At 38.0% G+C, this 271,582-nt stretch overlaps 1 protein-coding gene and 1 long non-coding RNA gene across 7 annotated transcripts; one reads left to right on the top strand and one right to left on the bottom strand.

Moving 5' to 3' along the window:
* Positions 1–44,825: 44,825 nt before the first annotated feature.
* PTCHD4 (patched domain containing 4) lies at positions 44,826–229,683 on the bottom strand. 4 transcript variants are annotated; one of them, XM_036109319.2, is made up of 4 exons: positions 229,518–229,683; positions 228,637–229,222; positions 177,933–178,413; positions 44,826–49,086 (listed from the first exon to the last, which is right to left on the bottom strand). In XM_036109319.2, the coding sequence occupies exons 1-4, from the start codon at positions 229,520–229,522 to the stop codon at positions 47,453–47,455; spliced, it is 2,706 nt and encodes a 901-aa protein (XP_035965212.1). In that variant the 5' UTR covers positions 229,523–229,683; the 3' UTR covers positions 44,826–47,452. The 4 variants fall into 4 exon arrangements, with proteins under 4 accessions (XP_035965212.1, XP_035965280.1, XP_035965133.1 ...); XM_036109387.2 differs by lacking the exon at positions 229,518–229,683 and adding an exon at positions 229,376–229,451; XM_036109240.2 differs by lacking the exon at positions 229,518–229,683 and having other exon boundaries at positions 228,637–229,236.
* On the top strand, positions 229,125–252,809 carry LOC118546666 (uncharacterized). 3 transcript variants are annotated; one of them, XR_013441247.1, is made up of 6 exons: positions 229,125–229,245; positions 231,864–232,015; positions 234,362–234,542; positions 238,709–239,432; positions 251,467–251,565; positions 251,957–252,809. It is a non-coding gene; the product is annotated as an uncharacterized LOC118546666 (long non-coding RNA). The 3 variants fall into 3 exon arrangements; XR_013441246.1 differs by having other exon boundaries at positions 251,467–251,589; XR_004922729.2 differs by lacking the exons at positions 251,467–251,565; positions 251,957–252,809 and adding exons at positions 239,507–239,665; positions 240,109–244,351.
* The last annotated feature ends 18,773 nt before the right edge of the window (positions 252,810–271,582 follow it).

Here is a 271,582-nt window from a genome sequence, read left to right as displayed (position 1 = left end):
AACCCTGTCATGTTTCCAGCAAAGCCCCCAAGCAACATGCTTATTAGAAAGAACATTGCTAAGGGAGTTTCCAGAACTGGGGTCTGCTTCTGGTTAATTGTGTGACCTTGGTCCAGCACAAGCCTGGGTAGTGATGTTGAATAACATATGAATTCAACCCTCAAGGAGCTTATTTTCTAACAGGAAAAGCAGAATCAGGGGATGGATAGACAGTTTGGCTTCAAGTAGGAAGTAGAGTTTGAGCATAAACTTAGAGGTTAAATTACTTGTTCAGACCCAAGATGAGATGGAGGGGCTGGTCCCTGCAGAGGCATGCCTGGAAGATAGAGAACAGTTTGTATTAGTTGGATCAAAGAGTGTGTAGGAGAAAATAAGTTTGTGCAGATGATTAGGGAGCACATCCTAGAGGGCCTTCTGGGTTAGTCTTGGGAGGTTGCATTTCATTCTAGGTGATGTGTAGGAGTAGAATGCAAAGAAATGAGTTGGGAGACTATGGAGGTGGATGGATAAGAAAAAGGGCCCGAACTAAAATAGAATGCCCAGGAAGGGAACAGGATGATAGCCACCCAGAAAGCTCAAATCTCCAGTACTAATTGCATCTGGGAAGAAGGAGAATGGAATTCACTGAGTAGCTGTCCTTGATGACAATCCCCAATCCCTGTCCTGGTGTGTGTATGTGAGAGGGGGGATGGGTATCATTAGGGTCTGAATTTAGTTTTGGAATCTGTCCACTTACCAGTGGTATGCTTCTCTCTGAAACTCAATTTTTTTCTTCTCTACAAGAGAATGACCCACTTTTAGATATGAAGAATGCATCTAACGTGCTCCCAAAAGGTCTGGCACATACAGAGAAGTTAGCCTACAAATGTTACTTCTCTGGCCTCCCAATCCCACCCTTTTTACCTTGTCAGGAGAAAGGAATTAACAAGGAATACCCAAATAACGATGCACCCTACAAATATTAAAGTCAAATATGTTAGCTGAATGATCCCATTCTACGGCAGAGTTACCAACTACAGAGTGCTGGAAACTTGTGCTTCCAACATCCTCTGATGCACATGTCAGTCTAGGCTGTAAGGGACTCATTTCCTACTGAACTGGAGCTTGGGAAAGCTGGTCTGGATATGGTGCATATTAGAGGAGGTCTGTCTGAATCCCTACCTGGGACAGCTTCACTCCACATCTGTAATTTGATGTGTTCTCTTACAGATGAGGTGCCAGGCAGAGGCAAGTGTGGACTGGTGAAAAAACATCTTTATAACTGAAAAAGCAATGCAGAGGGTCTTCTGCTGATAGGAAGGGTCACCAGATTAGGGAGGCAGGGTGTGGTCCTGATGCTTTACCACAGTATCCGATCACCTCTCTGGGGTTTTGGACCAACTCCATTTTCAGGAGAATAGCGTGGGCCTCCTATGCTCATAATGTGCCCACTCATTATAGTTTCTGTGTAGGTTAGTGCCCTGTCCCAGCGGCAGTTTTCCAGATGTGGATCCCATGTAGGCAAAAATGGTCTGATTCTTACAACTGAATTACTTCCTCCTCTTTTTCTTCCTGCTGAAGGATCTTGGGAATGCGTCTTATTAGAACTCTTTGGAGGATAAGAAATGAAACCAGGGTAACCTGAATCAATTTTTTTGTAAAGAGCAATGGGGACCCATTACTCCTATAAGTCAATAGGATAGCTTTTGTTTTTCCTTTCTTTTCTTCCTCTCTCTCTCTCTCTGGTCTGTGCAATAGAAACAAAATAAGAACAGTTAACCTTAAGTTAAAAGTAACCTTAGGCAAGGAGGAAAGTCATTAAGCCTGACCAGAGGAAAGAGGAAATTTAGAGGATGGAAACAAATTTAGGTGCCTTATAAATTTTGAGTGGATTGTAAACACAGAAGAGATGAATAAAAAGGCCTGCCAGGAGACTGTGAAATGGTCTAGTTAGAAAATGACTAATGCATGAACACAAATCTTGGTGACAGGGGGGTCAGCTATCTGTGGACTTTCTAAAGGTTAAATAAACAATAATAGGATTTTGTTAATGCCCCAAAGTGAGTTTAAACATTAACTGCATCATGCAAATATGAAGTACCTTTAATTGGGCATGACTAAAAATAATGAGGTAGGTTTAAAATAATGACATTTAAAACAAGAGAGCAATTAGGGAAAATTTGTCTAAAAAGCCAAAAAAGTGATAGTTGCTTGGTGGTTTCATTGTTATCAGTAGAGATAATTCTCTTTTTTTTCTTTTCAAGATTTTTATTTATTTATTTAACAGAGATAGAGAGAGAACACAAGTACGCAGAGCGGCAGGCAGAGGGAGAGGGAGAAGCAGGCTCTCTGCCGAGCAGGGAGCCTGATGCAGGGCTTGATCCCAGGACCCTGGGATCATGACCTGAGCCGAAGGCAGCTGCTTAATCAACTGAGCCACCCAGGCACCCCAGCAGAGATAATTCTCTTAATATAATAAACTGAGCACCTTGGCAAGTGAAACAGGTGCTAGGCCAAATGTAAGTCCCTCAGAATTCCCTGGCAGCTAGAAACCTTGGTATTCCCAAAAGACAGCTTTTGTTAAAATGAGAGATGCTTATGAGTCTGTAAGTCAAGCCTATGAATTATTGCACCAGTTCAATTGAATGACATATTCAATTCTCTGTCAACTGGGGGCTGATTCTGTTTTTCCTCCTGCCAAACCTTTGGTTTGACTATAATAGCACATCTGGTAGCCATATGAGAGTAAAAATTAAGCTAGCTGGATTCTCCTTGTCTACTGTCCACAGGTTACCTCTTCAGGTTGTATCAGGTACATGAAGAGCTTCATCTCCAAGTAAGTGAGAGAAGCAAATAACTTACATTTGCTTGAGTGAATCTGTGAACCTTATGAGATTAGCCATTCCTCTTAGACTTTGTATATGTATATACATATTTTTTTCTGGTTTGATTAAGAGTTTTTCAAAAATTTTATGGAATTTTTCATATATAGATGAAAGAGAAAGAATAGTATTGATGAACTATGTATCCATCTCCCCCAGTTTCGATAATGATCAGTACATAGCTCATCTTGTATCATGTATACCCATATCCACTTCCTTCCCTCTCCTCTCTGCTTGGAGCAAATAACATCCTGGGATTTCACCACAATTTTATGAGTATCTGATTTGTGAGAACAAACTTTCCCAAGGTATGATCCACAAAACTCTGTCCTGCAAAGCTACTGCAGAAATAAAGGGTTCTAATCTTCAAATACTTTGGGGAAATGCTAGACAGCATTTCTCCTTTTTGAAAGTCTACCCTATACATTAACACATTAATGGTTCTAAGAAGTTTGCATGTTAGAACTCATTTAAACCAGTATCTTCCAAACTTGATTGAGTCTGGAGCTCTTTATTTCCAGCAGGTCCTATTTACATCATATGGAAGAAATGTTAAGAGATAATATTTATAACATTTCCTAGGCACTTGCTATGTGTCAAGTTTCTGTAAAATACTTTTTATATGCATTCCCTTATTTAATCTTTATAATAATCCTTTGAGATAAGATTTACAGCTGAATATATTACCCCATTTTTCAGATAAAGAAATTAAAGCTCAGAAATATGAAATAACTTGACAGTGGTTACACAGTAGGGAAGAGACAGGGGCAGGATTTACTCCTAGATCTGTGTGACCCCTGGAACCTGAGCTCTCAACCCCTGTGCTATATATACATTTGGAGAGGAGGTGTTAGTTACAACTGATGATGGGAGCATCCTCTAGTGTTATTGATATACTCCTGTTTTCTTGTAGTGACAAGGGAAACAAAAGTATAGCAAAACGCATTTGGTCAGAATCACTAGGCTAAGAATGTTGTGCTTTGTGCTTTTAGATTATGTGTACATTTCTTGTCCTATATAAACTTCCCAATGCCTTGCAAAAAGGGTAGTATTAGTGTTATTCCTATTCAGCCAATAAAGCACAGAGAAGGTTCACGTCTGTTGCAGATTCATTACGGAGTTGGAATTAGAACTTAGATATCATGTCCAGGACATTTTATTTTGACTGCACCATGAATATTGCATTGACACTGGGGATATGTATGACCCTGACTCCTGGGTTGTTCTAGTTGATGTGAAGTGTGGAGGCAAAGGAACGGGGTGTTTGGGGAGACTTCCTTAATCCAGAATTACGTGAAGGAGATGAGAGAACTAGTGTTAATGCTCTTTTCAAAATATTCTACAGGCAAGGTCTGGTGCTTCCCTTAGTATCTAGATCATAGTTTTCATGTTTTAGGGTAGGAAAGGAGGATCTAAAGATTTAATTTTCATAGGACAACCTATGACTATCATATCCCTTTGCTCCTTTAGAACACGGAGCACTCTCTTAGTGCTCCTCACTCCCCTGACCCCAGCCTGTTTTGGAAGCTCTGGCCCATGTCTTGTCAGTGATGGGAGAGGCTCTTTAGAACCATAGTGGTTCCTTCACAGAGCTGTCCATGATATAGCTGGGAAGAGCAGCTATTTATCATTGATCTCACGTTCCTCATCAAGGTCAAAGTATTGCCTTCTGGAGTACATGTTTGGTATATTCTTCCCTGAGTACAAAATTATGCAGAGAAATTTAAAAATTATGTGATTGTTTTCAAATGTATCATGGGAAGAAGACAGTTGTGTAATAGCTACACAGAATTAAGCACAAACATTATTTGAGCTTTACTGAGATAAACTAAAACACCTCTGATACTGGCTAAGACATACCTACATGGAGATAGGGAACATTTGGATGGGTGGCTGCTAATATTGAATAGTATCACTTCATTAAAGTAGGTCGAGCAAATGTGATAGGTTTTTCTCCCATGCTGTAATTACCAAGGGCAATTCAGTACATTTTGTCCTGTTTATACTAGACCACAAAATTATATAACAAATAGTCATTCATTGCAGGTGATTAAAATACATGTCTCTGGACAGATTAAAAGGGGAGAGATACAGAGTAAAGCACCATGATCTCATTATCTATTATATTCCCTCTCATAATTAAGGAAGGTGTAAATTTAAAACTTATTAAAATATGGAGACACCATGGAATAAGAAAAAGAGCATTGGTCACTGGATTAGACAACCAGCGTTAAGGAATCAGTTCTTATACTTTGACAATATGGCTTTGGGAAAATCATTTCATTTGTTTGAGCCCTGGTTGCTTATTTGAAAATGGAGATAATAATAAACTCTTAACATGTTTTTCTGGGGATCAACTACTATGATATCCAGACCTACAAATTCCAAAACAAATTATTAATAATAATAATGGTTAAAAAAATGGAGCAATAAAGCCAGAAGAGAAAGGCAGCAGAAAATGACAACAGAGCCCCCTGTAAAAGGCGTATTATCTGGAGGTATGTAAGCAGGAGACCCAGTCTTCTGAAACAGGTGTCCATTGGGATGCCTCCAATTTCATCAATGAGAGGAAGGTCAGCTAGTCCAAAAGCAATAAGCCAGAGAATAATGGAAGAGCCAATCACATAGTATCAACCTACGAGATGTAGTAAGTACTGACTTTGGGATCTGTGATACTAGGAAGGAAGAAAGCTACTTTTTTTTTCTGGCCTGTCTACCTGGTTCCTGGTTCCAAGTATACATAATAGTAGTCAGTGGTTATTGTGATGTGAGAGTGTAAATCTTATTTATTTTCTGGTTGGTTTAATTAGGTTGCAATAATCCAGAATGAAAACTCTCCACTCTGTGCTCCTAGGGAGTTCCCTGCTAACACCAAACTTTCAAATCAATGAATGTTTAAAGCACTCAGTTGCCCTCAAAGTCAGCCAGCCATCCATGTTTCACTCCTGGAGCTGTTGAGACTCAGAGAGCCCCAGAAATTTCCTCAAAGGCACAGAAAGCTCATGATAGAGCTAGAAAAGCCTTCATGAATCGGGGCTCTTCCACCTGCTTTACCCATTGGAAGTTAAATGTGTGTTTTGTAAAATATCCTGAGCATGGCAGTTACTTCAAAAAATAATATTGTTAAGAAAAAGAGACCTTAAAACGTCACAAGCATGTGTATAAGTGTCTGGGATATGCTGAGGGTAACTTTCAGAGGGATTTGTGGAGCTCTGGTAAAAGAAATGAGAAAATCTGCAGGAACCGAATCCTAGGTAAGAAGGTAGTGTATAACATCTTTCCAAATTAAAAAGGAGTGGCGTCTCATTGGAAGTCCCAGGGGGCATGTGGGGTTAGCATTAGAAGAGTGCATCTTATCATCTGGTAGGGAGGAGAAAAGAGTGAGTCAGCTGGCACGATGGGGAATTTCATCTCAGGTTAGGGTGGAGGGAAGACAGTGTGTAGGAGGCCTTTCTATTGCCAGTAACTGTCCATTTGTTGTGATCACACTATTCAGGTAAATTTGCCATTTGAGGTTCTCCATGCTGAAGCCCCAAAGGGAAGATTTCCAGTTATTTTTCAGAGCAAGCATGTGTAAGTTACAAATATTCTGAGTGGCGACATGAGGGATGATTATTTCCTGTGTAATTAAGTTTGTTTCTTATATTACTAATGTTAAAATGAGAGAATGTAGACAGATTTCAGTTCATTCCAAAGAGACTATAAAAAATACAAAGAATCATTTTTTAAAGTTTTTTATTTGATATTTTGAAATTAAAATAGTAATACAATCTCATTGAAACAATCCGAACATTATTGCACAAAGATGTATAAAAGCAAAGAGAATTGATCACCTGTCCTCCAATGCTATCTCAGTGATAACTGTGATATGCATCATTATTCACCCATATAAGAAAAAAAATGGGCAAAATCTTAGACAAAACCAGAGAATCCTAAAGTGGTTGAGACTTTTGAGCAAGATTAAAGACAACCAGAATTACCTTTTTTTGGATTGAATCTTAATATAGAAGGATCTGGATTGAAGGCTTTGGGGTTAGAGCCAGGCAGAGGTCACAAAAGGGCACCAAGAGAAGCAGACCTAGAGGAATTTATTTCTAGAAAATTAGCCTTGAGCAGAATTTTTGATGCTAAACAATCAGACTTTTCTCAATCCTTTTTTCTTAACCAATCATAATTTTCTTAACCAAGCTTCACAGAAAGAGGCATATGGTGACATGGCAATCAGTGATGGTCATATACCCTTAGGATGGCTCTTATTACCACAGTGTATTTAATATGCCTTTCTTGTGGGCATGGTTATATGGTGGGAACATTCGGAAATCAAGCTAAAGAAACATGATCATCACTTTCAGAGCTCTGAAAGAGAAATCAGGGACCAAGGAGCAGATGAACAAGTAAAAAATTAGCAGAACGAAGCAAGGACTTAATAGTGGTGTGTGTGGAATGGTGAGGGAGGAGGATCTGACGCAGGTGCATATTTGGACAAGATGGGCCTGGAGAGGAATGGCTGCCTCAATTCCAGACACGCAGCTACCTCTGCCTAGTGATTTGACATAGGGAAGTGCTGGAATGAAAACTAATTTCTCATGCAGAGATAAATTTCAGTCTGAATCCAATGGAGTATAATTCCATTATGCCTGAGTTATTTGGGGCTTTTGACTTGCAGTGTGCTATCCAAATTGTGAGATGACAAATACCATTAAAGCTACAAAATGTATCTGTCTACTCCATGGGAGAATTTGAGGAAACAACCTTTTTTCTTTCTTTCTTTCTTTCTTTCTTTCTTTCTTTCTTTCTTTCTTTCTTTCTTTCTTTCTTTCTTTCTTTCTTTCTTTCTTTTCTTTCTTTCTTTCTTTCTTTCTTTCTTTCTTTCTTTCTTTCTTTCTTTCTTTCATTTCTTATTCCTTCCTTCCTTCCTTCCTTCCTTCCTTCCTTCTTTCCATCATCTATCTATTCATCCATCTATTCATCTATTTATATAATCCTATGTATGTATATACATCTTTATATATATATATATGTACACCTGCATCCAATAAGCCTATCTCTCATCCAAAAATTTTTGTAAAGAGATTGTGGTGAGTAATAATTGCATTATTTCTGGATTTCTTTGAAATGGGAAATTCGCATATTTCTTACTCTTGTGACAATTGGTTTTATTTACAGAAAGTTTAACAGTCATTTCTTAGCTTAGAACTTTTACACATTTCTTAGTGGGACACAATACAATAGGCTATTCTGGCTATAAATTCAACTGGGTTCAGAAATTACCCTTGGAGATTCCTCTCTCCTATTGGGGTTTCATCCTCAGGATCTACCTAAAGTTACCTAAGGTAAGCATTAAATGTGTGGCTTTGTAAAATATCAAACAACTGTCCATTTTTACCCCAATGTTCATTGTTGAGATGTGTGTAAATAAATAGATAAATGAGAATCTGGCTTCAGAAAGTATGGCTTGGGGACTATGGCATCCATATTGTTCTGTCCTCTGTGAATAGATATGAAAATCTGTTGAATAGATGATAAAATCAATGGATTCATTGCACCTCAAAAATGTTGTCATTTTTTATGGAGCAGGTACAAATTTACTGGTACTCGTGATCTTGAGGGAGGGAGTTGTGGTAATAATGGTGACTGTGACAAGAAATAGGAAGCTATGTTCTGAAGCCAAGTAGCTCTACACCTGTTCACCAGAGTTTCAGAAAAATATCAAGTTCTGATATATTTTTTTGAAATTCTAAAAAAATATTTAGTGTGTTATTTGTATTTATTTTTTAAGCTTGAGATAATACATGGCCAATGCCATTTGAAATGTTGTTACTGAAGTTGAATCATCAGTATGTACCATATATTGTTAAGTGCTCATTCTTCAGTATCCAGAGATGACTAAAAAAATAATGCCCAAGAGGGAAAGGACATTCTAAGCAATGGGAGGGCAATGGGTAACCTAAGCTTTTCATTCCTTGTGACAGCAGTTGAGCTTCTTGATGCATCTATTATTGTAAAAATTTCCTTGAAACCACCAATTATTTCTTCCTTTAGATGGTTAGAATTCTGAAATTATCTGGAAAACTTCTAGAAGCATAATCTGTCAAGTCAACTTGTACAAAGTATTTGTAAGTACTCTCTGTGAGAATATTCAGAAGATGTTTTAGTTTCTCATTCATTATCTCTAACCCAGTTGTATGTTGAACTGAAGGGCACATTTGGCTCCTGCACTGGGAAAAAAATGGATTAGTTCCTCTCATCTCTGTCAGTTTCTCTTTATCCACACACTTAATATAATGTCTCTCTCTTTTCTTTTTAAGCCACAGCTGTGTTAGTCAAGTGTATGTTTTTCAATAAAGAAAATATACTGCACTGACACTCTGAATTATTTTGGTTTTGTTGGTATTGTTTATTTTAAATCTAAAGATTCAGCAGCACAGTGGGTAATAAATGAAAGGCTTTGACAGAACTGAAATAAAGTTACCTTACATTAAAGGGACCAGCCGAATTGTACTACTTAGTAAATTTCTACGTGCCCATTATGGTGATTTGTGTGGATTTTTCTTTTTTTAAAAATTTTTTTAATTGACATATAATGTATTATTTGTTTTAGGGGTACAGGTCTGTGATTCATCAGTCTTACATAATTCACAGCACTCACCATAGCACATACCCTCCCAAGTGTCCATCACCCAGCCACCCCATCCCTCCCACCCCCCTCCACTCCAGCAACCTTCAGTTTGTTTCCTGAGATTAAGAGTCTCTCATTGTTTGTCTCCCTCTCTGGTTTCATCTTGTTTCATTTTCCCTTCCCTTCCCCTATGATCCTCTGTCTTGTTTCTCAAATTCCTCATATCAGTGAGATCATATGATACTTGTCTTTCTCTGATTGACTTATTTCACTTAACATAATACCCTCTAGTTCCATCCACATTATTGCAAATGGCAAGATTTCATTTTTTGATGGCTGCATAATATTCCATTGTATATATACACCACAATTTCTTTACCCATTCATCTGTTGATGGACATCTAGGCTCTTTCCATAGTTTGGCTATTGTGGACATTGCTGCTATAAACATTGGGGTGCATGTGCCCCTTCGGATCACTACATTTGTATCTTTGGGGTAAATACCCAGTAGTGCAATTGCTGGGTCATAGGGTAGCTCTATTTTCATCTTTTTGAGGAACCTCCATACTATTTTCCAGAGTGGTTGCTTGTGTGGGCTTTTCTAAAACTACAAAATTTAAGTAAAAATGCTCACTGGTTAAGAATTTTTCTAAACATTTGATAGCACTGGTAGTTATCTAAGCAACTTAGAATATCTGTGGGAATTATGTCAGTGATTTCCTCACCTAAACAAAAGCAAATCCCCCAAGATCACCCTCTTAAAATTGGAACGATGAATAAATACACTATTGTAACTTTTCTGCCTTCATCTTGGGAGGCAGCATTGTCTAGTTTAAAAAAGCTGGTTCTCCTACTGACTAGAAGTAGAGAGATGATTGCATATTGCAACAGGGGTCCCTGAAGTTTAGAAAGACACACTATCCAATAAACCCAACACTATAACAAACATCTCAATCCTATGTTATGGCTATTTAAGAAAGAAACAAAAAAACATGGGAAAGAATATCGAAGAAAAGGAAAAAAAAAGCAGATGCATGTGAGAGATAAAGAGTGTGTAAGTGTTTGGGGGACAGAAAGAGACATGTGCACAAATAAGAGGGATTAACACAGACAGACATTAATCAGATCTTATGTCATGAGAGCCCCATTTTAAAACCCTTGAAAGTATTGCTGCTAAGTTTTATTAAAACAAAGGCTATGCTATGCCATAGTAATGACACACATGAACAAACAAACCCAAACAAAGCAAAAAACCCTCATACACCCCCCATCTCAGTAATTTAACATAATATGTATTTATTTCATGGCACAACTCAGGGCCAATGGGCAGAGGGATCCTGCTCCATGCAGTCTTTCAGAGTTAGACTCCTTCCATTTGGTGACATCTCCATCTTCAATGGTAGTCTCCAAGGTCACTGCAAAAGGAGGAAGTGAGAGTGGAAACTCAGGGGGTGAGATGTTATGGGTCATGCCAGGAAATGTTATGCATCATTTCTGCCCACTTTCCATTGACCAAAATGGACTCAGTGGTTTCAGAGGGCTCCAACCAGTTCAGTACGGACAGCCAGTTTGAAGTGAGTTAGCAGTTGCCATTTCTAGGAATGTTTGAATTCTCATCAGTGTTTATGTCTTTTTAAAAACCTCTTGTTTGTTAAAATAGAAAAGCACATCATCTCTTGGATTCATACTGCGTTCCAAAGTAGTTTGTGTCATTTAAGCCTACCCCTACTCTTCACTACCCCCCCACCCAATCCAGGAGACAAGGCAGTTTCCTCTCCCAACCTGATTTTGGGCTTCATTCCTAAAAATCCTTATCAGATAGGGAACTATAGTGCACTCCCTTCTCTGAAAGGAGGAAGCTGTCTCAGTTCCAGGACTGATGGTCATTAGTCACAGATCCTAGAGCAAAGGTCCTCCATTGTGTGTATATGTGTGTGTGTGGCGGGTGGAGGGGGGGAGTTTTGTGGGGGGATTTGTGTATTTTGAACAATGTCACCAACACAGTTTCTGACACACTGTTCTAACACTGCCTGGTTTAAACATGGTAGATTTTGAAAGAGCTTCCAGGGTGCATCTGATGTCTATTCTTCAATTCCAAGGTGTCAATCCAACACACACACACACACACACACACACACATACACACAGACAGACACTATATATAAAACAGTTTGAAGCATTGGCCCAGACTAAGGAGGTTGCTAAACGTTTCTATGTGATGGAAACTCAAGCCAAGATGAAAATTTGTTAGAAGTCTATATTAGGTTCCTGTTGCTTCTGTAACTAATTACCACAAACTTAGTGCCTTAAAACAACACAAAGTTATTATCTTATAATTCCAGAGGTCGACAGTCTGAAATGGGTCTTGTCAGGCTACAACCAGGATGTCACATAGGCTGCACTCCTTTCTATAGGCTGCAGGGGAAAATTTATTTTCTTGCCTTTTCCAGCTTCTAATGCTGACCGCAGTCCTTGGCTCTTGGACCTTGCCCTCCATCTTCAAAGCCAGCAATGGATGGTTGAGTATTTCTCATGATGCCATCTCTCTAGTTCTGACCTTCTTGTCTCCCTCTTCCCCATTTAATCCCCCTGTTATTATATTAGGGTCATATGGATAATTCAGGATAATTTTCTTAAGGTCAGCCGATTCACAAGCTTAATTCCATCTGTAATGTTAATTCCCCCTAGCTGTATAACATAACATATGCATAGGTTGCAGAGATTAAGACATGGACATCTTTGGGGGCCATTATTCTGCCTGTCACAGATACCAAGAGATGGGGAGAGAAACCAGCAGGGGATAGAATTTTAGGTTAAGTATTAGATAATGAAGTTATTTAGTTCATTCACATGTTTATTTATTTAGGAAATATATATTGTGTGCCTGCTGTGTATTTGGGATTGAGCCAGCCTCCAAGGATAAAAGTCTGGAAAACCAACCAATCAACCAACCAACCAACCAACCAAACAAACAAAAACAACCCTGTTTCCTTTCCTCATGGGCCTTAGATTCTAAAAGATGATCAGAAACATTTGGCTCTCCACAGAGGGAGTTTTGATAGAGTTTGGCAAATCTCAAATGGAAATACTAGTTAAAAAAATTTACAACTGTCTGTGATCAATAAAATTGCCACCTTCTTGTTTTTTTTATTATAAAATGTAGGTAATATGGATTTATGTAATTTGAAGAATCAGTTGAAGGTGAAATATAATAGCAAGCTTCCCTTATAAAAAGATCTGAGCCTTTTCTCTTTTTCCTCCTATGTCCAATCTAAAGATTCAGTGATGGGGAAATTACTTCATCTCACTAGGCGAAGTGACAGGGGATGTCTTATGAAAATCTATTTACAGTAGTACATCTTCAGCCCCATAACAGTAAAGCAGCAGTGCACCTCTGGAGAATTTTACACTTTAGTAATTCATTATGTCACAGGTTCCTCTTGGTGTGAAATTATTCTGATTAAGAAGAGCTGACAGAGGCAGGAGAATGAAGTGATTCTCTTCTCCTCCCCTCTAAACAAGTCATACTTAATATTTCTTCAAGGTCAAGTTCAATTGAAAATAGGACAGGGTGATAGCTCCTTAGATTTGTACTAATAACTGGGTGTTCTCAGCAGAAGCATTTTGGCAGGAGAGCAAAGTTAACTTATCAAAATGCTTAAGAAAGCAAAATTGCCTGCCAGGTAGGAGATCCAAAAGTTTCAGGGACCGTCATAGCTAGATTTCTTTTTCTTTCCCACTAATAAGAATGAGCCTGATGCACGAATAGTAATGCCTTGGAAGGTATGATCTCAGATGCAGAGCAAAAATGTTCTTCCTAGGATTTTGTAATTTTTTTTAGGCATTACTTTCCAAATGGCTTTAGATTATATTAGAAAAATTGAGAGAGGCCAGTGCTCTTCAGCTTGATGGCAGTTGTTTGAGTGACACCTTGCAGCATATATTCAAAAGACCAAGTGGCTCCTCCATCAACTTTCCTCAACCAACCCTTCAGTCATCCTAGTCACCGGTTGTGACCTGTTAGTCACAGCCTGGAAGATCTGGAAAATTGATCTGGGCTGCCTGTAGTTTCCAGAGCATGTTCATATATTCACTTTAACTCACAGGTGTCAGGCAAGGACTCACATTTTCACAACTGGTACTGATTCTCAAATAGTACAGCATGGTTAAGAGAATAGGCTTGGGCATCAGCTCTGGATTCAAGACTCAGCTCCAACCTTTCCCAGCTGTGTGATCTTGGGAAAGTTACCTAACCTCTACGAACCTCAATTTCTCAACCAGGAAAATGAGGGTAAGAGTGGTATTTACTTGGTGGCATGTTTGTGAAGATTAAATGAGATGAGATGTGGAAAGCATTTCACCCAGTGGCTGGCACGCAGTGAAATAGAAACAGGGAGCCAGTTATTTTAATTTAATCATGAGCTCCAGAGAGAGCGAGATAAAAAGAGACGCTCAGGTTTTGAAAGAAATATTTGAAGATTTTCTTCTGCATCTATAGCCTCTGATTGTTTTAGAATTTGAAACCAAGTGTTCGTCTGTAATAAGGACAGCACCAAACCCTATTAATGCATTAATAGAAAATGTATATCTAAAAAGAAATAAATGAAAAGAGGGGTTATGGATTAAAAAAAAAGATGTATGAGAAAGAACTTTCCTGGTAGATGTTCGGATGTTCAAAGAGAGCACAGAGAAAAGCCTTTTTGGCTTTGAAGTGCTGAACTAATTAGATCTGCAGATCAGATGCAGAGAGAAAGTGGAAATCCTAAAAGAGAGCATCATTCCAAGGCACTCAGAGGAAAGAACCACATGTCAGAGGGCTCAAAAGTTTAGCATTAGTCTTCAAAAAGTGAGTTGCAAAGAGAATAAAGAAATTTGCAGATTAGTTTACATGGAGTGTTCTTTCTTCTCTCTCTCTCTGTACTAATCCCTCCCTGTTTTCTGGCCCCGGGTCAGTTTCTACCTCATGTGGGAATTTTCACATAGGAGACAACAAAGCTCTTCTTGCCTGCTCTTCCCTCTGAAGGTCCATAGCCCTTGGACATTGTCATTGAATTTGAAACTTGATTCTTTCTATCTTAACATTGGTCTCATATTGTTTTGCTTTGGGTGATTGGGGTGCCCGTATTTGCTCCCATACTACCCCTCATGGTGCTTTCATTTAATTTTCACATCTCCATGTGTAATGGAGTGCGTATATACCTTCCACTTTCCAGAAGTAATTCAGGCTCAGGGAGTTTAAGTGGTCTGGGGAGGTCATGCCCTCATGCCTTCTTGGTCATCAGTTATTTACCGGATGCTCATCTCCTGCTATTCTGTTCAGCCTCCTCTCTTCACTGGTCTGTGACTTGCTGATTTCTCTTATCTTTGAATGGTTCTCTGAATGCTCCCGCTACATCCCTGCCTTTTCTCTAACCTGGCTTCTCTGTGATGACAAAGTTTCTCCTGTGGCACTCTCAAATACTCTAGTTCTCTCTCACATCATACCTCAAGACCAGAAAATCGTGTAGGTGTATCCCTGACTGCTGCTTCCAAGCCATCTCTCTTCTTTCTTTCCTCAGAAGAAACAAACAACACCCCCACCCCAAACCAAAAACCCAGTTCCTTTGAAATTGAGTGCATTCAATATTCTATCTCCTATCTTATCCTCGCTGCTGACTTCTCTTCCCATGGAACCTTCAATTCTTCATTTTTATCTTGTCCAACAATTATGATTACAGGAGATCTATATAAATGAACCAGTCACATCCTGAGCTATTGGTTCTGCAGTGTCCACACACCAAATGATCATTTCCTCCATCCCACCTCCCAATCCTTGGCATCAACACTCTTAAAATCCTCACTTCCAGCAGCAGAATAATCCGATGCTTCACAGTGGGAGAAAGTTAGCTAAAGATGATCTGGCCATGAAAGAGCTTTGTAGCTAGAGGTCTGGGACAATGTTACAGTGATTTGTGTGAACTCAACACTTAAAAACAAATAGGAATAGAGACATCTTATTTATTTATTTATTTATTTATTATTATGTTATGTTAATTGGAATAGAGACATCTTGGTGGATGCCAGGATGGTTTCCATAACTACTGGGTCATACCCCTCATGTCCCCTCACTATTTAAATCCCAGCCCATCTGAGAAATCAAATGTAAGCATCAGGAAAAGAGTAAGAACCAGAACTAATAATAAGGTCCCTTCACCTAGTGGAGTGGGGGCCTAGGGTAGAGATTAAATTCCATTGTAGAAGATTATAGGAAGTTGCATTTCCTATACAACAATGCTGTGAGATGAGATTTGTACCCGCTTTATTTACTTTTCCAATTTTTAAAATGACTGCTTCATACTTTCTTCTCCTCAAACTTTCCATGTCTCCTTCCATCTCTTTCTGCACAATCTTCACTGAGGAAATATAAACCAAAAGAGAAACTTCCTTATATTTCAAGCCAGGTCTACACTTACATATTTCTGTGCACATATTCTTAATTGTTCCGTCCCTTTTACAATGTGTGAAATGCCTCTGTGTCTATTTTCTTCTTAATAATATGTCATTGGAGTTGTACTCACTCTTCTTGAGCATCATCACCTTCTCCCTCTCTACTGGAAATTCCCCATCAGCATAACATTTGGTATTTATATGTCCTCCTTCCCAGATTCCATTCCACCTGGAGCTACCACCTCATTTCTCTGCTTTTTGTCACAGTGGAAGATTTTGAAAGGCTTGTCTCCCTTGATTGTTGCCACTTCCTTACTTCCCAGTCACTGGTCAAGCCCACTGCCATCTGGCTGCTTCCCCCCACTCCACTCAAGGGGCTATTTTCATATTTTCCAGTGACTTCCTGTTGCCAAATCCTGCAATAAACATGGTTCTGTCTCCATTCTGTTCAAGATTTTTAAACTGCATTATACCCAAACAGAAATCCTCTTTCTTCTCTTGGCTTTGTCCTTGGGCACCTTGCTTTTCTCGCTTTCCACACATTTCACTGGCTATCCCTTTTCATTTTTCCTTTTCTGGCCACTTGTCCTTTACCCAGTTATTTAATATTTAAAAAAAAGAGTATGTTAACCATCAACATAGAACTCTTTGGTGGATTTCCACCATATTTAGAATAATACCCATATTCTTTAAGGTATTTTCTTCCCCAACATTCCTGATACCACTTTTCTTCTCCTCACTGTGTTCCAGCAATGCTGGTATCTTCTCTGGCATTTTCCTCCCCCACAGCCTTTGCCTCTGCCATACTCTTTGGCTGCAACCCTCTTCCCTGATATTCTGTGGGACTGGCTCCCTCAGGGGCCAGACCAATTATCATCCTCACAAAAGGGAATTTCCCAGTTCCTTTCTAAGTTCCTCTCTCACACCACTCAATTTCCATTATGATGATTATGATGATTAATTTTTTTAAAATACATTTCCTCACTTATTGTCTCTCTCTCTTTGAGTCTGAGCTTGAGCGGGAGGGACTTCATCTTTCTTTTCACTGTATCCCAAGTGTCTAGCACAGTTCCTGACACATAGTAGGTACTTATTAAATATTTACTGAGCAAATGAATGAATAAGTAGGTGGTAGCAGAGCTGACATTAAAACTAGCTTTAGGGCTTCCAGCCTCCATGCTTGCTTTGAAATACAAAACTATAATAATTTTAATAATGTAATTCTTGGATCAGAGACTTTTTCTGATCTACAGGAGAAACTACCATTTTCTGGAGTAGGGGTAGTCAAAATAATTAGATTAAAGGTCTCAAACTTGGTGTTTTTGCTTTCCAGTCCTACTGCTTTCCTACCAATTTGTGGAAGATGGGTCAGTGTCTGTGTGAGAGCTACAGAGTTGGGGATTAATGAGCAGCTCCCATCTATGCAGAACAATCTATCATTGGATGCAGTAGAAGTTTGATAAATCATTTTACCAAATGATTCAAGCTAATATTTTGAAACACTACAAAATCAAAAGCCTGGGATTGTGTCTTGTACATCTAACTTATTCCTTTTTTTTTTTTTTCCCCACACCAGAGGACAGTGTCAGGTAGGTCTTGGGAGCGTGTCCCACAAGAATATTCCACCCTTCCCTCTTTCTGTGCTCTTCCCAGTCCTCATGGCTTCCCTACAGTTCTTTCTTTTATCCCTGTTCCCACCTTCCCAACTGTTCCTACCTCCCATAGCCTTCTTTCCCACAAGACCCTCAAACCAGCCTGGAGTCCTGCAGACTCAGGTCTTACTGGTTTCAGCTCCAGCTGACCCCATGCTGGGAGAAGGAAGTACTGGGCTACTGGAGAATGACTGGGTGTAGATGACTAACTCAACTCTCATCTTCAGATCCACTTACACCACCAGCTTGCATTATCCACTCCTTCAATCCTTAAACTGTCTAGAGTACTGTAGCAAAAATCAATGTGATTCCTCTTAGTGGTCTTCCTTACAGTCTTGGTTTCCCATCTTATTTTGTCTCCTAAATCAGCTATCAAACTTCCATTTGTTTTTAAGCTTCCAAAATTTTGTTGACATTCTTATCTGCTGTTGTTACCTGTCTGGTCCTATTTGCCCTTATGGATATACGCTTTCTTTATACCTTAAATGTCTTCTTTCTTTGTTTTTAGGTTTCATGAGGAATAATTAATAAACCAGTATGATAAACATGCCTTGCTTAATCTGAAGTGTGATCTTTCATTGTCTCTGGTCTTTTCTTTCTTTCTTTCTTTCTTTTTAGAGAGAGAGAGAGAGTGCATGTGTGTGCATACGCATGAGGGGATGGGAAGAAGGGACAGAGGGAGGGGGAGAGAGAGGATCTTAAGCAAGCTCCATGCCTAGGGTGGAGACTGAGGCAGGGCTCGATCTCTCAATCTCTTGACCTTAAGACCATGATCTGTGCTGAAATCAAAAGTCAGATGCTTAACTGACTGAGCCACTCAGGCCATCTCTGATCTTCTTCATGAATTCGTACCACACTGTAAAGCAGAATACATTGACTCAGTAAGTCAGTCTTTTCTGATTGATACAGCCTATTGGGGTAAAATGTCTAGTAATTTAAATATAACTCCTTATCAGTGTTGGTTTGAATAATCTCTTTGGGATTATTTGGTTTCTTTTGGTTAAATGTTCAGTGTTTGAGGTGTTTCTCTTTACTTCCTGGCAATGTGGTCTCGGAGTGTATGATGGGAGAGAAGACTATGGATTCATACAGCATCCTTGGATTTTCTTGAATCCTTGCTAGGGAGCAGTTGGTCTGGTTTGGCTCATGGACTAGTGACTGCTGTGGTGTAAATTGTCCCATCTGATACCAACTGCTGAAGGCTGTGGTCCTGGCCGTTTGCTACCGATAGTGAATTCTCTATGTCATTTGGGCTTAATTTCCAGGTTCCGTTAGACCACTGGCTCTCTCAATGTCTCCTTACTCCATCCTCAAGATAATCAGGGGCTTCACTGTCTCCACATGCCCTGTCCAGGCTGTGGGGAACAAGAAATTTATTTCTCTAGTCATTTCCCTGAGCTGCTCTGTTGTGTTATAGTACCTCATATTGGCTTTGAATCAATCATCCCAGCAAACTCTTCCCAAGGTTTCAAAGTAGAACAGAAAAAAATTCCTTTGCTTTCAGTTTTCCCTAAGCCTATATAAAATGCTTTCAGCCTTTGTTTTGCATCAAGCCTTTGTAGAGGCATTGTGTACCCCAAGCAGTGGGAATGGCACCACGAAGCTCCTTCCCCAGGAACTACACTCAGCATCTCAGCAACAAGGCACCATAGCTTTGAACTGTGTCTGGGAGCATCTATGCTTTATCTCCACTTATTTTGTGCAGCCTTTAGCAAGGTGTGTCCTAAAGCATCAGAGAAGCTCAAGAGATATTATTTTTGGGGTCTGAGAACGCTAAAAAAATTTTCTATACGTATTAATGGTAATTGCTTCTTTATGCCATTTTGGCTTCTGAAAGCTTTCAAAGGGATGTTCTACTTCCAGATAGCAGAGGAAACCTGTTTTTCAAATTCCAAACTTCATACATGTAATCACTAAGCTATGCCTCAGAGTGACATACTGCAGTGGTGTAAGAGGATAAATATTGGAAATATGGAAATGAGAAATGCTGAAAAAAGAAACTTCTGTCAGGCAAATTTTCAGTGTTATTCAGTAGCATACGATAAAGTAAACACATTTCTCATGAATGTTATTTATAAACATCCAATTGCCTTCTAAGATGGGTAGGCCCAGGTAGCCAGAATGTTCTTCATGTGTCCGTGCTTGAGTCAGAGCAGGTGAATTTGGAGGACATGGCATAGAGATAAATCATTGCTCTCTAAGAAAAAAGAAGCAAAGGATTGAAAAGGCCTGAGAGAAGACCACAATTTAGGGTGGGGCCCCTTGGAGAATGGCTGAGAAAAAAACTCCAGGTGAGCAGCACTAATATTGCTCAGAGCACCACAGAGTTACGTGCTATGGTGGTTTGAATGTAAAAAAAAATCTTCATCCCCTTTCTAAATCTCCCCTCGATCATACTACTTACTAATGTTTTGGATGTGAACAGATTTTGTTTCTTCTGAGGAACGATGTGCGAGTCCTACTTGAAACTTAGTCTGAGAGAGAACAAGTGATACATGCAGGGGCAGCTGACATCCAGGAAATACTCTGCTCTGCTTTGAGTGGCAGATGATGGCCAACTAGATTTTGTCATAGCCTGAGGGAAATATCCCTCAGACCACACAATTTCCTTACCTTTGAATCCAAGCTTACCAAAGAAAGCTTTTTTCTGAAGGTATCGCTCTCTGCCGGAGTGTAAGGTGGTGAGGGTTGAGAGTGGGATCAGTGTTAGTGGCTACACAAGGGTTATCCTAACTAGACCCTGACTGTAGACAATTTCCCAGATTCTCCCTGTGACAAAAGTCGCAAACTCCATGTCTTCTGGTAAGTCTCTGTTTCTCTTTCCTTATAACTTTGCCTGGAACTGTAGAAAAATTCTATGTCTCAATCTCCTTTGGCACCTGAACCTTCTGCTAGGCTTCGGGGAGAACAACAGAAATCAGGACAAATAGTCTCTCTCTCCTCAGAATACATGGTCTAGTCCAGAAACATTTTCTATAAAGTCTTTTTCACTCCCCACCTCCAATCAGGTAGAATCAAATTTTTTTTCCTTAGTACTCTTCCATACTTTTGTGCAGACTTCAACCAAATAATATATTATTCCTTTTAGCACTTTTGAAAAGAAAGCACGTCAGACGCCTCCTGCTGACATATATGTTACTTAGGGCAGAGTGTTCATATCTCCAGTGCTTATCCCAGAGCCTATGATGAAGCAGGTGCTCAATTAATGATTGATGAGTGTAAATGGCTGGATAAACATTTCATTGTAGTAGCTCCACGGACCAGGGGAAGATGGAGCAGTTCTGCAAGCTGGCCTCCTCGTGGTTGTAGTGTTTTCCCACATCCTACAGCCCAGCCGTGGCCAGGAGAAGCTGCAGTGGGGCTGTGATGGGAATGTTTGAAACTGCAATACAGTGTCTTTAGACGACGAAGCCTGTAATGACATATGTACATCACCTGGTTAAACTTCACTGAGAAAGAAAATTCTCGGCAGCAGAAAGGAAGAAAGAAGTCAAAGAATACTGAGTTCTAGGTATGTAATTATTAAAAACCTATTTTTATTTGTGAAGTAAAAGAAATTCAGAGAGATTAGGCAACTTGCCAACTATCCCATGACTTACAAATTATAGAGTCAGGATGTTCCCCGAGGTTTGGGGGAATCAGAAGGCCAACTTGCCTTCCAGAAAGCTGACACCATTATGGACAAGGTCTGTAATGAGGAGATTTTCACATATGAGATAGGAGATGACTTCTTTCAGTATCTCAGAACAAATACTTCAGAACCTACCTTTTATGTTTTAGATGCAGCAGGCATGATATGTAATGACTATTCCCATGAACAAGATAGCAAGGGGAGCACATAATAGTGCTTTACAGAGAACTGGTTGGACGTACTCTGATTTTGTAAACATATAATAGAAATAGAAGGTGGGATTTTTCTAGTGCTCATTTTCTTCTATACAGCCATTATGAAAGTATTTGTTCAAATCAGGAATTAACACCCCAAATATGGAAGGTGGGTAGGGATGTCCAATAAATGTTGGCTGCCTGAATAAATGAGTGACTCACTCCTGATAGAGCTGTGGGCACTGCAACTGCTCTCAGCTCAGTATCTGAAGGACCTTACGTAGGCTCTGAGTCAGGGGAGCTGGCAGGGAATAGCTTCTCTCCTGTGGTTGGTGTTGGCTTCTCAAGAAATTAGGAGCTCACCACAGCATGGCCACCCAGGGCTTTCCCTGTCCCATTTCCTATCAGTAAATCACAGAGGAATGGGTTCCCAGAGTCTAACTAGTAAGAGGGTCACTGAGGAGCTTTGAGAAGTAATAGTGCTCTGCTCGTGTGACAACGTGCCATGCTTGGGCCAGTGGTGTGGTGTGGCTGCTGAGGCAGCTAATATAACCTTAGGCTGCATGCACAACGTAATCAATGGCCCCTCTTACTGTGTAATAAATGGTCCCTCACTGCAGCTGAATTCTGTGTCCAGTTACAGATGAGCAAGAACATGTTCAAATAGGGATGCCGCCATGTGGCAAATCATGTCATGTGAGCAGTACCTGAAAGGGCTGGGTATTTCATCTTATTTTTCTGGAAGGTGAGAGTCCTCAGGGGGAATAAGGAAGATCTCTCCAAGTATTTGAGGATCTGTTATGTGAAAGATTGGCTAGATTTATTCTGATTGGGCCAAAAGGTGGACACAGATATCACATCAATGTAAAGAGAAGCTTTCTAATAATCATCTAAAGATAGAAAGTGTTGGCTCATAAGGGAGCCATTATAAGAAGTGTGTGAGCAGAGGCTAGATGTTTGTAGAAAGGATTGCGAGTTTGGGTAGGAAGTCAGGCAATAGAGTGTAGAGTGGATAGTGCGGAGTGCAGATTGAAGAAGGAGCTCTCTGTTTTTGGCATAGTTCAGTCAGTAAGAGTTAAGGTAGAATATGATGGTTTTCATTTGCCAAATGTGCAGAGGACGTACCTGTAGGGACCCAAAATGGAAGGCACCTTAGATATCATTAATGTAATGCACTCCTTTTATAGACAAGGCTAACTGTTGTTATTCGATCACATGAGGCAGAACTAAAGGAGAGTCTGTGTTTTCATCTACCCATGGCTTTCAAATTTTTCCAGGGGACTTGAGGGCTTGGAAACAGAGTGGAATGTGTGACATGCTCCTGGCTTCAGAGCGGCTCTACTCATCTGCTTTAGGAATGTGGTGTTTGCACTGATCTTGGAAGAGAGGATTCCACAACTAAAAATTCAGAAACCTTCGTTGATGCCAAATAGTGTCTTCTTCTTTCTCCCCCAGTTCTCATAGTAGAGATAATAAAACTCACTCTCAGCCTCTAGAAACACCATCAGTTGCTTTTTCAAGCAACTCTTACTATGAGAACTGCCCAAGAGTGAACAAGTGGGACATATTTTGGGCTTACTGGCTCAGATCTATTATCTTCCTCCCAATTTCCATCACCACTGTGTGTCACTGCTGTATTTTTCCCAAGCCACAGCTTATTTCTGTAAGTGTTCATCTAATTGCTTCCAATCTTTCCTCTCATTACTTATCCTTCCAATTGGTCCTAAACTTTTTTGGGATTGAAAATGGTCAATCCTCCCATTTCAGTGGTATATAAAAACTATTTTCATTTCTCAATTTCATACTGCATGTCACCTGAAATAGCACTGGCTTATTTATTTTTTATAAATACTACACCTGTAGTCTCAGTTTGCTTTCTCAGACCTGTGTTGATTCATCTCTCTGTTGGTTTATCTCTCTCTCTTTTTTTTTTTATGTTTCTCCCAACCCCACCTCCAAGTCCAAATTTCTGGTAAATTTCCCTGTGTGTTTCTCAACAAAATTCATTTGAGTTCTTTAATGTTTGTATCTTCAACATCTTTATGCCTATATTTCTTGACTTCCTTCCCTCATGAGATTCAGGAACAGTGACTCCTTTATCATCAGTGGCAGATTTGGTTTATCAGTTATTCTGAATCAATAATGAAGATGTAAAACAATGCTTGACTCTAGGGGCTGCAGATGATACCTCCCTTCAGCAAGATTCATTTCTGTTTATTTGTTGGTGCTGTCAGGCTTCCAACCACGGGAATGTGCTGAGCCCAAGCAATTTGCAAGTAAGATTTGGGGATTATTATCTAAAATGTTTTCTGCAAGTCTGCTATAGGGGCATATTGCTTATACATTCATTTTCTCTTTCATCCTGACTTTAATCATTTCTATCAATGTGTGGTCTCCATAGCTCACCATTTTATTATTAATTAATTAATATTGAAGTGTAGTTGACACACAGTGTTACATTACCTTCAGGTGCACAACATAATGATTTGACAAGTCTATGCGTTTTGCTATGCTCACAAGTGTAGCTCCCATCAGTCACCATACAATGCTATTACAATACCATTGACTATATTCCCCATGCTGTGCCTTTTATCCCCATGACTTATGCATTCCATACTGGAAGTCTGTGCTGCTCACTCTCCCTCACCCATTTTGCCCATCCCCCGACCTGCCATGGCTCTTTTTTTGAGATGGCTTAGATATTTATTAATTTTCTCTTTACTACTAGATTTATATTTCACCAAGCTTTAATAGCTGCTTTACCAAATAGCAATTACCAAGATCTTTTTGACGAATAGGCCATTTTTTTTCCCCCTGTGCTACCAGCTCTCCAAGGAAGAATTCCACTGGTCCTGAGTAGTAGGTTACAGTGAGCCCAGTTTAGCCTAGCTAAGCACTCACTGTTGGTGGTGCACGGGCTATTTAGTGTATAAGGGATGATGTACAGACCTAGAGGTTATAAACTGAGAGTAGAAGCCCAGAAGAACATCTCAGTTTTTATGTAACGTGGGTAATAGTGGCTAATATCTTGAGTAGTGTTTTCTATATTAAAATAGTTACCTTGCAGACCATTGTGGCATATAATCAAGCAGATCTGGTTATTTGAGACAGATAACTTGTGTTGAAAATACAATTAATTGGGATGCCTCGGTGGCTCAGTTGGTTAAGCATCTGCCTTCAGCTCAGGTCATAATCTCAGGGTCCTGAAATCGAGCCCCTCATCGGGCTCCCTGCTCAGCGGGGAGTCTGCTTCTCCCTCTCCCTCGGCCTGTCTCCCCCACGCTTGTGTACTCTCTCTCTCTGAAATAAATAAAATCTTAAAAAAAAAAGAAAATAAAATTAATTGACTTAAAAAAAAAGGAATTCTGGACTTTGGTAAACAAAGGAGGGGGGTAAAATGTAACTCTCCCTAAGCTTTCCTTTTCTTCCAGTTAGAACTGTAACACATCATCCCTCAGATATTTAAAAAAAAAAAAAAAAAAGGAACTCTCACTTTTGCTGACCCCTGCTAAGGTGCTAATGAGTAGCGGAATAACCAAGCTGTTAAGGTTTACCACTACTGATCTACAATATCACCTTCTCCAGAGACTTTTGCATGGGGAACTCCTAAGTGGTAAGTTTTCAAGATCAAAGGTCAAAGGCATGAAATTACAATGATACCTGGTCCCGAAATTGATAATTTTGGAGATGGTTTCCTTGGTTGCCTGCCCTATGATTCATCTCATACAATTTGCTCCCAATGACTCAGTAAGGCAGACTCCTAGGAGAAGAAAAGTTTCGACTGAAAGCTCTATCTGATAATATTTTTCTTTTTAGTTATCTGTTTCACGGGAAATTTGGCAATGGCAATGCTGATGAGTGCGATGTCGTGCTTGTCTGTTCTTACAGTTTAGTTGCTCTTATTATTTCTTGGACTAGTTGGAATTTGAGATGCAGTGATTATATTTCCGATAACAGTAAATTTCTTCATTTGGGGTTGGGAATGGAATAATTAAGGCTTACAAATGTAGAGGTTTGCCCATTTTGTTTGAGGGAAGGATGATAAAGTTTAAGATAACATGTTAGCCCTTTCCCCAAGCTGGGAGTATATAGGAAAAGTAACTTGTAAGTTAATGTGGTCAGCCTTGGATAGGATCGCCTTTGAATTGCACAGTTTTAGCTTTTTTTGATGGTATTCAGATATGCATAAGAGTATTTTGGTTTGTTGTTCCCTGTAATGGGAATTTAAAATAGCCCTAAACCGGGTATGTTGGCTGCATACAGCTTCATCTGCATACACATAGCAGAGGAGAGAAACCTGGACAATATTTTTGGCATTTTAATAACATGCCTCCAAGGAAGGAAAGAGCCATACAATTCATTTTCTTTGACAAAACTTTAATTAGAAAACCAGACTCCTCTGATTATAAAAATTACACAAGCTGATAAATCTTGGTAAGTTATAGAGAGAATAATTTTATGAACATTTTATACCTAATAAAAAAGTTAAAATAATTAACAGCATTCATCTGATTAATTTTATTTCACACGGTTTTCTAATATAAAAAAGCATATAGTCATCAACCTTTATATAAATCCATACATGTTTGTAATAGTTTTTTCATAACGAGAAGGGACAATATTCGTATTTAAATAATGATCTTAGTAATCAGTAATGAATCAAAACTGCCAAAAGCTGAAGCATGACAAAATTTATGATCAAAGTTGCTTATGGAACTTTTGAGTCTTCTGGATCCAGCAAAAATGACCTTGTGGAGAAAACCTAGACACAAGAATTCGTATGATTGTAGTATTACCCCACTTGAAAAAAAATCCTGTATGATCGGTGTTGCTTCATATGTTTCCAGAACAATGACTTCTTCTTTTCTTTCAATAGTTTTGTACCACAGTGGTGCTAACCATGTGCTGGTGTATTGTACTGCCTACAGGAAATGGAGTTTGATTAACAGGAAACTGTAAATCTTTTTTCTCCGCAGACTAGTAAGAACAGACACACATTGACAATACAAAGTTTCATCTGAATATGAAGTTCCTGTGAGGGCTAACCTGTGTCCTGCAATACTACATCATTTAAAAATATCTTACTTCTTAAAACTTTTGTCCTGGAGCAAGGCAGCATCACATTGACTTCTGATTGCCTTTCGGCAAGATAAAAGATTAGTTCTCGTGTCCAAACAATAAATGAGGAGTCTGGATAGCATGAAGTAGTCACATGTAATATCTACATTTCTTTATTGCCTTCTGATTTTTTCAATATTGCATGGCAATGCTGACCCAATTTCATACCATCATCAAACCACGTTAGCCATGTGTCAGCAAAAAGTGCCTCTGTGTCTCTGCAATAGTGTCCAAATATAAGAGCTGTAAACTGTTAGCTAATGACTTAGTTTCATTTGGAGAATGGCAATGAAAGCGTTATGAAGTAAATCCTCTAGGAAAGACGGCACTGTGTTAAGCACACAGATATTAAACACGCTAATAGTTGCCATTAAGTATTCTTTTACAAGCTGGTACTTTAACACATCCCAAAGTTAATTTAATTATACTAGTTTTGCAGCAAACTGTAATTAGAAACAATTCGGTATCAGTCCCTTGAGGACCGAGGATGATACCTTTAAGAATGCCATTTGTTTCACATCTCATACTCAGATTCAAGCATGGAGATTTCTGAAACATTTTAGGTCATCTAGCTCGTGAGCTAAAGAGAGGCAGAACCAGACTGTCTATGGACATTTAAACTTGAGTGTTGTCCATGCAGTCTCTTGTTGTTACCCTAGAAGATGTTTTGCTGGAAGTTATAGTGAGAGCCCTGAATGAATGCCCCAGAAATTATAGGAGAGGAAAGATTCTCAGATAGAAATAGACTCGATTTTGTGGCAGGCACCCCCAATTTTGGATTGAGAGGCAGACATAAGAAGAAAACCTGATTTTAGTTTATAATATTCATAACCTTCTTCATAAATAATTTCCTTCTGGAGGACAAAGTAATGTGTCTGAAATCAAATTGGGTATATTCAGCTTACCTCAACTTCAAGTTCAAGTGGATAAGAATATAAGTAGCAAGTTCAGCTGAGAACAAGGCAGAGATGAAAACATTAATGGAAATAAAAGAGCTATCACATCTAGCAAGCAGCGATCATTTACAGAACTTAAAGAAAACTTTGAAGACTCTGAAACCTATGTGGTATAATTAATAAAGCATTTTCTGGGTGGTAAGAACAGCAAGTGCAGGAGGACAAAGGGGATTGTGGGAGGAAAGGAGATAAGAGAGAAGGATACAAAGGGACAGATTTGCTAGGGTTTCCCCTTATCACACATCTTCCACCAGAGGTAATGGTTGTAGAGAGCTGGATCCTTCACTTGAACAGATCCAATGCATTCTTCAAGGACGACGTGAAGTTGCATGTCCTTCCTGCAGTGTTCCCCTGATACCCAGTTTTTCTTAACTCTGCGGTATGAACCATGCAAATTATCATCAGAAATTTTCTGCATTTTATCACTTATGATTGTTTCCTCTGTTAGCTTCTTCAAATAGATCCCAAGCAACTTAAGGGAAGAAACCATGTAATACATTTTCTCCATCCCTTACAGTACATAAGACTGAGCTCACGGTAATTAAATAAAAGAAATAGATACAATTATGTTAATTAAGAAAAAAACAAAGAAATCCACAACTCAAAAATAAATTCAAGGAATTTTGAGAATGTTGCCATGAAAACAGAAACAAAAACAGTGTATAATACACATTATCTTCTGATTTGTCTGATGATTTATGTCATTGTCCATCTTAATTTAGAGATTATCTCTGTGTATTTGTAGACTCCTTCTTCCTGCCCTGCAGAAAATGGGGGCTCCATCTATGCAGCTTTCTTTTCAATATTTTTACAATAGTACTACTACCCATTCCCCTTCATGTCTGCCTTCATTCATGAGATTTCTCTCTGAATTTATATCTCCATTTTCCCAGCATATTGTTACCTAGCAGGGTCAAGGCTCTCAGTGGAGTGGTGGATTATAAATATATATCAGAGACATAAACTACAGGGTAAAAATCCATTAGGCCATTAGTTTATTTGAACCATTTATTTGAGGTCACCTAGTTAAGAAATGGTCATGGATGGACAGTAGTGATAGAACACTTTCATAAAAATTCTCTCTCCTGGGGTAAGATCTTTATAATTTTTAGACTAGAAATAATCTTTACACATTGTTTATCAGTCTCTACAGAAGACAGTATAGTTCAGCTAAAGAAGAAATGTTGACGTGCTCCATGCTAAACTGAACAAACAAGAACAGAAGATACCACTTGATGCCTGTCAAATTGTTATTTTAGTGAAACATATCAATCTCAGGCCATTGGGTGGGATCTCACAATTCCTACAGTGCTAAATTTCAAACTGGACGGACAAAACCTTGGGAACCTAATGTTAAGAAGGAGCAAGTTTGTATTCTTCCATCCACAGATGACTCTTTTTCTTTCCCAAATTAGTCATGATTTTTCCTTCATTAAAGCCATCCTTTTGAATATGCCTTAGTCATTGCTATGCTAAATAAAATGAGTGGAGGTGGCAACATGGCAGGAAATGACTCCTTATTAGCCTTCTTTTCTGATGTTCTTTCATAAAATGATTTTTCCTTTTTTCCCCCCCCCAATCTGTCTCAATTCTAGCCTGAGTGGTCTATTTATCAGTATTTCTTCCCTTGGGTCAAATGATGAGTTTGGCACTTGTTTATACTTGTAGTCACTAACTTGTTTTAGTGTATTAATATCAAGCAAGATTATTTCTGCCCTTAAGATTTTATCTTCTGCATTATTAGTAACACTAATCAATCGATCACCTGCCCTTGCCTTCCTACCTTACCATTTTGTTCAAAACACATCTAGCACTCACTGGTACCCATTTCCAACAAACAAAAAAATTAATAGAGTAACTGCTATTTATTATGGCAAACAAATATTAATTAAAAATTTTGAACAGTTTTTAGATTAGGTTAATAGCAGGCAAATAATAACCCTAGTCTTGCCAATGTTTCGTAACACAATTGTTTCAGTTAAAGCAAATAATTACTTCCATCTTTTTATACAGCATTAAGATGTTCCTCTGAATTATTTGAACGTTGCTGTGTCCCAAGTACAGGACTTGGTCCATTACTTGGCACATTATAAGTGCTAAATAAATGTTTGAGTGATGGATTAGTGAAGGAATGATATGGCTGGCTCGTTATGTCATTTTACCTTCCTAGTTCCTAGGTAACTGCCCATATTTCTAGTTGTTGAAAAATTTCACCCAATCAAAATTATTCTCTACCATTGTCAACCTTTAGTTGGGGCTTCCTATTACTGAAAATAACTGGGTGCTCTAAGTATTTAGATACAATGCATAAAGAAAAACTATTGGAATATTTGGTAAGAGATCTGTGACCCCTAGAGGCATTTTATGTGTGACTCTAATATAAGTTTCAGTAATTCCTTATTCTACCTGGATGGCCAATGTGGCCTTTTGGGGGTCTGCTGGTAGTGGTGAATTTTATTTTAACAAATTATGGGTTCATCAACCATTGCTTTTGCTAGACTATGGCTTTTTTTTTTTAAACAGTGCCTTCAGTCTGGCGTACATCACAGTATAATAGCTGTGATATTGAGAACAGAGATTGCTTACAACCATTTTCAACACCCACTACACCTTTTTTTTTGGTTGATAAATTTTCCCTTTTTTTACTTTATAAAGTTCTGAAGAAATAACTTTTGTGTTTTATTCACAACCCAAATTTCCCGGTTATGCTAGAATCCTATTGCATTTTTCAAAAGGCTGAAAAATAAAATAACCCATTCTTCTAGGCCATTTTGGTAATGTTTTTCCTTCATATTTCCCTCGTTTTGGTCTTTTTCAACTTGGTTTCCATATATTTACTTTGACTTCTCTGAATTCCTACTAAAACCAAAGGGCAAAACAGTTCTATATTGTTTTAACTAAAACCCAGACTCTGAATACATTACCCATGTAGATGAGTCATTTTTCCATAAGTATTCTACTCTTCTGTGAGGACATAAATTACTTGATTATCTAGAAAACAGTAATACTATTTAGGAAATAAGAACTGGTTTCTATACAGGCCTATTAATTCTGCTTCTTTTAGAATTTTAATAAGTATTCATCTGCACACTGCTAACAAAGATGAACTTCTCTAACAGGATATTTTCCAAAGTTTGCTCCATGGAACGTAAGTTTTTATGGTGCTCCATGAGCATAGGGTCCCATGGCCAAATATATTTGGGAAATGTAATATTCTCTCTACCCCACTGGGAAATTTGTTGCACACATCTAGGGTAAGTTGAGAAGTAGGCTTCATGTTTGCCAGCATTGAAGCCATTTGGACTTTGACTAGCGCCTTTTGAAGAGATGGGAACAAAAAGATCTTCAAATAGTCTGGACTTTGATTGTAGTTGGTATTTTCACCTTAGAATTAATATTTACCACCATCCTTCTGTTTTATTTGATACTTGTTATAGTCTCACATGCAGAGGCAGATCAATATTTTGTGGGGCCTGAAGTGTATACAATTTTGGAGTCCTTTGTAAGAAAAAGAATAGAAAATTATCCTACTTTTACAAACTTTATATAAACCTATGACAATATGAACACACTGCTGGGGACTGTCCCAGGGCCTTGGAAAGACTCATTCAAGCAAAGGGCCCTGAAATTCAAGCTTCATTTGTTATGTGCTAAATCGGCCTCATTCTGTCTAGTCCTTCTGCCCACCTGACACACATCCTACATTCTCAGAGTTGACAGATTTAACTATGGGATGCCCAGTTATATTTGAATTTCAGGTAAACTATAAATTTTTTAAGTATAAGTATATCTCAGATGTTGCATGGGACATACTTATACTAAAAAAATTGTTCATTGTTTATCTGAAGTTCAAACTTAACTGATATCCTGTATTTTACCTGGCAACCTATGCCTTCTAGTCAAAACATTCTACACCAGGACTTTTCTGAAAATGATATAGTCTTTCATACTCTATGACTTGGTTCAATGTTTCTTAAAGTTTCTTCATGAAAAGGCCCTCATGGGGTACCTGTTACAAACATAGATTCCTAAGCCCTATCCCTAATGAGTTTAATAAGCTTTCCAGGTGAGTCTCATCAACAGTCAAATTTGGCACTGTTAATGAGACTCATCTGGAAAGCTTATTAAACTCATTAGGGATAGGGCTTAGGAATTTGTTATACGCAAATAATGAATCATGGAACACTACATCAAAAACTAATGATGTAACGTATGGTGATTAACATAACATAATAATAAAAAAATGAAACACACACACACACACACACACATGCAAAAGAAAATATTAGTGCTAAGTAAATGGGACCAGTAACTTCAAGAAAATATGGATAGTAAAGAAAATGTCAGCATTGTTCATTATTTAGCTGGTTGAACAATATGACATGGTCAAAATTATTGAAACATTGATTACCTGTGTACCCCCAAACAGTAACTTCATTCCACTGGGAAGATGGTTGGGTGGAAGGGACGGAGTTGAGGGGTGGTGGTGAAAAACGAATTTCTCATCTAAAATGACAGGAAGTCAAAAAATAATATCTAAACTCAATAAATTAAAAAAGCTGTATTTGTATTTGGAAACATTAAGGTAATTATAAGAAAAAATAGCTAAAGGAGGAGTAGAAAGTGGTTATAGCTGAAGAACAGGACTGGGGAATGGGGCGTGGTGGGGAGACCACCATTTTTTCTTGTATGCCCTTATGTACAGTTTCACTTTTAAAATGATGACTACTTTGATTAAAAAAATTAGAAACAAACAAACAAAAAACCAGTCAAACTTGGCAAACATGGCCTTAATTCAGGTACTTTCGTTTCCTCAGCCTGGAATGTTCTTGCCCACTCTAATCCAGATTTTCAGCCCTAGTGATAAGATGCTGTCCCTCATCATCACCCCCTTCCCTGGGCAGATTTAATCCAGCTACTCTCAGAATGCCTACTGTTGTTCACAGACTTCTGTAGCATTTTTCAAAATGAAACCGTGGTTCCCCACACCAGAAGCATCAGCATCACCTGGGAACTTGTAAGAAACAAACTTTCAGGCCTCATTCCAGACCTATCAAATCAGCAAACACAATCAGTATTTTAACAAGCCTTCCAAGTGATTTTGATGCACCCTTAAGTTTGAGAATAATTACTCTGTGTTAACACCCACCACTTTTGTTATAGTTAAATACAGCTGTCTTACCTCTAGTATGCTGGGCTAAATTCCTTAATGGGTAGCAGCTGTTTGGATTTCTCTTTGTATTCATTCTCAGTGCCTGGCACGTGGAGAGTATTTAAAATTTTTGTTGAATGAAAGATTTGGTGAGTAAATGAGTCAATGGATAATTATGGGTTTTTTTTTCTCTCCTCTTCTCCTCTCCTCTCCTCGCCCCTCCCCTCCCCTCCTCTCTTCTCCTCTTTTTTCTTTCTTTTCTTCCTCCCTCCCTCCTTTCTTTCTTTTTTCTTTCTTTCTTCTTTCTTTCTTTCTTTCTGTTTCTCTTTCTTTCTTTCTCTGTTTCTCTTCCTTTCTTTCTCTTTCTTTCTCTTTCTCTTTCTTTCTTTCTTTCTCTTTCTTTCTTTCTTTTTCTTTCTTTCTTTCTTTCTTTCTTCTTTCTTTCTTTCTTTCTTTCTTTCTTTTTCTTTCTTTCTTTCTTTCTTTCTTTCTTTCTTTCTTTCTTTCTTTCTTTCTTTCTTTCTTTCTTTCTTTCTTTCTTTCTTTCTTTCTTTCTTTCTTTCTTTCTTTCTTTCTTTCTTTCTTTCTTTCTTTCTTTCTTTCTTTCTTTCTTTCTTTCTTTCTTTCTTTCTTTCTTTCTTTCTTTCTTTCTTCTTTCTTTCTTGTTTCCAAAGCACCAGCAAATGGTAAGCTGTCTAATACAAGCCATAACCCACAGTGTACACTATAAAGCAAGGTGGATGGTCAAACTTCTCTGGGATCATATTGTGTGGCATTGTGGCTACAAGATCCAGCTGTTTTTACATTTTCTCAAGTTACCACTTGCTCCTTTGTCCTTTACTCATCAGTTGTTCTATAAATTGTGGAAGAATACAAAGAGTTCATATGAATTACCATCTCTGGTCGTTTTATAGATATATGCTAATGTTAAGAAGCATATATCTATAAATGTGAAATGTTTGATGGTTCAGTTATTCCACAGAAAAAGTATTGAATTAGAGATAGGCCAAAAGTATTGAATTAGAGATAGAGTATTGAATTAGAGATTGAATTATATAACTGCTATGTGTAAGAATATGTTGTGAAAATTTTATCTTATGTACACATCCAACATTAATAAATGCTGATCTTTAAAAATGACAATACCTATCCTTATGATGAAATAAAGGTATGTCCTTACACAAAACTATCTGAACAGATGACTGAAGACTGGCTCTCTAATTGTGGGAGGAACAGTGATCTTGTTTCTATGCACAAATCACCGAAAATGTTAAATTCCCTGAAGTACAAATTTAAAGAATTATTTGTTAATTAAATTGATGTTTCCATCTGTATGCTGATCCAGATATTGTTGTGGATTCTTTAGGTATGATGCATACATATCGATAAATGTCATATACTTGAACATCCAGCAATCTAACATAGAGAAAAGCACAAAAGATCAGATATACCTATTTATTTTCCTAAAATTTTTGTTTCTTCTTTTGACACATCTTTTATTTACTGTACTTAAATTATGTGAATAAGGTGAACCAATTATATTTTTTTCACAGGCTAGAAATGTGGAGAACCAAATTGGCCATTCTGTAAAGAGCAATTTCCTGCTAATTAACGACTGCTAATTCTGTATATAAAAACCACAGGAATATGATTATTAAAATATGAATTAGAATATTAGAATGAATAGATCATGCAATGAATGAATGACTGGTTAACTGCAACATTCTCTCAAACCCACTAACATATTCAGTTACAGGTACCATTTGCTGGTGCTTTGGAAACTCAAAAGTTTCTTGGGTGTCCAGACTACACTATGGATTCAGATTTGTGTGCCACAGAATTAATTGAATTCATTTCTTCCTTTTTTATCTTCAGTGCTATTTCATGTCATTATTACCTTTATCCTTGGTGACTATATCATCCTCCTAACACTTCCTTTGGTCCAGGTCTCTCATCTCCAATCTATCCTATACTTATATCATTGCAGACTAATATTTCTAAATCTTGACTCTAATAATAATAAAAAGAGTAATTCAAAAGTACATCAAATGAAATATGAATTCTCCAGTATGACATTCGTGAGTTCCTCTACTAAACTTTCTGCTTGTACAAATTCAAGTCCTCTGCTGGAAATGTGCACTCAAGCTAAATGAATTCATTGATCCAGGAACACAGTCTGTGCTTTTGTTTTTTAATGGCTTTGCTTAGGCTGTTCATACCACATGGATGCTCAGGCCAAAAATCTAACCACACCGTAAGTGCTGCCTTAAATAGAATGTATTTCTACCAGGTTTGGCTCTACTAAAAATAATCCCTCTGCCCTCTAGGTACTCCCTGTAGGACTCTGTACAAGTTCTTGCTTGTATCCTGGTTATGGGTGTCATGGATGCCTTTGTCTTGGGACTTTTATATCTTCACTCAGTGTATCAGCATTTATTTGATTAAATTTGTTGACTTGGTGGTCTAAGCTACTGTCTTTCAAATTTAGCTACACACTGAAATCACTGGGGTTTGTACAGAAATACTGAGATCTAAGTCCCACTGGTGGAGATACTGATTTAATTTGGCAAACGGTCTGGGCATTGAAATTAAAAAAAAAAAAATCTCTAGGTCACTCTGATATGCAGCAAATTTGAGTACCATTGGCTCTGCTAATCCTGGGATTACCCAAAATGTCTTTTGGAATGTGTATGTTGGCCACAGTTTCCTATGGCTACTTGGATGGTAGATTTATGTCCATCTTAACTCTGTGAGCAGATGAGCTCTTCAATCAGCTCCAAAATGTGGCTTCCCAGACCAACTCCAACCTTATCTTTAACTCTAGGCAACATTATTAGGAAATGCTTATTTCAGGTTTAAAAGTTAAAATATATTTCTCCAAACTTCCTTATAATCCCACTTGCTAATTTTTTGGGAGCACCAATCATTATTATAATTAAGACACTAATTATATAAAAAAAGAAAAGGCTGGTATATAAATTGATCAGTTTAAAACTATGTATACATATTACACTTTACTGTGATCTCCAAAGTAGAAGGTGAATCTTAAGCGTATGACTTAAAAATAGTTTTAAGCATGTTAACCAAAACATTTTCTTAAATTTTGCATTTAGGAAAGGGCATATGGGGGAGAAAAATTTATGCAGCTGTTCTCATCACATAGAGTTTGCACTTGTACAACTCTGTTCAGGCACTTTTTTATGCCTGATTTAGGATGAAAAGATGATACATTGTACCAGGGGGACATAGTACTTGTTTACAATGTTTTCTTTCTCAAAATAATCTATAAAGCAGGGATAATAATACCTACCCTATTAGGCAGCTATTTGAATTGTTACTAAAACTAATAATTTTGACGGAGATGGTTAGTTTGAGTGCATTAATTTGAATTGTTTTTCTGGAAGGTTTGGATTCCAGCTGATCCATGTCCTTCTCTCACTCTTGCACATTGAAGGATACCAGGTGTTTCTGAGGTAACCAAGTGGCCACAGGCATCTATGACAGAATATGGTGGTGTTCCACCATCAGGAGAATCAAACTCACACCCTAAACTGGCTCTTGCACACTATATTCTAAACAACAAAGATTAGAAATGTGCATGTTGATGCTGAATTTTTGGATCCTTGACTTCAACAGGTAAAACACAGAAAAGGGGACTATGGTGTTCATACTGTGTAAACCTTTCACTGCATTCAAACCTGAGAATATATCTCAAGACAAGGTTTCTCTTCATGACCCCCCTTCCAAATGCAATCCTGGTGATCCTTATTTTCTAATAGCCAGCCATTAGATAGAGTAACCACTCTCCTCTGGGTTCCAATGCTCTCATCTACAGTAGTCTTCACCCAGACAACCTGCTTTTCCCAGACTCTCTGTCTCTATCTGTTAGAATCTTATCCAAGCATCAGTGTGGATTTTTGCATGATGCCTTCCTTGAACATCCCAGGCGAAAGTTTCTTCCATAGATTATAGGCACCTCAAAGGCAGGGGTATGGACATTGGTATTTTTCTCTGAGCCTAGCACAGAGACTGAGATAGGTGCTCCTAAGTATTTGCTGAATAAATGAATAATAATCCCAGGCAATCTAGAGGTGCTCCAGAAACCTAGCCACAGTAAATCTTGATCCTAAAATATAAATGACTTCTGGTTCTATTTCTTTAAGGGTTAACAGCCAACAAACTTTTGGAGATTTAGCTATGTCAACATTTTTCTGACCCCTTTCAATGTGTTTATTATAAAAAAAATACAAAATAACTTGAAAAACTAACAAAAAACCAATAAAACAAAAAACTTTTAGTTCAGTTGTTGATTTTCTTCTTCCAAAGTTTTGCATTTGGGGGCGCCTGGGTGGCTCAGTTGGTTAAGCATCTAACTCTTGATTTCAGATCAGGTCATGATCTCAGGGTTGTGAGATAGAGCCTCATGTCAGGCTCTGTACTCAGTGGGGTATCTGCTTGAGGATTCTCTCTCCCTCTGCCCCTCCCCCCATTCATGCATTCATTGTTTCTCTCTCTAAAAAAGAAAATCCTTAAAAAAAAGTTTCGTATTTTTTGTTTTGTTTTTCTTACTGACCTCTTTTTTTTTTTTTTTAATCATCCTTATCCTTTGGTATTTTTTCCATATCAAATCACATTCCTTTTTATTTCACTGTCAAGATGTATATAGTTCTAGGTTCTAGCATTTCAGCTTATTGGAAAGGACATTAACTTCAACATAGCTGAATTTTTTTCTGTATATGGGGTCTTATTCCTATGTAACTGGTTATAAAAAAGAATTCCAGAAAATAAAATAAAATAAAGCAATGATAAAAACATCCAAATATAGGTCTCACTGATTGAGATTGTGAAATAACTCATTTTTCATTAGGTCACATTCAGACAAGTCAGAGGCAGGAGGATTCTTTAATTTATTTCATTGAATAGCCACTTGTGAGTGTCTGCTCAGAAAAAGAACCTATACTATATGCTGTTTGCCACGTCAACTGCCATTATTAAAAGCAAATTCCAGCTTGTTGCCCATGTAAATAACAATGAGTAATACTTTCCCCAAATTTCAGTGCTTGTAAATATGTTCACCTGTCCAGCTTAATTTTGCCAGGTATTATTTCACCCCTTCCTAGCCATGCTCATTCTTACCTAAAGGAAAAATATGTTCTAGTTACTCTAAAAAGTTATTTTAAAAATGAGGAAGAGTGAACATATTTAAGCAAGGAATAAAGCAAAATAAATTAATGACTCTAAAGTTAAATTTAGGCAGGAAAATGGCTCTTGAGTGAACTCAAACATTTCTATACAAAATTCTGGGCACTTTTCTTTTAAAAAATATAAAAAAAGTATATATAATAAGATGTATTAGACAGAGTTCTTTATTTAGTCATGTAAATAATGTCAATAATGAAGTGGGTCTGAAATGACAGGTTTCTAAAGTAGATTGTGGATTATTAAACTGTTTCAGTATAATTTTGGCATCAGGTGCACTTAAATCCTGTGACTGTTGGTTATCTATGTATTTCTTATAATCACGCCACATTATTCATCAGAATACACAGTGAACTTAGGTATTCAAAGATCTAACATTCTTGGTTTTAATGACTTAGAAGTGGTCCTGACAGCTCATGAATAATTTTGCTCGGACTTGGAACTGTATCACGTGCATACAGGGTAAGGGATGTGCTTTGTGAGTGAGCCTGTGGACTGCTTGAGAGCCACTAACCTATTTTTTACTGTCTTCATCCCTGTAGCTCTCACATAATTAAAAAAATTTGTTGGTTCAAGCACCTTTACTATGTTTTTACAGTCATACAATGTAATGCAGTGAGAAGTCTCAAGCAGAAATTTTTTTGAACTGATTATAAATTGCCTTAGACATGAGTTAATACAATTATTAGGGGTCTTAAAGGGCCATCTACATATTTCAGTAACAATAATTTATATGTTATAGATATTTGTGAACTTAGAGATTCAAAAAAATATGTCTTAGAAATGCCAAGGTATTTTGTATTTGCTTCAGAATGTCCTATCTTAACCACATAGAAATAGTTGATATATATTATCATGGTATTCTTAAAATGCATGTATTCATAAATTTTTAAAGGATAAAATTAATAATTTTTAGGACTTGTGATTCAATAAAGGACTGAAGAAATATAGGTTGTTATGTTACGTTGTGATGTCGTGAGATATTAGAATTAAGAAGTTTAATTGTAGCCTAGAAGAATCTTTCCCTAAATCATAAGAAGACCAACGATCCTACTGACATTAGATGAAGAAGTCATGTATTACGATATTCTGTGGGGCATTTAATATTAGTAGAAAACTACCATAAAACTATGAATAACCTAGATTGCAGCATTTAGGACTGCAATCTAGAAAGAACTAGCAGTCAACTGACCCTAGGAACTAAAGAGTAACCACCAGTGTCACCTATCACTATTTAAATATGCTAACTATTGCTTATTATGACTAATGGACATAGATTTTTGTTGTTGTTGTTAAAATAAAAGGTCAACATAGCCAGAAATACTGTAAGTAATTTTGCCTACTGGCATTATAGTAAATATAACTGAGATGACATTTTTGCAAACAGCTAAAACTTTATTGTTATTTTTCTTAATTTAGACTTTAGATCATAGATTTCTTAAACAATGTAATCCTGAGGAATTTAACTAAAATTATTATATCTCCATGTATCCAAAGTATGAAAAGAATAATGAAATTAAAAAGGAACTATTTGTAATGTAATTTTCCTTGACTAGGTTATGAGATTAATTGAAAATGTATGTTTACATGTATAAATCTATGGGAAATAATTTATGTCTTTATTTTTATTATAGTTAGAAAAGCCTAGTTTATATATTTTTTTCACTTACAGAGAAGAGAGACAAATTTTGATAATGCTCCAGATTCAGGTAATTTGGAAATTTCTGAAGGACTCATATAAGAACATTTGCTTCTTAGTAAGATCTAAAAGAGCACTCAGGCAGCTCCCTCCTTTGAAGATATTTTGGGATGAAAATATAACTTAGGTAAATTTTTTTTTTTGATATTGACATTTTTGTTCAAAATTCTTTTTCAAGTGTTCCTCAGTAAGTAGCTTTAGTGTTAGAGTGCAAGGTACCGAATCACAGAGCAGAGCTTTACATGGTATATTAGTGTATTTGCACTATTTTACGAGGGAGAAATGAGGCTCTTTTCGTGAATGAGATGTGGTAAGAAACTATATATCATAGAACATTATTATTTTTTTTTTTTAAAGATTTTATTTATTTATTTGACACAGAGAAAGAGATAGCGAGAGCAGGGACACAAGCAGGGGGAGTGGGAGAGGGAGAAGCAGGCTTCCTGCGGAGCAGGGAGCCCGATGTGGGACTCGATCCCAGGACCCTGGGATCATGACCTGAGCCGAAGGCAGACGCTTAACGACTGAGCCACCCAGGCGCCCCCTATCATAGAACATTAGAAAAAAAGAATGTTCTTATAGGGAAAGCCATCTGAAAGTGGTGGTTTGCTATGAGATTTGTATTGATAAGACGCTGGTCTCATAATATCATACTTTTCATCATTCCTCTTTGTTATAGAAATTAGCATTCTGCTTAGCCAGGAGAGTAAGTGTTTTAGGAAAGAAAAGGAAATAAAGTGCTCAGTTTCTATTTTCATTTCTCCAGCTTGTCTATGCATGGGCAAAGATTCTTTCTTCCCAGTAGTTTTCTCCTCACTGATTCTAACATTTCCAAAAGTGACCTGTGTTTTAGAATCCTAATTTAGACAAAAATATTAGTGATGGTATCCAGTGGAAAAGAAGACCTAAGTAAAATGCCAAACACTAGTAACTTTGTCTCTTTCTGTTTGCTTAGGGTAAATGAGCAAACAAACAAATTGAATTTTCCTTCCATGGATAAGAAGTGCACTTGAACTGAGTTACTCACAGATTATTTGATTGTGCACCTCCCTAGGTAGACCACTGCCTCAAAGTCAATGTCAGGGTATTCTCTTTCTGAACCAAGTTCCATGTTCTGGGATGTCTGTAGAGAGACAACCAAACAACAGCCCGGAGAGATTTCACATTAAGGAACATTGTATTAACCAGAATGCACAAGTAGGACTGCACATGGGGGTATTCCCTTTACATTTAGATGGTCTAAACTTAGAAAGTGAAAGAGCATCAGGGAGATGTGATAAGTAATATTGCTTTGTGGCTTTAATATATTGCCGTTTAATCAAAGATTGCATGCCATTTTGTCTTTAAATACCCTTATGAGGTAGCTTGGAGAGATCTCTGCCCTTTTCAAGCTGTGATAGATTTCCTATTTAAGAGCAAGAAAGTCTATTGCTGAAAAATATGCATAATTAACATGAAAGTATAATAAAGTTGTTGATTAAACTCTAAAACTTTGGGATAATTGCATTGGTGAGGTTAAGGTCTAATTTATCAGTACCTAGCACTTGTATGTTTGAGAAGAAAAGGTACCAGAATTTCCTAATTCCACCTCAAAATAGGTGCTGCACACTGTACCAGGGCATGGGGGAATAGGACAGTTTGGTCTTTTTCTTTTTCTTTTTTTTTTTTATTATGTTATGTTAGTCACCATACAATACATCATTAGTTTTTGATGTGGGGATCCACGATTCATTGTTTTCATATAACACCCAGTGCTCCATGCAGTATGTGCCCTCCTTAATACCCATCACAAGCTCTCTCACGTGGCTACAAAATAACCAGTGAATTAATCAAATAGAATGATGGAAGGCATTTCAGTTTCCAGGTGGAGATACCATCTCACGTTAGATAACTTAAATGATCCCCACAACATAGTATAGGCTGCCTTTGCCCAAATCCAAGTGAATAAATCTGTACAAGACTGGAAAGCAACACACTCATAATAAACTCCTCTTGTCTTTTATCCATGGCAGTCTCTCCTAGTTACTCGTAGAGTTCTTATTTCTTTTCTGGTTTGACAGAGCCCTGTGGGTAATGTGGTTGCTCTTATAAATATGGAAACAGAGGGAAAGAAACCCATACCATTCTTCTATCTGGCCATGCGGGAAACATGTGACACAGTGACAAATAACTTCTAAAAACCCCAGTTTGGATCAGTACAAACATGTGACATGGAGCAGGAATCCCACATACCTGGTAGATGTTCTTACTCCTCTGTTTCTAAAGTTTCTTTCCGATTTTTAAGACTTCATAATTAGCATGACCTGTGAACACTTTCTTAAGGAAAACATCAACTGGGAAAAATAGTAGGGACTGACTTTCTATAATTTATAAAAGTGCAAAATTAGCAATGATTTTTAAATAAATATTATATTAAAAAATATCTACCTTATAGAGGTTCTCAGTTTAAGGTATAAGCCCATTTAATTTTGATAACATTTTTAGAGGTGCAGAAGAGATATGATTATCGACTAGTCATCTGTACTATTCTAGTATATGATTTTTGACCTTATATATTTCTCTCTTTGAATAGTTTTCTATTTTATAAGAAAAGCAAGTGACTTCTTTGTTAATAACAGAGAGGTCCTCATTAAGTACAGAGAAAACATCAAAAAATTATCTGATGTCTCAAAAATGCACAAAACAAAAGAATGCCAGCAGCCATCTCTGGAAATGAATAATGCTTATCTGGGTGCTTACTTGAAGCTTCTTTTCAAGGAGTCTCCCTAGTATCCCACTTTTATCCACAAAATGATCTATGGCTCTGGTTCATGCATGGAAATTCAAGAGCACAAGATCAGGTTATGAATTTGACAAATGAGAAGACAATCTTCAAGTGAAATATATTTACATATGATCAATTTTGCTAGAGTTTAAGAATCTGTAGTTTTGGGGCACCATGCAGTTCTCTGTGCTGTACCGTAAACTCTAAAATATGTGGAATTTTCCCACGTAGTCTATCATGCCTACTTATAGACAGCTTGATTTCTAAGCATGTGGGCTCACTTCTCAGGATTCCTTCAAACTTATTTCAAATGTTACCTGAGCCAATTACACAAAGCTTTAAACACAGAACACCACCACTTCCCCTTCTAACTAAAACATGATGGTGGGTCAACCCTTGGCCATTTAGTTTAGAAATCAAAGAAATTTACTGCTATTAAACCTACAGATAGTTCTTTCCATGGTGGACCTGATGCACAGAGTCTTTCTTTGTTGTTTCATTTGTGATTTTGCAGGTTTCACTTGGATAAATACATTTGCAGTCATGATTTTGAAGACAACACAGTAAGAAAAAAATTAGCTCATTTCCCCTATACAATATATTGGCATATCATTGCTTAAAAGGGTTGGTGTAAATGCCTGCACCACAGTGATGATGTTGAGTTTTATTTTCAGTTCAAGAAGGGGAGATTCCAGGGGCATACCAATTCAACTATAGTCAGGTTTTGAGTCAATGTCATAAAATTTGTCACAAAATTATTTTGTAACACAGAAAGAGCAAGAATATTTTTTGTTTGTTTTGTTTTTAAAGGGAATAAAAGTGTTTCTAAGTCTCTTTTGGAAAAAAAATGACACTTTTTTAGGTTCACATTTGAAAGGATTATCAATACCATTGGCAAACACCAACAGAACAGAGCGATCCCTCTAGAAAGAGGTTGAGCAAATCATTAAGTTCTCCAATTTACAGGAGACAAGATCTAAATTCCAGTCTCAAGGTATTATATTCTCTTGTTCACCGTGAGATCAGCAAACATAAGACATTAAAGTATGAGTGATTACTGACTAACACAGAATCTGCTATGTCATTTACCTGGAAATCAGATTTAGCCTCTAGGATTTTCCAGAGGACATTCTAGAAGACGTTGCTGCCATTGACACCCAGGGAAGGCAATTTTTAAATTGTTCCCTTGAGATGGAAGTTTCTGTGGACTTTAGGCCTTTGGGACCAAAACCTACAAGGCATTTATGAATAGCTGATATGAGAATTTTAATAAAAGTTACAATAATGATGAAAATAGTGTTTTAAAAAATCCATGTACTATTAGTAACAATGCATGCAGAGTGCCAGGCATTCATAACTATTTGGTTATAAAAATATGTGACTGTAATTATGGTATTTACAGTCAACTTATAAAAATACATGTAATTCTGAATGGCAATAGTTATCCCTAGCTCTAACCACAAGCCTGGAAGGATTAGAGGATTATTATGGGAAAGTGCATGGGTAATTACAAAATGGACAAAGCTCTCACCCTCTTAAATTCAACATTCAAGAATGGCTATTCTAGCATCATAGGAGCTTCATTTGTCAGAATTCTTCTAACCTCGCAAGGTAAAACCCAAATTCTGTGAAAATAAATAGGGATCAAATGGGAAAGGAACATTCACAGGATACAACCTTAGTGAAGAATAATTCTTTCATAGAATATTCATGCACAACTGTCAGAGAGGTTCACTATCCCTGGAAGAATTCATGGGATGACATTTAAGCACAACTTTCATTAAAAAAAGTTAGGCATGGTCTGGATTAACCAAATCTTTCCATAGTTTAGGTGAGTACCTCTTTGGAGCTTATTAACCATCATGGAGAGTGGAGTTCTTATGGCACTTTCTACTTCAAATTTGTATTCTGATGGAAGAAAATAAATTCACATTGCAGTTTAAATTCAGAAAAGGTTTTTTTTTTTTTTTTTTTTTTTACAAACATTTGAAATCTCTCTCTTTAAGGGAAAAACACATTTCAGCAAAATACAATATTCTACATAGATGAGATACTTCCCACAGGTTCTTTTCTTCCAGGAGTTGATCGGTCATCTTCTAGCAGTAGGTAGGTTCCCAATTTGAACATCATCAGTCTTTCACAAATGGACAAAATGATGGCAGTAAACTCGAAAAACTAGGGAGAGTTGCACATAAGCTACCAAAAAAGGCAGAGGTTGGGCGTTACCTGCAAATCATGATCTCATATGTTAAGATGTATCTTGGCATTTAGTAATTGGATTTTTGGAAATGCAAATATCTGAGTTTGGGAGGTCAGATGATGCTTAGTTAGATTCTTTCCAGGTTTAAATTACTTCCTAGGACTGAGTTGGGGCATTTTGGGTGGTAAATGAACTCTTCCAGAATAAGAAATTCCATTTCAAGAAATTATTGCTACAGTTCACTAAAGAGTACCATGGTGTCCTGGAAAAGATAATGTCCCTTACAAAATTCCACTCCTCTAGTCACTTGAACAATGGGAAATTCACATTTATTTTACTCACTTTGGTCCTTGAAGTCAGAACCTAACAAAGAACTGTTTTCCCTCATCCAAAAAGAGACTGTCTAGATGGAAGTATGGTATTGGAACTGCCCTGGTGGCTTGGCAGTCTATGCCACCATCCTCATATGTATTTGGCAACTGGCATGCTTGATTCTTTCTTTATAAATCAGCCTGCCAATCTTCTTTGTATGTGGAATTGTCTAAAGTAATCAAGAAAAAAAAATGACCCAAATAGGCAAGCTTTTTCAAACTTGATAAATGAATGGAGAATGGCATACCTCAGAAAGAAATGGAGTAATAGTTAATGGAACTTCTCAGCTGATTACCGCCATCTTTTGAAAGGGATGTAAAACAAATCTTCACAAATGGTGAGTAAACTATGAAAGAAGAATCCTCCTCCCTTTCCCCAAAACCCAACTCTTTAGAAACTTCTACTTCAGATATGAGATCATGATCTGTAGGTCTACTAGTGTCAAATACCATTTCATTCTAGCAGAGTCATCCAGGTTAGGGTTATCTGTGACATGAATTTAACAAATAATGTGAGAACAATAACTATATGTTTATCGCAATTATTTTCCATACTTGATCAATTGATACTCTGCCCATACGAACATAGTTGCGAAGACATGAATCATTTCTAATAGAAACTCAGTAACCTCAAGGTAGGACAAAACAAACTTCATTTGATAAAATAAAATTTGGTTAAACGATTTTCATTTTAGAGAGACCGTTCTTTCCCTTAATATCCTGGTAAACTCTTTATTTGGAAAAGTACACTAGTTTTGTTGTTTTGTCATTTCTTAATCTATCAACTTCATTTCCAAAGACTGCAACCAGAATGGTATGGTTTGTATCTCTTTTCTGAACTTAACAGAGTCCAAGAGGTTTTTTCGTTTTCCCAGATTTTAATATTTTAAATTCAATTAAAATATACAACCAAAGTTGGTGGGAAATAGTAGCTCTCTTCCAGGTAAAAGAGCTTACTAAAAGATTTTAGAATCACTGGACATTTGTTCAGTTCTACCTGAAAATTAACTTATTTTACTGCTTGGCATGGGAAAAGGCATTTTCTAGTAATTTTCTGTGACAGGAAACACAGCATTAATCCAAGTAAGCACCCAACAGACTAAGTCTATCTGCTGGGGAGCAGTTTTAAACGTTAACTCAATGAAAACATTTACCTCAGTACTTTTTCTGAGAGAGCATTCAGCAGCAGTTACAGTTAATATGTCACCTGTGGACAGCTACAGACACCCTAGGTGGTGGGCCAACTGAGGAGCACTTTCCAGGTAACAAGAACGATGATATTGCAAGAAGCTACAAAACAATATTGCAGTAGTTAGAGTGACCACTACTATAGTGATCGTGGCCTGGGTCAATGTGCCAAATATTAATGCAAGGAGCACACTAGACTTTATAGAATTAGAATATTTTCCTTACACTAAGAACCAGTTGATGGCGCGTGATGAATGGTGATGATCCATTTATTGTTTCGTTCTACAAACGCTTCCTAGTTAGATCTCCTTTCTCCTATGTTAATTATATTCCATGGCAGTATATTTTCATCATCTAAAATGAGAGCACTATAACTATGGTATACCCCAACTCTCTCTCTCTCTCACACACACACACGTGCACACACACACACGTGTACCCTTATACACACATGTATTGGACAATATGTATAAAATGCTCATTTGCAGTGGGTAAGCTCTCTGAAAGTAGCCAAATCAGCCTTCCCAAATATAGAGAACCATTCAATGCCAATGAAAAGCCTTATCAACTGTTAAGCTCCAACATGAAATTTTAACCCTTGTCCATGTGATAATTGGTTTAAATGCATTTTGTGTTTTTTGCTAGGTCATCTAAAGCAAGAATCTCAAAGACTGACATTATATGTAGAATCTAATGGACTCACATCTCTGTTTATTTTGCTTCTCACACATCTCTTGATGCTGAAACATGAGTTGATTTTGAATTGCCGTTAACGCATCTATATTTAGCTAAGGCTGATTTGGCTTTCTAGAGAAAGGTCAGCCCATCTGCAAATGGACACTGTCTTCCACACAAACATCAGTGTACACTAAAGACAAATCTAAGTATATGTATATTTGGCATATATACATATATATGTACACATAAAATGGATTGGGAAGTCCTTTGGTTTAGACGGGATTAAATATGTACTTCCCAAGTGCATAGGTTTCCTTTGACCAACCTTTTCGAAACACAGATAAGAAAAGTGTCATGGCAATTTTGACATTTCCTCTCACTTTCCCTATGTAGAGGCCCCCTTTCCTTTCCTCTCCCTCTTTCTTAAGCATTTTATTTTTGAAAGTGGTTAGATCTTTTGGCTTTCAACACTCCATTGATTCGTCCATTCCTTGGAAGAGCTCTAAGATCACATCGACAAACTTATCTTTAGTGGAGAACAAGGTTGCAAATAACATTTCCCTCTTCTTTGATTCTCTCTCCCCCCCCAAGAAGCAGACACCTTGATGTGTCATGAACAATTCACTCTTGATCTGACTTTCCTTGTTATCCCTGGCCAGCCCAAGCAGCTGAGGTCTGAGCTTTACTCTCCCTGCATCGTTGTGCAATACTGGAAAAGAAAAATAATCCATTTGTCTACACCCTTCAGACTGTGGTGACATGATCAGGGTTCTCTTGGATTTCTATGCATTCAATTTCCTCTCTCTCCTTTCGTTTGGCACGTTTCTTTTTCTTGTGGTGCTTTTTGGAAGGGGGGAAGAAGGTTAGGAACACAGGTAAGATAACAAAACAGTGCAGAAGTGTGCAACCCCCAGTGAGCAGCAAGCATTTGAACAGTGTGAAGGTCAGGTTCGAAGGCACAAATAGGAGGGGGACCAACCCAATAAGAAAAGAAGTAACATTTTGCAAAATGGCTGTCCCATGCTCTTGTAGGGAGCTTTTTATACATTGTGTTCGGGTGTGCTCAGTTGCTAATACAAATGTGTAAAGCAGTGGTGCACAGTGGTCAATGGCAAAATTTAAAGTGTAGATAAGGCACAAGATAGAAATGCAATCCATGTCGACGTTCCATAATGTCATTAAGCCCAGAACGCCCAGCTCAATTGAGGTGACACTAAGAATTAGCCAGAAGTTTCCCAGAGGGTGGATCACTAGGAAAAAAGTCAGGATTAACACCAGGAGAACACCAAAGCCTGCAATCAGAACAGGCACCGTGACAGACAAGCCATAATGATCCATGAACACAAAGGAGGGGTTGAACACGATAAATCGGATGCTCTTTGATAGGGACAGGGGCCTCAATTTTTCCAACACTTCTATGACTTCCTTCTGCTTGTCTCTGCTAGTCCTGGCCACCAGATACAAGCGAGAAGCAATAATGTTGTTTTCATCCCCTGCCTTGGAGAAGATGATATCGTTTCGAAAATGCTGGAATTCTGGCTTTTTTAAAAATGAACTTTGTAGGACACTGATAAAGTCACTCTTGTTATTGGCACTGATGTTGCTAACTTTCAGGAACTGGTAATACTGCTCCACCCAGGACACTGCAGTGAACCCACTGCAGAGTCTCCGTAGATCCTCCTGGACGCTGCTGTTCCAGTACTCCAGGGGCTCGTAGATGTAGAATCCTATCACTGGGCTGTAGTTGCTGAAATATTTCTGCTGAACCATGGCATAGGAAATGCTTGGAGAGTCACTGGCTAGTAGATTGATGATGTTGGCTCTGTCACTGATCTGCAAGCACCCCATGAAGGAGAAGGAGGCATAGATGAGATAGAGGATGACAACAAATGGCTTCACGTAGATATTGGTAATCCATTCATTGTAATGTTCACGGAGGAAGTGCTGAATAAAATGGTGCTGGTAGGGGTTCGTCTCGTGATGGGATGTCTGTTGATGCCCATCACTCATCACGGTCTGGAACCACACAGGTTTGCGGTCCAGGTATTCCGCAGAGGGGATCTTACAGCAGAAGATGCTGTGGTAGCGGTTTTGCTCCAGTTGGCCCGCGAAGACCAGACAGGAGCCAAAGAATGAGAAAACGTAGAAGTAGTTCAACAGAATGGAGACACACATGTTCTGACAGAAGACCTTCACAGCCTCTATGTTTGTGAATGGGCTGGCACCCATGCCAAACGTAATGAAGTACAAGGAGCTGGTCATGGTATAGGTGACCATCACATCAGAATAGGCATCTGCTACCCTGTCTTTGAAGGGCAAATTCTCTCTTGTTCTTCGCCATCCAGACAGAAGCTCAAACACTCCTTTAGTTCCATGACCTAGTTTTTTAAAAAAAGAGAGAGAATAATCGTTTTATTATCTATTATCTATGCTAAGCAGTGCTTTAGACTCCAATCTGCAAAATGCTATGATCCTCCTATCAGGGTCTCAAAATTTGAGTTACACAATGGGATATATTTAGTCCGTGTGTCCACTTTAGCAAAGTCCAAATTAATTGGTCTTCTGGGTAAAACGAAATCTGTGTTGTCTGTCTTATTAATTCGACAAGTCATAAATAAAATTGACATTGTGTGATTTTTTTTCTCCCCCTGCACACGTTGTCTCCCTAAGCGGGTCATAAGTTGTAAATGGTAGGGGCTGTTATTCATGCATTTTCAAATGCCCCTCAACACCAGTTGAGTGCTTGATCAACTGAGGCATTGACTGATAGTCCCGAACCTCCATTTTAAGCTGACTTACATGCTGATTTAGAAAATCATAAGATGATTTTAAACACTTAAAAATCACTTTACATTGATTTTAGAAGGTTAATAATCCACTTGGTAGCCAAGTGGCTTAGAAACCAATTCCTATAGATATGATTAATTAACATTGGATGTGAGTTGAAAAAAATCCGCCAGGTCACATAAAAGACCGGGCAAAACCTTCAGGGTGAGAGATCACAGCAAGCATTTTCTTTGGGCTCCTCACAGAGCTTTTATTCACACAGTACGGATGCTGACTAACATTTGCATCATAAAAGTGGATGGGGAATGGTTCTTTTTAATCAACTTCTGTGCACTCTTTAATAAGGGTAAATAAGCAAAAGCTTCATTCAACAAATATTACTTGAGCACCTGCTATGTACCAGATACAGTTAGATACTGAACCTTTCCCCCTGCCCCAGGAACTTAACAGCTTTTAAGATACTACCACTTGCTTCCTTATCAGCAAAAGCAGAAAGCAGCTGGGAAAGTAAAGGTATTATTCCATTATCTTCAATTTCCCTCTTTTCACTTCCCTGAATTAGCTCTGTCAATTACCATCCACAATGTATCAATTGGTAACTTTCTAACTGAGTGAAAATCTTCATAGATCACTCTTGCCCTTGTAGGCAAAGCAATACTACACACAAACCTTTTCTATGAATGGATACAAGCTGTTTGGGCTCTTCTCCAAGAAACCCATTAGAAAAAAATGTAGCTTAAAGGCACAAAATGACCTAGTTCAAGAAAACTTGGAAAATGGACTTCGTGTGGCACCTAGATATTGGAGCAATTCACTCAGTAATGCTTTAACAAACACATTATAATGGCTGGGGTCTTATTATAATCACTGATTTTGTGATGTTGATAGGGTTGCTAATTGACCTACATAATTTTCCCCCTTCTTTGTTACTTTTATTTGGGACTGCAATGGGCACAATTAAAAACTATTTCTCAGCCTACCTTTCAACTAGAGGTGGCTCATGTGACATATTTCTGGGTAATGTAACTGATAGTCACCTAAGGATGCTTATTTGAAAACCAGAAGGAACTTTGCCCTAAATGGCATCATGGAGCCACCAATAAGAGCCACGGTCTATCATCCTCTCTAAGTCTCTTTAAAGAGAGCCAAATCTCCATTTGTCTAAGCCACTGTAAGTAAGGTTATTACATGCAGCTGAACCTATTCCTAACCAACAAAGTTTTGTAGGTGAGTTAACATTACTGAAACCTTTTTTTATGAAGTTTAAATATATATAATGCTAATATTTGACTTCAAAGATACATGGGTTCATCTATCATGGGAATTTTTATTAATTATTAATTGTTACTGTATTGGAGTTCTTCTTATCCTAAATATAAAGCCTATTGAGTCTCCAAAGTTCTCTCTTCTGAGTCCCCAGTCAGAAAAGATGTTTATCCTAGCAAGTAGAAAAGGTTAGGCAAATTGCATTTAAGTATAAGGTAAGTTTTTTTGTGTGTGTGTGTGTGTGTGTGTGTGTGTTTTGGAGGCAATGATCTATTACTTCTTGCATTTAATTACTAGCTCAACATATATGTGTATTAAGTCTAATGATTATTTTTTTGAGTCTAATGATTCTTAACATTAATTCTTCATTTTTATCTTCTGCAAGACTCCTTGACCAAACAGAATACTTGTTCTTTCATTCCCTTGACAAAAACATATTAGGATATTAGCTGAAGTAATTAAAATAATTCTTTAATTAGAGCACTTCTCTTCTGAAATGAGGACTCTTGCTGTCTTTGTAGTCATAAGGAGGGAAAAGGCTATGTGGGGCTGCAGCTAAATTTGGCTTTCCTTTGCTAATGGTCACTTTTATGGAATAGTAGGTACACTATGTAGGCCAGATTGTTGCTTTATATAGTACAAAGGTCTGTGTGGGAAGTTGATGCTAAACTGTATGAGGTTAAATAACCACTCTAAGTGTGATGAAGACTGAACACATAATTTCCAAACTTTGGAGAGGGCATATTTTATCCCATTCATAGGTTTAGATATTTTACAGTCCATTCCTACAGATACTCACTCATTTGATTCTCACCATAATCTAGCTAATTCCTAGCAGTTCAGATCTATTACCTGCTGCATCAACGGTGGTCTTTCCTCTCCCCATGAACCTGCCCATGATCAGTGTTATCTTCTTAGTTTTATTCACGCTATTTTCTCTGCCTTACAATACCTTCTTCTCATTGCTGGTCACATGGAAATTCTGTCCATCCGTGTGTTAAGCGTCAGCTCAATTCTCTAATTTGCCGGGAAGCCATCTCTGACAATTCCAGACATATTGATTTTTTTTTCTGTTCCTAAGGTCTTACTGCACTAATTAGTTACTCATTTTGGCACACAACCATGTGCTCTTTTGCTCTGGAACAAAATGGTTTTCTTAGGATATGTTCTATTTCTTTGGTTAGATTGCAAATTCTTCAAGGTCAGGGAATACATTTTATGTTACTCTTATACTCTGCAGAACATCTGGCAAAGTGCTAGATGCCCAGAAGATGCCCACTAATCTCTAATTGAATTCAATCAATTCTTGATTCTAGATGGGTTGAAAAAATGTATCTTTTAATTACTTTTTCTAAAATTTATTATGCATTTTTATATCTCCAGAAGTTATACACTTTTAATTCAACACAAATATGTATTTTGATTTGTTATACACAAGGACCCATACTAGTCAACATAAAAAACATAAAGGTAAACAAGAAACACAATATTTTCCAATATCTGTCAGACCAGAAGGGCATTTTTACTTGGGTAATTCTGAGACAGAGATTATAGCTTCTAATACATACGAATTTTAGAAGCAGTCCCATAGGGTGTTCACAAGTGTTCCTGTCTTCTACTAACTGGATGCCAGTAGCACGCTCCACAGTTGTGACTACCAAATATGTATGTCTCCAGACATTGCCAAATGCTGACTGTGGGATAAATTGCCCCCAGTTGAGAATTACTGGTGTAGTCAAAAGAAAAAAAGATAGCATGCATGTGCACACATACACACATATTTGAATCACCTTTTTCTGGCTATACCAACAGGACATATTTACATCAAAAATTTTGGAAAGATGGAAAAAATAATGGTGAAAAATTATTTCATAGTCCTACAACACAGATAATTGCTGTTAACAATTTTGTGTTTTTCTTTCAATTTTGTATGTATGTATTAAACTTATCCATCCATCCATCCATCCACCCATCCATCCATCCATCCATCCAGATTGGTAACTACTTAATTATTTCATGAAACAGAGCTCCTGTAAGGAGATATTAGAATTTGGGATTTCTCTTGCGGCTGGTCAGTTGGCTCTCATCAACCACGGAGAACCTGCTTTCTAACCTCTGCAGTATTTTCTCTCTAGGTTTCTTGCTTTTTACTTTGGCTTCCATTCTGAGGCTGATACCATGTTTTTAATATCTGCTCACTTGAAAAAAGCCCTAACTCTCTACCATACCTTTTTAGAAGGGTATATGCACTCTTTTTCACCATTACTGAGGGTCCTATTCCAATTCAGACAAGACACCTGAAATCAAGACATTGGTATTCACCCAAAAGGAAGTGACCCACCATCTTAGAGGATGATTATAGAACACGTATGAGTGTGACTTGTCCCACTCAACAATGACCTGAACTGATTCCATTATATTCTCTCCTTGGTCCTGACAGTTCTTTGCTTCTGTCCCATTTCTACCAAAATCCTTAATCCTTACCTAAGGCCTCAGTTTGTCTTATGAACAACTCTGTTCAAATTGCTGACTGGTGAGACACATATATGTCAGCAGTTAACTGATATATAAAGAATAATTGCATTCTTTCTAAGTAGAGATGAATGGTACGGACTGTGAAAAGACACCTAGTTCTTTCTGAGGGATCAGGGAAAGTGCTACAAGTTTCCTATACGCAGGGGATGATGCAGTCTAGACTGATGGAATAACATGAATTAAGGCATAAATTTATCTGTAAATTAAGAGGAGGTAGTTGTGGCTTTCATATTTATAATTGATATTTTTTCTCTGAGCAGAGATTAGCTTGTTTGGTGTAGCAGGTTAGGCCATTGTTGGAAATATGCATTTATTTATTTATTTATTTATTCCCATTTATTTTATTTATTTATTTATTTATTTTTTGTTTTTTAAATTTTTTATTGTTATGTTAATCCCCATACATTACATCATTAGTTTTAGATATAGTGTTCCATGATTCATTGTTTGTGCATAACACCCAGTGCTCCATGCAGAACGTGCCCTCCTCAATATCCATCACCAGGCTAACCCATCCTCCCACCCCCCTCCCCTCTAGAACCCTCAGTTTGTTTTTCAGAGTCCATCGTCTCTCATGGTTCTTCTCCCACTCCGATTTCCCCCCCTTCATTCTTCCCCTCCTGCTACATTCTTCTTCTTGGAAATATGCATTTAATATTCCAGAAGATGACTGCCAAACTTTGATCATGATTTCCTTCCATTATATTAATATATATTTGCAAACTATATTAGAATGCCATAATAAATGGCTCAACTGGGACATTATTGGATAACTAATCTTTCTCGAAGTTTCATGAAGGAATAGAAAGGGAACTCTTAGGAGTAAAATGCTTTGGACAGAGTTGGAACTGGGAGAAAAATTCAATGTGGGAATGGAATCAAAATTAAAAGATTTGTGTGGGTATGTGTGTGTACTGAATATTCTAAAAGTCTTCAGGGATGTTGGGAGACCTTTTTCCAAATGAAAGCAAATGGAAGCACTGTTCAATAACAAGCAAAACTTATGTGACATCTGGCTAATATATTCTATTTAACAATAATTTAACAAGTGCTATTATTTACAATGGATAAATATGGAAAAAATGAAGATTATATGGATTCTTCTTTTGGTCATGGCATTGCAGGTCAACCAGTGGGAAAATCTTAAATGGTTAAAATTTAAAAGCATGTATTTTTGTTATCAAACAAAACTGATTTCTGTCCTAAATGAGCTGAATAATATTCAGAACTGGTTATAATTCCATTTGATTCTGAAGCAATCACTTTACAACAACTAAAGAGGACTTCTAAAGTAAGATAGATCTCTGAGAACAGATTCCTTCCCACACTTAACATTTCTCTAAAGTCCTGTATTCCAGTGTGAACTTCACACTGTGATTGCACCTACGGTGCTGTAGGAAAATTCTGGTGACATGGTTAGGCCTAGAGTGACTTCCTTCAAAGTGATGTTGTTCATCTGTGAATGGAATATAAATTTTACAGTTGCCATTTTAATCCAAAACCCAATCTCTCCCAAACCAGAATTCAAAAAAAAAAAAAAAAAATACATTTAACAAGGATTAAATCAAATCAGACCTAATTGTTACTGATTCAATTAGTACTCCCTACTGGGCTTCTCTTGATATATTGCTCTAATAAACACCATCTGTGGGCTTCTAATTCTTTCTAATCAGCTGAATTAGAATTCTCTTCATTTGCCTTGAGAAGATGTACTAGTGAACCTCCCTTTATACTTGAATATGTCAAGACTTCAGCAGATCATGAAAGCTTGACATCTCCTGTTTCAGTGACATAAGAAATAAAGGTAAAAATAATATTCCTTCTTACGACCTGCTCTGGAGAAATCTTTTTACTTTCTCTGAGCATTTATTTCCGCTTTGGTTAGCTATGCTTTCATTAATTGTGTTTGTGGAAATCACCCTTGAGCTCAGGTGGAAGAGTATTTTGATTTTCTATCGGGCTCTTAGGCTATGTGACTTACCCATACCAATCAAATGAATGAAGAACGAATAAAAAAATAAAATTCAGTCAACTGAACCAGTAAAGCAGCTACCAACAACAACAACAACAACAACAACAAAATCTGGATATTGAATCAACATTTTGAGTTACCGTTCACTTGTTCAGCATTATACGGGATCCTTATCCATTGTTCCTTCTGTTTAGTTGGCTGTTCCTGCTTCTATTTTAAAGATACCACTCCAAGATGATCTCATCTCTAATACCTTCTGCTTGCCCTCTTCATCCCTAACTCAGCTGCTTAGAAGCCTCTCTGTGTTCCAACACATATGGTAGCGCTTACTACTACCCACTACTAAAATTATCCATTGGTGTGATGTTTTTTATGTAAGTCTGTAAGGTCCTCACTGTCTAGGGTAGGCACTGTCATTTCCATTTTTGTATTTCAATTATTTGACACTTATTGGTGCTCAATAAATGTTTGTGAAATTGAATTGGTTGTGATCTGTGTCTAGTCTTAAAGGTATTTTTAGGTGTTCTTGCAATGATTATTACTAACAGCTCTATATTCAGCATTAAGAGTCTGTGACATAGAATTTGCCTCATTTTACTGAGAAGGGCATTTCCTGAGTGTTACCCAGTGATTCTATGGCAGAGCTGGTGATAGATATCAGTGATGTTCAATTGTAAAATTAGCATATAATTAATTAATTTGGCTGGTTCAGCATTATAAATGTCTGTGAGGAATGGAATATGAAATTAAAAAGCTTGTTCTAAATTGTTATTTGGCAGGATAGAAATGAATCTACAGGGTACCCCTTCTACCCAAGAGATAGATTTTTTAAATTTTTTATTGTTATGTTAATCCCCATACATTACATCATTAGTTTTTGATGTAGTGTTCCATGATTCATTGTTTGTGCATAACACCCAGTGCTCCATGCAGAACGTGCCCTCTTTAATACCCATCCCCATGGTGTCTCACCTAGAGGTGGTGATCAGTGTGTATTTGTAGACTAACTACTTTTAATCAACTCTCATCTAGAATAAATAGGTGATTATCAAGCTCTATTCATAAAAATGGCCAAGGCTTTTGCCTTTTGATACCCATAGAGCTTCAAAGACATAGGGTAGGTAGTTATTCAACAGGAATTTCTAAGCCACTATTGCCAGAGGCATGTTGGATGGTTTTACCTGAAACTGTGATGGTATTGTGCAATGAGGGGAGGGTCTAGCTTCATATCACCCTTAAGCAGGAAGGGACTTCTCTTGAAACTTTCCCATCCCAGTACAGAATGAAGGAGGCTCAACCACAGGGTAAAGAGGCGGCATATTGCAATGAAAAGAGGAATTCAGAATGAATCTGAACAGACACTCATCTCTCAGCACTTAGCAGGAGGTTAGAGGATTTCATTAAGTCCCTAAGAAGAAAAAAATGGAATTTAGTATCAGATTCTCATTGTATGGTTTTCAGTGACGTTGTGTATTTTATACATATCTTAATGTATAGAAAATGGCAGATAGTTTCACTCCAGAGTTGTATTCCATCATTTTTGCTAATTTATTTTGTAGTTCTGCATGAAGTTAAATTAAAAAATCTAGTATGTATGTGTGTTTCCTCATATACACATGTATGTTCTAAAACCTGGTGACTATTGCAGCTAAGGCTTTAATACTCAAAGTGGGCAAAACTAGGTAAGTAACATGATTTGATATTGTGGTTAGTAGCACATCCCCAGAGCCAGATTGCTTGAGTTTATTTGTTTATTTCTTTAAAGATTTATATATTTATTTGAGAAAAAGAGAGAGTGAGAGTGAGTGCGGGGGAGCGGGTGGAGGGGCAGAGGGACAGAGAGAATCCCGAAGCAGACTCTCCACTGAACGGCTAAGCACAGAGCCTGACATGGGGCTCAAATCCAGGACCCTGAGATCATGACCTGAGCCAAAATCAAGAGTCAGATGTTTAACCAACTGAGCCACCCAGGCGCCCCCAGATTGCTTGAGTTTAAATCCCAGGTTTCTTTCTTCCTAGCTCTGTGACCTTGAGAAGATTATTTTTTTTAAACATTCCACCTTTCAGTTTCCTCATCTATGCAATGAGATGACAATGGGGCCTACCTTATAGGATTGTTATGAGTTTTAGATAACTTAACATATGTGTTTGGCACACAGTAGGTGCTATATTGAATGGAAAAATTCAGTGCTGGGCAACTGCAGGATGTTTGCATCCAGAACATTCCAAATCATTTGACTTGGAATGCCACCTTCTAAACGCAGGTTGTTTACCGCTATCTTTACTGCCACAGCTGAGTTGACTTTTGAGGGGGATCCCCAGTGCTCTCTTTTTAGATTTCCTTGCTGCGGAGCCTCAGTGCTGCCAAAAGATGAAACATCCCTGCAGGGCCAGCACACATATGGTGGCCTGCTTTCCTGTCCTCTCCCTTTCTCTGGTATTCCCATTCAGGGGAAAAAAATACTATGAGCAAGCTATTTGTTTTTTTCTCAATGCTTTTCACGTCTTTCAGGTTCTCTGAAATGAATAAACATTGTTTTTAGAAAAGCAGCCCTGACAGTTGGGTGCTGTCAGGTTGGCCTCGGGTATTGCCAGGAGCTGGTCTGGCACCCACAGCTGGGCTTAGTGCTATCCTGTTGACCCCAGGCAGTCTGGCAGAACTCATCATGGAAGACCAGTCTGTGACCGGGATGTATTGAGACAAAAGAAGACCATTCCATAATTATGACTGAATATAAGTGAAACACAACAAAACATAAAATGAACCAAACATTCTCTGATATCAAGAACGGTAGGAGTGATTGCCATTTCTTTACCAATCACAGTTTAGTCTTGATCTCCTGGTCTTAAGTCTGGTGTTCTGGCCTTCTAGGTATAAAAATTATTAAGATAACTGATCATTGAATTATCCTCTCTTCTTGACAGTAACCAGCCATGCTGCTTTGAACTCTCTTGCAAACCACCTAACACTTGCAAAAATCATATAAATCCATTCTAATACCTTAGTCCTATATTGCTCCATGGTCCCCAATGGTGTGTGTTCTTCCTCAATGTAATGAGTCAATTAACCCAAATTTGTTCAACTATAGTAGTATTCCTGGTGGTCTTTGGCTGGAGGGCAGTGGCATTTTAATATAAATAAGTATTTTTGGAAAACAAAAGAAATTAAAACTTTTGTTGTTATAGGAGTTAGAGCGGGAGCACTGAGTCAGACTTAAGCCCCGCAGACTTGCATTTCCAAACAAAGGGATGGCCTCCAGGTGGAAGAAATATCTTGGTTGCTTTATCAGTGGAAAAAGAGAAAAGGTGCCAGTTGGCCATATGAGAAGTGGGAAGATGTTCTGAGAGGAAGATAACATAGATATTAACATAGGGAAAGTGAGGAGGAGCCATGTGGAATGAAGAAGTCATTTTTTGAAGCAAAAAAGAGCAATTAATGGAAGAATGGGTGATCAGGCTGAAAATCTTAAAATTGATGCAAGAAGTGGATTTGCAGTTTATAAACTAAGCACGAGCTTATGCTTAAAAAAATCAAGACCTAGAATAAGGGATCATATAAAAGAAGAAAATAATAAATAACAAAAATTTGTAGGAATGAATGAAAATTAAGATACGGTGTTTATTGAGGTAAAGACATTTAAAGAACAAGAATTAGAAGAATTAATTCATTTGAAGGACATTTCCCAAGTGCCTCCCATTAGGAAAATATGGTGGAATGTCATCCTTCTGAAGTTTGATAATTCCCATTTGTCGCACTTGAAAACTACATCACGTCCACATGCCTGAATTTAGCAGTTCATTAATTACAAGCTTTGGGGATCTTCTATCCTATAAAGAGTAAAAGTAATGATAAATTAAGATTTCTGTAACACCGAGATCTGGAGAATACTTTTAAAATGTCTGATTCAATCACTGGGAAACACGTGTGAAATGGAAGTAATCTTACTTAGCAAAGTTAAATTTTGCATAGTTTTAGTTTCCTAATAAATATTGTTCAAAAGAAATCTTCAAAGTTGTAGCATGAATGCTTGATAATGCTTCAGAGGGTAAGTTTTCTGGGAGCATCCTTGAGTGTTTTGCTGCCTTTTTACCAATGAAGATGAAATAAAAACATCCCATGGGCTGGAATTTCTCTCTGAACAGAATGGCCTAAAGCCAGTGGAAACTCAATTAACCAGAAAGCTCAGGAATTAAATCATTTGAATAGTCATTAAATTAATCAACCAGAACTTCCTTTCTGAATCAACTTTTATTGGTTGATTAACTTTATTGGAGATCTTTCTAAAATGCATTAGACTTATATTCCTCTTCTGTGTCCTGTCCGGAAGGAAGAAAAGAAGAAAGGAAGAAGGGAAGAAGAAAAAGCAAAAAGTGTAGCAATTAAAAGGATGTACTCTGGTGGCACCTGGGTGGCTCAGTCGTTGAACATCTGCCTTCGGCTCAGGTCATGATCCCAGGGTCCTGGGATTGAGCCCCACATCGGGCTCCCTGCTCCGCGGGAAACCTGCTTCTCCCTCTCCCACTTGCCCTGCTTATGTTCCCTCTCTCGCTATGTCTCTCTCTCTGTCAAATAAATAAACAAAATCTTTAAAAATAAATAAATAAATAAAAGGATGTACTCTGGAGTAACACATTTTGGTTCTTGTTCTGGCTCTATAACTGTGTGATGTGTGATGTGGAGAAAATGAATTATTTTAACCACTATGTGCCTCACTTTCCTAAAAAATGGGGGTAAAAATGGTACCTATTTTAAGGGGTTAATGTGAATATTAAATGAGATAATAGTTACAATGTGCCTACAGCAGTGCCTGGCATACAGGAAGCACTCAATGAATGAGCTATTATTATTTATTGAATAATATTCTTCTGAGTCATCGTTATATTATGCACAGAAAATCAGGAGGCAATATGGCATATTGGTTAAGTTTTGCATTCTGTGGGCTTACGCTTCCTCACTACCATCAATTAAGTGTATGACCTTGAGCAAATGAACTCCGTGGCTGGATTTGGCAATCTGTAAAATAGGGAGAATAACAGTATTTGCTTCAAAGGATTGCCATGTTAAAGGAAAAACAGACACATGGATCCCTTAGTACAAATATCTGGCGCACAGTGAGTGCTCCCGCAAATGCTAGCTATTATTGAATAGTATTATATAGTTGTAGAAGTGTGGGAGTTTGGATGAATGTATACCAGGCCTAGAGAAATGTTTACAAGTTTTCTTCTCTGATTCTTATTTTGAAATTTGCCTTTTTTTTTGGTCCTTAGAAGTTAATTGTGGAAAAATCCTGATTAATAAAGGGTTTTAGTTAACTGGATTCAACTAATTGTGACTTTCCTTACGTGAGTGTTCTTATTCAGAATAAGCTAATAGAGTTGCTCTCCTTTAGCAGGAGGGAAACTCAAAGGGAGCTTTCCAGCCCCTGTGTGTTTCTGTGACTCACAGAGGAAACCACAATCACCTCCAGGAGAACACGGCAGAGATGCTGGGATGGCTCAGTTCCATCAGTCCGGAGGGCAAGAAGACCATTTCCAGAAGGTCCTCGAAGTGACAGGACTGGTGTTATTTTAGTATCCCTGATGAATACAGACTTCCTTTTCAGTTGAGAAGGCCTGCTTCTCACCATATTTGCTAGTCCCTTTTCCACTTTTAGTGGTCCACAGTTTAGCTCAGCTTTATCATAGCATACATTTATAAACAAGAGTTATATCTTTTCTGATTCTTGTCATAACATTTTCTTGTTAAGGTGTTAATTCACAAAGGCAGGGGATAGAGGACAGTGGGTGGTGTGGATAGTAGCCTGGTAGAGGGCCTCCTGAGTACAGGTTCTTGTCTTCATGCCCAGGTTCAAACTTCAGTTGTATTACTCCCTAAGTGGATCCCTTCATGGATACTCTCCATGTTGGTTTCCTCACATGCAGAACAGAGAATGCAAGCACTTGCCTGGCAGTGTTGCTAAAATAATAAATTAAATAACCCACATAAAATGTTTACCATAGTCCTTGGCACATATTAAACACTTGGTAAATATTAGCCAGCATTTTTCATGTATGGGTGAACGTTCATTTGGGGCTTAGGCTATGTGTTCGTATACTACAGCACATGGCTCTGTTTCATTCTTGAAGTTATAAATAGAAATGACAATGAATCATGACAACATGCCAGGCCACTAAATACAGCTTCAGTGATTGAAAATTGTAGGAAACTCTTATTGACCTCTTGTGATAAATCTTACTCCTTTCCATCATCATAATCCCTATGGACTTTGTCCTGCCCATTTCCATTAGGCAAAGATTCATCAAGAAACAATAAGAAACAAATGAAACCCTCCCAGATTGCTATGACTATAAAACAACCAACTGGACTCTAGGGAAGGATGATTTTTGGTTCTGTGACCATTAGAAAGTTCAGGGAGACAATTTGAAGGTTTTTAGCACATGGAGATGTATGAAAACTCGAAGGCTATTTTAGCAATTATAAAAATAAAAAAAACCCCACCCAAATCCACATTATTGTTTCCAGAATACTTTCACTTATAAATAACTGACAATAATTCAGGGCCCAGAAATATTAAGTAAAGAGCTGATGACAGAATGTCAGCGGGTTGTAAAATTTATTATCTCTTTGATGCCTTCTGAGATTTCTCAAGAGGTAGATTCTATTAACACTGGTATGGAATCTTCAATAAAAGAGCACAAGTCTCAAACAAAATGATCAACTAATCAGTAGATATTAATGACAGACTTACCTACCATATGCTACATGAGAGCCCACTCAGCTTTCCCCCCGATGTGTGTTCTCTTTCTACAAGCCCAACAAGTGAATACCTGCCCAGATACTTTCTGAAATTTGGAAAGTTCTTCCATATTTAGAGTTGAAACCAGTCACCCTGAAATTTCCAAAATCTGCTCCTAATTGTATCCTTTGAAATATGTGCCATCAAAGAATTGGGTGACCACGTAACCAACCTGTGCAAGATGGGGGCTCCCGAATCTGGCATGGCAGAATATCTCTGTGACAAGCACACCTTGGGAAACAGTGATAGTGAGAGCTAAGCCTTAGGCTGTCTTCCCATAGCCTGGTCACCAAGGCAGTGCATGCATGTTGGGGTTACCTTTACCTTTTCTATAAGTGGTACCAAAACATATACTTAACTTCTTTCATTTGTACCATTCTTCAAATAAAGTAATTTTGTACCCCCCCCAAAAAAGAAATATGTGCCAGTTATTCTGCCACACACCCATACTTCAAATATTTAAGACAATAGCACAGTACTTTCAGTCTTCTCCAGGCCAATCATCTCATTACTTTGTTTCTCTGATGACATCTGCCTAGGACTCAATCTGAAGTACTATATAGCAGTAAAAGTGCCTTGAAATCAATGAGCATGTCTTCATTTTTGTTTGTTTGTCCGTCGGTACCTAGCAGTGTCATGGTTGCTGTGAGTGCTAAAAGAATATTTTTTGAGTTTTATGTTGTTAAAATTTTTGTAGCTAAACTTGCTAAGCTCAAAGGCAGGTTGAGACATTACAGGGAGTGGCAGATGATAAGTCCTGTGATTATCTCTAATTATAATTAGGGAACACAGCAGAGGGGTTGAATTTACACGTTGTTAATTGTGACACTCATTCTATCTTCTGTACTGTAGTGGGTGATGACATTCTAGTAAGGTGATGGTGGAGGTGATTTTTGTGACAGTGTGGTCAAGTCAGTATTGCACAAAGCCTGTCTTCACCAACCATGGAGGCACTCAAAGGTAAGATCTATTTTTGTCTTATGAGGCAGCGTATCCTAGGAATGCTTCTTGGATAGGTTTACAAAGTCTGTGAATAAACTAATGTGAAAACAAAACAAAAACAAAAAAGACATAGATTTCCATACTGGCTCTCCATGCAACACGGCTGGCCTGATTTGTCAGTGGAGTTGCCTGACACTTCAGATTTATACTAGGAGAAGAAAGTTAAACTATATGAAAATCTACAAGTGAAAATTATTTCAGTATTTAACTTGAGGAGTTAGTCTTCCATGAAAATAGAAATACTTCTGGGAAGATCCACCTTGTAACCATAGTGGTTCTTCTTTCTTTTCGCTGAATGAGTTTGTCATATCCTTTCCTAAAACAGATGTGTATTGACAAAATAGGCTGGGTACAAAGGAAGGAGTCACTGATGAGCAGATGTGCACAAAGGGGATCCTGAGGAATATCACTGTGTATGAATCTCATGCACCCCTCAGGAGGCATGCATATTACTTTTCCACCCTCATTTAATAGTTAAGAAATGGAGTCTCAGAAGAATCCATGACATATAGCATTTATAGAGTTCTTTTGGTGGTCAGGACCAGAATCCAAATCTTTAGCCTCTTACCCTAGTGTTGAGTAGACTGTGATCTTGAGAGCAGTGAGTGTGTCCTGCTTTGATTCTTATATAACCATTTCCTAAGGCAATGCTTGGCACTTAGTAAATAGTTATTATAAAACTGAGGAGTGAATGGGTACTGCTGAGCTTCCAAGATTTGTGGTGTTCTAGTATGTTGTGGAGGGGATACTTACTTCTCATGTTTCCAAGAAGAGTTGGCTTCCATCCATTCTCATTTGGATAGTACCAGAGAGTCTACTTGTATTAATGAGTGAGTAAGGGAGGGTCAGGTCTTGCCCTCAGCTTTCTCATTCTCTATTTCTCAGTTTCCATGAATAGGTGGCTTTCATCTACTGTCATTCGGATAGTGCTGCCGAGTATACTTCCATTTCTTTGTCTTCCTCTTTAAACACTCTTCCAAGTACTGGGAATAGCTGATCTGGTGGTTGGAGCTTGGCTGCTATTCCTCTAAAACAAGAAATAAGCTGAACCCCATTTCTCAATCCTGTACTACTTATATTAATGATGAGTAAGGAGGGTCAGGGCTTACCCTCAGCTTTCTCATTCCATGCAGAAGCACCCTTGGCCCTTTTGTTCTAAAGGGGAGGCAAGTTATCCATCTCTCATTGTTGGTCTCCAGCACACTCTCTTCTGACAGCAACTGGATTTGTGAGGAAAATCACAGTCTTACATGAAATTGGCTGCTAAAGAAATCTTAAGGGGGATGCCTTAAAGACCTAACTCTCCTTATAGGCAAGAGAGGGAAAATCTAGATTTAGGATTTGTTAGGTAGAGCTCCCCACATTAGCCTCTGGTACCATATAAGGTCTCCATTCCAGCTTTACCAGGAACTTTGGCAAATACTGTCCCTCCACATATAAGGATGAAAATATGACTTTCATTTAGATCCTTGGGTATATATTCTCCACTGCACAGAACCCAGCAAGGAGGAGGGCTGATTGATTGAGATGACTGATTTCCACACATTACCTATGAAATGATCAGTGAAAGAATATATCTTTAATTTAATAGTCTGGTACTAGTTATAGAGTAGGCATATCATAAATACTCATATCAAAGCTACAGTTTTCTTTTTTATTTGTTATTATTTCACCTTCCAAAATAGCATTTTATATTTCTAAATTGCATTTTAAACCATCATAACCCCATATCTAAAATTTTAGGTCATTTACCAAATCTTTTTGGCTAATATTAATTTTTAAATATCTGTGTAAAGAGTGCCATTCCAATAATTTGACCTGACCCTGTGCTTTTCAATTATTTCCCCTATGCAGTAATTAGGCAAAAATGCTAAAACATATACTGTTGTCTAAGGAATTTTCCTCATTGAATAAGAATGGAAGCATGGGATTAGTAAAAGAACTTCTCAACAGCAGTGCTGGAGATTTAGGGTCAGTTTAATGTGCACATGTTACCACTCACATTTCTTTTCAAGGGTTATTTTAAAAAGGGGGAACACGAAGACCAGAGGAAAGTAGCAATGAATTCATCAGCTTGCTTATGTGAAACTGAATGAGAGGATACCAGAGGCTTCTACCTTTCAATACAATGGAGACGTCCTTCCAGTTAAAAGCAAAGTCACTTCAGGAAGACATGCATCCCTTTCAAGAGGAGGAAGGTCATGCCACTGCAGGGAAATAAAGAGGGAATGAGGGAAGGAAAGAAGAGAAGAAGGAGGGAAAAGAGAAACAAGTTTGCTTTTTAGGTTAGATCCCTACTGATCTTGGGGCCATTGGATGTCAGATTCTCCCTATTTCTCCAATCAAAGAGGTCACTCTTCTCCCTGGAGAACAATCCAGTAAAGGGTTTGCATGAATAAATGGAAGGATTTACTCTTAGATATTTTTTTCTTCAGGGAGAAGAATAGAAGTATCCATAAGTGGAAGAGTATTTGCTCCTACAAGAGACAAGAGATTAAATACTAAAACAAAACATCAGATACAGGTCTAGGAACACCTCTCCCCTTTATAGCCGGGTTATATGACACTATATATGACACAAATCCTGGGATTCTCGCAAGAATTTCTCCCATGTAATGCACATAGTTAAATAAATACTTTTATTGCTCCTCTATTGTTCTTATGAATTTACATATTTTGCCAACTTCTGAAACCGTATCAGATGTCTCTTGGCTTCTAAGCACCGAGCTCTCACTGTACAATGATCATTATAGATGCTTAGGAAATATTTTTGACAAATTTAATAAATTAGTTTTCCTGACTGCCACCAAATGGGATGGTATTTATGAAATGGCTGTGGAACCAGTAATAATTTGTCATGCTTCTTAAATGTAACACAGGCAAAATAGTGTACAGCTACTAAAGATTTCTGACTTCAAATTCATCTTATTGGGTATAGAAAATGAGTTCGGAGATCAAACATATGCTGAAATAACTTCGCATGGTATCTTAATGGGGTTTGCAAATTAAATAGAAAAAAAGAAAAAGAAATGGAAGGTGATCCCTTCCTTTTGTTTTGAACAACCTTACTGAGATACATGACATACAATTCACCCATTTAATGTATGCAATTTAATGATTTCTTAATGTATTAAAGAGTTGAGCAACCATCACCACAATCAATTTTAGAAGTTTCATCACCCCAAAACAAACCCCATACCCATTAGTAGTCACTCCTCATTCCCCATCTCCATCCCCTAAGCCCCCAGTCCTAGGCAACCACTAATTCACTTTCTGTCTCTATAGATTGGTCTATTTCATGTAAATGAAATCATACGATAAGTAGTCTTTTGCAACTGGCTTCTTTCCTTTAGCATAATGTTTTCAAGGTTCATTCATATTATAGTATGTATCAGTACTTCATTCCTTTTTATGGCCAAATCTTATCACACTGTATGGCTATGCCACATTTATTTATCATCAGCATCAGCTGATGAACATTTGGGTTGTTTCTACTTTTTGGCTATTATGAGTAATGCTGCTATGAACATTTGTGTACAGTTTTTGTGTGGACATTTGTTTTCATTTTTCTTGATTGTGTACCTATGAGTAGAATTGCTGGGTCATATCATAACTCTACATTTAGCATTTTCAGGATTTATCAGACTGTTTTCCAAAGCAGATGCACCATTTTACGTTTCCACTAGCAATGTATGAATAGTTTTGATCTTTTACAACCTCAGCAACATTTGTTATTTTGTTATTTGTTATTGTCCAACTTTTTAATTTAGCCATCTTAATACATATGATGTGCTCATTGTAGCTTTGATTTGCATTTCTCTAAGGACTAATGAGGTTGAGCATCTTTCAAGCTTTTTGGCCATTTGTTTATCTTCTTGGGATAAATATCCAAATCTTCTGCTCAAGTTTTAACTGGGTTGTCTTTTTATTATTAAGTTATAATATTTCTTTTCCCCCCCAAGATTTTATTTATTTATTTGAGAGAGAGAAAGAGAGCATAAGCAGTGGGAGTGGCAGAGGGAGAGGGAGAAGCAGACTCCCCACTGAGCTGGGATCTTGACGTGGGGCTTGATCCCAGGACCCTGGGATCATGACCTGAGCTGAAGACAGATGCTTAACTGACTGAGTCACCTAGGCACCCCTAAGTTATAATATTTCTTTGCATGTTCTGGATATAAGTCAGATTAGATATGTGATTTGCAAATATTTTCTCCTGCTCTGTCAGTTGTCTTTTCACTTTCTTCATGGTATCTTTTGAAACACAGAAGTTTTTAATTTGGGGTAAGTTCAATTTATCTTTTCTTTTTGTTGCTTTTGGTATCATTTCTGAAAAGGCTTTGCTTCAAGACCATCGGAAGTTATTCCTATGTTTTCTCCTAAGAGATTTACAGTTTTAGCTCTTTCATTTAGGTCTATGATCTATTTGAGTTAAATTTTACTTATGGTGTAAGGAAGAAGTCCAATTTCTCTCTTTTTCATGTGGATATCCAAGTGTCCTGGTATCATTGATTGAAAAGACCATTCTTGCCCCACTGAATTATCAGGCACTTCTGTTAAAAGTCAACCCACCATAAACATAAGAATTATTTCTGGAGTTTCAATTCTATTCCACTGATTAATATATTTATCCTTGTGCCAGTCCCTCTGTGTCTTCATTACTGCAGCATTATAGACATTCTTCTGATCTATGAACATGGAATGTCTTTCTATTTACTGAGGTCTTTTAAAACTTGTATTCAACAGTGTTGTGTAGTTTTCAGAGTACGATTTTATACTTCTTTTGGTAAATTTATTCCTAATGATTTTATTCTTTTTAATGTTATTATAAATGGTATTATTTTCTTAATTCCATTTTTAGATTGTTTATTGCTAGTGTATAGAAATATAATTGATTTTTATATATTAATCTTGTGTCCTGCAATCTTGCTGAACTCATCTATTAGTCCCAACCATTTTCTGGTGGATTCTTTAGAATTCTCTATGATGAGATCATGTCATCTCCAAATAGAGATAGTTTTGCTTCATCCTTTCAATATGAATGCCTTTTATTTCATTCTCTTGCCAAATTGTCCTGGTTGTTTTTAGTACAATGTTGAATAGAAGTAGTGAGGGCAGACATCCTTGTCTTGTTCCTGATCTTAGGGACAAAGTATTCACAGTTAAATATGCTGTTAGCTTTGGGTTTTTCATAAATGCCCCCCCCCTTTTTTTTTACCTTAAGGAAGTTTCTTTCTATTCTTAGTTTGTTGAATATTTTTATGGTAAAAGGGTGTTGGAGTTTAATGCCTTTTCTGTGTATATTGAGATGATCATGTAGTTTTTGACTCTTATTCTATTGATACTGTGTTTTACATTAATTGGTTTTTAGATGTTAAACCACCCTTGCATTTATGGGATAAATTCCATTTGGTCATGGTTTATAATCCTTTTTTTTGAGGAAAAGAGTACACATGCGAGTGGTCAGGTGCTGGGGGCAGAGGGAGAGGAGAGAGAGAATCTCACGCAAACTCCATGCTCATCATGGAGCCTGACATGGGGCTCAATCTCACGACCCTGAAATCATGACCTGAGCTGAAATCAAGAGTCAGATGCTTAACCGACTGAGCCACCCAGGCACCCCTACAATCCTTTTTATATGTTATTGGGTCTGACTTGCTAATATTTTGTTGAGAATTTTTGTGTTTATATTCATAGGAGATACTGGTCTGTAGTTTTCGTTCCTTGTGATGTCTTTATCTGGTTTTGGAATCAGGGTATTACTGGCCTCATTGAATGATTTGGGAAATGGGTCCTTCTCTTCCCTTTCAATTTCTTAAATGCAAAAGTTGTTCCTACCTCTCATATCTTGCCAGGTTAACCTCCTTCATTTTGTTTATAAATTATAGCATCTCTAAATTTCCTCATCAGTCAGTATGTAGGGAAGTAACTATGTGATTTGAACCAATTTATTCTAATCACCAAACAGTATTTATAATGCTCCCACATGATTTAAACCAATTTAGTTTTCCCATGAGAGAAGTCAGGTGGGAGAGAGAGAGGTGCTGTGTATTGCAGATGTGTAGCCTTAAGCACAGGGAGGGAAGAAATGTGCGGAGGATACTTACCCTGTAAAGAGCAGAGAGCCAGGTTCTTAGACAAGAATAAAATCTCAGTATTTCACAGATCACTCTGCTTATGATTAACATTATATTGTTTCCTACCTTTTAGACTCTATGAAAGGAATCTTCATGTTTAATCTTTGAAATTGTGCTTTTATTTTCCTCCTTTCCAGCAGAGGTATGCCCCCTTCCTTCCCTTGTTCCTTTCCTTCCTTCCTGTCTTTTTTTAGAACTAAATTTCTAAACTCATGTAAACTCAGTGAGATAACTCACTGATGCCTTACAAATAATACGAGCAGGTCAGTACAGTTAGAGTAAGTGTTATTTTCTTATGTTATTTCTTAGCTCAGCTCATATTTCTGACTTAATTATTGTGAAAACACTGGGGAATTAGAGATTTTAACAACAACAACAACAACACCAGTAACAACACAACCACAGGTCTGATTCTTGATGAATTAACATCTTCTGCCTCTCCTCATGACAGTAGGTTTTACTGAAACGCTTAATTTTAAATGCTATAAAATTATTATCCTTTAATTCCTAAATATCTGCTGCACATCAAAGTTTTAGTTTTTTAAAAGATTTTATTTATTTATTTGAGAGAGAGAGAGCACAACTGGGAGGAGAGGCAGAGGAAAAGGGAGAGGCAGAGGGAAAGGGAGAAGCAGACTGCCTGCTGAGCGGGGAGCCTGACACAGGACTCATTCCCAGGACCCCAAGATCATGACCTGAGTTGAAGGCAGATGCTTAACCGACTGAGCCATCTAGGCATCCCTTAATGTTTCTTTCTAACAAGTTGAGTTTCACAAGTATTTAGTGATATGAAATGTTGGGGTCTGGGAGTGAACGGTTAAGAAAGAACTCTTGAGTCACCTTCGGTACAAAACGGGTGGTTTTATTAAAGCATGGGAACAGGACCCGTGGTCAGAAAGAGCTGCAATGGGGTCATGAGGAGTGGCCCATTATATAGTTTCGAGTTGGGAGGGGGTTAGGGATAGCATAAGTCTCTTATCTATTTATTTATTTTATTTATTTTTATTATGTTATGTTAATCACCATACCTTACATCATTAGTTTTTGATGTAGTGTTTCATGATTCATTGTTTGCGTATAACACCCAGTGCTCCATTCAATACGTGCCCTCTTTAATACCCATCACCAGGCTAACTCATCCCCCCACCCCCTCCCCTCTAGAACCCTCAGTTTCTTTCTCAGAGTCCATAGTCTCATTGGGGAGGGTATGTGCTATGGTGAGTGCTGTAAATTGTGTAAGACTGTTGAATCACAGAGTACCTCTGAAACAAATAATATATTATAGTTAAAAAAAAACAAAAGAAGATGACGAACCATGAAGCATAAGTCTCTAAGGAATTTGGAAGCAAGGTTTCCAGGACCTTGAGGGGCTAGCTGTTGTTACGAAAAGGTCATTTACTATTGTCTGGTAAAACCGTAGTCATGAGACCTTTCAGATGTATATCCGTGGGCCATATGCTTGGAGGATGATTGCCAACATATATCTTAGGGGGTAGAGATAAAGGAAGTTTCCAAAGGGATTTTTTTTTTTTAAAGATTTTATTTTATTTATTTGACAGAGAGAGAGAGACAACAAGAGAGGGAATACAAGCAGGGGAAGTGGTATAGGGAGAAGCAGGCTTCCGGAGAGCAGGGAGCCTGATGAGGGGCTGGATCCCAGGAACCTGGGATCATGACCTGAGTGGAAGGCAGTTGGCTTAACGACTGAGCCACCCAGGGATATTTTACAGGATCCCAGAGGTTGGGCTAATGTCATGCTAAGGTTGTCTCTTGCCTCTAGCAAACTATTAACATGGAGAGAGCTAAGCTCCTTGAGGAAGGTCACTCTGCCTGTCTCAGGTACTTGTCAATGGGCGGCAAGTTATAAGGAAGTTTAATTTTTCCTCTATATTTCTTTCACCTTAGTTCTCCACATCATTTAGTAACTAGTATGTTCTGGGTATTGAGTGATTAGAGAAGAAAGTAGGTTCAGATACCTTTTTATTTTGAGGGGTTTACAGTCTCATTGAGAGAAGGCATATATTTAAGAAATACTTGCATAAGAATTCAAGATGCTAGGGAAATAGGCATTTGTTATTTACCTATTGTGTTCAAGGCACTGCACACCATTTAGAGGTGAAACTAAAGGAGCTCAGGGAAACAAATACATGGGAAAATGGAAATGAAGGAAATGATTTCAGAACTCAGAAAATTATGAGAATATTGACTGACAAAGAAATGGGAGACATTCCTGACGATTTGAGCCTGAGTATTAATTAGCAATCGTTTTCCCTTCCATTTCAAACAAAGTGGCCAATTTAAAAAATGCCAACTACTTTGATTTCCTTTTAATCACATATAAATAAATCCAAATTCTAATCTTTCTTCATCTCTTTTGATGGAGTAATTGTCAAATATGTCTTAACTTGAGCCAATTTCATATGCTCATAAGTAACCCACACACACTTTTGAATCTTAAAAAACTCGGTATTTTCCTTTGTTCCAAAGTACAAAAGAAACATATATTCACATAGAGCAAAAATGAATTGTTTTTCTTGGAGCTCTCTAAGAAGAGTTTTTCTGACATTTTCATGACCCATGAGAAGAGTTTGGTCAGCACATTCACAAATACCCACAGAATTGAAGCAAAACTTCTCAATAACCAATAACCAATTTCCATGCATTGAGGAAAAAACATACATCTGCTTTTTGAGTTTTGCAACTTAATTTCCCTCCCTCTAGTTTCATCCTGTCAGTGGAGAAGGACAGTTCAGAAGAAAAGAAGTGGCTAAAATGAGACAATTAAGCATCCTTAATTTGAGTGCAGATGAACACAATATATACAAATTTTTCAGCTAGAAATTTGACACGTTTTCTTAAAAACATTCAAAAGGGAAAGAAAAAATTACTCATGATGGCTTCTTGGTTTAGCGCAATAGTATCTATAAGGAAAGAGAGCTTCTTTATTCATTCATTCTTTCATTCAATATATATTTACTGAGTGTGTACTATGTACTAAGCACTATTATAGGCATTAAGGATACAGCGGTGATCAAGGCAGAGGAAATCCCTGCTCTCATGGGGCTTATATTCTGGGGAAGAAGACAAATAGTAAATAAGATAAATAAGCATGAGGGTGCCTGGGTGGCTCAGTCCTTAAACGTCTGCCTTCAGCTCAGATCATGATCTCAGGGTCCTGGGATCGAGTCCCACATCGGGCTCCCTGCTTGGCAGGAAGCCTGCTTCTCCCACTCCCCCTGCTTGTGTTCCTGCTCTCGCTATCTCTCTCTCTGTCAAATAAATAAATAAAATCTTTAAAAAAAAAAGATAAATAAGCATGATAGATAATATATTATATATTGGTGAATTAGGAAAAACTTAAGCAGAAAAGAGGGGTTATAGGTGTTTGGGGTGGAAGATTTTAGATAGGGTGGCTAAGAAAGACCTTACCATAAAGATGACTTTTGAAAGATATTCAGAAAGAAGTGAAGAAGCTGGATGTGTTATCTTCAGAAGAGTATTCTAGGCAGAGGAAATCTTGAGCGCAAAGGCACGGAGGCAGGAACCTGCCTGACTTGTTCAAGGAATAGCCCAAGGCCAGTGTGGCTGCAGTGGATTGAAAGGAGGAAGGATTGATTATCGATAAGCTCAGAGAGATCATGGTGAGGGACAGACAGAGCCTTGTAGATCACAGTGTGAACATTGGCTTTTATGTGGAGCAAGATGTGGGAGGGTGGAGGGCATTGACAAGATCACCTTGGTTGCTAGGATGAGAATAGAAGGCTAGGGTACAAGTGAGAAAGGATCAGTACCAGTTTGGAGGTTTTTGCAATGATCCAGGTGATCTAGATGTGTTATCTAGAGCTGTGACTCTGGTCATTTAGCACAGGGGTTGGCAAGCGACAGCCTGCGGACCCAAATCAGTTTGCTGCCTGTTTTGGAAATATATGTTATTGGAACACAGTCACATTCATTTATTTACATATTGCCTATGGAGTGTTGCACAGTGGAGTGGTTGCAACAGAGACCAAATGGCTAGCAAAGTTAAAAATATTTTGTATTTGGCCTTTTACAGAAAGTTGGTCTATCTCTGACTTAGAACCTCCTGGGAGGAGGATTATGGCAGTGGAGCTGCCTTCTGGATATGCAAAAGAGCATAGGCCAGAAACATTTTTTTTTAAAAGATTTTAAAAAATTTATTTATTAAAGAGAGAGAGAGAGCACGCACAAGCAGGGGGAAAGGGCAGAGGGAGAGGCTGAAGCAGACTCCCCGCTGAACAGGGAACCCGATGTGGGGTCGGGGTCTCTATCTTACAACCCATGAGATCATGACTTGAGCTGAAGGCAGATGCTTAACGGACTGAGCCACCCAGGCAGCCCTTGGTTGTGCCTTTGATAGCAATGAGGAAGGAGTCATGGAGTGTGGTTGGAGATAAAGAATGGGTTGGAAAATCCAAGGCTTTGTGGATCATGTGAAGGAGGTTTGATTTTATTGTAAGTCCACTGAAGGATGTAAGGCAAAAAAGTCATGTTAGTTTTACCTTTTACGTAGAACTCTGGCCCCATGAGGAATATGAATTGAAGGGGCCAAGAATTCAAGTTCAGCAACCAGTTAGGAGCTGGCTTGCAAGTGACTCAGGAGAGAGATGATGATGTGGATCACCTGAAGTTGGTGTCTATAGTTTAATTCAATAAATATTTATTATATTTTTACTATGAACAAAATATTATTTTTGGTTCTATGTTGGGGGAGTAAAGATAAATGGTAGACTGTCTTTGCCTTCAATAAACCTATAGCCCTGAAGAGTAGGAAACATACACAAATACTTGTTATATGTAGTTGACTATGATAGATTCTAAGTTCTGTATGGCGACTCCAAAGAGTACTACTGGAGCCTGAAGGAGGGAAAATTTCTACTGGCTTGATTGGTGAAAGAATCTGAGTCACCACCGCATCCCCAGTGCTACTCACCATATCTCAGTACCTCACACATGACAGAGGCTTGGGGCATGTTGAAAGAATGACCTAAATCACGTCTCTGGACTCTTGTCTTGTTCATTTTTTGCTATCACACTAATTTCAGTGACTGGATGTGCCCATCTCAGCTCCTTCTATATTGCTCTGTTGCTACCAGTCTGCCTCCTCCTTGACACAGAAGTTCCTTATGCCATGATCAGACAGCCTGCCAAACAACGGTGCTTCTCCCTGTGCTAGCAGCTTGCTTGCCTTTATTCGGACCATTGCCAGTTGTTGTGTTTGGCCTTACAGTGTGAAAGGGAGCCAAGAATAAGAGGCAAATATGCCAAATTAAGTTAAAATACTCTATAGAAGTCTAGGAACTGACAAGCTTATGATCAAGAGCTAGTTGATTCAGCTGGGATCTATAAATGAGCGTTGTGGGGTCCTACTCTTCCAAGAGTGCCTTGCACACACTAGGTGTTTAATAATTGTTAATTGCATCAAAAATACAAAGGAAGCTGTGATGAAGTTTCAGTTAAGCTAGTTCACAGCAGTCATTTCACACAATGAAGAATATTCCAGGGTCTTTTTCTGCTGCTAGGTCTGCCAAGGCCCATGCTTTCCCTCAACCTCCAAGCTGGAATCACTTTCACTTGTGGGATCAGTCTCACTCAGGATGAGCCAACTCAGAGAATATATTATAAACTTTAATCTCACCAAAACATGCAGCCTGAATTAGGGCTCAGACGATGGTTCTCTGAGGGAGAGGATAGAGTACTGATTAAAGCCAAGTACTTGGAGACTAGATTCTCTCATTCTCTCTCTTTACACTGCCATATTCAGGCTGTTTGACTTTGGGCAAATTTTTTAACTTCCCTGAATCCTACTTTCTTCATTTAGAAGGAAAATAATGAAATCTTCCACTGAATATAAAGCCCTTCGTGTAAATCTCAATGTGAGATCAGCATCAGGTAAGTGATAGCTGTGGTGAAATCTCTGGGCTGATGTGGCTCATTTTGCAAATTTTGAAGACGGGGAGATCGGCAGTTTCTCATAGTAGGCTCACCCTTGTCATTTCATTAACTTTGTAATAGTGTGACCTTGACTTTTGTGGACTTCACTTAGAGAATTATGGTGGGTTTTACTGTGTTATTATCTATTAAGCTATAATATTATTCATGCAGAAACCTGATATTAATCATACGTCAGTCTCAGAAAGAGACAGAAATTTTCCATTCTGATGTATTTCCTCCCATCTTTGTTTTCCAAAGCAGGACCACGTTGCATGGCATACATCCTTATAATGCTCATATTTTGTTCTTTCTATGTAGAACACCCTTTGGAACAAACATGCCTCCAAATCTTGGATGCAGTTCAGGTCTCTAGCGGCCAAGTGGAACTGGTGGGAAGGAATTTTGGAGATGACTGTACTTTGGAATTGAGAAAACTTTTCGCAGAAGACTGTTTGCTTCCCCATGGAGCCAATAACATCCCTAAGATCCTACCAGCCAAATGGTCTTGGTCTTAATTTACATTACCTCAGGTTCCCAGGAGTACAGCCACAGGCAAGAATCAGTTTTGTTAATGATTATAACAACTAATGTTGTTATTGAACTGAGACTACTGGTTTTGGCAAGATGGAGACGACTCATTTCTTGCTGTATCTCCTGTTAAATATTATTACAATAACCTTGGACATAATACAACAAACATAAAAAGACTCTGAAAGGTAGAATGAAGAGGGCATACTAACTAGGAACCTTGGGACTTTAACAATATGGGATGAGTTCCCTATACTTTCTTTTTTTCTCCCATACATCCCAGGCCAGATGCTGGAGAAACCCTTGATTTGGAAGTCCCAGACCAAAAAAAAAAAAAAAGATCCCCCAAAAGTCTGCTCTCTAGCTAAAGGGCCAGAAAATTAGTGGTCCAGCAGGATGGCAATATTTTTGACAATAACCACCCTGCTACAGCCAAACATCATAGAAAAAAAACCTATCCCCTGTGGTGCTGGCAGAGACTGAGTGGAGAGCCTGCATTTCCAAATCCCCCTGTGAAGAGGACCTGGCAGAGGGTGGTGTCAGCAGAGACTGTGGGGAAACCTGACCTCCTTGACTCCTAACCCAACCTGCTCTCCTCCTCCTGCCAATTTATAGAGAGTGGGGTGGATTTTGGACAGGAAGGAGCTGGAGAAAGGATTTCTTCACCTTTATATGGGCAGATCCCTAGTAACCCCAACATGAAACTGATTAGAATTAATAGTGCCAAAGGTTTGAGATAGAAATACAGTGTAGAATACAGGCCTCTGAACAGTCCACAAACAAAGCAGACTAGAATAGCACTGCGTTGGCTGTGAAAAAGTAAGTTGTCATTGGAACTACATCCCACAAAAGTAGGCCAGGACCTGCATGATGAGCCTAAAGAGGAACTCTGCTAAAAAAAATGATTATGATCCAGAGCATTATCACGTGATGCCTCCAGTGTCCACTTACTGTTACTGGAGTGAGCTCCGGACACTCTGATGGCCATCAATCAATTCCCAGCATTGCCCCCACTCTTCAGCTCTTGCTCATTTGATATGATCCACGAGTTGCAATTTTGTCTTCCTTTTCCTGCCTAGATCTCAGAGCCCTGATTCTAACCCTAGCCTCTGGGACATTGACTGACATTTCCAGGAGAGGTAGCTGATTCTGTTCCACATGTTCCCAGCAATAAATAGACTCCTGTGAATGGATCAACTGAATAGAAATATAATGCTGCCCTGCCCTGTTTTTATGGAGGGGAGTGGCTTTTAGACATAATATCCCAAATTGCCCTTCAGCTCAATCAGTTTCCCTGATACCACTCTTTGCCATGGTTTTAGACAATATTCTCCTAAAGAAATACCATGTCTTCTATCAGAAATGAGAATTTAACTCACCAAATATTTTATTCATATCTAACTATGCCATGATTCTATAAATTTAGCCACTTAGGACCCACAACTTTCCTACTAACTTCAATTTATAAAATATCCATTTTAATAAACTTTTTCCCTGAGAGCAAATGTAAAACTGTAGGTGGCTAATGATCCATTTGAGGAGATTACAATATGTGCATAATGAAATAATAACAATGATGTAAATAGAAAAGACATAATGGTTCCCTTATTTTAAAAACCCCTCTCTTTCAGGAATGCTACATGAACTGAATGCCGAACTAGCAGGGCGCCTGGCATACAGTGGGTGCTAATATATATTTACTGAAATTAACACCATAAGTTATGTTTTGAAGATTTTTTTCACACTAATGGATAGTCCAAATGCTACTCTAGTCATGCCAGTCAAAAGAAATCTAGACGTGAGCTCTAATTCTGAGATAGAAATTATCATTGTAGTTTGAGGCAGTGATCTTGTGAGGAAGTAATTTAGATATCAAAAGGGATGCATATCAGACACCTTCAGACCACAGATTTTGCAAAGCTCTCCCAGGTCTGTAATCTCGGGGAGACATTTACTTAGTTTGTTCATATCATCTGAAGCGGATTGGTAATAAGTATTGCTTACCTAATGGGGAGATTGAAAGGGTGTGCTCACATAATACCATTGTAAGTCACTAAGAATTCATCATGCATTTCTTTAGTGTATGTACATTAAAGACAAAAAACATATGCTCAAAATATTATTAATATTAAATAAAATTTTAGACTTTAAGATTTTCTAGTGTTAAAATGCAGTATTCTTTTGTTTGGAGGTCAGGGCTTTAAAACTAAGAAAGCAGTTATGATAAGCCAAGTTACAAATATTTTTGTTGTCCTTGATTGTATAATAATGATTTATTAGCTTATAGCTCAAAGTCAATTACTATGACATTCTCACTCTTCATTATTTCATCTCTAGGACTCTTTGAAGCGAGTCAGTAATATTATTCCCCCTTTTTACAGATGAATAAACAAGTACCAACAATTAACTGATTGGGCCAAGAGGTTAACAATGGAGATGTAGATGAGTAATTGGACTCTGTAACTCATACCCCTGCTGGGTTCTCACTTCTGCTGCCTTGCGGCACTGCAAGCCTAGCATGGGTCACACCAGAACACAAAACAGAAACTGTTCCTTGGAACATTAGGGGTGCACTGTCTCTCCACATGGGAGACATGGCTACTGCAGTGGGAGGATCTGGTTCAGCATCGTCCTCAACTGGGAAAAATTGCACTACCTCCTTCTGGTCACATGGGATGGAAGCAGTCACTTCACTTTTTTGACCTTCGATTTTCACATCTAGAATTGTGCACTACATGGTTTGTAAGATCTCATCTGGTATTAAATTCTCTGAAATAGCACCAGAAGACAATGGCTTCCTTTGTTCTGAGGGTCTCTTCCTTTGAATGGGGAGACCTATTGAGAGCTTGGCAGTGTGGCTAGAAGAGTGGCTGAGATGTCAAGTTGCGGTCTAGTGCACTGCACAGGCAAGGATGCACACACACAGGCATGCACGCACATGTACACACACACACACACACTCATTCCAGATTTGATCAGGTGCTTGGAATTTGGCTGGGAGCCAGAGATATATGTTCTGTTTATTTAAAGAAGTTTGCTTTGCCTTTTATGTTAATCAGGTTTTTATTTATTTGTCAACCGCCTCTATTTTTCCATCAAAGCATGTCTTTGGTTTGACATTAGGTCCTGGAAGTGGAATAAAACAAAGGAAACTGAACAATACCTGGCTTTCTGATCCTAAACATTTGTGACATCTTTCTGTTCAGGGTGAGCTGTTCCAAGATCGTCTCAGAAAACACCACCACCACCAACCAACAAACAAAAACAGAGACTGAGGACTCATTCCTGGCATCTGTGGATTAGAAACAACTTTGAGCTGTCAGTGACAAGCTCATTCTGCCATGTAGGATCATCCATAGTCACTGTGTTTAAAGATTCAGCGGAAGAGGAACAACTGTAGCCACTCTATCCCCCACACCATCAACCGATGGCAGGTGGAACTCAGACACTGCAATTTTTTTTTTCTTTCTTTTCCCAATTTTATTTTTTCTTGACTTCAACTCCTTTTCAGATTTTCTTTTTTTTAAATTTTTTTTTTAATATTTTATTTATTTGACAGAGAGAGACACAGCGAGAGCAGGAACACAAGCAGGGGGAGTGGGAGAGGGAGAAGCAGGCTTCCCGGCTGAGCAGGGAGCCCGATGTGGGGCTCGATCCCAGGACCCTGGGATCATGACCTGAGCCGAAGGCAGACGCTTAACGACTGAGCCACCCAGGCACCCCTTTTTCAGATTTTCTTGGGCAAAGTTTTTCTCCTTTCTTCCTCCCTTCCTTCTATCTCTTCTAATTCACGACATTAGGATTTACATGTTGTGATCATTATTATGTGTCAACTTCACTGGGCTAAGGGATGCCCAGGTAGCTGGTAAAAACATCATTTCTAGGTGTGTGTCTGGAAGAGATTAGCATTTGAAGTGGTAGACTGAGTAAAGAAGATTGCCTTCACCAATACGTGTGGCATTATCTAATCCACTGAGAGCCCCAATTGAACAAAAGGACAGAAGAAGGGAAACTCGCTGTGGTGGTTTGCAAACTGGCCCCCATATGTGGAGGTCAAGGAGATATCAAAGAAAGAGGCAGTCTAGATTGGTAGGTGGCAGTTTTAGTAAGCAAGGGAACTTACATATGAGGCTTATCTTGGGCAGCCACAAGACAAATAGATCTCTATACCCGCCCCCGCAGAATCTTAAGTTTATATAGAGGCCTTAACTGAGTTCAGTCACATACACAGTTTAGATGATCTCAACTACATCTTATTTTCTCAAGGTTATGTCTTTGAAATGACTACTAGTATGGAAATATACATTCCAAGGACATGACAGGGGGTAAGGATCCTCTATTTGCTGGGGTTTTGCTTGCAGTTTAAGCAGGGGTTATGTTCCCTAGATGAGCTCCTCCAGTAGGTCTCTCTGCTTGAGCTCAGACAGTCAACTTTTCCTGACCTAGGACAGGTCTTCAGACTCAGACCAGTATTTGCACCATCAGCCCCTTAATTCTTGGGCCTTTGGACTTGGACTGGAATTATACCACAGAGGCTTTCCTGGTTCTCCAACCTGCAGATGGGAGAATGTGAACATAGACTCCGTAATCATGGGAGGACTTCTATAATAAATCTCATGTATATCCTTTTGATTCTGAATCTGTGGAGAACCCTAATATGCATGTCACAGTCCCTGGCTCTGACCTGGCCTGGGAAATGCCAGATTCACATTTTAAGCTTATGTCTCCAATGTTTTGGGGGCACTCTGAAATAAGTTGCTATTACAATGTAAGTAAATGCTTTTGTAATTAGCTGCTTTTAGGAGTTCATTAATAACTAATTGATATTCATGAAATCTGACCAGAAGCAGTGAGCCCTGAGTCGGGGATAATTAAGATATTGGCACTACTGCCATTTCTCTTTATTGAATGTGTAAAGCACTTCCGTTTTCTCTAGACGTTCCTGGTTGCAGACTTCGACAGTATGTCATCTTGCTTAATTAACTAATGTTTTGGTGTTTGGCTTTTATCATTTATTCACTTTATGATATTGTGGGCCAGGAGAGGAGATACTGTTCACCTCCTGTCTCACCCGCTCAAGATGTCTGCTGCCATCTGGAGCTACTCAGAGCCCCCTCCACAGGATGGCGAACTGAGCAATTCAGACGTGTGTTTGCCAGTCCTCTATAATATGGACAACCACAGCATGGAGGCAGGACATACTGCTTGTGAACATTTATATTCCTAAAAGCAGAGATTTATTTCTCATTTGTCAGACAGTTTATTTTCTTTCCTAGGTCCCCCTAAATAATCTAAATCAAGCTTTTTACTTGATAAAACCCTTTAGAAAAAGCTTTCCAGTCTAAGTCAATTTTCTCTTCCTCCGTGTTTCATGTAAATAACAAAGAGAATGTGTTCGAAAAATACATTCTTTTAGTTGTACTGGAAATTCTTCTCATTCTCTAAAACAAGATACCCCTTGTGAGCTGCCAACTCATTGTGACTCTATACCATTTCTATTTTCTGGTATGGCTTTATTCACAGCCTTCTCTCTCAATCCTTAGAGTCCCTTCCCTAAATATCCCTTATCCTAAGAGACATGTAGTTCTCTCTTGGTCAGAGATAATCATAGGCTTCATGATGTTTTGAGGAAAGATAAGACCTTCGTTGAGACTTTGGATGGAAGGACATGTCCTAAATGTTTTGATTTAAAAATAACCACCCTCCACTTATGTAAAAGTGTGCATTCACGGTGCAGTGTGCCAGGGACCAAAACTAACAAATTACGTCTTCTTATGAAGCTTATGTTCTAATGGGAAAGATAGATATTTAGCAACAATAAGTAGCTGAATGCACAAATAAAATCAAGTGGTGATTAGTATTTGTGGTGGTCACTTGCTCACTGCTCACTGCTCACTGTTCTTGGATCCATTCCCAGTCCTTCCCCTGGAAAATACATTTCTGAGGGTCCCTTGTCCTCTGGCCCTCAGCTGGTTTTGGCCAAAGGGAGGCTCTCACAAGAAAGTAGAGGGCAAGAGGCAGGGAAAACCCAAGGCATTTTCTCTCACTTCTCTCTGTTTCAGGCAGTTCATCATATAATGGCTCTGTGTCTTCTATATATGCGTCTTCAACTCTCTATGTAAGCCACTTTGTGAATCTACCCTTTACCCTTTATCCTCCTTTCAGGGACAGCTCTTGGGCTCTGGTGATACCATTTCTTACTTTCTTCCTCTAGCTCTAAGGGTCTAGCAGCCTGTTCTTCCTAATCTTTGTGTTGCCTCTTTCAACAACTTTGTTCCTACTTCCTTATATTATAGTTCTTCTTTTGGACCACTTAGTGTGGGCTACTTTTCCCATGTTGGACCTTGCCTGACATAGTGCTATGAAATGTAACTGATAAGAGAAATGAGAGGGAAGGGGCGCTGTTTTTGGTAAAGTGGCCAGGAAAGGCCTCTCTGGGAAGGTGGCTTTGGGGCAGGGACTTGGATGAGATGAGGATATAAGCCATTAGGGGAGAATGTTCTGGGCTAAGGGCACGACAATTGTATGGGACTCCAGGTGGAAACATGCTTGGCATGTGGAGTAACAGCAAAAAACCCCACAAAAACACAAAAAAACAAAACAGTGTTATTAGAGCATAATATGGGAGAGAAAGAGCTATAGGAAAATAAGTCAGAGAGTTAACAGGGACCAGATCATATAGGGCTTTGGAAATTCTGATAGAGGTGATCAGAATAATTGGAGAGAATAACTTAAGCTGATGACTCTGGGAAGAGTGTATGCAGGGAGACAAATAAGGAGGCTATAACAGTAGTCTGTCCAGGCAGAATATGATAGTACTTCAGACTGAGATGAGAGAGGTAGAGATGGTGAGACATGGCAGATACAGAGTATATTTGAGGGTGAAGCCAACAAAATTTGCTGATAGATTGGATGTGGGGTTGTGCAAGAAATGTCAAGGTTTTGAGCCTTATTGACCACATGCATAATGAGGACAGTGAGTTGGGAAAGACTTGATAAGTCTGCAGGAGGTCACTTGGGTGGCAGGAATTGAGAGTTTGATTTTGGACATGTTAAATTTGAGATGCCTAATAGACATCTAAGTCCAGTGCCAGGTAGGCATTTGGATTTGTGCATCGAGTTCAGGAGAAAAGACTGGGTTAAAGATTAATTATAGGAATAATTAATATATAAACAGTCAAAGAGTTGGATGAGATCTGGGGAATAAATATAGAGAAATATCAAAGAGATCCTTGGACTAAACCTTGAGGCAATTCAATATTTAGAAATCAGGCAAGAAAAAATTCAATTTCTGAACAACCCATGCTAACAACCTAAGTGTCCATTGTTGGATGAATGGATAAAGTATATGTGGTGTGTGTGTAGATATGGATATGGATATGGATATAGATATATAATAGAATATTATTCAGCCATTAAAAGGAGGAAATCCTCCATTTGTTTTTTTTAAAGAACATAAAATTACTTAATTTACTCACCAAAGGACATGCTATTTGATTATTTAAATCCATGATGAATTTAGAGATGTACAAAAAGCACAAAAATACTGAAAAGCTTAAACTATAATATGAGCAAACATTATTAATAAACTCTTGGAATACAAAAGGAGATTGTTATGTTATGATGGCAGATATAAATTAATTATAAAGACATGGTAGTAAGAAAAAAAGCTTGTATGCATTTAATAACCTACAAAAAAAATACATACAGACCAAAAAAAAAAAAAAGTGCTAAAAAGAAGAGAATTAACAAAAACCACATTGTACTTAGAGGAAAATCCTCCATTTGTAACAACATGGTGGACCTTGAGGGTATTATGCTAAGTGAAATAAGTTAGAGACAGAAAGACAAATAGTGTTTGATCTCATGTATATGTTGAGTAAAAATAAATAAATAAAACTGACCTTATAGAAACCTAGGCCCTAGTGGAAGAAGGGAAAGCAGGAGGAAGGGGAAAGTGGTTTTCTCCTTCTTTACGGTTTCTGGTGGCTGTTTTCCCAGTAGTAGAGGTGATAATACAGAATATGACAGTTATCAGATGGGTTTCAGGCAATGGCTTCAGCCCTAGATCAAGGTGGCAATTCTGGTAGATCTAGAATCAACCATGATAGCATCTCCAAAGTGTAAGCTTGTGGCTACAGCCCAGAAATAATAGCAGCCTCTCATCTCTGGATATCACGGCTTCCTACTTTTTGCCCCTCCAGGCCCTTCCCTTCTGTTTTTGATCTTCTAGTTTTTTCCAGGATCTTTGTACCTAATCCCCTGTATTCCCTGTTGGAGATATTTAGGTAGATTGTATTGAAGGTGATAGGATTGGTAAATGTCTCTAATGCAATTTCATTTATTTTCTATGTAGAAATTGTTTCTATTGAGAAATTGTTACACATATCTAGTGACTTACCGAGAATTTCCAGGCATGGCCTTTGGTCATTTTTAAACTCTCATATTTTATCATCAGTTGCTATAATTTGGGAGGTCTCTGTTCTGTGAATTTTCCAAAGAGAGGCAAGTAGCTTTGCCCAGCAGTGAACTAAACCTCAGACTCAGCAGGCACAGGTTTGCAAAACAATGGCTTCTTCAGTAAGTGATAATTAACTCAGCTCTTGTCTGTTTCAAAGAGTTTCCTTTCTTCTAGCTGGCACAAGTAGACTTTATTATTAGTGGAGGATCTTGGTGGTATATGTTCCGTGAATTTCATTTGATGATGCTCCCCACTGGGACACTCTTTCTTATGACTTTCCCCACCAAGAAAAATCTTACTCATTCTTCTAATGAGGACAAGTATTGCACACTATTTAGCTTCTTTTCAATCTGCGTTACCTGTAGTCCCAATTCTCGTTTCCAAAACCTAAAGCGATGCTTTGCAATTTTTTTTAAACTTTTTTTTTTCATTCTAGTAAAACAGAAAAAGTTTTGCACTTTCATGGTGAACTGGTGCTTGCTAAAATGAAATCATGACTCATTGTGGAGAAAATGTTGTAAACTCCTGACAAGACTGTGAAGATAAAAATAGAAGATATTCCTCTGGAAATCACTTTTACCATCAGTGGTGGGCCCAGAGTTCAAAGCCAAAGAGAGCCTGAATTCCTTCCTTCCACACCACTTTCCAGTTTTAGACTCCAGTTACTTCAGATTACTTCAAAGAAAGAGTCCATAGGCAGAGATTCAAACTTGAGCATGCTTGAGGAGGCTGATGCTTCAGATAGTTGTTAATATATAGCTTCTAATGCCCCTTCCCCAGACATTTTTCTGCAGATTGATTGATTTTTCTGTAGATTGAGTTCAGAAACTTGCATTTTAAACAATATTGGGTAATTCTAATGCAGGCTATTGCTGGATCAGATTTTGAACTACTCTGTATCTAGAGTACTGATCTGTGATTATTTCAGAATATCCTGTATTCACAAGTGTTAATATGATACTGCTCTCTTTTTCTTGTCCAGTGTCCCGGCTATGCTGTACCAAAAATATGGATAACAATGGAGAAATTTCATTAATTTTTCAAATACATTTAAACGTCTGAATATTTAGTATTATGTATACAAAATATCTGTGTAGGTGACAGATCTTTTTATGTTTCTCTACCAGTATGTTCTGTGTTTGTTTCAGAGGCCATTTAAGTATTATCTTAGTTTCATTGTTTCACTTTTATGTGTATTTGACTGGGGCCAGGGGTGTCAAGATATTTGGTTAAACATTATTCCGGCTGTGTCTGTGAGAGTGTTTGTGGATGAGATTAACATTTAAGTAAGTAAAGCGAGTAAGGCAGATTGCCCTCCCCAGTGTGGGCAGACCTCATCTAATCCACTGGAGGTCTGACTAGAACAAAAGACAGGGTGAGGGACAATTCACTCTCTCTGCCTGAGTGTTTTCAAGCTGGAACATCAGTCTTTTGCACTTGGACAAGAACTTACACCATCAGCTCTCCTAGTTTTCAGGTGTTTGGATTTGAACTGGAACTCTACCATGAGCTGTGCTGGGTTTCCAGCTTACGTATGGTAAGACCTCTCAGCCTGCCTTATGACATGAAACAATTCCTTATACAGTTGACCCTTGAACAACATGAATTTGAACTGCATAGGTTCACTTATACATTTTTTTCAATAAATACAGTACTATAAATGTATTTTCTCTTCCTTGTGACTTTCTTAATAACATTTTTTTCCCTCTAGCTTACTTTATTGTAAGAATACAGCTTCTAATACATATAACATACAAAATATGTGTCGTTTAATTCATCGGTAAGTCTTCCAGTCAATAGTAGGCTAGTGGTACTTAAGGTTTTGGGGAGTGGCAAGTTAAACATGGATTTTTGACTGCATGGGGGTCAGCACCCCTAAACTCTGCACTATTCAAGGGTCCACTGTATCTATATACTGGTTCTCTTTCTTTGGTGAACCCTGACTAATACAGTCATATAAATCAATGAAGGAATGGAAGAAGAAAAAAAGGAATGAATACTGTACAAACCAGTCTAAAGAGAGCAGGAAAATGATACATTATTTACTGAGGTTCTTTTTTCTTTCCTCTCTCATCAAATTTGTCAAAATTCCCCAAAGCTACTTCTTGAATCTTTATTAAAATTCATTTCAGATTTGGGGCAATAAAATATGTCTGCCTAAGGTAGTGATTAAGCATCCATATTAAAAGGTCTACAGTGGTAATTCCATGGAAAAAGAACCTAATTAAATGTCAGAGACTTTTTACTACTTCTCTGCTTAAAAAGTAAAACCATGAAGAGGGTTGCCTCAGGCTCTTCAAAATGCTTATCAAATGGATTTTAAAGCTGATGTTAAATCTTTAAGTTCTTATTTATTTAAGAAAATGACATATTTAGTCCCTTATCATCATTTTCTAAATTATTAGGTGTGTTGATTTGTGTATTAGATTTATATTGTAGTATATATAATTCCTGAAGTATAGTCAGAATTCAAGTATATGCCAAAATAGAGAAAAAATTCTTTATGGAGATCACTTTGAGAAGATGACAATGCCCATTCATAGAAGACAATGATCTGTTGGCATTGAGAGTCCTAAACAGCTTTCATATTGGCATAATAGTTACAACATTTCTAAACTAAAGTTGTGGAAAGTTTCCAGAAGCTTCTAAGTTGGTAGAATAGACTCATAGAAGATACAGGGGAGGTTCTTTTTGCATATAGGAAAACAAAAGTCAAAAGAAGAGTGAAAGCTAAAAAGTACATACAGGAAGTTGGGCTTCTTATAATGCATTCTATTTGTAATGAATCTGATTATAAAATTATAGTGCTCAACCTTTATAATTATGGTTGACCCTTGCACAAAATGGATTTGAACTGTGTGGGTCCTTATATTTGGACTTTTTTGGGATTAAAAACAATATAATACTCTAAATGTATTTTCTTTTCCTTATGGTTTTCTTACTAACATTTTCTTTTCTCTAGCTTACTTTATATGTATACAGTAGATAATACAAGTAACATAAAAATATGCATTAATCAACTGTCTATGTTTCTAGTCAATAGTAAGCTATTAGTGGTTAAGTTTTTGGGAAGTCAAAAGTTATATGTGGATTTTCAACTGTGCAGGGAGTCGGCACCTCTAATCCCCACATTGTTCAAGGGTAAATAGTACCATATTTGTTAGAAACAAAGATTGGGACTTTCCCCATTGCCTCAGAATTGTCCTGTATTGGGACAAAGAAGCACAAAATACCCTGAAAGCCCCCTTAACTTGCACAATACCAGTAACACAGTCTGAAAGAAAACCATTAAGTTTCTAAGTTCAAGAAAGGAAAATGGGGAATTTTCAGGGGCCAGGTGGTGGCTGGTGACTTTCTAGAGGAATCCTTTACACAGAGCGCTGGAAGGTTTCTGAGCTGCAAATCCTGAAGCCCATTCTAGTGCTGTCATCTAGTGCATGCTGAGAGGTTTCTTGGAAAGTGTGATGTGAATGCATGTCCTGTAGTTGTGAGTATAAACAAAGAGCCTGGTGGCTACTCGAGGTCTATCACTTCCAGAAAGTGCTAGAAGGCTGCTGGAGTGGCTGACACCAGCTAATGACAAGAAGGCTGAAGTGTAGTTTGGCTTGGGAGGAAAGGGCAGTGGCAACTTTCTGTGGGCACTTGTAGCTCTCTGAGTAGGTGGAGACCTAAGAAATTCCACTGGAGGGCACAGGATGGGTAATGGAGGAACTGCAATATAGGCACCCAACACTTAAACTGGCCAAGGGAGGCTATAGTCCGCCTAGGAACCTACATGCTATGAGACTGAGGGGAGATACTGTCGACTCTCTTTGAGGTGATCCTCAGCAAATCACTTCCATCATCTGTGTGGAGACTCCTCCAATGGTGGGTGTATTCAGCAGCAAGTGGGACCGTTTTGAGCCAGAGCAAGAAATCTTCCTGCCACCTAGATGTAATCAGTTGCTTAAGAAGATGTGCCCCTCTTAATTCTTCTTCTCTGTTCCTAATTATGGAAGAGTTAGACTAGAAGAGGGCGCAGAGGCAAGTATCTCTGCACCAAACATTCCCATCCACCCCCCATCACCACCACCACCACCACCACACACACACACACACCCTAAGAGCCTTCCTACAATTGGTTGATGACAGCTAAAGAGACAGGAAATTAGAGACTTACACTGAAACAAGCTGAGTTTTAGTATCTAAAATTGACCCCCAAATCATGAAATCTATCCAAAAAGTTAAGTCTCAAGTTGAAGGCAGTAATTGGAGAAAAATATAAACACTTTGTATTTACATTCTCTGGGGTTGGCATTCCTCAACATATCATTTGAAGACATTAAAAAAATTGAATTTAAATAAAATCCAGTTGTTTGTCTTACAAAAACTCCTTCTTTGAGCTAAAACTACAATATAAAGTAACATATGGTGAACAACTCTGCATTTCAAACATTGAATATATTTTTCAGAATTCAATTTATTCTAATTTTTTCTGCAATACTACTTTTGAGTAAAACAGGTACTATGTTCTCAAAGAATTAGAATAAAAGAATTAGTCATTCCTTCCAAAATGCCTATGCCACAAAGAAGTTAACTCAACTGTTCAAGGTCATGTTTTAAGCCTGGTGTAGGTTTGAATACATCACCAGTTGTCCTACATAGCACAAATAACAAAAGCCAGGCTGATGAAAATGCATCAGTGAAACAGACAAAGACTCTAACAAACACAGATGATGCATGTGATCAAGTAGGCAGATGTGTAAGAACACATATTTCTATAAACTGCAGTGTGCTGGGCTTGGAAGGTTTTCTTGTTAGACTTCCTTCTTTAAGGATGTCATACCCTTTTAGATCATCTATCAATATTGAAGAAAACACTTGATTTGACTACATATATTCTTTTGTAAATTTTCTCAAACTTAAATAAATTGATACATTTATGTTGTAACTAAATGTTGAAGATGTAACTAAATGTAAGAAATGTTGTAACTATTATGCCAATATGAAAGCTGTTTAGGACTCTCAATGCCAACAGATCATTGTCTTCTATGAATGGGCATTGTCATCTTCTCAATTTATTTAAGAGGGAGAAAAGAGGCTTGCAAATGCCAAATGAATATATAGTATATATGCTTTATTTATTTATTATATATGCTTTACTTATTTATTTTTAAGTATGCTCCACACCCAACTTAAAGCTTGAACTCATGACCCTGAGATCAAGAGTCAGATGCTTTACCAACTTAACCAGTGGGGCACCCCCTAGTATATATGCTTGTATATAGTATGTATTATATATACTATATAATGTAGTTATTTTACGTTTGAAAGATTTATCTCCAGGAATCTCATCCTACTTTTTAAAAAAGATTTTATTTACTTATTTGAGAGCAAGAGAGAGAGAAAGCACAAGTGGAAGGACAGAGGAAGAGGGAGAAGCAGACTTCCTGCTGAGGAGGGAGCTGGACGCAGGACCCCTGAGACCATGACCTGAGATGAAGGCAGACACTTAACAAACTGAGCCACCCATGCGCCCCTCATCCTACTTTCTTTGCAGAGAGACATGCCTAAAAATTTATTTCTGATAGTGCTGAAGCCACTCCCAGGGGTAAAAAAGGTAAATCCAAGTTACAGTATGTAATAGAGTTGTAACCATTAATAATGTACATGAAATAGAAAAATTAAAACCCAGGTTGAGCAGAATTTTATCTCAAGGAGTACGTTTTAACTTGAGTCACTGCTGTAGTAAAGATAAATGGTGAGTGGGGATGGGTGGGACGTGGAGAGGATCTGGACCAGAGGGAGACCGGGAAAACTGTGTGGAGGAAAGAACTTCACAGTTCACTTTTTGTAGCCTAGACTCAAAGTAGAGTTACCTTTTCCACACAAAATCTAAGAACTCCCTTTGATAGCAGCTGCAGATGGCATCCATAGACATTTGGAGCTAAGAAAGTTTGTATCTGTAACAAAAAGCCACTCTTTCAAATTTTCAATTTGCACAGATCAGTTCATCTCTAAGGAGGAAAAAAAGGTAGCTAACACAGTGGAAAGACCCATTGAGAAAAATCAGTGTAGTAATAAAGACACAATGCTTTTGAATTTTAAAGATTCAACCTGAAATTGAGAGTTCTTTACAATTGGTGTATGAGTTCTAAACCAGAAAGAATCCAGATCAGCCTTGGGAAATAACACTGTGTGGGATGTAGGAGTGAGCAAGACACAAGGAACCAGGGCAACCAAATGCCAGAGAAATTGAATCAGAACTGGGACAGAGATTGACCTACACTAATTTTGCTAAGGTATTACAGATAATTAAATGAAAAGGGAGTTTTATTTAATGTTAGAATATTTTCACCCACTTTGGCACTTGGCTGGCTATAAATATATTTAAGCTAACTGTTGCAAATACTGTAGAGGTCATTCCTTCCTGAAGGTTTAATTCTTTTCAGTGGAAAAGTTTCTCTTTTACAATTTTAAGTGGAAAACAATCAGTTCAACTATTGTGGCAGAGATTTTTAGTTTTCTTCCAGTGCATCTCCCCTTCTTCTATAATTACAGAACCCCAATTTTTCATCTTGGCACATAGCTACTCAGATGAAGTATGAATTTTTCATCCACTCTTACAACTGGGCGTGACTACAGCACTAAGTTCTGGGCAATGGGATGTAAGAGGAAATGATGTGTTCAACTTCTGAGTCTGGATATAAAAAGTTTGACGCTTTTATTTATTTATTCCTACCTGCTGGCTAGAACGCAGATGAGGCGTGCACCATGGTGGACCACTTAGGTTAGGGTAAACCTGTTGGCAGAGCAGCAAGGAAGAAGGGATCTGGGACTTTGACTGTGAAGCTGGTATATTAAATACTTAAATCCGGTTGCTTACATCAGAACTATTTACTTGTGAGAGAAATAAGCTTTAATCATATTTAAGTCTCATTATTTTGGGTCCCTTTTATAAGAGCTGAACTTAAACTCATATCTAAGTGAAATACGTATTTGTTCATTCAACAGATTGATATTTTATGCATATCCTAAATCAGTCACTGTTCTAATGATGGATTTGACATGAACAAAATATACCAGGTCCTTGCTTGTAATAGAGTGAAGAGCTTCAGATAATAAATAAATAAAATAAGGTATAAGGTAATATCTCATAATTATAAATGCCTTACACAAAATGGTACATAGAAATCTAGTAGTGAGGTATTAGGTATCTAGAGGAGGGGCTACTTTTAATGAGTTGATTATGGACAGCCTCTGTAAGGTGACAATTAACCTAAAATCAGAATGGTAAGAAGTAGTTAAATATCTAAATATATGGAAGAGGAGTATTCCAGCAGAGGTGGCCAGCATGTGTCAAAACCCTAAACTAAGAGGGAGCTTAGAGTTGCTGAGGGAATCAGCAAACAGTACACAAAAGGAAGTGTTGAAGCATCCAAGGTCAGAGAGACACACAGGTGTCTGATCACATGTGATTTTGTAACCAGGGTAAGAGGTTTGCATTTTGATGTCATCACAGTAGGCAGCTATTAGAAGGCTTTAAACAGGATAGTGATATGCTCTGATTTCCAATCTACTTGAAAAGATGCTGTAATTATTGTAGAAGAAGGGAATAGGGGTGACAAAAATATGGTTTATTTTCCTCCCGGCCAGACAGGAAGACAACATTACCCAGTCTCCCTTGCAGTTAGGTGGGGCCATACGACTGACTTCTAGCCAATGGGATATGGGTGGAAATGATGCAGGCCCCTTTAAGGCCTGAACCTTAACACTTCTGAGAATCTCCATGAGATTCTGTGGATCTCTCATGCCTCATCTGCTGGTTGGATGCCACACTCTGAGGACTTATGTGATGGTGGGGCCACTACTTGGTCCTTGAATGACTGTATAGAGCAGAGTCTCCCTACTCAAAGTAATCTTTTATTTATGGTAAACCATTGAAGTTTGGGTATTGTTTGCTGAAGCAGTCAACCTAACCTGATTGATAGAGACAGCAAGTGGGGTGGTCTGAACAAGAAATGGCAGTGGCTTGGACCAAAGGTACCACTGGAAGCAGTGCGAAGTGATTGGTTTTGGGATACAATTAGAAAGTGGAGCGAACAGGAGTTACTGATGGATGAGATGGAGATAACAAGGATATAAACAATACAAGAAATGACTCTTTAGGATTTTTACCCGAGCAATTGTGTGGCTTGCAATTTCATTAACTGTGGGGGTTGGGTGGGGAATTGGGAAGGGGCAGGTGTATGCAGGGTGGGGGAAATCAAGAATTTTATTTTGGCTAGGATACATTTTTAGATACATAATTAGACATTGAAATGGGAAATGTTAGATGGGTGAATCTGTATCCCAAAGGAGAGGGAAGGGCTGAAGATCAATTTTGGAATCATCATCCAATAGATGATGTAGACTCAGCCAACATTTGCATTCACAGTACTTGTCCACAGAATAGGTTGTTTCTCATAAGCATGCCCACTCCTTACCAGTGTCTTCTGTTGGGGTTCACAACACTCATAAAGATCCCCCCTCACAATCATGTTAGAGAGGAAGGTTAGGAAGATGTAAGCCTGGACAAGCAAGTTAACATAGTATGAGGAATTAGACCTTGGGTAGACACATAAGTTTTAGCTAAAATAGTATTCCTAAGAGAATGATGGCTCCCACCCAAATGTCAAAGAAATGAACAGGACAAGGACTGGCAACCTCTGAAACACAGCTAAATAGATTCTGCTGATTGTTGTTGAGATTACAGAAAGAGGAAAGAAAAAAAAAAAGATGAGCACTGAGGTATAATTCCATTTACCACACTGTCGCTTTAGGTCACTGAGATGAGGACTAAAATAGTCTCCTGCAAAAGTTAAATGAAGAAGAATAGTTTAAAAAAAAAGGCTGGCTAACATTTAAAGAAAAAATTATTTTGGTCGCTACTCTAAATTTCAAACAAGCTTGTCTGAAAAACAAATTATTTGTAGTTCCACTGTTCCGAGATAATTACTGTTAACCATTATGCTTTTCTATAAATTAGTGAATTTTATTTCTTTTTGGAGGGTTAATTTGATGGAAGAAAGCCATTCCTCTGTTTTAATTTGCATTCCTTTAAATTCTAGTACATTACACTTTTGCCCTCCTATTTTTTACCCAGTTACATTTCTCTTTTGTCAATTTGTCACTTCCTTGGGCTTTGTTTTCAAGTATCAGCCTTTGTCTGTGTTAGAGGCTACTATTTTCCTATCAGAATATCAATTTTCCCCTTCTTCGAACCCCTAGCTTTTAGCCGTGCCTAAGGCTCCTTGAAATAAGACATTTCCTGGCCTCTCTTGTGGCTCAGTGGGGACAAGTGATTAAATCTAGCCAATGTTATATTGGTGGAAATATAACATAGCAGCTTCTGGGAAATTTCCTTAAGAGGCAGTGGCCTCGACTCCTTACTCACTTCTTCCATCTTGATGCTTAAAACATGGATATTATGGCTGAATCTCTATCTTAGACCATGAGAAGAAGGACATCTTCTACACCTGGGCCCTGGAAGCAAAATGGGTTCCAGATGACCGGACAGTAACCATGCTAGCCCTGGACTGTCCACCTCAAAACTTTTACCGGAGAGAAGAATAGATTTCTATTTTTAAGTTGTTATTTGACAGACTTCTGTTACTCAGAGCTAAGCTTAATCTTAACTAATATAGATCTTGGATCTAACTAATCTTCATTTTCAAAAGAGTGTTAGTTTGAGAAACTTCTTCAGTGCAAGATAAAAATGCAAGATAGAAACTCTGTCAATGCAAGAAATTATGAAATAGGGGCGCCTGGGTGGCTCAGTCGTTAAGCGTCTGCCTTCGGCTCGGGTCATGATCTCAGGGTCCTGGGATCGAGCCCCACATCGGGCTCCCTGCTCAGCGGGAAGCCTGCTTCTCCCTCTCCCACTCCCCCCTGCTTATGTTCCCTCTCTCGCTGTGTCTCTGTCAAATAAATAAATAAAATCTTAAAAAAAAAAAAAAAAGAAATTATGAAATAAACTTATTTAAACAAAAATTCTAGATTTAACATCTTGACTTAATTCCTTCCCTCTGACCCTTTTTTCCCCCCAATTCTTTTCCATGCTACCCCTTGCCCATTCTTCTCTTTCTTCACTACCATTTTCCCATTCTGGGTATGTGTGTCTACTTTCCTTCTCCAGGGACTTTACTAGCCTAACTGGCTCCTCTGAAGGAACTAGAGAGAGGCAATCCTCAAGGTGGCTAAAATTCCACTGGTTCGTGACTGTGGGAGTTAGAAAAAGGTCCCCCTTTCTCTGGCTGGATACAACCCCACACAGAGCATATGGTTTGGCAGGGAGAACCCTGGGCTGGATTTCAATCCTTCCTTACTCCCTTGGCTGGGTGCCCTCGTGCAATGAACTATATGCCCATGTTTGCAAGCCAGCCAGTCCTTTGCTAGCAGGCTCAGCTCATCTACAGCAGGACTCTGATGCAAAGAAATATATAAGGGTCTCCTAAATTGAGGGCACACTTGGGCTTAATGTCAAGTGTCATTCATGTTACTGGTTTTCCAGCCTAAAAAAGGATTCTTTTGGCTTTTATTTCTGACTATAGTCAAGAGTCCTACAGAGATTCATTTTTCACCTGCATATGTCTTCATTGCTGCTGACACCATTTCTGGTAGCTCCTATTACCTGTGCTTTCCTGTCTAGTTATTTGTTTTGTTTTCCTGAGCCCTTAGTACGTATTTGGTTCTTATTATCTCAATTCTCAGTTTCCGCTTGTGCTTATATCTTCGCGAACTGGTGCTGGCCAAAGACATAGAGGGGAACAGATACCAACAAAATTAATCAAACTGATTAATTACTGACTAGCTAATCAGCCATTAATTAAATATTTTCATCACAGAAATGGTATTTAAAAACATTCTCCAAATTTAAAATTTAAGAGGGGAAATAAAAATATTTGATATAGAGATTCCTCTAGGTACTTTAGGTGGTATTGTCTTGTTTTCTTTACAGGCCTTCTTCTTCCTAATTTCTGGGACTTAGTACAGTATACACTATATTTTATTAGAAGTTCTAGTACTCTTTCTACCAACATAATCTAAGATCTCTTGTCCTTACCTAAGTTATAGCATTTATTTATTTATTTTAAAGATTTATTTATTTATTTATTTGAAAGAGAGAGAGAGAAAGTGCATGTGTGTGAGGGGGGATGGGGGGATAGGGGAGGGAAGGGACAGAGGGAGAGGGAGAGAATCTCAAGCAGATTCTCTGCTAGCACAGAACCCCTCACAGGACTCAATCCCAGGACCCTGAGATCGTGACCTGAGTTGAAATCAAGAGTCAGGCACTTAACCGACTGAGCCACCCAAGCGCCCCAAATTATAGCATTTATATAAAGCTTTTTATGTCTTGTTTTTTTCTGGGTCATCACATATAAATTTAAGTTGGACAATACAGAGTGTAAAACAAAACTAAGCTGGCTAGGCCTCTCTGTCATTTCCAATCAGGTGCTATTGGAGTTAAGAATGAAACTCATGCTGTTATTATTTCCCCCACATTTCACAACCATAACAGTGTGGTTTCTGTGCCCTTCATTTGATTATTTTTCTTGCCCTAAATGCAAAGAGCATAGATGATGTCAAGTTTGAGTTTATGTTGAGTTTATGTTTCACAATAAAAATAATGGTGACTATAAAACCATTGTAAAAGGTGCAAACTCCTTGCTAGGTTTTCCTTATCTTGACTTTTATTCCATGGATGGAAAAATGAGTGTGAGGATGTAAAAAGGCTTGATTGCAAAAATAAAGAGGTTCCCTGGAATCAGCTCATGGGAACAAAGTCACCACAAAACTCTTGGTATGTGTTCCCTATCCCAGCCAAGGGCAGTGATCCCTGGAGATCCTCTGATTTCTGAGGTGACCCTTCACAGCGCTGGGCTAAAGGCTAGCATCACTAATGAAGTGTGAATGGAGAGCAAAAAACTATCTCTGGATAGTCAGAGCTCTCCCTGACATTTCCAGTTCTTATTGACACTGCCCCAAATATTTCTATGTACTTAGGCTCTGTATTTCACCCACTAAATCCTTTATTCCTTGACTGATTTCTACATGAAATTCATTCTCATGGTCAATATTGCTTGTTCATCTGAGCTTTGCCCCCCTCCACCTGCTTGGCCAGATGGTTGGTCCAGGCCACTCCTGGTCAGTATTGTCCTACTGCCACCCAGTAGGATGGAGTCTTGACCATGTGGAAAAATCCAGAAAGAGGAGCCTTATTATAAAATGAGCATTAGAGGGAGGGAGGGAGAAAGAGAAGGCTGTTTCACATTATTGCCAAAATGAAGTGGCACGGAGGCATTCAGAATGAGGGAGAGTGTGTGGAGGTCACATCAAGTGGACAGACCAAGGACTGAATCTTAGCCTGCCACTTGCTTTTGTGTTCCTTGGGTTGGTTTCTTAACCTCATGAGTGTCAGTTACCTCATCTGTAAAATGAGGTTCATGGCATCTCCCTTGTCAACTTGTGGGGATTACAGGAGATAAGGTACTGACCCACTTAGCACAGTGCCTGGTGCATAACATGCTTTCTGTAACTGGTATTTTGAAAGAATAGGTTCAAGAACCCTGGTCATGTGCTTGTAAGGAATTTTCACTAAGGCTTTATTCAAAAGCAGCTGAGAGCAGATTGTAATACATTTTCAAGTAAAAACCACAAACACAATCCTTTGCTTTTAAGTTTTTCTTTCTGTTACTCACTCAATTCAAACCTCTGCTCAAATGTTGCCTCCTGAGAGAAAAGCCCTCTGCTTATCCCATGTAAAATCGTACTTCGCATCCATTTCTTTCCTCTCATGTTGACTTGTCTTTTTGTATAGCCCTTGTAACCAGACCTTATATTAAGTATATGACTTTCTGTTGACTGGTAGTGGTGGTCTCCTTCCCCAGTGTGTAAGTTTCATGAGGGAAGAAATTTTGGTTTATTCTTGTATCCCTAACACCCTAACACTCTGACAAAAATGTCAGAGACAAAGAAGGAATTTAATAAGTATTTGTTAAGTGAACTATGATATATCATTTTTTCCCACTTCATGTTTATTAATATATTGCTTTTATGATGAATATCAGCAGCCACATTTAAACAGAGGTATAGGTATGATCGACAGGGTATTTTTGTAGTATTCTTAGTTTTCTTGGCCTTAAATTTCTTCTTTAATACATGGCACCAACTCCTGTGATCAAAGCCAAGTGTTTCCCAGAGGACTTGAAGAGAAGACTTGAAGTCCCCTTTAGACCCGCCACAGTTCTAAAAAAAAGCCAGAAGCATGACAACTCCTTCACTTTTTGCCAGTCTCATCTCTCTCAGCCCATGGCCTCTGTCACGATCTGCAAAGTTGGGAACTCACAGGAATGTGTGACTTGCCTTGTTGGCTTGCTTTTAGTCATTCTTTCCTTTCCAATAAATTTTCACAGCTTTTCCTTCCTGTCAGATGCAGTACCGTGCTTATTCAGTGTTCAGTCTCAGGGGCAATTGATCAGGGCTGGTTTCCCAACTTGCTCCCCACCTCACATGCCTTTTTTATTTCCCTGTTCTTCCACGGAACAAAGAACAGGTCCCAGGGATTGATTACCAGAGCTTCCCGCACTAATGAGCAATTTGTTGTGCTGAGGCTCTGGCTCTACATGGGGGCTGGTGGGAAGGTCACCCGGGAGTCGTGCATGTGACTTCTGTTCATTTTTCTCCTTTGGTGAGCCCAGCAGCCACCAAACACCACATTACATTCAAAGGTGCTGGGGCTCACTTCATCTGGGCCATGAAAGGACACGTGAAGGACATCTTCTCCACTAACATTGTAACTACAACTATGTGGAATCCTTGATGGGCATTGGGCTGAAGATCACTACTGGAGGTGGGGAGGAAAGGTGAGTGCTCTAGGCTGACACTGACCAATGAGCAGATGTCTCTTTTGGTGCTTGGAAACTTCAGTTTTTAGAATGAAGTCTATCAATTTGTCATATACAAATATATAAAAGATATATGTATACACATACATATACACATATACATACAGGTATAAAAATATATATGTATATATATATATATATATATATGAAATACATGAAGTATTTTCCTCAAAGAGCTTAATGGTGTACAAATATATTATTCTAAAGGGATATGCCTGCTTAAAAATTGTTATTTATTTGATAAAAATGAGGTATAACTTTCTTTATTTCTTATTGATAGTATCTCTAGTTTTCTATAACTTAAATCTCATAGAATGAGAGAGTTAGACTAGGTTATCCACATGACACTTGATACATTTCTGCTCAAAAATGTGATCCTTGGAGACACAGCATGAGCTTGACCTGGGATCTTGTGAGAAATGCAGAGACTCAGGCCCCACCCAAGATCCACTGAATTAGAACTTGCATTTTAACCTGCTCCACGAAGATTCATATGCATGTTACAGGTTGCAAAGCACTGATTTTCAGTTCTAATATTTTGAGGTCGTGTAATTACATTTCAATAAATTAATATAATGATCTAAATGCAAACAATAGCATGAACTGGAAAGAACATAGATGTGAATTTGGATTTCAGATCCATCACTAATAATCTTGGGGAAAATAACTTCAGTTTTCTAATTTGTAATGTGGAGAAAATGGCATCTGCCTTCAGGATAGATGGGGGGTTAAATGTTATACATGTAAATTACGGCACATACAATGTCTGGTACCAAAGTCTGATAACTATTCTTGTTAGTTCATTAAAATCTATGCAATTAAGGGATTTTTTAAAAGTAAGCTCCATGCCCAGCACAGAGCCCAGTGTGGGGTTTGAACTCACGACCTTGAGATCAAGACCTGAGCCGAGATCAAGAGTCGGATGCTTAACCGTCTTAAGCCACCCAGGCAACCCGAAATTCTTTAAAGTCTTTTGATCATTTTGAAGTTTATTTTGTGGAAGGCCAGTAACATTGTCTAATGAGTTCCCTCCAGATTGCTTATCAATGAACTACCTAGGACTAGAGGGACCTTTACATCCCAGAGGCGGGGGCTACACCCAATTTAACTTTTTATGGGACCAGGGATCCCAAGTTCTCCAGGTGTTGGAAGCCATCATCTCCCAAGACTACCCTGACACCTTCACTCAGCTCCTTAGATCCTCAGCGCGACATGTTTATGTGCTCTCTATACTCCACCCCACACTTTTCCTATTAAAAAGGGAAAACTATGGGGGCCAGGGTCTCTCCATGAAACTAAGTAGTCTCTCTGTGGCCTTCCTGCTAGATGCTTACCTAACAGGGTGTTCGTTCACTGCCAGTCCTTTTGTCATGTGTTCCCACCTGTCTCAAGTGATGCCACTCACATTTACCTGAGCCCTTTGCCTTATGTTATTTGGGTAAAGATTGCCCTATATTCTTTTAACCTAAATGGTATGTTAAATGTAGGGACCAGAACTAGATATCATATAAAAAGAAGCAGGAGAAAGAACATTCTACTGGGAGCAAAGACTTGAGTCTAATTCCATGTATACAATTAGCTGGCTCATCTCTCCAGCACATTTTATATATGTAGGCCTTGGATTTCCCATTTAAAAAATGAGAATACTGGATTAAATTATCTTTCCCCTTTAAAAGTCAATGATTTCAGCGGCCTCCCAATCTCTGCCCTGGAGGAGCTGAGAACTTGGGGCCCCACTCCGCAGTGAGCCCCCAGAGAAAAGCAATCACTCCTGTCTCCCTGGTCTCTGGCTGCACTCCGTGCTCACCCGGCCTGTGACCCAGCATTTCTATCTCTGGCGCACGACCCCGTTTGGAGTCTCCAAACCCAGCGGATTCCTGTGAATATATATGTACCTATTTAGGTGAAAGATACTAACAGATACTACAGACCTAGCTATGAGTCCAGGTTTCCATTGGACAGCCACATGCAGAAGAATGAAACTGGACCATTTCCTTACACCACACACAAAAATAGACTCAAAATGGTTGAAAGACCTAAATGTGAGACAGGAATCCATCAAAATCCTTGAGGAGAACACAGGCAGCAACCTCTTCAACCTCAGCCGCAGCAGCTTCTTCCTAGAAACATCACCAAAGGCAAGGGAAGCAAGGGCAAAAATGAACTATTGGGACTTCATCAAGATAAAAAGCCTTTGAACAGTCCACAAAACGAAAAGACAACCGACAGCATGGGAGAAGATATTTGCAAATGACATATCAGAAAAAGGGCTAGTATCCAAAATCTATAAAGAATTTATCAAACTCAACACCCAAAGAACAAATAATCCAATCAAGAAATGGGCAGAAGACATGAACAGACATTTTTCCAAAGAAGACATCCAAACGGCCAACAGACACATGAAAAAGTGCTCAACATCCCTCGGCATCAGGGAAATCCAAATCAAAACCTCAATGAGATACCACCTCACACCAGTCAGAATGGCTAAAATTAACAAGTCAGGAAACGATAGATGTTGGCGAAAATGTGGAGAAAGGGGAACCTTCCTACACTGTTGATGGGAATGCAAGCTGGTGCAGCCACTCTGGAAAACAGTATGGAGGTTCCTCAAAAAGTTGAAAATAGAGCTACCATACAACCCAGCAATTGCACTACTGGGTATTTACCCCAAAGATACAAATGTAGTGATCCGAAGGGGAACATGCATTCCAATGTTCGTAGCAGCAATGTCCACAATAGTTAAACTATGGAAAGAGCCAAGATGTCCATCAACAGATGAATGGATAAAGAAGATGTGGTATATATATATACAGTGGAATATTATGCAACCATCAAAAAAATGAAATCTTGCCATTTGCAACAACGTGGATGGAACTAGAGGGTATTATGCTAAGTGAAATAAGTCAATCAGAGAAAGACAATTATCATGTGATCTCACTGATATGAGGAACTTGAGAAACAAGACAGAGGATCATAGGGGAAGGGAGGGAAAAATGAAACAAGACAAAACCAGAGAGGGAGACAAACCATAAGAGACTCTTAATCTCAGGAAACAAACTGAAGGTTGCTGGAGTGGAGGGAGGTGGGAGGGATGGGGTGGCTGGGTGATGGAGGGTATGTGCTATGGTGAGTGCTGTGAAGTGCGTTAGACTTATGAATCACAGACCTGTACCCCTGAAACAAATAATACATTATGTTAATAAAAAAATAAACATTAATAACCTGAAAAAAAGTCAATGATTTCTTTTTTTCTTTTTTATCTTGTATGCATTGAGATGAAAAATCCAAAGATTTTCATGAAAATTTATAGATTTATCATCATTTTTCATATAATAAAATCTTAAACCACTTAGATTAAAAGGTCTTTAATCTTTTGTTTTGTATCATTTGCCATTCTTCATATAAATGATTTGTGATCCATATGAGGTTCAGGGGAATTCCCTTATTCAGTGGCTCTGTTCTTCTAGGATATTGCCTTTCCCAACCATATACATATTTGAAGATTTCTAGGTAACTGATTTTGAAGAACCGCTCCTAGGGCAGTAAAACGTCTATCCAAATAATTTTGAAGGAGCATTCCTTATCCAAGATGAGCAAAAGATTCATTCCAAGATGAACAAGAAATTGTTTCTGCAACTGGCATGGACAATTATTTCCATAAACAGGAAATTGAGTGAGAAAAACAAATAAATCTAAAGAAATGCTTCAATCCAGTGGATCTGAAGGCAGAGACCTAGAACTGGGGACAAAATTCCAAAAAAGGTCTTTTTAAACTGAGGAAACAAGTCTAAAGTAACTTAAGATTTTCTTTAGTCTTCATTGATTTGGATTAAATCATAGCAATGGATAATAGACCTACCATTTAATGCACACCTTCCCTTTTAAAAATTCACCCTAAACAATATCACCTCCCTGTATATTCCTAAGCATGAAGAATCTGTCTCTTCTGTCTTTGTTACTGCACTATGCTTTGTATATTACTATAGGCTGTTGTATTTATAAAGTTTATAAAGTTACATATCACATTATAGCACTTATTGCATAAAAATTACTATTTACATTTCTGCCTACTCTACTTGATTGTGCATTTCTTGAGGATGGGGACCACATCTTAACCATTTTTGTCCTCCTGGGTCTAAGGCAATTCTTGGTGCAGTTGATACTCAATAAATGTGTTTTTAATGTTGAATGAATTAATTAATATGCATTGTACAAATATGAGAAACCCATTATAATGGTGTTTGAGAGAAGTATTATAAATAATTGTGTGCTTTTTACTTTAGAGTGAAATTTCTAAACCAAAATAAGATGTGATCTGAATTTAGACACATTTGGGGTAGAAAGGCTATTTTAAAATAATAAGGCTCTAAATGCAGCTCCATTTAGAATGAGGCTCTTATAAAGATTATGAATTAGTACTTAACACTTAATTTTAATATATATACATTTAATGTAGATTCCTATCAAATGCTATATAAGCACCTTGATATCCAACATCTTTATAAATAGTACTAAATGAAAAAAATTGGCAAAGCAAGTAAAGTAATCCATATATAAATTTACATATCAAAATGAAAATGCTCATTTGAACTAAGGATTTGAACTCAGGAAGATTTAGCAGAAGTTAAAAAAAAAAATCCATTTAAAAAAGACATTCAAATAGGTCAATGAATACCAAGAATCTACCTGTACCCATGTGGCAAGGCATCAATTTTTAATCCTTACATTTGTGTTTAATAAAACCATAATAGGGAAGAGTATCTGATAAGTCCAAAGGGATGTTTCTGTAGGAATCCATTGTAATTCTTGCTCCCTGAACCTTGAAAGCATTTTGAATCTCTGCCTATTTTGAAGAAAACATAGCTTTTGCTCTTTTTTGTCTTGCAGTAGGTAAAAAGGTTGTAAACTCTGACAAATCACCACTGTGCTTTAGTTTACAACATTCTAGTGCCATATATGTCCATAGATGTGAAATTGTGAATTTCCAGAGAGGAACTTCAGGCTGCTCTGAAGTTTGACTCGTTGCCTGGGAAGTGGGGTCTTGCACCCTCTGGTGTTGTTTTGTATGTGATTTAGGGTCATTCAGAGTGTACAACAACTGTATGTAAGCCACCGTGACAATCCTGTTCACTATCAGGTATTTGTTTGTGGTTGACTGTGGTCTTTTTCTGGTCTCTTCCGCTTTTCATTTCACACTGATAGGAGCACCCTATACTCCTTACAGATCGATGAGTCAGGGGCCACGCCCAATGACGGTAGTGTTTCCTGCTTTTTGTTCTATAGCTTTTCTATAGCTTCTTAGATTCCTACGACAAAAATGCATAGTCTTAGACAAGAAACTTGTTTTGACTAGTCCATCAACCTCCCCACTATAGTTGAAACTGGGTCAGCATCCTTAAATCAGCTGTCAGAAAATATATATATATATTTTTTAGTTGAAGAATGGTTGACAGATAATGTTATACTAGTTTCAAGTGCACTGCCTAGTGGTTCAATAATTCTATATATTACGAGATACTCACCATGATAAGTGTAGTCACCATCTGTCACCATACAAAGTTATTACAATATTATTGACTATATTTCCTATGCTGTAAGTTTCATCCCCATCATTTATTTATTTTATAACTGGAAGTTTATACCTATCAATCTCCTTCATCTATTTTGTCTATCCCCCCATCTACCTCCCCTCTGACAACCACCAATTTGTTCTCTGCATTTATGAGTCTGTTTCTATTTTTTCTTTTTTTATGATTTTTCTAAAGTGGATGGAAAAGAGGAAAAAGAAGTGAGTGGGAGGTAAAGCAGTACATTGGAGTCAGCACAAAAACATACTCTTTGAAAGGGCAAAAGAAGGGTAGATTTTTTATAGACATATAACAATATTTTACACCTTCACATCCAACTATATTAAATAAATCCAAAGATCCCTTCCAAGCATATCCAGGTAATTGGATGAAAGTTTTGCTTTTCACAGAGATGTCTTAAATCCGAGAGAAAAACTATCATAGGGATGTAGATTTTTAAAGCAGAATTTCCCCATATCAGGTTCTTTTAGTCTCCACAACATCAATCCTTACAGCAAAACCTTAACTATTAATGTCTACCCAATCATCATATTTCTATGTATTCCCAGGCACATATTCCCAGGGATCCATGACACCACAGTAAAGAAAATATTTTTAGGAAATTTTCTTCACAGAAAACCCAAAGTGAAACATTCATGAGAGCTATGTATGCTTAGAAGGTACATAGAATCCTATCAAAAATTATACTTCAAAAAAATTATACTTCAAGTGATAATTCTGCACCATCTCAGAATTAGTGTGAGTTAGCAACTTCATATTGCACAGGCAATACCGTAGAACTATTTCTGCTTCTGCATACCTCAGAGATACTATGAGTTTGGTTCCAGGCCCCTGCAATAAAACAAATATCCAAATAAAGTGAATATCACAATAAAGTGAGTCAAATTAATTTTTCAGTTTCCCAGTATATATAAAAGTTACATTTACACTATACTATTAAATGTGCAGCAGCATTATGTCTAAAAAAAGTACATACCTTAATTTAAAACTGCTGCTAAAAAATGCTAAACATCATCTAAGCTCTCAGAGAGTCATAATCGTTTTGCTGGTGGAAGGTCTTGCCTCAAAGTGCCATCCTGATGTCTCTTGACTGACCAGGATGGTGGTTGCTGAAGGTGGCTCAAAATAACATAACAATGAAATTTGTCACATCAGTTGACTCTTCCTTTCATGAACGATTTCTCTGTAGCGTGTGATGCTGTTCGATAGCATTTTGACCCACAGTAGGACTTCTTTTAAAATTGGAGTCAGTCCTTTCAAAACTTGCTGCTGCTTTCTCAACTAATTTTATATAATATTCTAAATCTTTTGTTATCATTTCAACTATCTTCATAACATCTTCACCAGGAGTAATTTCCATTTCAAGAAATCACTTTCTATGCTCATCCATAAGAAGCAACTCCTCATCTGTTCGAGTTTGGTTATGAGATTGCAGCAATGCAGTCCCATCTTCAGGCTCTACTTCTACTTGTTTTCTTACTATTTCCACGCCTCTGCTGTTACTTCTTTCACTGATGTCTTGAACCTCTCAAAGTAATCTATGAGGGTTAGAATCAACTTTTTCCAAACTCCTATGAATATTGATATTTTGACCTCTTCCCATGAATCACAAAACTTTTTTTTTTTTTAAGATTTTATTTATTTATTTGATAAAGAGAGAGAGACAGCAAGAGAGGGAACAGAAGCAGGGGGAGTGGGAGAGGGAGAAGCAGGCTTCCCGCGGAGCAGGGAGCCCGATGCGGGGCTCGATCCCAGGACCCTGAGATCATGACCTGAGCCGAAGGCAGATGCTTAATGACTGAGCCACCCAGGCCCCGCCCCCATGAATCACAAAACTTTTATAATGTCATCAAGAAAGGTGAATCTTTTCCAGAAGGTTTTCAATTTTCTTGCCCTGATCCATCAGAGAAATTCCCATTGGTGTCAACTACAGTCTTACGAAATGTATTTTTTTAAAGATTTATTTATTTATTTTAGAGAGAGAGAGAGTGTGTGTGTGTGCACAAGCAGGGGGAGGGGCAGAGGGAGAGAGAGAATCTCAAGCACACTCCCTTTGCCCCCCACCCCACTGAGCACAGAGTCCAATGCAGGGCTCGATCTCATGACCCCGAGATCATGACCTGAGCCGAAATCAAGAGTCGGATGCTTAACTGATTGAGACACCCAGGCGCCCTAAAATGTATTTCTTAAATAGTAAGACTTGAGAGTCAAATGACTCCTTGATTTGTGGGCTGCAGAATGGATGTTGTGTTAATAGGTACGAAAACAACATGAATCTTGTACATTTTCATCAGGGCTCTTGTGTACTGCATTGTCAATGAGCAGTAATATTTTGAAAGAAATCTTTTTTTTCTGAGCAGTAGGTCTCAACAGTGGGCTTAAAATACTCAGTAAACCATATTGTAAAAAGACATGCTGTCATCCAGACTTTGTTGTTCTATTTATAGAACAAAGGCAGAGTAGATTTAGCATAATTCTTTAGGATCCTAGGGTTCTTGGGACGGTAAATGCGCACTGGCTTCAACTTCATAGAATTGAAGAGACTTAGGGTCTTGCTCTTGAGTAGGCTTTGGTTGAAGGAAATGGTGGTGGTGGTTTGATCTTTTATCCAGACTGCTGAAACTTTCTCCATATTAGCAAGAAGGCTGTTCCAGTTTCTTATCATTCATATGTTCCCTGGAGTAGCACTTTTAATTTCCTCTAAGGACTTCTCCTTTGTATTCATAACTTGGCCAACCGGCAAGTGAGGCTTAGCTTTTGACCTATCTTGGCTTTTGACATGCCTTCCTCACTAAGCTTAATCATTTCTCGTTTTTGATTTAAAGTGAGAGACGTGCAACTTTCCCTTTTACTTGAACACTTAGAGGCCACTGTAGGGTTATTATTTGACCTAATTTCAGTATTGTTGGGTCTCAGAGAATAGTAAAGCCTGAGGAGATGGGGAGAGATGAGGGAAAGGCTGCTCAGTGCAGCAGTCAGAACACACAGAACACTTGATGATTAATTTTACCATCTTGTGTGGGTGTAGTTCATGGCTCCCCAAAACAATTACAATAGTAACATGAAAGATCACTGATTACAGATGTCTATACCAAATATAATAATAATGAAAAAGTTTGAAAGATTGTGAGAATAACAAAATGTCACACAGAGACATGAGATGAACAAATGTTGTTGGAAAAATGGCACCAAAGGACTTGCTCAACACAGGGTTGCCATAAACCTTCCATTTGTAAAAAAACCCCATAATATCTGCAAACTGCAACAAAATGAGATATGCCTGTATAAACACTGGTATTATAAAGAAGTTAGTGTACTCATGAAGTGTAAAAATGTTCTGACTTTTCTTTTCTTTTTTTTTTTTTAAAGATTTTATTTATTTGACAGAGACATAGTGAGAGCAGGAACACAAGCAGGGGGAGTGGGAGAGGGAGAAGCAGGCTTCCTGTGGAGCAGGGAGCCCGATGTGGGACTCGATCCCAGGACCCTGGGATCATGACCTGAGCCGAAGGCAGACGCTTAACGACTGAGCCACCCAGGCGCCCTGACTTTTCTTTTAACTACTTGTGGGGCAGTGTGAGGTGTGGAGGCTCCAATTCCTTTTTTTTTGTCATAAAACATCCCCCACAGAATTGTAGCTGAATGTGGATTTCTATATTACTTTTTATTTCAGTTATTTAAAAATGGTTAAACATTCAGAGACCGAGAGCAGCAATTACTTGTGTAACTCAGGACTGGTTTGCATCATTCAGAGAATTCAGGCAAAAGCAGACATAATTTGACTTTTTTTTTTTTTTTTTTTTGCTTCCAAATATAATGACACCAGGCTCTTCTCTCTCTCTCTCTCTCTTTTTTGTTTTAAAGATTTTATTTATTTATTTGACAGGGAGAGACAGCCAGAGAGAGAACACAAGCAGGGGGAGTGGGAGAGAGAAAAGCAGGCTTCCCGCCAAGCAGGGAGCCCGATGTGGGGCTCGATCCCAGGACCCTGGGATCATGACCTGAGCCGAAGGCAGACGCTTAACGACTGAGCCACCCAGGCGCCCCTCTTCTCTCTCTTTAATGGAGCGTGTCACTGAAGATAACTAGCCAATATTATTTATTAAATATGTGTCATGTGTGAACATTCCTCTTAAAACCATGAATTCCTTTTTTTTTTTTTAAAGATTTTTATTTATTTATTTAACAGAGATAGAGAGAGAGCACAAGTAGGCAGAGCGGCAGACAGAGGGAGAGGGAGAAGCAGGCTCTCCGCCGAGCAGGGAGCCCGATGCGGGGCTCGATCCCAGGACCCTGGGATCATGACCTGAGCTGAAGGCAGCCGCTTAACCGACTGAGCCACTCAGGCGCCCCAAAACCATGAATTCCTTAAGGAGAAGAACCTTGCCTTTTATCTATTTTTGAGCCCACCACAGGGCTGAACACAACTGCTCAATAAATATAATAACAAGGATAATATTATAATACTCCTATTCAGCAAGAAAACACTGTTTTAGGAATATTTTTTCTTACCATGAATTTCCTTAAAATGGGTATATATGAAATATGTATATTATTAGGATCCTTTCCTATTTTGGGACAAAGAGAGAGTTTGGTTCCAAAGCCATGAAGAGCAGTATGCCAAATAAGCATCATTAAAAGCATTTATATCCAGGAAAGTTGACAAAGCGGAGCACAGATTCAGTTCAGCGGTCCTGTGATGGAGGAGGGGCTAAAAACGTCTTTTGCATAAAAGAAGGGCTCCCAGGAGGAGGCATGTCCACAAGACTGGATAAGGCAGGATGTGGTCCTAACAGAGGAAGTGAGAAATGGGTAGGATAGGCTCTTTTGTCCTTAGCAATTCTTGAGATGGAATTATTCCTTAGTTGGAGGAGGCTGGATGGGATTCTTGGGAAGGCACCATGTCCTTCTCTATGTCTAGGCAGATTACAGACTGTAACCTCTAAGCCACCACTTTTGTCAACCACAAACTGTCTGTCAGGTCCCTTGGTGGGAGCCTTTCAAGTGATCTCCTCTGATTTCAGAGGTATCTGCACCTCAGTTTCCTAAGACCTCCATCTCTTTGCTGATACCTAGAAAAATACCTTTAAGAAGGTGTGTGAGTTACAGAGACAGATTCCATAATGGGGTCTAAATTAAAGCTGAGATAACACTGTGGTGTGAATTGATTTTAGGAAAAATTTAATTGGGTCTGTCAATCTGTAAATGCCAGGTTGCCAGGTCCTTCATGATGTGGATATCCAGAAGGGACTTAGGTCTAGTAATTTCTATTACCGAGGAATGTGCATGGGGCCAGAAACAAGAGACTGGGGGAGAAAAAAGAGAGACAGTTTTGAATATCTGATGAATTTGCCCTGGAGAGCCCTTGCTTCTCTTCGATTCAGCAGGACAGACAGCTGATGTGCATTATGGGATTTTTGTCAGCCTACTGAAAATGGCAGCATCCTTACTTCACATGATTTATGAAGAGTATTGTGGTTTATTTGACACTTACTTTATTTAAGACAGCATCTCTCCTGGAAGGATCATTAATCAACTCCTGAGGTTCCCGAGTGCGAAATCTGACAGTGTCTTGCTTACCACTCCCAGTCCACCACCAAACAAGGGGCTGCCAGTCACTCTCACTCCAGTCAGCCCACCTGTTCCCAGCTAATCAGCAGCTTTTTGGTCTTACCCAAGCATACAAATTTCACCAGAGTCCAACAAAAGTTATATATATGCACTTGGCACTTTCTCTTTGATGAGTTTTTCCATATTTGGAAAGAGAAATATTTCTAGACGGACAAATATGGCATTGAAGATGCGCAGCTAAAGCCAAGTGTTTCGAATGGCTGCTGAAAGGCTAGGAATTAAATGCATGAATAAAGGAGCACATTGATAGTGGTAATTTTAGATGGAGAAAAACAGATAATTGTATAATCATTACTGTTTGACTGAAGAGCAATGAAATGCCTCCTTTACTTGCTGTTAGAATGTTACTTGCTTTTAAGCATATTCTCCAAGTAGGAGATGAGGAAACAATAAGATCTTATTTTCACTTATGCTGTATACTCTTTGAATAAAGTCCTCTTTTGGCCTGAAGCTGATAAAAGGCATCCATAGCATAATAATGACATAACAGTAGCAGGGCCAAGAATAATGCTCATCCTAAGGCCCAGGGAATTTTCCTAGGTAGTGCATCACAAGTTCTTCCAAATTTCCTGTGGGGGAGATAAAGAGTGGCCAGTATCATAGTGATTTTTATTGGTGGGGAAATGGAGGTCCAAAGGTCAAGTGATCCAGGGAGTAGGGGGCTTCCCAGGGACACACTGGATACTCTAGAAGTCCATGTAATGCCACAAAATCCAAGGGTGGGCCTCAAATTCCATGCAGCAAGGGAATCACTCCCATCTAGCTCTCCACACAGAATCCCTTCAAGAAGCATTCTCTTTCCTCCTATCTGTTGCAGAAGCTGCCAGGCATGGCAATTAAGAATATCAGCTCTGTCGATGGACATCCGAATATTATGCAGCCATCAAAAGGAATGAGATCTTGCCATTTGCAATGACGTGGATGGAACTGGAGGGTATTATGCTGAGCGAAATAAGTCAGAGAAAGACATGTATCATATGACCTCACTGATATGAGGAATTCTTAATCTCAGGAAACAAACTGAGGGTTGCTGGAGTGGGGGGTGGGGTGGGAGGAATGGGGTGACTGGGTGATGGACACTGGGGAGGGTATGTGCTCTGGTAAGCGCTGTGAATTGTGCAAGACTGTTGAATCTCAGATCTGTACCTCTGAAACAAATAATGCAATATATGTTAAGAAAAAAAAAAAAGAAGAAGATAGCAGGAGGGGAAGAATGAAGGCGGGGAAATCGGAGGGGGAGACGAACCATGAGAGACGATGGACTCTGAAAAACAAACTGAGGGTTCTAGAGGGGAGGGGGTGGGAGGATGGGTTAGCCTGGTGATGGGTATTAAAGAGGGCACGTTCTGCATGGAGCACTGGGTGTTACGCACAAACAATGAATCATGGAACACTACATCTAAAACTAATGATGTAATGTATGGTGATAACATAACAATAAAAAAAAAAAAAAAAAAAAAGAATATCAGCTCTGGAGCCAGGCTGACTGGGTGCGAAGGTCTATTCTACTCCTCACTAGCAGTGAGACCTCACACAAGTGACCTTTCCTTTCTTAAACTCCATTTCCTCATCTGAAAAGGGATTAGAATCAAAGCTACTTCGGGGATTGCTGAAAGGATTTGGTGTGGATCTGTGTAAGGCATTTAGAACAGTATGGGTCCCGTGCCAAGCCTTAGGTAAGTGTTTGTTAAGAGAATCAAATCACTCATCACTTTCTGCTTTCCCTAGCATTTTATTCTCCAACAAAAGCAAACTGTTTGTACTTGCATGCCTTTGTTCCTGATGTTTCCCTTTCTGGAAGGCTTCTTCCTCTTAGACAAGACCTCTTCCTTCCATGGCTCCCATAGCTGACTGGTCCCAGTGCCCTATAGGTCTTCCTATTAGAGCATCACTTGTACTGTGTCCCAGTTCCAGGTAGAATGAAGCCAGGTGGCAGCTGGCACACATTGGTCCTTGGCTTCCATTATTCCTCTCCCCCAGTTTCCTCCTTTCTGGTCAATTCATCTTAGCTGCCTTTTTGGATGGCCTCTTCTCCACCCCCTACCCTAAGGGCTCTGCTCTAACTTCCTTTCTTTTCTTACTAGATGTACTTTGCTTCTAGATGCTCTCTTCCACTCCCCTGGCTGCAAAGCCATTTTACTGACCATTTCTAAACCTATTTCCAGGTCTTCCTTTTTATTTAAGATTTTATTTATTTATTAGTTAGAGAGATAGAGAGAGAGAGCACAAACAGGGGTAGTGGCAGGCAGAGGGAGAAGCAGCTTCCTTGCTGAGCAGGGAGCCCGATATGGGACTTAATCCCAGGGCCCTGGGATCAGGACCTGAGCCAAAGGCAGATGCTTAACTGACTGAGCCACCCAGGAGTCCCCAGATCTTTCTTTGGAGTTTCTGACCCATATAATCAAATGGTTACCACAGTTTCTTTCCTCACAAGTTCCAAAGATACCAAAAACTCAACATGTTCAGAATTTCACTCCATTTTTCTCCCATATCAAATCCTCCCCCTGAAACTGTCACTTACCCTGGTATTTCTCTGAAGCGTGCCTGTGCTCACAAGTTACCCTTCCATTCTCTCACTTTCCATCCAAACTCTGGTCCCCTCAGCCCATTTCAGCAAGGTCCAAGGAAATCTAACTATTACATAAGTGGACAGAATCAGGTAATAAGGGCCCTTCTCACTTCTCCTAAGGACTGTTTTTTTTTTTTTTTTTTTTTTTTAGCACAAATGATTTTCAATATTGGGGTTTTGGGTGCTGGGAGAGGCATTTCTCTTAAATTATATAGTTCAGTTGACTCCAGTAAGGCTCAGACTAGATGGTTTGTTCTAGGATTCCTTTGTTTATTATTAATTATAAGTCAGAGACCAGAATTTTATCCTTTTCTTTCTTCTCTCTGCTTTCGAGAGTTCCTTGCTACCTCTACGGTCTTGGAAGGGGCTCTGTTCTATTCCATTCCTTTCCAGGCCAGATAGAGCTTGACCCTCAAATCTCCCCATCTCCCTTCAGCTCCTAAATGTTTCTCGGACACTTTTACTGAAGAAGGGGTACCTTGGGTGGCTGTGAATGCAGAGATGAAAAGTGTAGTGAGCAGTTACCTACAGCTCACTGACCCTAAAATGCTTGTTGACCAAACACAGGTATTGGTAACGTTACACACTCACTGGAATAGTGCATATCTTTATAGAGAGAACCACTAACTCATGCCCTCTCAAATAAATTAACATTTCTATCTGTACTAGATCTATTAGTAATAATTAAAATTTGTTTTCATGCTTGCTCTTAAAAATGTATTTGAAGTTATTTAAAGAGGCACAAAGAATAGAATAAGGGGAATAAATGTAGCAAAATAAGGCTGACTAATGCATAGGTTCAGTGTGCCAAGTACTGAGAGGGCAAAGAGGGGGGATAGAGGTGGAGAAAAAATTAGGTTTGGAACTTTCCAGTGGCTGGAATAAACGGGTAAACACATTATGAGAATGAGATTAATGGTATTCATCTGATAAAAACACAACTTTTTTTTTTTTCTTTTGATTTGTTTGTGACACCTGAGAGAAAGTTCTTTTCCTAAAGGGTACTTGATGTGATGTAGTGAACTATGTCCAGAGCACTATTTTTCAATTAGTCCAATGGTGAGTTTTATGAGGCTATTTCTTAAGATGGTCCTCAGTATAAGAGATGGCTCAGTGTCAAAGCAAAGCTAAAAAAAGGCATGGTTTTGAGGGGCCCACATATTCTGGTACAAGTGCATGACTACAGTATGGAGTAGTATAAAGGTTAAGAGCATGGAGACCAATTGCCTGAGTTTGGAATCCAACTTTGCCACTTCCTGGCTATGTGTCACTGAACAAATTACTATCTCTCTGTGAAGTGGGAATAATAATATTATCCCCCCTTATAGGTTTATTCTGAGGTTTAAATTAGTTGATATGTGGGAAGGGCTTAGAATGATACCCTGGTACAAAGTTTAAGCGATTATTAATCAAAGGAAAAAAGTGTAGAATATCTAGAAGAAATATTACTTGCAATTTAAGTGACATACACAATAAATAGCATTTTTGATCATAGGAGGTGAGAGTTTGAGATTAGATCTTCTGACAAGAACCCCGCCTACAGACATTCTATACAGATGAATTAAAGGAAGAACCGTATGCTCTGACAACCAAGTGGAAGGCTGGGTTGACATCTGTAATGGAGAACCATCCCTCAACTATGAGCACTGCAGGGCTACCAATGGAGGAATCCAAATATTTCTCAGGAAAGAATTGTGAGTCCATAAGACACAGATGGATCTTCAAGGGCTCTAATTCTGTGCAATAGACAGTGCTTGGCTCAAATAATTTTAGTGTGGAGAATTTTCAAAGTGAATATGAATATTTATCCATCTATCTATATATCTCAGTGAGGAAACAGCAAACATTTTAAGTGCTTGCAAATTCCTAATGAGTCCAGCAAGACGAACTGGATTCAGATAGGCCTTTAGTAATCTGAGTTTTGGTTTGCTATGTAGGGCAGTAAGACATAACTCAATCAAGAGCTGACAAATCAAGGGCTTAGCATCCAAGTAGTTAGCATAAGTCCATTCTTTTGAAAGTCATCAGTACCAGCTAGTTATTGAGGCCAACCCTCATATATGAGGGGAAAATGCCCTGTCTCCAGGAATAACGACACCTCTTTTTTTCTCCAGTTCAAGAAACAAAAATTTACCTGATGATTATATTATTTTCCTGAGCCGTTAACCATTCATTTTGATTACCATGCATTATAAAACAAATAATGACTTATACCTAAAATATGTCAAATGACTAAGTTTTTATGATTCATTTGATTATTATACTAAACAATTAGAATGTTGTCTTTAAAAATTCTTTGTAGAATAGCATAGTCATCTGTCCACAACTTATAACATTCATGTGTACATTATGTACATGTGCATCCATGCCACCAAATTCCTCAGAAAGCTATTACACTGAACCACTATTACATATGCAAACCTTCAGGATAGTCAGTCAAGAAAAAAGAAAAATTAATATGGTGCTTGTTTTCCAGAACATTTTACAGATCTAAATCTAGTAACTTAATTTAGTATGTGTGACTTAGTTTGCTAAAGCACATACGAACAGTTAAACTTGACCAGTATGACTTTCAGTTCACTTTTAAAAGTTCTTTCTTCTAAAATGTCATCCTTCAACTCCTTCTCAGGCTGCATCTTCTTCATAAAGCATTTGGGACTGAAGTGAAATGAAGTGGCAGCTTTTCACTCCATCACCCCCACCCCCCGAAACCTAGATTTATGTATTGACTCGTTTCCTCCCTCACCCACTGTGATTTTGTGATCTTTGTCTTTTGGTTGTGGGTATAATTTGTATTCCAATGTAAAATCTATGTCCATTTTGAGAAAGTATATTTTATTTATTTTTTATTTATTATATAAAAAATATTTATTTTTTATTTATTTTATTGTTTTAAAGATTTTATTTATTTGATAGAGAGAGACATAGCGAGAGAGGTAACACAAGCAGGGGGAGTGGGAGAGGGAGAAGCAGGCTTCCCGCAGAGCAGGGAGCCCGATGTGGGGCTCGATCCCAGGACCCTGGGATCATGGCCTGAGCCGAAGGCAGACGCTTAACGACTGAGCCACCCAGGGATGCCGAGAAAGTAAATTTTAAATAAAAATCTTCATACTTCTGATTCTTTTAAACAATTCAAATTATTAGAGATGCACGGTGTTATTTAACTCAGACTTTAAATATTTCACTCCACCTATGTCTAAAACTAAATAAGGTTGTGTTCATGTGGCAGAGTACATCCTTGAAAAGGATATCATCTAACGGCTTATTTGGTATTGTTTACAGTGAGTATTTCATTTCTAGGCAGTGGTTTTGTGTGACAGAGTCACAGAGGTAGAAATCACATCTTTTTTAAGAGTCTCTTGTCAGTGAATTAAGGCCATTTTCCTTTATGTCGGTCTCATATAATGCACACAACCTTACTGTGTGAGGCTGTTCTTAGGTGAAATACGTAAATTAAACTATGAAATCAACTGTGAAGTATATCATCAAGGAAATCATCCTTATGTTCTTCACTTGTGGTTTTAAATTGTATTTAGAGAGGTGTTCTCTAGCAAGTCTACATTAGGAAAGGAATTAATATGTTGGATTTTTTTTTAAAGGAGAATATGCTGTGGGGCACATCTTATTGTTCAGATGTCCGCATGAACTCAAGTGGAGTGACACCAGCTGGCAAACTCCGTGCTTTCTGCCGCCTCTTGTTTGCATCACCACCGAGGCTGTCTCAATAGTCTCTTCCTCAAGTACCAAACCACATCAAAGGAGGCCCCAAATACTGTGAAAACATTCTGAGAGAAATTCATCAGAACCAGTGCACTCACATGTCCTAGCTTGGTTGTTACTGTTTTAAATAAGTTGACTTATTTCCGATTTGCATTTAACCACGCCTTCGATTTCTTTCATCTATCCATTAATTCAAAAAATATATAAATTGCTGATCAGGTGCCAGACACTGTTTTCGGTGCAGGGAGATATTGACAGAAAAAGAAGCGTTTTCACTATTATTGATATTACATTCCAGTGGGGCAGATAGACAATAAGTAAGGTTTTACAAAGTATATAATGTTAAGTGATGATAAATCCTATAAAGTAAAACAAAGTTAATGAAGCAAATAAGGAGGGTAGAAAGTGTCAGTGGCAGTGTGGTTCAGAGGAAAGACTTATCACTTTATTATTTGGGTGACAAAGTGATATTTAAGCAGAGAAGTGAGGGGCATTGAGATATGTGAATATGCAGGGGAAGGAAATTTCAGGCAGAGAAAAAAGTATGGGCAAAGGCCCTGAGGTAAGAGCATACTTGGCACGTTGGAGGACCAGCCAGTTTTTTTTTGTTTTGTTTTAAAGATTAATTAGAGAGAGAGAGAATGCAAGTGGGAGGAGAGATAGAGGGAAGGAATCTCAGCAGACTCCAAACTAAGTGTGGAGCCCAATGCAAGCCTTGATCTTACGACCCTGAGATCATGACTTGAGCTGAAACCAAAAGCAGGATGCTTAACAGATTGAGCCACACAGCCGCCCTAACAGCAAGGAGTTTTGATGGAGGTAGTATGGGGTGGGAGTCATAGGAGAAAAGTTCAGAGATAAAATGGATCATGTAGGCCATACTGAGTGGTTGAGGTATCATTGTGAGTGAGAGGCAAGGTCCTGGGACATTTGAAGGAGAGGAGTGACTTGACCTGATTTACATTTAACAGCATGGGCTAGGGTGAGCCGGGGAGGACATTTTATAGGGAAAAGGAGAGGACAGGGCCGGAGGCTACTACAGTGATCAGGTGAAAGATGATGCCTTGGACTAGGATAATGGTGGTGATGGTGGTGAGAATAATGAGATTGCAAGTGAATATTTATATATACCCAAATGGAAGGGAGGGAAAGCAAGGGAAGGTGACGAAAGAGGGTTGTCAAGGATTATTCCATGCTCGAAGTTTGCTATTAACTTAGATAGGGAAGGCTGCAGGTGAAGCAGGTTTGTGGGGGGAAGATCAGAGACTACCTTTTGAGGTTGTCGGGAGGATAAATTAGCTAATACATGCTTGGGTAATTAGGTCAGAATTGAAACATGGTGCTCACTGAACTCAGTACAACTGTGCCTGTGATTTCTTCACCTCCACATGCTCTTTGTTTAAATGAGATCTCCTGAAATCCCCAATCTTGCTCTGAAACTGATCTTTTACCCCTGGCTTGATGCAACATTCTATGCTTTTCTTAATATTATTTGGAATTTTAAAATCTGCCTCCCTATAACAGATCGAACTTGAGGTGGTTTAGGCATTTGTTCCTGGGAGCTAGGAATGTTGTAAAGGACATTGATGTAACACAAAAGCACTGTCATTACCCAGACGTAAACTATAATTATAATCATAATTGTTTTGTTTTCTGTAAAATGTCTTTCACTCAGTGTAGAAATGGATTTGACCACCGCTCTTTTGTGATCTTTTTGTCTTGGATCTCATATGTGACTACAAAGAAAATCATGAACCAAACTATACAGAAATATATAGAAACATTTCACTTGGATCTTCAAGGTCATTATATAATCTTACTGAACAGTTAACAACTGTAACTAGTCTGTATATGGATTTTATATTGCCCATATCATGTTTCCTGCATTCTCCCCCTTGCAGTGGATTTAGAAAGAAGTATTAGGTGGCTGCTCAGTAATGCTTGGGTGCATGTTGCCTATGTATTTTTCCCCTAGTGGATGACTTTCAAAATAAAATCTGAGAGAGGAAGGGAGGGAGGGTGGGAAGGGGGGGTAGAGAGGGAGAGACAGAGAGAGAGAAGAAAGGTAGAGACAGAGACAGAGAGAGAGGCAATTTAACAAATGACTTTTTTCATCTCCAAAAGGAGTTACCCAGTCCCGCGGCTGAATATTTTTCAAACTTTATACCATAAAGCATTAGCTTTTCTAGGTCACCGTATTGCATCTGAGCCTAAAATTAAAACCATAAATACTTAAAGCCTTAACTCCTACACTCTTTGAAAGCTGGTAAAAACAGGCATTCCCTTTGCCACTTTAGTGTGCTTATTTATGTGAGAAATAGCATTTTGAAAAATACGGCTTAAAAGCAGAGTCACGCAGAGAATAAGGGAAGAGAGAAACCAATTTGCATGTTTCCATTTTCTTTTCCTTCTATTTATTCCCTCTTGCTTTGTATCAGGATTCATATTGTTTTCTACCCAATTTCAAGAGGAAGGAACTGGCCGTCCCAAGCTAATAGCTAAATAAGTATTAAAATATGGAAGGTGGTCGTAAGTCTAATATCTCCCAAAACACTGGTTCCATTGTTGCTTAACAACAGATAACCAAGAAATAAGAATTCTCTGACACTGCATCTGACTTACAGACCTTTCATGATCTGGTCTGCCTCGTGAGCCATAGTATCAATTGTTTGGGAACAAACCTTCCCAGACTTCCAGTGTACCTGTCTACTGGCAACCGAATGTCACTCTCCCCCTCCTAACCTGTGTCAGGCAGGAGCCATATCCTTGGGAACTACATTTTCTAGACTCGTGTATACTTTTGAGACACCTGGAAGGTGGAAGAAAAGCAGAAAGCATTCTTATGTTCTTCTAGCGAAAGCCAAGGCCACCTGTGCTCTGGCAAGTGCGAGATGTGCAGTCTGGAAGCAGCCATGGCAATTCCTGACTTCCACAAAGCTTCCTGTGTGCTCTGTCTCTTCTGAAGCTCCTGATTCCCTATATTAATCTCTTACGGCTTGAAATGCCCATTTTTTCCTGCTCCTGTCTGATCTTTGCAGACTGGGGGAAGGAGATGGACTGGAAGACAGAGGTCGCTACAGGAATCCACGCTGCCTAGGTTCGTCTATGGGGAGGTGTAGCCATAAAGTAGCAAAACAGATGCGACGTAGAAGCATACTGCACACTCCAGAGCTGGGAGCTGACCCAAGTGGGAGATAACACAAGCCTGTCACTAGCTGTTTGACTTTGAATAAATTTCTTGACCTCAGTTTGCTCATCTGTGAAATATAGTTAAAGCCAGTACTTATCTCAGAGGGTTTTTTATGTGGATTAGTGAGGTAATTTTACAAATATTAAAATTTGTAGGAAAAAGAATGGCACATGGTTAGTACTATATGATTATTGTGGAAGAAAATGTTAATTTAAAAAATACATACTTCGAGGGGCGCCTGGGGGCTCAGTCGGTTAAGCATCCGACTCTTCATTTCAGCTCAGGTCAGATCTCAGGGTTGTGAGATCGAGCTCCACCTTGGGCTCCAGGCTGGGCGAGGAGCCTGCCTAAAATTCTCTCCCTCTCGCCTTGCCCCTCCCCCTCCACTTGTGGGCTCTCTCTCTAAAAAATAAATAAATAAAAATAAAAAATACACACATCGAGATTTCCTTAGAAGTAGTTTCCTTGGGAAGTTAGACTAACTCCAGTGCTCAAAACATTCCTGGAACGTGGACATTTTGAAACTTGTATCGACATGCTATCCAGCAGCCACATCAAAAAACTGTGATTTCTGACCCTGGTCTGTTCTTCTGCCCGGGGCAGGAGGCTCCCAAGTCCCTGTATTTCTCCCTAACCGTCCATCCCAGCTTTGGATGAAAAATTGTATTATGCAACTTGGCCATTCGCCTTGTTCATGTGCTCTAGCTCTGAAAGATTTAGGGCTGTTTATACAAAATCAAACACACTCTCAAAAGATGAAGCATGGCTTCCCTCAAAAATGTTCAAAACAGCAGAGCATCCAAAGGGATTCCAACTGAGCAGCTACAAATGTGTCCTGGACAATGGCTCTGTGACTGGCACAAGCTTAGAGCCTCTAAGAATAACTCTTGAAAAGGATAGAGCTCTTGGGTTGATATATTTAAAGAAAAATAATTTTTCTACCTGTGAATATGTGGCAGTTGTCCTTCATAGATTCTCAGGGATTGCAGTGAGCATGGAGAATAAGAACATAAAACACAACTAAAAAAAATAACCAAACAGCTTCAAGGACAGAAAACGTAAGCTGCAAGGTCAAGATGATATTTCTCTGTTCCTCTTGTCGCAGCTGGTGTAGGTGGCCAAGGTTGCCCTAGCCATTAGGCACAGGTTTACATTTGAACCCTCCAGTTGGGGAAAATCAGGTTTCAAAAAGCAAGCAGGGATCCCTATTTTCCAGCAAACCAGTGTTTGCCCTTCAATGCTTTTCCCTGCCTACATTACTCAGTTTTGCTAAGTGAGACATACTTTTTGTTACTGGCAGATGCCACCCAGGGGAGAAAGAGGAAAAAAATAATCTCTGCCTTGTTGAGTAAAAATTTCCCTCTGGTTCCTTAGTGTCTCAGTAAACAGTTGAGAAATTCAGCAAGAATATGTCAGATCACCTGAAAAATATTTTTCCAGGGATTTATTTTAACATAGAATGAAAGCATTCTGTGGCAATCCAGGGGCCTGTAATAGCAGTTTGCAACTTTCTTACGAATTAATCTTTTTTATGCAGTTTCATGAGAGAACTGATCCACCTAATTAATCCATTTCCATCCAACTGAATGTAGATATCATTAATTTATCAAGATGAGTCCTTAGGGCATGCCTAATTTCCTAATCCTATCCATTTGGGGCAAAACCTCAGATTAAAGATTGCAAAGACCTCATATATTTTAATATTTAGAAATACTTAAAGATGCGTATCTGAGATTTACATATACAAACACATACAATGCTCTACATGCTTAATGTAAAGTTTATAAAGTCTTATAGATTATTTTTTTAATTCTTTGATGATTTGTTCACAAATGTCTTTATTTTTGTGATTTTCTGGAATTTTCTTGAGCATACCCTCATTCAATCCTTCATTCAGCCAACACTGTGTGAATGCCTACTGTGGTTTCTCATTGTGCCAGGCCCTGGGAAATATGCAGTTCTTAGTCTGGAGGAAATCACAATCCAGAGGTGAAAAGTGGGTGGGGCCGTTAAGTGTATGAATTATCAAATAACTGTCAATTATAATGTGTCAATTTAAGTAAGTTTCTCAGGCTCATGCACCCTGGAAAATGACAGTTCATCAGGGGTCTGAATACTACAAGCTTTAGGACAAATCCAGTCCGCTGCTGGTTTTTGTAAATTAAGTTTCACTGGGACATAGCTAAACTCACTCATTTATCTATAGGTTACTTTCAGTTACAAAGACAGAGGTAAGCACTTGCTAGGGAGGATTGCAAAACCTAAAATATTTACAATCTGACCCTTTAGAGATGAGGTTTGCCTTTTCCTGGTTTAGATTATTATAGTTGCAGATCAGGTGTTTGAGCACAGTTCACTCTGGCTACAAAGCCTCTTCCACCTTATTCGTGAAACTTTTAGAATCATAAATATCTTAAAGATTTGTCTAATAAGTTTCTATTTTTTAATAAGTAATAAATATTTTCTATACATTTCTTTAAAAAACGTTTTGTAAAAATTTTTTTTTGATGTCAGACTATAAATCTCTACCTCTAGAAAAAAAAAAATCAGTCTTCAGAAACAGTTTCTACTTTTGCACATATCCGTTCAGAGAGGGAATGGCAGAGCTGGGGAGCAATAGATAAAATGAGAGAGTAGGACTAGATTGTCTCAGAAGAGCTTTCCAGCTCCAACATCCCATAGCTCTATGTTTCTATAATAATAACTGCACAGGCTAAAATTAAACATAGCGCTGCAGCTGGAACAAACACACAGCACCGTGGTTTACGGATATCAGTTAAGGACAGAGACGAGCCTAACTGTAGCTGCGCCATTACAAATCCCAATCTTCCAAATCTTATTTTGCAAAAATAAGGCTAACCCTTAATCAATAACACATTATTCAAAGAAAGTTCAGAAAAACATCAATGAAAATAACTTGGCAGCCTTCACAATTCATCTCTGATATACGTTAGGTTCTAGCAGGTGACTATGAGGTGAAAAAGTGCCCTTGAAGAACAAAAAGACAACAAAAATTGACAAAAATCAGCCTGATGGCAATAATTATTTCTTCAAATTACCGAGTCTGAATGATCCACGAAGACACATAGTTAAAGCTATAATGTGGGCCTTTTGACCTGAGAATGGGCTGAACAAATCTATATTTAGAAGCCTTCTGGAAGACTTACATTTAACTAACAAGTACAGTTCCAAGAGGAAAAGAGAGGGAGAGGGAAGTGAAAGGGACTAGCCCTCAGTTCTTTAGGCTGCTGTAATTACATTTGTGCTTGCTAATGAAATTTGGGAGCGTCTTGTCCATCATTTATTCAACAAACATTTATTGAAGACCCACTGTTTGCCAAACACTGAGCTAGGTGCAGACAATAAGACAAACTTGTTCCTTGCTTCATGGTGCCTATGGTTTCGCAGGCCGAGAGAGGCATCAAACGATTATAATACCATGTGCTAGTGGGTGTAGGGGAATGTGGCATCCTACAAGAATGTGCCTGGCCCATCTGACTTGGCCCAAGCTAGGGTATCCAAGTCCTCCTTGGCGGGTCACCTCAGGCCTGAAGAGGAGTGGGAATCTGCCAGCTCTTCTCTGTGCCTCCCCCTCCCTCTCTGAAGGTTTGTCTTCCACCCTTCCTTGTTTACATCTGCTCAAAATCCAAAGAGGGAAATTGACCTAGCAGCCATTTCAGAATGTGGATGAATGCAGGGTCATGTATCCCCAGGAATCATCGGTACAGTAAAATGCTAAGCAGATAATAAAAACAAAATGACAAAACTAAAGGTGACAGAATCCATTTACTTCTGCAAGGCAATGATATAAAATGGACAAAAGACAAAGCAGAATGTGTCTTCCATGGAAACTGAGCAGCAATGTTCTGCTGTAATTGTTAGGTACAAGACTGATTAAGCTGGACTTTGCTAAACTGTTTTAAACATCTTTAAGTAAAACGAATGCTCTTGTTTATTCTGAGAATCCATCCCTCCCAAGATAGGATAAGGTTCAGTCACCCAGTTTGAGAAGTATAATTTTCTTTGAAAATGTTACTGGCATGTATAACATATTTGTTCTTTTTAAAGAAAAAAATAAAATAAAACTAACCCTTGTGTACATCCCACCTAGTCTAAGAAATACATTACAAATGCTTTTTCCTAATTTTTCCTTTATTCTATCTCTCTACTTTGAACAAATCCTTTAGAGATGTTAATGTCTGTAATAAACAAAAAAAAAGTCTGAAACTTATTAATATCTTTACCTTTCCACCCAAAAATTTAAGAACATTTTATATGAGTAACACCACTCTCCACATATATACTAATTCAGTCCAGTTATTTAGCTCTATCCCGATACCTTTATGCACCCTTCCCCTCTCCTAGCCTCTTCCCAAAGAAAGTAATAATTTTCTTTAAATATTACTAGCATATATAACATTTACTATTAGATATTGTTACTGTTTTATATAAAATTGACCAAAAAGTTTATATTTTCTTTTTTCACATTTCTTTGTGTATCTTGCACCTTCTCTTTGGGATCATTTACTTTCTTCTTGAATTGCAAAATTAGCTGTTTCTTTACTGTTAATTCACTTTTTAACTAAATTCAGTTGTTTTGTTTGCTTTGTTTTCATTTGTTTGCTTTTGGTCTGAAAAGTCAGTATTTTACACTTATTCATAAAAGATACTTTCTGTTGACATAGAATTCCATGTGAACAGTTACATTTTCTTAGTCATTGAAGATAATTATGTTCCACTTTTCATAGTTGTTGAATTGTCAGTTTAAATTTTGTTCCATTGTGTGTTCATTTGCTTTTAAAATCTTCTCTTTGAAAAAAAAAAAACCAAAATCTTCTCTTTGTCTTTAATATAATTTTTTTAAAGATTTTATTTATTTATGTGAGATAGAGAGCACGAGCAGGGGAGGGGCAGAGGGAGAGGGAGAAGCAGACTCCCCACTGACCAGGGAGCCCAATGCGGGGCTCAATCCCAGGACCCTAAGATCATGACCTAAGCTGAAGGCAGATGCTTAACTGACTGAGTCACCCAGGTGCCCTGTGTTTAAAGTTTTATAATTTCAATATAATGTGTTTGGGTCTGGATATCTTTTTACTTATACTGCTTATGTTCTTTAAGTTCTTTCTTTTTATAAATTCCAGAATACGCTTATTTCTTTGGATATGACATTTCTGCTATTCTTTCTATTCTTTTGTGAGATGACTATGATTAAATGTCTGTTAAATCTTCTCATTCTATTCTGTATGTTCCTTAACCTCTCCTTCATAATTTTTGTCTCTTTGTCTAAGTGCAGTATTCTATAGTTTCTTTAAATCTGTTTTCCAATTTACCTTCTTTCTAGGTCTCGCCCATGGAGTTTTAAATTTAATTATTATATATATTTTTAATTTCTAGAAGGTTTATATGGTTCTTTAGCAAATCTTTTGCAAATATGCCTCATCAACTTTTAAAAATCTCGGGTGTGGGGGCACCTGGGTGGCTCAGTCAGTTAAGCCTTTGACTCTTAATATCAGCTCAGGTCATGATCTCCGGGTCGTGCGATCAAACTCTGTGTCGGGCTCCACACTCAGCATGGAGTCTGCTTCTCCCTCTCCCTCTGTTCTTCCCCTGCTCACACTGTCTCTCTCTGCCTCTATCTCTAAAATAAATAAATAAATAAATAAATAATAAATAAAGTCTTTAAAAAAAATCTTGAAACCCTTTATCATTCTTTAATTCTCTCTTTTATTTGTTTAAAACCTGTGGAACATGCTTAGCTGATGTACTGCACTGGGTAACTCAAAGATCTATAATCTCGAAGGTCTGATTCTGTAGTTTGTTCTTTCTGTTGACTCTGGCTCATCATTGTGAGCATGTGCTCTATTTGAAACTTTATTTTCTGGAATTATTTGAAGATGGCACTTAAAGCATATTGTTTGCTTCTAAGTATAGAATTCCAGATAGGAATTCTCAATTTTCTTTTTCATTTGACCCAGCACCAAAAGCAGAAGAGACATGCACTCCCCACTGTTTCCCTCTGCAGGATCAGTTTTTCTCAGTTCAATCAAAAAAGGTGTCCCTCTTTGAGGGTCCTGCATATGTGTGAGGTCCCAGTTCTACCTCTTACTTCACTCAGGTGCCAGGGTTTTCCTCTTGTCTTGTCAGGCATGACCCACTGAAACCCAAGCCTGAGGCTATGGGGTCACCAGCTCCCCTCAGGGCAAACACTGGGTTTAAGGCACAGTTACATTTCTGGATCTGTGCTTCCTTGTCATTTGTAGCCTCTGATTCTTTCCATTACTTTACTGCCAGGTCAGCATCACTATAAAAAATATTTTTACAAAATGTTTTATTTAATATTTTTAGGTGTTGGTGTTAGGTAAATTTTTTCTGAACATCTAAACTGCCATATTTCTGGGAAAAAAAAGAAAACTGATTTGGAAATGAGCAAAAGGCTGATTCTGCAGATCTGATGCTAATTTTCCTAGAACTTTGATGGAGAAAACTGTTTTGGGGGCCTTAATAGTGACTGGACACACTCAGAAGGCAGATCACATGTCCACTGCTAGAGCAAGGAATGTGAGAAGGATTAATGAAGCACTGCCTACAGTTTAATTTTTTTTTTTTTTTTTTGCTTTCCAACATTTTAAAGACAGAAGACAATACTCATTGGAGAAAATGCATCCTGGGTTGGAAGACAGGTGGGAAAGGGTAAACAAAGGGTCCCTAAATCAGAAAGAGGCTAAGGCTGGAAAAGGGCAAAGGAGAAAAGAAAAATCACAGGGTATCATCTTGCAATTGCAACTGCCTGGAACTCAGCAGAATCAGCCTGGGCTTGATAAGAGCAGCTCCTCTCTAGGAAATGACTGTGCATGTGTCTACAGGAGCCAGATTGTCTCTGCCCCGTGTCTCTGAAATACGGCTTTGGACCAGAGACCTTAGGCCCCAGGAACTTGCTGTAAGTTCACTCTTTATTCATCCATAAGTATTTTAAACAGATGTATTTTTGAATGACTCTCTTTGCCAGGCTGTGCTGGGCCTGGGGCTACAGTGTGGAACAACAGATGTGTTCCCACTGTCCCTGGTATTAGGAAGCTTAAAGTCTATTTGGGAGAGAGAAGATTCAAGCAAATACATGAAAACGTGTTTTATTACAATTCTGACTAGTACTAGAAAAGAAAGCAAACTCCAAACCCAAGGGTGCAGATACCAGACCCTTGCTAGCCGTTTGCAATGACCGTGAATAACAGTTTCCTCTACTTATGAGTCTGAGGTAATGGTCCGTTAGCTGTGATTTCCCTACATTCTGCTCATATTTTTGAAAACAGTTTCTTTACCAAAACTCCCTCAAAAAACCCCAATTTGAATATATTCTTTCCTCTTTCCTGTCTTTTTCTTTTAATGCAGTATGGAACTTGAATTGTTCTTCTTGGCAACTCCTGGAGGGTTTGAAACAAGGAGAGTGCATGATCTGAATGACATCTCAAAGATCACCCTGCCTCTCATATGAAGAATAGAAGAATCTGGGAGAGAACAAAACGCAAAGCAGCAGTCGGAAGACATTGCAAGGATCCAAGTAAGCAGTGATCAAAGTCCCACCAGTGTGAAGTGGAGATAGGGAAAGAGTCAGATTCAGATACATCGTGGAGGTAGGAATGACTGAGCTTATAGAGAGACTGAATGAGAAGAGTGAGGATAGTGGGCTCAAAATGGACTTTTAAATTTTTGGCCAAGGCAGAGGGGTGATGAAGGAATAGGTGGATAAGGAACAGAGCTGTAAATGTGGGAATGTTAGCATTTAGATGGTGTTGAAAGCTGCAGGTATAGTGAGACCACCTAGGGAGTGGGTAGATAGTAAAAAGATTGGCTTTTTGAAGTTGGAAAAAGGAAGAAAAACCATAAAAAGAGAATGAGAAGTAGTAGCTTGGTTAGGAAAGCATCCTAAGAGACTGGATCCTAGAGGCCAAACAAGGAAGGGAATGGTCAGTGTGTCAACTGAGTGGATTTGACAAGATGGAGTTCATTGGTGAGCTTGTCAGTGTTTGTGGAGTGATGGGAACGGAGGTCTGGCTGGAATGAGTTCAAAGGAGAAACTTGCAAGGAGTTCTGCTATAAACGGGAGCAAAAGAATTAACAATGGTTACTATAGGGGGAGGGGGTTAAATGGGGGATACTGTAGCATGATCATCCCCTTTGCTCACATTTGTATCTAACTCCTCTTGTCCTTTGAAACTTAAGGACCTTTTCCAGAAGCTAAGTGGGAACAGGATGTAGAGAAAACACAAGGTCTAGTACTAACAGCTCATTACTGCAAGGCTCATATGTAAGAAGTCTTTATCACCCCTAGACCTAAAGAGGTACCAGGAGGAATGCTTTCTGGATTCTAGGAAGGGTTTGATATCACCCTAGGTGACTATGACTTTGTGTGTTTTTCATTCCTAGAACCAGAACCCACAGAATTGGAGGCTGTATGAGAAGTGCTGGGTATGATCTAGGGGATTTAGCCAATATTCGCGAATATATCATCATAGGATCATAGGGCAAAAAAGTATCATTACAGCTGTGTGTGTACCAGCCTCCTATCTTCTAAGGAGCTTTCTGTGTTATCCTGACCATCTCCTGGAATTTTTTTTACTTGAGCTGCTTTTGGAGTGAGGAGATAGAGGGAAGAGTGAACTGGGGAGTTCAGTGAGAGCTAGATTGATTTTCATTTGTAGGGTCAAGAACTAGACCCTTTTCAGGAAAAAAAAAAAGACAAGCTCCAAAAACGTGTAAAGAAAGGAGAGAAAAAGATCAGTGTGGATGAGTTTTGAGACACTGTTTCGCAGAGTTCCAAGATCTTGGGGGACTAAGATAGAAGGTTCAGGCCAGTGTCTTACTCTGTTCAGGCTACTGTCACAAAGTACCATTGACAGCAGAGTTAGTTCTCATAGTTCTGGAGGCTGGAGTTTCGAGATCAGGGTTCCGGCATGGCTGGGGTCTGGTGGGCACCCTCCTCCAGGTTGCAGGAGCTGACCTCTCCTTGTGTCCTCACACGGCAGAGAGCAGCCAACTGTCCTGTGACTCTTACAAGGACACTAATCCCTTTCCTGAGGGCTCTGTCCTCATGACCCCCTCTACTCCTGAGTACCTCCCAAAGACCCCAACTCCTAATACCATCATATTGGATGGAAAGGTTTCAACATATGAATTGTGTGACACACACACATTCAGTCAGGGTTCTCCAGTTTGGAACACTGAAAGGAGAGTAGAACAAATAAAATTCCTAACGTTTTTTATGTAATTTCTTTTTCTGGCACTTTAGTGAGAAACTTCATTAGACATTTAAATTGTTCTTCAGCGCTTTTTAGATGCCAGAATAGTGATTCTATTGACTATGAAGCTGTGCTGTGCAGATTTCTTTGTTCTAAATTTTTATTAATGCAGTTGTCTGTTTACTTGTCTGTTTCCTCTGTAAGGCCCTGATCTCGTCCTAATTTTTTTTTGTAGCCTGGACAATTAACTGTGCCTTGGCATATGTTAAGACAAGGCTGTCTTCATGGGCGTGTGGCTGGTGTGATCACACTGGGTCCCACGCGGAGAAGAGCCCCACTTGGTTTAATGTTCTGCTGTTGTCATCTTAAAATTCTTTATTTTTGAATAAGGGGGCCCAGATTTTTATTTGGCACTGAGCTCTGTAAATTATGTAGCCAGTGCTGCACTCAGTAATTATTTGTTGAGTAACTGAGGATAGCCCTTACCCCAAACAAAAAAGCTAGAAATGGATATTTTTTTCATCTCTTTTAGTTCTAAAATGACCCTTCCATCTTTCTAAGAAGATCCTTCTTTCCATCCCAGAAGAATTTTTAACAAGGTATCAATCTGCTAGAAAAAAAAGGAGAATTGAAGAGAATTAAGGAGAGAAAGGTGGACAATGATCTGCACAAAATAAAAACTGATTAATTTGTGTGTGAATATATTACAATAATCTTTAAAAAGTTGCCCGAGCCAGAAAAGAAAAAAAAAAAAAAAAACCAGGATAGAGATGTTATATAGTATACCAAGATAATATACTAATGATTAAAGTTACCAAATAGTTCTAGGTGAGAAGATATACTGCATGCCCAAGAAAATTGTTTAGAATAGGGACAAAGCAACATTTGTTCCCTGATTATGCTATAACAGAAGATTTTTAATCTTTTTTGTCAAGTATGGGAGAGGGTCTGTCAGGGAGGTAGGATGTGTACATGTGTTAGAACAAAAATTGGAAAGAAATGGATAGTATTAATACATCCTCTAGGATGGGGACAATGGAATGGGTAGTGCTTGTGGTAGGGGCAATCTGAGTTTATTGACAAAATATTGATATTCCATGTCAACTGGAACGTAAGCTTGGGTGATGGAGTTCCCCCAAGAAAGAATACGTTGTCTTCTGGGCTGTGCTCCTGCATCATTTACGTATCTATCTTTGCTACAGTTCTCTTGCCTTTGTACTTCAGTTACTCTGTAATTATTTGTTGTCAGTTTGTCAACACCAAAAGATATGAGCTCCTCCAGGGCAGATTTTAATTTTTATTCTTAGCTTCTAAAAGAGTGCCTGGCACAAAGTAGATAGTCAGTGAACATTTGCTAAATACACACACACACACACACACACACACACACACACACACACACCAAATTAGTCTTGAAAATCAAACAGGATAGATTCATGTACACTTAAAATTCTAAACTACTTTAGAAACACCCTATAATGATTGTGATGATGAGGATGAGGAGGATAATGATGGGAGAGATGATGAGAATGAGGATAATGACAAAGTCAATGATAGCGTACATCTTCCAGGACAAAAGAGTGTGCCCCTTAATTTCTGGATAATGAATGCTCTCCCAGGAGTCTGTGAAAGGTTTGGCAATTGTATGCAGAAAAATTATGACTATTGGCTATATGCATGTTGTTAGTTTTTCCTCTGACGATGAGATCCTTATCTTTCATCAGCATTTCCAATGGTTTGGGTTTTTTAAAAAGTTAAGAATTCTGCTTTGTGGGAGAAAGCATGCACTACCCGCGTGCTAGTGTAGTGACTGATCTCTGAGTTTGGGTGAGATTTTAATCAAGAAGTGATCCTGTACTCTTTACTATCTTATTTAGCATATAAGTAAAACCACTCCTACACTATACATTGCAAAAAAAAAAAAAAAATCATTAAGTTAAATGATCTGAGATATCCTTACAGGAAAGATCCTAGCATGAACACAAAATGGTATTATATTAAATATTAGATTGAAATGAGGGTAGTTATTGAAAAATTGGAAATCAGAGCGTAAAGCATCAAGAACATTAATGTTTTAATGGAGAAGCAGAATGAGGCCAAGTATATCTTGCCCAAAGTGCTTTGCATGTAAAAATATTCCATTAAGAAAAAAGAATATTTAGGTGATGTATTGATGTAACTAAAGACTATGAAATAATTTCCCAGGAAAACATTAACTGCTTAAATGATAACATTACATAAAACACTATCTTATCTAAACTGGAACCTCCCTTCAGTTTTGAATGCTGTCTGCCAAAATGGATTGCAGAAGCAGGAGCTAAACATCATGGTGACTTCTAAATGTCTAATTTTTCTCCCTAACATTTCCTATAGGAAAACTTTACATCCTAATTGAATATTTAAAAATAATTCTACTTTTTTAACCCCATACATGTTTCCTATTATGACACAAACCTTTCCACTTTGCTATTGAAGGAGAGCTGGTCATTAGAAGTTTACTAATGAGGGGCGCCAGGGTGGCTCAGTTGGTTAAGCATCTGTCTTTGGCTCAGGTCATGATCCTGGGGCTCTGGGATCAAGCTCCACTTCGGGCTCCCTGCACAGTGGGAGAGTTTGCCTCTCCCCTTCCCTCTGCCCCTTACCCCTGCTCTTGCTCTCTCTTTCTCACTCACTCTCTCTCAAATAAATAAAGTCTAAAAAAAAAAAGAAGTTTACTAATGAATTACAATTGCCTTCAGCTCAAAATAATCCACATGCCAAAGTGGCACATTTTAGGGTGGCATATTCTGCTCCCTTTCAATATCTTAAATTATCCTGGTTCTTTTACTGGTAATGATTCACACTTTTCGCTCATACAACAAACATGCGTTAAGTGCCTATTCTGTACTAAGCTTTGTGCTCGGTTTTGAAATAAGATATGACTAAGATACCAATCCTATTCTCAGGGAACCTGTGTCCAGTGAAAGAGATGGCCATGAAAACCAGGAGGTACACTGATGTGAGACAGTTACCACCAGAAGTATGCAGGAAGTATTGCAGTAGCAGTACTGGTGTTGTAGTTTTACTATATGGCTTTACTAGTATGTTGTAGCATCAGGGGTAATGCTAAAGAAGTCGTGGGGCAGATATCCAAATATGGCGACAGCAGTATTTCTGGTTCTACTTGGCTTTCCAGAACCTTGTCATCCCTACAGGTTAAGAACCATCTCCCACTCTCTTATACCTTTGATCTAAATTAAACTCTGTTTAAATAATTTATGAATCATGCTTCTTTTTGAGGGGGGGATTTTTAATTACAATATAATGAAGTTTTTATAATATATTAGTTTCATTATATATTAGTCCTTGACATCTGAGAATACATCTAGATCTTCTCTTTTTGTTACTTCTACTCCCACTTATGTTATTTCTAGATGGATAGTGCAGCATTGGGATATGCACTCTTCATCAAGAGACATGTTATATATGAGCAGAGAAAAAAGCTCATCAATCTGTGATATAAGTATTCAAGAACTGAAGATTTTGAAGGGATTTGCATCCTACTGTCTGCTTTAGGTTGATCATTAAAGAAAATGTTAATTCTTTCTTTAAAAGAATTAACAATCCAAGAAACCAATTATATACTGGTACAACCCTTTTGGAAAACAGCATAATATATAGATCCTTTTATACAATAATCCCACTCTGATACATAATTCACCAGAATCAGAGATACATATATGAAGATTTCCTTGTAGCATTATCTATAATGACATTCTTTAGAAGTAACTTGAATAAACATTAGGAATTAATTCAGTAAATTACAAGCCTTTAAGATCATAGAATGTGGCCATAAAATAATTATGAAGAATCTATAGAAACATGTAAATATCTATATAACAATAGCTAATATTAAGTAAGTGCTTATTCTGTGTCAGCCTCTATTTTAAGTACTTTATAAATATGACTCCATTAGATCCTCAAACATCCTCATGAGGTAGGTAATATTCTCTACATTACACAGAGGAGGCACAGAGATATAAATATCATATCCAGGATCGAAGAGCTAGGCAGTGACTGGGCAAGGATTTGAAGCCAGAAAGCATGGTTCTTAAACACAACGCTATATACTTTTTGGTTTAAATTGTGTACACATACAGAGATAGGATTGGAAGATAATAAAAATATTTGAAAACGATTGTCTTTGGGTAGTGAGAATATTAATGCTTTTTACTGTTTTTCTAGATTGCCTATAATATATTAAATGATTTTAAACAGAAAAAAGAAAGTGAAATTCAAAGAATTTGACGGTTAAGAGTAAAAAATAAGCATAGTTTCATTCAAGAAAAACTGACATTGACTGTATAGGATATAAATTCTCAAATCCCATTTTGAGACTTATTACTTAAGCTGCATCTGTTATTGCAGGTAAAATTTCCATTATTTGTAAGACCATGCAGAAATACGATTGCTAAATCTGTGTGTTCTATTCCTGTTATGAATTTTCAGACCAAGTAACATATGGTGCATCTCTTACAAAGTTTAACCTGAATTAGTTACTCTGTGTTTCTACCCCACCCCCTCCAACCCAAGAAATACTGTAAATGTCTTTCTACCATTCAAATTTAAGACTAGATTCATATATTTTAATGCTATGCTAAGCAAGGGGACTGTAGAGAGCCAAATCCACGTTATTTTTCAAAAATGTATTATGTAGAAATCTCATTATTTAAGACAGTCATCTCTCAAACTACTAATAGAATATTTGGTGTCTTTCTATAACAAGAAAGTTGAAGTTGTTTCTAATCACCGTTGTTCAGAAGTTGAGGATGTTCACAGGATGCCTGGGTGGCTGTGTTGGTTAAGCGTCGACTCTTGAGTTTGGCTCAGGTCATGATCTCAGGGTTGGGAGATGAAGCCCCGCACTGGGCTCTACACTGGGCATGGGGCCAGCTTAAGATTTCTCTCTCCCTCTCCTTTTGCCCCTCCCCAACCCCCAGCATGTATGTGTGCTCTTTCTCTAAAAAAAAAAAAAAAAAAAAAAAAAGAAGTTGAAGATGTCTTAAATCACTGTGGATTTTATTTTTATTTTAAATCAACTACCATTTTGCTAATGGTCTAATTTAGGGAGAATACATGTGTATTAGTCAGATAGACTGGATTACTTTATGGTAACAAATTAATCTCAAAATCCTAGTGGTTTAGACTTCCACTTCCTGCCAAGATAAAGTCACAAGGACAAGACTTACCATCTCTACCCGACCTGAAACTATCAAAACAACTGGACAAATGATAAGAAACAATGGTTTTCATGTCACTGGACATCACATATGTAAAGACAATAATCCCTGAGAGATGGGAAACATATGAGATGAGCCCTACTCTTGCTTTCAGCTTACTGCCTTGAGAGAGTTTCCAGGCCATGGTTCAGAGAGCGGGAACCTGGGCAGAGCCCGGTGGACGCCCTGAATTGAGATGGAGCTGAGAGCATGGGAACTCCCAGGTGGCTGAAGTTTGCAGAACAGAACACAGGAGAGGAAACAGCTGCATGACAAGGAATGCTGCGATCTCCTCAAGGCCGCCCCCAAGAATGCAGTGCAGGACTGCTCAACACGTGTGTGTAAAGAAGCTCCTCCGGGTTAAAGAAAGAATCATTCAAAGGTAATAGAAGGAACAGGACCTGGTGCTCACAGAAGGACTAGAATAGTGCCTGTTACAACCAGCCCGACTGGAAAACCTTATTCACGAGGCATTGGGTAGTGGAGTGCACACAAAGAATCTTGCCTCAGTAGTGGGAGATGATTCTCTCTAGATTAACACTGCTCCAGTTTCACCTAACAAAACGTCCATGCAAGGATCAAACAGTTTCCAGGTACATATTCCATTCCTGTGCTGGAGAGTATTGTGAAGCTTTAAAAAATAGCACAAGAGAGGGGCTCTTTTGTGGAATTGAACTACCTTCTGGAGTATGACAGGACAGTATCGGCAACTGTCGTTATACGTGTCTGTTTCTAATAGAGTCCCTGCCTGTCATTTGTTGAAAAATACCTAACCTTCATTACTGTTCATCTACTCATTATCCCTCTCACCGTTTTGTGAATTTTGATGGGATACTAATGAGAAAATATTTTTAAATAAAAAATGTCCCTCGGTGTAATTTCCCTTCAGTCTGAGTGCTTCAATAAGCAAATTTGAATGCCCTGAACATGTGTTGAATTAGGTTGATTTTTAATTGAAACGCATTCAAATATATGTGAAGATAGATAATTTTTCATGAAAATCAGTTACTAAGGTAAGATATCACCTGCCGGTGTGCAGGGTTGGAATGGCAAGTCACAGCTCTGTTGTTCTTCAAGACTTTAAAACAGCTTTGTACCTTTTAAGGTATCTGGAGAAAGAAGTATTTCCATATTGCTCTCCTTAAAAAGGTCTCAGAATAACTCAACATATTATAGACAGAGCAAATCCCTTGCTTTAATAGAAGCTTAATAATTTTAATTATTAAAAAAATTCAAAGGCAAGGAACTAACATTTACTAGGAGCCTGCTATCTGTAAACCATGGTGTGGATGCCAGTGATAACACTTATTTAAAAAGTGAAATCTGTTATTTCATGAAGTTTTGGTGTGAGGGAACTCAATATTGTGCTAAGAAGTTCCCATCCTGGGGTAAGTGCATTTTGGGCAATAAAAAATGAAGGAAATATAAGTATATATCATATAATTCAGAAAAAACGATATGTCGCTTCTTGCTTTATAAAGACTTTTCAGCACCTTGAATTTAGTAATGAGAAATGTCTGGCTCTGTGTACAATGAAAGGTAAAAGATTCAGTTGGTCATATTTGTAACTGTGCTGTCCGCCACCCTGTCTCCTAGTGAACTAGGTGCTTCCCTGAATCTTCCACTTTTCATACAGCTGCTTTAGTGCCATATGGAAATGGTCTCAAACAGGATATTATTGATATGTTGGAGAAGGCAGGAATCTGGACAGAAAAAGAGGTCCTGTAAACCTGAAGGAAGAAAAAACTCTTCTCTAAATACAAGCTAGACTCTAAGAACTAATTAGGGAAAATATAATAAAGAAAAACCCCAAGAAAGAGGGGAAGAAGGAGAAAGTGATTGATGACACAGGTTATATTAAAGTACCCAACAAATTAATTCCTAATAATGGACTGCACATTCTTCATTGATCTCACTAGATCTTGTTCTAAATCTCTAGTGATTTGATTTATTTCTTTGTTAGATTTCCTTTACTGATTATCTTGCAAAGTTCCTATTAGTAAGAAGACAAATACAGAGTCTGATATGTTATATAAACTTTCTAACACTCCATAGCTTTCTCTCTTGTGGTTTGAATTCCACTTGATATTGATTAAGACTCCTTGTTTTATAAAACTTTACTGGATCTTGAGGAAAACAAAACAAAGACAGGACTACCCATTAAATTTAGACAAAATAAAAGACACTAGGCCTTCTGATCATCTATTTAGCCTCTACACTTCAGAATCTCAGGAGTACAGAGAGAGCCTGATTTGTTTTCCCATACTTGCTTTTTCCTCTTGAATACTCCTATTAGTGACCTGCTTATGGTGACAGAATCAAAAACAGGGCATGAAATCTGACAAGTATGAATGTACTTGATGGGATCCATTTTGCAGTCACTGGTGCAGATAATATCTTTGAGCATCTAATACTATCAGGCATTACACCAGAAAATCTGAATAATGTATTTGTTATATTATTATTGGTTCATCCTTAAAAAGATTAGAAAAAATTTACACTCACTACCTATCAGAGATATCTTTCTATGTAAAGTTGGCAAATTCCATTTAAACTCAATAAACTGAGGGTTTTAGAGGGGAGGGGGTGGGGGGATGGGTTAGCCCGGTGATGGGTATTAAGGAGGGCACATATGGATCACTGGGTGTTATATGCAAACAATGAATCATGGAACACTACATCAAAAACTAATGATGTAATGTATGGTGACTAACATAATAAAATTAAATTAAAAAAATAAAAAAATAAAAAAATAATTTTTAACCTTAAATGTTAAAGTTATACATTAAATAGTTCAGATTAAATTTTGCTAGGATCCAACTTTTAAAAAATAAAGTAAGAAAAGAAATAAAATTGCATAGCTATGAAAAAAAATTTTTCCTGGAGCTTGAAGAATTGTCTGGTGGATATTTTTCATTTTACTTCAAGTTAGGATACATTAAAGTTCAGGGTATTTAAAATTCTCAGAAATGGGAATTTCAATTGAAGATAGCAGAATGCAATTTTCTAATCCAATCTCTTTCCTTGAAATTTACCAATATTATCAGAAAATAAAAATTATAGGAAAATATTTATCCTCAATGGAACAAGGACATATCCACAACTCAAATAATAAACTGTGATTCAAATATCATCAAATATAGACCAAAATAAATGAAAGAGCTGATAAAGTTGACATATAACTCCTTTCAAAAGCTTCAGTTGGTTGGAGTGCCTGGGTGGCTCAGTCGTTAAGCGTCTGCCTTCGGCTCAGGTCATGGTCCCAGGGTCCTGGGATCAAGCCCCATATCGAGCCCCACATCGGGCTCCTTGCTCGGTGGAAGCCTGCTTCTCCCCCTCCCACTCCCCCTGCCTGTGTTCTTTCTCTAGATGTTTCTCTCTCTGTCAAATAAATAAATAAAATCTTAACAAAAAAAAAAAAGCTTCAGTAGGTCACCTTGGTCCCTAACAGTAAGAACACAATCTGAGCACATGAGTATATCATGGGATATGAGAGAATTGTTTCCATAAAAGAGAAACCACATGCCTATGGCTGTGTCCATTGTTTATGACTTAGTTTTATCCTAGCCTCAGTAAGCCACTGGGTGAGGGAGAGGGGAAGGTAAAGAAGGAAATGGACATTTCTAATAAAACATAGTAGATTGAATGCATGCATTTATATTTGCTCCCTCCTGGAGCCCCATTAAATGATACAGGTTTTTTGAAAAGGTATATATGTTATAAAAAATTGGAATAGAGACAATAATGAATAAAATGTTAACAAATGGGGAAAGTGAAAGCAGGTGGCAGAATGGTAATTAACTAAGCATGGGGAGGATGAAATCTGTGTGCCTGAACAGAAGGATGCCAATAAAGATTTAAGCTGCGGAAACCTTAGAAAGATTCAGGAATTGCAGGCAGTTAGTACCTCAGAAGGTAGGAGTGGGTTAGGCTGAAAAGATGAGGTCTGGTTGAAATCTTTAGGATGAGGTTTCTTTCTGATGAAATTATTAGAGGTACCGTAACTTGCAAGATACTAGGTACAACGGAGGTCTGGAATGAGGACTTTCCTAAAACTGAAAGTTCTAGAGAAAGCTCAGTATTGAAGAGATCCCCAGTATTACTCCTTTGCTCTGCTTCTGGTAACAGATATATTTCCACTAGGCAGAAAATTGGATTGAGTTTTCTCTAGACCAGTGGTTCCTTTTTTTATTATTATTTATTTATTTATTTATTTATTTTTATTATTATTATGTTATGTCAATCCCCATACATTGCATCACTAGTTTCTGATGTAGTGTTCCGTGAGTCATTGTTTGCGTATAACACCCAGTGCTCCATGCAGAATTGTGGCCTGAGGATCAGCCAATACCAGCATCACCTGGAAACTTTACAAATGCAAATTATCAAGCTCTGCCTACAGAATCAAAAAATCTGAGGGTGGTGCCTCACAATTTGTGTTTTAACAAGGCTTCCTGATGATCCTGAGGCACTCAGTTTGAATCTCAAGCTCAGATTTGGGGAGCCACGGCTCTTGAGGGCCCTGGTGCCAGCTGGGATCAATCCACCACGAAGCCTGCCAGTTAGCTACACCCAAGCACACATACAGAGCTTTCGTGCTTTTTAAGTACCTGAGGTAGAAGTGGTCACAAGATACTTGAGGAGGGCCATGGAGAGGGAATGCAGAGGCTCAAACAAACAGGGAAAAGAAAAAAACAACAACCAGAAAACTCCCCCAGAGACATGTTATTATTATTATTTTTAAAGATTTTATTTATTTATTTGACAGAGAGAGAGAGAGCACAGATAGGCAGAGCGGCAGGTGGAGGGAGAGGGAGAAGCAGGCTCCCCGCTGAGCAAGGAGCCCGATGTGGGGCTCGATCCCAGGACTTTGGGATCATGACCTGAGCTGAAGGCAGACGCTTAACCAACGGAGCCCCCCGGGCGCCCTGAGACATGTGATATTAAAGAGAGAGGAAGAAACTTCCAAAATTATAAATGATGTCTTTAGAAAGTTAAGAAAAAAGAAGATTGAGGGGCGCCTGGGTGGCTCAGTCATTAAGTGTCTGCCTTCAGCTCAGGTCGTGGTCCCAGGGTCCTGGGATCGAGCCCCATATCGGGATCCCTGCTCAGTAGGAAGCCTGCTTCTCCCTCCCCTACTCCCCCGTTTGTGTTCTCTCTCTCGCTCTCTCTCTGTCAAATAAATAAATAGAAAATCTTAAAAAAAGAAAAAGAAAAAAGAAGATTGAATTCATGAAACCAGATAGGATGATAAAGAAAAAGGAACAATGGGAAAATAAGAAAGAGCTCTTTGAAAATTGAAAGCATGATTGTTGAAATTACCTCCCCCCACCCCGCCCCCCAAAAAATCTCTGGAAGAGTTACATGTGGAGCTCATCCAGACTGAAATGATCCACTGTGTACCCAGCGCAATTAAAAAAAAAAAAAATAGCGGCACCAATTTGGAACTTGAAATTTTAGAAGAGTAGGGCTTGTGAAAAAAAATTACATATGAAGCCCGGGGGGTTAAGAATGGCATTTGGTAACTGCAGCGGCCACACTGGAACCTAGGAGACAATGGGGAAATGCCTCCAAATTTCAGAAAGAAGTTTCTAATGCTCCAGACAAACCATTAACGTGTAAGGTTGGAATAAAGAAATTTTCAGATATACAAGATCTCAAAAATTTATCTCCTAAGCTCTCTTACTCAGAATATACTCCACATAAAGAAGACACAAGATTTGGGAAGTGGGGCCACCATCACAGAACATGAAGGAAGGGGGATCAAATCCATGGGAAACCCCAAAGCTGACAACAGTACCGCAAACTTAGAGAGTAATCACTTGGCTGGCTCAGGAGAATAGAAGGCTCCAGAAGCAACATCTCTAGGAGGGGAAAAAGGGACCCAACCAATTACTTAAAGTATTTTGACATGTGGGATATAATACTAAATTTGGGAAGAATTAGCAGTATTAACAAGGAAAAGCAAAGCAATTACTAATTTGAGGAAAAAATGAACAGAAAAGAAATGTAATCATTGCTTAGTTCTGAAAAATACTTATAGTCATTTTAATATAAGCACTGACCATTAATTTACTAAAAATGACTATATAACCATAATGAGAGGATGTAGAGAGAGAGGAGCATGTATGGCTGAGGTGAGATAACTAGGCTACATTCTCACATTCTATAATAGGAAGTCAATAGATAAAGTACAATTGTTAAATCAATCATGAAGCAGCAGGATAATTGTGTACTTATTCAGTGAAGAGGCCTGCACTCCATTTAAATGTAGAACTGAAACTAACCAAATGGGAGCACAAGGATCATGTTGCAAAAAAAGTTATACAATAACAAAGGTCAGGAGTTGGGAGAAAGGGAGCTATAAAGGAAACAAAATATGCTAATTTAAAAGTGTTCCATTACAGGCAAGAAATGAGGGTGGCCTAAAAAAGGGAAATAAATATTTAACAAACTTCAATTTCTACTGTTTTGCATAATCTTTTTCTCTGATCCACAGAAATTCTAGAAATGCATGTCTCTTAGCTTGTTGAACTTTGGATAAAGTTCAGCAAACTTTCAGCTCCACAAATTTTTTTGCTTTTTAAAAAAATTTAAAGTAAATAAAATGTAATCATTAGTAATAAAATACAGTATAATCTCATTTTATTTTTTAATCTATCCATCTATCTATCTAAACATCCATCCATCCATCCATCCATCCATCCTTATGCCTGCATAAGTATATAAGCACTATCTAGACCAAGGTTTACCAATTAATTGTTGATGACGACTGTTTTGAGTGGTGAGACTTGGAATTATTTTTTACTCTTTTCTTTGTACTTTTTGTATTGACTGAATTTTTGAAAAAATAATGATATCAGTATTAACACATCTTTAATTTTGAAATTGAAGGGATCTCTTTTAATGAATTTTAGTGCTTAAAAGCTGAAAGATGTCATTCATTTTTATTATGCTTCTATATTATAATCTCTCATCTGTTTTTAGCACCCTCATTACTAAACCACTTGTTTCATGTTGCTCCTTTCCTCATTTGCTATTTTTTTCTCCATGTACACATCATTACATTATGCTTTTTATCCTTCTGAGTCATACAACTGTGCTTAACTTACACCATTATTTATAATCCTCTGTATCTTTCACATTTGAAATGGACACAAGCAGGACGGTCACATTTTTGTCATGGATTTTTTTTTATTGGAACTTGCAGGAGAATACTGTGAAAGATGAAATTGTAGCTTACATCTGAGGTTTTCTGTTTTCTTTGGAACATTCAAAGAAGTATCCAAATATCAAGGAAAGGATGCTTTTTGCCTACTTCTACTTGTTGGAATCTAGAAAGATAAGCACCGCCTCCACCAAGAATGACAGTGAGAACAAACTAACAAAAGCTGTAACTGGTGATATGATCAAGACACTATTCAAACTAGGTAACAGTGGGGGAGGTGGGAGAGGGACAGTTGGAATAAACCAGGCAGAGCAGACGCTGCCAGAGTTGGAAGGCATCTACTGGAGCAGGTTTTAACCCTGCAGTTGCTGGATTGTGGGGAGATGGAAGAAGGTCCACAGTGGGGCTGGGCAATTGGAGATGATGGTGGGCATTCGGGAGGCTTAGGGCAGCAGCTACATATCTATCAGTGTGGAAATGTTTTATTTAGTAGTTTAACTACTATCCGTGGTTAGCGACAGGCAGTCCCGTAGCCAAGAATGAAGACCAAACTCGATTTAGAGATTCTTACAGTTATAGAGGTTTTACACATAAATTCATTCCTCAAGAACAAAGGCAAAAGTTAAAGCCATGCTTTGAAGATACTTAGTATGTCACCACTAGAAATCTCACCATTATCAATCAATAACTTTGGGTTAAACCTTGCCACCTTTCTTTTTAAATGATAATATAATTAACAAGTAGCAACAATAACACTATTGGCAGCTATTACTGAGGTGGGGTTCTCTCAAGTGGTTAAGAACAGGACACCAAGAGAAGGGCGGTTTTGGAAGAGTGGGGAGACACAGGGAATAATATAAGTAATGGGACCTTTTATGGGTGAGGTGATAACACACAAAGAGAAGACAAAGAGAAGTAGAGGAGAGTGCCAATCATGGTAAGAGACAAGTTAGGAGACATGCCAGAGACAACCATTTTCTACTTGTTAATTTTCCCCAGTCTCCATTCTGGAGAAAAAACAAGAAAAAAGTTGGCTCCAATATTTCATCTCATTTTAGCAGCAGGCAAATGGCTAACCCTTCAATGCATACTCTGTTCAAGAGCCAAACTCCACGTTCTCCTCCATGTTTCCTACTGTATTTTGTTCTACTGTGGAGCTAAATGTATTCATTGTAATAAAAACGTAGATTTTGAGAGCTAAAAGAGTTCTAAGGGTTTAAAGATAAAACCATGTTTTGGTGATCTGTACCAAAGAAGCAGAGACCCTGATTCCAAAAATCCAGGATTTCTTACCCTTATCACTATTCACATCTTGGTCGGACATTTCTTTATTGTAGGGGTCATTGTGTGCAATGCAGTGTTTATCAGCATCCCTGTTGCTACCCATCAGATGCCAGTAGCCTTCTTCCTGACCTAACGATAAAAAATTACTCAAGACATTGCTGAATATCCCTTGGGGGGGTGCAAAATTGCCCCTTGTTGGGAACAGTGCAATAGTCTAAGGAAATAACTTGATTTTAGAAGGCATAGTGTTTTTATTTCTTGCATATTTTCCTTTCTAATTGTGTTTAATGTAGGCTAATATTAACATTGACTTTTATTTGCTGACCACAGATTACTGGTGTGTAGGGAAGCTGGCCAGTAAATGTAAAACTATTATCCAGAAATCAATCTGGGATTTAGAATGTTTCATACTAAACCACGTTTTTATAATCAAGCTGTGACAGCACTATTCACTCATTTATTTTCCTGATTTGTTTGTTCAGCACCATTCTAGATACTGGGGATAAAAAAGAAAGTTGGCCCCTCATGGAACTTACATTTCTATGCCTGCGTACAAATATGCTGGCAAAATTCTGAATATGTACTAGCTGATATATGACTCTTATGTCCCACTGTACCCATAACAATTCTAAAATAACACTTAACAATGTAGGTATTTTAGGTCATGCCACTAAGGATATGATTAGTGGTTGAAATTTCTAAAAATCCAATCAATTATGTACCTTCTTCCATTGCAGAATCCACGTTGTATTCACATTGAAATACATTAGGTTTCCAGAGTGCTTCTAAGTTCTCTCTCACTCCATTATTTTGGTGCATCCTACTGTTCCTTTCAGGAATTTAATCCCCAACTCTCCTCCCTCAGCTCAACTGGTGCATTCTGAGTTGTCCTTCATCACAATTGTCCCTATTTGTCTCATTTCCTCTGGGAAGCCTTCTTTACCTCTAAGGCTAGGTTAGGCTTCCCCACCGAAATTCCTTTAAAATTCTGTCTTCCATCCAGCCTTTATACTCTGTTGTGATTATTTGCTTCTTGAGGTTATAGGATGTACCATCCTATACTGAGTAAGTAGGATATTCTGTCACATATCGGGTTATCGATGGATAGTTATTGAATAAATAAATTCATGACTAATGCACTTGGAAAATGCTTTCTGTTACTCATTCTAACATTTATGACCCATCCTGGCTAAGGTAGAGGTTTATCCTAGAAGTAAGATATCACTTTGTTGTTTTATATTATTTGTATTCCCAACTTTCTTGGTTTCCATTCATTCTTCAATTTCTGACTGTTTGTCTAGTTACTAATCTTGCCTTGCCTTTGGTATATCCTTTTTACTTTGTGAGGTTGACCTTGATAACTCTACCACACCACTAATCATTACTCTCCATGTCTCCCTTCCTCCAAGCATCCATGTATCACTGTTGTACCTATCTATGCCTTTTCCTAACTGGGCTACTACCTTCATTCGTAATATTTCTTAAGTACCGATTGTGAATTTGGCACTGTGCTTAGCATTCTGCATACAAAGATAAACAGGAAAACTCCTGCTTTTAGAAAGTGCATAGTGGGCCATATGCTTCTTCAACTTTACACAGACATCCTGGGCCATTTGTACAAAAAATGGATGCCGGAGGGGATGGGTCATATTTTTGAGATTGATCCCTAAACAATCCCTCTACTCCTCTATTCTCTAATCTCATGCCTGTCCCCCTTTCAGCCATCATTTTGGGACTTCTATAAGCCACATCACTCTCTAATTTCTTATGCTCTTTACTTGGATAAAGTACTTCCTGAAACTACTAACCCATTTGATACACCTCACTCAGCTTGTTGCTGCAGTCCCCAAAGCCTTGAAAAGCCCTTATTAGGTATGGTTCATTAGGGAATGAATGCTTTTCTGGCTATCTATCAAGAGTGGGGTCAAAAACACAATTCTACCCTCCCAGTGAAAAAGGATGACTTCTTCAGGGACTTCTCAGCTCCCTGCTCCCAGATGGGAAGTGAATTCTATCTGGCTAAAAGTTTGCTAAAATCTCACTGCACCAATACCCCAGAAGCATTTACTTTATAAAAGGTAGATAATTACAAATTAATAATTCAAATAATATATCCCACTTAAAAATGGGAAAAGTATGAATTGTCATTCACAAAAGAAGAAATTTGTATTGCCAGTAAGGAGATTTAAAAAAGTTCAGCCTCTGATCCAGCAATTCTCCTTCTGGGTATTTATTCAAAGAAAATAAAAACTGACTTGAAAAGATATATGCACCTCCATGTTCACTGCAGCATTATTACAACAGTCAAGATATGGAAACAACCTATATGTCCATCAACAAATGAATATATGAACAGATAAAGAAAATATGGCATATATATATATATACACAATGGAATATTATTCAACCATAAAAAAGAATGAAATTTTGTCATTTGCAACAACATCAATGGACCTTGAGAGCATTATGCTAAGTAAATAAGTCAGATGGACAAAGATAAACACTGTATGATCTGTTATATGTGGGTTCTAAAAACAAAACAAAACCCACAAGTTTGTAGATACAGAGAACAGATTGGTGGTTGCCAGAGGCAGGGAGTGGGGGGGAATGGGTGAAATAGGTGAAGGCGGTCAAAAGTTACAAACTTCCATTTACGAAATAAATAAGCCATGGGGATATAATGTACAGCATGGTGACTACAGTTAATAATACTGTAATGAATATTTGAAAGTTGCTAAGAGAGTAAATCTTAAAAATTCTCATTGCACATATCAAAAATTCTAGAACTATGTGTGGTGATCGATGCTAACTAGACTTATTGTGGTGATCATTGTGCAATATGTACAAATATCGAATCATTATGTTGTACACCTAACATATAACGTTGTATATCAATTACACGTTAATTAAAAAAAAAGGAAAAAGGCTCAGCCTCAGTGATGAGGATATACAAATTAAAATAAAAATGTAATAGCATTTCTTGCTTATCAAGTTATCATCATAAAGATGAAATTACCCAGAATTGATGAGAGTTTGAGGAAACAGACACTGTCATGCCCTGCTGAGAAGATAAATTAGCATCATCTTGTTGAAAAGTAATTTAACAATGTTATTAAAAGTGCATATATATCTTTTGACCTGGCAATTTCACACTTAGGAATTTATCATAAGGAAATAATTACAGAAGTGAATAAAATTTCATGTCCAATGATGGTAACAGCAGCATTTTAATTGAAGTCATAGTGATAATAATGATAATCACAGTAAGAGCATTCACTGAGTGCTTACTATGTGCCTGGCACTGTTCTCAACTCTATGAAGAAGGTATTATTATTAGCTCCATTTTACCAATGAAGAAATTAAGTTAAAAAGAAGTTAAGTAACTGTCCAAGGCCCCACAAATACTAAATGGTGGAACCCAGATTCTATCTCTAGACTCTAAGTGCATAATCACTAAGACTAGGTATGTAGTGATGTAAACTAGGATGTATTACCACACATCCATATGATGGAATGTTATACACCACACTCTTTTGTAATAGGTTGCCTTTCAGTGTAAACTAGATATAGTGACTTGCTTTTAATAAATAGAACAAAAGTGATAGAATTCCACTTCTTTAATTAGGTTACAAAAGGCTATGACTTCCATTTTGCTTGTAGACTCTTTTGTGGGCTTCCATGAAGCACTTTGTTACTCTGACGAATTCTGTGAGATAAGGAATTGAGAACAGTCTTTGGCCGGCAGCTAGTGAGGAACTGAGACCCTCAATCCAACAGTCTTGAAGAACCAAATCTATCAATAATGATTGAGTGAGTTTGGAAGGAATCCTGCCCTATAAAAGAACCTAAAACAAAAAACCTAAAATCCAGCTAAGCCAAATCCAGGTTCTTGACCCCATAAACTATAGATAATAATTGTTATTTTAAGCTGTTAAGTCTTGGGGTGATTTATTTTGTAGCAGATAACTAACATATCTATCATCTAGTTATCATCTATCTATCTATCATCTATCTATCATCTATCATCATCATCTATCATCTATCATCTATCTATATATACATTTACAGATTTTTATAGCATTATCTTTGAAAAATATGATTATGATAACGAGAATGACAACTTTTCAACTTTGCTTCATTTCATACTTTGAAGTTTTTCTATAAGTAGCATATTTATGTAATCGGGAAAATACCCTTATACTGAAGGAGAAGAAAAGGTAAAGATAATTCAACAAAATATGTATATTTTGGCTAATAATTTTAGAACTTCCACGCTCCCTCAAGTAACATGATGGAGCCTATAAGGATAAAATTGCTTTGGTGCTACACATCTGGAACAACTATATCATGTGAACTGGGGAACTTCTAAAACTACACTTTAAGTAATTAATTTATTGATAGGTCTAGAAATAGGGGCACCTGGGTGGCTCAGTCAGTTAAGCATCTGCCTTTGACTCGGGTCATGATCCTGGGGTCCTGGGATCAAGCCCCGCGTTGAACTCCCTGGTCAGTGAGGAGCCTGCTTCTCCCTCTCCCTCTGCCTGCTGCTCCCCCTGCTTGTGCTCGCTCTCTGTCAAATAAATAAATAAAATAAATAAATAAAATAAATAAAATATTTTTTAAAAAGAACTAAAAATAAGAAAATTAGGAAATGATTAAAGTTGGCCTCATTTCTTCTTCCTTCCTCTTCTCTTTCTCTTCCTTTTCCCTTTCTGCTTCCTCTTCCCCTCCTCCCTACCTTCTTTCCTTTCCTTTTTTCTTTTCTTTCTTTCTTTTCTTTTTTCTTTTCCTTTCCTTTGAGTTTTTTTTTCTGTGTTTGTGTGTTTTGTAGTCTCCTTTACTAATTCATTCTGAGATTTAGTCCCCTTATGCTCCTTTTCATTTCTGCTAATATTAGCCTACCACTACTACTATTACTGCTACTCACAGTTTTTCCTCTACTACCACTCCCCATACCTGTTCTCTACAGAGCACCACTAAACTGCCAAGAGGCAGTAGGACTTGATGGTCAAGAGCATTCTGCTTGAGTGAAAGCCTGCTTTATCACTTAGTGTGTATTCTCTGAAAGTAACTTAAGCTCTCTCTATTGCAATTCCATCATATAAAAATGAGGATGACAATAATGTCTACTTCATAGTTTGAGTATTAAATTAGTCGATTCATTTAGAACAGTGGCATATAAAGGCTAAGTAAATGTTAACATTTATTATGATTACTAATTCATGTTTATGATTGATAAGTTTCTAATCATGATAATAATAGCTACAAGTTATTTCATCCTTCTTATTTTCCAGGTATTATGTTAAACACTTTACATGTGTTTTCTCATTTATCCCACACAATAACCCTGTGAGATAGATATTATTATCCCAATGATGGCTAAGTTAATTAGGGCCAAGTTAGGTAACTCATCCAGCAACAGAACAATGGAACAATAAAGTCAGGATTCAGTACTAGTTTTTCCATGTTTCTTCAAGTATGAGATGTGTAGCACTGGTGAAATGATTTTAGGAAGTACACAGGCTCATCTGTATTTGTTATTTTTGTTGTTGTATCAATATTCTAATGCACTTAGAAATAACTAGAATATTCTATTTATTTTTACATTCTCATCAGAAATATTAACATTGAGCTTATTAATGTCAAAAAATAAACTCATATAGATGGTAGTCAAAAATATTATCACCCAGTAAAAGAAACCTTCTACCAAAGATGACCATATGGGTCTATTTCTTTTTTTTTTTAAGATTTTATTTATTTATTTGAGAGAGAGAGAGCACAAGTGGAAGGAGGGCCAGAGAGAGAGAATGGGGTTGGGGGGACAAGCAGACTCTGCGCTGAGTGGGAAGCCCAACACAGGGCTTGATCCCAGAGCCCCGAGATCATGACCCGAGTCAATGTCAGATGCTTAATTGACTAAGCCACCCAGGTGCCCCATATATGGGTCTATTTCTATGAGGTTCTGGAAAAGGCAAAACAAATAAATGGTAGGATATAATTTGACCAGTGGTTACTTCTGAGGGGCAAGGGTGAAGGTAAGGATTACTGGGAGGGTTATGAGGGAATTTGCAGGGTGATAATATGTTCTATATGTTGGTGGAGGTTTGGGTTATACAGATGTATTATTTTTTCTCAAAGTTAATGAATGATATAATTAAGATTTATGCATTTATTATATATACATTTTATCTCAAAAGAAACAATAAACTGTAAACAACATTGAACTTCAGTGTGTAAATGACATGCACACTGAAGTGTTTGGGGATAAAGTATAAAATGCACCAAAAATAAGATGATTGATCAATGGATAGAGGATGGGTAGATGAATAGCTATGTGATAGGGAAGTGTGATAAAGGTCAATCATAAAATCTAGGGGGTAGGTATAATTCTTTCACTTTTTATGTATATTGTCAAATGTTTATAATAAAAAGGTAGCAAAAAGTAAGCTCTCAATGACAGAAATTTGCAGGGTTTTTATTATCTAGTAAGCAAATTATGTTAGATATTTAAGAACTTCACTCTTTCTAAATCTGTGTGTTTGTGTGTGTATATATATCTTTAAGTAAAGCATTACACAAGTCTAAAATCTTCTAAGTTCATATTTGCTATAAGTTTTTAAATCAACCACTACCATTTATACAATTCTCATGGCTGTATTTTTGATATCCAAAGAATAAATGGACTTTTACTTATTAAATCTGCTCTCTCCTGGAAAGTAATAGTATTTTTAAAGACAATAGTCTTATTTCTACTGAGTTTTAAAATACACTATATCTTTTTTTTTTTAATTTTTTATTGTTATGTTAATCCCCATACATTACATCATTAGTTTTAGATATAGTGTTCCATGATTCATTGTTTGTGCATAACACCCAGTGCTCCATGCAGAACGTGCCCTCCTCAATACCCATCACCAGGCTAACCCATCCTCCCACCCCCTCCCCTCTAGAACCCTCTGTTTTTCAGAGTCCATCGTCTCTCATGGTTCTTCTCCCCCTCCGATTTCCCCCCCTTCATTCTTCCCCTCCTGCTACATTCTTCTTCTTCTTTTTTTCTTTCTTAAGATATATTGCATTATTTGTTTCAGAGGTACAGATCTGAGATTCAACAGTCTTGCACAATTCACAGCGCTTACCAGAGCACACACCCTCCCCAGTGTCCATCACCCAGTCACCCCATCCCTCCCACCCCACCCCCCCACTCCAGCAACCCTCAGTTTGTTTCCTGAGATTAAGAATTCCTCATATCAGTGAGGTCATATGATACATGTCTTTCTCTGTTTGACTTATTTTGCTCAGCATAGTACCCTCCAGTTCCATCCACGTTGTTGCAAATGGCAAGATCTCATTCCTTTTGATGGCTGCATAATATTCCATTATATATATATACCACATCTTCTTTATCCATTCATCTGTCGATGGACATCTTGGCTCTTTCCACAGTTTGGCTATTGTGGACATTGCTGCTATAAACATCAGGGTGCATGTACCCTTTCGGATCCCTACTTTTGTAAAATACACTATATCTTTATCAATCTTCAACATAGACACATCAATACACTTGACTCTTCTAGGACTAGGCCAATGAGAATATCTGTTTATATTTAATTTATTCTATGCATAAAATCCAAAATGTTTCCACACAATATCTTTATAGATCACATATGTGTTAAACCATGAAAGGGAAATAATTCTATTTTTATGTATAAGAATATTAAGACATGAAGAAGATGATTTCTTAGGGTACTTACATAGAATAAGGGTAAACTCATGAAATTCAGACCACAGACCTATATTTTTATATTCCTATATTGGTATGCTATAATTTTTACTTATCATGGAAAATTCCACTGCATGTTGTATTTGGATAGTTACATTCAAAACTTCATATTCCTTTCTTCCTTCTCTGTGTTCTTAATCCTTTTTTTTTCATTTTTAATACTCATTTCTCTATAACTGCTCATCTTACTTAAAAATTCCCTCTATTCTTCAATGAATTTTCAAAGAAATGAGATTTGATTATATGAAAATCATGTTTTAAATACACTTGTCTAACACCAGTGACAACTACTGCATTATTTTGGTAACTTAATGCAATGTCCTCACATTTTTTTCTTTAAATAAGTTCCTCAAAGTAAATTACTAAACTTCATATGGAATTTTGTTTATAACTATAAAGTTTCTAAATAATTCTTCTAAGTAAAAATGATAAAAAGTTATGAAAATTAAAATATTAGGTTATTATTTTTATTTTTTAAATTCCATGTTTCAACAGTAAGCACTATCTGTGTATTCCCCACTGTGAAAGACAATAGATAGGTACACACAGTTCTTTCCTCCTCCCCCATTTTGTTATTATACATTTTTTTTACATTATTAGGTTTATGATGGTTTCATTCTATTCTATGTCTGCAATTCTTAGAATTGATAACTTAGTTCTATATTTAAGTAGATTTATCATGGTTTTTCCTTTCTGAGTTTTTATTTTGATTCCTTTTTCTTATGACATTTTATAAAGGAGCTTCTTTTTTCAAGAAGGGGACATGTGTGTTTTATTCCTTGAGCTGTTACACACAGGAGATCATTGTCTTTATTCTTAATGCCTGAAGGACAATTGGGGTAATTATGAATATTTTATTTCTGTGCCATATTTCTCTATTTTTCCTCAATCACAGCTTATCATTATGTTGATGCCTTTGTTTCCATTTCAATCGTCCTCTAATTGCTTTCCTATTTTTGTTTTTTTATATCATTTTGTATGATTTATTCAAGTCTGTGCTCTACATTTCAAATGTGTTTTCATTCTTTTTTATTTTATATTTTGTTGCTTCCAAAGTAGCTCATCTCTCTAATAATGGTTTGATTTGTTTCCTTCAATTTTTTCCTCTGAGTTCTGCCAGTTTATTTTTCCTCTTTTTGCTGTCTCTTCAGTTTTTCTGTTTTCTTTTGTGTCTATTTTCCACATTTTTGTAATCCCTAGAGAAGTCATGGTGTTTGTATCTTCTCTGGAGCATGCTTTGAGGTTTCTCTATTTTCTGGGATAAATTGCTCTTCAGGTAGAATTTCATCATCTTCATTTTGCTTGTATTCTTTCCTCCTTCATTTTGCGTGCTGGTGCCTCTCTAGTTATGGAGAGGCATTTCTATCTGGACCAGCTATTGCTGAACGCTGAGGGGATAATAGCAGAAGTGAGGTGGGTTTACCTTCAAGTTTCGGTTTGGGCTGGCCATCTTAGAATCTCCCTCGCTAAATCCTCTGTGTCCTCTATCCTGGTCATGCATCCCATTTAGCTTTGACATTCAAGAGGTTAATATGGCATGTGGAGGGGCGCCTGGGTGGCTCAGTTGTTAAGCATCTGCCTTCGGCTCAGGTCATGATCTCAGGGTCCTGGGATGGAGCCCCACATCGGGCTCCCTGCTCAGCGGGAAGCCTGCTTCTCCCTCTCCCACTCCCCCTGCTTGTGTTCCCTCTCTCGCTGTGCCTCTCTCTGTCAAATAAATAAATAAAATCTTTAAAAAGAAAAAAAAAATATGGCATGTGGAGACCCTCCTGAAATGATGGGTTCCCTAGAATAAGAGGTAGTCCATACTCTCCCCCCTCCAGCCCTCACCCAGGGCTATCAATGAAGACTCTTCTTTCCTTTGTTTCATTTTCCCTAACATCTCACAGTATTAGACTGGCTTCTTATGGATCATTCCTCTGACCCTCTCAAGGCTTGCTTCAGCTTCTACATCTCATTCTTCTATCAGAAGGATGGTATGAGCTCTTCTCAGAATTGTGACATGTATCTGTCAGGAAATCTGCAACCTGCCATAAAACCAAGAAGATGGACTCGTGTTGACTTTTTTCATCCTCTCTCATCTGGTCCAATATAGCAGATATTCCTTATAATTTGTAATTGGGGTTGTGACTATTGTTGCTTTCAGTGGTTTGTAAGAGAGGGAAGCTATTAAAAATGTCTGTAGAAGCACTTCTAATTGGAAGAAATGCCTGCCTATGAAGCTGGCATCAGATTCCATATCCCTTGAATTTTATCCAACAAATCCACAGCTTGATCTCTCTTCTTCACAGAACCTTCATGGTGCTTAGTGTTTTTTTTTTTTTAATTTTTTAAATTTAAATTCAATTAATTAATGTATTATTGATTTCAGAGGTAGAGGTCAGTGATTCATCAGTCTTATATAGTACCCGGTGTTCATTACATCACATGCCCTCCTTAATGGCTATCACCCTGTTACCCCATCTTCCCACCCCCCTCCTTTCTAGCAACTCTCAGTTTGCTTCCTATGATTAAGAGTCTCTTATGGTTTGTCTTCCTCTCTGATTTCATCTTGTTTTATTTTTTCCTCTCTTCCCCTATGATCCTCTGTTTTGTTTCTTAAATTCCACATATGAGTGAGATCCTATGATAATTGTCTTTCTCTGATTGACTTATTTCACTGAGCATGGTGCTTAGTGCTTTATCTCTGCAAAATATCTTAGATTATATCCTAAAGCAGTCCTTATTTCTTCATATGTATAAAAATTAGAACTTAATGTCATGAAGAAAGGGATCACATCAGTCTGGATTACCTCTTTTATCCCCATAATAAGTGCTCAATAAAAATTGAAGGTAATCATGAATTAATTCATGAATGCAGTATAAGCCAAATTCCAAGCAAGATTATATTATCTTTGAGGGCATCCAAAGTATATCAAGATAAATAAGTAATTTTTTCAAAAAAAGATTATAAAATACTATATACTATATACATGGAAAAACAGAGAGTAAATGAGCCCTTAATGACTTGAAAATTGAGGAATTAATTAAATGTAATTTAATTAAATAAATATGCTCAACATCACTTGGCATCAGGGAAATACAAATCAAAATCACAATAAGATATCACCTCACACTGGTCAGAATGGCTAAAATTAACAACTCAGGAAACAACAGATGTTGGTGAGGATGTGAAGAAAGGGGAACCCTCTTACACTGTTGATGGGAATGCAAACTGGTGAAGCCACTCTGAAAACAGTATGAAGATTCCTCAAAAAGCTAAAAATAGAACTACCCTACGACCCAGCAATTGTACTACTAGGTATTTATCCAAAGGATACAAACATAGTGATTCAAAGGGGCACATGTACCCCCAATGTTTATAGCAGCAATGTCCACAATAACCAAAATATGGAAAGAGCGCAGATGTCCGTCAACAAATGAATGGATAAAGGAGATGTGGAATATATATATACAATGGAATATTACTCAGCCATCAAAAAGAATGAACTCTTGCCATTTACAATGACATGGATAGAACTAGAAGGTATTATGTTAAGTGAAACAAGTCAGAGAAAGAAAAATATCATATGATTTTACTCATAAGTAGAACTTAAGAAACAAAACAGATGAACATAGGGGAAGGGAAGGAAAAATAAAATAAGATGAAAGCAGAAAGGGACACAAACCATAAGAGAGTCTTAACTATAGGCAACAAACTGAAGGTTGCTGGAGGGGAGGTGGGTGGGGTTGATGGGGTAACTGGGTGATAGGCATTAAAGAGGGCATTTGAAGTGATGAGCACCAGGTGTTATATGCAACTAATGAGTCACTAAATTCTTCCTCTGAAACTAATAATACAGGATATGTTAATTAAATGGAATTTAAATAAAAAAATTAAAATAAATAAATAAAAATTTAAAAATAAAATAAAATCTTAAAAAAGAAATTAATTAAATGTAATTTAATTAAATTAGTATAACAAATATGTTCAATTAAATATAGATACATTTGAAAGATTACTTATATGGATTTCATATTTCTGAAAGTTAAGGTAAAATAAAAAAATAGACATCAAAATGCCAAATAACTGACATATGACAATAAAACTATGTTCCAGGTGAAATAGAGGAAGGGAAGAAAGTTGTTTGGGTACAAAAGTTTGTGACTTGTTTTTTTTTTTTTTTGCTTTTATTTGGTTCTACAGTAGAAAAAAGAGTTTTCAGTATTTAAAAGAATATGATTAAAGAAAGTTTTAATGATGCCTTGTAATGCCAATGTTGGATTTATGCATGATTCAAAAGTGCTTCTGAATCTCAGAAGTGAACGTTTTAGTTTTCAGTGGCTTAAATATTTAGTTTTTTCTATAGTTCATACAGAAATTCTGGGAGCAATTTAAAAGCAGGACATTAACACAGTTTTGAAAAAAATATATTTTTTCTATCTACGGAGGTACATTTGATATATCCAAATTCGAATGGCAAATAACTGAGATTTCCAAGTTTAGTTTTTTATGGTGCAACCATATGACAAAACTCAGTCTTTATGATACAATTGTGGTAAATGTCTAAAGATACATTAACATATTAAGGAAAAACAAAAAAGATAGTAAATTACCAAGAAACTCAGCAAACTATGCCAATAGTTTAAAGACTTACGAAGTTCAGTTAAAAAAAACCTCGAAATATTATTGTAATCTATTTGTCATTCTAATTTGTCATTCTAATCTTAGAATTTAGGAAAATGAGAGAATTCCAGTTTTGCCTTTACAAAATATTATGAATCATAAATATTAAACATTTGGCAGTAGACCAAATGACATTTTAACACAATTCCTATGTAAATTCATGACAGTCCCACATATGTAAGATTTAAACAAAAAGAATGACCTATTTCCTTCACCTTGTATTATGATATATTTAAATAGAAATGATAGGATTTATTATTTCTAGATATGAATAGTGCTATCTAGGTATCTATTCTAGAAATGAATAATGTCAATAAAACTATTGACAATTTAGATATGCTATAGAAATATATAGATAATATAGAAATATATTTACATTAGTAATGTTTCTAAATAAATATACTTAGATATTGATAATCACTATTTATTTCATAATTAATGATGACTACCAAAAAAATTAAAGGATTCCCTACTTTGCCATATATTAAATTAAATCTTAAATACATTGAGTTAAGGGTAATCACACTAAAAATGATTCTTTTAGATAGGAAAGTCTCTATTTTATATAAAGGTTCAGTGCAGAACAATAAATACTTGAAGAAAATATACATAATGGTATGCTTTTAGAAGATATTTGCCAATGATTATGCATCAGAAAGGAAAATAAATGTTAATAAATTACAAATATGATTTAGTGAGGAATTTAATGCACAGGCAACTTGTGAAAATTGTAACTATGATCTAAAATAAAATAGATGTGCAACATAACTTAAGTTGGAGAAATTTCAAAGGTAGGGAAAACAATTGCATAATTTATAAATCAGGATTTTCTGTAAGCTTGTGACAAGACAAATTTTCATATATTCTCTTATGTTCAATTTTCCCTGTATCTTTAATAGGAGGATAGGGTTAACTCAATCTTTGCAATGAAATGTATAACATGGGAATTTCAAATAAAATTGTGACCATTTCAGTACCTTTTCATTTATTTATGAGAACTGATTTTTATTCATAAAACATAATATATCTTTTCATGTGACTCTTTGGAATTATTCTCAGAACCCTCTTATTGACTCCTGCCTTCTTTATGTATAGCTCCCATTTTTACTCCTTCAAAGTGACATAGTTAAAAAAATTATTATGCTGATAAGATTGGCTCTTTACACCTTAAATAAAAATTGCAAAAGGCCTCACAGCATAAAATAAAGAACATGTTAAAAACCTATAAATGGTACAAGGATAGACAACAGGACACATGGAATTTTATGAAGTAACTAGCTAGAATGGTCTAATATTTTTGGATAGTAATAAAATGATTTTCAGTAACAAAAGAAATGCATAGATAACAAGACACTGTATGAAAACCACTTATGTAGTCAAAATATTTTTAGCATTATAGTTAGAAATATGTAAAAATAGAGGAAGACTAATTTATGATATAATTATTCCCATTCAACTTTCTTGTCTTAGAAGAAATCCTTTATTTAATGGAGAGTGAAAAAAATTAGTTTTAATTAAATAAAATTCATGCTGATTTAATTGCTATTTATATCATATATCCATACTCAGATAACTTTTTATTGCTGTGCTCTATTTTTAATTGTTCATTTCAGGCATAGAAAGTCTAAAATTTCAAAGATTTTCATTCAAATCCATTGATATTTTTAGCTATATCCATTGGAATCGACATTGTGAAAATAGCCTGTGGTGATGTTATTTTATATTGAGGTGAATTTTTCTTTTTCAAATTTTGTTTGCTTTTTTAGCTTGTTTGGTTTTTCAGTATCTAAATTATTTCTGATCAGAGGCCAAATCAGTCATGCCTCATGGTAAATTTCAATCTATATTGAACTGGGTAATTGTATATATGTATGTGTATATAATTAATATATTAATATCATAATATTATATATATTTTTCCTTTTATCAGATGAGAAATATATCTAAGTTTTGAGAGAATCTGGTACAGAGTTAGTTTTATTTATAAAACTTTAATTAGTTTAATAGTTAACTACCCACAAAGACATGGAGAGGCAATATGCTTAGTGGTGGAGAGCTTAGGTGAATCAGAGCTCCTGAGCTTGCGCTCTAGCACTATCACATACTATCTGATAGGACCTTTTGGCCAATTATTAAAATTCTGTCTCATTGTTCTGATTTATAAAAAAAGTTCCTTTAACAGATTATTTTGAACATTAAGTAAATTAATACCTGTAAATTATTACCATTGGGACATTCTAAGTGCTGAATACATTTTAATTATTATTCAAACTCCTTTGTTGATTTTCCTGGCTCTCTGACCACACAATTTGGCTTGCAGAAGTGTCTTACATAGGTAATGCATTTTTAAACATTAAATTTCGATGTTTTTTGGTAGTGTATTTATCCTCTAATGACAAATCCTCATCATTCTCTATTGTCCTATGTCTATTGCATATACAAGTGTAAGCAGCCTTTCTATGAGGCATTTGAGTTCAGAGCCTTTTGATAAGATTTATATGTGCTGCTCTTAGCTGTCTTTTTTTTTTTTTTTAAGATTTTTTATTTATTTGACAGAGAGAGACACGCGAGAGAGGGAACACAAGCAGGAGGGAGTGGGAGAGGGAGAAGCAGGCTTCCCGCCAATCAGGGAGCCCGATATGGGGCTCGACCCAGTACCCTGGGATCATGACCTGAGCCGAAGGCAGACGCTTAACGACTGAGCCACCCAGTCGCCCCTGCTCTTAGCTGTCTTAATTTGCTTTATAAGAATTTCTTTATACCCTACCATTTTCAAACCACTGGATCTCTTCTGCCTAGTAGAGCTGTATTACCCTTTCTCTCAATCCCATCTAATCAAACTAGAACCCAGAGTACTAAAAAGAATGGTATTTTGGAACTGTAAGCTCTAAGAATCACCACGAGCATTATTTCTGTTTTCTTTCATAATGTATATCAAGTTGTACAGTAAGATCACCAATATAGTTTAGTAATATAGTGGTTAATATCCTCTCAACATTCTGCCCTTGGACATGAGAATAAGTCCTTGCAAGGGGAAAGTGTTTGTTTAAGTTCACACTCCACATTGGTAATGTGGTGGTGTCCCACTCTAGATAAAGTCATTCTATTGCACCTTATATTTTGAAGAATTTTGCTTCTACATTCATATTAAAGTTTTTGGGGTTGCAAACCCTTTCCTTTCAGAAGGAAATGTCAATGTTTCAAAGAAAAAGTAATAATTGGTCTGTAGTGAAAGTAAGTTTGAAAAAGTTTGTATTTAAATATTATCTATTGAATTGGAAATTGAAGATAATGAGCAAATCACTACTTAAGAAATTATGTGAAAGGCAAATTTGAGTTAGAAGGCAGTTAATATTAAGTATACAACATATATATATATATCAAGAAAATATTCAAAAGATGATCCTTAAAAACAGGGCTCAGAATAATATCCAGGAATTAAAAGTAATACTGCAGCTGCTTCAGATTCCTCATACTATAATATTGTTATTTGGATTAACCCATTAGCTGAAAATACGAATATAATGTATAAAAAATAAAGCTCATTATTTGAAAAATCAAGAAATAGCTACAAATATAATGGAGAACTTTAAGGCCACATTTTGGGGGCAAGAATGAACCTAGAGTAACAAGCAGAATTTCATAGGAATTCCATTTCTTCCTTGAGGGTTTTATTGATTTATTTATTTTATAATACTGCACCCTGGTGCTTCAGGTCAGTAACCTGAAGGGATGCGAGGAGACAGAGATTCTATTCCATGGGCTTCAAAAAGTGAGATGTTTTATTGAGACACTTTCTCCACCTCAAGCTGGGACCTCAAAGGCCACAGATTCAGAACAATGATACACTAGAACTAACCCTCACCTCTCACTTCAAGTCATAGAGCATTTTAGAGAAGACTATATCTATGCTGAACACAGCAGGAGAAGAAAAATAAAAAGGAAGAATATCTTAAAATTTATGTTTATAGATGGGTCTTTGTGTATATTTATAAACTGGACATCACAGTCTGAGTGGAGCAGGGAACCTCAAGCTATGAATTATATTTGAGATGGTTTCCAATTAGTAGTGTCCCCAGGTGCTAGACAGATACAAACATAAACACAGAGCTTCTTTGGAAGAAAGAATACCATCACAGGAGTCTGAAAACACCCATGAATTTTTTTCAAGAATCATGCCTACCACACACTCATAATTAACTAGGCACACAAGAAAACAAGGTGATTGATTTTAGACCTGTACAAATAACAGACAGCAGAAGAGTGATGGAGACCTTTGATAATAGAATGATTATAAAAAGCTTAGGTTATGCTTACTGTATTAAAATATATATGACTTTGAAAGTATATTCAGATAACAGTAAACAGATCTAGACATAGGAGACTCAAAGAAGAATAAACTCAAACTTATAGACATCTAAAGAAATCCAATAATAAACATTTAAAAATTTAATAGGTATTTTAGCAACTGTCTAGGTGCAGTGTTTTAGTCCAATGAGGACACTATAACAACAATCACATAAACTGGTTGGTTTGCAAGCCACAAACATTTATTTCTTACAGCTCTGGAGGTGGGAAAGTCCAAGAGATTTGATGTCTGGAGAGAACAATTCCTGGTTCATATATGGACCCTTTTCATTGTGTCCCTCACATAGTAGAGGGGAAAAGCAAGTTCTCTGAGGTGTCTGTGGTAAGTACACTAATACTAATCATGAGGGGCCAGCCTTCTACCCCTGGTAATAATGGTAATATTGACCATTACCTTGGGGGTTAAGATTTCAACATGTGAATTTGTAGGGGACACAAACATTCAGACCAAGCATGCAGCAAAAGAGAAAATTAGTAAACTATTCTGTCAAACAGAAGACATTATTCAGAACGTAGCACAGAGAGATGAAGGGAAAATACAAAAAGGAAGGTAAGAGACATGTGAATTATAACATATGTTTGATTGGAGTTCAAGAAGAAGAAAAAAGAATAACATAAAAATAATATTTCAATAGATAAAAGCGTGGCAGGTTTTTTTTAGAATTTAAAAAAGACAATAATCCATGAAATCAAGAGGTTTAGTGAATTGTCAGTGAGACAAATACAAAGAAAGCCACATATTAACATATCCTAGTGAAACTACAGAAAACCAAAGACAAAAAACAGTCTTAAAAGCAATCAGGGGAAACAACAATAGAATAAAAGTGATGGAGAATCATCAACTTCAATGTAGTGAAATAATTCTATACCCAGCAAAAATAACTTTCAAATATAAGGGATAAAAGACATGTTCAGAAAAACAAAAAACAGAGAATTTTTCACTAACAGAACATCTTTAAACATAGTAAACAATTTCTGTTAGAAAGGAGAAAGGGATTTCAGATAAAACGTTTAAGATGCAAAAAGAAATAATAATCAAAAAATCAGTAAGTATGGGGGTAAAAGTAAAAGACCATGAACTATATAAAGAAGAAATAATAATGTCCAGTGAGGTTACATAATAACATCAGAATTAAAGAGCTGGACAGAAATAACATTTAAGTCAGGAGGGGTTTCAATGGAGTTCATGTGATGTACTTTTTTATAGAAGAAAGACATATGAAGGTTTTGGTAAATTTTATTTATTTATTTATTTATTTATTAAAAAGATTTTATTTATTCATTTGAGACACAGAGATACAGAGAGAGAGAGAGAGCACATGAACAGGGAGAGAGGCAGAGGGAGAGGGAGAAGCAGGCTCCCTGCTGAGCCAGGAGCCCAATGTGGGGTTTGATCCCAGGACCCTGGGATCATGACCTGAGCCGAAGGCAGACATTTAACCATCTGAACCACCCAGGTGCCCGGGTTTTGGTAAATTTTAGATTTTGTTAAGTATGAATACTGTGATTTCTAGAGGAATCACAAAATTGGAAACATACATTTAACTTTCAAAGTTGCAAACAGAAAAAAAATGAAATAATAAAATATACTAATTCAATTCAAAAGATGGTTTAAAAGAGAGTAAAATATATATCAATAGAAATATATGGGACATATAAGACAATTAGAAAGCACAAAGCAAAATGGTAGATTTAAATCTGAAGACATCTGAAATTGTATTAAAGGGACTGAAGGGACTAAGTTCCTCAGCTAAAAGACAAAAATCATTAGGCTGGAAGAATCTCCACATTTAATGATCTGCAATTTATAAGACATATATGGAAATCTGAAAAAACAAAAATGTTGATCCTAAAAGAATAGAAAAACATACTTAATAAATATGAGCAAAAGATTCTGATGAGCTATATTAATATCAGAAAATAGATTTTAAAGCAAAAACCATTTCTAGAGATGGAAAATCAGTTTATATTGATAAAATACTTAGTTCACCAAGAAAATATAATAATATATATTTGTATGCACATTATAACATGGGTGAAACTATAAAGAAAAGCTAAGAGCTCATTACCTTAAAAGTCAGGATAATGGTTATAACAAGGCGGGTAGGTGACTAGAAAAAGAAACTCAAGAGGCTTTAGGAATGCTGGTGATGTTCTATTTCTTAATCTGAGCAGTAGTCACACCAGTGTTAACATATAACTATTAGTAAAAATAGTACACATACAGGTTTTATACAGTTTCTGCATGTATGGAAATTCTTGATTTATTAAATGAAAAAGCAGACTGCATTTGTTTTGTTGTAAAGATCTACGTATTTATCTATCTATAGATACAGAGATATAGTCAAAAGATACACTTGAAATTTTTATCAGTTATCTCTGGGTGGTGGTTTTGTACTTTCTCTTTCACTGTTTTCCTATAATATACATTGTTTGGGAAATAAGGAAAAAATGAATAGAAAAACTCTCTACCACTTAGGAATATAAAAGAGGGTTTCAAAGAGAGAAGAGAGGTTGGTAGAAGGATATGTGTCAACCTTGAAAATGGAAAAAGAATAGCTTTGTGGAAAGTGAGACATAGATACTCAATAAGAAGGAAATACTTGGAAAGCAGCAATGCTTAAAAGGATTTCAGGGTGAATATGGACAGCAAATTAGATGGAAGCTTGCAGAGTAATGTGCCAGGAAAGAGCGCCAATGCTATTTTCAGTTGCAAAAGCACAAGCACCACGGCACAAAACAAGGACAGGAAAGCTCTTTTTATATATATTTGGAAAATCTGACTGCAAGGCAACAATTTTATATCAAACTACTTTTAGCTTAAAGTAGGTACAAGGAAAAAAATAGCCACTGTGACCTAAAAATGATTATGATGATACGGAATTCTCCAATGAAATAATTTCTCATTCTTGCTTCGTGGAGGGCATAGCCTCTATTAATGCCAGCCCCAGGTTTTACCAAGGGTGATGGTAAAACCATGTACGTTTGAAAATTCTTCTTTAGGGTCTTTCTCAAAGGAGACATATCAAAATAGCCATATAGGATACAAAAATAAATCTGCTTAGGAAGCTTGTATGCCTCAAGACTTCAACCTGTTGGAGAAAGTAAAGAATTATAGGAATATACAGGAATTATAAAAGTAAGGGAAATGAATCCTTACACAAGACTGGCCTCTAAATAGAAATACAATGCACAATGTCCCAAGGACATGGTGAATTTAAGACGTCCAAAATGGCCGGCCAAATATAGCAGCTGATGTCACTGATAATCAAGTTCAGGTGGGAGATGCAGACTGCTCCTAGGTCCATTGATGGCCAGGAGTTGGTTGGTAGAGAATAGGATCCAGTGCTCTTGAAGAAGGTTGGTTAGCAAGAGCTAGGCAGCAAATTAAGGCAGGCAATTGGACTTCAGGGCAGGACTTCAGATCCGGCAAGATACTGGGTGGCTGTATGGTATCTAGCAAGAGATTGAGAGGCTTGGAAGGATGTAGAAATCCCTCAGGTGGTAGAAATATAGACCTTAATTGAGAGACTTACTAACATATGGGCAAAGCCAAAAACAAGGGATGTTGAGGTATCTAGAGACAATCAAGACCAGGAAGCTCTTAAAAGTTACCACTTTAAAGTCTAAAGGAATAAAGGGAAGAAATAGTATTACCAACGTCCAGTAACAGTTGTAGATAGGGAGTGGCTGCCTGGCAGAGGGTAAAGTTGTCAGAAAAAATAGTGCCAGAGTGGAGAGGGAAGGAGCAGGAAAGAAAGACATTGACCTTTCTTTTTCTGCCCTACTACCTCCTGGTCATGCCTCTCATTGGCCAAACTCAGTGCAAAGCCAGAGGACATGGGAACCTTGGTGCAGCAGTCCATAGGAGTCAGCCTTCTGGAGCAAAGATCAGAGAAGAGAAGGATAGAGAAGAAAATGTATTGGTGACGATGAAATGGATGGGGGCAAACTGGAGTAACCAGAACAAGTGCTATGCGAGGAACCCAGGGCAATGGCCAGTTACGTACAGTGGGTCAGTAAGGCAGAGCCAGCCTTCATTCAGTCAGTCTGAAAATAATTTTAAATTACTTCCTACATTGTGCTAGGCCCACTGCTGGTTGCTGAGGATACAAAAACAGTAAGTCGATCCTTTCTAATGTAGGCTTTGTAGCCTAGTATAGAATTGAAGATAGGCATGCAAACAAGGGTACAGAGAAGGCAAAAAAGGAAACCAGTCATTCTTGGGTTTGAAGTCAGTAAAAAATGCCATAGAGCAAGAGACATTTAAGCTTTGAGAATCAGAACAAGGGAGATATACAAGGAAATTTCTGGAAAAAGGAACAACATGAGACAAGAAACGGCCTTTGGGTTTAGACATATAGCAGTTTGGTTTTGGTCAGAGCAAACAATGTGAAGGAGATAATTAGAAGCTCATAGAAAGTAAGCCCATGGGTTTCTTTTGACAGACATCTCTTCCTTGGCCAGACTGCTAGAGAAACACAGCACTGTTGAGCAGAGTGAGTAGATGGTATGTTGGTAATGGTGTTTGGGTAGGATGGGTGAATATAGGAATTCTCACATAATGTGCTACTGCTTTCGGGTTTTCATCTTTCAGGATAGGATTAGAAAGAATTAGCAGAATGGGCAAAGGGATAAACAGACTGGAGTAAATAACACAACCCAAAAGAAAAATATCATATAAAGTTCACAGGGGGAACAGAAAGGATGAACCTCAAACACTTGGAAAACATAAAAAGATGGTGACTTTCTGAGGACTAAACTCATCCGATCAATAAATAATCCACAGATTATTTCTAGTCTCAACAGAAACACTATTTACTTAATTCATTTGCTATCATATTCAGTGATATAGAGTCATCATATAGATAAAGCTTATCAAACAAAGGAGGTAGCCAATATAGAATGATAAGGTCTAACAATGTGAGTAACTGTACCGTGTACACAAAACTTTCCAGGGAAGAATGACACCAAATCTTGAAGGCATGGGTGGGCAGTTTGGCAGCATTCAAATTCATCAGATATCATTGTGTTTTAATTTATGTTCATCACAAAGCCTTCTGAGTAAAAATTGGTCTTTTTTCATATATCTTGAGAAAAGAAAACCTTGTAAGGGGATATATGTAGACCATTTTTTGGAAAGGTTACCAGAACAGAGATTTTGGCTAATATTATCTCTTGTCAACTTAGTAGATGGGATGCTTTCATTGAGAGTGTAGTTTTCCCACTGTGCCTTTGCAATACAATTTAATGACCTATAAGACAGACATTTTAGCCCTGGAATACAGTAAAATTACAAATAATTCTACCCTTTGGAGTCTCTTGGCAGTCTCACTCAGTTTTCTCTGGCAACCATACAACCTCATTGCCTCCATCCCTTTGGATTTTCTGAATCTTAAAAATAGGTTAAGTTGTCTACAGGAGAGAAAGTTAGTCTTAAGTAGAAATCACACTTCTAGAAATACTTCAATAAGATAACTAGAGGAAATATGTGGATATAACAGTTGATCAAAGCAAAGCCACCCAGGCTGCAAAATAAATTTAGTTCATCTCAAGTTTAGTTTCTGCCTTCCATTATGTTATGAAGGAGGCACTATGGAACGGTAGAGAACTGGCAGTTTTCAAACATTTGCTTGTTTGTTTTTTAATCCACAGAAATTTCTCCTCAAACTGAATCTTCATGGTAACTTGTCATGTAAAAAAAAAAAAAAAAAAATCAGAGTGAAGTGCATGGTCACAAGCAGGAAGCAATAGCCAGGAATTTTGCTGGCTCAGTTCTTTCCAAGGTCCATAGTCCTCACACATCCCAAGGAGTCTCAGTTTGAGAACATTCAACAGAGTCAAGGAATCTGGGAGAAAAAATTAAGTAATACAGGCTCTGATCTTGGATTCCTAACAGACTTGAGAACAGTTCTGGTGATTTTATTTCCTTATTTAATAGAAACAGCTGCCCACGTATCTCTGGGAAAATAAAGAAGCCATCGTCATGATAAAAAGGCCATGGGAATGCTTTTAAGTTGCATGAAGCACCAAACAAATAATACAACATTTAGACTAAACTTTTATATTTGGAAATCCCAAATCCTCTCATTACATAACCATTTTCAATTGCTTTGTTTAAAAATCATTATTCCCAAAATTTTAAAAGAACACATACAATTTCATACACAGATTCATATCTATTTCTAAAAAGTTAACCTTTATCCTTGCTATGAGCTAGAGGATTACAAGTCATTCTTTCAAGAAATAATTATTGAGCACTTATTATTTCTGAAATGTCGTGCCAACACGGTAAAGTATATGAAGTTGCTCTGACCCTTGACCAAGGCACAAGAAAGCAAGGGCAAGGTGACAGAATTATAGAGTGAATCCATCAATTTACTGTTAAGTATTATAATGAGTCCTCATTATAGTCATCACAGTTTCACTCCAAAATCTACAAGTTAGGTGCCTTTTAGTGGTCTCTGTGTATGTGTGATCTCGAATGGTTTTAGTTCAGTGAAATGAGCCATCTAACTCACCTGCTTCCTTTTTTTCCTGATAAGTAGTAGCTTAACTTGTGAAAATTGGTAATGGGTAACCTCACTAATACGGAGTCGGGAGGTTTTGGCAAGGAGAGCTCTCAACCTTACTGCTCTTAGTCAATTGCAGACCCAACACGAAGAGATGGACTTGACCTTGCACCTGGATACTACTTTATTATGCCTGCTAAAGAAAGAAATGCTTTCATCTGCCCCTCCCCCATAGTTCAGCCAGTGAAAAGTCACCATGCTTCCAACTTCTAGTTTACTCCAACAGACATTTAGTTTATAACAGCCTTTCCAACTTACACTTTTCTCCTTAAAAAGTGTACCTTTCCTTTGTTTCCAGGACTTGCCTACAGTTTTGCCACAGGTTGTTTGTCCAGGATTGAAATTTTCTTTTTTTTTCCTAAATAAACCCATCCTTTGCTGCTAAAATAAATGGCAGTTTTTGCTTTTAACGTTGACAAACCTATTCTAACACCCACTTCTTTCTGATAAAATTATCTCCTTTTCTTCATTATTTGGTGTGTATCATTGACTATTATGGTTATATTCCATGCTTTTTATTATGTCATCTCAAATACTATTAGGAAATATTCTTAACTAATACTTTACTGATTTATATTATGAAATACAATATTTAATTAGGATGTTCCACTCTCTGTAAACAGTCACTAAAAATATCACTGGTCAGGACAGTCTTATTCCATTTAGGCCAAGCCAAGGTGAGGAAGCAGGAGAAATAGCAACATCTTCTTTATATTAAATTTAAACTCAGGATTATAATTTCTCTAAGGGTACACAGTGGGATTTGTAAACTGAAGCTTGAATAATAGTTTTGCCTGGGTCTGGATGAAGGCATTATTCTATCATTACAAAAGAAATCAACCAATAAGACACATATTTGATGCATACATAAACCACATTGTTCCAGGAAGGCAGGTGGGAATCAGTACACAGGGATTCTTCAATTCTTAGAAGCCAAAGGCTTGCCACTAGCATCCTCAAATCAACAGAAGAATTTTCTCATTTTTCTCTGCTAATTGTCCTTTTTTGTTAGGTGATTGGGTACGAAAATATTGGCTTGAAAATAACTGAATCTAGAAAGTAAGTATCCAGTTTTTAAATGATTTTTTTTTTTTTTTTCTGGATGGGACTTTATTTTTCCTCAGAAAAGTTATGGCATAAGCCTGAATGTATTTTCACCGTTCAAGTTTCTAGTTTATTCATTTGTTTTAATTTTTTAAAATTTCTAGTTTAAATTACAGCATTTACCTTCATGCAGCACTGCAGAAAATCCCGATTCTGGTTGCTAACTGTAGCTTTCGGGCGTTAGGAATATTTTTTCTTGGAACATTCTGACATGGCAGTCAGGTCAACTTCAATTAATGAGGACAGCTCAAGTGGCTTGTGATGGAAATGTATTTGAGGAAGGCTTAGATGTCCATGCTGGAGAAGTGATAGTACCTGACACAGTAATAGTTCTACCATATGCTGAATAAATGGATGTCTTTCACACTTCCCTATCTGCTTAAATACTCAAGACTGATTCACTATCTGATTCAAGAGGTAAAAAGCAAGAGCAGAGGATATTAGCAGCATGAGGCATATTTACAAATCTTTTCATTTTAAAAGTCTAAACTAGCATCAGCTACCCTTAAGATAAACAGTACCACCAAAATGAGTCCATAAGCTTCTCACCCTGAGTAAATTGTGTTATGTAACAGTACTCTTCGTCATTCCAAAACTCTAACTACCACGGGAGGAAGCTTGTTTGCACTAAAAAGTGCAATAGATGGAGGTGGATTCCAAAGAAAATGCAGAATCTTAAGGAGTCAGGATATAATTACTACTAATGTTGGACAGTGTGTACAATAAAAAGTACATACTATTCAATGCTACCTGAAATGCTTGGCATAAAATTCAACTTCTTACTTGTTATGCCAAAATGTGTTCCCTTCCCACCTCCTTTAAAAGGTCTACAAAAACCAATTAGTGAGATAATGTCTTAACTTATGAGAAACTTCTGTCCCAGGGAGTCCATTTTAAAAGCTACAAAAGGAGAATAGATATCAATATAAGAAAATTAGAACTAAGGAATAACAGAAAAAATAGGGACATTAAAATAGCCAAGCTAAAAACAACCAAAAGTTCAGACTTTTCTTGCTCTATGAATTCTAACAGTTAAAGAGCCATCAATAACCCAATGTTTGCAAAATGCTTACTATGGGCACTTTGGACTAGACACTGACCCATTCTATCTCCCAATGAACTCAAAATCCAGAAAATAAGATGACATTTACCCTAAGTGTCAAATAAAAGATTCATTAATTAAAGAATAAAGGTGGAAGAGATGTTAAGACCATCAGTCCAACTTCTTCATCTTACGAAAGAGAAAACATGGGAGGCCCAGGGAGAAGTCCCCTAGCAGACAAGAGGCAGGGACTGAACTAGACTCCAAGTCTTCTGACTCCAAGCCATAAGCATGGGGATATTTTTACATCATTGGCCAACCCTTACCCCAAAGGAAGTAACCGTTAATTACCAAAAGCAAGGTGGCTGCAATTAATGTGGCTGAGAAATAGCTCCAATTGAACATTCTTGATGTCACAATAATAGGTCTTGTCTCTTCCAGCAAAGAGCTACTTTGGGAAGGCTTTTGATGACTTAATACCCCATGTAAAACAGGTCTTGTGGTAAAACCAACTTACTGAGAAATATTTCCAATACCATAACATAATCATTAAAAAACTTTAACCAACCATCAAGTCCTTAGAGGGCCCATTGTGTGCTAAATACTATGCTGGTTCTTCTCCAGGGAAATAGCAGTGCCCAGGAAGTAACACCTTAAGTCCCTGGCAAAACCCTCCCCTTCCTAAGTCCTGATACTGTCTCCTGCAGAACCAACCCAGATGAGCAGCTACATATGCTTCTGATGGGTTCTCCCAGTTGGCTCCCCATCAATAAATCCCCACCTATCACCATAATCTACTTAAGACATTAGTTCAACAAATTTTCTAGAGTGTTTTTCTAAAATTTTTGACTGTGGCACACATTAGGGAAATCATCTTACATTGTGATCGATTATACACATATATATTAAACTGAAACAATATATGATGCAATAACACTTTTCTTTGTGCAACACCTTCTGATATTTCCTATTCCTTTCTATTCTCTTTTCTTCCCCTTAAGTGAAATAAATGTGGATCATGATACACTAAATTGATTTAGTGATTCTAATAAATCATAACCCATTTGAGAAACACTGAGAGACCATTTATTCCTTAGTTCCATATATGTTTTTTGAATGCCTACCCTCGGCCAAGTAGTGTTTTAAGTGCTGGAAAAAAGCAGTAAATGGGACAATGAAAATTTACATTCTTTTGGGACTTACATTCCATTACCAGGAGACAGATAATGAACAAGTCCAAAGGTATATTATATTGTATATTAGATAATGATGAGCTCTAAGGAGAAACCTGAAACAGAGAGGGAGACTGGAAGCACTGGTGAGGTGCTTGTCGTTTGGGACAGAGTGGCCAGGTGAGTCCTCATGAAGAAGGTGACATTTGCATAAAAACCTGCAGGAGGTAAGGAAACAAGTCTGCAGGTATCTGAGGAAGAGCTTTCCAGGTATAGAGAGGTTGAACCTGAGGTCAGAGGGGTAGCAGATGCCAGCTTTGTTGGGTCTTTGGAGATCACTGAATGTTTGTGTCCATTAAATTTGGCTTAGATGGGAAGCTGTTAAAGGATTTTGAGCAGGTAAGTGATATGATCTGACTTACAAGGTAACAGAATGACTCTGCCAGGTGGGACCACTGGTACTACTGTCAAGTCATATACCTCCCCTCACAGAGCAATCACAAAGGCCCATGATTCCCTGGGCTTTGCTGGGGACTCTCATTCCTATACAGATATGTACATCCCCTGATCTGATCAATTTCTCATCCCTCCCATCTTCCCCCTGGAACTCAGTCTGTTATCACCAAGGTTCTCTACCTCCAAAATCTCTTCCCCAAATATAATCCTTAGCTTCTTGCTCTAATAAAAGCTGGCCATCCCCTGATTACACTGCTTTCCTGGCCCTCCCATTGTAGGCCACTTTGTTCTCCCACTCCTCCTGTGCTACTGGACCTGACAGTTTTATAGGTGCTATCTATAACCCATGAGAAGTCAAAGATATTGTTTGTCTTCCTGAAAAACACCTACTTCTTTGAATGTGGGCCATGTACTATGCAAATTATTCTTTTTTTTTTGGTATTCATTTACAGACCTCAGGATCAATTTCTCTCATTTCCTAAGATTTAACATGGAACTCTCAGTGTGTCAGTGGCCATCACAACTGTTGTCATAATTTTTCATGACTTCAAATTCCACAGGGAATATCCATTCTATACTCAGGCCTCTTGGTCCTTTGAACTCATAATATCTTCAATTCTGCATTTGTGTCCCAGCTCAAAATGATCAAATCATAGTCATTTTCATAAATAATAATCTCTTCTTAAAACCTTTACATCAAACATCTCTAGAATCCACCTCTTTCCTTTCCAGCTCACTCATATTATGACCGTGTGGCAGATTGCATTTTCCAAAGATGGCCAGAACCATAACCATTCCACATGTTCTTCAGCAATGTGACTCTGCCTCTCTCTCAACTCTCTGCCACTCTCTCGAGAGGTGGAGTCCCACTACCTTGCTCTTGAATCTGGGGTAGCCTTTGTGAATGGCACACAGTCAGTAGAATATGGCTGATGTGATACTATGCAACTTCTGTGTCTAGGCTCAGCTCTGTGATTTTTGCTTTGGTCTCTTGCAACACTTTTTCTTGGAGCCCTGAGTCTTCACATAAGAAATCTGACTGCCTTGAGAACACCATACTGGACAGGACACATTTAGATGCTATGCTCAAAATTCCCAGCTGAGATTCTCCTTCAGGAATCCCAGACTTGGTAGCAGCCATGTGAGCAAAGACAGCATCTTAGAAGTGGCTGTTTAGCCCCAGCTGTTCCAGACTTTGGAAATTTAAGTTACCCTCAGCTGAGGCTCTAGACATAATGGAGATGGGAAAAACTGACCTCACTGTGCCCTTCCAAAGTACTAACCCACAGAATCCATGAACATAATAAAATAATGTTACATAAATAATATATAACAAAATAATAAAAAGTTGTTTTACACTATGAAGTCTTGTGGTATTTGTTATACAGCAATTGATAACCAGAATAGACTTCAACCTAAAGCAATTTTTTGATTTCACAGAAAATCATAATATTTTGACCCTATCAGTTTTTCACTATGATGACAATGGGAAGAAATCCTCATTACCTTTCTTGTTTGGCTTAGTTTATGTGGGAGAGACAGTTGATACCCATTAAATAATCCATTTACTCTCCTACATTTTCTGTATTTCCTTGAGCTAGCTTATGGCCATATGTGTAGTTCTGGCTAATAGAATATGATGAGAAGTAACTATAACTTTGAGTACAAGGTAGTTATAAGTAGGTGTGTTTTCTCTAACTGTTCACTTTTCTATGTACACAGCTGGGGCCACAAACTATGGGAAGACAAGATGTTGCACCACAGAGGCATCCTAGATCCCTGAATCTTTGCTAGAAGAGAGTTCCCAAGGAAAGCTTCATGACCCACACTAAACTGAGGTGTAAGCAAGAAATCGATCTTTGTTATGTTAATCCAACTAGACTTAAGGCATTATTTGTTACTGCAACATGGTTTAGCTGACCCTAACAAGTAAAATTTTCATGATCTGTTATTATAGTCATTCTTTTGCACACACAATAAACCCTCTTTTTTTTTCTGGGAGTTTTGTTTTTTTTTTTCCAATTAAATTCATGTCAATGACTACTCAACTCTTCCCCCAGGCAGCTATCTATGGCTGGGGTGGGGAGGAGCACTGACTCAGGAACCATGCTGAATTGATTTCTTTTTTAAATTCATGAACATAAACTTCAAGTGGGTCCTTGTGGTTCTTAGCTGTTCGCCTAACTTTTCTTCCTCAATTTGTTTTCCAATTTCCAAAGTGACTCTTTTAAACTCTCTTCACTTTCCTCAAATCAACACCTCCTTCCCCAAATTTATTCTCAGCTGATGACTTGTTTCATATTTTACTGACAAAGTTGAAGCCACAGAAGGGAATTTCCACATGCTCCCACCCCCACATGTACCATTCTATCTGGATCTGTCCATATATTTTGCCTTCTCTTTCCTTAATTGTAGATGAGTTGTCTATGCTCTTACATAAAGTCAACGACTCTGGTTGTGCTCTGAATCCAGTCCCACCTCTCTTACTCAATGACGTTGTTTCTGCAATTTCTTCCTATCTCTGCTTTACTATGAAGCTTTCTGTGCTGTGCATCCCAATTAGCATACAATCATTATTTCTCTGTAAGGCAAAACTCCTTGGAAAAATTATCATTACTCACTGTCTTCATTTATATCCTCCAAGCTCTATTGAACCTCTTTAAATTACCCTCAGCACTCCTCCAAAGCAACTCTGGTCAAAGTCACCAATGACCTTCAGATTGCTAAATCAAACAACCAATTCTCAGTTCTCATTGGACACAACTGCTTAGAAGTTTTTGGAACAGCTGATCTCTAGCTGTTCAGGAAATGCCTTCTTTACTTGGCTGCTGAGACATTATTCTCTTTTGATTCCCCTACTATCTCACCGCCTCATCCTTCTTAATGTCATTTTCTGAATCATCTTCATCTTCCCAATCTCTAAGCATTGGAATGTTCCAGGGCTCAGATCTCTGACTTCTATTTTCTATCTATATTTATCTTTCTAGTTGATCTTACCAGTTCCCATGGCTTTCATTATCAGCTATGCCATGATAAATCCAAAATTTATATTTCCAGCTCCAACTTACAGATTTTACTTCTGAGCCTGATCTACATACTGTCTTATATAGCTAACCCCACATTTTCTCACTTGGATGCTTAATAGGTATATCTAACCTACCAAGTAGAAAAGTAAACTCTTGATATTTTCCTCTCCAACTTATTCCTATCATGATCTCCCTATGACAATAAATAGCAACTGCTTTCTATTAGTAATTTGATCCTCAAAGCTTGGGGTCATCCTTAACTCCTCTTTGTCTTATATACCATACCCAGTCCTGCAGCAAATCCTGTCAATTTTATTTTCAAATATATATCCTGAGTCCAATCCTTTTTTACCACTGTCTCTGCTCCCATGGTATTTCAAGTCACCACCATTATAGCCCATGGATTTTTGCAATAACCTCTTACATAGTCTCCCTATAACCATTCTTGCTCCATCGCAGACTAATTTCCATGTTGTAGCCAAAGATGCCTTTAAAAAGTAAGGCAGAGGCACCTGGATGTCTCAGTCAGTTAAGCGTCTGCCTTCGGCTCAGGTCATGATCCCAGAGTCCTGGGATCAATCCCCAAGTCAGGCTCCCTGCTCCCATGCTTCTCCCTCTCCTGCTCCCCCTGCTTATGTTCCCTCTCTTGCTGTCTCTCTCTCTGTCAAATAAATAAATAAAATCTTAAAAAAAGAAACACATAAAATGTAAGGCAGATCACACTCTCCTGTAGCAAATGCTTCAGATAGCTTTCCATCTAAGGTATTAAATTCTCTGGGGTGCCTGTGTGGCTCAGTCGGTTGAGCATTGGACTCTTGATTTCAGCTCAGGTCATGATCTCAGGGTCATGGGATCAAGCCCCTTTGGGCTCTGTGCTCAGTGTGGAATCTGCTTGAGACTCTCTCCCTCTCCCTCTGCACTTCCCCCCCCCAAATAAATAAATAAATAAAATCTTTAAAAAAAAAGTAATAAGTTCTCAGTGCCCTACATGAGCCTACATGGCTCTCTACCATCTCCCTACATCCATCTCGTAATACTCAGACAGTAGCCCACTGTGCTCCAGCCACACTCCTTTTATTGTGCCTCCTCAATTTCACCAAGACAGGTTGTTCTAAAAGCCTTTGCACATTCTCTTTGTCAGAGATACTCTTTTCTCAGGTTGCCACATGGCTACTTCTTCATTTCATTTAGCTCTCTACTTAAGTTTTTTTTTTTTTTTTCCTGGAAAGTCTTTTATTGCTTATGTTCTTTATCCCTTATCCTGTTTTATTTTTGTACTTTATATCTCTTATCTTATTTATTTGTTGTCAGATGCCTCCCCTTTGCAGGCCTACAATGTAAGATCCATGCAGGCAACCGCTTGATCAGTTCTGTTCAATACCTCTTACTCTCGAATTCAAAATACCTGGAACATATAGGTACTCAATAAATATTTGAATGAGTGAATAAATAAATGAATATGGAACTCAGTTTTAGATGATGGACGAAAGTCTCATATCTGGAAATGCTGGGTTCACCTGAACAAAACAAGTCATGTGCATGTGTCCATTATCTTTACTCACCATCTTCATTACCTATTTTCCAAGCTCTATTGAACTTCTTTAAATTCTCCTCAGCACTGCCCCAAAGCAGCTCTTGTCAAAATCACCAATGGCTAAAGTTAAGACTCCTGGCATATAAAGCAAACTTAAGATAGACTAAAATAATAGTGAACCAAGGCTATTAATGTCTTTGGCAACTATCCACAGAAGATCAGCAAGACACAGTAGGAGACAGGTTGGTGCCCATACTTAATATTAGCCCATATTTCTCCTTCCAGAAAGAGGAAACACATTCACACAAAGCAAATGAAGGGAAAATAAAAAAAGGCTGACAATGAGTTATAAATTAAATTAGTGGCACTGTTACCGGTTTATGTTTGTATAGAGAAAACATGTTAAGCTGGAGCTAAATGGGATTGTTTTAGGTGTTTTTTTTTTTTAAATATTAGAAGTCTGGATTTCCCTCTCAGATCTTTTCCAGAGATAACACTTATGCTTATAATCATCTCCCTTTCCAAACCTAAATCTGGAACATACAATTTGAAAGACACAAATTTACTTATGGGGACACCAGGACAAAATATAAAATTAGTACAGGTTTTAAAACTGCAGGATACATGAACAGACACTTCTCAAAAGGAGACATACAAATGGCTAACAGACACATGAAAAAATGTTCATCATCATTAGCCATCAGGGAAATTCAAATCAAAACCACATTGAGATACCACCTTACACCAGTTAGAATGGCAAAAATTGACAAGGCAAGAAACAATAAATGTTGGAGAGGTTGTGGAAAAAGGGAACCCTATTACACTGTTGGTGGGAATGCAAGTTGGTACAGCCACTTTGGAAAACAGTATGGAGGTGCCTCAAAAAATTAAAAATAGAGCTACTTGATGACCCAGCAATTGCACTCTTGGGTATTTACCCCAAAGACACAGATGTAGTGAAAAAAAGGGCCATATGCACCCAATGTTCATAGCAGCAATGTCCACAATAGCCAAACTGTGGAAAGAGCTGAGATGCCCTTCAACAGATGAATGGATAAAGAAGATGTGGTCCATATATACAATGGAATATTACTCAGCCATCAGAAATGATGAATACCCAACTTTTACATCAACATGGATGGGACTGGAGGAGATTATGCTAAGTGAAATAAGTCAAGCAGAGAAAGTAATTTATCATATGGTTTCACTTATTTGTGGAACATAAGGAATAGTATGGAGGACATTAGGAGAAGGAAGGGAAAATGAAGGGGGGTAGAAATCGGAGGGGGAGATGAACCATGAGAGACTATGGACTCTGAGAAACAAACTGAGGGTTTTAGAGGGGAGAGGGTGGGGGAATGGGTTAGCCTGGTGATGGGTGTTAAGGAGGGCACGTACTGCATGGAGCACTGGGTGTTATATGCAAACAATGAATCATGGAACCCTACATCAAAAACTAATGATGTACTGTATGATGACTAACATAACATAATAAAATAAAATAAAATTTTTTTAAAAAACTGCAGGATATAAAGATACAGTATATGTGCCTCTTAAATGGTCATTAAGTTTTTAAGTAGGTGAATGGCCAGAATATTAAGTAGGTGAATGCTCAGAAAAAAGAACAAGCAGATGCAGTCTAGAAGGAAGATAGGTGGTCAGAAATAAGATGGCTGAAGAACAGAACACCATAAGTGACATACTGAGCTTCGGGGATAGGTTATGATGAAGATAATTGGTTTGAATCTTGGAGCACAACCTCAAATAAATCCTTGTGGGAAGATAAGAATAGAAATACAAGTTTACCAGAAGAGTTGGGCTTCTTTCCCTATACCCAACTAACTTTAGATTATGCGGTTTTGACACCATGTAAACTAATCAATCAAAGGATTACTTTCAACCAATGCCATGTGTACCATTAGAAGATACATATCTGCCAAACTCAACTTACTGATGCTCAATATCATGTTCCACCTCATCACCTTCATAGAATTTTGCTCTGCATGCAAGGTTGTGATTTTTATATTCTAAAGCCCCTCTCCCTGTATCTGTCTCTCTCACACACACATGCACAAGCACACACACTAAAAAATCAACAAAGGAGAATGGAGATTAGATGTTGGGGGACAATACGTACCTTAAATGACTTTATAAAGAAATGATCAAATTCTAACTTCAGTTGAAAATGAAATAAATAATATTGTAGAATCTTCAAAATTTAAGACTGAAAAGTCCAAATCCTTCATTTAATATATAAAGAACTGGGACTAAGGGACTATATATAACTGCCCAATAAAACATACAAAGTTAGGAGAAAAGCTGGGATGAAAACCCAGATTTCTTAGCCCTGTGGGATAATCCTTTCATTTCACTAATTCTCGATCTTGGTATCTTTGTTATTACAGATCATTTTACAAACAAAACAAAGCACAACAAACAAACTCCTCTTTGATGGACCAGATATCTTAAATAAGTATACATTGATAGGTTTATTGTTGTTATGTTTTCAGAACATACCAGAAAAGTTTATTTCAGAATATTTTAGGATTGAATTCTAAGAATACTGTAACCATTCACCAGGCTTCCTAGAGTCTGCACCTACACTGTTCAAGATTGGTTTATGATCTTAAAGATCACTGAGACAGAAGAAAAGTGAAAAACATGTGTGTTTCAGGGTCTGGGTATTTTCTTCAGTGTTATGGCTTTCAGTGTTATTTTTTACTTAAGGAATAAAAATACCACTTTGATTTTGTAGAGTCTATGTTATAATTCAGCGATCACTAGAGACAATTGTTCTTATTTATTCAGAATATGTAATTCTATATTATAGAACTTCCCTGATAAATCTTTCCATTACCCAATTAGATTGCCACAGTTTTAGAAAAAGCCCTAGTAGTAGGCTCTAAGGTATCTAGTCATTTTGAACAAGCCATGTTTCATTTGTGAATCACAGTGAATGATTCTTATGAATTTTATGTTGTTATTTCAAGTCAAAAGACTAAGCTCAAAAAACATAACAAGTATAAAAGGTTCAAATCTAGACTCATCTTCATCACTGGTATAAACAAATTTTAATATAGTTCTTTGGGAAAAAGAAAAACACTTGTTGTTAACAAGATGAAAATGCTTTTAAATGTGATATGCAAAATCCAGGAAGACTTTCAATTTCTTGAAGCCAAGAGCTGTTTCCATATTTATCATTGAATCCAGTGCACTTAAAGCTTGATGACACTTACAGAGCATTTACTATATGCTATATAAGCTTTAGGTATATTCTACTTACATTCAAAAAACAATTCTTTGAAAATGATAAAATTATTACCCTTATTTTATACAAGAGGAACCTGAGGTTTACCAAGATAAACTAACTCACTAGGGCCACAATGAACTTGGGTTTCCAGATAAAGAAGTTGGACTCCAGCAACCTACACTATAAATCCATTTTGCAGTGTTCTCAAAGATGTTTGTTAAGGTGAAAACAAAAAGGGCCTGGATCACCTAGAAGACTTTCTGACCACATACCTGTGTCTTTTTTATTTAATAATAAAACTGTAATTTATAGCTGATTTTAGCATGGGGAGTGAAAAGCAATTACTTTATGGCTGAAGACTCTCCTGCTCATGTCAGTTCACCACCTATAGGCCATTATTACAGCTCATCCTCCAAATCACTGCAAGTAGGGAATTATATCACATCTGACAGGACTCTTTTGTAGAACCACAGATATCACCATTATCATGGCTTTTCTGATACGTTCCATTAGTCTTGTTGCTGAGCCATCACTCACATTTCTTCCCAGACTTGATCTTCTCTTTTGCAAGAACACACACACACACACACACACACACACTCATAGAGCATTTTCTAGACATTTATATATGTCTGGGAGAAAACTTACAAGGAGGGATAATCTTGACTGAATATGGTCATTAATTATTCTCACCAGAGATGAAATAAATTAGGGGATACATCTTTAAGTGGTAGCAGGAAGGTTTGGTTTATATGGAGGTGGGGAAATGGAGTACATTCTCTTTAAAAACTTTGAAATGAATTAATAAACCAAGATTAATGAAGAAGTTTTTTGAGATTAGAATATATCAGTGGTTCTCAGAATTTTCATCCTATGCTATTCACTCTTCACCATCATCAACTTGAAGATGTCCATGAATTTGAACCACAAAATTTGTTCAAAGTAAGTTTTGGATCTCCATAATCTCTGACCTATAATATTTGAAGAAGCAGAGTAAAGAATTCCAATATAGTGTAATTTAAAAATATCTGACAGCATTAAATCCTGCAACATAAATGGGAAGATGACTTGGTCAGCCTAGAATTTCCAAAAGGCCCAATAAGGTGAAACGGACATCACTCCAAGTAAAATCTTACATAATCACACAAACACATCAGTGAAAAGTTAAAACAGATTTCTGCCTGAGAATTCAAGAAATGTACTACCTTGCCCCAAATTGGTAAGAATCCGATTACCACAAGGATGGATAGTTACCCATGGCGAAGAATGGGATTCCCAGCAGGGTGGAGTTGTACTTTCCATCAGTGATGAAGAAGATCCCTGCTGCTGTGACGATGGAGATGCACACCGTGAGCACCCCCAGGAGGCCCAGGAAGGGCTTGCTTCGTAAACAGTCCTTCATAGAGCTGGAGAGGGTGGCTGTGGTCAGGATCAGCACAAGGCTCACCAGGACCTTGCTCCTGGCCAGGATGCTGGTCTTATGAAAGTCTCTCCAGAGGCTAAAGGATGCTAAAGAGTAGAGCTGGAGGTCCTGGTGCTCCTCCTGGAGCTTCCTCATGAGCTTACAGAACTCATTCTCCCACTTCTCCCCTATGAGGTCTTGGGTGGCAGAGCCATAGGTCTGGAGGTAGTAGGTGATTTGAATGGCTCTGGCTGACTTGACCCGCTGGTCCTTGCTGTTTGGCACTTCCACTACCCCGCCCAGTTGGTGTCCAATAAAACTGTTCCTCCCATCCTTGAAAACAGAAAAAAGGGAGACTAAAGTTACCAGAGGGATACACATTTCAAACAACAGATTCTTACTCTAAATGAAGGAACACAACAAAGGCAGAGGTAGGATCTTGCAATTGTGGAACTGATGTGGGTGGAGTGGGATGTGAGGATTTTATATTCAACCTTTTGGAGTGTCATGGGATACCATGCAAGATGATCAGGAATAGAAAGATTCAAAGAGCATTATGAAGCTATACAAGACTCACCACATGCATAGGAAAATGTACATAAATATTTTGATCTATTCCATCCATAACCCATTCCAACCATTTCCTCTGTAACAGTCTATTATAACTCCTATATGCAGGATCAAGTTTGATGATTCAGTTTCAGCCAAAAGTGAAGCATGGCATGAGTTAATAACATTTCAAAAATTAAAATAATAATTCATTTAATAAATACACACTAAACTTTTCAAGGTTAACACACACACCTACACCAACACATGCAAACACACACAAACATCACAAACATCCATACTCTGGGGGTACAACTGTATATTGCAGAACAAATAGAAGATACTATTTTTTTTTTACAATTAATATAATAGTGTTGAATGGTTTTCTAAATATGATGTGAGCACCTGTTCACTCGTTACAAAATTCCCTCCAAACACCTGCCTCAGTCATAGGTTGACCTTTTCACCACAGAACACAGTGAACAAATCCCCCAAATGAAACTGATGAGATTTCAGGCGGGGTGGTCAAAAGACATTTTGATTTCAGAATTTTGCATGACGTAGAGCAGACAATGTCATACGAGTAGGATATTTATAAGAAAAGCCGTCACTTCTCTTTCAGGTACACACGAGGTGGACACTGAGTTGGCTTTATTCAGAGCAGTAATTCTCAACCAGTGGTGCCTTAAGACTCAGAAAGAAATCCCTGACAGACATCACCAAATTTTCAACAATTTAGGTATTTTCTTTTCGCCACAACTGTCATTTACTTCCATGGCAGTGCTTGTCAGATGTGATACTGAACCCAATAGCAGGTTGCAAGACAGAGCATAGCATTGAAAAAGTGCCACAGGTACTGTGCAAAATGCAGGCACAAAGGTAAATTTATGCCATAAGAATTTCCATTTGCTACATCAAGCAAGACTTTTATCTCATGAGGATAGAAAAGTGTAGAATCAGAGCAGGAAACAGTCTTTTCTGGAAGGGTAGTGTGGAAGGGCAACAAAACCAACAGTCTGATAACTGTGGTGATTTTCACAGAACTGTGAGGCACTGTATACTCAAGGAGACACGTATAACAGTTCTCGTGAACTCGTTCAGTCCAGACACTTATATCTGAGGTACTTGTTCCCATGTGTATTTTTAACATACACCAAAGTAACTATAATACTTGAGAGTGTGTTGCAAACACAAAAAGTTTGAGAAATTTAAGAAAGTACAAGTGCTGTTAGTAGGATCATTAAGAATTGTGAGGAAGAAATTTCATAGTCACTTCACATACCCATTTTCCCCCTACATGTTCAATAAAAGCAATTTTTCTATTTAATACAACCTGACCAACTCCAAATGAACAGTATATTTCTAAATAAAAATATAATTTAAGTTTTTTTTTCCTTTTGCTTGGTAAATCTCCCACTTCCAAGGCATCTTTGTAAATTTTCCATCTTCTTTTCCATACACACACACACACACACACACACAAGTGAAATTCCAGCTGGAGGTTCCCAATGCTCTCTTTTGAAACCTGTGGGCTTCTCTGATGAGCTGCAAGTGAAAAGGTAGGAAAGCTTCAAAGAAAGAGTGGGAATCCTGTCCCAGCACTGACAGACTGGAATATGGTTTCCACTCTTTAAATAATCTCTACTCTTGCTCCTCAATTAGGCTTGTTTATTTTTGTTTTAAGATTGGTATAATTTTTAGCTCCACCCTTGTTTCTACTTCTTTGAAATCCCGTCTGTGATGTTGACTTGTGCTTTTGATTATTTGAAAGAGAAAGTATTTTAAAAGCTTTATTTATTCACTTAAGAATGTGCAGTTCCATCTGTCTTTACTCATTTCTGTCATCAAAGAGATTTCCCAGGGATCTTTAGCAGCAGAACAAAGATTTTTGTGTCCCTCAGGCCTCATTTGAAGACTATAGTGGATCAAAGAGGGCACTGATAATGTACCTGGACAAAAGTCAAAACTCTACAGAAGGCAATATATAGATTTTTAAATAACTAATCTTTATTGAGTTTGGTTAACTGCTCACCCTCTTTTTGAAGTTGTCTAATTTGATTTCTTACAAAAATTATTTCATAAGAGATATGCATTCATCTCATTATATTTATTTATTTATTTATTTGACAGAGAAAGACACAGCGAGAGAGGGAACACAAGCAGGGGGAGTGGGAGAGAGAGAAGCAGGCTTCCCGCAGAGCAGGGAGCCTGATGCGGGGCTCGATCCCAGGACCCTGGGATCATGACCTGAGCCGAAGGCAGACGCTTAAGGACTGAGCCACCCAGGCGCCCCGATCTCATTATATTTAAATGGATGTAACAAATAGAATGAATTTCTCTCTCTTAATCTGCTCTACTCCATGCACCAGAACAAAATAAACAAGGTCTTTAGACGTCCTTGAATAGGAAGCTCTGCTGAAAGGTCCACATTTTGTATAAGCCATTGGCCCAATCATCCTACTCAGTATAGTCCTGAGAAATATTTGTAAGGTAAAATTCTACTATTTTGTAAGGGGTGGTAGAAGAGTTTCCCAACTTTACCAGTTCACGGGTGCTTCTACATAGGAGAAACAAAGAATGAATGGAACATGTATTTTAATTATCCTCTGGGTAGAACTTCCCTGGACCTGTCAGGAGTCAGGAAGTCATGTGACCTGGGTTGCAGCATGTGTCTCACACTAACTGAATAAGAAACCCTTGGCTGGCTAGGGGCGCCTGGGTGGCTCAGTTGGTTAAGCGACTGCCTTCGGCTCAGGTCATGATCCTGGAGTCCCGGGATCGAGTCCCACATCGGGCTCCCTGCTCGGCAGGGAGTCTGCTTCTCCCTCTGACCCTCCTCCCTCTCATGCTCTCTGTCTCTCATTCTCTCTCTCTCAAATAAATAAATAAATAAATCTTTAAAAAAAAAAAAGAAAGAAACCCTTGGCTGGTTCATTTCCCCTTGTAGGTTTCCATTTTATCATCTCTAAAATGAGCAGATATGAATATATGAGTAAATATTTACATAATATTGAAGATATTTTTCAGCTCTATTACTCTATGAAAATACCACCTATAAAGCTACTCTGACGAGAGCTGAATGTTAGAAATGATATCATTATTATAGAGCCATGAATTGATTATTTTTATGGCCTAACACAATCTTACCAATTGCCAGGTAGGACATTTTTGTTCAATAAACATAGAAGCTCAGAGAAGGGAAACCTGTTAGTCAAAGCGATGAACCCAGGGTTCCACTGCAACTCTTCTAATCCCAAATCTAGAACTTTCTAGAATCCTAAGAGGGTGATTTCAGGGAAGCCACTTTAGGTCCTAGTCCCCATTAACTGCTCTTTATGATTAAAACTTATTTCATGTGTAGATACATTGTATTCCCAATATTTTACTCTCCACTAAACCAACTGCCTACCATTTATGTTGATTCAACTTCTTCCTATTCCAATAAAACCTACACAAATTCCAAAGTTTTTAAGTGCAGAAATCCCATTTATGTTGCCATGAAGCTAAACCTTAAAAATATGACAAGATGGTAACACATCACTTCCAATGCTCTCCTGTTTCAGTGTTTCACTGAATTGAACAGGGATCATTAACAGGGGTGAATTGAAGTTCCTAACTCATTTCCTTGTGCCCACTTCTGCTCTTCTTCAGTCTATTTCTTCACCTTAAAGCCAGAGCTCACCCGAACAACTCTAAATGAGATTACACCATTTATACACTTAAACCCTACTGGCTTCCACTTGCATTAGGAATAAAAGAAGAATTCCTTACCAGGTCTGCAAGGCCCTGCATGTCCCACTGCTGGCTGAGCCTCAGACCTTATCTCCTACCACTCTTTTCCCCATGAACTCTGTTCCAGCTTTCTCACCTTTCTTCCTACTGCTTGAACACACCAAGTTAATTTCCACCACATGACCTTTGCAGCTGCCATGCCCTCTGCCTGGAATGCTTTCCTCCACTCTTCTACGGCCAGGGCTACTTCCTCCTGGAGGTCTTATCTTCAAGGATACCATTTGAACCACATGATCTAGACACCTCCTTCCCAGACACCACTTTATCACATACTCCTATGTTGTCTTCTTCCTACAAAAGATTTCTATCTGAAGCGATCTTATTTAATCAATTAATTGCTCTTCCACTAGAATGTGTGCTTGTTGAGAGCTGGCACCTTTCCTATCCTGCTCACTGATAATTTCCCTGTGCCTAGAACACAGCCAGCTATATAATGAACATTCCATAACATTTAACTCAGTTCACCCTGAAGTGTATATAACTAATCTCACATTTTTTTTTCAGAGACCATTTTGCTAAGAACAGGAAAAGTAAGAGACAGCTCAAAGTGTCTGAGGACAATAGGTCCTCAGATGAAGAGAGGTATATATAGAAATTAGAGGCTGGTACAGAAATACACACACACACACACACACACACACTTTACCTTTTTTTTCAATCCCCTTACTCTAGGGTAATATTTCCCCAAAATATGTTTCCTCTTCCATTTTCACTGTATACCAAACATGTGGAGTAAGCTAGTCACCTGACAGGGGGACTCAGTGAGTACTTGGAAAAAGAGTTTGTAGGCATTGTAGCCTGGGGGCAAAGGATAGCCCAAGTGTTCAAGGAACTGAAGGAAATGAGGAAGTCTGAGGCTAGAGAGGAAAGCAGGGCCTTTTCAGTAAGAGCCAGCAAAGTCTTATTAAGGAGCTGGAGTTAATTGTTCTGCAGTAAGAAAACACTGTGAGTTTTAAGCAGGGAGTGAATGGCATGGTTTCCTTTTTGGAGTGTTCTTTCATTGCACCGTGGCAGATGATTTAGGGAGTCAGGCTGACTTGAAAGGAAAGAGCTCCATTCGGAAGTCCCTGCAGCATTTCAGGTTCCTTTTTTTTTTTTTTTTTTTTTTTAAAGATTTTATTTATTTATTTGACAGAGAGAGAGATAGCGAGAGCAGGAACACAAGCAGGGGGAGTGGGAGAGGGAGAAGCAGGCTTCCTGCCGAGCAGGGAGCCCGATGTGGGACTCGATCCCAGGACCCTGGGATCATGACCTGAGCCGAAGGCAGACGCTTAATGACTGAGCCACCCAGGCGCCCGCATTTCAGGTTCCTGATGCAGCATGAAAAATGTCAGCTGAGGCCGTCTGTGGTAGGTGAATTGTTCCAAGGTGAATCAATGCCTTTACAGGTCACGAGGCTACCTCATGGCCAGGAAGCATCGCATCATACTCTCTCTCCAGGAACAGTAAAGCCAGAAAAAAAATAATCTCGGGTTCTTTAGGTCTTATTTCATTTACGGTTACTACTTTGTAGCTCTTAAAAATCACCACCCAATCTAAAGCTCTACAGTGGAAAAGGAAATTAAAACTCTGAGACGAGATCAAAGAATAAATTCTTCAAGAGCTAGGAGAGGAAAGAGACATTAATGTCATAAACAATTGTGCTGAGAAAAAATATTCAATGATGCTTTGAAATTATAGGGGAGTGTCGTATCTGCTCAGTATGTGTGCTAGGTTGCTATTAAGATACTTTCTGTGATTGCAAGATAATTTAGCTGCAGAGCTTCTGTCCAAGACAATTGTATTTCAGATTTCATTGATTTTCACTGCAAGGATATTGGAAACTTTTAGATTGTCAGTCTTTTATTGCTGAAAAGAAAATCTTCCTATGTATAGTAGACAGTGACATTTCTGAAGGAATGGTAAAGTTTATTCTTGTTGTTTTGTTTGCTTGTTTGTTTAAATAAGACTTTCCCTCCTATTTATTTCCTAACTTATATCCCTTTGTTTTATTCTCAATATCAAATATTGTAAGATAAACTACGATTAAATGAAATCATCAGCTATCTTGAATTTCCTCACCAGAACTTCATGTTTAGTAGAAACAAGCAAATAACGAGAAAGCCGTTCCTATGTGGTATTTAGTTAAAGAAAAAAGAATCAAAACTTATTTTAAAAATGAAGACTTAAGGACGCCTGGGTGGTTCAGTTGGTTGTGTTTGCCTTCGGCTCAGGTCATGATCTCAGGATCCTGGGATGGAGTCCCACATCAGGCTCCTTACTCAGTGGGGAATCTGCTTCTCCCTTTCCCACTCCGTCTGTGCTTTCCCTCTCTCTCTCTCTCTGTCTCTCTCAAATAAATAAGTAAAATTAAAAAAAAAATGAAGACTTTAAAGCATTAAAATGCCCTAATAAAGAATAAATTGAATTTCTTATGTCACATTACTCAACTAGGAGAGTGCAGTGGTGTATTTTCATTTTTTTCTTTCAAATAGGAAAGTTAAAAAAATAAGCTTCATGTTGTTGAAATGAAATGCAAACTTTAGCCAATCAGAATATAAAATAAGCTTAACAATGCACTCTAGCATATCACTTTTAAACACATGTGGCAGACTCGGTTCTAAGATTTAAGAACTTTTTTGCATCATCCTAGGTAACTTTTCCAGTCATTCTACAAGAAAGTGCTATGCTGGAGTAGTCTCAAGTCACCAAGGAGGACACAGGCACCTCAGGAGAAGAAGTAATGTCAGGTTATATAACCGTACATAGCTGTATAACTACTAAGTGGCATAACCAATTGCTTATTCCTCTTTCTGACTCCAACAGGCACAACTGCAACATGTGTTTGAATAATTTATGAATATATTTGAATGAAAGGAAGTATAAGATAGCAGTTATGTACATGGACTCAAGAGTCCAACTGTCTCACTAAGAGTCCCAGGGTCAACACGGGCAAGGTGTGGAGCTGTCCAGATGTCAGTCTTATTAATGGTTAAAATAAGAATCATAAGGCATTGTGAGGATCAAGTGTGCTAATGCATATGAAGCATTTAGACTAGTGCTCACAAAGTGTTGGATATTATTCTTATTAATATGTCATACATTAAATATTTGAATGATACTGTTTATTCACTTAGACATCTAATATTCATCTACATTTCCCAGCAAATATCTGTAATGAGAGAACACAGGGAACAGGATCCAGGCATCTGGCTCCAAGTTACAGTTCTGCTACTATTACAGCAAGGTGATGGGGCATGCTGCTTGACTTCTCTGGATACCAACTCCATCTCTAAAATAAAAGGCTTGGCATATATTATTTCTAAAGGTTTCATTAGCTCTGTATTTAATGATTCATCCATGGTAAAGTCATTAGACACCGCAAAGTAGGCTAGAGAAATCTACCCTAAAGGAAAAAGCAATAAGAAGGAAGAAGAAACACAAAATGACCCATGTTCATTTCCATAGAAACAAGAAGCTTTTCATCTTCTTTAAAATCTGGACCCAGTAGCTTTTCTCTCTCTCTTTGAATAATTTCCAGAGAGAATTCTTCTCAAATGGAAAAAGATCAAGAATTTGCCCAATTTTACCTAGATGTAAATTATCTTAGTTGCCAGATGAATTAATTTCTTATACAGTAAAATTCATTTTCTCTTCAGATCTCTATTTTATGAGTATCCTGTCCTCTGTATTGGTTTACTTATCACATAATTGGATAAATACATTTAATTTCTCCTTTACTGGTGCCAAATCTTTATACAAATTTATTTTAAAAGTGTGCAAATAGAGTTAACATCTACATTACATGTGAGGCTTATAACAATGAACTTTTTGTTTTTCTGTAATTCATCTTAGTGACCCTATCCCAAAAATTTCAATTGCAAGCAATATTACTATTTTAAGTGAGTCTTTCACAAAGGGATCAATAGAACCATGCACAGGCAAGTGTTCCATATCAAAGAGCATTTAGCTTTGATGTTATTTTCCATAAAGGAAGCTGGCCATCATCCATATGGGAACATTTGTGTAATGTACAAAGGCCCTAAGTGCAGTGCCCCTTTCAAGAGAGGGATCGAAAGACCTGCCATAACAGCTTTTCCTTTGGGCAAGAAACTCTCTCCAAAAAACACTCTAGCTTAACAGCCACATGCTATATCAAGATTGTGGCACCTGAGCCATTAGCACCTCTGAGTGGAAAAGTAGATCAAACTAACAAGCTACAGAGGCAAACTTACAGTAGAGCTCAATCTTTTGATTGAGAAATCAAAATGGGAAAGAGGAAGGATCAAAAGCATAGGTGTTGCAGGTAGTTACATGGGCATTTACTACTTTACGTGTGTAAAGTCTTGGCATGCTCGGGGACATGACATACAGATGGAAACAGTCAAGAAGGACAGAGTCATTCATTCATTGAAGATACATTCAGTGAACTCATTCTTTCTGTTAGCCAGCTATTGAGGTTAGAAGGGTGACCAGCTACAATTCCTATATTCAGAAAGCCTATGGCTTTGGGGTGGAGTGGGAGATAGGGGGAAATAAGTAAGCAGAAAGGCATTTAAAAATATATATGTAAGTATTAAGGGAGCAGTGAGAAGTAATCACCTAGCCTAGCAGGAACTAAGAAGACTTTCCTAAAAGGGGGGCATCGTAGCTGAGACCTGAAGCATGAGTAATAATTATCCAGGTGAAGATGGGGTATTGGTGGATGGACATGGGGAAGAATGATCTTCTAGGCAGAGGGAACAGCATGTGCAAAGGCCTAGAAAGGAGAATATGCATGTTGTGTTCCTGGGACTTTGAAAATGACTGGAATATACAGTGGGGAGGGGTGATGCAGAGATGAGTAGCGAATATGAATATGGAGATTTGCTTATTCAAAAGCTCTGACTGCAATGTGAAAAATGAACTTTAGGTGTGTCTTGGGATGGAGATAGACACTAGAGAGGGAGCACTGGATGGTTTTCTTGCCTTCCTCATATCTTTATTTAAGCCAAGACCTACTTGATTGTATGAGCATCATTTTTTTTTTTTTTTAGATTTTATGAAATGCACACTATTCTGGAAAATAAATTTCCCTCACACCTAGGTCTTTTTCTAAAAAACACCTCTTCTGGAGTTCTAGAGATTCTTGGAGAAAAGCTTCCTTCCTAGAGGTGCAGGAGTTGCTAAAAGTGATTTAGTTACTCTAATGATTCCCATAAATCTAATAAATCCAAACAATATATGTGTTGAGTGTCTGGGAAGGCAAATCGCTAGTGTGTGTGTAGAAAACAAGATAAGGACAAATAAACAGAAGAAAAATATCTCTTCCTTGGAAGAGTTTGTACTTTTGTTATAGAAACAAAGCCTGTAAGTTGGTGAGAAAATAAAGCAGCAGAGAGTATTAAAACTCTGAAGACATTGCTCAAGAATGCAGATAACTGCTGAGAGCTGCAAAATGATATACATATAGCATGATCTCAACCACGTAAAAATAAATATGCATGTATAAATATTCAAAGGAAATCATCAAAATTTAACATTGGCTCTCATTTGGTATAAAATTATAGGTCACATCTGCTTTCTTGGTTAGTTGGGCTATTTTATATATATATATTTAAATAACTACTGACTCATCAACAAAAATAATAAAAATAAATATGTTAAGGGAATGGCATGAAGACTAGTTAGGAATGGGAAGGATAAATTAGGTTTGACTGTTAATCAAATTTCATTTAAACAAGTAGTGGAAGAGGAGGGAGGGCCAAGAATCAAGACTCCCTTGTTTCTGGGCTCAAGTCCTAAGCAATCTGCCTAGTGGCTTCTAAGTCAACTTAAGTTATGATGGTTCGTTCTTCTCCATGAAGGACTGTGGTCTTGCCCATTAATATATAATGAACAACAGTGTTCTACTTAAAGTTACAGGTAAATAACAGCAGATTTCTATCTGTAAGGGTAAGGTAAAGTGTTAACACTTAACTCTCAAGTTGATCTGACTTTGCATTGGCTAACTGGCATTGTCTTTTCAAAGAAAAGATCATGAGGACCTTGGTGGCTTAATATCACTTGTCTCCCATTGAACTTGAGTTCCAAACTGACTCTAATGAGGTTCTTTTTAATTTTTGTCTTTGTATTGTTCCTTCCCATGCATTTTTTTTTACCTCAAAACAGAAGCCAAATTAATTATTTGCTATACATAAAACACTCTAAGCAAAAGCTTTCTTTCTTTCTTGAATTATCCAGATAATTGTAGTCACAGAGGTCTAGATTATGAGGTTGGTTACAACTTCCAGGAAATATGCCATTAATTTCTGCAGTGTGGAGATAACATTGCCATTTATGAACTCCATTTTTCTAATTTCTTCTAATTTCTATTTTTTTTTCCCCAAGATTGTATAAAATTTTCATTCAGTGAGATGCCTGGGTGGCTCAGTTGGTTAAGCGTCTGCCTTTGGCTCAGGTCATGATCTTGGGGTCCTGGGATAAAGTCCCACATCAGGCTCCTTGCTCAGTGGGGAGTCTGCTTCTCCCTCTGCCTGCCACTCCTCCTGCTTGTGTGTTCTCTTTCTCTCTCTCTCTCACAAATAAATAAATAAAAATCTTTAAAATTAAAAAAAATTCCTTCAAAGGGGCTTCTACTGATAATTAATACATGTTGTCTTTTATCATCATTATCTATTTTATTGCTCCATTTAGCCTTCCAAGTTCAGTGAAGATAGAAAATGAAGGTGATATATTTCTCAAGCTAAAGGAGCACATATTTAAAGGAAAGGTAGAGGAATTGACACATTGGGAAAGAAAGTGAAACCGAGAGTGTAACCTTTATTTGCAGTTGTGGACTTACCACAGCTGTGTCTTAATCCTTTGATAAAACAAAAGTGACACTTTTGCATGTCTACTGAAGTGACAGATGTTAATATCTCATCATTTTATATGAACCTCGTCCCTACCTCTTCCTTGCTCCATCTCCTTTCTCCTCTACTTCTCCTGCCTCTTTCCCCTGCCCTTTCCCCCCTCTCTCTCCTTCCCTCTGACCCTTTCTTTCAGTTTTTCTCTTCTTCTCCCTCCCATCACTGTCCTTCCTTTATTTGAAAGACAACTACCTCAAAGCCACAGTGAGGGATAATTGTTGAACTATGTCAGTAAAGTGCTAGATAATACAATGCTTGCTTAAGTCCATTTTATCTTCACTAAATTACCTTTCCTGTTTAATCCCCAAAAGGACAGACATGCTTTGAAAGTATCATGTGTGATATACATTCTAATGAGATCCATGAAATTGTTCTTTACTACTACCAAGATATCCAGCCTCAAAGATATTAAAATAATTGAAAGCCTTTTGATAAAGCTCAGAAAGTACTCTCCTATCTCGCAGCTCCATGTGGGTTAAATATTACTTCTCTTGGCATAGGAGATGAGGGTGTAATGGCTCACCTTTGCAAGTGTGTTAACATTTTCTGGGTTGATGTGACATATTTTTTCTCAAGTGCATGGACTAATCTTTGTATTAAACTCTATGTTCTTGGATACCTAGCAAAGGAGCATCTGGATGCCTTTGGGAGATAAATTTTTAAAGGCTAATAACATTTTTAAGATACTAGAGTAAAAAATTAAAAAACAAAGCGTGTGTTTTTTGCTTGATAATTTCACTGCAAAAGATTATCCAAAAATCTTTAAAGATTTAGAAAATAATTTTCTGCTTGTATTTCTTGAGAGGAAAAGAATTGCTTTTCTGGTTGTCTTTGCTTAAGGCTAATATTAAATAAAAATATCTACATACAAATACTTGCCTGATGTAGGAAAGAAGTAACCCACTCAAGTTAAGCAAGGAAATAAATCATAAGAATATTAAGTTATGCATAATGACCGTAGACTCTAGTTTTAGTAAGGAAGGTAAAATTTCATGTTATTTTATTGCCTAACTCAGAAAAATTCAGGGAACACTCAAATAAGTGTTTTATTTTATACTCATGTGAAGTTTTTCAATTGGTAACATTCACTATTTGATACCATATCCCCATTTTTGGTTTGGAACATATGGTAACCTTAATAAGTTAGGTGGTAGTAAGTTACAGTGTGTAAAAGCATATGTGATGGATTCTCCCAAACTGTTTTGGCATTTGATTTACTTTTTATGCAACAGGGATTTTAATGTAATAGGGGAAAATCCTAAGGCAGACAGTCTCATTATAATGAAAGTAATCATCACTGTAAATTTACTATTTAAAGTTAGGCCAATTTTAAGTGGGCCGACCCACATTCTAGCCTTTGGGAGTTTAATTGCCTCCACTCGATAAACATGATTGCTGCTTCTTCCAGGCACACATAAATATCCCTCAGCTGTGGCAGTTCTAATATCACCTAGCTCTGTTTCATGAAATTTGTGGAGACAATGCTTCTAATCAAAATTGCACTCCTGTTTTAGGTGGTTTCAATGTACTTCTGAATTTTCTAAAATAGTGCCAAGTTTCAGCAGCCCAATTTCTCATAACTTGACAATCAATGTATTTTTCTTCCACAAATCACTACCTTTCTTTCTAAAGCACAAAACTTTAGCATAGAGAATTCTCTTGAACCTGTTCCGACAAAGTGTTGAGAAATGAACTGAGATCTCTTGCCCATTCTTCAGACCTACAAGGCATTCTAGAGGTGTCACAGGCCACATGGCTGGCAAGAGCAGTTTGCCTTTATGGTTTGGAGAACTCGGGACTGAAACGGTCTTTCTGTAACTAAAAGCACCTGGTGAAGGAGCCTCTCCTAGCTTCCCTATTTTATCACCTCTCTTTAAATTTCATATATAAAAGGGCACCACGCAAAAGCCAGATGAGGTGATTCTACACCCACATGGTTTCATTTTGTGTTTGCTGACCCATTATCTTATCACCCTACTGGATTGTTCAGAGAAATATAATTTCATCAAAATAATTAACAGCAAACTTTGATTTTAATAGGTTTGCTTCAGTATAATATTTCATGCTTGCTATAACTACATGTTCTCTCTCCAGTATTCTGTAGCGTCTCACAGGCGTCACTGATGTTGATTCAAGAATGCCAAGAACACTGTGTCTATCACAGTGTTAATAGAAATCCAATGTATTTCATCTCCCTCATTGATAGCAGATACTTTCATTCAAATGACTTGATTATATTAAAGTGAAAAGAAGGAAAAAAGATACAGAATGAGAAATGCAAATACAAAAAGGACACACAAAGACATGGCTTCTAACTTAACACACCCAACAGAGAACCAGTTTTTAAGAGCACCTGCTACAAATGAAACGATTTTACAGGCACTAAAATATGAAAGGCTGGTTCATTCATTGTCCTAAAGAACATTCACTGTCACTCTACTGCAACACAGATTCCTTCACTATAATTTTGCAAGTAGTCAGAGAATTCTAGGCGACATGTCACACCTTCCTTAGGAATACGGTGAGAGGCTCTCTTTTTACACAGCTTATGTAAAGAAAACAGTCTAACATCTTTCATTTACATGGAGGTACTTTGTGGAAGCACAATTAACTTGGTAAGTGGGTGTCTGCTTTGAGAGATCAGGGCTATTTGAAGCCACTGCAATCAGTTACATAAGCAGGTATTTAGGGGAGACTTTTCAAATGCATATTGCTATGTCAAGGCACTGTTAAAAAAAAACAATAATAACACACACAGCAAAAACAACACTCCCTCAGAATTGGGGCTGGCAGCTGTCTAGACCACATTGGAGCTATTTACAAGGAAATATTGAGCAAGTTTCTAAAGGAATGGAATGGCACTCAGCACTGAGCTACCCAGTTTGGAATAGTATCGGATTCCTCCTGGTATGAAAGTGCAATGAGGCCCACCGCTCCCTCCAACAGCAGTTTTGTTTTGTTTTGTTTTTCCCCTCCAACAGCAGTTTAAGCAATGATGTTTGTTATTTCTCATCCAGAACAGAAAAGAAGATAAACCCAAGGGAGACATCAGAAGGGTCTTGTGTACCATCTGAAGGAATTTGGAAGGGTTGCCATTGACAATCTTTAAAACAAGAAGGGACCCGATGAGATAGATGTTAGAAGTTCCCTCTGATAACAATATGAAGAACTGTCTGAAATGCATGCATGCATATGTGTGCACGTGTTGGGATTTTACAACAGTGTTGATTGGCATTGATTGATGAGGAGGTTCCAATATACTTTCAGGTGAGAGATAAAGAATCCCTAAAATGAGCAAGTGGTAACAGAGAGAAGCGAAAGAGTTAATAAAGGGATGTTTAAGAAGTACAATGGATAGGACTGGGTGACTGCGTGCATATGAGAAATGAAGGAAAGAAGCGAGCAGTGAATGAGGACCCCACAGTGTGGCTCAGGAACCTGGCGTACCGTCCTCGCCAACCCAAAGACTCCTTGTGTGGGGCTGGGAGAGCTGGAATTGAGCGCAATATTTTGAGTTTTAGGTACCTGAAAAACATCAAGTTGGAGATACTTACAAAGGAATACATTGCTTAAGACAGAGGCTAGAGATGAATACTTCAAAGATATACACATTAAGAGCTTGATCTAAGGCCACACTTGTCCAGAGAGTGAATAATGTGGGAAGACTAGAAGCTGGGGGAAGAATCCATAAGAATGAAGAAAATAGTGTCAGGAAATTCATTAAAAGGCAAACAATGCAGAAAAATAGCCAGCTTCTTTTGCAGAGACTACGTATGTTGATGAAACATTTCACCAACTCTGATGGGACAAAAATATTAAAGAAAGGAGGAATTATAATGGACGGCAACCCATTTGCTGACATTCGTTTAATTATCTCAGAATAAATTTTTGTAGGACATGGGCTTACAGTACACTCAAATGTTCCAATTCATTGAAATGAAAGTGGTTCAGCTCCAAAGAATAGTCTTCAGTTGGAATATTTTTTCAGTGCTTTAATAGGAAATTCCCGCCAGTCAAGTGAAGTTGTATCCTGTTCAACCTTTTGAGATGAAGGATTTGCCTTTTAATTAGAAATTTGCATTTCATTATAAGGATGTACCCTCTGTCCTTGACTTGGTTATTCTCTACAGAAGCAGAGACTTCTTTGGACCATGTGCGTGGCATATAGTAATGACAGATTCCAGAAAATTTATTCCAGACATTTAAAAGAAAAAAAGGCATAGTTAAAAGAAGTGAGTATTGGGCGCCTGGGTGGCTCAGTTGGTTAAGCGACTGCCTTCGGCTCAGGTCATGATCCTGGAGTCCCAGGATCGAGTCCCGCATCGGGCTCCCTGCTCAGCAGGGAGTCTGCTTCTCCCTCTGACCCTCCCTCCTTTCATGTGCTCTCTCTCTCTCTCTCAAGTAAATAAATAAAATCTTTAAAAAAAAAAAAAAAAGAAGTGAGTATTAAAACACACACACACACACACACTCACACTCTCCTTTGCTCCCTTGCTGGGTGCAATATAAAGAGAATACTTAGAGGTGACCTCACAAATTTCCTGTTTCACAGCCAGACATCTGTGAAGACAGAACTAGTCATGAAGAGTTGTGTTAGATTAGGTCATTGAATATGCTGAGAATTATTTGTAAAAGAGAGCTTGATCATCAAGGCCACCTGAGTCAGCAGTATATTTTAAGCAAGGAAATAGCTGCATGCCGTTGGGGTGTGTGTATGTGTGTGTGTGTGTGTGTGTGTGTGGGCGGGGAAGTTCCAAATTCTAACTTAATATGGCATAGCAGCACCTTGTTTAGACACAAGTTAAATTAAATAATAAAGAAATAACGAGATGATCTCCTATCGTGAAGGAATAGCACATTGCATTAAGAATAATTTTAACAACTAAGTACATTTGCTGCTTATAATAAAATAATCACATGGTCAGGTTTTCCAGTTGGATCAATATGATCATTAAAGCCACGATATCTCTGAGGGAACTTCAGAATTGTCTGAGACATGTCAACTTATTTGCAAGAGAGTTTCTTATATTTGGTAAACAAAAAGAACCAACATCAAAAATTTAAAGAACCTTAAACTGGAAGAAAGCTCTTTCCTCTGAAGTCTTATGGCATTTTCTGGATTGCTCAAATAACATTTTTTTTTTTTAAGATTTTATTTATTTATTTGAGAGAGAGAATGAGATAGAGAGAGAGAGCATGAGAGGGGGGAGGGTCAGAGGGCGAAGCAGGCTCCCCGCTGAGCAGGGAGCCCGATGCGGGACTCGATCCTGGGACTCCAGGATCATGACCCGAGCCGAAGGCAGTCGCTTAACCAACTGAGCCACCCAGGCGCCCTCAAATAATATTTTTAATCACTATATGGTATTTTCATTATTTTTGTTTCTCCCCTTCTTTATTGGAAACTCCTTGAAGGCAGAATAAAGTGTTCAATATTTTTATTTTGTTTTGTTTTGTAATTGCCTACGATAGAGTATCTTCTTAAAAATCTTCCATTGAACAAAGAGTGGTATGTACTTTATCAGCTCAATTTTTTTCTTTTTGAATTGTGTATCTTTTCTGAATAGAAAAAGACAGGGTTATGAGTACATAAAGAAACCAAATGGCCTAATTTACATATGAAATTCTGGAGTTTGGAATCAGCTTCTAGGCAATAATCATCTCTCAGAGGTTATGTAGCTAAACCTCCCACCAGTATCATGGGAAATCTGATTTGCTGGAAACTGTGGATCTAGAATGTTATAATTAGGAGAATCTTTTATATTTACAGTAGTCCCCATTATCCACAGGGGCCACATACCCAGAGCCCCAGTGGATGCCTGAAACCACAGATAGCGTTGAACTCTATTCTACATACACTATGTTTTTTCCTATGCTTAAATACCTATGATAAAACTTAATTCATAAATTAGGTACAGTAAGAGAGCAACAACAATAACTACTAATAAAATAGAACAATTATAACAATATAGTATAATAGAAGTATGTGAATGTGCTCTGTCCCTCAAAATATCTTACTGTACCGTACTCACCCTTCTTCTTGTGATGAGTGAGATAATAACATGCCCTCGTGATGAGATGAAGTGAGGGGAATGACACAGGCTTTGTGATGTAACATTAGGCTGTTATTGACCTTTTTTTAAAAGATTTATTTTATTTTAGAGAGAGAGAAAGGATGCATGAGAATGCAGAATGCGGTGAGTGGGGGTTGCAGAAAGAGGAGAGAATCTCAGGCACACTCCTTGCTGAGCATGGAGCCCCATGCAGGGCTTGATCTCATGACCCTGAGATCATGACCTGAGCTGAAATCAAAGAGTCGGATACTCAACCGACTGAGCCACTCAGGTGCCCCTGCTTCTGATGATTTGTCAGAAGGAGGATCATCTGCTTTCAGACTGGTTGACTACGGGGACCTGAAACTGCAGGACATTGAAACTGCAGAAAGTGAAACCAGGGATGGGAAGTTGGGGGTGGGGGGAGACCACTGTATGTTTGTGGACATGGCAGGAAGCTGGGAGTGAGAAGCCCAAGAGCCTCTGGAAAAAATGGGATGCTCTGTACTATTTCCATTCTTTTTATTAATCTTTGGAGCCCAGTGTTCTCTTCTATCTGTGACTCTAAAGAAAACTAAGTGACTTTATAACTTAGAAGTCCTGTACCAAAGTCTCTCTTCCATCACTGTTCAGCCATATGACAGCTGGCCTCTATCCGACTTAAACAACAAACCTCTCAGGGAGCATTGTCCTGCCTGTACCTCCTGAGCAGAGATACAGAACTTTACCTTTTTTGACCTGTGGATTTAGTGTGAAGTTAGTTTGCTCACATTGCAAACAACACCCCAGGCCATGTGCATGGCCTTTCTCAATGCCCAGGCAGCAATGGTGGGCATGAAGAAATAGTATGCTTTCCAGAAACTCTTTCTCCAGATGTGTGGAGACTTGTACTGCTGGATCATAACAGTAGAGAAGAGCAAGACATTAAAGCAGCAGGCAGATGGATGGGATCCAGGTCATTCATATTTTTCTCTTTATGTCAGAATGGAAGCTGGACGAGACCCAGGTGTATTTACATGGTTTCTGCCTTCTCTCAAATGTCTGTTCCACTGATTTCCATAGCCTTGCTTGTACCTCTTACTTGGGCCTGAAATTCTTACCATGAGGTGCTATTGCTGTGTGTTAGACAACAAAAGGAGCGGGGGCAACATTCCCCAGAAAATCACCCTTAAGAATATCAATTCTGGATGGGAATGATGAGTGTGGATGCTATTTCTTTCTCACTAGCAGGTCAGCCCAGAGCAGCAATCTGTTACCTTGGAAAGCAGAGAGCAAGAGCCTGAAAGACAGACCCATTAAAAAAGTAGGTTTTGAGGAGTCAAACATGAGGTACCCCTTTAGGAACTGTGGGCCTGCTCAGGGGGGCACTACATTTTGTAGACAATCCTGGGATACTGGATGTTGGAGAAAAAGAGACCGCTTAAGTATACTGTACTCTTCTGACTAAAATTAGTTGTGGGATTTCTTTTGTGTGGCAGATACAATAGTCATTGTCATTTTATTAAGAAACACAAATAAAACAAAACAAAAACCCCACAGGTGCATATGACCTAAAATGGCAAGTATTTAGTAGGCAGGTTTTGACCTCAGTGATGGCACCTTTGGATAAAGAGAGATGTGGAGGGACATTCATTACTAGGCGACCGCGTGTGATTGTGAATGCAGAACCCGGGATACGGGTCTCACCAAAAGGGAGTAGGATTAAGGCCTCGACATAAAGATCAGCAGTCGGTTGCACTGCATTGTCTTAAGCTCCTTGACAAAAATGAAGATGACCCAGTGATGTTTTGGCTCACATCTTACAGGACAAAGCTGAGGGTGGGAAAGCGTTACATTTTTAAAATACATTTTTATGGTTTCAGAGAATTATAGTATCATTCATATTTGAATGGAGGTTTGTAATATTAAAACCACTTGAAAAGTGTAACAGGGAGAGTGTTGGGGTAAGATAAAAGGGATCTTTGGGTGGACTGTTCCTTACTCCTTTGCTGTTTCTTTCACTTCTGAACGTTGGCACACTGTGCACGTTTCCAGATCTGTCAGCAGACCCATCACTCAAGCCCTCATTACTGTCAGCACCACCTCTTATCAGAATAAACTCCCCTTGCAGTCAGTGAAAATTTTACTTCTCACTGACTCATCTTACTCCCTAAATAATGATTAGAAGACAAAATGTCGTGAAGAACTGAGTAATAATAAGATGTAGTTAAAGGTATCTGGGCAGTGAGCTACCTTATCAGAGACAGCGAAGTACCTTCCTTTCCAGAATTGTTACACACTCTCTGCATCCACCCTCCCCTCAGAAAAGGGGAAGACATATTTCTCAAAGAGTCAAACCACTTCCTGATGCCGTACCGTTCTTGTGCCCTAAAATGTGTATCAAATGCAAAAGGTAACTGCTTTTTCTTTACTTTTATTCTTCAAATCATCCTTTTTCTTGTTGTCTGTGTGGTGGTGAATAAATAACAATCTCTTCATTTTGCAGAGAAATGTGTTGAAATATCATGATTTTTTCCTCATACATATACCACTGAAACACTTACTTGGAAGAGGGTAACACGTGATTCCACATGAACAGCTCAAACTCTACCATTTCTTTTTCTTTTTTTTTTTTTAAAGATTTTCTTTATTTATTTGAGAGAGAGAGAGAGCACAAGACGGGGGAGCGGGAGAGGGAGAAGCAGACTTCCTGCCGAGCAGGGAGCCCGATGCGGGACTCGATCCCGGGACTCCAGGACCATGACCTGAGCCGAAGGCAGTCGCTTAACCAACTGAGCCACCCAGGCGCCCCAAACTCTACCATTTCTAATAATGAAGTATGAGGATAAGTTGGGTTAATCTGAATTAGGAAAATCAATCCTTCAGAAGATTATATTTCACTGTGGTTTTCCAAGTGTGTCCTCTAAATCAGCAGCATCAACATCACCTGAAAAATTGGGAGAATTGCAAATTCTCTGAATCAAAAACTTAGGGAGTAGGGCCCAGCAATGTGTGTTTTAATAATAAGCCCTTAGATGAGTCTGATGCACACTCAAGCTTGAGAACCACTGCCCTAGAAGAACTTCTTTCTCCTGAGCTTGTGATGTCAGCTTGATGGCGATGAGTCAAACTTCACATCAGAAACATGATAAGAAGTTGAATTTTTTTTTAGTTCCCAAGAAATTAAGTATGTGTATATTAGTAGAGAGATGGCTAAAAGAAGGGGATCAAGAGAGACTAAAATGTAAGGAGAAAGAGGTTGTGCTAACAAGACAGACTGAGGCTCACAGGCACCCAGGAGAAAACATCAAAGTGCAAAGATGAGGAAGTAAGAAAGCACTTAAACATGTCACACTGAAGAAATGTAGAGGGACACACACTCTAGAAGCCAAGGGTCCTTTTATCATAAAGGAAGTGTACACAAATTTGTGGGTTTTTTTTTCTTTTCTTCTTTTAAAAAAAATCTCATTCTGATCAAGCTTGGGCTTATCAGACAAGCACTATGAACTTCAGAAAGGAGACTTCAAGAGTTTCAAAGAAAAAGTTGACAGAAGCTATGACATGTAACTCCATAACAGAAAAAGAAATCTCAAAGGTTGGAAAAGTCTTAAAAATATCACGCAGGCTATGCTAATAGAAATAATTGCACTGAAGAAGGAAAAGGGGAGAATCCTACAGGAAATGAGGTGGCAAGGAATGTTCTCCAATGAGCTTACCTTTTACAAGGAGACGTCCAAAAATGTAAATAAGGAGACAGTTTAAAAGAACATCATGGATCTATGTGAATAATGTTCAGAAGGCTAAATTTAAAATAAGGCACCAAATGCTAAGGGTAAGAAAAAGTTCTTTTTGTTTGTTGTGAATATTTGACTTGTTTTGTTTTCCTTTTTTGGACCAAGAAGATCAGAGAAGAAACAGGCTCTCTGTGTTGGGCTAGGAATATAACTCTTGGTGGCTGACCAAAAAGAAAAAAATGGAGAATAAAGCCACTGCTAAGTTTCTGTCTTCTCTTTCCATGAGAATGAAGGGGTGGGAAGGATATAGGGAAAAAAGGAAATGGGGCTGAGGACGGAGTAGATGATAAAACACATTATTGAATGATGCCTCTAAATTGTTTGTCTGCTGACCTGGGTGAATTACCACCTGCTGTTCCAAGAGAACGTGAGGAGGAGACCCGGAGCTGCCAACAGTGATGCTGATGCAGCCACAGTGACCACAGAGGGATCGTAAGCTTGGCAATGGGCAAATGGAATTTAGGTTGAAAAAAGAAAAGATGAGTTTCTCACACACTTCTATAAAGATTGATGTTGATTTGAGGCCTGATATTTGGGTGAGCCATTAAGATAAGAGGTAGGGATAACAAGATGCTGGTTTGAGCTTTTTTTCCTTTTTTACAGAGTCATAGATAGATGTATCAGAGAATGGCAGATCCATCACTCAAGCCCTCATTACTGTCGGCACCACCTATTACCAGAATAAACTCCCTTTGCAGTCAATGAAAATTTTACTTCTCACTGATTCATTCTACTCCCTAAACAATGATTAGAAGACAAAATGTCATGAAGAACTGTGTAATAATAAGACATAGTTAAAGGCACCTGGACTCCATCAAGGCAGCCTCTGAAAAAGTCCTTATGGGCAGTGTCAGGACTCAATTTTTCTTTCAAAATGTAACTTGCTCAAACTACTTTAGGAGACGTTTTGGCATTATTATGTAAAGTTGAAGATGTAGACTCCATGACTCTGGGATTCCTCTCCTAGCTACATAGCCTGGACAAATTTTGCACACATGCACCAGGAGACATGTATGCAGATGTTAACTGCTATAATGGCCCGAAAGAGCAAATAATCCAAATGCTTATGAATATTAGAATAAATAGTGAAATGAATGCTCAATGTAGCAATGAAAAGGAACTAATCAAAGCTAAATACATTGACATGGATAAATCACACAAATAGAAGTTTAAGTGAGATTAGTGAGGAACATATACCATAGAATTCCATTTATATAATGCTCAAAACAGGGGAAATAATTGTATTATTTAAGAATGTATTCTTAGGTAGAAAAACTATAAAGGAAAACAAGGGAAAGAGGTGATCATAGAAGTCACACTCTTAGTGGTTATTATTACTCGAGGTAAGGGGACATGGCTGGAAACTGCTGCCACAGGAATGCTGAGCTGCTGGTGGTGATTTATATTTTAACCCTGGTCCTGTTTACATGGTGTTTGCTTGATAATTGTGCTTTAAACTATACATGTCGCCCATATATTCTTCCGTATGTATGATATATCATGCAATTAAAATGCTAGAGAAAATGTCTCTCATGGTATTACTGCAAAAAAGATGAAGAAAACATTTTGGAGGATGATAGTTAATAATTCCATTAATTTGTATTACTGAGCAAGATGCGGATTTAATCACTATATCAGATGAGGCTTGAGAGAATTTTTAGAGGCATATTGAAGGGTTCTGTCTTCGACCTTGTTCATTGCTTCAATGAACACTTTTTATCAGGGAGTCAGATGGAAATATAAGATATGCATATCAGATTTGAAGCTTGCATGAAAATGGGATGGGTGCAGACCGGTCCATTGTTTCTTGGACTTTTGTGTACATATGGAATCACCTGGGAATCTTGTGGAAACGTAGATCCTGATTCAGTCAGTCTAAATGAGGCTCTGCATTTCTAGCATGCTCCAGGTGATGATGATGGTGCTGTGGGTTAGTGGATGTCACTCTGAGTAGCGAAAACACAGGCAATCTTTAAGGTCCTCACCAATCCTAAAATTTAATGATGCTATGATTTTAATTCTTAATTTAGGAACATGCATGGGTCAGTCTCATACAACTGAGGCCATGCCACTCACAGGATAATCAGGATGGCTTATCAATCTAAGCAGTCTAATTTTGTCTTTTTCCACATTTTCCTTACTTTTTAATTTGCTTTCTTCCATTTTTATTTATAATAACTCTATTTTCATTTGTTCTGGAGATGCAATAACGGATCCCTGATAAGTACTTATCCTAACTTTGTCCTTATAACACATGGAGTAGCAAAAAGCATGGTCCCCAGGGAATCCCTTCCCTCCCTCCCTCCCTCCCTCAGTGGCACCCATACTGGGAGTAAGTCTTTTTTGTCTCATGGGAGTCAGGAACAAAAGGAAAAATATCAAGTGTGACCTGCTTTCTAGTTCTCATCAAGAGCAAGTTATAATGATCAGGTATAAATGTGAGGGTCAACAGGATGGTTCTAAATTATGAACAATGACTGTTTTATGAATAACTTTATATCTTGGAAAAGAGTGGGTTTAGAGTAAGGAAGAAAAAAATAAAGCATATTTATTGTGTGTACTCTATGCCAGATGAGTTGGTAGGTGCTTTCCTACGCTTTAATTCCCTCCACCACTCCATGAAATGGATATAATTCTTATTCACATTTTACAGAGAGAAGTCAAGTGGCCTGCCCAAAGCTACACATCTACTAAGAGATAGAATCAAGATTCGAATCCAATCTTCTAACTCAGAGAGGGTACCCCTTTAGCCCGCCCCCCCCCACCCGCCCATCCTGCTTCAGTGCTGCTCCAAGAAAGAAGCAACATCTCATTTTGGTGAAGCATGGATGAGAGGTACCATTATTTTTAAATATTCTGAAAATTATATCTTTAATATATATAAAAATCCATGGTGATGATCATGGCATATCTATTCTGAATATCATTTTTTTAATGAAAATTCAAATGTCAACTCATTACAAGTAAATGACTAGTTTTGCTGGATAACAGTGAGATGAGCTTTGTTTTAAAAACTAGTTTCTAGGGAACTTAGCAGTGACAAGTTCAGTTTTGTGAGTAAAGCCATATCTCAGAGATTGTGGGTTTGGTTCCCGATCACTGCAATAAAGAGACTATCACAGTATAGCAAGTCAAATGAACTTTTGGTTTCCCAGCACAATCAAAGTTATGTTAGCACCATACTATAGTCTTCTGAATGTGCAATAGTGTTATATCTAAAGAACAATGGACATAGCTTAATTAAAAAATTTTATTGCTAAAAAATGCTAACCATCATCTGACCTTTCAAATAAGCCACAATCACTGATCACAGATCACCATAACAAACACAATAATAATAAGAAAGTTTGAAATCTTGTGAGAATTACCAAAATGTGACACAGAGACATCAAGTGAGCAAACGTTGTTGGAAAAAATGGTGCCAAGAGACTTGCTCAACAAGGGTTGCTAGAAACCTTCAATTTATTAAAAAAACACTGTATTTATAACATGCAATAAAACAAGGCACGATAAAATGAGGTATGCCTGTCAACTGAGAAGAAATGGGTCTCAACTGGAAGAGACTATCAATTTTCAGAATTGAGTATCAGCCCTGCTACTACCTCCTCTGGTTTCCAGAAGTGCTCACCCTCCCATAATTTGTAATATAGGACATCAGCTCTTCAGTTCCCTATCAAAGCATGCAACTTCAAATGCTCTGAAATCCAACTCTTACCAAAAGCTTAGCTAAAAAAAGTAACACTTGGTGGAGACTGCATAAGGGACACGCTGCCCACTGACTGTCGAATTTGTTAAGATCTCTCCTTGTTACAAGTTAGAACACAACAGGTCTACATGCCTGGCCCTCCATGGGTTAGCAGTCTCACAGAACTTCCACCATTAAAGTGTTTTCATGTTATGTTCTCATTTTTCATCATAGGTTGCTGATAGCCACAGCTACCTACACTTTCCCCACAGTAAACTGTATACTGATGTCCAGTATATCAATCCTTTAAGACTCAGTGATAGAAAAGACTGGTGAAATAATATTTTTCCTGCTGTGAGGGTCAAGATTTTTTAGTTGTATCTTCGGGGATCCAGAAAACTGATCTGGATTTGAAGTTTAAGCTTTAGCAGTCATTCGATCACAACTGCTGGCTTATCTCTATTTTCTTCTTTTATCTTGTTTCTTAGATCTTTTTGAAAGCCATTTGAAATTATTTATGAATATTTTTGTAACAAGTGAAAATTCTCAGTGTCTAGATTGCTGGGGGGCAAAAAAGCAATACACTGTAAAAATACCTTTGCTGACTGGTATAGTTTATGACATGCACAGAAATATTGAAGGATTGATTAGAATCTTGGTGGGCAAGGTCATAACTGTAGGAACCAAACAAACTGGTCCCTCTTGAAGTTCACACACCAAATGGTGGGGCTATTAACAAGAGGCCACTTATATGTTGTTAGGTGTAAGCACTTTCTTCTCTTCTTGTGGATTAACTCCAAGAAAAGAAAGAAACAGCTGTCACTCCTGCTACCGCCACCCATGTTGACCAGTTTTAAACTCAAATCCAGGCCCATAAACAGGAGTTTCCCAAATGGGAGTCAGGATGGCTCCACATATAGTTTCCTATTGGGCAGGGTGCAGAAAGACAACCACCAGGAGCCAGGAGCCAGATTGGTGTTTGAGTTCACTCTTTTTAAGCTTTGTGCCCTTGGAGAAATCACTTACTTCCAGGAATCTTATTTATTTGATATTGAAAGGAGGATGGCTAATGCAAATGCAATTCAATACCATAGAAGTGTCAGCTCCAACCTAAGTTTGGGCTAGCTGGCCCCTGCTGCCTGTAAAACAAGTCCTTCAACGGGGCTGAAAGGTGTGATGGAAATATCAGTTTAGCACTCCGGATTGAGAAATGGAAATTGACTAGCATGAACATGGCTGCCCTTTCCGACCAAATCACTGACCTAATCTTGTTTTCCTGATGCTGTTTGCTGGACCGCTCTTTCAGGCAACTTCCCCAGGCCACTGCATTGCAGTTTCTTCCTTCCTATTTTTCTACCCTGCAGTTCTATTTTGCAGTTTCTACGTCTTGCCTTCATCAAAACACTAGGCAGACATCTGACACTGTGGACATTTAATAAATATGACATCAATCAATAAAGTAATTAATCAGAAACAACTGCCAATAAGATCAAGCGCCGCAAACAGTTGCCTGTATTTTCTCATTTGTTTAATTTTTATCCAAGGAATAGTGGCCAGAAGGGAAGACTGCCAAATTGTTGTCTACTCTGATTTCTGATGAATGTCAGTGGCGTTTGGTCTAGTTCCTTAGCTAATGTATTAGATATACTTGTTGAGTTTCTACGACTGTGTACTGAACTGAGGGACGGTATTAGTGAATAAGGTGAAAATATGAGGGAGCAGATACTACAGTTGGGACAAATTAGAGAAATATGAGTACATTTATAAAAAAGCCTGACGGGACAAGCAAACCCACATATTAAAGGTATTCACTGCTAGGGAGGCATGCACATATCTTTAATATAGATAAATATGCACAAGCACTTTTTGTCTTTAAAGTGTTTTTCATTTCAATAAATTTCCATATCAATCCCAAGCCTTCCCAGAGTGGTTTTCTAACAATTATAATTTTCTGATCCAAGCTGTTCTTTTCAGCATCTATAACAATATTAGTAATGTCCAGATGCCAATCTGAGGCATACACCTCACAGAATCGCTAGGGGAATATTATTCATTCCCTCGCGTAGTATTTAATAATTCTTTTCATGCTGAAAGACAGCCTTTTCTGATGTCCAAAATCAGAAGACTAGGACTGGGAATGTCAAGATTTTATTTCCTCACCATGTTCATCTTAGTTTCAAAGCTTTGCCTCAAACACACTTGCACTTTCTGTACATTTCTTCATTATTAGTTTAAGTCATTAAAGTAATACCTTATATTGCAGGTTTGCCATAAAGCATGCTTTATCATGTATGCCATGGATATGATCTCAAATCCAAAGTGTTACCACTCCTTAAATTCAAATAAATGCCTGTGCTTGCTTTTCTCACTATATAAAATGTCTCTAAGAAATGCCACCAAAAATAGGTGCCGAGCTCTTAACAATATTCAAAAATGAAAAACGTGCTTCCAGATGCCAAGTATTTATAAAAGTGAGGCTGTCTGCCTCCTCGAGGGGATATAGCTTCTCAGATGCACTGTAACAGTTACAGCGAATGCTTCGGGATAGAAAGGAGAGATGCTATTTAACCCTGGGAGGGACAGAAGCAGAGTTTTTGGGCTTAGACTTTTATCCCAAATCTGAAGTAAAATTTAGTCTTCAATGTAGGAGAACTAGAACGCAAAACTCATGGGTTTGAAGGGAAGAAGAGGGAAAGGAATAAGAAGGGTAACCTCATTATTCCCGACTGAGCCTGATTGCAGGGCCCAGTATTAGTCCTATTTTATGAGACCTTTCTGAAGGGGAGTTTAATGTTGCTGTTTTATGTATTTTCATTAATATTTTAATTTTTGTGCTTGCATCCTGAGGCATTTTCATGAAGGCAGCAATTTTAGATATGGAAGACGAAGAATATAACATTTTTTCTCCTTGCTGCCACAATATTTTAACACACCATAAAGATACCCTCATTTCTTTGGGAGCTAGGCTCTTTTCATCTGTTCTTTCAGTGCGGGGATCTTTTCTAAACTGAATCCAAATTTGTAATACAAATCTGTAATACATTTGTCTAATGTTCTTTATAGATTTGAGTCTTCCTAGTCTAGGTGCAGTTCTAGATGTTGTATTCTTGTTTTGTTTTTTTAGATGTTCCATTCTGAAGATTGAATGAAAACAGATATATAAGCCAAATTTGAGGTGAGGGTGTCTGAAACTCAGCAGAAGAAAGATGTGATTAATTATTTTGAAAAAAATGACTTAAAAATTACTAAACTAAGTGCTGGCAAACTAAAGCCCACCAACCAAATCTGGTCCTTGCTGGTTTTTGTAAATAAAGTTTTACTGGTACACAGTAGTATGCACTTGTGTATGCATTGTCTGGAGCCTCACAGAGAAGTTTACTGACACCTTGTCTAGAACATGCCAGACAGGAATCTGTATGTTCCAATTTTATTCCCTCCTACGTTTTATTGTGCTTAGAATTTTTTTTTATTGAAATGAGTAACTTACAAATTTTGAAAATGAACTTAGGAATTTTCAGGTTTAAATTTCCAAATATTTTTGACATGCATTCCAAATGACAAAGTCCTCAAAATCCTGTCAAACAGCATTTTATTAACTGAAATGCTGTCAAGTTTCAATGTAATAGCAGCATAAGATTTGGAGGCCGCAATTCGAAGCAGAATTTGCAAACAGAATTTATATGTTGGTATTTCTGCATCAGAACTTGGAAAAGACTATATGATTCCATAACTGCAGAATATGCCCCATTCCTTATTTAAAAAATAGAACTGCTACCTATTTCTCCTGACCTTTTACTACAACCTTTCCATCTCTGCCATGATAGTTTATTATACGTTGTCAACTCTGCATATCATCCATACATCAATCATAGGAGGAGAGGAATATCCTAAAGATTTCACACCTCTGGTTCCAGTCAGCCCTGCATCCAAATCATCCAGAGAAGAAAGCTCCATGTCATATTTCTAAAAATACATTTTTGGGCTGATAAATTTTACTAACAACCTTTAGAATTCGAAAGATTTCCTGAAGCTTAATAATTTACTGCAGTTTAATTCTGTTCCCTCTTCTAACTCAGCAGAAATGAGAGAATTCTCTTGATCTCATTTAAAGATATTTGTAATAGTTATAATATTTCTAAAATTGCAGGTTTGATTATTCCAGCAATGGCTTCACCCACACAGGATGGTTCATTTTCAGTCTTTTTGTTCTTGAGATGATAAGAGATCTTTGGTGCCCCCACTTTAGAGATCCCTACAATTTAATCGTGTTTATTTTTTAAAATGTATTCCTTCCTTTTAGAGAATAAACACTAAATTTACTCATTGCTTATTTTGGTAGAGTTACCGAAAAGTGTTTCTCATTTCAATCCTTCCAGTGATCTACAGGATAGTTCCTATAATTATCCTCATTTTAAATTGAAGAAGCCACAAGTCTTAGAGAGGTAATGTCATTTATCCCAATATCACACAGCTAGTAAGTGACAAGGCCAGGATGCCATCCTAGATCTGTCTGATGCCAGAGATGGGGTTTTTGTCCACTGAATTCTGTGGCTTGGAGGGCAGGGATTGAGTATAACATGCCTTTGTTTCCCCAGAGTTCAGCACAGGCTTTGGCATATGGAATAATCTCACTAAAATGTATGTTGAATGAATGAATGGCCAAATAAAATCTGAACGAGGTGTTCAAAGCTTATGCAGAAACATTAGCTATATCCTTAGCAGTTGGCATGTCTTGGTTTAGCTGTGACTGAGCCAGTCTGACTATTTCAGAATTTGTTTGAACACCACTCAGACATTTAAGAAAAATGGGAAATTAGAGAGCAAATACTCACATTTGCAGATTAAATAATACCAGGGAACAAGTAAATGTAAGTTACTTGGGAGAACAAATCAGAACATCACTCTAAAACTTGCCATCTCTGAACTAATTTACTTTAGCTGATTTCCAAATCTCTTCCCTCATGATTGGGGCCTTTTCATCACATACTGTTGGGTTATTGGTTCCCAGATATTCACCCACATTTAAATTTGTTTATCTTACTCATTCCTATTGGAGCTGCTCCTTTACAGAAATAAAAGAATTCCAGATGCAAGTGGCTCTGTTGGGAAGCCCTATTCCTATAAAAAATTTTGAGTGAACTTACCCAATCTCTTTTGAATGGAATCCAGGCAGATGAAAATTGTTAGTCATATTCCCAGTACCATGATTTCATGTTAAATTAAGGAAATATACATTTAATTGCTAAGATGGGTTGATTAGGTATAAACTAGTATTTTAATTGGGTTAATGATATTATCTGTAGGGATCCTTGTTTTAAAGGTCTCCAACAATTTCCCCTTTCCTTCCACTGTGTACTTCTGAACTTACTGATATTTACATGGGGACAGCTGTCTCAATTGTTCTGACTTTTATTTTATTTTTTTTTAAGGATTGCTTATTTATTTGAGAGAGAGAGGGAGCACGAGCAGGGGGGAGGAGCAGAGGGAGAGGGAGAAGCAGCCTGCCTGCTGAGCAGGGAGCCAGACACCAGATGTCCCATATCCCAGGACCCTGAGATCATGACTTGAGCTGAAGGCAGACACTTAACTGACTGAGCCACCCAGGTGCCCCTGTTCTGACTTGAAATAATGCTTATCTTATCATGTAGCATCACATCTGATTTATGATACAAGTTGTCAATTTTCAAATCAAATAAAATGCACATTAAATGAAGTTTCCCAAGGAAGACATCTTTGAAAAATAATAGAATGGAGGCTTGTTTGAATTAAGTGCTCCTGTTTAGGGTACATTAAAGTGAGCTGTGTTATTAGGAAGCTAGAGTAGCTCAAGTTATATTCCTAACTTCTGGAGAAAAACACCATGAAGGGAAAAATAGTGTGGATGCTCATAAAAGCTTCTTTGACACCACTGTCATAAACTGAATATTGCTTGGGATGTCTTGGATTCAGACAGAGCCTGATTATTGGGTTGTCTGACCCATGGGTCCAATCACCAAAATGGCTTTTTCCCCTTTGTTCTCATGAGATGAGGAAAGACTTCAAGAAATGAACCCAAACTGAGATTTTGTTTGATAGAACACACCCTCCCTTCCCGTCTCCCCTGTTCTAATGACTACAATGTCTTTTTCCAAAGAACATAGCTGTTACAAATCACATCTGGCCAATTTCCAGTTGGAAAATTCAATTTTTATCTATGTACGTACCCTGAGAAAATCTCCCTGGATAAAGAACTAAATGATCATTTAGGAATTTGTGTTGCCTTGATAACTGCAATGGTTGCATGCAGACTTCTTCGATCGTCTTTTACCTTTGTCTGTATTTACTCTCAGTGAAACTAAAGCAAAACTACTGAGCCTGACCAATGGAAAAATTTGGAATTTGGTGGCTTTGATTGCTTATATCTTATGCAGTCAACCACTCAAGCAGCATAGATTAAAACACAAAAATTGTTGCAATCACGGAGCGTTATAGATTCTCATTAGAGTCCCACAATCAAGAAACTTGGTTGAGAGGAGCATACAGGTGTAGGAGCACACATATGGACCCTATCATATATGAAGAAAAATAGAGTCTCATTAAGATGTAAAAATGGGTTTTCTGCTAAGAATGTTACCTCTTTCAGGGCACAGAAATAAAAGTACTAAGATTACTAGTTCCCTGAAAAACGTGTTAGAACTACTATGGAACACTGTTCTAGAAGCTGTGCATTCTGGAGATTTAGTGCAGCTTTGAAAGCCTCACGAAAATCCAAGATGAGCCTGGGACAAGTACTAGGACAATTTGGACTAAAATAGATTATGCAATAAATAGCCAAGTGTGAGAACAGAACTATTAATGAGAAATATTTAACGTCAAGCAGTTGTTCAAATGTCATCTATTTTCTACAAACTGCAATGAAGCAGGTGGTCCCCCTGTTCCATGCTTACCTTTTGATTTCTGAGGGAAATGTTTTTTAGAAGGGTCAAAATACTGCACTTGAAAAATGAACTACAGGCATGAGTGACACAGGCATAACTATATAAAATGTAGGAAGGCTGATTTTTCTTAACTTAATTTCATAAAATTCCCTCAGGGCAACTTATCTTTCCTGTTAGGAAAATGGGGAAAAATCAGGTGAGCAAACAGCATTCTCTCTAGAGCTTCTCCTAAAGCTGTGAAGGGTGGCTTCTGTGATTTAGCAGGCCTTTCCCCCCTTTGTGCCAGGGACTAGGTTTTGCAATATTACCTTGAGGATTTAGCATCTCGGCTTGGCTGTTTCTGACTCTCCAAAATGAGGAAGATGAATTATTTAACATCCAGGAGGCGCCAGCTGTGTTCTCTCCTAAAGCTGAGCTTCCCCCACCAGTGGGATTTACAATTGAAATAGGTTTCTAATCTAAATAGGACTACAATTTTGACAAGTGAACAAGACTAGAGAGTTTTTCCTAAGTGGAGGAGAGATATTAGAGAGCATTTCTTAGTGGTTTTCCCTGGGCACTTAGAAATTCTCCAGAGATTATATCCTAGTGTCTTGCTAAGTAGACAGACTACTCTTGATATGGAAGCACAACTCTGAGGCCACGAAAGAAGAGGGTTTATAATATGCAATAGGAGGAATCTAGGTTAAGTGCAAAGACAATTTTCCTGATGGTTGGCATTACAGGAGAAGAGAATCTGAGAACTCTTTCCCTTAGTGTTCATAGAACCAGAGAAGTGGCTCTCGATGAGGAGCAATTTTGCATCCCAGAGGACATTTGGCAATGTCGGGACACATTTGTTTTTGGTTGTCAAAACGGGAGAGGAACAAGATACTACTATGTCTCATGGGTAGGGGCCAGGGATAATGTTAAACATTTTATAACGCACACGGCAGCCCCTCCCAACAAAAAGTTATCAGCCCCAAGGTGTCAACAGCGCCGAGGTTAAGCAACCCTGACCTAGAGAACTTACACATTTTCTGAGTTCTCTTAAATGTTTGCCTACTATAGTGAACTGTTAAGGAGTGCTTTCTGTGACTCTAATTAGCCTACCTGGGCCAGTTCTAGGAAATAAAATAATTCTCCCTGTTTGTTTACTGAGAAAAAAAATGCTGGTTTACCACCCAAATGGGTGCCCTCTAAAGATGGGTTCTCCTTCCATCCCAGGTGCTCTCCCTCTACTGCTCCAGCTGATTCCAACCTTTGTTTTTGGAACTAGCTCAAGTCCCACTTCATCCCAAAAACCTGAGGGAAAGACAAAGGTGATCCATGGTTCCTCTGGACTCCTTCCTATAAGTAGTAATGTCTGCATACCTCACTGGGCATTGACTACCTCATTTACTTACTGGACATATGTGACAAGGCAACTATCTGTGAACTTATCCAACCAAGTCAACTAAATTGTAAATTCCTTACTGGCAGGGATGCTGATTCCGAGACACATAATCTATTACCAGCTTGCACATAGTGAGAAGTCCATAATCGTTTATTCATTATATGAGGATGAATATTCAATATCTTCATATATTCTGAGTACCCTCAGAGTGGTAGTTATTAAGTAATATTAGAAGGACTTTGGCTGCCAGTTTTCCCCAGTCTAAATTGGGGCAGGAAGAGATTATTTAAAAATTATATCAAATATGTTTCTATTTACAATGGTTCCTAGTCTACAAAGCCAGGATATGGACTTTGACTTCTGGTCTTCATAAAAACTAGGCATCAGCATGACTTATTAGAAAAAGAATTATTTAGGGTCATTCTATGTTGTTAATAGAAAAAGGAATAATGGAATATCATAATAAACAGAAATAATTTTATAATAGAGAAATGTCATGGTATTAGTCAGGTTTATTAGGGCTTCAGAGGAGTATTCCAAGAAAAGTGGCAGAAATTCGATCAATTAAGTGAGGCGCACATAAATTGAACTTAATAAAACTGCCTAAATTGCTTTGGAAAAAATGCTGTAGGGAATATACTTTTATTAATTCTGGGTGAGGATGAATTTGATGATACAGTGAATCCTTTTCCACTTTTAATCTTGAGTTTCCCGTGAAAACCATCAAGAATAACTTCAGAAATGTTATGTGCAGCCGAACTAACGATTGAAGGACCTGTGTGGTCAATGTGTGGTCAACAGTGTAGTAGTAAGAATGTAGGCACCGCCGTAAGAATACTAGCTCCACTCCGGTCTGAGTGGGCTTCGACAACTACTCAGTCTGTCGGTGCACAACCCCATTATGTGCTAGACCTACTCCCAGGGACCTACACCAGACATGCCATGGGCTATCCTGGCCTCCAAAAAATTCAGTTCTCCAGAGATGAAAGAGACTTCTTGAACCTGTGGTCTTACTATCTCCAAATTAAAACAAACAACAATAATAAAAACCAAGAGAACTGAAATAATTACGGAGATAAGTAAAGCAAAATAAAAGTGTTGCTATAGGAGAGTCAGATAAGTATATCTAGATTTTCTATTTATGAAGATTGAATTCAGCGGGCAATTATTTAATGCTGCATTTCACTTTGCTAATACAAAGAATCCTCATGAAAAAGGAAAAAGGCACAGTTCCATTTTATGTTTCTCAACAAGGAGATTTGGAGTCCTGCAATTTCTACACAAACATTAACTCTCAGAAACACACATTGAACATCCTTCATTCAGTGAAAGTGAGAAATATCTTTTGCAGATTGTTTACCCATTGTGTTCTGGAAAGATTTAACGTGACCTTTTGTTAATGATATAAAAGTGTTTAATTTGTTTAATGGGGAATAAAAATGCTGATTTTAGCTAGCACCCAAGTGGGCACTAAGTCAGAGACATTTATCAAACCAGATATCACCCAAAACAAAAGTAAGAATTAACTCCTTATTCTTTGTAATTATTAAAAATGCTCAGCATTTTAGCTGTGGTTGCTTCACAATTCCAACATCTTAGTAGTCGTTGCTTCACGATTTCTACAAGTCTTGTACTTGTATATATGCTTCATTTTTGCTGGTTAAATAATCTCACGATTATCTTAACAGTTACTATGCATCAGGGAGGAAAGACCTGAAGGTGGGATGATTTTTGGGGCCATGGAAAGTTCCACTATTCAACAATCTTCTGGCCAGGTCTTGTTTGTGATTAATAACCCTCATGCTTTTTCATCTTGATATTTCTTGGTCCATACCCATAAAATTTTCCTGCTTTGTATTCATTTTTTAAGTCTATAACATTATTAGGATTTTATGCTGACTTCATAACCTTCAGAATAACTGATCAAAGCAAAATATTTCCTTCCTTATGGAGAGCAGCTTTCCATTGACCTCAATTTTAATGAACATATTTTGAAAAGAAAACGTTTATTACCAATTGAAATAGCATCTCTGAAAGACTTCTCCCAACAGTAAAGAGTAATTTTTTTTAATAGAGCACCTGAAGAGGCTGAATTTGATATAAAGCCCATGCTGGATTATTCAAAGCTCTGGATCATTTGACTCACCTTTAAGATTCAAGTTACCACACTGTACTGATTACTTCCCATTTAGTTGTCTTCCTTCTTCACTAGACTAGGTTTTTAGAAAAGAGGATCTGTAACTTATCTCTGTAACACCGCAGCCTCGTGCAATTTCTGAAAGAATGTAAGCATGGAATACATCTCTATTGAGAAAGGCTATTCATTGAGATCAGGCAGATACAGAGAGAAGGAAGTTTGGAGCACGGAAGATACTTGCATATCTTTGTAAAGAATGGAACATATGTGCTTAAGACCCAGAAGACACATCAATTTCCCAAACTTAAAAGTCTGCTGAAAACAAAAAGCCTGTGAGGTGGAGAATGAGGTCTACGTATAAGAGATTATGTAGCCGGAGAGGAAAAGGCCACGAGAATATAATGACCATTTGCAAGGTCACAGGTAGAAGATGATTAAAAAAAAAAAAACTAACCGAAGATCATAACCACCAGTGTTCTCCTTCTTCACTGAAGGAAGAACAAATAGAAATACCTGTTTTAAGAGATATGAGGAATAATTTTCTTCAAGAGGGATATTAAATAATGAATAGATTACTGAAAGAATTTATGTACAACGAGGCTTTCCAAAATGTGTAGAATACTTTCCAAAATTTCTCTTAATGAAGCCTTATGAAAATATATGCACAAAATACGATACTTAGGTCAGATTCCTTTAGAAATGCATGCCACAATTACTGACTATTTTTTAGAACAGTAAATAAAAGAGAAATCAATTCCCTGTCTTATATGCCTCTGCCAAACATAAGATGAGTATGGATTCAACTTTCTCAAATGCTTTTGCTTTTTGCCAAAGATAAGGTATTTAATATAATGACAGGAGTGGGGTACCAAATGTTTAACTTTCTTTTTGTGATAATCAATGTCAAGTTTTCAGTGGCCAGTGGCACACATCACATCATTCATATGGACTAGGAAAACATCCTTTTTACCTCATTCTATCAAGAGATTTATAATTGCCATTTAAAAATAATAAGCAAGGGAGTATATGATTTGTGAATCCGCTAGGCTGCTAATGGAAAAGCTCTCCACTGACCCAAGAAGGGTGCTTAAATTGTTATGGCTCCTATGTAGCTGGAACTACTTTAAATATTCATTGCACTTTAATGAACATACTTTTCCTTTAATTAGACATGGTGTTAATACTGTTTTAATCTGAATTGACTTGACACTGATCTGGGGAAGCCAGGATCTGTTTATGAATGTGTTAGAAGTCTCAACCTTGCTAAAACTAGTAGTTAACCTTCCCAGAACTCTTATGTCTAAAAAAGAAGTATAATATTATTTTTACAGGTGAAAAGATACAAGACATGGGATTTAGCTAAAGATTAAGTAAATTTTGGCTAAGCTAAGGCTGGGAATATTTTGAAATTCTTTAATATCATGCTTTTAATACTCAAAATGTGACAATTAAAAAGATCATTAATTCACTTAATCTTTCGTTCATTCAACACATATTTATCTCCCACTGTGCACTTATCAAAAGGATGGGCTAGCAATGGATAGCATTAATGAATTAGTTACAAGGTAGCAAACAATGACCGCCTCATGATACGAAGGAATGGGTTATCCTGGTGAAAATCAAGGAGCTAATAACAACTTAATAAAAAGTGGAAGTCTATTTCAAGTCCTAGTATTATACTTCTTTGAACTGTCAAGATTTATTATCTTTGGCTCTATCACCATAATAATATTTATCATGTGCCTACAGGTTTTCTTCATTAATCTCCTTACAAAAATGTATTAAGTAAGCATGCCTTTTAAAGTGTCAAGGGATATATTTTCCTAATGACTAGCAATCCAGGACATCTTTGGAGCATAACAAATTGATTAAGACATCATATTTCTGGCCGGTCAATACCAGATTAAGGAATTATAGGAGAGGATGAAGTTGTTTATTTAGTTAAAGAGCTGTCATGGAGGCAGTTTACCTGGTGGGGAAATGGTACTGTGATATTGGTATCAAGGCAAATGCTCTTTCCTTTGTGATCTCAGACAGGGCCTGAGGCTGGGATTCAGGGGAAGCAACATTTCCCCCTTATCCTCTCATCCTTTGCAAAGTTGTTGGGTAGGATGGTGGGATCTTTCTGGTCTAAGGTCCTTCCATGTTTCTCAGTTTGGTTATCCACAGCAATCATACAAAGACTTTGAAAACACAAATGCTCAGGCCCTTTCCCCAGAGATTCTAATTCAGTGGTCTGGGGAGGGGTTCCAGGGCATCATAAAATTGGAAAGTTCCTGGATTTTTTCTTTTGAGAATCGCTGAGCTATAGCAAGTGAAAAGCAGTAAAATTACTTCATAATAGGATAAGCCACTAGCTACTCTTAGAAGCTTAATCTTAGATGTGGTCCTTAACAAAGTAATTTACAGCATTTCGTAGTTGGTCTATAAATAAATCAGGTCCTTCTAATTTGTATCCAGGGTTTTTCTTGGGACATCTGCTCCCCTGGAACTTGACCTATATTTGTATCTTGCTTTTGTAAGATACAAATGCATCTTTGTGTTTTAAATGTATTTAAAATGTAAGAATCATGTAAGAAAATGTTCTTTTCCTACAGCTTCTGTTGACAAGCCAGAATATTTTGCTTTCTTCCTTATGCCTATTAAAGATAGTGAAAATCAGTTCCAAAAACACTGCCCCAGAAACACTCTAAAGATAACAATAAATGAACAATTAAATAAATTATGTCACAGTCACTTGCCAAACTTTTGAGCAACCGATAAAATTATAATTATGAAAATGCTTATGAAAAAAATGAAAATAAATAGGATCAAAAAAGACATATACCATATATGACAACTATGTATCATATAGTTAAAGACTAGAAATAAATCGTTTATAGAATTGGTGAGTGAGATTGTAAGAGATTTTTCACTTGGTTTCCTAAACTTTCCTTGGTTTTGTTATGTTGTTGGATTGATATAAAAAATAGCTATAATTTATTAAGAAATTACCAAGTGCCAGAAATTTTGAAAATCTATAGAATGGATATTAATAACATGATTTTTTAACAGAAAAACTGAAGGACAAAGACATTAAGTAACATGTCTGAGTCATAGAGCTAGTAAATGACAAAATTGGATTCAAAGATTTGTCTGTTTCCTTTTTATTACCCTCTTCATCATTATTTAAAAATTTTAAAAGAGGGACTCAATCAATAAGGGCCCCACTTCCCATCTCAATCCATTAAGAAATAGGACCCACCTCAGTAAAAACATTTGTTGCTTTAGGCTGTATATTTAACATCATCAATATGTTTTCTGGTTACTAAGCTGAGGGAGATGGGGATGAGAAATGAGGATCTCTCATCAATTTAGTTATCAATTAACAAAATATTCTTCTATCAGGAAAAAGTCAAGTAGGAAAACATCAGTTTATAAACAACTTTTTGAGATAAGTTAACTAAAAATACAAAGTTGGGAATTTAGTAAGAGACATACCGATAAGATGTGATTAGTTGATAAAAAAAAAGTCTAAAATTTCTCAGCCTAGAAAGGATCCAATTCCTTAAAAAGAATCCCCAATGTAAAAAATGGCTGGAAAGAATGAAATGATAACAAAAGTCAAGTTGCTAATACAAGTTTTATGTGCCATTCCCTTAGAGAGATATGCTCTATCTATGAAAAGGGGTCATTAAACTAGTTCAGACCCTGAGCTTCTCAGCCCCCTGGGAGCTCTAGCAGGTGTATGTCTGTCTCTGGGGGCACTTAACTGGTGCCCCACCATCCCTGTCCTCATGCTCCATTACTCAGGCTCTGCCTCTTCCACCCAGGAACTGGCCCTAAAGAGATGACCCCACAAACTGCACTGTGCAAGACCTGGTTCCTGGGAAGAGAGAAATGAAACACTAGAATTTTCTTGCATTTTTTTAAAGCTAGAAATATGAACCAGATATGATCACTGACCTTAAAAGTCTTATAACCTTGAAGGAAAATAAGAGAGATTCTAAATAGCACATATACTCCTTCATGCTGTTGTACGCATGTGTAATACTATGCTTCATCTTTGTTTCTAATGCAACATTTCATATGTGGCAGGGGTAACCTATCCTGTCTAGGGTTCAAATTTTGGCTTGCTAATATTCCCATGCTACAAATTTTCACTAATCTACACCCATCATCTACATTCTTTAATTAAATTTTTCTCTTGTGTATAAATATTCTTAATCTTCTCATAGATAAAATATAAAACAAAAGACATTTCTCTTAAATGGAATCTTTATCCAGTGTAGTCTTTGGATAAGTGTCTTTTATTCATTCAATTTTAATTTCACTAGCAAATAAACACTTGGAACTATTAAAACAATAAACATAACTTGGTTTCCTGTGGGCAGAATGTACAGATAAGATCATAGTAAGAACTTAAATTTCACTTGCTTGTATCCTCACTTTGAGACAGGAACTCTGGCCCCTGAAAACTTTCACCCATGCATCTCTGGGAGTCCTTCTGCTATCTTTACTACATCCCAAATAGACTTTTCCTGGTCTTCTCCAGCCCCTTGGTTGATTACCACTACAGTGAGTTAGCACTGGTACTGGTCCCTGGGACTCTCTGAAGTCAGGGCTGTGGTTTTCAGATGTAATTCTGTGAGTTTTCATAATACAAGACTGCTAGATAAAATACTGGACACCCAGTTAAATCTGAATATCTGATAAGTAAAGAAAGCAATATATATATAGGACATACTTATACTAAAAAATTGTCCTTTGTTTATCCAAAATTCAAATTTAACTTGGTGCCCCGTATTTTTATTTGCTAAATCTGGCAGCCCTACCAGGTGCCCAAGCCATGTCATGCTCCCTGCAGTCTCTCCTGAGCTAAAGTCACATGTGTGCTGTGTACAGGTGGAGAAAAAGTCTCTCTCTCCCTCTTCTGATGACTTCTTGGCTCTTTGGCCCAAAGCTGCATTTTTTGTGTCTCATATATCTCAGGACCACTCACAGACACAGCTCTCAGTATCTTTCTGTGGCCATCTATCTTTAGGGTTTAGACACAGCCTAAGAATGTCAGACTCACTGGGGTGGGCTTTTTTCCTTGTTCTCTTAGAATTTCCCTCAAGGGCTTGCCCTACAGATCTTCTTATTGGCTAGCTCCTCCCAGGCAAGTCAATTTATCTAATGAAGGCTACCAGCTCTATTGGCTCATGAGGCACATATAGTTTTATTTCAGCAAAGACTTGCAACAAATCTGTAATAACAGACTGTGATTAAGGGAACTGCCTTCGAAGTACCTCTAAAGTGCATGGAAGAGTTTTCTACCTTTGGAGGCACTTAGAGAAACTCCATGGAAAAAGTGGCTTTGGGGCCTCAGCTTTTAAGAAATGTGGGTGAGTTTGACAGTGTGAAAGAAATTCCAAGCAAAAGGAACAGTATAAATGGAGGTAAGAAAACAGGAAATTTCAGGGTAGGCTTACTTTGGTTTGGTGACAACATATGATGTACTGTAACTTGACACTAGAAGGAAAGTTGGGGGCCTGGCCAAGGGAAGTTCTCCATGGCCATGGTCAGGAGATTGTAACTTCTTCTCTAGGCAATGGGAAGCACTTGTAGGATTTGGTTAGAAGAAAATATAATCAACAAAATATAATCAAGTCCTGTTACACAGACTATGTTCTAAGTGTGAGAAATTATAGGAGAGAGATTAGATTATCACACAAATAAAATAGGTAATGGGTAATGAAGGCCCAAGGGGGAGAGAGGAGAAAGAAAAGGAAAAAAGAATTGAAAAGGAGACCTTGGTCTGAAACCTTGGTAATTCATTTTAATCAGTGGAGGAGGGTTTTTGTTTTTATATTTATTTATTTATTTATTTTTAAATTCCAGATGCCCATGCCTCTTCCAGACTAATTAAGTCAGAATCTCTGGGGATGAGACCTACATATCAGTATTTTGAAGTCCACCCTCATGATTCCTACACTCAGGCAAGATTGAACACCATTATTGTAGAACAAGGGTTCTCTCACTTGAGTAGGAATCAGTCACCTACAGGGCTTGCTGGGTGCCACTCTTAAAGTTTCAGCAGATCTGGAATGAGGTCTGAGGATTCACATTTCTAACAAGTTCCTAGGTGGTGTGGATGCTGTTGGTCCAAGGACCATGCTAGGAGAACTCCTGGTGTCAGGACCCAGTAGTTAATTAGCTATTACTGTGTATATATGTCTTGGCTGGTTGGAGGTAGGGGAAAAAAGAGTTAATTACAGGTGATGGACATTCTGAGCCTGAGCAAATGACAGAATAGAGATGCCATTCAAAGAATCATAGATGTAGAAGAAAATAGAAACTTGGCTTGAATGAGAATATTGAGAGAATAGACAATGAAAAAGAGTGTTTTATGGGGGCCATTATAAATATGGGAGTAGTAAGAAGAGGGAGCCAGTAAGAAGTAGAGAACCATCAGAGACATAGGAGGAGAACCAGAATGATGCAAATGCCTCTAGGGGAGAGAGTGGTCAAGGCTACTCTACTAAGAATATCACAAAAATGTAACCTCCAAGATACTTCCAAACCCAGTGAACACAGAAACCAAGGTCCCACACTTTCCTTATCTGCTCTTTACTATCCTTGGCAAAGAGAGGTCACATTCAGAATGATAACCCTGGAGGCAGCTTAAGGTCTTTAGTGCAAAAAACAGAGGGATCTGTATCCTTCATACTGTACTTACTAAGGAAATAAGGATACTACCATATGGCAGAAAGATTTTTCAGCTTTGAGGGTTGAAACAAAAAGGGCTAATTGGGATAAGGGCAGAGTATCAGCACTCAAGGAGTTAAGCCACCAGCATTTGTTAAGAATTTACAACGAACCGGGTGCTGTTCTAATGCTGTATGCCTTTCCTGCTCACAATGTGGTTCGTGGACCAGTGGCATCAGCATCACTTGCTAGAAATGCAGACTGTCACCCACACCAGACCTACTGAAACAGAATCTGTATTTTTAACAAGATCCCCAGGTAACAATTAGAGCTTGAGAAGCACTGCTTTTAGGTATCATGAACTCATTTAACCTACTCAATGCTAAGAGATAGGGACTATGAGGAGGGAGCTGAGTTACAAAGAGGTGAAAATAATCTGTACAGAGTCAGAGAGCTAATGGGGCAAAGATCTAAACACAGACAGTCTAGATCCATAGACCTGGATCTAACTTGTGTTACACCAACCCTCAAGAAAGTCTTACAATGGCCCTCAGCATCCTCCCCATCATCGCTGGAAACTTCCATCCACAGTGGCTCTCATCCAATGCTTCTAAGGTACATGTCCTCCCTTTTGTACTCTGTGTCTACCATCCAACCCATGCATGTTAACTGCCTCAGCTTAGATCTCAGCTCACAGTCACCTCCTCAAGAAAACTGTTTCCAACACTCCAAGACTTGGTATTCCACTCATCCCACTCTCACAGCATATGTATCTTTCCCACCATGATAATCTGTAGTTATGAATTTATGTGATTTTTGTCTTTTTTACAAGGCTCAAGCTCCTGGACGGCGAATGCACATCTGTTTTGTACCCCACAGAATCTCCAGTGCCCAATACAGAGCCTGGCACGCAGCCGACACAATTGTTACCTGGATGAGTGTGCACAGGAATGGCTTTTGAATCAAATGTGCATCTTGCCCATATTAGCATGACCTGCAGTGACAATCAGAACCGAACACTCTCTCCCTCCATGTAATTAAGAAACCCGGTGAGGTGAAAGCACAGACCTGAACATTCAAAGGGAAATATAAACTTTGAGCCTGAATCTGAACCATCCAGGCAAGTCTCCATTTGCCATGAATATTCAAGGACCATCTGAAGCTATGAGAACCTTTTGAACATATTTCGGCTTTCCAGAATCCAGAGCCTGTACTTTGCCTTCAGCCTTTGAGAGAGCGGAGGAAAGTCAGAGGGGCCCAGGTGAGGCCTCTCCACGTTGGGAGGGTAGCTCTGGAGGGAAAACATTGGCTGTTCTAACACAAATCTTATAACTAAACAGAGTTCATTCATTCTGAGCGCTGCTCTTCAGGTACCTTTCAGAGGCCCTGAATTCCCTTGAATGACAGAGAATAAGCCTTGATTTCAGTGAATGGCTCTGCCATAATAATCCTGCCTGAGAAAAGCATGGATTGCAAGGCCACTTTAAAAATATGCTCCACGGTAATTCCGTGTTTCATTTTCCCAAATACTCTTGCTCCTATGGATAGTTCCTATACCTTGTGTTCTCATATTATATTAACATAATTAGGCTAACTAAGCCTTAATGTTGCTACTCTTGTGAAATAACTGCAAAGGGGCTTGAGAAAAATGCTGCTGATGCTTTTTCTTAAAGAGATGGTTAGATTTAATTTCAACATTTTTGGAAAATATTGAACGACAGTAATCAGCTTTAAGCTTAACCACGTGACAGGCCCGACTACAGATGATAGGGACGAGTGTTTCTCAGTGTGGAATAGCTGCTCACTAATTCTCCAGGCGTTTCTTCAATGTCTCTATCATATGACTCAATGATATGGCTACAGGCTCAATTACTCAATTTTCTTATGGGTGTTTTTGGTCTGAATTGACATGTGTTACTTTAGGCTCAGCCATGAATGAGGAATACTTAGGTCAACCTTGTGTCTTAGACCTGAGCTTCTCAAACTTTCAGATGCATATGAGTCATCTAGGGGCCTTGTGAAAATGCAGATTCCAGTCAGGTGTGACCTGGGGAGTTTTCATTTCTGATAAGCTCTCAGGTGATATTGCTGCTGCCCGTCCATATGCAACACTTTGGGGAACAAGGTCTTAGAAAACAAAACAAAATTGATTTTGTGGTTTACAATGCAACTTGGCACCCTTATAAGCCAGAAGCATTGCCTAAATGTGGCTGTGTGCCAGGGCTGTGATGAATGTAACCCTATCCACCAGCACGCAGGCAGAAACAATCCAGAGAAATGAGTCACTTCCAGGATTTCACCCCGGGGAGGGGTCTCCCCGGGGTGATCTCTTTGACTCAGGGAAGAAACAGACCTGCTGTCCAATCTAGAGCTGTCTTATGCAAATCTAGAATCTTGGAATTTCCAGACTTCCTCTTTAAAAATATTTATACTGAGCACATAGAGAAGTGTTTGAAAGTATCTAGAATAGGTTTGAGCATATGTTGATCACTCTAAAATTGAATTAAAAGCAATGTGGTCCAATAATGATGTAATAGCTACTGGGTTAAAATGGAAAATACTCTCCAAATACAATATAAAGGCAAAATGTAATATCTTGTTTCAGTTAAATAATGTGTGTCATAGAAAAGATCAAGAAAACAATGGTTAGAGCTAATTATTGCTTAAAGTGGCAGGAGAGGCAAAGGAGTGGTTCATGTTGTGGGGGAGTGGCCTTAGTTCTTCCTATGCTTCTACCATGTTGATGTGTCTCTTTCACTTCTTTTCCTTACCCTTACTCCAAGCTCTTGGTAGTCCTACACCACTGAGGGAAGTACCAGAAGATTTTCAAAATGATTTTGATTTTCAAAAATGTAGAGTAAAAAATTATGAAAATTATTTAGTTTATTAAGAATAGGTCTTTGTTAAAGCCAAGGAGAAGGAGATAGACCCCCATAACAAGCAAGTCTTTTGCCCATTTGGATGCTCAGTGTTGTAGGAGGTCATCAAGAGGACATAACCGCCAGTTGACCCACGAGCCGGACCTGGGCAATCAGAGGCTCCTCATCCCCTTCCCTGGCCTTGGAATGTATGTTCTGTCCACTAGTCTCATAGTGGGAGACGTTTTCAAGGATGGAGTCCTGAGAGAGCAATGTGTTTTTGAGACGATCTGGACAGGTATGTGACTGAACCCAGTTAGGCCTCCATATAGACTTTTAAGATTCTTGCAGGCAGGTATAGAGGTCTACTCATCGTGGTGCTGCCCAAGACAAGCCTCGTAGGTAAGTTCTCTGGCTCATTACACCTGCCACCTTCCAATCTAGAGTGGCCTGCTTCTTTCTTTGGTCTCTCCTTGCTCTCTTTGTATGGGGACCAGTTTTTAAACCAGCACTCAGAAAAATTTAATTAACTAATCCTGACATGATGGCTAGGAAATAGATTTTACAATAATTTCACTAGGAAACTATGATTAACATCATTCAATAGCATAGTTCACATCTAACCAAACACGTCTACTTTATTCCACAGGAAAAAATATTCTAATATATATTCCCAAATCCACTGTGATGATATTTATCTACTACATAGTGGAATGTTACAGAAGAATACTAGAACTTGAGGCCCAGACTGGTGATGAGACTTGTCCATTGTCACACAAATCTTTAAAGAACTGGCTTTAGAACTTAGATGTTCTGAACATTTCTCAATTTAGTCTGCATTGTATTATCCCATGCTATCACATCAATCATTCTTCCTGATGCCAATTTAAGACAAAAACACCCAAGCTTGTCTGGCACAAAATCCTCTATCTGAAAACTTGGGGCCACATTATAGGCTTCCCACTTGCAGTTGATCCTGGAGCCTCACCATTGTTTGTTCTGAGTTGGTGCAAAATGGTATTAAAGATGAAATCATGTGCCAGTGAGAAATTTGCTAAACAATTTGTAGCAGGTTCCATGGCAGGCAGAGGGTATGAGTTTGTCCAGACTGGAAGTTTCATTCCCTTATGGGTGAATAAGAGAAATGAGGCTTCATTTCTCCACCTTATGGACTGGTGACTCTGAGTGAGCAGGGGCACTATTGTGAAAGATCAGCAGTGGTCTTTTAGTGTGGATTTGAGATGGCTTGGGAATTACAGCACTAGATTTGTCTTAGTACAAAGGCCTGTTGTAACCAAGAATGGTGCAGGGTATGATAGGACCTAATAGAGTATTGTGATTAAGAATATGAACTTTGGTACAGACAGACCTGGATTTAAATCCCAGCTCCAACATGTACTACCTTGGGAACCTCGTAGAAGTCATTTAACCTCCTGGTCTTTACTTTCCTTACCTATCAAATGAGAATAAAAATATTCCCCTGACTCATAAACTTGGAAATATAACATGGTGTGTATAAAACTCCAGTACCACATAGTACACAATGAGAACATTCAATAAGGCAGCAATGTTTTCCCCTATTAAGAGATAGAATCAGGAAGGTAAGTTTAATCAGAATATCCTGAGATAAGATCCTGACATGGTTGTCTAATAAGATATTAGGATAAATTAGGGAAAGAGGTCTATAGAATGACCTTCTTGGAAGTTTCTAAAACAATGTTGGTCCTCACTCTCCATGTTGGCTTAAGTTGCCCTTCCACTGAGATTGGAACTAAATAATCAATGGCAACATCTTCCAAACCTTGAAATGTACCCAAAGAAACACTGTCCCTTATTACGAAAGAGGAAAGTCTTTTTTTGCTCCTGTTCTTAAGTGTGGTATATTGAAGCACAGACACTTCAGTTAAACATCTGTTCATAGGTGTGATATTAATGAAATTTAACAGGGAGGACAGGCTGCAGTGGAACCAAATCTGTTTCATTTCTTCCTCACCACTTGCTATGGACCACATTTGTCTGCTTCTTCTTTACCTGTGCCTTTCACCATGGTAAAATAAAGAACTGGGGACATGGAAATTGTTACTTTCTTAGAATTAGCCAGATGGAAAAGTGAGGGCATGATGGCCTACAATGAGTAATACCACCTGCAAACACCTGAGCCACTTGAATAATCATGGAAACATTTCTTGGAGTCCAGAGCAGTCCTTGCTTAAGGATTTTGAGTGCCGGATTCATTTTATTCAAGAGCCTGGTTTCAGCAATATGTTATGTATTTAATTTAAAAATTCAGTCTGGCCACATTGTATTAACTTATACAATATGTAGGTTTACTAAGTGGAAAAAAAAGGCCTCTAAACCAAAAACATTTTATAGAAATCTAGAGAATGTGGAGAACACCTTTAAAAATAAAAGCATGCCACAAAGGTTTGAAAGTGGTGATAATTTTATGATATCACAGTGCAAATGTACAAATTAATAGGCTAATCAATGATATGAATACTACCTACAAAGAATCAGATTAGGTTGGAGTGGGGGAACATAAATAGCGTGCATAGAAGGAATTTAAGACATGACCTTTGTGTCTAATCAGGGATATAATAATGGATATAATAATATAAATATTTTAATGACAGGTACACTTACAGAGCTCATATTACATAGGTGTAGGAATTGTAGATTTTGGCATCTTTTCTACACAGTTTTTGAAAATGTGTGTATGTTTCATATCTTCTGTAGTATCCTAAGCTGACTCCTGTTTTTTTCATACTAGCTTTATTTGAACCTCTGTTTGGAATTCCATGCCAGCCAACTTTCTATGTCCCTGCTTCTCTGGATCACCTTGTCAAGATAATCATGTTTATCAGAAGTTCTAAACCCTTCTGTGCTCAGGAATATTTGGGTGTCTTAATAATATTTGGAAGATGCCCTTCCAATTGTCAGAACTGTTTCTGGCTACTTCTTTCTGTCAATCAGTGTTTACATATCTACAGAGGATCTCCAAGAACTGACCTACTGCTTCTTTCATGTCAAGAGCTTGACAATTCCTACTCACATTACGCAGCCAGTGCTATTTATTTTGCATTTTTCCACAACTCCTGCTTCCCTGGCCCATCAATAGCATCTTCCATCATGAAAATTTTCCATATTGAGTTGGGAAGGGTGGTGATCCAAGTATGAGAGAGGAAAGCAGAATGAGTTAGAGAGCCATAAAATGTAAGCATAAAATTTCCCCTCGAATTGCATACACCAGAAGTTCTCAAACTTTACTACACATCAGCATCACAGGGACACCCTCTGAGAATCACTGCCACATGTGAATCAAAATCATTTCCAAATAACATATAATCCAAACAAAAGGCCATCTCATTTTGCTCTGTGCCAAGCTCTTAACCTAGGAGTCCTTGGAGACACTTGGATAAAATTCTAGGTATCCGTGGTACTGCACAAATTATATATTATATTACATTAACATGGGTGAGATTACCTCTGGATGCTTGAGAGGGCCTACTGCTCTCAAAAGAGACTCAAAGGATTCATTTTCCCAAACAGCTTCTACAACTCCCACTGACGCCATGCAGAGAGAGTCAAGCCAACACACTGGACGAGGCATTGACATTAGAATGTAGCAGAATAGGGTCTACAGTTGATAGAGCCAATGTGTAATTCTCCTGTTCTTTTTATGGTTAATAGAATAATTTTACTATTACTACACTGACCTTTGTAATCAATTACTCCATTCTTCTTTGATTACCTACTGACTCCTACCAAGATGTAGATCTACCAACCAATCAGCCAAAAAGATTAGATGGAGCACCAGTTATAGGCCTAGTGTGGTGTTGGCTCAGTGAGGAACCCAGAAATTGCAGAGTCCCTGCTCGCAGATAACTCTGGGTGAAGATACTGACATATATTACTTTTAAGCCCCATGAGAATAAGAACCTTTTTTTCTTACCCCAAATTCTGTCTTGTGGGCCTAGAAGAGCCCCTAGTAAATCATAGGAGCACAACCAATTATTAAATGAGTGAATCCAAGACCTCAGGGGTTTATACTGTAAATGTCATCGTGATATTGCCAGGTAAGCAAAATATTGGGATAGTGGCTGACTGGACAAAGCTCTTACACCTGGAGAGTACTGCTGGATAAAGGAAATAAGGGACCCAACTAATAATGCATGTGAATAATCTGCAAACTTGCCTCCATAGGGAAAACAAATTGAAGCTTAAATATGTAACAGTTTCAAACCTTTCTTTACACCAGATGTTTGGCATAGCTACGGACTCAGGTAACAGACTGTAGACTAGGAAGATCACCTCTCCACTGCATCCTTTTCTGTAGCAAGTGATCGTGTTGATGGTAAAGGAGTCAGGTAACAAAAAGCATGCTGCCCAACCACATATATTCATCACGCTTCCTTCAATAAGTGTGAAGCAGGCAAGCCCTTACCTAGATTTCAAGCTGATGAATGATCTGTCTAGTTTCAGTAAACCCCAGCGGACTGCTCAGCTTTGTAAAGCTGAAACCCTGTCAGCCTCTGGATGCATTTAAACAAGGACAACATGTTAAAAGGAGGCAGGTTATGAGGTTTCCTGAGGTATCCCTAGTTTCTAAGTGCATTAAGTCCTCCCTCAATGCACAAAAAAGAGCCTTTTAACAACAACAAAAAAACCCCTGAGAAAGTTCTTTTTAAATCATGTATAGATGCTGACTATATCAAATCCATAAACAGAAGTATTAATGATTTACTATATTAGGCCATCCATTTATCCACACTGAGGTCCTTCCTATCCCATTATCTCTATGGAAGCACGTATATAGCCTTATATACATGAGAAGAAAGAAAATTCCTCCTTCTTGGGAAACACCTGTCTTAGGAGTTCTTGGTTCTGAACATGCACAGGGTTGAGCATACAAATGGTGCAGTGACTCTTTTGGAAGTCACATTTGTCCCTGAAACTTCAGTCACCTGGAGACTGCATGCCTCATTGCCTGCAGCAGCTCAATCCTGACAGTGTAGAATGAGCTTAGAAATCTCATTTGAGGAACAAAATTTGAATTGAGAGTTTAAACAGCACAATAATTTTAATGCTGAAATAATCTTTTTTTTTTTTTTGTAATTTTTGTTGACTGTAGAATTTTTTGTCTGTCTTTCTTTCTTTCTATCTTTCTTTCTTTCTTTCTTTCTTTTCTTCTTTCTGCTATTGGGCTGTTATAATAATCTTGGTTTGGTCTGGATTTTGTCATGGAAAAGGAAGATAACAGGACTCAGGAACTAGCACAGCAGTTAGCTGCATATCCCCATTTTTACACACAGAAAATTTTTGCTTCTTTTGCTATGCTAACACACTTACACATAATTCCTGGAATCCCTACTACATTCAGATCCACTGCTTCCAGACACACACTCACAAGGCACCAAAACACAAAATCTCTGCATGTCAAAATCAAGCCAGGCCGAAGATGTAAATAGGTGGATATGGCACCAGGTGGATGTGTAATCAGTAATAAGAAATACATCGAGCCCCATAATGAAAAGAAATCCCCCAAATTGTTCAGGATTCCCCCTCCCCCTTCCATTCACTGATTTATTAACCCTGAACAAAGATGTAATTGCAGGGTCTCAGAAACAACTTTTTTCCATTTTTTTTTTTCATTTTTGGCATTTGTTTTGTTTGGCTTTGAATTTCTTAATATCTAGTCATACCATTCATTGCCTGTTTTCTTCACTCAGTTGCCCATCTTCCCCCCCACCCCCACCCAAGAAATGAAAGAAGCATTAGCTTCTGAGTCTTAAGGATGAGACCTCTGCATTTTCTTTGCTTGTTTAGGGCAAGAAATGAAGTGCTGCCTCTTTAATTGGCAGAAGCATGCAGGAGGAGCATACCTTTAATTTAGTGTTGGGATACCTCACTTGCACCCTGGCTGTTGTCTTATTGGAGACGGCAGCCTGCCTGAGATCCTCTAGCACTGAAATAATATCATCCAGCACGCATTTCTTATCCTGATTTTTCAACACACACAGATGGGAAAAAGTATAATTATAGCCCTTGTGGTTCACCTTCATTTCCAGCACGGCTCGGTGGGTCTGCAGGATCCCCTCAGCCTGGAGCAAAATATTGTCCCCGGGTGGGGAGAGGAGGATCACCCTGCCATACCTCCCAGGAGTGTGTAAGTCCGAATAGAGCTGGCTTTTGGACTGGTCCAGGGGGAAAAGGCTGCTGGCCAGGCTGCGCTCGATCTTGGCCAGGCTGTGGCTGGGAGCGACCAGGCGCTCCAGGTCGCCCTCGGGCTGGAAGCGGTTGAGCGCGCTGAGGCCGAAGGTGATGGTCAGGACTGCGGGCACGGTGAGGAAAAAGACCGGGTGCCGGCTCACGCACAAGCCCAGCCTGTGGCAGAACGACTGGAGCCCTCTGCGAAGCACCTGCCGCAGCATCCTCCACCAGATCCAGCTCGCAGGCGCTCCCGGCCGTCTTAAAAAGCACATGTGACATGTGTAAGCGCCGGGCTACCCCCCACTCCCCCATCCCACCCCCTCCGGGCCAGCCCCCTTCCCCACACCGCCGCCTCCCCACCCCCTCCGCGTTCACCCCCAACCACTCCGCCTGGTCTTTCCCCGGCCCCACCTCCATGCGCTCCTACTACTCTTTCAAACACTGCAGCAAGTTGCAGCAAGGCGGGCAAATATCGACAGCGCGCGTGGGGGCCCGCGGGGCCCACCCCTCCCCTACCTCCCCGCGCTCTTGCCTCCTCCCGCGCCCCTCTCACCGCATGAGCAGCGTTCCCTCGGTCTAGCCCTTCATCTCCGTGCTGCAGTCCCCCGGCCTCCCTCGCTGGAGGTGGTTCCGTGCGGAGCGTCCCACAGATGTGGATTTCCTCTCCGTCCTGATGGGGTTCGGTGCCTAACTGGAACCATGTGCCTCGGTGTTGTAAGAAGCAGGCATGTGCCCCATAAGGGGCGGGGGGGGGGCGGCGAGGAGAGAGACTAGAAGGGAGGGAGCGGTGGTGGGGGGGAGCTAAGCTTTTCTTTTTTTAAGATGCGGGCAGTTATTTTTAGAGTTTTGTTTTCCCTCTTCCCTCCTTGCTATAGTGAATGGAAGAGGAAACGGGTGAAGGTGCTGCTGGCCCATTGGAGCGCTGGCAATTAGAGCCTGAGGCGCGGGGCGTGGGGGGGGGGGCGTGGAGGGAGGGAGCTCGAGGGCTCCTGGAGGCAAGCCGCCTTTTTGCCCCTCCAGTTTCCCTGTGCCCTCGAATTCTGCTTTTCTGCTGAAGAAAAGGGAGCAAAGAGGATGATGCTGCATTTTTAACATACCACAAAGCATGTAAGGGATTTCCTTGCAACACCTTCCACGCTGTCATTCCACAGACTAGTGGGCTGCAGCCCAGGGCTGCCAGAGACCCCGTCTGTCGGTGGTGCGTTGGGGCTCTAGGAAATCTTTCCTAGCTGTGGTGATTGGAGAGGAGGCATTTGCCAGTAGCAGTCGCCTATGGCTTGGGGGCTGTGTGTGTATATGTGTGTGTATATGTGTGTGTGTCTTGCGTGTTGGTAGTGAAGATCCACAGGCAATGTGGGGTTTCCCATAAAATGTTACATTCACTTTCTGTGCTTGTGAAGTTTAGGACAAAAAGTTCTTAAAGCTGGTTTCAGTTCCCTTCCCCCATTCGCCCTTGCATCAGGTTTACTCTGATAGGAAGTGGACCAAGAGGCTATCTAATTTTCTCTTGTGAGTCGAATTCCAGAAACAAACATTTTGGGACTCCCATCACACAGTTTTTGCCTGAATAAAGAAGACTAGTTGTCTAGGGGGAAACACACTGGAGTCATTTGATGTGTAAAACTGTGTTTACTTCACCACAGAGGGAAGAAAACTCCCACCAGGTACAATTCATCCCTCAGTACCTACCACTGTGAAGGTGAGAAACTCTCACCTGCAGATCCCATCAACTTCAAAAGCTTTAATATTAATAAGCATGTGTGTGTGTGTATTTTATTTTTTACTGATGGGACCTTTCACAAGGCCCAATGTTCTGGAAAGAATATGAAGAAGTCTTGAAGACAAGTTCTCAATTTGGTTGTGAACTGGAGACCTGCCTTCCAAAGCTCCTGTTCTTTTTGCATTGACTTCATAGAGAAGATTGAGTTTCAAGAGATGATTCATTCACACTTTCTTAATCATAGTGAAAGGACCTGTTCTTCATCACATACTTAGCGATGTGCCCATCTATGCATACAAACAAGCTGAAGGACTCATCCTCTTAATAGATGCTTTTTATTTTTGCTAGTGGAATCAATTTTTCAGTTAGGAAATCAAAGAGACTGCAGAGAGCTAAAAAACAGGGGCAATGCTTAAGACTAATAGTTTAAAGGTAGTGTTACATACAAGATGAAAGAAAAACTCCAACCTTTTAAACTGAAAGTGACCTTGGTGACCGTTCAGTTTGCATCCCCACTGTGGGCAAGAATAGCTTTTATAATATTCTTGATGGCTCTCCACCCAGCCCACGCTTCTATACGGGATTTCAATTCTATTCTATTCTAATTATTCTATTCTATTCTATTCTATTCTATTCTATTCTATTCTATTCTATTCCATTCTATTCCATTCCACTCTATTTATTTGATGTTTTTTAAAAAAATATTTTATTTATTTATTTGAGAGAGAGAGAGAGAGCACAAGCGAGCATGAGTGGGGGGAGGGGTGGAGGGAGAGGGAGAAGCAGACTCCCCACTGGGCAGGGAGTCCAACAACATGGGGTTCAGTCCCAGGACCCCGAGATCATGACCTGAGGTGAAGGCAGATGCTTAACTGACTGGCCCACCCAGGCGCCCCTCAATGTTTTTATATCAGTATGGATTCATGGGTATTTATAAATATTTCTGTTGTGTTTGGGTTATAATTCAATACCACTCCATTTACTTTATTGCTCAAATTGTTCCAACTCTGTCCATTGGCTTCTGTCTCCCTTTGACATAACCCATTATTATTATTGGGTCCTTTAAAAAAAAAAAGTATCCCGTACTTTCTTGCACTGTAAGATACTCCAGGCTTGTCTTGTATCTTTCCTGCCGCAGTATCAGCCATTTCTCTAAGAAGCCCTGGTTTGTTCCGTTAGACGGTGGTATTAGAAGCAAAGATCTGGTGCTAACTGTGCTGCTTGCTGTGGTGGTGCCATCACTTCTAAGCCTTCTCGACTGACATCAAGGAAATACACAGCTGTACAGATCTTCCTTAACTTACTCTAGGGTTATGTCCTAATAACCCACAGTAAGTTGAAAATATTGTAAGTTCAAAATGCATTTAATACCCCTAAACTACCAAATTTATAGCTTAGTCTAGCCTACCTTAACATGTCGAGAACACTTACATTGGCCTACAGTTGGACAAAATCATTTAACATAAAACCTATTTTTTTTTAGACAGAGTGAGTGCACATGTGTATGGAGGGCGGGGGTGCAGAGTGAGGGGGTGAGAGAGAATCTTAAGCAGGCTCCATATGGAGCCCGACCACAGGGCTCAATCTCACAACCCTGAGATCATGACCTGAGCTGAAGTCAAGAGTCGGGCTCTCAACTGACTGAGCTACCCAGGTGTCCCAACATAAAGCCTATTTTATAATACAGTGTTGGATATCACATGTAAATTGATTGAATATGGTACTGAAAGTGAACAACAGAATGGTTGTAAGTGCATCGGTTGTTCACCCCCCTAATTGCATGGCTGACGGGGATTTGGGCTCACTGCCGTTGCCCAGCATCACCAGAGATTCTTACTGCCTGTGGCTAGCAAAATTCAAAGTCTGGTTTCTACTGAATGCATGCACAGCATCATGAAGTTGAAAAATCATATGTTGAGCTGTTGTAAATTGGGGACTGTCTATATACTAATCTGTGCATGTGTGTATCTATAAAAAGTTCTTTAGGGCGCCTGGGTGGCTCAGTCGTTAAGCGTCTGCCTTCAGCTCAGGTCATGATCCCAGGGTCCTGGGATCGAGCCCCGCATCGGGCTCCCAGCTCGGCGGGAAGCCTGCTTCTCCCTCTCCCACTCCCCCTGCTTGTGCTCTCTCTCTTGCTGTGTCTCTCTCTGTCAAATAAATAAATAAAATCTTTAAAAAAAAAAAAATGTTAAAAAAAAAAAAAGTTCTTTATATGGCTCTCCATATCTATATTAAGCTAAACATGGGTTTATACTTATGTCCTCTGACTCTAATCTGTTGCCACATGGATCATTGAAGCCTCTTTTCCATGCTTGCCTGTAACCTTTCACTTCAGGTGATTTTTAAATTGCTTTTCTATAATTAAAACATATTTTTATTGGAAAAAAATAGGGGAAAGAAGAAAAGCATGGTTCCTTAATTTTGATACTATAAAAAGCTAATGTCAAATACTATTATGGCTTCATTAGAAAGATGAAGTATATGTTCAAAAGAAGAGAAATGTTAGCAGTATTCCAGATTAACCTAGAGGAAGTTAATTTGCACTAAAATATCACTGGATATCAATCACATGATAATTCTAGCAAACCTGATTTAAAATAAAGCTTAATATAAAGCTGAAAGCCGTGCATTTAGAGCCCAATCAGTAAGAACACAAAAATCTGTGCTGTTTGGTACATATGGGTAGTGTCTTTTCTGATATGTGTTGGTCAATATCAGTTTTCAAGACTTGGAACCAAGTTGGAATTTATCCACTTGGCCTTTTGCAGGATAGGACACCAGAAAAACATGAATTTGCACTCAGAATGGCTGAGTTCTAGGCCAATTACACAAGTTACTTCCTGGGTGTTTTGGGCAAGACACCTGACTCTCTGATCCTGTTTCCTTATTTATGAACTTGGATTATGTTCTTTACCCACTTGTCAATTCATCCATATCACCATTCACCAAAACACTGCAATTCTTGTTGTATTAACTAATGCTGTAATGCTAGCGATTGCAACAAATAAACCTCTAAATGTTAGCGGTATAACACAATACAAGTTTCTATCTTGTTCAAGGTGAACAGTCCATTATGGATCTTCCTGCTTAGCAGGAAAATATAGACCTCAGTTCCACAAGTCATTCATCCACCTTTAACTCCTGGCTTCCAAGGACATTCCTGAGGTCATTTCCTAGCCAGCCAGCTACAAGAGGGAACCATCCTAGAGGAGCCCACCGGGGAGGTGTTTTTGACTCAGTCTGGAATAGCATACATCACGTCCTCTTACATCCTAAGATTAGAGTTTCGTCACAAGAGAGGCTGAATAATGCATTTTCACACAGAACTCATTCTACCACAGCCATCTCAAGCAATGCTGGCTTTGGGGCTTCAAGAAAATGTTCTTTGAACTTCTTTTGTGGTAGTTTTAAGGAGTTTGCATTGCACCACCCATACTCTTAGTCAGGCCTGTTGTATCTAGGAAAGGCACATTGGAGAGTACAGTTTTAAAGGCAGTTTTGGTCTTGATCATTTTGGGTGTTTCCAGCTGCAACTGTTTTAAACTGTAAGGACATTTCTTATCTAATACAACACAATGTTCGGAAGAATGATAGTTATAGAGCTTGTTAATTTAGAGGTTCAGGGGAGTCATTAAGAACCTAAGTCCTCTTTCTCATTCTGCTTTGCCTATCCCCAGAGCCTGAGCTTTGTGCTCGTTCTTGTCCACAGACCACACAACCAGACAAAACAAGATCCAGGAGAAGAAGCAGTTGCTTCTTTCTGTGCATCTCTTCTAAGAGTGGAGAAGCCTTCCCCAGAAGACCCCCAACGGATTTCCTCTTCAGTCTTATTTCTCATGCCATCTAAATCAATCACTGGTGAGAGGAACGTAACACAATAATTGGCTTAGACCAATCTGGACTCACTGTGGGGCTGGGAATGGAGCCAGCCTCCTCTCTGAGAACATTGTCATGTGGGAATTTATGTGGGGTTTACTTTGTTAGTTTGTTTTGTTTTATTTTGTTTTGAACAAAAGTTTCTTTAGGAAGAAGCATAATGTTATGGCAGGGATGTTTGGATGTTGGGCAGCTGACATTAACCTTGGATATTGAGTTTTTCGGCTTAGAGCAAATTAGTTTCTGGAGACCATACTTTTCTGAATGGAAAATAGACTCATTATCTGACAAAGGAATTGTTTTTTTGATTTGTAATCCATTTTTGTTAAAAGCTTTATAATATGACGCAGCAGAAGTCCAGTGATATTTGATATTTTAAAAATTACCTTTATTTCCATAGGGTACAAATATTCTTTGGGAAAATCCACTATCTCCAATCGCCATTTCTGTATGGGTAGGAAATGACAGACTGGAAATGGTTGAGGAGTTTATGAAAGCATCTTTATTTAATAAAAGCAATAGGAAGTTTAGATAGGATTTGCATTCATTGATAAGCAAAAATTCATCATAAATAAGACTGTGCATCAAATGTGGCTTAGAAGTTCAGTCTCCTTGTCATGTTGTTGCACCCTATGTGCTTAAAACAGAAAATAAACACCATTCTCTTTCCAATCGTAAAATAGTGTATCCGAAAAAGAAACAGATAAGTGTAGGCATCCATTATTATACCATTTATAAGTAAATCCTCAGTACCAAATTTTTGCCAGAACTAGTATTTTCCTATGGTGGAATTTAAGATTAAGTTCTAGAGGAGATTTCAAACATCAAGGTTTTCCTTTCTCTTAACTTTTAGTTAGGTTCTCCTCTTGCTTCACCTCTGTATCGCTTTGGTTCAGTCATTCCAGGTCAATATGCCTTAGATTTACATCTGTAAACTCATGGAAAGTAATAAAATTGGACTAAGTGATCATTACCTTGCCCTTCTGCTATGATTCCATAATCTTCTGGAAGTTGAGTTCATGGGGTTCATTTGCTAGGTTTGCTACATTTTAACAAGAGCAAACTTCCATTCCCTGCTGGAGTCCCTGCCTTGTTTTCCTGTTTACTCTTTGCACAATATCAAACAGAAAGTCCCTGAGGGTTGGGAGTGGCCCAGCACACAGGAGAATGCGAGCTTTGGTGTTAGTCTGGGAAAAGATAGAGAGGCTGGAAAAATACTTGGAATATTGTGGCCACGGGGGAATAGCTGGACTGAAGATGAAAGACTGCCTGCCAAAATACAGCTCCGTGCAGAGACTTATTGGACAATGCACAAAGATGACATGTTGCTTTGTACACATTCCATTTTCAATCATTTAAATAAAAATTTTCTTTTTTTTAAAGATTTTACTTATTTATTTGACAGAGAGAGACACAGCAAGAGAGGGAACACAAGCAGGGGGAGAGGGAGAGGGAGAAGCAGGCTTCCCATGGAGCAGGGAGCCCGACGCGGGACTCGACTCCAGAACCCTGGGACCACGACCCGAGCAGAAGGCAGACGCTTAACGACTGAGCCACCCAGGCGCCCTTAAATAAAAATTTTCTAATTTGGGAAGAAGTAGATCATACTTTTTTAAAAAAGATTTTATTTATTTATTTGACAGAAAGAGAGAGAACACAAGCAAGGGGAGCAGCAAGCAGAGGGAGAAGCAGGTTCCCTGCTGAGCAAGGAGCCCGACGTGGGGCTCCATCCCAGGACCCTGGGATCATGACCTGAGCTGAAGGCAGATGCTTAACTGACTGAGCCACCCAGACATCCCTAGATCTTACTTCTTTTTTTAAAATCACCTTTTAATTTTTTTCGTAAATCCAAATGTAATACAGATCAATCCGTTGGCTGTACAAAAAAAAACCTGAAGGATTTCCCCCAGTTTTGTTCCTTCCCTTTTGTCTTCCCTTCTTGCCTTCTTTCCAGTAGTAATTCTCTCTCTCTCTCTCTCTTTTTTTTAAATGTTCCTAGCAAGGTCTTCTTGAAATTACTCTGAAAAACATATTTCTCTCTTCTGGTTGAACTCAGTAGTATACTTCTCTCATATTGTTTGTTATAAAGTTACACATTTTCCAAAAAGTGTGGTGCTCATAATCAAATTGAGTTGGGGTTATCAACCTGGGATTTTAGTGGTGTTACGGCACCCAGAGAGAAACCTGCTCCTAAAGGACAAGTTGCTCATTAATTTCAGGTCTGACCGTGAAAATGCATCCTATTTCTTGACAAGGCAGTTCTCCCATCAGATCCTGGAAAAGAAAGAATTTTATGAAGCCAATCGTTGAGTGGAAGTGAGCATCAGATTCACTATGGAAGAGCTACTCTAGTGGGAAATCATTAGGGATGTCGCCCCGTGTTACAACTCCACATTTATTGCTGCATCATCAGATACCAACATTGATATCATTACAGAGAGCAACAGAAGATAACACTCCCTAGCTCTGTCTTTGCCCTGCACGGTCAGAGAGAAAGAGATATATAAGTACCAATAAGAGGGGCGCCTGCGTGGCTCAGTCCTTAAGCGTCTGCCTTCGGCTCAGGTCATGATCCCAGGGTCCTGGGATCGAGCCCTGCATCGGGCTCCCTGCTTCTCCCTCTCCCACTCCCCCTGCTTGTGTTCCTGCTCTTGCTGTGTCTCTCTCTGTCAAATAAATAAAATCTTAAAAAAAAAAAAAAGTACCAAGAAGAGAACTTGGGGAGGAGGCAGAAGGGTCGCATAAAATCACGATCTATCCCAGCAGGGAGGAGGATTATACCACTGACATTGTTAAAATGACAATGCATGGTGATAACACAAAGCAAACCAAATTTTAGTCAGTTTTATCATTTCTTTAAATTTTCTACAGCCAGCGCCCTTACTGCCTACACATGAGGTAGAGTGCTCCTACTGCCCTACCTTCTCCCACACTTGCTATACCACTGCTCTCAATACTTGCAACTGCGATTTCTGAGTAACTTTATATCCTGCATATCCAGTGCTGCATATTGCTGAAAAGATTGGGGTAGGTTTGCAGTCAGTATGGAATCACAATACGGAAGACTGAGCTGTTCCGCTCCCATGATTATGCCTGCCCCCATGATGACCCCCTTACCCCCACCCAGAATGGTATCAAAATCAAGGGGAGAGAAATGGAAGGGCCTGACCCCTGATGTAACAGGGCCTGCATACAACTTAATTGCAAATAGAGTTCTCTTGCTGAGGAAAACAGGCTTCTTCAAAAAAAAATATATATATAGAAGTGAAATGGCATTAGACAACAGACAAACTCAGACTATTTATAAGTGTGTTTGACATTCAAAAATTTGGTCTTCAGCCTGTCAAACAAGGTGAGGGATTCCACTGTGACCTTTGGGAAATTTTCAGCCTTTTAGCCAGGAAAATCGGTATAAACAAAATGAGTTAATATTCAAATGGAAAAAGTAAAAAAAAGCTGCCTATGACCATTCACATTTATACATAAACAACACATCTCTAGAACACATGTAGACTAAACATCTGGAGATTTAATTATCTTGTTGACATAGGCAAAATCAATAGGCATTTATAGAAACTGTCATGAAATCTTTCTGTGGGCCTTTGTCTTTGGCAAAGTGGCCCTCCTTTGCTGAGCAGTTGTGAAACTTAGGGCAGTCTTTATTCTGTTGTATTGAAATAATCTATGTCTCCCTCCTACACAGACTGCAGTCTTCATGAGGGCAATGCCTGTTACCCTCTGGTCTCGTACCTTCAGTTTCTAGCAGGAAACCTCACATACAATAAACACATAATAACGTAATAGCTACCTGACTCATCCCAGAATGGCTCTCCCAAAGTGAGAGACATATTAAAAAGAATAAATAAAAACTAAGGAAGATAGAAGTATAAATGTCGCTGAAGGTAAAACACAACAAATTACTTTTGAGCTATAGGTTTAGTCCTTGTGGTTGATGACTCCTGTTTGCCTTGTGTCTACTGTCCTTTTATTGTTGTTGTTCCTAAGCATCTCCTTGGCCCTTCTAGCTGCCCTGTCACCAGCCTCAGCCCTCCTGGTATTATCAGATTGTCTGCATCTTGGAGTTTATCTTTCCCATTCTCAGTTCTGTGCATTTCTGAGAACTGTTTCTCTTTTTGATGATTTTCAAGGTCTAAACAAAGTTTATTAAAGCTGGAGAGTATATTCAAGGGCAGGAATAGCAGAAGATGAGGCTGAAAGAATGAATAAGTACATGAATTAAAGAAGCCTGGAAACCTGGTTCCTTCAACATGCTGACCAAACAGAGACTTCCTGAATAACCAAAATGGGCAAACCCCTCCTGTGCCAGTTGTACAGGGCTGCTACTTTCATGGAGCTTATACGGTCGGGGGAGTCAAAGAGTTGGAGGGTTTTCCTCAGAGGTATGTGGAGCTACTGAAGTGTTACAAGAACAGATTGGGTTTTATTTTTTTTATTTTTTTTTATTATTTTTAAAGATTTTATTTATTTATTCATGAGAGACAGAGAGAAACAGAGGGAGAAGCAGGCTCCCAAGGAGCAGGAAGCCCGATGCGGGACTCGATCCCAGGACCCTGGCATCATGACCGGAGCCGAAGGCAGATGCTTAACCATCTGAGCCACCCAGGCACCCCAGATTGGGTTTTAGAATACAGCTGGGCTGCGGTATAGAGAATGAACTGGAAGGTGTTAAGAGTGAAGACTGGTTGATCTTACAGGAGGCTGAAACAGTTGTCTGAGCCATGACAAGAGCAGCCTGGACCAGGGTCCTACGGACAGGGATGGTGGAAGATGGAAGTATTCGTGAGTTACCTACAAGTGAAAAGAGAAATGATCTGGTGATGGAGTCTATGTGGATGTGTATGCTAAAAACAGGTAGTGTACCCCCTGAATGCACCTTTAAAGATAAGCAAGAAAGCAATGACAGAAACATTTCTGCTCTCTTTTAGGGGTGATGGCAATAGAGCATAACAGATATCTGGACTCTGGACACAGACACATCCAGGTTCAAGTCCGTCAACTCCCTACTCCGTCACCTTCGAGTGGTATTAGCTTGGCCAACTTATTTAACCACTGTACACTTTAGCCTTCTCATCTGTAACCGTGGGGTAAGAAAAGCTCACACCTTGCAGGCGATTGTGTGGATTCAGTGGGATACTGAATGTAAATATTCAAATACATTAATAGAAGCAGGATGCATATTATATGGGGTTATATAGGAATTATTAGATGTGCTTCTTGCTTTCAAAAGAGCTAAAATAAAGGAAGTACATAATTACTTGAAAGTAAAACATAGATAATTAACTTAAATTAACTTGCATATATTTAAAAGCTATATCTAAATATATATAGATATATTTAGATATTATTCATATGATTATAGACACTAGAAGGGATATAGTTTGGAGGGAGAAATTTACAATAATAGGCAGAGAAATAGCTTTGTTGAATGTTTACTGTAAGCTAAATATTATGCCTATTATTTTATATTCATTAATTCATAAATTACTAAGGAATCCTTGACATAAATATCTCTTACTCACTATTACAGATACCAGAACTGAGGTTCAGAGGATTAGGAATGACTGGAATTTTAAAGCAGGCCTGCCTACTTCAAAGCCCCTCTTCATTCAGATATTCAGGCTGCTCTGCATTTGTGTTCTTAGCCTATCTTGGATATTTCCTTGTTATAAAAAATTGTCTATCTATTGACTTTTCTTACTTCGCCTATTCATGTATCCAGGGAAAATATTCCACTTGCCTATGTCAGATTTGCCCCAGGAGAAAAAGGGCCTTTGCTTAAAGATTTCCCTTCTCTTAGTAGGAAGGGAAGGCTTTGTATAACCAGCAGAATTCAAAGGTCTTCTCTTCAGGAAATGAATGTAAAAGGAAGACATTAGAACAGGAGACTTAAAAGGAAAAACATGATATACAAAATATTGTTTTCAGGTCCTGTGAGATTTCATTCAATTTACATTTCATTCATTTAAGCTCTGGCCTGTTTGGTCAAGGGAGCAAACTTAGTAATTAGTTCTCTCAATTTTTTAGTCATTTCTTGTTTTATGAAGTATAATGCTTTCCTGATCAAAAGACAGCCTCCAGCATATATTTCTTTAAAAAAATAAACCGCATATACATATACTCGTGTGCAAATTCCATATTTTTACACTTCTACCAAAGTAAAATCTGGGGCGCTTGGGTGGCTCAGTTGGTTTAAGCCTCCAACTCTTGGTTTCTGCTCGGGTCATGATCTCAGGGTCAGGGGATTGAGTCCCAGTGTGGGGCTCCTTGCTGAGCTGGGAGTCTGCTTGTCTCCCTCTCCTTCTGTCCGCCCCCCAACTCATGCTCACTTTCTCTCTGTAAAGTAAATAAATAACTCTTAAAAGAATAAAATAAACCACATACACATATGTAATTCCATATTTTTACACTTTTATCAAAGTAAAATCAATTAGTGCATAGACCCTATGATGAAAAGCAAGAATCCCTGTTCCATATCTTCCTGTTCTCAGTCCCACTCCCGAGGGACAACCCCCATCATTTCTTCTTGAAGATTTCTCCATATCTTTAAACCATATTTATAGAGCTCTATTTCAGGATTAACCACAGTAGACTAAAGTCTCTTTTTATTGCTTCCTTAATGTTCCCACCAAATTAAGTCAATTTGTTTTATAAAACAACTTTTAATTATAGTTACATCTTTATAATACAGTAAATGTACATTATTAAAAATATTAAAATGTATATAATCAATGGCAATAAAAATAGCTACCATTTACATTTATCATAATATAATTTTAGTGCTAAATGGATTTACTCAAATTTATTTAACCATCCCCCTATTGGTACATACTTGGCTTAACTACAAATTTCTCCCTTTGTAAATGATGCTGAATAAACAAAACTGTTGCTAAATTTGAGCACACACATACTTTGTTTCCTAGACAAAATTTCCTGGCACAATTTTTCTTAAATGTGTTTGTTTGTTCATTTTCATTTTAATTTGTGAAACATTTTGTTAAACTTCCAGAAAGTCTGCACAAATTTATTTTTCTACCACAACATAAATCAGCAAATTTTTCTATAATGGGTCAGATAGTAAATATTTTAGGCTTATGGGCCAAAAGGCAAAATTGAGAATATTAGACAGGTATTTGTATAACAAGAGACAAATACACATTTCCATACATTTTTAATTAATGTAATTCAAAATAATAATAATAATAGTAACATACAATTTTTATAACATGAAGCTGCTAATGAAAAGAATGAATTTATTTTTTGGGTAATAACATTTTGCTCAATTGGATATGGTAGGCAGAATAATGAATGACCCATGAATATGTCAACATCCTAATCCTTATGTCCTTTATGCTATATAGCAGAAGGGAAGTTGCAGATATAATTGAGGTTATGGATGTTAATATAGGGATAGCAGCTTGGTTTATCCACGTGGGCCTATTCTAATTAAACAAGCTCTTAAAAACAGAGAGAATGCTTTTAGGCTGAAGTCAGGGAGATGCCGGGGAAGGAGAAATAGAGATTGAAAGCATGAAAGAGAGCAAACCTGTGGCTGGTGGAGGGGCCACATGGAAAGCATGAGAAAGAATGTGGGAAGTATCGAGGAGTCCCAGATTGGCCCCTGGCTGACAGAAATAAAGGAAATGAGGGCCCCAGTTTTATAACCAAAGGAATTGCGATTGTCCAACAGTCTGAATGAGCTTAGAAGTGGAAGCATTTCCAGAGCTTACAGAAAGGAACACAGCTTTGCTGGCACCTTGATTTTGGCCTTGTGAGATTTTCAGCTGTGAATCCAGGTGAGCTATGCTGTAACTCAGACTTCTGACTCATAAGGCTGTGAAGTAATAAGTGGGTATTGTTTTAAGCTACTAGTTGTGGTCATTTGTTATAGCAGCGATAGAAAATTCATACTTTGGGGTTTCAAATTTAGTGTTCTTGATCATCAAAATTGATTACAAATGTCCATCTGTTAATGTTGATCTGTAATGAGATTTTGTGTATATTTCATCTATGAAATGTCTTTTCCCACAGAGAGGTACTGATACTGATAACCTTCCACAAATGTAGTATTTTAATAGAATATATTCAATCTCTTGGAAGAAATTTATGGATTCTGTTAGGTTCTCGTCTTGATATTTGCTTTTTAACATGTCATTATATTGCAGAGGAATCATGTCCAATTGAAGGTATGGCAGAAGCTTCTTGGTTGCACCATTCAATGGATTATAAAATATGTATATATCCTTTGCCCATTCATGAAGGTTAAAAAAATGCTGCTGTAACTATAGTTTTAGCTCGGAACTGTGGTTTAGCCCACTTTACAATTTGTGTAAAAATGGAGATCCAGCTTATTGTTTTAACTTTTGACAGCACTGGTCTTATAAAGCACTTTGTTATTACTTGCTATTCAACCAAAATCAGTGTTATGGAAATGATTACACTGAAGTACACATTACGAAGGTAAGCACTCTGCCTGTTTCTTAAGGAACATTATCAAGTCCACAGCAAATGTGAATTTCAAAGCTGCTCAATGTTTGATGATAGTGGCTGAAAAAAAATTAAATTCTTGGTCCTAAATTCAAAATCACCCAAGTGACAATGGTTAAATCCACAAGAGTAAATGAAGTTCATTATTGACACAACTGGTTCGACAACATAGATTCAAGTACTTTCAGCAGAGGACCTGCAGATGAATGATGCAATGAATAACCATAGGCTTTAAACACCTTACCTTTTCATAAGCTTTGTGAATTTGTTGGGAGGGGGGAAGCCCTTTTTCTGCTTCACGCATATTTTTACCACTATCAGTTTTAACACATCTTAGCAGATTCCACTTCAGGTTGTTGTGTATGAGTGTTTTCTCAACTTCTTTGAAACTATTTCCACCTGTATTTACTCCACACAGATTATTCACAAAGGTCACTTTTCAGTCACTCCAAATGCATCATTGACTTCACTAATAAGCAACAACTAACCAGTATTGTCAATATCTTTTGACTAATGAAGAGCCAAGGAAAACCACTCAAGATAATTTGCCTTGTTTTTAATTGACTATTGATGTTGCTTCCAATGTTTTCAACTCTTTGAGCAACTGTTCTTGCCAAATAGTTGACAATTTTAACTACTTTCTCTGGCTACATTTCTTTAATTGATAAGTCAAAATTGGTAAATGCATTCTCTTGTTTGGCTAATAAATGAGCTGCTCAGAAATTTAGTTGCAGCCTCATTTTTGTTTTTTATTTTTGTGAAGAAATTCTGTTGTAATGAGACATTTTATTTAAATGCTTCTACTTTTTTTCCCGATTGTTGTTTTCCCATGAGTTGGGAGATGTAAATGCGTAGTATGGAAATATCAACACTTATTTAACATTGTGATAGTGTCGTTGCTTAATACAAAGATATTTTGCCATCTAATTTGATAATGAAATAATCCACACTCTACTGTACCTTAAGACTGAATTATTCTTCTTTTTACATCACATACATGAGTAATAAAACAAATGTTGTGGTGCAGCGATAGGCATAACACCAGAAATATTGTAGAATTATAACTGTGATTTGTAGTGAACCAAGCAGCTGTGCAAAGCAGTGAGCATGCAACATATGGTCTGTGTCACAACTATTCAGCTCTGTTGTTGGAGCACAAAAGCAGCCCCAAGCAATAGGTAAATGAGCCTGGCTATGTTCTAATAAAACTTTAATTAGGGACACTAACATTTAAGTCTCATATAATTTTCATATGGCATAGATTACTACTTTTCTTTTGATTTTACTTCAGCAGTTTAAAAAGGAAAAACTCATTCTTAGCTCATAATCTATATAAAAACAGAAAGAAGTCTGGATTTGGCTTTTGTGCTGGAGTTTGCAGACCCCCCATACTAGAAGAATATGTTTTAATAAAAAAATCAAAATACTTAGATAAGCTGAAACCATGAAATATTCACCATCTGTCTTTTTGTGATTTACTTCAGTGGGAAATAGTAGGGAAGAATGGGTATTATGGAGGTGAAAGGAAAGACATGTTCACTTCTTTCTCAGGGCACATCTGCTTACAAACAAACTAATAAACTAAATTCTGTGTCTAGTATGAATAGGGGGCACTAGAATAATGTAAATGAAAAATGACATTTGGATGTTTTCCCCTTATGTTTTCTTACTTAAGTGGGGGGAAAAGCTTCAAATCAAGAATGTGAGAATGTCTGTGGAGAAAAACATCACACATCTAGAAATAATCATTCCCACCGTGATTCTCTGTGGTTACTATGTGACTTTTGTTTTTTATCATTTGCACAAATGACAAAATTTGTCCTGTCATTTTTATTCATCTTCTTCTCTAAAAGTACAAATAAGGAAAATTTATTTACATTAATGTCTAAGTCTTTGTTTTGATATCATTTTCAAAATGATATCATAAAAACAAAAGAGCTGTTTGTTCCAAAATGGGGCTTTAAGCAGAGATGGAGCAGCTTAGTATTTAAAGCATTGGAATGAGAGACCTGGTAGCTGCTGCCAATTCCACTTCCATCATTGACCCACCTACTCCTAGAGCCCTCCCTGTTCCCCTCTAAGCCTGTCTTTATGTAGTGATGTAACACTGCATTTGTTAATGATGTTAATCATAAGTAACATTTATGGGACCCTTATTAAGAGCCAGGACCTTTGCATATACTGTTTTGCTTAACCCTCACAAAAGTCCTGGGTGGGCAGTATCAATTGTTCTACCTTTCCAGAAGAATTGAGGCTCCAAGAAGATACGTTACTTTCTTAAGGTCTCAAAGCCACTAGATGGCAGAGCCTGGATTCAAATTCAGGTCTATCTTGCCTCAAAGCCTATATCATGCTTCTGAAGAGAAAGCAGATAAGGCAAATGAAAAAGTCACAACTATCTAAAAAGAATTAGCCTGCTATTAAGTGATCTATCATTTCCTTCAGCTCTCAATTATTAATTAGTTAGGCATCCAAGACAAGGGTCAATTGTAATGACAATTATTTCTACTGTCATTGGAACTGTTATTTGGTAGCCTCTTCTGAAGTTAAATCTCAGATAAAATGTATAATAGACAGAACATATTGATGTAACTTCTTGGTTAAAATATAAATACTATTTTGTAGTATGCAATCCAGTTGATTGCAATAAGTTGAGTGTATAATAATTATTTCAGAATCAAAATGATCTTTTGAGTGGGTATGTTAGGTTGCAAGACCATCAACAGAAAACTCAGGGTCTTGGATGACTTGTCGTTTCTTATAAGAAATTTTACAGGGTATAATTCAGTGTTTGGTTGATCAGATAAAATATGAAACAATACTCTTTTTATTTTTCAGAGGTCTCCATCGATAGCACTTCCATGTCCCCCAGTTGGAAGGGTGGGCCTCTCCATTCAATATTGATTGATTGCCTCATTTAGCATAGGTTAGCTCCTCAACAAATATGTTGATTTGATTTAAGAAAAACTATTTTGTGAAAACTCTATGTTCTACAATGGATGATTTATAGTTTACAGTGCTTCCTTTCTTCATAAAAGCAATTGACTTTTTGCCCTCTGTTTAAGGACTATCATTCGATTGTGTTAAAGATGACCACAGAATGGATCAAACAGAATCAGTGCATGAAATGAAGACTCATAAGTCTGAATGATTGTGTAAATGTGAATATGAGTTGTTGAAGATGACTTGAAATAATATTCAAAGCTGTGATAAAAAATTCAGTGAAGTCCAACATATCTTTTTAAGAATATCATTAAGTGTTTGAGGGACTAAAAGACTATAGTTTCAGTGTAGTGAAGACTATAGTTTCAGTGTAGTGAAAATGTACATATTTCACAAAGTAAAGTCTTTCCTCCCAATACATAGGTTTTGCCCAAATTTCTGGCTTAAAAAAATGTGGGTAGCTATCATTCTGGTGCAATCTTGCCCATGTTGGAGACAGAGGTATACTGATGCCATAATGGGAGGAAATCAATAGTAGCAAGGCCAGATAAGGCAGAAATTCCCAAGAAGACCGATATTAACTAAATATTAATGAAAGCAGAATAATTTACAATGTACTTATTCTGGGACAGACATGGTTTTAAGGATGCTCTAAATATTATTTATTTAATACTTTCCATAATACTGGACTCTGAAAACTCTGGAAAGTTAATTGTCACTAATTAAGTGGTGGATTGGTTATATAAAGTCTATAAGTCAGTTTCCATAAAACAAAGAAGAATCACCACTAGGTATACCCAGGTTGAACTTTTTGTTTTAACAGATTCTAATGATTTGTAATAAAATATTAACACATTAATGTATTTAATCAGTCATAGTAAAGACATCTAATAATCATATTTATATAAGACATGATTGGAATTCAGTGAGAATGAACATATAGATTATTGGTATAATTTTGGCACTCACTGTCATAGCCCCCATTGTTGAAATGTACTCTTGTATGAGATTTTGTAATTTCTTTTTGTTCTTAAATTTGAATTCCCTTCATCAGCACTGCACATAGAGTAGATATTTCTCATTCAGCAGGTTGAGAAAAATCTTTTCATCATGAGAACATTCAATGCATTTATCAATTGCATTAAAAATTCTTATTCCCCATGTATAAATTGAAATCTTACGTCTCACATGTGTTCCATCTTATGCCTCCCATGTTGATTATAGCCTGTTAATTGTTCACATCCTGCACTACCACATGACTGCTTTGCTTTTCATCTTTATCTGTTTTCTTTTTTAAATATTGTCCATCTGCCTTCTTTGATACAGAAGTGGTTTTTGTTGAAAAGTCAATTTTAGATATCCTTTAATGTTTTGTCACTGCTTTTCTATAGTTTCTCTGAGCTATTTCATAAATTTTAGTCCATTTAATACTTTGTACTATATTAAACTTTGATTTAGTTAATAAGTATTCAGAACTTTCCTGTTATTATAAAAAATAATTATTGTCTGTTTAAGATTGAAATAGGTAGTTTAATGTTAGTTAGAAATTGCAAACTTATTTATGAACGACATGCATTCAGAAATGCACACAAATCTTATAGTTATTACCCATCTATTATCTTTTCTGTCAATATTTATAAATTAACAAGAGCTGTTTTTGCCTGATCATTGGATATTTGATTGGAGGGTAAGTCATTCCCAGGGAAGCTTATGAAAATATTGTTCCTTCATAGAAAATAGCTGCTATCTTCAAAGGCTACTTAACTTACATTGTCTTTAATCCTCATGGCAACCCCACCAAGTAAGTATTTTTTAGTGCCATTTTGTAGCAGGCTCAGAGAGGTCATCTTATAATAATTATCTGCTCTTGGATTTGAACTGAAATCTGCCTGATGTGAAAACCTACAATTTTTCTACACCAGGCTGCAAAAGAACCCAAAATCTCAGAAGGGGAAAAAAAACTATTCTATGAGAAAATCAGGTTGCCAGGGACTGCAGAATTCCTATCCGTCATCATCCCTCCAGGCATGGGGCCGGCCGCACAATTATGCAGACAATAACTCATAATGTAGAATGGGCATTGGTACCTAACTGGAATCCCGTAAATGTTTGAATTGCTAAAAGAACTCATGTGGAATATTCTTCAACTCCCACTTCAGTCTTGGCTTTGATTGCTTTATTCTTTTTTTTTTTTTAATAGTTCCTTTTCATTAAAAATTTTTTAAATTTTTTATTGTTATGTTAATCACCATACATTACATCATTAGTTTTTGATGTAGTGTTCCATGATTCATTGTTTGTGCATAACACCCAGTGCTCCATGCAGAATGTGCCCTCTTTAATACCCATCACCAGGCTAACCCATCCTCCCACCCCCCTCCCCTCTAGAACCCTCAGTTTGTTTTTCAGAGTCCATTGTCTCTCATGGTTCATCTCCCCCTCCGATTTCCCCCCCTTCATTCTTCCTCTCCTGCTATCTTCTTCTTCTTTTTTTTTTCTTAACATATATTGCATTATTTGTTTCAGAGGTACAGATCTGTGATTCAACAGTCTTGCACAATTCACAGCGCTCACCATAGCACATACCCTCCCCAATGTCTATCACCCAGCCACCCCATCCCTCCCACCCCACCCCCCACTCCAGCAACCCTCAGTTTGTTTCCTGAGATTAAGAATTCCTCATATCAGTGAGGTCATATGATACATGTCTTTCTCTGATTGACTTATTTCGCTCAGCATAACACCCTCCAGTTCCATTCATGTCGTTGTAAATGGCAAGATCTCATTCCTTTTGATGGCTGCATATTTATTCTTGACAGAAATGTCCACAACATGTGTTTAGCCATCCTTTAAAAGAGCATTCTCCCATAGTATTTAAAAAGAGTCAATTTTCCACAGCTTTAATTCACACCAAGTTTTCAGTTGTACACTCACCATATAAACAAGTGTCTAGGATAACCAATTTTTCTATTAAAATTTTCTTGAAAATTCTGCAATAAGCAATTTCTGATAGTGCCTGTATTAGGAAAGCTTACCATCTCCTTTTGGGTTGCCAGTATCCAACAGCAAGATAAATCTGGGCAAAAGTACTATAATTTAGGACAATTGGTGAAGGAAAATGTGGATAGACAGCATCTTTATATTTAAACACATTTTAGTTACTCACTTTAATCTTTTATTTTTATTTATTTATTATTTTTTTAAAGATTTTGTTTATTTATTTGACAGAGAGAGACACAGCGAGAGAGGGAACACAAGCAAGGGGAGTGGGAGAGGGAGAAGCAGGCTTCCTGCGGAGCAGGGAGCCCGATGCAGGGCTCGATCCCAGGACCCTGGGATCATGACCTGAGCCGAAGGCAGATGCTTAACGACTGAGCCACCCAGGCGCCACCCCTCACTTTTATCTTTTAAAATTTTGGTAGCTTTTACTCTCCTTTACCTAAAACAAAAAGCATTATTTTTTTTTCATTATTCAACATCTGGTGATGGCAATAATAACAATGAAACTATGCAAGACATGCTTCAGAGTGTAGAGCAGTGGTACTCAAAATATGGACCTCAATTAGTCAGCCAAACATTACCTGGGAGCTTGTGAGATGTACAAATTCTCAGGCTCCACCTTAGACCTCCTGAATCAGAATCTCTGCAGAGAGTCTGGGGCAGGGCCCTGGAATCTGTGTTTAATCAAGCCCTGCAGGTGATTCTGATGCATGCTAGAGTTTGAGGAGCATTGCTGTGGAACACTGCTACATGAGGTCCTCAGACTGGCTTGAATGCAGAATCATATCTCATTAGTGGGGCACCTGGGTGGCTCAGTCGGTTAAGCAATTGACTCTTGGTTTTGGCTCAGGTCATGATTTCAGGGTCTTGAGATCGAGCCCCTCATTGGGCTCCACATTCAGCGTGGAGTCTTCTTGTCCCTCTCCCTCTTCTCCTTCCCCTGCTCTCTCTCTCTCTCTCTCATAAATAAATAAAAAATTAAAAAAAATCTTGCTAGACAACTAACTCCAATATATTCCATACATATCTCCTGTCTTAAAATTGTGGATGTTCATCTACTGTGAACAAAAAGGGCTCTCTGAATTTGATGATTTTATTTATTTTTTGTTTTATTATTTATTTTAAAATTTTTTTATTTTATTATGTTATGTTAATCGCCATACATTACATCATTAGGTTTTGATGTAGTGTTCCATGATTCATTGTTTGCACATAACACCCAGTGCTCCATGCAGTACATGCCCTCTTTAATACCCAGCACCAGGCTGACCCATACGCCCATCCCCCTCCCTTCTAGAACCCTCAGTTTGTTTTTCAGAGTCCATAGTCTCTTATGGTTCATCTCCCCCTCTGATTTTTCCCCCTTCATTTTTCCCTTCCTACTATCTTCTTTTTTTTTACCATACAATGTATTATTTGTTTCAGAGGTACAGGTCTGTGAATTTGATGATTTTAAATCTAATCGTGCCATTTCATATATATGGAAAACAAAACCTAGAGAGGAATGAAAATAATAGTTCACTGATGGGCTAAGTCTACTGACTATGGGTCCTTTACCTTCTCCAGATGGTGTGGTGGAGCTCGTGCCAGCCTTTCCAGGGTTGGTGTATGATACCTCCTTTGCTGGCCTTGCCAAGTGCTAGATTATCCACTTCTCTTAATCTTTTGGAGTAAAGCACTGCTGGCTTCATCAACACGCAGCCATGGAATTCATTACACCTCCATCAGTTTGCATTGAGACTAGAATTAATTTATAAGATAATAAGAGGTGATGAAAGTAGCATTGATTAGGAGTCACAGGTCTGCTACTCAGCCCTGGTATAACTATGTATAAATTGTGATTTTTGATAGTCCACTGACTGCTCTGAGGCTTAGTTTATTGATATGAGAAATATGAAAAACAATGAATTAGTAAGGTTAAGTTGTCTTGAATTCTAACTCAATGATTCAGTAATCCCTTCAGTTTCTTGGGTGGTTGGAATGCGGTCATCAGACAAGTTTGCTTTGATGGGCAGAAGGAGTCAGGCAAGGAAAGGTTCAGCATGAAGGGGAAGTCTTTGGGGATACATCATGCAGGCAGGTGCCCAGAGACAGCACCAATCCTCATCCCTGGCTTGTGAATGGGCTCTAATAGGGCCACCAAGGCAAAATCCTTTCATGGACTCTTTTCTGTAAACATTAGTGTTTATGTGCCTGTTACCACTTCCTTGTTTGAATTTCAGGAATATATGGACTATCCACTCACCATGATTTCTGGCCCCATTAGTGGGATTCTTGTTCCCTTTTCCCCTTTCTGAAATGTGTTGGGCACAGGCAGAGCTGGGGACACTGGCAGCAGCTATCCCAAGGCACAACAGATTTCCCTGGCATGCTTCATTTAATAAAAATAGTTCTGGCACTAGCATAAAACCTTTCATCCTTGAGTCTCAAATTATTTCACAAACATTTATTCTTACAGAATTCCTGCAAGGCACATGTTATAGAGTCACAGATTCATGAAGACTTGGAGATGAAGGGAACTTCAGAGATCATTCACTTCAAATCACTTCATTTTCAGGTGAAAAAATTGAAATCCCAAAAAGTGAAGTGACTTACCCAAGTAGTTCTCTTCTTTAAAATGTGAAAGCAGTAGGTGGATGATTCCAAGCCATAGAATGCATTTTAAATTATTGTATGAATTAAACTTTAAATTTTATTTACTCTAGCTTTGGGAGGAAATTCAGTCCATCTTTTTAAAGGCAGCCCTAAGGGGGTAGAGAATTGGGTAGAGATGGGTTAATAAAATGATGTGTCAGTAATGAGTGATAATTTAAAGTAGTATACGAGTGAGCAGAAGAAACAAAGTTATTTCTACTCATTTAATTTGACGGTGTAGAATGGAAAAAATTGCTAGAAATGAATCTCTCTTTACTGAATCTGACAACCTCTTCTCCTATCTTTAATCCTAGATAGATCCAACCCCCCCCTTACAACATTGTTACCCCCTTTTCTCACCTCCATATATTAATCATCTGCCACTTTAAAGGATGAAGGAATTTCAGGGCGCATGGCTGACTCAGTCGGTAAAGCATGCAACTCTTGATCTTGGGGTTGTAAGTTCGAGCCCCACATTGGGTGTAGAGATTACTTAAAAAAATAAAAATCTTTAAAAAGTAAAGGATGAAAGAGTTTGGAAGGAGAATAAGGAAATTGACCCAGAAAGAGACCTGCTGATCCACAAGGAGAAGTGGTGGGAAGATCACCATGGAACATTTTGCACCTGTTCAAAGAAGGGACAATGACACAAAAGCTACTCAGATAATATTGATCCCATGGGTGAAAGGCATTTTCAGAGATTCAAAGCTGCCACTTGAGAGTTCACAGGCAATAGGAAGATATCTTATGTATACTTAACCCTACCACAAAGTTAATGAGACTAAATGCACAGTAGTGGTGCAAATGAAGTGCTATGGGAGCACATGGAAAGCATAAGACTTTGAAATGGGTGGGTTTGGAGAGACTGGGGAAAGAATTCAAAGTGAGGCTAGAAAAAAATGGTTGGTAAAAATGAGATTGATAGGGAGGGGACATTCCAGATAAAAAGGAATATATTTGGGGCGCCTGGGTGTCTCAGTCATTAAGCGTCTGCCTTCGGCTCAGGTCATGATCCCTGAGTCCTGGGATCGAGTCCTGCATCGGGCTCCCCACTCCGCGGGAAGCCTGTTTCTTCCTCTCCCACTCCCCCTGCTTGTGTTCCCTCTCTCGCTGTGTCTCTTTCTGTCAAATAAATAAATAAAAATCTTTAAAATAATAAAAAAGAAATATATTTTCTCAGAAGCATCATGTTCTTTCTTTCCTGAAAGACAAAGACAAAGAGGAGAGAGTCTCAGGGATGCATGGCAGTATTATGGTACAGCCAAAGGACTAATTTGTGGGAAGTAATGCAAGTAAATGAAGATATGAATCATGACTATTGACAATGAGGAAGTTCTACTGGAGGGAACTTATTTGGAGCATCTGGGGAGAATTTACTGCTGGATGGATGGATAAAATGAAGAAAGGGGAAATAGGCTTACATTACAGGGAAAATGGAGAAATACTGAGATCAGGTAGTATTTATTTGGAAATATTGAGACAGGAAGTCTGCAAAGGCCCCACTTCATGTTGTGTAATACAATCAACTAAGAACAGCATTGACAGAACATTAGATGACATATGGATTTGAACAGACCATAAAATGACTTCACCTCTCTAAATTCTTTGGGCTAGCTTTTTAAAGCCTTATTTTCTAAGAGATATGATTGAATCTAGAAATGTATATCTCAAAGGACAATACAATAGAAGGGATCTGATTGATGGCCTAAGAAAATGAGGAAGAGTTAGGGTAATGCAATAAATCTGAGTCAACGATGGTAATAGTTTAAGATAAATGGGGTATGTCCCCCTTGAAATCATAGCAGATTAGAGCAAATAGTGACTTTAGGAATTATTATTGATATGCATAACAGCATAGATGAGTCTCAAAATAATTATATTGGGTGAGAGAAGCCAAACCTCCCCTCCCCTGCCACAAAAGAGTACATACTTTATGATTCCATTTATGGAAAACTCTAGAAAACGCCAACTAATCTACAGGGACAGAAAACAGATATGCTTGAGGTAGCTTGGGGATGGGGGCAGTATAGGATAGATTATAAAGGGGCATAATGAAACTTTTGGATGTTATGGATATTCACTCTCTTGATGTATAGTTTAATAGGAGTGTGCATGTGTCATAAGTTATCAAATTGTCCACTTTGTACATATGCATTTTCTTGTATGCCAATTATACCTCAATAAAGTAGTTTAAAAAAAGAGATAATATGAATGACAGAAAATCTATTTGCACCCAGAATATATAGTAATTTGGCAAAACCTTCCTTGGATTGCGCCTAAGAACATATGCCTATCTGACACAGGATATCTCTTCTTCCTGTGGAACAGGGGAAATTACTAGTGATTTTTTAAAAAAGAAATATGACTTTTATATCTCTATAAAAATAGAGTATTTTTGCAATTCATTGGTAGAGCGGGAAGGCTCTGGACCTCTTTTTCAGGATGCCTGTTCTCTGATTCCAGCTATGGCTCTGACTTACTCTGTGATTTTGGAACTTTATCTCATCTTATGACGTGCAAAATGGAAATGAAAATATCTATGCCACACTTCACAGACTTAAAAAAAGATGAAATTATTTAGAAATATTTAGAATACTTTTGTTGGTACTGTGCAAGCCTGTGGGGATACAAAGATAAATAGGATGTGTTCCTTTCTCTCTGGATGCGTGTATTTTCCTCTCTCCCTATAGACAGAGAGGTAAGTAGATAGATAGATACAGATGCAAATCAAGTGTAAGATATTCTAAATTTTATAATCATGTTGTGAACAGACTACAGTAGAAGTATAGTAAAGGAGGAAAGATCTAAATATCTGAGGGTGGAGTAAGTAACATCTCAGTTGTTTTTAAAGAAAGGGTTCAACAGAGAAAGGACTGTAAAGATTCCATGAAGAAATATGTGCAAAACATACAGACATACAGGACATAGTACTTGGGAGATATCTTAAAATTCATTGTTCTTGGAGGAGAGGTTAAGTGTGGGAAGATTTTGAATGATGAATCTGAGGACAGTTTAGGGCAATATTGAGATGGGCCTTCCATGCTACCTTGGAGAATTTAGGCCAAAATGAACCTGTAGGGTTTCTAAGAATGAAAGGTTGTAATCAATATAAAAGTAGAATAACTATATTTTGCACAGACAGGTAAAAAACAAGTGAATATACTAGAAAAAATCAGTGAAGAAACAATTTCTCGATTAAATATTTGACTTTTACGATGGATACTTTTGGAGTTATATAAACAAGAATTGATACAAGAGTGTCACAAAAATATTCATAATTTTATTTCCTGTTAAAATTGCTTTTGCAATGTAAGTCTAGATTCATTTTTAACAACTAGTTATTATTATACTTCTTTGTTTTTTAATTTAAAAGTTTAATAGTAGTGACTTGCCATGAATCAAAGACTGTTTTCTTAGAAAAATATTGACTAAATTTAGTTTCCTCTTAGGAAATAAACACTTGTAAAATTTAAATGTGCTTGAGAAATACAAGCACAGTTTAAAAAGGAATGGTATGAATGGCTTTTTCATCAAGAAAATGGCTTATTAAAGCAAAGCAAAATAATTAATAGATCTTTTTCAATTGCATGCAGTGGGAAACTTGTAACTGAATGAATGATGACCCTGACTGGAGTCAGTATCTTTGCTTGGCCTTGAAATTTTCTAAGATTACTTATGGAAACAATATTTATATCTATTTTCTTAGTTTCCTAAATACAATGTTGTTGTTTCAGTGTGGATTTTGGTGTTAGAAAGGACTGAGTTTAGCACAGATCATGAGAGATTCTTGCTGGGTAACTTTCAGCAAATTATTGGACCTCTCTAATACTCAAATTCTCCATCGTCAAATGGGGATAATGATATTCAAATCGTAGGGTTGTTGCAATGCTTAGATGAAACAGTGATTTTTGAAATACATAGCATGGTGTTTGATATACAGTAAACCCTCAATAAAAATAAGATATTGTTTTTCTTGTTACCTGGACATGCTGGGACTGGCAGATCAATATGGGACCAATTTTCCTGTTCATACTGAATATGTGTGCAGCTCTATGTTGAGTGGAATAAAGCTCCACATTGAAAATCAGGGAATCTAGCTCTTGCCACAGCTCTGACATTAGTGAGCTATGTGGCTTTGAAGGTATAATAGGCTGTCTGATTCTTTTCATCTATAAGAGGAGGGTGCTGGACCGTCCACTAGATTTAAAAAATGCATTTGAAGAATCTTAGAAAATCAGCAATTTCCTTCATTGATGCTCACTGAATTGGAGAAAAGAAATGTGATGAGATATGATTCAACTATCTCCACCATTGCTTCAACATCTGACCTAATTTTTGGTTTGGGATCATCTAGAAGGATTTTGCTTGAACAGAGCACCTCATAGCTATGAAAGCTTGCAAACCACTGGATTTCCTAATTTTTAAGGTTCCATTAGCTCTACAGTTTTGTAAATGTGTTTGATCATTAACCAAAGTCCAAAACCTTTCCTGAATGCAATCTTACTAAAGATGGAAATAGTTGTATTTTCTTGTTAAGATAGAGAAGTTAAGATGATATGTGACAAATATAATGATTAACAGTTTTATGTCAATTTAATCCCTATAAAAATCTTATAAAAGAAGCATCAGTATCCCATTTGAAAGATAAGACAAGGAAACCGATACCCAAAAAGTTTATTTTTTTTAAGATTTTATTTATTTATTAGAGAGAGAGCACAAGCAGGGGAAACAGCAGGCAGAGGGAAAAGCAGGCTCCCCACTGAGCAGGGAGCCCAATGCAGGACTCAATCCCAGGACCCTGGGATTATGACCTGAGCCAAAGGCAGACACTTAACTGACTGAGTGACCCAGGCGTCCCACCCAAGAAGTTTAAATCATACCATATATAGATGAATGATCGATTTGTAATTTAAACTCAAATCCATGCAACTCTAAATATTATGCTCATTCCTTTGCAATTAATAAATCGCTAATGAAAAAGTCAATAATACACTAAGAAATATCCCAAGATATCATTTAACCCACTTTAAGAAGCCCACCTTGGGTCTTTGAATTATTTAACTGAACAAGTTTCTCTGAGCACTTACTCTGTGTCTAATACCTTAGAGCATAGGAAGATGAGTAGTGCAGAGCTCCTGCCTTCTAAAGGCTTATAAACTAGTCAAGAAGATAGGCCCTTAATAGGAAGTGATTATAAGAGTGAACACAGGTGTATGGCCCAGTTTAGGTTTGCTGGGGGAAGGAAAAATCAAAGAGATCATAAATAGAGAAGTTAAGGGTAGTTCATCTTTCTAGATATATGTGAATAGGGTGAATTTGCCCAAGTCGTGATCCAGGGTGGGAGAAGGGGCAGGTAACTCTTAACACCAATTTCAGAAGGAGAAGTAGTGGTGAGCAGAGAAGAGGCTATGTTAGCAATTTAAGTCCTTGGTTAGTAGCCTGCCCATGATCTGTCACACCAGAGCAGCCAGGTCTTAGGACCTCTGTAAGCATGACCTGTATTTCTTTTTAAGGCTGCCAGCCACAATCACCCAAACTGGAATTTGTAGACATCAGGAAAAAAGAGCAGGAGCAAACAAGCACTGAGGATATCTTTAAGTATCATTAAAGTCATGGTTTCATGCCATAAAACAGTTGCAGCTGGAAGTACTGGATTTTTTTTTTATTATTATTTGACAGAAAGAGAGAGAGAGAAGGAGAGAGAGCACAAGCGGGGGAGTGGCAGGCAGGGGAGAAGCAGGCTTCCCACTGAGCAAGGAGCCCAGTATGGGGCTTGATCCCAGGATCCTGGGATCATGACCTGAGCCAAAGGCAGCTGCTTGACTGACTGAGCCACCCAGGCATCCAAAGAAGTACTGAAATTTTGATGCAAGGTACAAAATAGCAAACAAAAGAGTTGCTTTTACTTCAAAGGAAAAAAAAAGTGAAAAAAGTACAGACTAAAGAGTAAGGTGAAGTAACTGGAATTTTATGATGATGAAATTGATGTTTCCCCTGGCCAAATTACACTTATGCTTGATGCTATTTATTGCCACCTGGTGCTTGCCCAGAGTGATCTTTTCAACACAAATCCTTTCTTGGTTTCGAGAAACTCTAGAACTGTCCTCATTCTATTTGAGTGGCTATGGGAAAAAGAAGATTCAAATGATGGAAATATGAATTGCCATCAACTCTAAAATATAACTAAAGTTTGGAAATAAAATTAAGTATTATACCAGAAAAAAATTAAATCACTTAAGATGCTCAATGAAGAGCATATTGTATCTCATGTTTTTTTTGAAGACTTAAATACCTAGATGCAGATTCCTTAAAATGAGAACAAGCTCTGTACCTCTACAGCAATTTGCTTCATATTAAGTAGCATTTCAGCTATTTTTGTCTGGAACTGGTATGACAAAGAAGCTTATTTATCTTCTTTTCATTTGAGAAGCTGCTTCCTTCCTGGCAGTAATAACTTTGGCATGGCTGATGCAGACTTGATCCAGATTTCTAATGCACACTCGGAGAAGCCTTCTCAAACTGCAGGATCCCTGGCTATGGTCACCGGTTGGCACCATTTCATTCCTTAAAGGGGTACCTGCTTTCAGCATCAGGAGTCACGAGTGTGGCTGGGCATGTGGTAAGGGGCCTCCAACAGAAGCAGGTCTTCTAGACACCCCTGGATTTTCTACTCTTCCGGAACTTGGCATCATGACTGTTGGTACTTCCTGTGTCCATGGAAGTAACCCAAACTTGTTGTCTCCTTTTCTGCTCCGTGTCCTGGGTTCTGGGCACTGACTGCATAGGCTACATGAACATGAGACACATATGAGAACGAGGTTAGCTGAAAAGGAGGACCATGGCAGTGGAGATGTAGAAAACAAATAGCAAGTACAGTCTTGACCAGTTATCCCAGGACCCAAGAGCAAACCACTTCCTTCCAGTCATGTTTTCTTCACTATAATTCAAGCGATGCATTCATGGATTCACAAAAAAGGAAAAACAATTATGACAGGAGGTTTAGGACAGAGTCTCTGAATCCCAGAATCTCTGAGCAACTTCTGCCACTACCTCACTGGATATCTGAGGCAAATCCCTTAGTGTCTCTGAGCTTCATTCTCCCTGATGGTAAAGTGCAGACCAGGGAACTTCAAGAGTCTTTCATCTTCTAAAGTCCTAGGGTAGTATGGTTTTACTGAAATCTATCCAAAGAGATGTTTTAATAATCATAGAAATAATGAACACAAAAGATTTCCTCCTCCGAAAAAGACATTTAATATGTAGGGAATACCAATATATAGATATAATAATACCTAGAACACAAGCTAGTTTCTCTATATTGGGGTTTTACTGCTCACTGATGTTATATTTAAATGACAGTTTTGATCTGTGATCTGTGTTAATTCCAATGGGTTTCTTTTAGTGCTGAAACAACACAGGTATTCTGAGCAGGTATTCTCCAGTGATGACTTACAGTTAGGGGTTCATTTGGAAAATTGTCTGAAAGGTCCAGATCCTAAATTCCTGAGTTAAAGCTGCCTAGTGGTTGGTGTATGGCACCATCATGTTTTTTTTTTTCCTTCTTAATCTAAATGCATTGTATTGATAAGTGAAATAAATTTATAGTTAAACATAACAGCATAGCATCATAGGATCTCAGGTGTACAAAGTATCTCAAAGATACTTTATAGTTTCCAAGATACACTAAGATTCTATGGTATGGGGTGGAGGCTTGAATATGACGATTGCCTCTGGAGTTGGGTCTGAAGCTGAGTTCCCACAACTTTCACCTGATAAGGCTTGTCTTATATTTGTATATTTATACACCTCAAGTCTTATTAAGGTTGATATATATTAGTCCACCACTTAAACTCATTATGTCACTACATCTTCTATATGTATTTCTAACCCAATTTCGTCTTGGTAGAAGTCTATTTGTTTCCTTTAAAACTCTTCTTCTGGGGCACCTTGGTGGCTCAGTCTGGTAAGCATCTGCCTTTGGCTCAGGTCATGATCCCAGGGTCCTGGGATCAAGTCCCGTATCGGGGTTCTTGCTCAGCAAGGAGTCTGCTTCTCCCTCTCCCTCTGTGATTGCTCTCACTCTCATAAATAAATAAAATCTTAAAAAAAAATAAAACTCTTCTCCTGTTGTGCTAGTATTATCTTATTAGTCAATATTACTGTATTATCCAAGGTTTTCAAGTATATCCTTTTAGTTTAGTTTCTTTGCTTTGTTTGGGGATTTATTTTTCTAGGCCCAGAGCACCTCTGTTACACTCTGATGGTACGTGATGCATCTCTTCAGATTGTACCTGCCTATTGCACTCTTCTGATTAAGACGCTATGGTGATTTTTCTTATACTTGATTTATTTTATTGATAGATAAAATGAGTACAGTATGAGACATAATAGTATGTTATCATAGTTCTTCAGGTTATTAAATATTTCAAGAATCATCTGGTTAAATCCTCATCTAATACTTGAATCTCTCCTCCCATGTCGTTCTAATTGGTCATACATTCCATATTCTGAATTTTTTTGAAGTTTACTTATTTAAGTAATCTCTACACCCAACATAGGGCTCAAACCCATGACCCTGAGATCAAGAGTTGCATGCTTTTCCAACTGAGCCAGCCAGGCACCCCTATATTCTTTTTTAAAAGATTTTATTTATTTATTTGTCAGAGAGAGAGAGAGAGAGAGCACAAACAGGGGGAGAAGCAGGCAGAGGGAGAAGCAGGCTCCCTGCTGAGCAAGGAGCCCAATGCGGGCCTCGATCCCAGCACCTGGGATCATGACCTGAGCCAAAGGCAGCCACTTAACTGACTGAGTCACCCAGGTGTCCCAAGGCACCCCTATATTCTGAATATTTTTGAAAATTCTGTAAGGTTCTATAATTTGAAGCATCAACCCCTGTTCATTTGGTTTTATAAAAAGTTTATTCCTCAAAAAACTAAATGTTGAATTACCATATGACCTAACAATTCCACTCTTAGGTGTATACCCCAAAGAATTAAACCAGGGACTCAAATATACTTGTACATTCATGTTCATAGGAAAATTACTCACAATAGCCAAGAGGTGGGAAAAACTCAATTGCCCCTCAACAGATGAATGGTCAATAAAATGTGGTATATATGTACCATATAATATTATTCAGCCATAAAAAGGAATAAGGTTCTTAAATATACCACAGTTTGGATGAATCTTGGAAATAATATATGTTTTATATATGTGTGTGTGTGTATGTTATATATTTAATATATGAAATAAGCCAGATACAAAAGGACAAATAATTGTATGATTGCAATTATATAAAATATCTAGATAGGCAAATTCATAGAGAGAAATAGTAGAATAGGGGATATCAGGGATTAGGGGAGAAGGGATGGGAAATTATTCCTAAATGGTTACAGTTTCTCTTTGGGGTGAGGAATAGTTTGGGAAATAAATGGCATGATATTTGCACAACATTGTGAATATAACTAATGCCACTGAATTGTATACTTAAAAAGGGTTAAAATGGTAAATTTATGTAATGTATATCTTACCACAGTAAAAAAATTTTAAAAGTATGATATGGCTTCCTGGCTTTTTGGAATCTAAGTTATTATTCTTTTAGGCTAGCAGCTAGCTTGAACATTTGCTCCGAGACTATGCTGTGAGTAGAGCTTTCTGAAGTAGGCATTCTGATCCAGACCTTAGAATACATTTTGCTTATACATAGATTTAATGTACTCCAGAGTGTTAAGTGTATGTTACTATGCAAACAAGTGTCTGCATAAGTAGATTTTCTACTAATAACCTCCATGGAAATGCCCCATGAACAATTTCTTTTAGTGGCCGCATTAGCGAAGTTCAACACCACATGCTGGATTTAGAGTTTTCAACAGCAAGGTGCATGCAGACAAAATTACTATTATTAAGGATAAATGGGCCAGGAAGAGCATAGCTAAAACAAATAATTATCGGAACATAGCTTATAAAGTTGAAAATAACCTGGAACTTTTAATCCTCACATGGTATCAACATGGCAGATGGATGAGGGAATGTGAAATCATGTTAAACATTCTGCTGCATTTAAAATTTGGATATAGGAATGCCATGAGAGACAATGGACTCTGAAAAACAAACTGAGGGTTCTAGAGGGGAGGGGGTTGGGAGGATGGGTTAGCCTGGTGATGGGTATTGAGGAGGGCACGTTCTGCATGGAGCATTGGGTGTTATGCACAAACAATGAATCATGGAACACTATATCTAAAACTAATGATGTAATGTATGGGGATTAACATAACAATAAAAAAATTAAAAAAAAAACCCCTAAAATTTGGATATAGATACTGGAAAAAAATTAGATGTAAATATAAAGCTTAATTAAAATATGTATTAAATAATAATATAAGTCACAAAGCTAATGAGTATAGATTACAAAATGTCTGAACTGCTAGAGACAATCAGACTCACCCACAAGAGTGGGGCCTAGTGGCAGTAGCATGTCTGTCTGCACCGTAATTCCTTCCCCTTCCTTCCATGAACAGAATCTCAGATCTCCAGTCACGGTGACCTAAATCCCAAGCAAAAATCATTGGTCTGACTGTAGGGATCTGATCAAAACTAAGTCAATCTGAATCCTTTCCTGCACTTTGTCTTACTGAGGACAAGATAGGAAAGGACTCTTCTTCCCTCTTCAGACTCTGAGTTACAAGAAGAGGAGCCTAAGTTATCGCTGTTCGAGTAGGAGCAACATGGAGGAGAAGCCTGAGAGAAAGATGCCAACAGAGAGAGGACATTGAGCTTGGTAATAAAAATGTGGGGAGATTACCTGGTACTGGTTAAGCCCTGATATTCTGTCAACACTGAGGCCAGCTTCCCTTTTGCTGTTCTGTATTTTTCTTGTTTAAGCCTATACATTAACACACGTGTATATTTTTTTCTTATGCTATTTTGAATTGTGTATTTATCACTTGGAATAGAGAATCCTGACCAGAAGCTCAGGAAAAAAACAACTGAGGTAATAAGTTCCCATGATAAATTAATAACCTAAAATAATTTACCAGGTTTAAATTTCATTATACTGAAACAAATAAATAAAAATACACCAAAAGTACTCGAAATAAATACAAAAGATTACATTTTCCTATGAGACAGATACCATTGGACTGGGTAACAAAAGTGAAATAGGGAAACCCAGAATAAAAGCAAATAGACAAGGCAAACAACATTACTTAAATGTTTTCAAGAAGCAATCCCAAACAAAATGACACAAAGTTTTAAAATGCAGGATGGAAAAAATATCAAGAAAAAACTTACTTTAAAAACTACTGTGACATTAATATAGAAAAAAAATAGAACTTAATGTGAAGATTTTTTTTTTTTTGGATAAAGAGACCTATTTTATTATGACACAGGTATATTTTAAGAACTTCCAGCCTTCAGGAGTCTTTATTTTTCTAGTCACATAAGTTTAAAATATGCAAAGCAAACCAGAGCAAACATGTAAGGACTAGTATATGAAGACATAGCCAAAATGGGAGACGTTAACACTTCCTTTCAAAAATTGTCAGATCATGCAGTGTAACCACAATGTGAACAAACATGACTCATGGGATGTAGTCATAAACAGACTCTATTTTGCATCTCATTGGCCTTTTGCAGGTCTTCAGTGGGCCTATTTTCCCCCTTTTCCTGGCTCAGGTTAACTGGGTAGCCCCATTATTTGCCCTAAAGAAATAATTCCTGTTAATTTTGTCAAACACAGTCTCAGTTCAGCCATTAAAGTGTTCAGTCTTATGTAATTGTTAAAAACTCTAACCTTGATTTATGACATCTCTCCCTCTCCATGCCAAGAGCTACTGCACGCAAACATCTAAGCAAAGGAAGCTTGTTGTTTTTTTCCCCCTGGTATTTCTTCTACTCCTTTTCTTTTCCTGGCTAATTGATGCCTCTAATTAGCTGGGATGGGTGGATGACAAATCTGAGGGGGGCCATGCTGCCTTTCTATAGATGTCTGGTTCATGGAAATTGCAAGTCTTTCCCCCAAGACTTTGAAAGAGCAGTTTCCTACCAAACTTCAAATTACTACTTTGCTCCCACAGAGGTCACTTTAGCCAGTATGTTGACTCAGACCCCAGTGTACAGCTCCTGTCCTCAAACTGAAGGGTCCGCAGGTTAAACTTTGAGTAGCCACCTCCAACTCCCCTTCTAGTGACGGGGGGCTGAGCAGTGGCACACTCCCCCCTCTTCTTTCCTGTGGGAGTCAGAGGAATTGTGACTCAGAGCAGAGTTCGGTCTAGAGAAATCCTCCTCAACAATTTTCTCCAAATTCAACTCTTGATCATTATACCCTAGATATGTGTGAGGCATGTAAGAGTTGTCTAAAGTTTCATAAATACTTCCCTTGAAAATTCTGCACTGTGGTTCTGCTGCCTAACCTTGAAATGCAGTTTGTAGTGTTCCCGAGTGCCAGCCCAAACTTCCATTTCAAGATCTTCTGAGACAAGCAGGGATGAAAGTATTTGCATAACAACTTATTCTCACTCCCCAGTTGGTTCTTAGAGGACCAGTTATAGCCTTAAGTGCATTTATTAGAAAATGAGATAAAAAAAATAAATATATTAAGCCTTTAATTTGAGATATTAGAAAACAATTCCAAGAAGAACATAGAAAGGCGGAATGAACAATGATAAATTCAGGCTTCATAATACAGATAATTTTTTAAAAAGTATATGTGATTTTAAGTGCCAAAAAGTAAATTTTAAAATGATTAATGAATAAAATATTAAAAAGTCTAGCAAGTCTGATTAACAGGAAAGAAAATTTCCTAAAAATCAACATTAGGAAAAAGAAACAGGATATAAGTACAGATGTTGAGGAATGAAAAATAAGAAAACATTACATACACATAGCAACATATCTGAAAATCTAGATGAACTAATCATTTTCTAGGAAGATATGAGTGTCAAAAAGAATGTCTGAAGAACAAACAACATACCTTAAGAAACCAACTAAAAAAAAAAACATAAAGAAAAATTAAGTAAAGCAGCACTGCTTTAAATGACGACATCTGTTTAGCTTGTGAGTTCAATCAAATCCTATCAGGCACTTAAGAGTTGTTTCTAATTCCTGTTGGTTAGGTTGTTTCAAAGTGGAGAAAAAGATTAAAGCTTTCTTACTTATCACAAGGCTACTCTAGCGCTAGTCTAATAATGTAAGACTATCACATAAACCTAATCACATATGAACACAAGTACAATTTTTTAAATCAGCAAATTAAGTCCTTTACTGTGCTAAAAGACTAACATAACATAACCAAGCATATTTATCTCAGAACTGCAAATATGATTCATCATTAAGAAATTATGTTTAGTTTTTAGTAGAAATGGTATTTCAAATAATTGAGGAGAAAGACTTGCTATTTACTAAATAGTGCGTAGCAATTGGATACCCATATGGGAAAGATTAATTTTATAATCCTCCCACTCATCATATGCAAAAGGAAACTCCATATAAATCAAATATCTGTATTTAGAAGTTCACAGAGTTGTTAGAAAAAAAAAGAGAGAGAGAATATAATATGTCTTTATTCCCTTGGGATAGCAAAAGGCCTCCTAATATGCTATAAGCTCAAAGGACATGGAAGAAAAGATTGAGAAATGTAACTTAACAAACATTAACATGTACTGTAGAATGCAAGATACCTTAAATAAAGTGAGAAGACAAGCACCACATGGGAAGAAAATATTTGTAAAAGAAAAAAAAACATATGAAAGTTTATTAACCTTAGTACATTTTTAAAATGTTAATAATTTTTTTAAAATTTTTTTATTGTTATGTTAATCACCATACATTACATCATCAGTTTTAGATATAGTGTTCCATGATTCATTGTTTGTGCATAACACCCAGTGCTCCATGCAGAACGTGCCCTCCCCAATACCCATCACCAGGCTAACCCATCCTCCCAACCCCCTCCCCTCTAGAACCCTCAGTTTGTTTTTCAGAGTCCATCGTCTCTCATGGTTCTTCTCCCCCTCCGATTTCCCCCCCTTCATTCTTCCCCTCCTGCTACATTCTTCTTCTTCTTTTTTTCTTTCTTAACATATATTGCATTATTTGTTTCAGAGGTACAGATCTGAGATTCAACAGTCTTGCACAGTTCACAGTGCTTACCAGAGCACATACCCTCCCCAGTGTCCATCACCCAGTCACCCCATCCCTCCCACCCCACCCCCCACTCCAGCAACCCTCAGTTTGTTTCCTGAGATTAAGAATTCCTCATATCAGGGCGCCTGGGTGGCTCAGTTGGTTAAGCGACTGCCTTCGGCTCAGGTCATGATCCTGGAGTCCCAGGATCGAGTCCTGCATTGGGCTCCCTGCTCGGCAGGGAGTCTGCTTCTCCCTCTGACCTTCCCCCCTCTCATGTGCTCTCTCTCTCTCTCTCACTCTCTCAAATAAATGAATAAAGAAAATCTTAAAAAAAAAAAATTCCTCATATCAGTGAGGTCATATGATACATGTCTTTCTCTGTTTGACTTATTTCGCTCAGCATAATACCCTCCAGTTCCATCCACGTCGTTGCAAATGGCAAGATCTCATTCCTTTTGATGGCTGCATAATATTCCATTGTATATATATACCACTTCTTCTTTATCCATTCATCTGTCGATGGACATCTTGGCTCTTTCCACAGTTTGGCTATTGTGGACATTGCTGCTATAAACATCGGGATGCACGTACCCTTTCGGATCCCTACTTTTGTATCTTTGGGGTAAATACCCAGTAGTGCAATTGCTAGATCATATGGTAGCTCTATTTTCAACTTTTTGAGGAACCTCCATACCGTTTTCCAGAGTGGCTGCACCAGCTTACATTCCCACCAACAGTGGAGGAGGCTTCCCCTTTCTCCGCATCCCCGCCAACATCTGTCATTTCCTGACTTGTTAATTTTAGCCATTCTGACTGGTGTGAGGTGGTATCTCATTGAGGTTTTGATTTGGATTTCCCTGATGCCGAGCGATATTGAACACTTTTTCATGTGTCTGTTGGCCGTTTGGATGTCTTCTTTGGAAAAATGTCTGTTCATGTCTTGGCCCATTTCTTGATTGGATTCTTTGTTCTTTTGGTGTTGAGTTTGATGAGTTCTTTATAGATTTTGGATACTAGCCCTTTATCTGATATGTCATTTGCAAATATCTTCTCCCATTCTGTCAGTTGTCTTTTGGTTTTGTTGACTGTTTCCTTTGCTTTGCAAAAGCTTTTTATCTTGATGAAGTCCCAATAGTTCATTTTTGCCCTCGCTTCCCTTGCCTTTGGCGATGTTTCTAGGAAGAAGTTGCTGCGGCTGAGGTCGAAGAGGTTGCTGCCTGTGTTCTCCTTTAGGATTTTGATGGACTCCTGTCTCACATTGAGGTCTTTCAACCATTTGGAGTCTATTTTTGTGTGTGGTGTAAGGAAATGGTCCAGTTTCATTCTTCTGCATGTGGCTGTCCAATTTTCCCAACACCATTTGTTGAAGAGACTGTCTTTTTTCCATTGGACATTCTTTCCTGCTTTGTCAAAGATTAGTTGACCATAGAGTTGAGGGTCCATTTCTGGGCTCTCTATTCTGTTCCATTGATCTATGTGTCTGTTTTTGTGCCAGTACCATACTGTCTTGATGATGACAGCTTTGTAGTAGAGCTGGAAGTCTGGAATTGTGATGCCACCAGCTTTGCTTTTCTTTTTCAACATTCCTCTGGCTATGCGGGGTCTTTTCTGGTTCCATACAAATTTTAGGATTATTTTTTCCATTTCTTTGAAAAAAGTGGATGGTATTTTGATGGGGATTGCATTGAATGTGTAGATTGCTCTAGGTAGCATTGACATCTTCACAATATTTGTTCTTCCAATCCATGAGCATGGAATGTTTTTCCATTTCTTTGTGTCTTCCTCAATTTCTTTCATGAGTATTTTATAGTTTTCTGAGTACAGATCCTTTGCCTCTTTGGTTAGATTTATTCCTAGGTATCTTATGGTTTTGGGTGCAATTGTAAATGGGATCGACTCCTTAATTTCTCTTTCTTCTGACTTGTTGTTGGTGTATAGGAATGCCACTGACTTCTGTGCATTGATTTTATATCCTGCCACTTTACTGAATTCCTGTATGAGTTCTAGCAGTTTTGGGGTGGAGTCTTTGGGATTTTCCACATAAAGTATCATATCATCTGCAAAGAGTGAGAGTTTGACTTCTTCTTTGCCGATTTGGATGCCTTTGATTTCTTTTTGTTGTCTGATTGCTGTGGCTAGGACTTCCAATACTATGTTGAATAGCAGTGGCGATAGTGGACATCCCTGCCGCGTTCCTGACCTTAGGGGGAAAGCTCTCAGTTTTTCCCCATTGAGAATGATATTTGCTGTAGGCTTTTCATAGATGGCTTTTATGATCTTGAGGTATGTACCCTCTATGCCTATACTCTGAAGAGTTTTGATCAAGAAAGGATGCTGTACTTTGTCAAATGCTTTTTCTGCATCTATTGAGAGGATCATATGATTCTTGTTCTTTCTTTTGTTAATGTATTGTATCACGTTGATTGATTTGCGGATGTTGAACCAACTTTGCAGCCCAGGGATAAATCCCACTTGGTCGTGGTGAATAATCCTTTTAATGTACTGTTGGATCCTATTGGCTACTATTTTGGTGAGAATTTTTGCATCCATGTTCATCAGGGATATTGGTCTGTAATTCTCCTTTTTGATGGGGTCTTTGTCTGGTTTTGGGATCAAGGTAATGGTGGCCTCATAAAATGAGTTTGGAAGTTTTCCTTCCATTTCTATTTTTTGGAACAGTTTCAGAAGAATAGGTATTAATTCTTCTTGAAATGTTTTGTAGAATTCCCCTGGGAAGCCATCTGGCCCTGGGCTTTTGTGTTTTGGGAGATTTTTGATGACTGCTTCAATTTCCTTAGTGGTTATAGGTCTGTTCAGGTTTTCTATTTCTTCCTGGTTCAGTTGTGGTAGTTGATACATCTCTAGGAATGCATCCATTTCTTTCAGGTTATCTAATTTGCTGGCATAGAGTTGCTCATAATATGTTCTTATAATTGTTTGTATTTCTTTGGTGTTGGTTGTGATCTCTCCTCTTTCATTCATGATTTTGTTGATTTGGGTCATTTCTCTTTTCTTTTTGATAAGTCTGGCCAGGGGTTTATCAATCTTGTTAATTCTTTCAAAGAACCAGCTCCTAGTTTCGTTGATCTGTTCTACTGTTCTTTTGGTTTCTATTTCATTGATTTCTGCTCTGATCTTTATTATTTCTCTTCTGCTGGGTTTAGGCTTTATTTGCTCTTCTTTCTCCAGCTCCTTTAGGTGTAGGGTTAGGTTGTGTACTTGAGACCTTTCTTGTTTCTTGAGAAAGGCTCGTATTGCTATATACTTTCCTCTTAGGACTGCCTTTGCTGTATCCCAAAGATTTTGAATAGTTGTGTTTTCATTTTCATTGGTTTCCATGAATTTTTTTAATTCTTCTTTAATTTCCTGGTTGACCCATTCATTCTTCAGTAGGATGCTCTTTAGCCTCCATGTATTTGAGTTCTTTCCGACTTTCCTCTTGTGATTGAGGTCTAGTTTCAAAGCATTGTGGTCTGAAAATATGCAGGGAATGATCCCAATCTTTTGGTACCGGTTGAGACCTGATTTATGACCTAGGATGTGATCTATTCTGGAGAATGTTCCATGGGCACTAGAGAAGAATGTGTATTCCGTTGCTTTGGGATGGAATGTTCTGAATATGTCTGTGAAGTCCATTTGTTCCAGTGTGTCATTTAAAGTCTTTATTTCCTTGTTGATCTTTTGCTTAGACGATCTGTCCATTTCAGTGAGGGGGGTGTTAAAGTCCCCCACTATTATTGTATTGTTGTCGATGTGTTTCTTTGCTTTTGTTATCAATTGCCTTATATAATTGGCTGCTCCCATGTTAGGGGCATAGATATTTACAATTGTTAGATCTTCTTGTTGGATAGACCCTTTAAGTAGGATATAGTGTCCTTCCTCATCTCTTATTACAGTCTTTGGTTTAAAATCTAATTTGTCTGATATAAGGATTGCCACCCCAGCTTTCTTTTGGTGTCCATTAGCATGGTCAATGGTTTTCCACCCCCTCACTTTCAATCTGGGGGTGTCTTTGGTTCTAAAATGAGTCTCTTGCAGACAGCATATCGATGGGTCTTGTTTTTTAATCCAATCTGATAGCCTGTGTCTTTTGATTGGGGCATTTCGCCCATTTACATTCAGGGTAACTATTGAAAGATAGGAATTTAGTGCCATTGTATTGCCTGTAAAGTGACTGTTACTGTATATTGTTTGTGTTCCTTTCTGGTCTATGTTGCTTTTAGGCTCTCTCTTTGCTTAGAGGACCCCTTTCAAGATTTCTTGTAGGGCTGGTTTCGTGTTTGCAAATTCCTTTAGTTTTTGTTTGTCCTGGAAGCTTTTTATCTCTCCTTCAATTTTCAATGACAGCCTAGCTGGATATAGTATTCTTGGCTGCATATTTTTCTCATTTAGTGCTCTGAATATGTCCTGCCAGTCCTTTCTGGCCTGCCAGGTCTCTGTGGATAAGTCTGTTGCCAATCTAATGTTTCTACCATTGTAGGTTACATATCTCTTCTCCCGAGCTGCTTTCAGGATTTTCTCTCTGTCTCTGAGACTCCTAAGTTTTACTATTAGATGTCGGGGTGTTGACCTATTTTTATTGATTTTGAGAGGGGTTCTCTGTGCTTCCTGGATTTTGATGCCTGTTTCCTTCCCCAAATTAGGGAAGTTCTCTGCTATAATTTGCTCCATTATACCTTCTGCCCCTCTCTCTCTTTCTTCTTCTTCTGGGATCCCAATTATTCTAATGTTGTCATCTTATGGTATTGTTTATCTCTCGAATTCTGCCCTCGTGATTCAGTAGTTGTTTATCTCTCTTTTTCTCAGCTTCTTTATTTTCCATCATTTGGTCTTCTATCTCACTGATTCTTTCTTCTGCCTCATTTATCCTAGCAGTTAGCGCCCCCATATTTGATTGCACCTCATTGATAGCCTTTTTGATTTCTACTTGGTTAGATTTTAGTTCTTTTACTTCTCCAGAAAGGGTTTCTCTAATAACTTCCATGCTTTTTTCAAGCCCAGCTAGTATCTTTAAAGTGATGATTCTGAACTCTAGATCTGACATTGTACTAATGTCCCTATTGAGTAGGTCCCTGGCAGTCGGTACTACCTCTTGTTCTTTTTGTTGAGGTGATTTTTTCCGTCTTGTCATTTTGTGCAGAGGAGAATAGATTAATGAGAGAACAAAATGCTAGCAGGGTAACAACGTCCCCAGAAAATATACTCTAAACAAATCAGAAAAGACCTGAAGTAGTGGGAAAAGAAAGGGAAAGAGAGAAAAAAGAAAAAGAAAGAAAAAAAGAAAAAAGAAAAAGAAAAAGATAAAGATGAAAACAAACAAAAACAGAACAAAACAAAACAAAAACAGAATGTGATCAAATATGATCAGGCTGGTTTATAGATCAGTGCCACCCACTAGATTTTGGGTGTATTTTGGTCTGTTAAAAGAAAGTGCCTCCCAAAATTTTAAAGAAAGAAAAACTTATATATGTACAAAAATAAGGGTTAATATGATGAAGGGATGGAATATGACTGTAAAGATGGAAATTATAAAAAATTTTATAAAAGGAATTGATAAGTTGTTTGAAAAAAGAAAGAAGAGGATTTAAAAAAAAAAAAGAAAAAAGGGAGAGAATGTGATCAGGCAGGGGAGTAGAAAAAAACCATACACTAGAGATTTAGAGTATATTTTGATCTGTTAGAAGAAACTATCTCAAAATTTTAAAGAGAGAACAACTTATATATATATGCCAAAAATTCAGGTAACTACTATGAAGGGATAGAATATGACTCTAAAAATGAAAAATAAAAATATTTTTTTTAAAAAAGGGATTGAT

This window comes from Halichoerus grypus, chromosome 9 (assembly GCF_964656455.1).
Source record: "Halichoerus grypus chromosome 9, mHalGry1.hap1.1, whole genome shotgun sequence".
Taxonomy (NCBI): Eukaryota; Metazoa; Chordata; class Mammalia; order Carnivora; family Phocidae; genus Halichoerus; species Halichoerus grypus.
Note: the sequence above shows the minus strand (reverse complement) of the source record. Positions and strands in the feature narration are given on the sequence as shown.

Coding starts and splice junctions, on each gene's coding strand:
- PTCHD4 (XM_036109240.2), bottom strand. CDS start 229,236: ATGTGCTTTTTAAGACGGCCGGGAGCGCCTGCGAGCTGGATCTGGTGG. Junction 178,414..228,636: donor ATCCCAACACTAAATTAAAG/GTATGCTCCTCC, acceptor TCTGTTTTCAAG/GATGGGAGGAACAGTTTTAT. Junction 49,087..177,932: donor AATCCCATTCTTCGCCATGG/GTAACTATCCAT, acceptor TTAAAAAACTAG/GTCATGGAACTAAAGGAGTG.